Genomic DNA, 208378 nt, shown 5'->3' on the forward strand with positions numbered 1-208378 from the left:
CCATTCGATGCATATTTTTATCTATGTTCTTGTAAGTGCAATATGCAAAGGGGGGCGTTTTTATGGGAATAAATACTTAAACAGGTTCACACTATGAGAACTGTTTGTTTCCCTTTGTCATGAACCAATGAGATTGGCGGTGATATCAGAGCTTGAATGAACAGATAAATTGAGCATTGTGAATCAACTGTTCAGGTGATCTGACCGAGCTATCGATGGAGTTGCCTCTCTGGATTTGACTACTAATGGGAAAGACATATCTAACAAGCGTTCACCTTGTATTGATCGGGTGAGTGTAAACCCTGAGGGAAGTGGAATCACGCAGTGTAGTGAAGGTTTCATTACTACACATCCATTAAGCCCCCAACGAACATTCAGCAGAGCATGTTCCAGCTGGACTCACTTGTCACAGAGTGTACATCTTAAACTGTGTTAATTTCTGTGTGTAATACACCGAAGAGCGCTGCTTTAGCTTTATGGATAACATAAGATGGAATTTTAAGGCTTATGTTTTATAAAGTAAAACCTGTACATGCAAAGAATACAGTTTGGAACACTTCAAAAATGGATGCAACATCAGATACAGTGGGGAAAATAATTATTTGATCCCTTACAGATTTTGTAACTTACATAGAAATGAAGGGTCTATATTTTTTATCATAGGTGTATTTTAAATGATAGAAACAGAATATAAAAAAAAAATCCAGAAAAAACACAATACAAATGTTATAAATTGAGTTGCAGTTTAGTGAGTAAAATAAGAATTGAATCCCCAAGCAAAACATGACTGACTACTTGGTGGAGAAACCCTTGTTGGCAAGCACAGAGGTAAGCCATAACCTTAATGTGCTTCCTTTTGAACCACTCCTTTGTTGCCTTGGCAGTATGTTTTGGCTGAGGACTCACCCATGACCCATCTTCAGTGTTCTGGCTGAGAGAAGAAGGTCTTCATCAAGATTTTACAATACATAACACCATCCATTGGCCCCTCAATGCAGCAAAGTCAGTCTGTACCCCAAAGCATAATGTTTTCACCTCCATGCTTGACTGTAGGGATGGTGTTCTTAGGGTCATAGTCAGCATTTTTCTTCCTCTAAACACGGCGAGTCCCCCTCCTCAAGAAAGTACATGTACAGTCATGTCAAGAACATCTGAACATGATTCAGAGAGGGATTGGTAGAAAATGCTGTGGTCAGATGAGACCAAAATTATGATCATTAACTTGACTCGCTGTGTTTGGAGGAAGAAAAATTATGACTATTACCCTAAGAACTCATGGTGCAAACATCATGCTTTGGGGCTGTTTCTCTGCTAAGAGTACAGGTGGACTTTTGCTGAATCAAGGCCCTTCATTTCTTTGTAAGTGGGCAAACTTAAAAAATCTGCAGGGGATCAAATAATTATTTCCCCCACTGTAATAGATAAAGCCTCATTCAAGATCATATAGGGATAGGGGTGGGTACCATCATCCTTAATTATGGATATTGGAAAATGGGGAAGTGCTTGGAGCTGCTCCAAACATACTCTATAGCACTAAAGCATCAAAGACTATCTCTGTACCCAAGGATAAAGTGTTATAATGTTTCTTTTTGGTTCAATCCTTGGGTAATTAGACAGTCCTCAACACTTTAGTGCTATAGAGTATGTTTGAAGCAGCTCCAAGCACTACCCCATTTTACATTTTCCCCACTGTAGTAGATTGTCATCAGGTAAGGCCACTGGAGAGAATGATAAAGTGGGATTTATTTTTATTAAGATTTCCAATTACAAATAAAAATAACTTTACGGCTATAAGTTGAAAAATGCCTACATTCTGTAGGGAAGATATAACATTCATGAATCATGGAGCTAATTTGGATTCATAGAAGTGTTACGTATACTGTGCATCTCTGTGGTTGCAGCATATAATTATGAGAGGAGAGAAGATGATTTATTCTTTGGTTGGGACTCCCTAGCCCTTGCGTGGATGAGGTAGTATGGAAATCCGCTTTGGGCATGTTGAATGAAAATGTAGAAAGAGAATACGCAAATAACTTGAGCATTAAAAGCTAAGCTGAAAGTAGGGTAGGGAAGGGGAGAGGAATGACTCTAGGGTTGAGTGGGGAGTGTTGAAGTTAAGAGGGGTTTCATCCCTCACAGTTTCTGAAAGGTATTGTGTTCAGGGCTCCCAGTGATCCCTGAAGGGCTTATCCTTATCATTCACTATAGCTAATAACTTTATATTACTCATTAGCCAGAAGAGTTTGTCCTTGACCAATTCAAAATTAATAGAAGAAATATTCCAGGATCTGGCAATTGCTGTTCTAACTGCTATGAATATTTACTACTTGCCGACCAGCCGCCATCGTTATACGATGGCAGGTTGGCTCTCCTGCGTGAATCTCCGTAGCTGTTCGGCGGCTCGTGCACACGTAGTTGCAGGTGCCCACGCCCACATGTTGGGCAGCCTCGATGTCTGCCGGCGACCCATGATCACCTAGTACAGAGGCAGAACGGGGATCTGCCTTTTTAAACATGGTAGATCCCCATTATGACAGGAGAAATTACAGAGATCTACTGTTCTCAATCACCGGGAACAGAGATCTCTATCATGTCCCTGGCAGCCCACCCCCTACAGTTAGAACACACCTAGGGAACACAGTTAACCCCTTGACCGCCCCCTACTGCTAACCTCTTCCCTGCCAGTGTCATTTTTACATTGATCAGTGCATTTTTATAGCACTGATCAATGTAATAATGTCACTGGTCCCCAAAAAGTGTAATTTGGGTTCAGATTTGCCTGCTGCAATGTCACAGTCCCCCTAAAAATCACAGATTGCAGCCATTGCTACTAGTAAAAACAATAAAAAAAAATAAAAGTCCCTAAACCTATCCCATAGTTTGTAGACGTGATAACATTTGCGCAAAAAAGTGCAATGGGGGCGCTAAATAACTAGATTAATGATTACACACATCTATAATAAATGACCATAATCACAACAAATATCAATGAAATGTGTTGCCTAAGATGGGTCTGGACCACCCAAAACCATAAGTGCATCTATATTACAAAATGTGTATAAATAGTGCATACATCAAAATTGATAAATCAACCATATATGCTCTGAAAGTGCTGAACAAAACTTATAATCAATCATAAAGAAAAGTCCAATGCGCAAAATTACAGTCTAATGTGCAAAATAAGCATCAAGAATTGCTGCTTCCACTATAAAGATGAGCAACCTTCACCGACTGCACTGTACACAAAAAAAGTGCTCTGTAATGGATGTCTGCTTACCAGAAGTTGTTGACCTTATTAATTAAAAGAAGGTCAAATACAGCCTCTAGCAAGAGATAACTTGCTACAATTGGTAGAATGAACCACGTGGGAAAACCCCTTCCTCTCCACCAACATGGGTAGCCGGAGATATATGTAAAGAAGATACAAAAATCGGAATAGTGTAATCCCATTTATTGAATAAAATGAATATAAAACAGAGGCCAACTGGCTGCTTACATTAAAAGGTGCCTTCACCAGGTACTGAGGCTGTTCCGCTTTTCTCTATGTAAAAACTCCGCTCTGCGCATGGTGGTATCTTGACGTGCGTTCCACTGCCAGGCAGAGGGACCGGAATTAAGGATTAATTGCGTAACTTTTGCTCAAACCAATCAATGTACGACAATTGCAATTTTTTTTTAATATGTAGAAGGATATATATTGGCCTAAACTGATGAAGAAATAATTTTTTTTAATAATTTTTTGAGGATATGTATTGGATATGCAAAAAGTAAAAAAGAAAACCCTTTTTTTCGAAATTGTTGCTCTTTGTTTATAGCGCAAAAAACGCAGAGGTGATCAAATGGCACCAAAAGAAAGCTCTATTTGTGGGGAAAAAGGAAGACATTAATTTTGTTTGGATACAAAGTGGCACGACCACGCAATTGTCAGGTAAAATGACGCAGTGCGGTATTGCAAAAAATGGCCTGGTCATTAAGGAGGCAAATCCTTCCGGTCCTTAAAGGGTTACTAAAATCTCATGTTTTTTTTTTTTTTAACTGAAAAACATATCATACTTACCTCCACTGTGCAGTTTGTTTTGCACAGAGTGGCGCTGATCCTCCTCTTCTGGGGTCCCTCAGCTCCTCCCCGCATCAGGAAGTGCGCTCCCGAGTCCAGCTTTTGCATCTGACGCCCATGTCATTGAATTTTATTGACAGCAGCTGGAGCCAATGACTGTGCTGCTATCAATCTATCCAATCAGGACATGAGACACCAGCTAGAGCCGGTGTGCTCATTCCTGGCCGGAGAAAGACAGGTATCAAATAAGTATAAGGGGGGAACTGGGGGGGCTGGTACATGACAGGAGGATTTTCACCTTAATCCCTAGAATGCATTAAGGTGAAAAACCATGAGGGTTTACAACCCCTTTAATAAAGTAACCAACCTTCTAAAATGTCCAGGTTTTTCCCCCGATCAATCAATTCAAAAGTGCTTCATATGGAGATTTGCTGATGTTTATTTGAGTGGGCGAGTGTATAAAAATTGTATGGTCTGATCCAGACTCTCTGAACTTGTGGGTAAGTTCCGTATAGGTGAAATGCTGTGCCCTTCTGTTCACAAACTCTGAAACACATTTTTGAGGTCTCAGGGACAAAAGAAACTATTTATGTTGAAACTATAGGGGTTATTTACAAAAGGCAAATTCACTTTGCACTACATGTGCACTGCAAGTGAACTTGTAAGTGCAGATGCTGTCGATCTGAGGTGAAGATCTGAATGAAATGAGGCGAAGCTCTGTTGATTTTATCATTCAATCATGTGCAAGTTAAAATGCTGATTTTTAATTTCCTTGCATGTCCCCCTCAGATCTACAGTGACTGCACTTGGAAGTGCACCTTCAGTGCACTTGTAGTACAAAGTGGATTTGCCTTTCGTAAATAACCCCCTATGTAACATCTTAACAGTATATTATGGTTAGCCTCATTGGTATTTATATATGATTTAGATGCTCAAGAGCTTAGCTAGTGCCAGTTCTCCGGTTCCATGCCTTTCCCCAAGTTCATTTCCATGTAATTAGGTAAGGTATTTTTTTGGGAGCCAAGGATAATGTATATAGGAAAGATGTGATTTGTCATCCTGTCTGGATGATATTCAAAAGGTTTCATCATGGTAGTGTTCCAGAGATTTAAGAAAGTGAACTCTTTCATAATTGTGAAACAGGAGATAAAGGGACCGGGAACCTGGTCCCCAATCAGGCTTCCACAAGGACATAGGGGCAATTGGACTATCGTGGTACAGTAAGGCAATAAAATTCAATTGTATAGCAAATATAAAACTAATGAAAATTTTTTATTGATACAGAGAAAATGATCAATTACAAGTGATATTACCAAAATAATTAACCCCAGATGGGGAGAATCACAGTGGAACAATTGATCATGGATAGCATCTCAACTAGTTTTGCGGACTGTAGCCTCTTCGTCAGGAGAGTATCTGTAATTCAATTAACAGATGATCAAAGAACAATGTAGTTGCCCACAGGCATAAACAATGAAAAACTATTACTATGGAATATCAATTGGACAAAATTGGTGTAGATAAAGGGAGAATTTCAGGGCTGCTTACCCTTATCCCAGCAGGCACCTGGTGCAAGGTGTCACCACCAAGGGGGGTCCCCCCACAGTGACTCGGGGGGACTAACAAACATGATGAACTGGCATCTGGATAAATAAGATAAATAAAGCAGGGAAAAATAATGGGTATACTATGGACTTGAAAAGCCACAAAATGGTGGACCAGTGAAAAATGTGAATGGGGTGGTGGAGAGGGATAGAGGGCTGAAACCTAACAGTGGAAATTAAACAGAAAATGTGTAGTGAATTGTGGTGAATGCATAAACAATATGGAAATTGTAAAGGGCTGTAAATTAAAAATCAATCAAATTAATGAACTCAAAACATAATATGTGAATGTGGAATGCGAAAAGGTATTGAAGAATGGCAAGAAGTGGCTACAGTCCGCAAAACTAGTTGAGATATTATCTGTGATCAATTGTCCCACTGTGATTCTCCCCATCTGGGGTTCATTATTTTGGTTATATATATGAACTGCTACCATGTTTTAACTTGTAACTGATCATTTTCTCTGTATCAATAAAACTTTTGCATTATTTTTATACTTGCTATATAATTACATTACATTTTATTGCCTTACTGTACCACGATAGTCCAATTACCCCTATGTCCTTGTGGAAGCCTGGTTGGGACCAGGCTCCCAATCCCTTTATCTCTAGATTCCTGGATTCAGCAATTGATTACAGAGGCCACACTTATTTCTTTATAATTGCGAAACAGTTCTGTGTTAGGCATTTGGCATTTTAAATGCAGGATTGACCTTTACAGGATCCCCTGGTTATTGTACAAGTCCACTTACCATATGTGATCTTTATTTACTCACCAGGCCAAGTCTTTAAATAGGAGACCTGGGGTGAAGGTGGAATTGTGGAGGATGAGGGCTAGTAAGAGTGAAAAGCACATACCTGGGGATCTGTCCCTAGCTGGATAGCTTGATTAGCCTGGGATTATATAAATGTGATGGAATTACTGTCCATGTTGGGTGTGATGTTTTGCAATGAAAAGTTAAAATTGGGACAACTTTGCTGCATGGAAATATTTTGTTAAATCTGACATTCCCAGACCTTATTGTGTTTTTGATAAGATTAAAAGTTTATTGGTTTTGGCCTGGGACTTTTGTTTCCCTCCCAACAAATGTTTATATTTTCATTTGAAACAAGAGGCGATAAAGGCTAGGAATTCCTATTGGGAGTGTCCTAAACACATATAGGATCGTGGGGAGCAGGGGGCATTTCCTGCAAACAGTGGGCCTATGTGCAAGATCATAATTTGGTCCCCATTGTTAGAAAGAAAATAAATGCAGCATGGTTTTCATTGCACTAAATACTGGGAGTGGCTTAAATGTGTGGGGTTAAATAGGCCCTGAGAAGACTTAAATAGCATAAAATGAGGTAGTGTTGAATAGAGCACATACAGTGACATGTACTGAATTCGTTTGTAATGATTTTAGTTTAGATTGAGCAGCTCATTCAAATGAAGAGGCTGCCCTAACACAGTGCATGTTATTGTGAGCAAAACATGTACATATTGCCTCACATGCATTGGTGTGAACGGAACCTGACATTTGGCCTGTGTGTATGCCGATCTGTTCGGCAGAAGCCAACCATTCGGCCAGCTTCTGTCGGACCATCCATTACTGGCTCCCTATCAGTGCTCTCGGCCAATGGTGTGGGGGAGGGAATTCCCCTGTCAGAACACAACAGCTCAGCGGAACTAACCTTGCATGGTTAATACTGCTGCTCCAACAGGAGCTGTCAGTATTTTTTGTGTGCAACCCAGCGGGTGTAGTGTGTACCTGGCTTAAAAGTATGTACAACACAGAACAGCATACAGACTACAGTCAGGAGTATGTAATGTACACTATGCAACAATCGCTGCAATCTGTATGCTGAATTATATGTTGTATACTCCTGACAACTACCCTGTGTACTATGTATGCTATAAATTATATAAACCTGACCCCTGCTCTCTTTACACTAGCTGTACATGACATGCTAACTGCTAAACTCTGTCGGGGGAATTCATCAAAACTAAAGAATCTGTGCCATGCTTGGCAAGCTTTGAAAAAAAAAGACAGAGGGCGATTGGTTGACATGCACACATAGGTATCACCAGGGGGTGGCTATCGAGGCTGGAGCCCTGAATTTGGAGCCCATAGCCCTGAGTCGCAGCGGGTCACGGCTGTGGCGGCCGGCATTGGAGGTGGAGGAGAGACATGACATCATCTCTCTCCGCCCGCCCATCACCACTCTTCCACCCTCACAGCTGGCCACTTCAATGTGGGAGCGATGTGCAGCAGAGAGCAGAGAGATGACATCATCTCTCACTGCCAGCCACACATCAGAACTCTTCTGCCCTCACATCGCTGGCCTCTTAAATGTCGGAGGTGCGGCGGGGAGCAGAGAGATTACATCTTCTCTCACTGCCCACTCCGCATCTCCACTCTCCTGCCATCCCTGACCAGTGCTGCCAGCCTGACACCAATTCAGCGACAATGCACATTTGGTGGCACTGGCTGGCATGTCAAGTGACAATCAGCAAATGGTGGCAAGTGACAATCTGCAAATGGTGGAAAGTGACGTGGCAAGTGACAATCTGCAAATGGTGGCAAGGGACAATCTGCAAATGGTGGCAAGTGACAATCTGCAAATTATGGCAAGTGACGTGGCAAGTGACAATCTGCAAATGGGGGCAAGTGACAGTCTGCAAATTGTGGCAAGTGACGTGACCATCAGAAAATGGTGGCAGGAGACATGGCAAGTGACAATTTGCTAATGGTGGCAAATGACGTGACAATCTGCAAATGGTGGCAAGTGACATGGCAAGTGATAATCTGCAAATGGTGGCAAGTGAAAATCTGAAAATGGTGGCAATTGACATGGCAAGTGACAATAAGCAAATGGTGGCAAGTGACAATCTGCAAATGATGGCAAGTGACGTGACGTTTCTTATATTAGGAGGGTGGGGCCACCCGTCACCTGGCCCCGCCCCTCTGACGCTGGAGAGGGAAGCCAGGGGTTCCCCAGTGACGTGTGGGTGACCCCACCCCCTCTGATGTAACGGAAACCTGCGTTACATCAGAGGGGGCGGGGTCACCCACACGTCACTGGGGAACCCCTGGCTTCCCTCTCCAGCGTCAGAGGGGCGGGGTCAGGTGACGGGTGGCCCCGCCCTCCTAATATAAGAAACGTCAGCGCTGGGATCTCTGCAGTGTCTCCGGAGTGGAGACAGAAGAAGGATGTATGGACAGCGCTGGACTGAGAGATCCCCCGTCGCTGGATATGATCATCCATCGCTGGACCCCGGAGACCCGTCGCTGGATAGCAAGAGTGGATTAGCACCGCTGGAATCTTTTTTTTATTTTTTTTATTTTTAATAAAGGAATTTTTCAAAAGTGTGTTTGTCTTATTTAACCATTTTGACACTTTCTTTGTGAAATGGTAGGCCCTTACCATTTCAAACAGGGGGGGGGCGGGATCTGGGGGTCCCCTTGTTAAAGGGGGCTTCCAGATTCTGATAAGCCCCCCGCCCGCAGACCCTCACAACCAATGGTCAGGGTTGTGAGGATGAGGCCCTTGTCCTCATCAACATGGGGACAATGTGCTTTGAGGGGTCACAGACCCCCAAAGCATCCTCCCAATGTTGAGGGTATGTGGCCTGATACGGTTCAGGAGGGAGGGAGGGCCGCTCTCTTGTCCCCACCTCTTTTCCTGCGGCCTGCCAGGTTGCGTGCTCGGATAAAGGTTGATATGGATTTTTAGGGGGACCCCCACGTCAATTTTTTTTTAATTTGATGCGGGGTTCCCCTTAATATCCATGTCAGACCTGAAGGGCCTGGTAATTGAATTTAGGGGAACCCCCACGCTTTTTTTTTTTTTTTTTTTTTTTTTTATCAATGAATGAATGAATTGTCGGCTAATGCAGAGAACACTCATTGAGTGTTCTCTGTATTACGGGACCCGACAATAGCCGCAAGTGATTTTAAAAGACTTTTTTTCCTGCACAAATGACACTTTGTGCAGGGACAGTTCTAAGCACCAGAAACATGCGCCCCTTCACAGGCATACTATAGATACCCCCCAGCTACGAAATTTAAAGGAATATTACACTTTTATTGTTTCACTTTAATCATTATTAAAATCACTGCTCCTGAAAAAATGTCCGTTTTTAAAACTTTTTTTTGCATTGATCCATGTCCCCTGGGGCAGGACCCGGGTCCCCAAACACTTTTTAGGACTGTAACCTGCATATTACCCTTTAAAATGAGCACTTTCGATTGTGAACGTTCGAGTCCCATAGACTTTAATAGGGTTCTAAAGTTCACACGAAGTTTAGGTCTGTTCGCAGGTTCTGGTGCGAACCGAACAGGGGGGTGTTCGGCTCATCCCTAATCAGGAGTATGTAACATACAGCGCAGCATACAGGGCTCAAGAATATGTATTGTGCAACCCATCTTTCATAGTGCAGCATTCAGGAGTACAGTCCAGTGAGCATTTAAATGTAACGTATGACAGTAAGAGATATGTAATATATAGCACACCAAACAGTTTAGCAGTCTGGAGTATGCGATGAACAAAGGATGTCCCAAATTATAACCCCTGCACCCTGTACACAGTGGCACAATGTGGATGGGGCCACAGGCACAGTTGCCCGGGCCTAAATTTCTTAGGGGGTGCAAGGAAACTGTTAAAGCCGACAGTCAATCATAGGCAGTGGAAGCATTTCCCAGAGCATGTCCCTTGCATACTTGTAGCTGTGGGTCTGGAAATGCCCATGCATCCTATGATTCGCTGTCAGATTTGACAGCTTTCAGGTGGGATAGCTTGGGTGGGTTCAGACTCATGTTTGAACATGCCTCAGCTAATCCCTACCCAGGGGAACACCCTGGATGCTGCCAACTCACACCACACCACTGCCTGTATGCCCTGCTATACATTACATACTCTTAAACCCTGTACACATTTCTTTCCCCAGGAAATGTCCCTCCTCCTTCCCAAGTTCCCTCCTCACCCCAATCCACAGCACTCACCTCTGTCCCACCCTCTTCGTATCCACAGCTATCCCCCTTCACAGCACTCACCTCTGCATCCAGGCCCCCTTCATAGCTCCCATCTCTGTATCTAGCCCCCCTTTACAACTTTTACCTCTGCAGCCCCCCATGCCATCCCTTCACAGTTCTTAGCTCTGCACCCAGCACCAATTCTTCAAAGCTTCTACCTCTGCACCCAGCACCACCCTTCACAGCTCTTACCTCTGCACCCAGTACCCCCCTCCACAGCTACTACCTCAGCACCCAGTACTCTCCTTCACCGCTAATACCTCAGCACCCAGCATCCCCTCCTTTCACAGCTCCTACCTGTGCATCCAGTGCTCCCACTTCACTGATTTATCAGGTTTACACCATGTAGAGTGTTCTGCTTTCCTCTTCTTTTCACATTTGGTGCATGTGGGATTAGGGACTAATATTACAGAGATTTATGAAGCTCCTTGCTGGTGAGCCTTGCTTTGAAGCCTATGCCCTGCCTATTATTGTGTATTGACATCATGCATGATATGACTTCTCTACAATTTGGGGGTCATATATACCCGGAAAGCCTTTTTTGGTGTTCTGCTAGGGTGGTGGAGAGCTATCTGCAGTGGGACTCACACGGCCTGGATCGTTTTGCATGCAGAATTATTGCACATGTTGGCATTTATTCTTTATACACATTAAAGTGAGTGCAACATGTATTCTTTTATACATCTATGGATTAATATAACTTAAGTGGGGGCGGAGCCGGCCGGCAGAGTGTATGGCTGCTTAGACACACAGCTCCTGCCGAGAATACTCTCCGGAGCGGACTACAGCGACGAAAGGCACCCAATCTTTCCAGAAACTGACAGCTAAAGGTGGGCTACCGTTAGAGAGTATGCCGCGGAAAAGAAAAGACCGTAAGGAACCCGGTAAGCTCACGGACTTTTTCGCCCGCTCCGGCCGCACGGACGGCCAAGATGGCGCCGGCCAAGATTCCAGAAATGCGCGCCCGTCCTCCCCGCATGGCGGAGGAGGATGGAGAGGAGATAGCACTCCAGTGGAGGAGCGGAGACAGCGTATGCCAGTCTCCCGAGCCTCGTCTGCCTCAAATAGCCCTGCCAAGACTAAACAGAGGATGACAGACACCTCACCCTCAGGTTCTGAAGCAGAAAGCAGGGGGGTGGAAATAGATGATACGCTAGAGTTCCAGGACGCCATTGCGGCCTTCCCCACCAACAATGCCCCAGTGATGGACTCCACTATGAAAGACATGTTGTTGTCCCTGCGGAGCGCAATCCATACGGACATGCTGCAACTAGTCAAACAATGCAAAACCGAGGTCAAAGCTGTGAGCAGCAGAGTGACCCATATTGAAAGTAAGATGGGCGAATTCACTACAACCTTTAATGCAATGGTGGATGCGCACAACGACCATGACGATGACATTCAATGGCTCAGATCAAAAGTCGCAGACCTTGAGGATCGTTTCCAGGAGGAACAATATCAAGGTACGGGGGATCCCCGAAACAGTCAAACCCCAAGAATTGATGGCCTATTTAGCCACGGTAATGAAGGATGCCCTCCCAGACCTCCCGCTAGAGGAATTAATTATAGACAGGATTCATAGACTGCCAAAACCCAGACACATTCCTGAGCAACTCCCTAGGGACACTATTGCTCGCATCCACTATTACCATGTTAAGGAAAAATTTATGATCGCAACCAGGAATGTAGCTCAACTACCAGAGACTATGAAAGGTCTGTCCTTCTTTGCAGACTTGTCAGCCCATACGATGCAAAGGAGACGCAACTTGGTGACCATCACCAAGCCACTACGGAACCACAAAATTCCTTACCGGTGGAATTATCCAGCCAAGTTGGTGGTGGCGAGAGGAGACCGAGAATATACAATCTCCACCTTGGAGGATGGCATCAGGCTGCTAGAAAAGTGGAATATTATTCCAACTCAGGACGGCAACTCCCAGCTGGAAGAATCGGATGGCAGACGAGTGTCCGACCACTATACCTGAACATATTAAAGGTTGGTGCCTGTATCTCAACTTCGTACATTCCGGAGAGTCACACCGGCGGAATGAACTAGTTGAACTTTCCCCTAAAATTAGCGGGTATTTACCTGCTCAGATTTCGTGAGGCATCGTATCTTTTTACATCAAGTGCGAACAAGCACATTTATCTGTTTGTTTTTTCCCTTTTTTTTCTTTCCTTTCTTTTCCTTTTTTCTTGGTTATCATTTTTTGCTATACAGTTTTGTGTCCACTTGGACAGTTCATCAATAGGAATCATACAAGGCAATAACTCTGAACCAATAGGACAAGGTTTCCTACTTACTACTCGTGTTTGATACCTACCTCCTATAATATTCACGGACCGCTGGGTCTATCCCACTGTACTGGGTTATACATAACTATCCCCTCCACCCTTTGAACATTCCAACTGCGGGGATTCTATTTTGTGCAACAAACTCTCTATCACTGCTTACCTACTAATATTCTTTCATTGAATATGGCGTTTAAAATTACCTCCATGAATGTTAACGGCCTGAACATCCCTTCCAAAAGACATATGCTGTGGAAGGAGGCCCAATCTCAAAAATGTGACGTATTATGCTTGCAAGACACGCACTTCAAGGCACAAGGGCACCCTCACCTATCTCACAGACAGTACCCGCACTGCTATTATGCATGTGCACAATCTAAAAAGAGGGGGGTTGCTATCCTAATTAAACAATCAGTAGCATTTAAATATAAATCACATTACAGCGATGTAGAGGGCAGATATATCATCTTAGCCTGTGAGATAGGTGATGTGGCGTATACCATTGTCAATACGTATGCTCCCAATAACAATCAGATTGCATTTTTAAATAAGCTATGGAAAAAGGTACAGAAGAATGTATTTGGCCATGTTATACTATGTGGTGAAAGAAAAAAAGAAAATAACTGCGCTAAGGTTAAAAAAATGTGAATATGTGAATGTGTAAATGTATAAAGAAAATCCTGTGAGGATATTCAGCTGCGGCTTCGCTATGTCACATACATGCAAATAAAAACGAAAAAACCCATAAGCCGCGCTAAATAGATACCAAGACAAATACAACCAACTATTTGTGCAATGATATAAAAGTAAATGTTGAAATAAATATTAGTAAATACAACCAACTGTTTGTGCAAAATAAACAAATAAATATTAAACAAATATTGTATGGGGTATAGCAACCCTATATGTGTATATGCATATATGTGATACAGAACATATAAGTATTAGAATTCCTGATCCCAAAAACCCAAAAATGCTGATGGGCACATATAATGGGAATCAGTGACACACACCTATTATAAAATATAATATAAACACCCAATGTGTGAACAATGAGTCCGTATAAAAACAAAAAAGGGGGGTAACGTAAGGCCCAGTAAGGGTCCTCTGAGTAAACACCACACTCTTCCTGGAAATCCAAATATGGGAGCAGTTGTATTCAATCCACCACCAACACACGATAAGATTTACTGCTTACCAGATATGAATGACCCCCCACTACAGAGGGTCACACGGGGCTTAATAGGAATGGACGTCACTTCCAACCACAAGATAAAAGAGGTTCCTCGATGTCTTCCTGGATTCACTCTTTTAGGAACTCTTTGGAAGAAAACTCACTCCCGGACACTCAACTCAGTAGTCCAAACAGACTCAGAGTCAGGGACATCAAAACCATAAGGGAAAGAAAACTCAAAATAGTGTAAAACCCTTTTTATTTTAAAATTAAAAATGTAAAATACACTTACAAGCGTGTAAAAAAGAAAGCGCCTTAAGTCCGTGGCGCCGGCCGGACGCACACGGACAGACTCGTTCTCCTGGAACCCGTCACAAAACCGAGGTGATAAGTAGCGCACCGCTCTATACTATGTGGTGATCTGAACGTTATCTCTGATCCACATTTGGACATATCTAGCTCTGGTAGCAGGAAAACATTTAGATCATCCCTATCGGGTTTTACCTGTAACAACAACATGTATGATGTTTGGAGATGTCAACACTCCAATGAAAGGGATTTTTCTTTCTTTTCTAAAGTACACCTGACGTACTCCAGAATTGATGTGTTTCTGGTAGACAAATTTCTTTTACAAAAAATCTCCAAATCTGATATAGGACAGATCTCGTGGTCCGACCACGCGCCGGTATCTGTGACAGTGGGCACTCAAGGTATCACTACTAGAGCTAACAGGTGGCGTAACGATACCCTGCTGTTCGCAGACCCGGTGCTTGCGTCGGACATAGAGAAATCACTTAAAGAATTTTTTGAATTCAATGACTCACCTACTGTGGACCCTTTTAATCTCTGGTTATCACACAATGCGTATCTAAGAGGGATCCTATTGAAACATAGCGCAGCCATACGGAGGAAAAGGAGGCAGCGAATGGAAGACATCTTGAATGATATTACACAATTAGAGTCTCAAAACAAACTAGCACCCTCATTGAACGTTAGCTCAAAGCTATCCAAAGCTAGAGAAGACCTTAGGAATCTATTAATATCGCAACATGTCAGAAATACACACAGACTTAAGGCTACTTTCTATATGCATGGTAATAAAGCAGGTAAATTACTAGCAAACCAGCTTAAAGACAAAGCTATAAAACAAAAAATTCCCTTTCTGCTTCACCATAAGACAGGATCCAAACACATTAACCCCAAGGACATTGCAGACAAGTTTAGAGATTATTACGAAGATTTATACAACATAGGAAAAGACCCTGACACCCCCCAACCCACGTCAAATCTAATAAATTCCTTCTTAAAGGACATTTCGCTCCCTATGATCCAACCTGTGGAACTAGAAGCATTAAATTCTCCCTTTACTGAATTAGAAATCAAAAAAACTATAGCCACACTACCCAATAACAAATCACCAGGCCCAGATGGCTATTCTTCGAAATATTATAAACAATACCAAGAAATCCTAGCACCATATCTACAGAAGATCTTCCATAGCGCTGCCTCCTCGGCCTCCTTCCCTGAGGAAATGCTGCAGGCTACAATTGTCACATTGCCCAAACCGGGGAAGGAACCGAACAGGGCTCAAAACTTCAGGCCTATATCGTTATTAAACACGGATGTTAAATTGTACGCGAAAATTTTAGCAAACAGACTGGTGAAAATTTTACCACGCCTAATAAATCAGGATCAGGTGGGGTTTGTGGAAGGCAGGCAGACCACAGACGCTACCAGACGTATACTCAACATTATACATTACGCAAATGAATCACGTCAGCCCTCTGTCCTCCTGTCTTTAGATGCCGAAAAGGCCTTTGACAGGATACATTGGGGCTATATGTCTAAAGTATTAGATAAATTCGGGTTCATCGGGCAAGTACAATCCGCAATTAGTGCACTATACTCTACCCCATCAGCCACGATATTCACAGAAGGTATTTTTTCTGACCCATTCCCCATATCTAACGGCACGCGACAGGGGTGTCCCCTATCACCCCTAATATTTGCACTCATGATGGAACCACTAGCTGAAAAAATAAGACAACACCCTCAAATATCCGGAATACACATAGGTAAGGAGGACCATACAGTGACATTATTTGCGGACGATGTTATTTTATCTTTATCTAACCCGACTTACTCACTTAGGGCTGTACAAGACCTACTCACTCAATTTAACGCAATTTCATACTATAAAATTAACTCCTCGAAATCAAGTATTATGGGCTTAGCATTGCCGTTGGACATGGAGAAATCTTTAAAAGACACACTGCCATTTACATGGGCTGACAAATCCCTCCACTACCTAGGCATCTCACTTACGAAGCATTTTTCACACTTATACCAAGCTAACTTTGAACCGTTAATTGCTGATTTTACTCAAGAAATGCTCAAACTGAAACGTTATTACCTATCTTGGTCAGGCAGGTTGGCTGCGTATAAAATGATCCTACTCCCCAAATTATTGTATTATTTCAGAGCAATCCCTATCCATTTACCGGCCTCCTTTTTCTCTAAAATGCAGAGCGCTTTATCCAAATTTTTATGGGAAGGGAAGAGAGCTAGATGTCATCATACTATCCTTACTAAACATAGAGGAGCGGGAGGCATGGGAGTCCCCCTTATAAAAGATTATCACATGGCAGCTAACTTAGCGCAAGCAGCGGCATGGTATGACACAGCAGACCCAATACATTGGAGCAGAGCAGAACAAGCTTATGTACAAAAGGGAGAAGTAATAAACTTACTATTGTCCACGGCACTTTTTAATCAAAAATTTTGTGAAAACCATCCCATGATCCATGCAACACTTAGGCCGCGTACACACGGGCGGACTGTTCGCTCAACTTTGTCCGCTGAACAGTGTTTCAGCGGACAGTCCGCTCGTGTGTGGGGCTTCAGCGGACAGTTTCAGCGGACAGTTTGACGAACAAAGTTTTTCGGAAATTCCGAAAAACTGTCCGCTGAAACTTGGTTTGAGCGGACAGTCCGCCCGTGTGTAGGCCACTTTCGAAATGAGCAAACTGTTCCCGCTCGGAGGAAAGTCTGCTCATTTCGAGCGCGTCTCCAGGTAGGCGGGGCCCGCGAAGGAGACGTCGCTGGCCCCGCCGCCTGGTATGGATGGATGAGGACAAGGGCCTCTTCCCGACAACCCTGGCCGTTGGTTGTCGGGGTCTGCGGGCGGGGGGCTTATCGGAATCCGGGAGCCCCCTTTAATAAGGGGGCCCCCGGATACCGGCCCCCCACCCTATGTGAATGAGTATGGGGTACAATGTACCCCTACCCATTCACCTGTAAAATAAAAGTACCCAAAAAAAAACACAACACACAAGATAAAATATTTTATTGCACAGCTCCGGGGGTCTTCCGTCTTCGGGGGTCTTCTCGCCGGACTCCTCCGCTATCTTCTTGTAGCTCTTTTGCTAGCGGAGGAGTCCGGCTTTCTTCCTACCCGCCGCCGGCCTCTTCTCCCGACTTCGGGGGTCTTGTCCCCCTCTTCGGTTCTTGTCACATGGGTTGGTCACATGGTGACCCCGCCCCCTTCCGATGTCATAGTCCCCATGTGACATCAACCCATGTGACCAACCCATGTGACATATACCATGTGACACCGCCCCATTGTCACTATATAAGTGGCCGCACAGCGCGGCTCTGGCATTCCGGCCGGAGAGAGCGACGTGTCAACATCTCCTGGAGAAGAAGAAGAAGAACAAGAAGAAGAACGGAAGGCGACCGGAAGGCGACAGCGGCGACAGAAGACCGGGCCACCGCCTCTAAAAGAGCTATAAGAAGGTGCGGTGGCCCGGCAGAAGAACGGAAGGCGGGGGCGACAGAAGACCGGGCCACCGCCTGTAAAAGAGCTATAAGAAGGTGCAGTGGCCCGGCAGAAGAACCGAAGAGGGGGACAAGACCCCCGAAGTCGGGAGAAGAGGCCGGCGGCGGGTAGGAAGAAAGCCGGACTCCTCCGCTAGCAAAAGAGCTACAAGAAGATAGCGGAGGAGTCCGGCGAGAAGACCCCCGAAGACGGAAGACCCCCGGAGCTGTGCAATAAAATATTTTATCTCGTGTGTTGTGTTTTTTTTTTGGGTACTTTTATTTTACAGGTGAATGGGTAGGGGTACATTGTACCCCATACTCATTCACATAGGGTGGGGGGCCGGTATCCGGGGGCCCCCTTATTAAAGGGGGCTCCCGGATTCCGATAAGCCTCCCGCCCGCAGACCCCGACAACCAACGGCCAGGGTTGTCGGGAAGAGGCCCTTGTCCTCATCAACATGGGGACAAGGTGCTTTGGGGTGGGGGGGCCGCGCGGCCCCCCCTTCCCCAAGGCACCCCGCATGTTGAGGGCACGCGGCCTGGTACGGCTCGGGAGGGGGGGCGCGCTCGCTCGCCCCCTTTCCTGGCCGGCCGGGTAGCGTGCTCGGACAAGGGTCTGTTGTGGACTTTGGGGGGACCCCCACGCCGATTTCTTTCGGCGTTGGGGTTCCCCTTTAAGTACATTCCAGGCGGCGGGGCCCGCGACGTCTCCGTCGCGGGCCCCGCCTACCTGCACACGCGCTCGAAATGAGCGGACTGTTGCCTCGTGTGTGGGCGAGTCCGCTCATTTCAAAAGTTGCGTGGACTTAGTACGACGAACAAAGTTTGCCGTATTTGTCCGCTCAAAAAGTGCCGTGTGTGGGCGTGTTCGTTCATTCAAAAGTTTGAGCGGACTGTTTGACGAACTTAGTTTCGGCAGACAGTCCCCGCGTGTGTACGCGGCCTTAAGGCCTGGGAATACTTTTTACAAGTTAAAAACCCTCACGTTAAACACGTATCAATACCCATTCCTCTTAAAACTCTTCTATTACTAGCACCAGACTTGCAGATTCAAACTTGGGAGAGAGCAGGCATTCAATTCATAGCAGATCTATATGAGTCACGGAAACTGAGATCCTTTGAAAATCTGCAATCTAAATACTCACTACCGCACACGGAATTTTTAAGATTTGCTAGCATTTCACACATTTTGAAAGGTTCACCTACTCCTGTATTAGACATTCCAGAAGAAATTCACAAACTGTGGAAGGCAGGCTCTGCTAGGAAAAATGGCATTTCTTGTTTTTATAACTTACTGAATAGCAAGAAATACCTAGATATTCCTAAACAATTCCATAAATGGGAATCAGAATTGAAAATTAACATATCACGGGAGCAGTGGCGTTGTGCGATTAAAAACAATAATACCCACACTAAATGTTCCAATTACAAAGAAACGACACAAAAATTACTTCTCAGATGGTACAAAACGCCTTACATCTTAGCAAAATACGACAAAACATTAAATAACCTATGTTGGAGGGGTTGCGGCCAGGTAGGCAACTTGGTGCATATGGTGTGGGCTTGTATATCTCTAAAAAGTTTCTGGACAGTGATTTCGAATTTAATAGCCGGAGTGACAGGCATACTAAATAAACTAACAGCTGAACGAGCGATCCTGAGTATTGACTTAGATATTTATCCCAGCACCTGTCGCACCTTGGTATTACATATTCTTCAGGCTGCTCGCCTGGTCATAGCTCGTCATTGGAAGTCAACTTCACCCCCCCTGATCAGGGAAGTTCTACAATTGGTAAATGATTCATATGCATACGAAAGGACGTTAGCATGGAAGGAGGGAAACCAAAAAAAAGTAATAGCCCAGTGGTCATTATGGGACCAATTCCACAAGACGAATTAATTTGTCCACCCGTAAACTGGAAATATTGCCTTACTATATTTGTTATATTTGTTTATACTTGTTTATATACGTTATATATGCCTCTATAGAAATCTCGCAACAGAATATACAGGGATTTGCTAAACTTTTCCTTTTTCTCATCAGTCATAGTGTAAAACAGCACAGTGTATATGACGGTAATTTAATATATACTGTTTCTATTTCACGATGCAAATCGATTCTTGTATGGTTCATGCATATGTTGAATATGGTAACTACAGATGTTGAATTTTCTACTACATTTCTTATAAATGTATCTGTACTCTTTATTTGTACTTATATTTGAAAATCTAATAAAAAATAATTGGAAAAAAAAAAATATATATAACTTAAGTGTTGGATTTGAACAACTCATAACAAATAAAAATTGTTTGGAACCAGATATTACAGTAAAAATTCTAACTTATTTCAGCCGGTCTATTTGAAATCATCCAATCCTGTTCTCAGGGCTTTTATTCCTCTGATACTATACTACCATTGCGTTGAAGCCAGATCACATAGGAAGAGCAAGCAAACAATTGGACACATACAAAAACATTTCTGTGCTTACTCATTTTAGGTATGCAATGTAATATTGACATATAATCACATACATCGGTTGGACTTTATGGGCTTGTGTCTTATTTCAACCTCGCCTACTATGTAACTATGTATGTATTGGATGGAGATGGGCCATAGCCTTCCGATGGAAATGGCATGATCCACATTATTTGTCCAGAGACACGTCAGAGGTGGAACAGGGCAAATAAGGATGATGAAGCAGCTGCTCCATCGACAAGGTAGTCAATACATTTTCTTGCCTTTTTTTTCCCATGTAGAGTGCATGCCTAATATAGTTTTTAAGAAATAAACAAATTAACTTCAGCATGTGAAATTACACATTCATGTGCAAATATTATCACTTGTTAATGAAGCTTTATAATAACATTGCTTTATTTGTTTGTATGCACACAATAGTTGAAAACATGCTGCCCTTTTAAGGAAGATAGTATATGTATATGGAGACTCTATGAGATGACATTGGTATATTTGTTGTGTTTTTTTTGTTGGTCATAAAACTTTATGTGGAGGGCAGCAGAATATGGGGAAAAAATGTAAAAAATATGACATACAGAGATTTGATTGCTTTGTTGTTTCTCTGTCTTATTGACGTTATTGGTTTAAGCAACTACACCACATGTAATAACGTCTTATTGTGTAGTACACAACCACAGGTTGCAGGAAAAAAAAATCACTCAATTCTCCATCAACACAGTCCATGTTCATGGGGGTATCCCTCCCCCAGGGCTCTTATGTTTTCCTAGGAAAACACCCCCTCACCCTCCCTCCCCCCGGTAGAACACAGTGAATATTGCAGCTATACTAGCCTCTAGCAATAATCACATGTAAAATCAGATAGGCTGGTTGTACCCAAGTTGATTGATTGATCAACTTGAGTACAATTAGCCTGCCCATACATGGTTCGAATCTCGACCTGTTCCTGCTGCGCTGCCCTAAATTACAAGTGTACTGGAAAGAAATTGCTTGTAATATTCATATATTATATATTATTATATGTATAACAGGATCAGGAAGGAATATTTTTTCCTTGCTGGAGCAAATTGGTTCATGCTTCGCTGTGGGTGGACAACCCTTGCCCGGTGGTTGTGGGGGTCAGCGGGCGAGGGGCTTATCAGAATCTGGAAGCCCCCTTTAACAAGGGGACCCCAAGATCCCGCCCCCCCATTGTGGGAGTTGGTAAGGGGTACATTGTACCCCTACCATTTCACAAAAAGAAAATTTTAAAACACATGAGAGACGGCTTGGGACAAGCCCTTTATTAAAAATAAAAAAATAAAAAAGAGATTCCAGCAATGTAATCCAATAAATACATGCTCCTACTCCAGAGATGTAATCCAATTCTTGATCTCCAACGATGGATGATCTCCAGTGACTCCAGTGAGGAACACGCACAGGATCCTGCCTCTACCAGAAGCACCCAGCCAATGGCACAGGGCTAGCTTGACAGGTCTGATGTAGCTGGGGGCCAGGCCACCCATCACATGACCCCATCCCCTTCTGACAAGGGGAAATGCCAGGGTTTCCCAGTGACGTGAACGGGTGACCCTGAACGCAGGATTCCCATTGCATCAAAGATTTTCCCTTGTCCCCCTCTTTTCCTGTGGCCTGCAAGGTTGCGTGCTCAGATAAGGGTCTGGTCTGGATGGTCTGTTTAATATCCATACCACACCTGAAGGGCCTGGTATAGAATTTGGGGGGACTCCCATGCAATTTTTTTTTTTGAATTTTGATTCGGGGTTCCCCTTAATATTCATACCAGACCCAAAGGGACTGGTAATGGACTGTGGGGGAATCCCATACCGTTTTTTTCAATGACTTTTATGTGTATTGCCGGGACCGACAATTCATTATAGCCGTGAGTACTTTTAAATGACTTTTTTCCTTTAGAAATGTCATTTTGTGCATGGACTGTTGTAAACACGGGAAACATACGCCACTTTACAGGCATACTATAGACACCCCCCAGGTATGAAATTTAAAGAAGTGTTTCACTTTTATTGTTTCACTTGAAGCATTATTAAAATCACTACTCACTGCTGCCGTTTTAAAAACATTTTTTTTGTATTGATACATGTCTCCTGGGGCAGGACCCAGGTCCCCAAACACTTTTTACACTTTTTATGAGAATACCATGCATATAAGCCTTTAAAATTAGCACTTTTGATTTCTCCCATAGACTTTTAAAGTGTGTTCCATGGCTTTCGAATTTGCCGGTATATATATATATATATATATATATATATATATATATATATATATATATAAGAGGGCCAGTATGGTGGCCCGTAATTATGGGAGGAGCCCAGAGGGTATATAATCAGACCACCCACAACGGTCTGTGTCGGTTCCAGTGCAAGGTACTGCACATCAGGGGGCCGACTCTTCTCAGCTCGCTCACGGTCGACTATCTGTGCGTCCAATCGCAGGTGCACTTCGGCTTCTTCATTCGTGGTCTTCGTCGGCGGTTCCCGCTCATGGTCGCAGATAAGTAGTATCCAAATCTTTTCATATCATGTGCAAACTTGCGGCTTATCATGCTTACTATCCTGCACCCCTTTCGCAAAACCTACCTCTGAGTTGTTGACACTCATGTCCCGACATCTTTTGGCACAGGCATAGTACATTCGTAAATTCCTTCTACCAAACATACGATTCATTCATAGATCCAAGCCTCTGAGTCGCTGGTTATAAGATTCACTGTTCTCATCCTTTTTGAGATAAACAGGTATTGTTTGTATGGGTTTCTGTGGCTGATTGAGGTGTAATTAAACCCACCTGATGTCTTTCCTGCACTTGACTAGCCTGGGGGGATGGGTGGTTGATAGGTGTTTGGTTTCACAGTAAGGAATGGCATACACTCTACAACCAATTTGTATCAGATACTCCTTACTGCCAATTTATATCAGATTCATCTCATACATTTTTTAAGCTGATTCGTGTCAAATGCATTGCACAGGCTGACTCTGCCAACTCACTGCGTGTCCACGTAGTTGTATCTTTAAGATCGGTCGTATATCTTCATTGATTGTCCCACGCTCGGACCGCTACACACTCGCTGTTGCAGGTAGGACTTTGTTGTTACCGCTCCTCTAAACTCTAGTAGTTACGTTATCATGTTCATTTATACAGTCAATACAGTCAGATCTGTCATACGAGCCCCGTAGTCACCTCACATCTATGGCCGATTTGAATCTAGTCGCAACTTCGCTTCTATGTTTCGGATCCTCGGCAATCACAAGCCCCTTCAAACCACCATCACCATTTAGTCGATTCAAACCCAGCCATATCATCGGCAATACGGGCAGATCTGTCATACGAGCCCTGTAGTCACCTCGCATCTACGGCCGATTCGAATCTAGTCGCAACTTCGCTTCTATGTTTCGGATCCTCGGCAATCACAAGCCCCTTCAAACCACCATCACCATTTAGTCGATTCAAACCCAGCCATATCATCTGCAATACGGGCAGATCTGTCATACGAGCCCTGTAGTCACCTCACATCTACGGCTGATTCGAATCTAGTCGCAACTTCGCTTCTATGTTTCGGATCATTGGCAATCACCAGCCCCTTCAACCACCATCACAATTCAATCAATCTGAACCCAGCCATATCCTCAGCGATACGGTCGGATCCCATATACAAGCCTCTCGGTCGCATCTACGGAGGATTCGAGTCTAGTCGCAGCATCTGCGCAATGATTCCAGTCCTTGCCAAATGCAACTCTAACAACCAAGCCGAATCCTGTTGCATCTCCGACTCAAATGAGTCAAATCTTTCGCAGACTATTCCATAGCTATAACCCAGTTCAAACTAGTCACATCGACTGTACGAATTCAGCAGTACTTACGTTTGACTTTCTCAGTCTATCCATACATGATCATACACAATTCTCTCCACCAATTTGCTCAGTGTTGCGCACGGTCATTCCTACATAATCACATTTCCTCTATAACCTTTTCTTTCGCCTTTCAACAAAGCTCCTTGCAATCGCTGCAAGCATCAATGCAATGGCTCAATACGGCCACTCATCTCCAGTAGCAACATGGCTGCTCTCCTCATTCCTACACACTTATAATTTAATTTATAGATTCAAATAAAGCTGCTTTCTTGCAATCGCTGCAACCATCTCTGCAATAGCTTAATACGGCCACTCATCTCCAGTAGCAACACAGCTGCTCACCTCATTCATCCATTCATTCATTCTCACTTCATAATTCAAATAAGGCCGCTTCCTTGCAATCGCTGCAAGCATTTCAGCAAGTGGCTCAAACTGCCACTCATCGTCTCCAGTAGCAACACGGCTGCTCATCATTTTCTCTGTCGCTTTCCCCTTTTTAGGCCAGTTAGAACACCAGTTAGTCCACCCTGCACCAGGTTTGGACAGTATCTCCCAAAAAAAAAAAAAGGAAAAAAAAAAAAAAAACACATTGTCGAAGGCTTGCATCTTCACCAGGGGGCCAGCTTTGCCCCAAAGAGCTCTTTGCAATCCCCCTTGTCAAAACGAAATTCTCATGTCACCTTACTACAGGCTCCCGGTCAACTCAGTTCTCGGCCCCAACCATTCGACTTCACAACTAGTGCATAAAGTCAGGTGTTTAGTTCAATGGGATTCCTCCTTTCTAGACATGTGCAGACTAGAATATTTTGTTTCGTTTTTTCGTTTTCGTCCGTAAATTTTATTTATTTAGTTACTCCCGAAATTCGTTTTTATTTATTTCGTTTTTCGTGCAAAAATTGCATTCGTCCGAAAATCCACATGAATTACGGTCGAATCTGTCTTGGAAGGCTTATGGTATCTGTCGAATGGATAAAGAAGATTCGATGGAGCTGCTAAACTATATAGCCTATAGGCGGAGCATTCGATTGCCGAAATGTACGATTGCAGTGTCGTATAGTTGCGACAATCCCGTCGAATATTATTATAAACGTGCAACGATCCCGTCGAATATTATTATAAACGTGCAACGATCCCGTCGAATATTATTATAAACGTGCAATGATCCCGTCGAATATTATTATAAACGTGCAACGATCCCGTCGAATATTATCATTATTTTTTTTTAATTTACTTCCCCCACCCAATTCCAGTATCGTTTCTCTCTGTCGATTCTGTTCTCTCTATGTCGAATATTTACTCTCTGTCGAAGCTTTTCTATATAATAGGACTAATAGAGGTAAACGAAACTTAGGCACATTCGACCACAGGTTCAATAGACATATGGAGTCACGTCGAATCTCCTATTCTATATCGAACGGTCACTTCGAATCTCCTATTCTATATCAAACTGTTGTAACAACGAAAACGAAAAAAAGCATTTATTTATGTCGGATCTTTCATTTTTCGGAATCTGCACTTTCGTTATCGTTTGTCAAAATGAAAACGAAAATACCTGAAATTCGGACGAAAATGCATTCGGACGAAAACGAATGCACATGTCTACTCCTTTCTCTTAAACACTCTTTCACTACATATTTTTACTTCACATACAGAATTTGACCTGCTCCTGAGGCGTTAGCAACTGTCACATACTTCTGTGCACTTCACTCGGTTTTCGAAGCACAAGCCTTCAATACGCAGACAAGGTCGCCTAATCTCCATACTTGCTGGCAGTGCAAGCATTAGTAGACCGAACCCACATCAATTACTACAGATCGCAACATTCCTACTTAGTATACCAGACTTCAGCTACCCACCCCAGTACGCCCTGGGGCGCTTTGGTTCATTAGTCTGTGCCGAGCACAGACTGACACCCAAGCTATCGGTTACCTAGCCAGTCACCTCCTGGCTCACCTCGGTTGTCACGCATTCTTTTGAGTTTTCTAAAGTCACACTCAACCGTGCTCGAACGCAAACCAACTGTCACTATGGCTGTCATTCCTTGTCCTATTCTTCTTGTTTCCTTCCGCCTTTCATCTTATCTACCCAACACAACTATCCCCTCCTACCTTTGCAACTTACCTCAAACATACGCACCCCCCCCCCTTGCTTTTAGTTGACGCCATGTCGCAGGCAGACAGTGAGGACTTTGCCTCAGCCCTGCCATCACCCTTTATGGGCTCAGCAAGCGGCGGTTTACAGTCTCACAAAAGCTTGGACCAATAAAAAAAAAAAAAACTCATAGCAGAACGGTGTCACAGGAGTAAATCCTACCCTGCCGCATCCAGGAAACCAAGCCTTTAGGCTACTGTTTCCACCGCCAGTGGCAGCCCTTCCAGGCACCACTTCAGTCTATCTTCTTTGCCACTACTCAGCTGCACTCATGGGTAACCACACTGTCAACAGCAGTCGCCAAAGTCCAAGCAGAGTGACAGCCCTGGAGGTACACCCAGCCATGCCCCTACCAGCTCCAGTCACCACCATCATTCCCGTACCTTCACTTACAGATACACCCAACTTCTGCACCATCGTCTTCCCTGCACACCTTGTCCTAGCAGGACATCTAGGAGGACATCTTGGATGACAACGACGTTAACTTAGCATCCCTCCTCATAGCAGTACACAACTTGGTCTAGAACAAGTCATATTCGCGGGGAAATGTCTCCGTCATCCTGAAGGCCAGAGACCCTTTACTTAATCGCAAGCTCACTGTCACAGAGTTTGTGCTGGCCTTGGGGACAGTCAGAGACATGCTAGGCAGAGCAACCCCAGCAGGAGGGTAGAATTGGACCCGTATCTGCATGCAGCAGGTCACAAGTACGCAGGGTGCCCATCCTTTGACTATCACCGCTCATTTTCAGCCAATGCAGCAGCCAGACTCAAGGGGATCCTTTACCTCCCATCTTTTAGTGTTTCTCTTCCAGGTAAAGACCCTGACTAAATCCTTAAATTAAGATGTGCCAGCTATAGCAGATCTGCCCATGGGAGTCAAATTTCTCACAAATTGGAATGGCATGCCAATGTGTATTCCCTCAGCATCTCTCTCTTCATCTCAGGTAGTCATGGTCACCACAGCCTCCACAGGTCCTCGCCTCAATTTTTGGCCAAATTGGGTTTATAGGGCCATGGCCGTCAGAAATCCTCTTGATTCCTGGGTTCAGTTAGTCCTCCTCTTTGTTCGACCTCTACCCCATTGTCGCAGCAGCTCAAGTCTGGTGCTACAACTGGGCAGGACAAACAGTGACATTCGCCACAGACAACCAAGCCACAGCCAGTATTATGAATAAAGGATGTCCTAGTAGCCTGCCATCGTGACCTTCCTGCGCAGGCTGGTGCCACTATCCCCACAGCACCAATCTAACGTCCTATGCGTCCACATCCCAGACAAACGCAATAATCTGGCCGACGCACTACCCGTTAACTTTGCTTCGTTATTTTTTCAGGAGCCTGGAACCGACCCGACCATGTCTCTTATCCCACACTGGTCGTAGCTAACCTCGGATTCAAACAACACTTTCACGACGCTACCTGCCTTATTAATCTTTCACTATCTCACAACACCCTGAAGGCCTACCGTGCAGCCTAGAGGTTCTATGTCAGGTTACTAGCCTCAAACTCCAGAGCAATACCAAGAGATCTCCATCACATCCTGGTCTTCATATTATGCCACCACACACAGTTGGCATTGTCACACAATACCTTAGACCCCACTCAGCTGACATCCAGTATTTCATCCCCTTATGAGATCCTAACAAACCGTCTTGTTTGCCACCCATACAGTCAAGACCATGTTGTGTGGTATTCACAGGCAATGACCCCAAATCAGTATCAAACGGCTACCCGTCACCAGCGCCATATTCCGAGACGTGTCTTTCATCCTGTCACATTCCCCTTTGGCTAAATTCAACCTGGTCGTTCAAGCAGCCATCTACCTGGCTTTCTACAGCTTCTTACGCCCCAGTGAATACTGTCACCATCCCAGTTGTAAAGTGTTACGTAGACGCCACCTCACACGCCATCAGATTTACTTCATCTTGCTCCTCAGGGTGTCCAAAACACAATAGTCCGGTCCAGGGGTTGACATCAAACCTTTCCAAACTCGCAAAGCCTGGTGCCCCGTGTCCATCCTAGATCAATTTTTGGCCCATTTGTTTGATCCCTCGCAGGACAGCCCATTACTACTGTTCCCGATTAGTACCCCAGGCAGCAACCAGTTCATTAGTCACGTCAGGTTCCTTTTGAGCAAATTAGGCCAGGACCTTGGTCATTTTCTTGGACATTCTTTCGCATTGGAGCAGCATCAGCAGCCTCACGAAACGGGGTCCCAGTCCACGCAATCAAAGATGGGCAGGCGGGAATCCACCTGCTTTACTCGATACATCTCCAATCCACAAGTGGAAATGTCCTGAGCCTTCAGCAACTTTGCCCCGTAGTGTCTTGTTGTACATAAATTAATAATTACCTCCCTAAACCAAGTCTTTTGCGGCCTTCTCTTGGCATATCGCCCAGCAGACCAGGGTTCACCGCCCAGCTCACCAGGGCTTACCTTACAGCAGACCAAGGGCACAATTCAGGTCTATTTTATGTTGTTAGTCTTGTGATGTGTTTATGTGTTCTTTCATATCTCTTAGAGCAGTGGGCTCCAACCATAAATAAGAGGGCCAGTATGGTGGCCCGTAATTATGGGAGGAGCCCGGAGGGTATATAATCAGACCACCCACAACGGTCTGTGTCGGTTCCAGTGCAAGGTACCCACCCACCCATTTCCCTTCTCAGAGTACTTCACTTAAAACACGTTTCTCTACAGAAACATCCATTTACTTTCTTAAAGTATGCGGCCTTCTCTTGGCATATCGCCCAGCAGACCAGGGCTCACCGCCCAGCTCACCAGGGCTTACCTTACAGCAGACCAAGGGCACAATTCAGGTCTATTTTATTTTGTTAGTCTTGTGTTTATGTGTTCTTTCATATCTCTTAGAGCAGAGGGCTCCGACCATAAATATATATATATATTAGTTCCTAGTTCAAAGGTGCTACAAAAGTGTGTATGACCAATTGCAATTACTGTATTTGGAAAGCAGCATTAATCATAATTACCTGTGAATAAGGTGAATAGCCCCAGTGAGGTGGTGACTGCCCGCTATGCTGCAAACACAGGAGCCATCCCTGACCACTAGGTATTATTAAGGTAATTACTGGACATGAGAGTTATATGTTTAGACCAGTGGTCATCAACCCTGTCCTCAGGGCCCACTAACAGACCAGGTTTGCAAGATAACTGAAATACATCACAGGTGATATAATTTGCTGCTCAGTGATTGCAGTATTCTAGTCTGCATCTCCCCAATGTAATACATAAAACCTGGCCTGTTAGTGGGCCCTGAGGACAGGGGTGATAACCACTGGTTTAGTGGTTTAGACCATGTGTCACTACTTGTCAGGTTATTGGATTCTGACTGCAGGCATTGTTTGCTTAACAAATCTTTTAGACCAGACCTTTTATGTTCAGCCCAGGGAAGAGGCTGCCCATGATGTATTTTGTGGTATTATGGTTGCTTCTTGATGTCTGTTTATTTATAGCTGCAGGTTGGATGTCTTTTCTGCATTAAGCTCTGATATTGTTGGTTGTTCCCTTGGTGGACGACTACAGTAATTGCAGTTCAGAAGGTTAAAACCTGTCTAGCAGATAGCTGCACATGCCTTATTCACAGGTAATTATGATTAATGCTGCTTTCTAAATACAGTAATTTAAATTGGTCATACTCACCTTTGCAGCACCTTTGAACTAGGATTTATGATATATATATATATATATATATATATATATATATATATATATATATATATATATATATATATATATATATATATATATATATATATATATACATGCATGTGGTGTATTTTTCTTAAATTTCGTTTTTCCTGACATTATGGTCTTCCTATGACACACTGATATCCTTTTGGTGGTATTCCTGTGGCCCTGGTGTACATGCATACTGACCTGAAGATTTGTTTGGGTAAGAGTGGTCTCTCAGATGATCCAATGTAATCATATGTATTGAAAAATCTTAACAGCCCTGCTGTTTGTTGCTGTCTAATGTATATTCTTCTGTTTGCAGTGCCCTGTACAATAAAGCGTAACGTTTCCTGAAGAAGCCAAATTTCGGCAAAAAGTGTCAAACAAATATTGTTGTACAGTACATTTTGATCTAATTTGATTTTCATCTTTGTAAAAAAAAACTTTTTTAGAGACGATTGTAAATATCTTTTTTAATGTATTATATTTTAAAAACATTCTCTAGTGCATTATCTTCACCAGGCACCTTAAAATTCCCCGTTCCCCATTTTATTGTGTAGTTTCTATTCATTGGGATGTGGTGCCTTGCTCCCCATATCCTTGGCTGACAGTTTTTGAATTTACATTTTGTCATTCTGCTTTCACTGTTGCAATCAAATATGCTGTGCAACCCAGACACTCCAACATGATGAAATAAGTAAGATAAAAAGTATTAGCCTAAAATCAATTTCCAAACACCGTCTTACAATTATTTATGAAAAAAAAAAACAAGGTGGCTGTGATGTCTAGTGCTGTGCAACATTAAAAAAACTGGAGGAAAAGTTTAAAAAACCTGCAGAAAATATTGTGCGGTGAGAAAACTCCATCTTCAAAAAACTCTCTTCTCTACCTTCCGTTCACTGAAAATAGTTATTGATGTCTAATATTGTACCTGCTAATAAACAGAATAAACTCCATTAAAAACTAAATTTTTCAGAAAAATACTGCCAAAAATCTTATTTTCTTTTTAAGGAGAAAACAGTAATACAAACAAAAACAAAGCAATAGCACAATAAATTGATTTTTACTCCAAAATGTTGGCTTAATCAAGCAATTTTCTTTGAAAATGTAGAGGGAAGTAAAGAATCTGAAAAGTAATATACCATGATACTTACATTATGAAGTGAATTGTTTTGGACAGACTGGACTCTCTCTTTATTTTTCCATCTTGCAGTCCCCAAAAAAAAAAAAAAAATTGTCTCAGAATAAAATTACTTTCAAGTTAAAGGGTGATGAGGTAGTTACAAAGAATATTCCTCTATTAGATTTGATATACTGTATAGCATGCATATCTCCCTCTATTACCATGCATGCCCATATCATGAATATTGTAGTCTTTATCTCTTGCAGACACCTTCTCTACGGCATTGGATGCTGTATCTTTTGGTCAAATATAGTCCAATTAAAACACATTTTACTCAGTAGGTCTGTAGAGGGTGATCCATGTCAGATCATTCAAAGGCTCCCTAAGGGTTGCTAAGTTTGCATGAACAAATGATATTCCACTTATAATAATGATGGTATCTAAAAATGCGCCCTAAAGCTTATGATACACTAGTAGAATTTCTTTTGAAATTACCTGTTTTTATGAGCCATTTGCTGTTTCTTAAGACAAAATAAATAAACATATTTAAAAAAAAAATTCCTGCTTTAAAAACATTCATTTGATTTTCTAATTGTTAGTAGGGTCAAATTGGCATTCATTTTCAACCACAGTGATGAGAAAATTTGAAGCAGCATTATTCAAGTTTTTTTCTCAAACAAGCAAACAAAAACAGTTTATATGTTTTTTTCCTTTGGAAAACTACATTCTTTCTAAAAAGGGAAAAGTGCCCAGTGCCATCTGTCCCCAGTGCCACGTATAAGTGCCGCCTGTCATCAGTGTCATGTGTCATCAGTGCCACATATTAGTGCCATCTGGCATCAGTGCCACGTATTAGGGCCATCTGTCATCAGTGCCATGTTTTTGTGTCACGTGTCATCAGTGCCACATAGTAGTGCCTTGTGTCATTAGTGCCACATATTAGTGCCATCTGTCATCAGTGTCACGCGTCAGCAGTGCCATGTATCAGTGTCTCGTGCCATCTATTATCAGTGTCACGTGTCATCAGTGCCACATATCAGTGCCATCTGTCATCAGTGCCACGTGTCATCAGTGCCATGTGTTCGTGCCATCTGTCATCAGTGGCAAGTATTAGTGCCACGTGTCATCAATGCCACCTATTAGTGCAATTTGTCATCAGTGCCATGTGTCATTAGTGCCATCTGTCATCAGTCCCACATGTCATCAGTGCCATCTGTCATCAGTGCCACTTCAGTGCCACGTGCCCTCAGTGCCACATATCAGTGCCATCTGTCATCAGTGCCATGTGTCATTGTCCTTGTGCTCCAGGGCCTTCAAAAGTGTAATGGGTAGTCAACAAGTTAGATGTGTAATTTATGCTCCTAGAACACCTGAAGGTTCTCCCTGCATGTTGGGCCTCTCTATGTGGCCAGACTGTGAAAAAGTCCCACATATGTGGTATCATAATACTCAGGAAGAGGAGCAGAATTTATTTTGAGGTGTCATTTGTGGTATACACATGCCATGTGAGAGAAATAACCTATTACAATGACAATTTTGTGGAAAAAAATCTTCATTTTGCAAATAATTGTGGGAAAAAATTACAACATCAAAAACCTCACCGTGCATCTTACTAAATACCTTAGAATGTCTATTTTCAAAAAAGGGGTCACTTGGGGGTATTTGTACTTTCCTGACTTGTTCGGGTCGCAAGAAATTAGGCCACCAGTTCATCAGGTGTGATTAATTTTTTATGATTTGCACCACAGATTGTAGACTCTCTAACTTTCACAAAGACCAAATAATATCCACTAATTTGGGTTATTTTTACAAAAGATATCAAGCAGTATAAATTGTAGCCAAAATTTATGAAGAAAAATTAATAATTTGCAAAATGTTATCACAGCAACAGAAAGAAAAATGCGTCTTTTTTGAATTTATAGCGCAAAAAATAAAAAAACACAGAAGTGATCAAATATCACCAAGCTCTATTTGTATGAAAAAAAGGACAAAAAATTCATTTGGGTACAGTATTACATGACTGAGTAATTGTCATTCAAAATGTGAGATCGCTGAGAGCTGAAAATTGGTCTGGTCACGAGGGGGTTTAAGTGCCCAGTTGTCAAGTGGTTAAGTGTGAGTGCTCATTAGACTTTAATTGTCACTATCTCAAACACTGGTTTTAACCACTTTAATACCGGGCACTTAAACACCTTCCTGCCTAGACCAATTTTGAGCTTTCAGCGCTGTCTCACTTTGAGTGACAATTGCGCGGTCATGCTACACTGTACCCAAATGAAATTTTTATCATTTTTTCCCACAAATAGAGCTTTCTTTTGGTGGTATTTGATCACCTCTACGGTTTTTATTTTTTGCTAAACAAATAAAAAATACCGAAAATTTTGAAAAAAAAATGTTTTTTTTTGTTTCAGTTTCAAAACGTTGTAAATAAGTAAGTTTTCTCCTTCACTGATGGGCGCTGATAAGGCGTCACTGATGGGCACCAATGATGTGGCACCAATGAAGTGGCACTGACGAGGTGGCATTGATGGACACTGATATGTGGCACTGATGGGTGGCACTGATGGGCGACACGAATGGGCACTGATAGGTGGCACAAATTGGCACTGATAGCTGGCACAGATTAGCATGGATGGGCAGCACAGATGGGCATAGATGGGCGGCACAGATGGGCATGGATAGGCGGCACAGATGGGCATGGACAGGCGGCACAGATGGGCATGGATAGGCGGCACAGGTGGGCACTGATAGGCCGCATTGTATTATGTTGTACTGTACTAATGGATGCCAATCAGTGCCAAACAATAATGCATGCCAATCAGTGATGCCCATTGTGGGCACTGATTGGCATCCATTATGGGCACTGATTGGCATCCATTGTGGGCACTGACTGGCATCCCTGGTGGTCTAGGGTGGATTACCTTGTCCTGGGCATCCCTGGTGGTCTGGTAGCATCCCTGATGGTCCAGTGTGGGCATCCTCGGGGGGGCTGCGCTGATAATCGATCAGCACAGACCCCCCCTGTCAAAGGAGCAGCCAATCGGCTCTCCTCTACTCGCGTCTGACGGCTTTTCCTATTTACACTGTGATCAGCCGTGATTGGGCACGGCTGATCACGTGGTAAAGAGTCTCCGTCGGAGACTCTTTACCGAGATCGTAGTTGCAGGGTGTCAGACTGACACCCCGCAACAACGATCGCCGTGATGCGCGCCCCCGGGGGCGCACAGCGGCTCAAAATCCTGATCACGTCATATGACGTCCGATCAGGATTATGAAACCACTTTGCAGCCGTCAATTGCCTATAGGGCGGGTGGAAAGTGGTTAATATAATACTCATGTACTGTTAATTGCTGTATGATGTACTTATAGTATATTTCTGTATTCCATGCGATGAGCCTGGGATGAGTCAGCTGGGGTCAGCATAGCATCTGAATCCTGCCGATAGAAGAGCTGACGACCAAGCCCATATCAGACTGGCTAGCAGAGGAAGGTGAACTGCACATAGGATGATGCTAATACATATGATATCATGTCTGGCTGTTGCCTGTCTCCAAATTGTGAGTGTAACTCCATTTTCTTTTTTAGGTTCTGAAGAAATGACTACTGCACTAGGAGCTGGTGCGCTTGTTCCCTTTTGTGTTTGGAAAGATGGCCTTCCCAGCCAGTCAATTCACTCATTAATTTGTTACAGACTCATACCTCTGGGATTGCCACTTCCATGTGTTTATGTTTTAATGTTTGTATGCTGAACCACTTCAGCCCCAGAAGAATTTACCCCCTCCCTGACCAGACACTTTTTGCGATTCGGCACTGTGTCACTTTAACTGACAATTGCGCGGTTGTGCAATGTTGTACCCAAACAAAATTGACGTCCTTTTTTTCCGACAAATAGAGCTTACTTTTGGTGGTATTTGGTGGTATATTGATTGGTTTGCGCAAAAGTTATAGCGTCAACAAAATAGGGGATAGATTTATAGCATTTTTATTATTATTCATTTTTTTACTAGTAATGATTGCAACATTATGGCGGACATATCAGACAATTTTGACACATTTTTGGAACCATTTTCATTAATACAATGATCAGTGCGATTAGAAATTCATTGATTACTGTAAAAATGCTACTGGCAGTGAAGGGGTTAACACTAGGGGGCGGTGAAGGGGTTAATTGTGTTCCCTGGGAGGTGATTCTAACTGAAGGGGGAGGAACTAACTACATCTTGGTTCACCCATTCTCGGTGGAAAACATTCATTTTCCCCCAGCTCTCCAGCAATCTCCGAGAACCCTTAAAGTGCCACACCGCAGCCACCCTGTCATCACCCCAAAGGAGCTAAGCATTTAGCCACACATAGACTGGTGGCTGCGGCAGGACAAAAAAAAAAACAACTTTTTTTCTCTGCAAGGTATCCTACCAACATCCCCCCCCCCCCCCATTTTAAAGATCCCACTGCAAAGGGCAACCTGACCACTCTCCAGGCTGACAGCAAGCCAGATTCACCGGAATAAGACAGTTAACGGGGATCACCGCAACCAGGTAAGCTCGCACCCCCACTACACCACCCCCCCCCCCCTCAGCGATTGTTCCAGGGACTCCGTTCGACCGCCTCGGGGGTCAGGAAGGAATTTTTGCCCCACTGGTGCATTTGGCTGCTACTGCCAGGGGGTTTTTTCGCCTTCCTCTGGAACAATCAGGAACAACTGTAGGTGAGTATACCCCTACCTCCGGCCTCCATTCCATTTTTCACGCTACCCTAGGACAACTATTCCAGATCACAGCCAGACGCATTTTCTGAGCAGAGACCTTCACCTCAAGTAAGGTAACCGGAACAGCCAGCAACCGATTTAAACAACTGCTTCCGCATTTATTTAGGCCTCCCCTGATCAACTTGCGTGCTAAGCCTCAAGCACGGCGGCAAGTCTGATACCTAGCCCCTCCTCTACCCTAGGACGACTACTCCAGAGCACAGCCAGACGCATTTTCTGAGCAGGGACCTTTACCTCAAGTAAGGTAACCGGAACAGCCAGCAACCGATTACAACAACTGCTTCCGCATTCATTTAGGCATCCCCTGATCAACTTGCGCGCTAAGCCTCAAGCACGGCGGCAAGTCTGATACCTAGCCCCTCCTTTACCCTAGGACGACTACTCCAGAGCACAGCCAGACGTATTTTCTGAGCAGGGACTTTCACCTCAAGTAAAGGTAGCCGGAAAAGCCAGCAACTGATTACAAAAACTGCTTCCGCATCCACATAGGCATCCCCTGATCAACTTGCGCGCTAAGCCTCAAGCACGGCGGCAAGTCTGATACCTAGCCCCTCCTCAGGGTCAAGACCTCTGATCAGTATCAGCATCTTAGGCCCATTGTATCATCAACCACATCCACAAACCATGTGCCACTTCAAATACTCAGCGGAAGTTCTGCACAGACTAAGGAACTTCAACACCACATTGCCATCTTCCATACATAAAATAATTCAAAGAGAACAACTATTAAAAACTGGATGACAAGCAACTCCCAACCGCAGGAAGACATCTACTCAACCACCACAACTAGAGTGCGCCTTGATTAACGCCAGGTCTGCAGTCAAACATAGACTGGAAGTACACGACTTCATCATCGAGAACAATGTAGACTGCCTCTTCATCACCGAAAGCTGTTTAACCTCTGACTGCCACACCATCCTCACCGAATTGGTGCCGGAAAACTACAGGATCCTAACCGAACACCGGATAGGGAAAAAAGGAGGAGGCCTAGCAGTGATCTTTAAAGATCACCTTGATCTCACTAAATCATCATCACAGAACCCAGTGCCTTTTATGGAAACCCTGACGCTACATCTCCAATCAACTCCCCATGACACCATTCATATTCTACTGTGCTACAGACCACCGGGACCAAAAGCCGATCTTCTTTCACCCCTCACAGAATCCTTCGCAATGCACACCCTAAAATTCAAAAATTTCCTGGTACTCAGAGATTTCAACCTTTGGGCAAACGAGCCCAAAGACCCTATCGCGGCCTGCATCAATCAACTAGAAGAACTGGGTCTACAGCAACTGATAAAGACTCCGACGCATGGGTCAGGACACACCTTGGACCTAATTTTCAAACAGAACATTGACGTCAACATACTCATCAACATAACTTTGCCATGGACAGACCATCACGCCATCAAATTCAAAATCGCTACCAACATCACCAATGCAAAACGAAAACCTGTAACAACACACTGGACCAGATCGCATAAAAAACTGTACTCCGAAGCCTTCAAAACCACTCCGTCCAAAAAGATATCTGCAATAACCTTAAACCACTCTACGAAGGAAACACTCAACAGCCTGAACAGGGCATTACTGCAATCAGCAGACTCGGTAGCACCAAAACGTAGGGCACTCTTCAGGAAGAAAAACGCTGGATGGTTTAATAGCTCCCTCTCCGTACTAAAGCAAGAACGCAGAAGAGCAGAAAGAACATGGAGAAGAAATCCCACCGAGGAAAACCACTTTAACTACAAAGGTATCACAGAGAATTATCGGAAATCAATCTTCAAAGCTAAAAAGGAGCACTTTTCATACACAATCGCAACAGCCGCAAACCAACCACGGGAACTGTTTAATCTAGTCAATCTATCAATGAATCCAGTGTGCCTAGAACCCCCAGAAAGTGAATCCCAGGATTACTGTGACAAACTGTCGGATTTTTTCATCAATAAAGTCAAAACCATCAGGGAAACAATCTGTCAGAAGAAAAGATCAGACCTTTGCCAGAAAACACATAGAGAGGATGTCTGCACCAACACTCCCCAACCGCCAAGATTTTCACTATCCCCGATTACCGCGGACACCGCAAAAAACATCATTAATAAACTGCGTGACAGTACCTCACCTATTGACATCATCCCCACTAAACTACTGAAAGAATGCTCCGACATCGTGGCTCCAATCATAACCCACCTCATAAACAGATCATTCATCGAAGGGATTGTTCCCAGCATACTCAAACAAGGCATTGTCATACCTCTACTCAAAAAACCAAACCTGGACCCTCAGGACCCAAACAACCGCAGGCTGATTACAAGCCTCAATACCATTTCCAAGATCATGGAGAAAGCAGTAGTACATCAGCTACAACTCCACCTGGATACTAACAAACTCCTGGACCCGCTGCAATCAGGCTTCCGCCCAGGTCATGGAACAGAAACAGCACTCCTGAAGATCTGGGATGATGCCCTCGAAGCAGCAGATGATGAAGAGCCGAGTTTCCTCATACTGTTAGACCTAAGTGCAGCGTTTGATACAGTAGATCACAACACTCTACTCGTCTGCCTCACAGAAGTAGCCGGAGTCCAAGACATAGATCTCCAATGGTTCGCGTCCTTCCTAGGAAATCGGTCACAGACAGTGAAACTAGGAAAATACTTCTCCGAATCTCGGGCAGTCACCTGCGGGGTCCCTCAAGGCTCTCCTTTGTCACCCGTTCTCTTTAACATTTACATCCGCCCACTGCTCCAAATCATCAGATGCTCAGACCTTTGCTTCCACTCTTACGCTGACGACAAACAACTTTATTTAAGGATCAATGGGAAAAAAGATCACCAACAACAACTTGAAAATTGCCTCAGATCAATAGAGGACTGGATGACCACCAACTCCCTCCAACTGAACGAATCAAAAACAGAGCTGCTTATCTTGCACCCAAATCATAAACCCGCAACCAAAACCCCCTGGTCTCCAATAACTGTCTTTGGGCAGGCTATCTCCCCAAAAACCAAAGCCAAGAGTCTTGGGGTTATATTAGACACACAAATGTCAATGGATGCGCAAAAAGGGGCAGTAGTCAGGGCATCTCACCATCTGCTGCGCATGCTTCGCAGACTCTTCCCTTTTATCCCAAAGAAGGACAAGGCAGTGGTAGTTGGAACAATCATCAATTCGCGACTGGACTTCGCAAACTCGCTTTACATAGGATTACCTCAATATCAACTTGCACGATTACAACTTATCCAAAACATGGCGGCAAGGCTGATAACAGGAAAAAAAACATGGGAATCCATCTCTCCTTCACTGAGGAGCTTACATTGGCTAACTGTAAAAAATCGGATCACGTTCAAAACCCTTTGCCTCACCCATAAATGCGTGCATAGAGAAGCTCCGCAATACCTAATGGAGAAAATACATCATTACACACCAAACCGCAGTCTTCGATCAGCCAACAAAAACCTCCTCCTTGTGCCCAAAGCCCGGTATAAATCCAAGGGGGATCGGAGATTCGCTGTCCAAGGGCCCCGGCTATGGAATGCTCTACCAATCGACATCCGTCTGGAAGAAAATCACCTGGCTTTTAGGAAAAAACATAAGACCTTCCTCTTTTAGCTGATGACCAAAGCTCGCAACAGCGCCTAGAGGCGATTCAGTTCGCATTGTGCGCTATACAAGTATTTTATTCATTCATTCATTCACAGGAAGTGACAGATTGTGGTTCCTAGCTAATAGTCTGTCAGAACAGAACAGGGAAGTGTGTGTTCTTTGTCTCCAGCTCACGATCGCTCGTAGCCGGCGGTCATCGTGAGCTGGAGACAAAGAAGCATCAGCACCTCCAATGTGCATGCGAGTGCCTGCTATCCGGAACCCACAATCCCATGTACAGTTACGTGGTTTCACGCAGGGGAGCCAAGCAGTTAAAGTGTTACTAAACCCAGGACCCTGCATTTACTATATCTGGTCTGCAACAGTGCATAGAACATGGAAATGCAATAATTTTAGGAAATATAAACTGCTAAATACTTTTTCTCATCAGCAGTATATAGCAGTCTTGTGACTTCTATCATCTATCATCTATCTATCATTCTATCTTGCTAGTCCTATTGCATCCTAATAAACAGATCTATATTTTTACTATTGATAGTTGGTTGTCCCTGAGACTGCATATTTATACATGTGTATGTGTATATAGATCAAATCCATAATACCACTATCATTTATTGTTCTTATCTTGATAATTATGATCCTATCATATTCATACAAGCATTTATACGATTGATAGTTGATTGTCCCTGACACTGCATGCTTCATATAAAGTCCCATCTGCTCCAACTGTCCCCCCCCCTTTTCAGCAGACCTGTTTGTAAGTACTACTATGGGATTGGTTTCATTCCAATATGGATATCATTTCTTCTGCTATATGCCAACTATTGGACAATTATGTATTTCATTTTAGATCATTATCACATGCTTGCGCCTGATGAGTGGTGATACCAAACCATGAAACGCATTGAGCTAGTTGAAGCCATGTCTGGACCTGCGTATTATTTTTTTAACCGTTCATGTTTTATTTTACCATTGATAGTTGGTTGTCCCTGAGACTGCATACTTTATACATGTGTGTGTGCGTATATAGATAAAATCCATATGTTATATTACCACTATCATTTACTGTTCTTATCATGCTAATTTTGGTCCTATTGTATTCATACAAGCATTTATACTATTGATAGTTGGTTGTCCCTGAGACTGCATGGTTCATATAAAGTCCCATCTGCTCCTATTGCCCCCCCCCCCCCTCCCAGCTATACACAGTTGTTGTTGTTTTTTCAGATTCCATGAGTTAATATACAGTCCCACATACACCATCCAACCAGATTGTACCAAAACTTTTGGTTTTCTTGTGAAATCAGTGTAGCACTGAGTGTTAGTATCTTGTTTATTATTCATATAGTCAGACATCTAAAGTGGTAAATATGCGACTGTATTGCAAATGTTTAAAACTGATAAAAATTAAAAATGATTTGTCACAATCATAACATGCAGGCTTACTCAATAAAGTGGTTGTATAGTATTTTTCTTTTGTTTTACCTACAGGTAAGCCTATAATAAGGCTTACCTGTAGGTAAAAAGAATATCTCCTTTAGGAGATATTCCCCTTGCAACGAGCCACTGACTTCAGCAGCGCATGCGCTCTGGGGATTCTTGGCTGAAAGTCTGGCAGATGACGGTCTTTGCCGGAAAGATGTCTTCCACGTGCATGCGCGGGAGTGAAAACATCGCAGCTCCGGCCACTCACAGCGACGGAGCCACAATACCCGGAAGACAAGCCGATGGAAAATGTTAGCTTCCTTGGCATGGACTGGGTGAGATACCGATGTCTCGTTCTAAGGAAAGTATTTCATATTGAGCTAGTATGCTGTGCATAAGTGGTACAACGAGTAGAAATCAACTTCAGCAACCCACAGAAGACAACAAAATTAAGTTTATCTAAATAGAAGAAATCCTAATTCATAGCCAAGGATTCTTCTCTTTTTTCCTAAAGCAGGGTATACATTAGGGGAAATTAATTTTTTTCTAAGAATTTTTACATTGTAAGAATGTTTTCAGAACATTTGTTCATTTTTCTAATCATGAGAAGGGTCAGATCAATGTTCGTCTCTGACCATGGTGGTGATAAAATTTGAAGGAGCAAGATGGAACACTTTTCTCAAATGTATGAATTTTTAAGAGAGAACATGGTTTTTGTTTGGTAAAGTCCATCAATTCCAAATCCAAATTTTTGTTCAAAATTCTACCAGTGTATACAAAGCTGTAGTGCTTCGCTCATTGCAAAAGTTTATTGAGTGAAGATCATATCATTCTTCTCATGATATCTGCAAGTACAATAGCCAACTACCCCAATAAATAAGAGTTATTACAATTGGAATCATTCTATAATGCACCCTAACATATAACGCAATGGAGCACTTTGACTCCAGTTATTCTATTTTTATAGGGTTGTATTAAAATGACATATGTATTAAATATTTCAGTGAAGAATGTTCTTAATCAACAGTAATAAGATACAGTAGAACTACAAATCTGATCGGCAAAATGAATATAACAAATCTTTCATCGAGTCCAGAAATATAGAATCAAAAATATATAATGATTGTAAAGGGTAAAGTAAACTACTTTTTGTAGCAATTTGCTTTATACAATTTACTATGCCTTCTGATGCAATGCTTTTCTTTTTTTCGTGTAGCCCAGCAGTTCCCATAGAAGGGTGGGGCAGGGTCTTTCCCTGGACATCACATAGACTTGCCAGGGGTGTCTCCAGCCATTTGTTTCAGTGTCAAATAAATGTCAACACTTCACATTCATCCTTGTATTTGTGTGTTTTGTCTTTACAAAAAGCCAGACCTCAATTTTTCCATTCTTTTCCCATATGAAGGTGATATAGCCTACTGCTGACATTCAACATATGTATTACACGAGGTACAGTATAATTTGTTCATGAATGTATGTGAGTCAAGGTGTGTAAATGCATAACTTGTAATTTTGAAGACTGGTGATGTCTGATTTTCTGTATTTACATGCATTCTCAACATTGCAGGTGTTTTTTTATGTGCAGAGTTTTGTTATATGGATATGTTAAATGCAAAAAGTGAATAGCATATATAAATACATGTATGTTGATTTTACAAAATTACATTTAGCTACCAGATCATAAATACAGCCTATATGGTATATCGTACAGTATTAAAAAATTAGATCAAATTAATAGTGTATGTGCTTATGATTTTATATTTATGACACTAGACTCCTTGTCTGAATATATCTGAAATCTACCATTTTTATAATTCTGTTATAAATCTTAAATATTTTTTCAAGTGCATTGACTGTCCATTTGCTGTAAAACATCCTCTCCAATTAAATAGGGGCACAAGTATAATAATAAATACTTCACGTATTTATAACCTCACTTCAATTATGTATATGCTAGTTTTATGAAAAGTTTATAAAGCGTGTTTTGTTATGAATAGGAAAACAAAAATCTATGTTCTTACAGAATGGATGGCTAGGCATTTGCTATATTGTTTGGAAGACGTTAATTGTAAGTTGTTGAACACAACATGTTGATTATAAGACTAGAGAAGTTAATCCATGATTAAATCCCATGCAAGATACAATCATGTTTCTCTTGCATGGATATGGATATGGTATTTTAAGCAAACGCAGGTTTAGCAGCAATATACCCTTGGGAATTAAGATGAAGCCAGAATATGTTTTATCGATTTTTTTTGTTTAAGCCAGGAAATTTTTATATATAGCTGTCACAAACCTGGTTTTACCATGCCAGACCTATTGCAGATGTGGGTATGTTACAAACATCCTTTTTTTTTACACAAGATTAACCCAACTTTCACTCAAAGTTCACATCTTGGGTGAAAACATTAAAGGAGCTAGGAGATGTCTTACTCCGTTATGCTTGGTGAAAAATATACTTAGTTACCTGAACCCAAATTTACTCAAACCATTTAAAGTATTTGCCAAGTTATTCTTAGGTTGTGTCAGGGTATTTCAAATAATTTTTGATTTGAAATGTGGATTTGAATTTAAATGTTTTCCAATAAATATTTTATTATGTAAGTAAAATTATCAGTTTTAAAACTAGTGATGAGGCATAAGTTAAATATTTTACCATAAATGTCATTTACCCAGGAGGAATATATCTGAATTTACCAATGATTAAAGGACAATATTCATAAAATATATAAATGCTATACTCTTATAACTTTATGAATTAAAGCATTTTATGACTATATTCAATAAATTGGTTTTACAAAAAAAAGTATACTTATCTAGGTGATGCAGCATTGTTCCCATGCTGCATCTGTCCCCCATCTCCTCTGAACTGAGAAATAAGCAATCAAATTCAACTGTGTGGTCAGTTCTCCCCTACATTCCAAGCAGAGAGTGACAGTCACTGGCTCTCAGCTCTGCCCCTCCAGTGCTCCTCACTGGAGCCCCGGGCTGGGAAGGGGATGAAGAAGCTGGCTCAGTGTTCCAGCAGTCCAGCTGCTGGTCCAGGTGTACGGGTGCATCCAGACTGTAAAGTCGGGATAGATCCAGAGCCTGGACTGGCTGAGCAATGTTAGCCCACTGTCGGCTAAAAATGGGTCACAGTGCAGAACAAACTTGATTGCTGTGATCCATAGGAGAAGTATAGCCAAAAAAGCTTTAACCATACTTCTCTTTTAATTGTACAAATTAATTCATTTTAATTTTAATTGACAGACTATAACAATGCCAGGGGGTGATCACAATTTACATACATGGTTTAAATCATTCTAAAAATAGTTATGCTCAAGCACCCTGGCAGTGTCATAGTTTTTAACAGTCTCTGCCATCATCATTGTCACTGTACAGCTATGTCTGCATGTAAATGTGAAGATAAATATAAATAAAGGTATGCACAAAATAAAATAATAATAATAAAATAATACCCTTTTTGCACATTTTAACCAAATGCAGTAATCAGCATAAACCATTTTTTTAATATGGTCCTTTTTAAAGAGGAAGTAAACTCTTTCATTCCCTGCAAAGGTAAAGCATAATGGACTACTATGCATCGCATAGTTGTCCATTATGTGTCACTTACCTGACACAGGAGCCAGTGATGTCACCGATGTCCCCTGTAGTCCGGCGCATCCATCTTCTCGGTGGGTCTCGCCGCTCCGCCGCTGTCATTTGGCGAAGCCGCGATGACGTCACTCCCGCACATGCCCATGGGAGCCGCCACGCGCGGCATATGCGCCGTAGACAGCGGTGCCTGTCTTTCGGCAAATATCTCCTAAACATTGTAGGTTTAGGAGATATTTCTTGGACCTACAGGTAAGCCTTAATCTAGGCTTACCTGTAGGTCAAAGTGTGTTGTAAGGGTTTACAACCACTTTAAAACATATATGTAAGCTGTATCTTTTTGGAAAGTCTCCAACATAAATAAATACATCTTTATGTAATCAGTTTCCATAAAGGCTTTGTTATTAAAATATTTTTATTTTTCTTGTCAAAGCAGTATTTTCCAAACTGGGAATTTCTTCTGGTGTCTAAGGTAAATATCTGTGTTATGCTGTATGCTGTAAGTATTTAAAAGGTGACATATCTCATAGAGAGTAAAACAAATGCAGTGGACCTGAAAGAGTGAAGATTGATGCAGAAAACACTAGAAGGTAGAACTGTGAACTGAACTGTGCTTTTTACTGGCCTAAAAACCCAGCCAGTGGCTTGGGAATGCCATGTGGAATCCGGTTCCCTTTAGTTTGGTTAAATATAATTTCTTGACATTTCCCTGGCATCATGCTAATGGGTTAATCACTAACTTCCCCCATTCAATTAGAACCTCATACAGTATCAATAAGCTATAAAGTGAACAGTCATTGCAGAGACAGAGCAGTATTTCAAATTCTTGGGCAGCTTTCAGATGAGTATCAGCGGAGACCATCTGCAAGGCAGTTTGGGTTGGTCCACCATGCATGCTTTTTTTTCGATTGTTTTACAACCATGTTGAACTCTCTTCTCTTACCACTATTGCCAAAAGGTTCTTGCAGGCAACTCCTTGGATTTAATTGCTTAAGCATACCCCCTTTGCTTGTCTAGCTAATTCCTGCTAATGTGATGCCAGGGAGATGTCTTGAAAATGGAAATGTAATATCCACATGCTTGTAATTTGTAAGCATGGGTTCCATCCCCATAACTGATTAGTATCTAGTTACCAAACACTGTCTCTGGGAGGGCTGTTCAATTTTTGGTATATGATTCTAATTAAAAAGGTGGGGAGGGATTAAGCTGTTATGCCCTGTACACACGGTCGGACATTCTGACCACAAAATCCTTTGGATTTTTTTCAGACAGATTTTGTCCGAAACTGGTGTTGCATACACACAGTCGGACAAAGTTGTCGGAAAATCCGATCTTTCGGAATGAGGTGACATTTGTTACATACGACTGGACTACGTAGAGGCTAGTAGCCAATAGCTTTGGTCTCGTAATTTGATCTGAGCATGCGTGGTACTTTGTCCGTCGGAATTCTCTACAAACGATTGGAAAAAGTCAGATCGGATTTTTTTGTTGGAAAATTTTAGATCCTGCTCTCAAATTTTTTTCGTCAGAATTTCTGACGGAAAAAGTCCGATAGAGCCCAGACACGATTGGATTTTCCGACCATATAATCCGATCGGACCTTTTCCGTCAGAATTTCCGACCGTGTGTACATGTGCTGAATTATACCGATCACATAAGCATGATCAAAATCACAAATTTTAGTAAGCATAGCTCCCCACAGCTAGTAAAATCCAGACTTGAGCTTTTCAAAGTTGCTGACCTTGCCCAGTATATCTTGGAGATAATTCCATATATAAAATATTAAAACCTCCTTATATAAGAACAAAAACATATGTGAATGATTAAGTTATGTGTTCTTGATACATACTTTGAAGCAAAGTATAATGTTTCTATGTAATTTAAAAAAAATCCTTGATGGATAATTTATTATTCCAAATATACTGGACTTTGGTTAAAGGATACTTTAAAATGCTGAAATTAAGCTTGTTTATGCAAACCACCTTTCCAAAAACATTCATTTTCAGAATGGCTAAATATTCTTGGTTAGGTGAATATTGCATTATTGGAGACTCTGGTATCATTTTATCTTGAGTAAGAACAATAACAATCAGATGGGATAATCTGGGACAGGTCTTCCCTTGTCAGTTTTGCAGGGATTGCTTAATAACATGCAGTCATTGCTGAATATGACAATACCTGTACACATCAGGGAAATTGGATCTGCTATTTACCACTAGAAGGCAGTAAATACTAGTTTATAGACATGTGCACACTGAAATATTTTTTTTTTCGGAATTTTGTTTTCATCCGAAAAATTTATTTATTTAGTTACTCCCTAAATTCGTTTTTATTTATTTTGTTTCTTTAAATAATGCATTCGTCCAAAAATCCAAAATAACTAAGGTCAAATCTGTCATTGAAGGCTTATAGTGTCTGTTGCATGTTCTAAGAAGATTCGACTGTTCGGTCGAATGTTCCGCCTACAAGCTATAGTAGAATTCTAATGTTGTATGACACTAGTAATAATTATATTTATGAATTATTATTACTAGTCAACCAACATTAGAATTCTTCTATAGCCTGTGGGCAGAGCATTTGACAATAAAATGTCCACTCGCAGCAACTGCTTCGTCGAATCTTCATGTCGAATCTTTTCTCTCTATGTCGAATAATCTTGAACTAATAGAGTTAGGTTAGGCACATTCTACTTTTTTTGCTGTTGTCTCTATAATGTTGAATCTTTTCTCTCTATGTAGAATAATGTTGGACTAATAGAGCTAAGGTTAGGCACATTCAACCTTTTTTGCTGTTGTCTCTATAATGTTACATCTATTCTCTCTATGTCGAATCTTTTCTCTCTATGTAGAATAATCCTGGGCTAATAGAGCAAAGGTTAGGCACATTCGACCACAGGTTCGATGGACGCAGATTGTTATTGTCAGCGTCATGTCAGATCTCCTATCTAAGTCTAACTGTTGTCACAACGAAAATGAAAATAAAGCATTTGTTTATGTCGGATCTTTCAGTTTTTGGATTTTGCACGTTCGTTATCGTTTGTTAAAATGATAAGGAAAATCCCCGAAATTCGGATGAAAATGCATTCAGATGAAAACGAATGCACATGTCTACTAGTTTAGTCCAAAACTGTTTCCAGCACAGACCACAGATTTTTACATGTTATCCATTTTGACTCAAAATAAAAACTACATATGGTGTTTCAACCTTGAGTGACTCTTCATAAAGATAAATTAAAACTTTTCAAAAAAAGACTTTTGCATGCATATACCATTTCTGGTAGCATACTGCAATGCATATTTTTATTCCAAAATGCCAACAACAAGCACCTTAGGCAGGACCTTTCTATTGCACAGGTAGACATTCCAACTTGTATACCCACATACACCATGCAAAAGCCTCAATTCGCAAAGCTAACAAATCAGGATAGAGATACTTATTTTCAAAAAAGTGACAGTTATTTTCAGTTGTAATTAGTAAAATAGAAAATTAGTAGAAAATTAGTCACATGGATAAAAATACATATCCTTGTGTTAAAGCTCTGTGGACTGTCTCAAAAACCGGATATTGAGGAGAAGAGGGACCAAATTGGATCATACACTATTTTAAACTCTTAATGAAATGAAGCCGCACATGTTGGCCACGTGGATAGGAAGTTAGTGTTTGCTCTCAGATAAAACTGTGAAAGAATGCAATCTCTTTCTTTTTTTTCTACTTCCCTAAAGCAAGATTAGAATAGAGAAGTGGCAGAGGACTTTGGCCAGTTCCTGATGGAGCAAACATTCTGTGTTTTACTAGACCAGGGTCCATTATATCCAGACTTTACCTTATGAAACAGCACCAGTCTCCAAAGGAGCATGAGTAGGATGAGAAGGTTGATTGGGGTGCTGACAGTGAGGTGGAGAAGATAGGGCAGGCTTCCAGGGAGTTGGAATGTGGATGGGGTAAGATGTTTTAGGACACCATTGATCTCAGCAACATTGAGGATCCAGGATTTAGACCCCTTTCACACCAGGGCGTTTTGCAAGCGCTATAGCATTAGAAATAGCGCCTGCAATCCGCCCGAAAGAAGCTGCACCATTGTGTATAGTGTGAAAGCCCCGAGGGCTTTCACACTACAGTGGTGCGCTGGCAGGACATCAGGGAAAAGTCCTGCCAGCAGCTTCTTTGGAGTGGTGAAGGAGCGGTGTGTTTACTGCTCCTCCACCGCTGCACCCCATTGAAATCAATGGGGCAGCGCTGTGATACCGCTGGCAAAACGCCACTATTCTTGGCCGCTAGCGGGGGTAAAAGCGCCCCGCTAGCGGCCGAAATGCGCCGCAAATCCGCCGCAAATCCAGCGGTGTGGTGTGAAAGGGGTCTTAAAGGCAGATCAATACACATATTAATACACATATGATCAGTGATTGCACCGGATGTGTACACCGACAAATGGATTTTCAGAATGCAGTCGAGCTGCTGGGCTGCTCAGCCAGTGTCTATACCTAACCATTTCAGCCCTGGAAGGTCTCTCCCCCTTAATGACCAGGCCATTTTTTGTGATATGGCACTTCTTTACTTTAACTGACAATTGTGCGGTTGTGTAATGCTGTAGCCAAATAAAATTGATGTCCTTTTTTCCATCAAATAGAGCTTTCTTTTGGTAGTATTTGATCACCTCTGCGATTTTAATTTTTTTCACTATAAACAAAAAAAAGAGAAATTTTTGAACAAAAAAATAAATATTTTTTATTTTCTGCTGTATGCTAATACATCCAATAATAATCTTTTAAAAAAATCAAATGTCTTCATCAATTTAGGCCAATATGTATTCTGCTACATATTTTTGGTAAAGCGTATACAGGCATACCCCACTTTTAAGTACACAATGGGGTTTATTTACTAAAGCTGGAAAATGCAAAATCAGGTTCACTTATGCATAGAAACCAATGAGCTTCTAACCCAAGCTTGTTCAATTAAGCTTTGGTAATAAAACCTGGAAGCTCATTGGTTTCTATGCAGAAGTGAGCCTGATTTTGCACTTTCTAACTTTAGTAAATAAACCCCATTGTGTACTTAAAAGTGGGGTATGCCTGTATTGATTGGTTTGCGCAAAACTTATAGCGTCTACAAACTATGGGATCTATTTATAGCATTCTTATTATTATTTTTTATTTTTTACTAGTAATGGTGGAGATCAGCAATTTTTTCGGGACTGTGACATTGCAGACAAATCTGACACCTAACTGACAGTTTCAACACTTTTTTGGGAACCAGTGACCAGTGTTAATTTTGGCAGCAAATTTTGATTTAATTTTAGTCTTATTGTGTAGTTATTCCTGCGCTACCATGTACAAAGGCATGGAACTGCTGCAGACACCAAATGTGGGTCAAACCATACCCACCAAGTAGTCAAATGTGTAAAGAAGTGGTGCTGCGCTATTCCGAATGAAGTCAGAAAATATCCTGCTAAGGGAGCAGTACAAATCAGTAATGTGCTCCTCGCAGTAAAATAACAGGTGCTAAAGGTAGCAGTACAAAGTATATATCAGATCGGAAAGATATACTGCTAATGGTAGCAGTGCAGATGTAATAAGGTGCAGAGTGCAAAGGATTTTGCTAATTCCTCCGCATAAATAATACTATACTATACGTAAAATAATATAGAAAATCATATAAAAGTAAGACGGAATGAATGACCATTCATGTGCAAAAGTGTAAAAATTGCTAATGGCACCTGTAAATAACAGTTTCATATGAACCGTGACATTTAAAAAATAGATAAATATCTAAATAAATAAATGGTGACATCAAAGTGCAAAGTGCAAAGAATATTAGATGCAAAGTGCAAAAAATAAATAAACCTGAGAATCAATAGTGCAAATACATCCAATCAGTATTATAAGTGTTAAGGGTGCAAAAAAAGCAATAAAGTGCAAAATGAATAATAACAGAGTGTATGTTGATCGTTAATTGCAAAAATGCACAATTAGCAATAGCAAATTTTCAGCAATATAAAACCTCACGTGCTGAGTGTGAATGCACTGCGTAAACCGTAGTGCAAAGTAAAAAAATGCAGAGTATGTAACACACCGACAGTGCCGAATAGATAGCAAAGTAGATGCTAGTCATATATTCAAATAAATTCATGCCAGCCTGCAATGTACAAAAGATGCAAATATAAAGGTGACAACAGTCTATAAAATGATATTCTTCTTTAGGTGACTAAGCATTCAAGGATGCAGGTGTCACAAATGGAATGCTGAAGGAATAATAGTGTCTCCTCTTCGTGTAGGTACACACTAGTAAGTAGTGGCCTCTTACCTTGTGGTAAAGAGGTAACCGCATATAGACCAAACACACTGGCAGTAACCGCTTCTTCTCCCCTGTGTCCCTGGAACTAAATGTATTTTCTGTGTCAGCAGTGCAGGTGTGTGATGGTGTCATTGCAGTTGCACTGATGTATAAGGGTGGATGGTCCGGGGAAGTGTCGCCTCCTCGCACTGTAGACTTTGCCGCTTGTCCTGTCATAGAAGGTGTCGTGTCGTGTCCCTCCTCCACGAGCCATCTTCAGTGGGTGAGGAGAGCCCGGGGGGTTCTGTCAGTAGAAGTGCTCCCGCATCTGCTGAGAGACAACGACAGTAAAAGGAGAACCCATTGTGATTCAAGGATAGAAAAACACCCACCTGCCATCCTAACCAACAAGATCCGCTCAAAACAGATGGATACCGATACGTTCGCCATTCGTCCAGGAGATCGAATCTGATGAAAATGGACAGGCTGTCCATTTTCATCTGATCTCGCCATAGAGAACAGCGGAGCTCTGACAGGTCCGTCCCTGCACAGTGAGCAGAGATGGACCTGTCATCCTGCACAGCAGGGATCAATGGAGTGAACCCCTGCTGAGCTAGCGAAGTCCGTTCAGCAGATCCACCCCATGTGAAAGGGGCCAAAGTCTTTTGACTAAAATGGCATATTTAGTTTTAGTCCCATTTTAATCTTCTGCAATTGTTTTAGTTTTAGTCATTTTTAGTCAACTAAATCTTCAGTACATTTTAGTCAACTAAAACTAATTTTAGTTGTCTAAAATCAAATGGGTGTAGTTAAATTGTAATCCATTATTTAAGCATTTCTCTACAAATTTTAAACTCATTATATACTGCTGGAGTGAAAAATCAAATATTTTATTATTTATGGTATATAGGTTTAGCGTGCACTACATACCAGTAGTTGACTAAAATAGTATTAATTTAGTCAACGAAAGTGTTTTAGACGACAGAATTAACACTGCCAGTGACATTATTACAGTGATCAGTGCTAAAGTTATGCACTGTTACTGTACTAATGACACTGGCAGGGAAGGGTTTAACATCGGGGCAATCAAAGGGTTAAGTGTGTCCCTAGGAGGTGCTTGCTAAATGTGGGGAGTGGCCTGACTGGATGCTTAGCAAGAACACAAGATCTCCATCTTCTTCCCTGTGAAAATGGCGATTTGTCTTGTTTACATAGGCAGATTGCCGTTCTGACTCTCTGGGGAGCAATTACGGGTGGCTGTCATAGATTGGGTTCGCTGGATCCGGTGATTGGCTCACCTCTGTCCAATCAGCATGTGCCCCCACCGTCTAGTGCACAAAATGATGTACAGGTACGTCGCTTCACACAATAGAGCCGCCCTGGTGGTATGTACATTCAGTGCAGTGGGAGGTTTTGTGACAGAAAAGAAGATGCTACCTGTCCCCACTGTTGACTGGTCCATCTTTATAAAGGTTCAAGAGGAGCTCCAGTCCTTTTTGTTCTTATTAAAAGTCAACAGCTACAAAAACTGTATATTTAAATATTTCATTATTTAAATATTTAATTAACATTAAAATAGTATGTTGCTTAAATAATCCACAATAATCTTTATTTCTGGATCAAAATTGCCTCATATTTCCTTATGCAATTGCAATTTGTGTCTCTGATATCATTCACTGTCATTTTTTTATTTATGGATCAAAAATACCTCATCTCTCTAAATTTGTATATATTGTATACTGTGAATTAAAAAAACAAAAACTGCAGTGCAGAAATGGTGTGCTGTGCACAATAATGTATAATGTACCTTAATATCCTTTTCAAAATGAATATGCTTGGTCAAAATATTTGCATATGCTTTATGCAAAATACAATTATTTAAAAGATTTGACTTGTGCCAACATGTTAATATTAATGTGTTTCTTAATTTACAGAGCAACTCATTAGACAAGCAGGAATAGGAATATGGAATGACAGATGAGATGGCCAAGATAGACACAAAAGGTATAATCTATCATGTTACCTAAAGAGGTCCTGAATTAAAATGTATATATTTTTAACAAAGGCTTCATTACTAGAATTATAAACTTTAAAAGTAGTCAGAACATCACATTTTGTTTTGTTCATCTTTGAAAACAGTTTTTTTTTTCTTTTAGAATTATTTAAAGCAAAACACAATGCATATTTTCTATATGCCCCACATATACTATATATATAATACCCTACTCCTATAGTTGCTGTTATGTTCTATGTGCCCACTTATATGCCCTTCTCTTCCTATTGTGTTCAACCATTTGTTGGGTGAAGGCTGAAGAAAAAACATGTCTGTTATTTGTAATATTTGCCTGTAGTTCTATTTAACCCCTTTTATATCAAGGTATTTTTTTTAGTGGTGGATCGGTGGACCTTTATTTGCCCAGTGCTGTCTATGAACAGCACTGGATAATTAGCCAATCTGGCGGCTGATCCGCCAGGTTTTTGCAGTGTACTCAGCTGTCATTAGATGGCAGAGTACACAGAGGAGCTGTACCCAGCCAAACCCTTCCCATGCCATTGGGGAAGTAGAGAGATCAGTATTTATGACTGGGCACAGAGTGAATGGATCAGTGGCTGCAGCTGCTGATCCAATCATTCTGTTACATTGTCACTAGAATATTTTTTTTAACCTTTTCTTGGCCCCCTCCTACACATGCTATGTGCAATACAGTCCCCAGTGACTGTAAGGGACCATGAAGACCGCTTGATGGCTCCCACAGAAATATTCTGGAAGTACAGAGTGACTCGCACACGAGACAGGTTCAAACTATACTACCTTTTAACCACTTAAGCCCTGGACCAATTTGCAGCCAAAGGACCAGGCCCCTTTTTGTGATTCAGCACTGCATCGCTTTAACTGACAATTGTGCGGTCGTGCGACGTGGCTCCCAAACAAAATCAACATCCTTTTTTCCCACAAATAGAGCTTTCTTTTGGTGGTATTCAATCCCCTCTGCGGTTTTTACTTTTTGCGCTATAAACCGACATTTTGCTATAATATATATCCCCCAAAAATATATTTAAAAAAATGTTTTCCTCAGTTTAGGCCGATACGTATTCTTCTACATATTTTTGGTAAAAAAAAATGTAATAAGCAATTATTGATTGGTTTGCGCAAAAGTTATAGCGTTTACAAAATAGGAGATAGTTTTATAGCATTTTTATTAATGATTTTTGTTTCACTAATGTAGTAGTATAGTAATAGCGGCGATCAGCGATTTTTATCGTGACTGCAACATTATGGTGCACACATCGGACATTTTTGACACATTTTTGGGACCATTGTCATTTATACAGCAATCAGTGCTATACAAATGCACTGATTCCTGTGTAAATGACACTGGCAGTGAAGGGGTTAACCACTAGGTGGCAGTATAGGGGTTAAGTGAGCCTTGGGGAGTGTTTCTAACTGTGGGGAGGCGTGGCTGTGTATGACACATCACTGATCTCTGCTCCGATCACAGGGAGCAGAGATCAGAGACTCTGTCTCTAGGCAGAACAGGGACATGCTTGTTTACATTAACATGTTCTCGTTCTTCCTCCCAGTGAGACGATCGCCGGTAATCCCGTGGCGATCAAATCCACGGGACCCGCGATCAGACTCACTGAGGTCCTGACTGCCACGCACGCGATGGCACGGTGGCAAGGGGACGTATCTGTACGCCCATTTGCCTGTCCGTGCCATTCTGCCGACGTATATCACCGTGCGCCGGTCGGCATGTGGTTAATGATGTTTCTAAATGTCTGTTCTGTAAGTTTCCATGTCTTTTTTCTAATATTCTTATTATCTGAGACTGACTTAGAAATGCGTGTTCATGCTAAAATAAGTTTAGACTAATGAGATAAGAAAGGCGGTTAAAGACTATTGTTTAGGAAAATTTAGAAACACTCTGACATGACATTTAGTCATGTAGACATATGCCTGTTTCACTGAAAAATATGATGTAGTTGCATATTGTGTGGAAAAACCCACGTATTGTTATTAATTGTCATTTTTGCTCTTCTTTAATCAAGCTTTGGAATATGTAACCCTTCCCATTTTATTCCTTTCTAAAACCACGGTCAGTAGACCATATTAACCGCTTAAGGACCGCCTCCTGCACATTTACATCGGCAGAATGGCACGGCTGGGCCCATCAACGTACAGATACGTTGCTCTTTAAGTGCCTAGCCGTGGGTCGCGCGCGCTCGCGACCCGGTCCTGAGCTCCGTGACCATGGCCGCGGGACCTGTGGGACCCGCGGCCCCGATCGCCGCTGGTGTCCCGCGATCGGGTCACAGAGCTGAAGAACGAGGAGAGAACTGTGTAAACAAACCTCTCCCCGTGCTTCCTAGTGTGGCAGTCACCGATCATCTGTTCCCTGTTATAGGGAAAAACGATCAGTGACGTCATATGCCAAGCCACGCCCACAACAGTTAAAAAAACACACACACGTCACGCATAACCACCCCTCCCTACCCCCTAGTGGTTAACTTCTTCACTGCCAGTGTCATATACACAGGAATCAGTGCATTTAAATAGCACTGATTGCTGTATAAATGACAGTGGTCCCAAAAATGTGTCAAAAATGTCCGATGTGTCTGCCATAATGCAGCAGTCACAATAAAAATCGCTGATCACCGCCATTACTAGTAAAAACAAATATTAATAAAAATGCTATCCCCTATTTTGTAAACGCTATAACATTTGTGCAAACCAATCAATAATCGCTAATTGCAATTTTTTTTTTACCAAAAATATGTAGAAGAATACGTATCAGCCTGATGAAAAATAATGTGTTTTTATATATTTTTTGGGACTATTTATTATAACAAAAAGTAAAAAATATAGAATTTTTCAAAATTGTCGCTCTATTTTGTTTGGGAGCCACATCGCACGACCGTGCAATTGTCAGTTAAAGCGACGCAGTGCCAAATCGCAAAAAGTGCTCCGGTCTTTGGACTGCAAAATGATCCGGGGCTTAAGTGGTTAACCCTTCAATCCCCTCTTTTATCATGAATATGGTAATTTTCTACACATTACCTTGACAACAAGCTTGCCCAGGCCTTATCAACCTCATTGATCATGCTGTTAATTTCCCTCTTTATGGTACAAACCAAATAGCAATTGTACGCATAACTAAAATAATTGCACAGACGACAAGCAGGTAGAAGAAAGCCTTCATTAGCTCACTTCCCGCCAAAGACCATCCTGTAAACACATTGTACCATGAGTGACAGCTGTCCTGTGACAACTAAGGCCGCGTACACACGCGCGGACTGTTCGCCCAACCTTGTCCGCTGAACAGTGTTTGGGCGGACAGTCCGCTCGTGTGTGGGGCTTCAGCGGACAGTTTCAGCGGACAGTTGGCCGAACAAGGTCTTACGGAAATTCCGAAAAACTGTCCGCTGAAACCTTGTTTCAGCGGACTGTTCGCTCGTGTGTAGGCTTGTTCGGCCAACTAAGTCTCGCGCATGCTCAGAAAGGATTTCCACGTCGGAAGGTTGCATTGCAGTGTATAGGACGTCGTATTTTTCGTCCCGTCGTACGTGCCGTTCACGTCATCGCGCACGGTTTCAGCAAACTGTTCGTCCGTCGTGTGTGGCCATGTCCGTCCATGCTAAGTTTGAGCGGACTGTTCGCTCAAACTGTTGGACGGACAAAGTTGGGCCAACAGTCCGCGCGTGTGTACGTGGCCTGAGTAGTGGCTGCTTCAAGTTTACCTCTCATGATGGTAGTCTATACGACTGCCTGATGTATTGTCAAATTATACATCTTAAGTTGTTGCAAGGATATCTTCTGTTGTTTGGGTATTTCTACAATTGGGCCTAAAAGCAATGATAAATAACCCACTGGGAGTGCATTTGGTCTCCAGTAAATACCGTGGAAATGTTCTGTGACTCCTGCTAACACATTTATTCCATGCCAATACAGAAATGAAACATTGTGTATGTAGCCAGAAAAGTGTAAATGAGTATCCACTTCAATGATGTTTACTCATACTTCAGTTGCCAAGCATACCTGTCGGAGGGGGCCTACTTCTATAAATGCATTATAACCTTGTGGATACAAAACCCAAGTATGCATGCTAACATCTGGCCTAGACAATAGACACAGGAGTGTCTATTACTGACGTATAATAAAATGAAGCTGGCAGGAACCTTTAATCCCTTTGAGCAGGTATCATATGACGTCCACCCATTCTCGGCAATTGAGGAGGAGGCGTGTCCCTTGGGACACAGCTTGTCCTCAATCAGGTCAAAGAGCCAATGAAATTGGCTCATTACCACGTGACCCCACTGTATCCAATCACAGCCGGTTACAAATGTAAAAAAACGGCAGTAACTCGCTGTTACCAGGTTCTCCTTCTCACTCACCGATCTGGTAACAGAGAGTAAGTGATTACAGTAGTAAAACACAGTCCCCAGATTGCCCCCAAAATAAAGAGGACCTTTTTTTAAGCCCATCTGTCACGATCAGGCATCAAGCTTAAAGACCAGTTGCTACAGCAGTTGCAGAACCATCACAGACCAGCAGGATAGGTACACAGTCAGATATCCTGGCAGATGACACAGGCTCACCTGAGGTGCAGAGTCTAATTGCTAACCGGTGTTCACCAGAGCTCCTGATGGTGGAGATGGATTTAGCTGCATGTTAGTACCAGGTCGCAGTCCTCAGGTTTACCCCACAAGGGTGTAATATAAAAAAAATTGTAAAAAAATGGCATGGGGGTTCCCCTCCAAATCCATACCAGGCTCTTTGGGTCTGGTATGCATTTGGAAGACAACCCCACACCAAAGCTTAAAAAAAATGGTGTGGGTTCCCCCCAAAATTCATACCATACGCTTATCCGAACATGCAACCCACCAGGTCAGGAAAGGGAAAGGACAAGCAAGCTTCTCCCCTTCTGAACCATACCAGGCCACATGCCCTCAACATGGGGGGGTGCTTTGGGGCAGGTGGGGCTCTTCCGCCCAAAAGCATCTTGCCTCCATGTTGATGTGGACAAGGGCCTTTTTCCCAAAACCATAGCCGATGGTTTTGGGGGTCTGCGGGCAGGGGGCTTATTCTGAGTTTGGAAGCCTCCCTCAACAAGGGCCCCCCCAGATCCTGGCCCCCAACCTATGTGAATGAGTAGGGGTACTACGTACCCCTACTCATTAACCAAAAAAAAAAGAAGTGTACCATTACGGGCATCATGGGTCAGTGACATTAAAAGGGGTGGGGTCTCTGGATGACATCACCAGATGCCAACTCCCCATGGATATATAATTAATGGCACACAATGGGAGCTAGCGTTGGGGAAGACATCAGGAGGAAGAAAAACCAGAGGCACAAGAACCATAGGAAGAAGACAGCAGAAGGAGAAGAAACATGGTGACAAGGTGCTTTGGGGTGGGGGTGCAGAGCCTCCTATTCTAAAGCACCCACGCCCCATGTTGACGGCCCATGGCCTGGTATAGTCCCAGAGGGGGGCACTCGATCGCCCCCCCCCCCTTTCCTGACCTGCTGTGCTGCACACACGGACAAAGGTCTGATACGTATTTTTGGGGGGGCCCTCAAAATCCATACCAGACCAAAGGGTGGACCTCATGCCATTTTGTTTTCATTTTGGGTCTTGGGTGGGAACTTCATGCTGTTTGTTTTCATTTTGGCATGGGGATCCCCTTCAAGATCCTCAGAGCACAAGTTGCATCACAAGTCAGGTCATCATAATCCAACTTGGATGCAACTTCTATTCAAATCAATGGGCTAAAAGTCTGATTAGTTAAGACGGCTCTCATATGGAACCATTTTTAACAGAGGCATAGAAACGCTGCTAGAAGCTAAACGTGCTATAACACCAATGCAAAAAGCTATTACAGATGCTTTTTCCTAGCTTTGGTAATGGCTTGCAACCTGTTTTTTCTAACACTCTGTGTGCATGAGGCCTAAACATTTAATATCAGCATATTTTTACTCTATATAAATATAAACACCTAAAACAAAATAATAAATTAATAATAATATTGTACTATATGTCCAAAAAATTTGTTCTTTCGATTCAAGAGTTTTTATGTTTTTTTTATTAGCTTTTTTTTAAGTGTTTATATTTGGATAGGGGAAAATATGCTGATAACAACTGATGTGTAAAGTAACTATTATTTCATTTCAGCTGACAGGTAAATCTGTAATATCCTTACAATTAGGCATTTGGTGCGATAGGCATCAAGTATTCTTCTTTGATGTCCAGTGATCTGTGTATATCTGTACATCTTCACAATAATGGGTCAAGCAAGAAAAAGAAGATTTTATCAGATGTTATCAGTCATATTTGTGGATCAGCTTTATATATTTAATAAAGATTTCACTTACTTGAATCATACGCTTTAAAAGTAGTCAGAACTTTACACAATATTTTGATGATATTTAACCATATAAGGGTGACAACGGATGGGTGTTTGCATCTATCACATCCTAACCAAGCTCTGGTGTCACCCACGTTCACTTACATGGATGAGAATTGAGTTAGCCTTAATGGTTCTATAGGCATCTGGTTTGTTTTGCAGAAGAAACTCAGAAAGTTCAGGAGACATATAAAAGTTGTCGGTTGTTATGCAATAGCCCTGATTAAGCAATGGCTCAATGAGTAAAAGACAATGTTGCCGTTCCATAGTTGCTGTGTTTGGAATTGAATTTTGTTCATTTTCCAGTGTATATGACTGAATTCCAAATGTAGCCAGTTGACAATTCGCATAGCATATAGGATTTTACGCCAAATTGTGCTATCTTTGATGCAATGTATTGTACCCAGCTGAGCCTTCCCTTGTATGTCATTAGACTTTCATCCATGCTGATATCTCTTTCTGGCACATAGTTCCGTTGGAAATTCTTTTTAGAATCATTTGAGATACTTCCCAAATTTTCTTTAGTTTTGGTGCAGGATGAGTAGTTTCATCAAATTCTTTGTTGCTTTTGAAGTGTACATATTTCACGATCAGGAAGAATCTGTACTCTGACATGATCATGGCAAAGAATGTAGTGGCAAGTAATTTATTAGTATTTATTACCACGTTTGCAGGGGTTTCCCTACCACTCCCTGAAGTATTATTAGGCCCAGAAATTTCCAAATGTCATCTTTGGTCACTAGTTCCCACTTCCTGCTTCTTGGAAACTTCCGATGCGTAGCTAATTGTTGCTCTTTGTACCGGCTTGTCTCAGTAGCAATTTTTTCAATAACCACCATCGGTCAGAAATAATTGTAAGTATGTCAAGGGGTTGTCGTGTTCAACATCTAGGTTCATACCAGATTCTCCAGTAAATGTGAATCTTGAGGGTGTTACCTGATCCATACCACAGTCAATAGAGCACCAAGTTGTCGTCACTTTCAGTGTCTGATGACAATTTTCCCACCCATCACTATCGCTCAAGTCTGCAAGTGATTCTAATTCACTATCGCTGTTTTCTAGCTGGTCTAAAACCTCTTTTAACCTCAAGGGATGCTTTTTGGATGCCATGGATGTTCTCAAGTTTCCAGGCAGAAAGAATAAAAGTGCAGGCAGGGCACTGGACAAAGCACTAGGGAAGAAACTGGGGTGAAATGGTTTGATACAGTAATGTAATCCTAACAGATTACAATATATTGTGTGTAAATTATGTTTTGTACTTTTCTAAATTTGCCGCCCAGCTCCGCCCCTGCATCACGGCGCTCGCAGGGAAGGGAACCCAGAAGACAGATGCATCAGCCAGAGGATCCGGCTGGAGGATACAGCGTGAGGACATTGCGGGATTGTAGGGACAAGGTAAGTAACTGTACAGGGATATTCTGAGTGTGGCTCAGGCTTACCACTTTTGGTACTGAAAAATAACCCAGAGCCACACTTAGGATTACCGCCAGGGAGGTTAATGCAAGAAAAACACAATACATAACCCAATGTAGCACTACCGCAGTAGGAGCCGATTGAATATTACACAGACTGTCCTTACTTATTCACTCATTGGCAGCCAGGTGCAAGGTATTTTCTGCAGTCAGGCACACATAAACTTAGGCTCAATGGTAGTCAATGACCAGTCTAGGGGATGTTATTTTTGTGGTTTTATTTTGTAGGAACTTGGATAGGGTAGAGGATTTTAGTAGGATACTCCAGAATAAAACTATGTACAACTTGAGGACTCTAGCTGATCTTGAATATAATAGTAGGTGAAGTCCCTTACTGGAAGCAGATGGCAGACTTCTCTTATGTTGATATGCAGAAATCAACAGCATGAGCAAAGTCTCTTGTAAAGCAGGACAGGTAGACCAAGCACTTCAGGTACAAGCCAGTTACGGCAGACTGCTAGGCAGTCCAAAAGTAGTAGCACTGAGCAAAATGCCCATGCAGTAATCACAATTGGGCACGCTCTTCAGATCACAAGTCAGTGATCCCTTTTTGTTGAACCCTTGGCTAATTGTACTAACACAGAGGGGTAGCCCCAAGAACAGGCCCCTATATCATTGATCTGTACTTACTGGAGTTCCAAACAGATCCTCAGGCACGGCTCCCTTTCAGTCAGCTTTTCTGAAGCACCAGGGTCACTCCTTTACCTAAGCTTCAGGCCCTCAGGTCGACCACCTGAGGCCGCATGGCAGCTGCAATCCACCATCTGGGCAGGGAAGGACCCAGAGATCACATATCCTTTGAATATATAGGCCAATCCCAGCATCCTCAGGGGCACTTCCCCTGTAATTGGCTGGGACTGCTACATACACATGCTGCCTATCTCCCACCTATGTTCTAGAAAGCTCTACTAGTTTCTAGGAGGTGGGGCGAGTCCAAGCAAACTTAACAGCAACACAGGAGCAGCCCTAACTAATAAATTGCAGCATTCTGTTTAACGGATCTGCTGAAGATAGATTTATCTCTAGGCACACTGTTAGGCAGAAGAGCAAATTACATTACTGTAACTATTTACATCCTAGCGCCCACACTATAAGACAGTGTTACATCAAGTAAATAGATGCCAAACATGTCACTCTTTAAAATTGCACACACTTGTGGAATAGTGTCAAACTACGGTATTTAAAAAATATCCATAGGCAACGATTTAGGAACCGTTATAAGTTACCAGTTTAGCATTTTACAGAGGAGGTCTGGTGCTATATTTAATGCTTTTGCTCTGACGTTTGCAGCAATACCGCACATGTGTGGTGCGATCACCGTTTACGTATGCGTGCGGGACCAACGCGTGTAATCGGTGTGATCAAATGCTTGTATGATTTAAAAATGGGGCTGTTTACATCTGTGGAAACCAAAAGTGATGACAGCACCCATCACTTCTGGTTTCCTAAACCATAGAGTCTATTGCACACCTCCCTATCCTCCAAGAGCTATGTGGTAAGCTGGCTTCATTTCTGGGAGGAACCAGTGAGAGGGACCAGGGGACACTGGCAAAAAAACTAAAAAGCTAGGTGTCCACAGAAAAAAGCAATACCAGAATGATGCCTGTAGCTGCAGGCATCATCATGGCATACCATTTGAAAGCTGCAGTGTAAATGTACGTTAGGCGGTCTTCACTTAGAGCCCTTTCACACTGGAGCATTGGGGGGCATTGGCGGTAAAGCAATTTACAGTAGTTTTAGTGCTTTTAACCCCTGCTAGTGGCTGAAAAAGGGTGAAAAGTGCCCGCGAAGTGCCGCTGCCCATTGATTTCATAGGGCAGGGCAGCTTTCGGAGTGGTATATACATTGCTCCAAAAGCACCTCAAAGATGTTGCTTGCAGGACTTTTTTTGATTTCCCGTAAGCACACGGCTCCACTCGGCCTTTCACATTGGATTGACAGGAAAGGCGCTTTTCAGGCGCTATTTTTAGCGCTATAGCACCTGTAAAGCACCTCAGCGTGAAAGGGGTCTAAAAGACTATCTACCTAAAAAAATAACTTTGCCCATGTGGCATCTTCTTTACACTTCTCTGTCTCGGGTCATGGAAGAGTTTTGTTGACGACTTAACATTATCTCCAGGAGAAAATTCAAATGACTTTTTCAACAACTGAAAAGTGCTAAGTAAAATACAGAACACACAAGTATTTTAACAGCTTCCCGACCACCTCACACAGATATACTGCAGCAGAAGGGCACGCACAGGCAGATTCATATTGTAAAGCGCTGCGCAAACTGTTGGTGCAATATAAATCCTGAATAATAATAATAATAATAATAATAATTAACGTACCTGTACGTTGCCCTTTACAAGGCGGCTTGCGGGCGGCTGCCCGCCGGGAGCTCTGTGCCTGTGATCGCGGGTCCCGCAGACTCGATGTCCGTGGGCATACCCGCGATCATCTCACGGATGAAGGAAGAATGGGGAGATGCTGATGTAAACAAGAATCTCCCCATTCTGCCTAATGACACTGTCACTGATCAGAGCTCCCTGTAATTGGGAGCGGTGATCAGTGACGTGTCACACACAGCCCCTCCCCCCACAGTTAGAATCACCCCCTAGGACACACTTAATCACTACAGCGCCACCTAGTGGTTAACCACTGCACTGCCAGTGACATTTTTACAGTAATCAATGCAATTTTTTAGCATTGATCGCAGTATTATTGCCAATGGTCCCAAAAATGTGTCAAAATTGTCCGATGTGTCCATCATAATGCTGCAGTCATGATACAAAATTTCTGATCGCCGACATTACTAGTAAAAAAAAATGATCAATAAAAATGCCATAAAACTATCCCTATTTTGTAGACGCAATAACTTTTGTGCAAACCAATCAATAAACACTCATTGCGATTTTTTTTACCAAAAATAGGTAGAAGAAGATGTATTGGCCTAAACTGAGGGAAATTTATATATATATATATATATATATATATATATATATATATATATATATATATATATATATAAAATAAAAACCGCAGAGGTGATCAAATGCCAACAAAAGAAAGCTCTATTAGGGGGAAAAAAAGACGTCAATTTTGTTTGAGAGCCACGTCACACAACCGTGCAATTGTCAGTTAAAGTGACGCAGTGCCGAATCGCAAAAAGCGTTCTAGTCAGGAAGGAGGTAAATTCTTCCAGGGCTGAAGTGGTTAAATGTGTACGTTTAGACTTCAAAATTCCAGTGTTGGTGTCCTGTTCTTACAATCTCCTATAGCTGTAATTAGATTACAGCTTCCCAGTGAAATATGACTAGTATGCTTCTTTTAAAATATTTCTGCCACACCTGTACTTATCCTGGAATTTTGAACAATACACATTTGTAGGCATATATAAATTAAAAGCATTCTGAATTATAATATGTATGCATAATTGCATACCCCTTACTATTTGGTGTGGATAACTTGCAAAATGATGTCATTATTTTAAGCCCTGGTTCACACTGATGCGATTTTGGATGCATTCCAGAACGCATTGATTCGCATGACAAGTGAAATAACTTGTTTTTTGGAAGCCGTTCACACATATGTAGTCTGAACATACGGTAGTGCCATTTTAAAAAGAGTCATTTGTGTGTTTGGTGCGATTTAGTGGAATTTTTTGCCCCATATGATTCAATGGAAAATGCATAGGTGTTCAATTACAATGCCAAAAATGACAGTGATTACTGAAACACAGTGTATCCATGAAAAATAAGCCACATTTAAAAACAAGAAATAATATAGTCCATGCATTGCAACTAGAGTATAAAGTCCATGAGTCCATAAAAAAAAAAATATATATATATATATATATATATATATATATATAATATCTTTGTAGTAAACCCTAACATGGCAGCGATCTAGCTAAGGTCCCATTCACACCTGAGCATTTTGTAGCTTGAAGCCTGAAAATAAAAAACGCTGGAGGGGAAAAAATCTATTATTTTCAATGGAGATGGTTCACATCTCCACTCCAAGTCGCCTGAAGCCGAACGCCTAAAGCCGAACGCCTGAAGCTCAAAAAAGTTCTGGACCTTTTTTTGTCACTTGAATTGGGCAGATTTGGGCATTTTTCTTCGTTTTACATTGGGGACCTTTTTGCCCTGCAGAAAATCGCGGCCAAACGCGGTAAAAAAAGCCACAAAATCGCCGTACAAACCGCCGCAAAAACTGCCATAAAATCGATGTAATCGATTTTCTGCCTGAAAACGCTATGCTCAGGTGTGAATGGGGCCTGTGGGATGAAGCAAGAAAGAGAAAGGTGTGAAAGCCAGCTCTGTGGGATGAAGCAAGAAAGAGAAAAACAAGAAGCACCACCTGAGTGTAGTAGTAGATTAAAATGTTTAATAGCAAATGACATAACACTCATAGGATAGAAGTTAAAACAATTCTCATCTGGTGTATAGTGTCACTCTGGTCTGGTGTTTTTTGGGTTGTAGCCTGCCTATTTAGTACAGTGCTCCTGGCCAACTCCCCAATTCAGGTGATGTAATTTCTGTGCGTTCCACACTGGTTCCGTTTGACTTTCTATTGGCCACAGGATGTGCTACAGACAATTCTCTACCCCAGCAGCCTGTGGATGCAGTTTGAAAGACAAAGACGTCAGGAGAGACCAGAGTGACGCTATACACCAGATGATCATTGATTTACCTTCTATCCTGTGAGTGTTATGTAATACACTAATACTATACTCCAGTGGTGCTTCCTATTTTTCCCCTTTTTGGTTCAAATACAATGCGATTCCAGTGCATTTTCTTGGGTGCTTTTCAGAGAGAGAGAGACCATGGCATATAAATCAAAATTGCAGCTGCATCCAAATCACATTGAATGGGGGTGAAGTCACACTGGTTGTGATCCTCCAAACTGCACTACAAAACCTAATTCCGATTGCACCGCATTAGTGTGAACCTATCCTAAAGGTGCAGAAATTGTTTAAATCTTATGAATGTTCTGAAAGTGTGTATCCAACAATGTGATGTCAGATTATTTCCCATTATTAAGATATACAATGTAAGCAAAACTAGGGCTTGAATAATGAACTGTCCAGACTAGCACACCAGTATGTGCTTCAAACAGCAAAGGGATGTTTAGAAACTGATGTTTAGAAACTTTTGTGACTTGCTTCAAATGGCAAAAGTGTCCAATTTCAACTTTCTTTACTTACACTGAGTAAAATTATAAATGCAACACTTTTGTGATTGCCCCTATTTATCTAAACTTAAAGAAACAAAAGGCTTATTTCTTTCAAATATTGTTCACAAATACGACTAAATCTGTGTTAGTGAGCACTTCTCCTTTGCGAAGATAATCCAACCACCTCACAGGTGCGGCATATCAACATGCTGATAAGACAGCATGATCATTGTATGATTATTGCACAGGTGTGCCTTAGGCTGGCCACAATAAAAGGCCACTCTTAAATGTGAAGTTTTATCACATAGCACAATGCCACAGATGTCGCAAGTTTTGAAGGAGCGTGCAATTGACATGTTGACTGCAGGAATGTCCATCAGAGCTGTTGCCCTTGAATTGAATGTGAATTTCTCTACCATAAGCCGTCTCCAAAGGCGTTTCAGAGAATTTGGCAGTACATCTAACCAGCCTCAACACCTCAGACCATGTGTAACACTGGCCCAGGACCTCCACATCCAGCATCCTCACCTCCTAAATCATCTGAGACCAGCCACCCAGATGGCTGCTCCAACAATCAGTTTGCATAACCAAAGAATTTCTGCACAAACTGTCAGAAATCATCTCAGGGAAGCTCATCTGCATGGTCGCCATCCTCATCGGGGTTTCGACTTGACTGCAATTCGTCATTGTAACTGACTTGAGTGGGCAAATACTCACATTCTATGGCGTCTGGCACTTTGGAGAGGTGTTCTCTTCACAAATGAATCCCAGTTTTCACTGCGCAGGGCAGATGGCAGACAGTGTGTATGATGTCATGTGGGTGAGCAGTTTGCTAATGTCAATGTTGTGAATCGAGTGGCCCATAATGGCAGTGGGGTTATGGTATGGGCAGGCATATGCTATGGACAATGAACACAGGTGCATTTTATTGATGGCATTTTGAATACAGTGATGAGATCCTCAGGTCCATTGTTGTGCCATTTTTCCACGACCATCACCTCATGTTGCAGCCTGATAATGCATGGCCCTGTGTTGCAGGGATCTGTACACAATTCCTGGAAGCTGAAAATATCCCAGCTCTTGCATGGCCAGCATTAGGGATGAGCCGAACACCCCCCGGTTCGGTTTGCACCAGAACTTTCGAACGGACCACGCGTTCGTTACGAACGTCAGAACCCCATTGAAGTCTATGGGACTCGAACGTTCGAAATGGAAAGTGCTAATTTTAACGGCTAATATGCAAGGTATTGTCCTAAAAAGGGTTTGGGGACCTGACTCCTGCCTCAGGGGACATGGGTCAATGCAAAAAAAAGTTTTAAAAATGGCCGTTTTGGCGGGAGCACTGATTTTAATGACGATTAAAGTGAAAAAAAAAAAGTGAAATATTCCTTTAAATATGGTGCCTGGGGGGTGTCTGTAGTATGCCTGTGAAGTGCCACGTGTTTCCCGTGTTTAGAACAGTCCCTGCACAAAATGACATTAAACGGAAATAACACCATTTAAAACTGCTTGCGGTTTTAATGTTATATCTGGTTCCTGCAATATGGTTGAAAATCATTCAGAAAAATGGCATGGGTAGCCCTCCCTGCCCATTACCAGCCTATTTGGGTCTTGTACGCATATTAAGGGGAACCCCGTACCCATATTAAAAAAAGGAAATGCGTGTGGCCCCCAGGCCCTATATACTCAGAACAGCAGTATACAGGCGGTGCAAACAAGACAGGGACTGTGTAGGTTTGTTGTGTTAAGTTGAATCTGTTTGTAATTTTCAACTGGTACATTTTTAAAGTGTAGTTCCAGTCAAAAAAACTATTTTTAAGCTTTTTGGAAAACATAGGGAAGGGTTATCACCCCGGTATAATTTGTTTTGTCGTCCATCTTTTTTCATCTCACTTGCTGTTGTCTCCTTCCGTTTGCAAGTAGGAGATGTTTGTAAATTGGATGTTTGAAAGTAGGGGCCTGCCCTATATGCTCTGCAGAAATGGCGGAACAAGGTGTTGGTTTTGCCACAACATTGTAAGCCCTCAAAGTGACTCTTGGTGGGCGCTGGAGCGCCCTGCTGTGAACGATTATATCAAGAATTGTAATTACATGCCATTGTTGAACAGTGGTAGAAAAATTGACCTTTGGTGGTTGTGGTGCTGGTGCCACAACACTATAAGTCCTCACCGTTACTCTGGGTGGGCACAGGAAGGGGCCCTCCTGTGAAATATTATATCAAGAATTGTAATTACATGTCCCTGTTAAACAGGGGCAGAAAAATTGGGCCTTAGGCACTGGTGCTGGTGCCATCACACTGCAACCTCTGCCATATACTCTAGTTTTATTGCAGGAATTAGCCCTGCTGCAAAGCATTGCATCAAAAATTGTACTTAAATGCCCCTGTTAAACAGGGGCAGAAAAAATGGGCCTTAGGCACTGGTGCTGGTGCCACCACACTCCAACCTCTGCCATATACTCTAGTTTTATTGCAGGAATTAGCCCTGCTGCAAAGCATTGCATCAAAAATTGTACTTAAACGCCCCTGTTAAACAGGGGCAGAAAAATTGGGCCTTAGGCACTGGTGCTGGTGCCACCACACTCCAACCTCTGCCATATACTCTAGTTTTATTGCAGGAATTAGCCCTGCTGCAAAGCATTGCATCAAAAATTGTACTTAAACGCCCCTGTTAAACAGGGGCAGAAAAATTGTGCCTTAGGCACTGGTGCTGGTGCCACCACACTCCAACCTCTGCCATATACTCTAGTTTTATTGCAGGAATTAGCCCTGCTGCAAAGCATTGCATCAAAAATTGTACTTAAACGCCCCTGTTAAACAGGGGCAGAAAAATTGTGCCTTAGGCACTGGTGCTGGTGCCACCACACTCCAACCTCTGCCATATACTCTAGTTTTATTGCAGGAATTAGCCCTGCTGCAAAGCATTGCATCAAAAATTGTAATTAAACGCCCCTGTTAAACAGGGGCAGAAAAATTGGGCTGCTGGCATCACCCAGAACCAAAAATGTTCTTCCAACATATCAGAGGAGGAGGAAGAGGATAGACAATCAACATAACAGGACAGTCACTCAGCATCAGCATAGGCAGTCTTGAAGGGATGTGGTATTTCAAAAAAAATTATTCGGTTACATCAGCTTCAGGTGCTTGGTAGCTGTGGGTGATCCAAGACTGATTCATCTTGATGAAGGTCAGTCGATCAACTGATTCGGTGGACAGGCGCACCCTGTGATCGGTAACAAAGCCACCAGCAGCACTGAAGGTGCGTTCCGAAAGAACGCTGGATGCAGGACAGGCCAGTAGCTCAATTGCATACTGTGCAAGCTCTGGCCAGTGATCCATCCTCAAGACCCAGTAAGCCAGAGGATTTTCGGTGGGAAAGGTGTCCAAGTCTGACCTTGCCCCTAGGTATTCCTGCACCATGTAAATTAGACGCTGGCGATGGGTGCTGGAACCAATCATACCTTGAGGCTGCGGACTAAAAAAATTGTCTGAAAGCATCAGTCAGACGGCCACCTTCTCCACCGCTCCTTCTGACCGATGCCTCAGCAACACGTTGTCCAGGACCAGGAGTTTGTAACCTCCCAGTCTCTGGGAACGCGTTGCACAGAGCTTTCTGCAAGGCCTCCCGGAGATGTCTCATCCTCTGCTCCCTCTGCGATGGCAAGATAAGGTCGGCAACCTTACCCTTGTACCGTGGATCAAGGAGAGTGGCCAGCCACTTCCGCAGGCTTTGCAGGATCAGGGAGGCCATGCAGCGTAGGTTAGCTGAGGCATTCGGTCCGGAGTCCTCTGGGTCACTAAGGACAACATGATCCGCAGCTACCTCCTCCCAGCCACGTACAAGTCCACGTGTTTCTTGGGACTGTAAATCATCCCTATAAGACTGCTGCTGCTGATGCTGAGTGCCAGCCTCCACCTCCATGCTGACACAATCATCCTCCTCCTCCTCTTCCTCCTCCTCACCCTCTTCCTGTGTGATGGGTGGCACAGCAGGAACACTGTCTGGATTAAGGGGGCCTTGAGAGGCAAGGAAGTCCTCCTCTTCCTGCCTCTGTTCTGCCTCAAGTGCCCTGTCCATTATTCCACGCAGCGTATGCTCCAAGAGGTGGACAAGAGGTACAGTGTCACTGATGCATGCACTGTCACTGCTCACCATCCTTGTGGCCTCCTCAAATGGTGACAGGACAGTGCATGCATCCCTGATCATGCCCCACTGGCGTGGTGAGAAAAAATCAAGCTCCCCTGACCCTGTCCTGGTGCCGTAGTCGCACAGGTACTCATTGATGGCCCTCTGCTGCGTGTGCAGCCGCTGCAGCATGGCCAATGTTGAGTTCCATCTGGTGGGCATGTCACATATAAGGCGGTTCTTGGGCAGGTTCAACTCCTTTTGGAGCTCAGCCAGCCGAGCACAGGCATTAAATGATTGGCGGAAATGCACACAGACTTTCCTGGCCTGCTTCAGGACATCCTGTAAGCCGGTGTACCTGCCCAAGAACCGCTGCACCACCAGGTTAAGGACGTGAGCTACACAGGGCACATGGGTCAGTTGTCCCTGTCGGAGGGCGGAGAGGAGGTTGGTGTCATTGTCGCAAACCACCATTCCTGGCTTAAGCTGGCGTGGCGTCAACCACCTCTCGGCCTGCCCCTGCAGAGCTGACAAAACATCCGCCCCAGTGTGGCTCCTGTCCCCCAAACAAACCAGCGCAAGCACGGCATGGCATCGTTTTGCCTGCGTACTTGCGTAGCCCCTGCAACGCCTACGGAGCACCGCTGGTTCTGAGGACAGAGCACTGGAAGAGGCCATGGAGGAAGAAGAAGAGGAGGGGGTGGAGGAGAGAGGTGTGTCACAACCAATAGTAGCATTTTGGAGGCGTGGTGGCGGAACAACCTCCAACACTACTGCACCTTGTCCTGCATCCTTCCCAGCAGCCAGAAGAGTGACCCAATGGGCCGTGAAAGACAGGTAACGTCCCTGTCCATGCCTGCTGGACCATGAGTCAGCGGTAATATGCACCTTACCGCTGACCGCCCTGTCCAGCGAGGCAAGGACATTGCCTTCCACATGCCGGTAGAGAGCCGGAATCGCCTTCCGTGAGAAAAAGTGGCGTTTGGGGACCTGCCACTGAGGAACCGCACATTGTACAAACTCACGGAAGGGGGCCGAGTCTACCAACTGAAAAGGCAGCAGTTGAAGTGCTAGCAATTTAGCCAAGCTAGCATTCAACCGCTGGGCATGTGGATGGCTGGGAGTAAACTTCTTCCGCCGGTCCAGCAGCTGGGGCAGGGACATTTGCCTGCTATAATCGGACGTGGATGTACCACTAGCAGAGTTCCCGGAAGCACTTGGCTGTGACACACCTAATTCTACACCTTCATTCCTCTCAGAGCAGGTTTCAGAGAGGACTGAAGGTCTAGTGGGTTTGGAGATGCCAGCTGATGAGGAGCAAGGAGAGATCCGCTTTGTTCTTTGGTGTGGGTCTCTGAGGAACGCTTGCCAACGAGCTGCATGGCAGGTCAACATATGTCTGGTCAAGCATGTGGTGCCCAAGCGGCTGATGTTTTGGCCACGTGAGATACGCTTGAGACATATGTTGCAAATAGCAGCGGTGCGATCTGATGCACTCGTCTCAAAAAAGGCCCACACCAAAGAACTTTTAGAATAACGCGCAGAGGCAGCACTCTGCACAGGCGGAGCTCTGCGGTGTGATTCAGTCGGTGTGCTACCCCTAAGCTGGCCCCCGGAGGGCATCCTGCCTCGTTGGACATGTGCCTCCTCCTCCTCCTCCTCCTCCTCCTCCCTCCTTCCAGGCACCCACGTGGAGTCAGTGCCCTCATCATCCCCTCCCTCTTCATCGCTGTAGCAAACCTGGCAGTATGCTGCAGCTTGTGGAACATGACTGCTGTCCTTCTTGAGCATCCCCTCTCTCTGCGCTCACGCTACTGCCTTCCTCTAGCTGAGTGTCATCATCAGAGCCCACCAAACACTGGGCATCCTCCTGGAGCATGTACCCAACACTGTGCTCAAAGAGTTCAGGAGACTCCTCAGGAGGACGTGGTGGGTCTAGGGAAGGAGTCACTGATGATGACATTGAGAGGAGGGAAGACGATGCGTTGGCAGCTGCTTTGCTACTACCCTGAGACTGGGTGAGAGAGGATGAGGAGGATGAAGAGGGCTTGGTCATCCACTCTACCAAGTCGTTGGCATGTTGCGGTTCAACATGTCCAGCTGCAGAAAAGAAGGACAAGCATGTCCCATGGCCACGTGCTGATGACAATGCACCGCGTCCACGACCAGCACTGTTGTCTCTAGACACAGAGCCTGCTTGCCCTCTTTTATCGGCTCGCGCCTGTCTGCCTCTCCTTGCTGGCCTTCCAGACATGGTAATGGCCTGAAGGGAGTTGGGTAAAACAGTAGTTGGGTAGTTTATATTGAGCTGGAGGCACACAACACCCACTAACTCCTGCAGATGCCTTTTTTTATAGAACAGCAGAGTTAAAGGGGTATATACAGATGTATACTGTGCTGTGCTGGAAGCACACACAACTTCCAATAACTCCTGCAGATGACAATTGGGCCCAAATAGAGAACAGCTATGTAGGTGGATTATAGCGGTATGTACTGGGTACAGAGCACGCAGACAGCACGCACTATCTCCTGACACTACTGACTGCAAGCTCTATTGTTAAAGATGGACCACTAGTTATATAGGTGAGGTGAATATCACGGTGTATACTGCTGTCAGGGCACGCAGACAATAACCAGAAAACAGCAGAGTTAAAGGGGTATATACAGATGTATACTGTGCTGTGCTGGAAGCACACACAACTTCCAATAACTCCTGCAGATGACAAGTGGGCCCAAATAGAGAACAGTTATGTAGGTGGATTATAGCGGTATGTACTGGGTACAGAGCACGCAGACAGCACGCACTATCTCCTGACACTACTGACTGCAAGCTCTATTGTTAAAGATGGACCACTAGTTATATAGGTGAGGTGAATATCACGGTGTATACTGCGGTCAGGGCACGCAGACAATAACCAGAAAACAGCAGAGTTAAATGGGTATATACAGATGTATACTGTGCTGTGCTGGAAGCACACACAACTTCCAATAACTCCTGCAGATGACAATTGGGCCCAAATAGAGAACAGCTATGTAGGTGGATTATAGCGGTATGTACTGGGTACAGAGCACGCAGACAGCACGCACTATCTCCTGACACTACTGACTGCAAGCTCTATTGTTAAAGATGGACCACTAGTTATATAGGTGAGGTGAATATCACGGTGTATACTGCGGTCAGGGCACGCAGACAATAACCAGAAAACAGCAGAGTTAAAGGGGTATATACAGATGTATACTGTGCTGTGCTGGAAGCACACACAACTTCCAATAACTCCTGCAGATGACAATTGGGCTCAAATAGAGAACAGCTATGTAGGTGGATTATAGCGGTATGTACTGGGTACAGAGCACGCAGACAGCACGCACTATCTCCTGACACTACTGACTGCAAGCTCTATTGTTAAAGCTAGATCACTAGCTATATAGGTGAGGTGAATATAGTGGTGTATACTGCGGTCAGGGCACGCAGACAATAACCAGAAAACAGCAGAGTTAAAGGGGTATATACAGATGTATACTGTGCTGTGCTGGAAGCACACACAACTTCCAATAACTCCTGCAGATGACAATTGGGCCCAAATAGAGAACAGCTATGTAGGTGGATTATAGCGGTATGTACTGGGTACAGAGCACGCAGACAGCACGCACTATCTCCTGACACTACTGACTGCAAGCTCTATTGTTAAAGATGGACCACTAGTTATATAGGTGAGGTGAATATCACGGTGTATACTGCGGTCAGGGCACGCAGACAATAACCAGAAAACAGCAGAGTTAAAGGGGTATATACAGATGTATACTGTGCTGTGCTGGAAGCACACACAACTTCCAATAACTCCTGCAGATGACAATTGGGCTCAAATAGAGAACATCTATGTAGGTGGATTATAGCGGTATGTACTGGGTACAGAGCACGCAGACAGCACGCACTATCTCCTGACACTACTGACTGCAAGCTCTATTGTTAAAGCTAGATCACTAGCTATATAGGTGAGGTGAATATAGTGGTGTATACTGCGGTCAGGGCACGCAGACAATAACCAGAAAACAGCAGAGTTAAAGGGGTATATACAGATGTATACTGTGCTGTGCTGGAAGCACACACAACTTCCAATAACTCCTGCAGATGACAATTGGGCCCAAATAGAGAACAGCTATGTAGGTGGATTATAGCGGTATGTACTGGGTACAGAGCACGCAGACAGCACGCACTATCTCCTGACACTACTGACTGCAAGCTCTATTGTTAAAGATGGACCACTAGTTATATAGGTGAGGTGAATATCACGGTGTATACTGCGGTCAGGGCACGCAGACAATAACCAGAAAACAGCAGAGTTAAAGGGGTATATACAGATGTATACTGTGCTGTGCTGGAAGCACACACAACTTCCAATAACTCCTGCAGATGACAATTGGGCCCAAATAGAGAACAGCTATGTAGGTGGATTATAGCGGTATGTACTGGGTACAGAGCACGCAGACAGCACGCACTATCTCCTGCCACTACTGACTGCAAGCTCTATTGTTAAAGCTAGATCACTAGCTATATAGGTGAGGTGAATATAGTGGTGTATACTGCGGTCAGGGCACAGACAATAACCACTACACAAGAACAAGATAGGAAATCAGCCAAAAACGATTGGTATGTAACTGTGTTGAAGGTACACAGAACACCCACTGCTTCAGATGCCAACACACTACACGAGGCCGCCTCAAAGGCGGCCTTATATAGTGTGGGGCGTGCACTACACAGCCTGAGCTATGATTGGCCACAGGCAGGATGCCTGTGGCCAATCATGGCTCTCCTCGCTGCTGGCGCTGTGATTGGCCAAGCATGCGGGGTCACAGTGCATGCTTGGCCAATCATGAGCCAGCAATGCACCGCGCCACCGCAGTGCATTGTGGTCCGCGTGCGCCACACGAATTTTGACGCGAACGGACCAAGAGTTCGGATTTCGCCGAACGGACGAACAGCCAATGTTCGAGTCGAACATGCGTTCGACTCGAACACGAAGCTCATCCCTAGCCAGCATACTCACTGAACATGTCACCCATTGAGCATGTTTGAGATGCTCTGGATCATTGTATACGGCAGCGTGTTCCAGTTCCTGTCAGTATCCAGCAACTTTGCACAGCCATTGAAGAGGAACAGACCAACATTCCACAGGCCACAATCAACAACCTGATCAACTCTATGTGAAGGAGATGTGCTTCATAGTGTGTGGCAAATGGTGGTCACACCAGATACTGACAGCCCATCTGAGTACCTGAGTACCTGTCACAGTCCATCTGTTTACCCGAGTACCTGACTACCTGTCACAGTTCTTCTGAGTACCTGTCACAGCCCACTTGAGTACCTGAGCACCTGTCATAGCCCATCTGAGTACCTGTCACAGCCCATTTGAGTACCTGTCACTGCCCTTCAGAGTACCTGTCACCACCCATTAAAGTAACCGAGTATGAGTCACCAGCCCATTAGAGTTCCCTGAGTACCAGTAACCAGCCCATCAGACTACTCGAGTGAATGGAAATAGTAGGTATTCTGGAGAACCACCCATTTATTAGGTACACCAACAGTCCCTCAGATATCTGGAGACACCATGAAACGAGAAGCAAGTTATGCATCCGTTAAATGTCTGCCTGCATTAGGTGTGTTACAGCTTATATATGGTTCAACATACCAATAGAAAGAGGCAAGGGGGGAGTGGTTAGTCAATGATGTATTGGTATAAAATCAATAACCCCTAAAATACATTTATCATGAGGTTGCAAGAGTCAACAGGCCATCTGGTCATGAGTCATAAGTCATGCATCCTGTTCCATGGTCTACCAACCCATAATGATGTATATAGAGCACAGTGCTTGTGCAAGCATCTTTCTAAGCATTCTTTTTAGTTGCAGATTTAATCCATCTGGTATACTGAAATGGCAGAACATGTTTTGGGCATATTACAACACTGAGCACATCTCACCAGCTCATCAGAGTACCCGAGTACCTGTCACCAGCCCATCAGAGTAACCAAGTACCTGTCACCAGCCCATCAGAATACCCGAGTACTTATCTGCAGCTCATCAGGTTACCCGAGTACCTGTTTCCAGCCCATCAGAGTACCCGAGTATCTATCTGCAGCCCATCAAAGTACCCGAGTACCTATCTGCAGCCCATGCCTCTTAGAATATACCTTGGGGTGTTTGCTTTCCAAAATGGGAGCATTTTGTGGGTAATTCCATTGTCCTGGTGCTCCAGGGCCTTCAAAAGTGTAATAGGTTGTTAGAAAATTAGAGGTGTAATTTATACTCCTAGAATGCCTGACGGTGCTCCTTGCATGTTGGACCTCTGTATGTGGCCAGACTGTGTAAAAGTGTCACACATGTGGTATCTCCATACTCAGGAGGAGTAGCAGAATGTATTTTGGGGTGTATGTTTTGCTATATACATGCTTTGCGTTAGAAATATCTTATAAACTGATCACTTTGAGTAAAAAAAATATGTTTTAATTTTATTTCCTTTTTTTCCAAAGACTTGTGGAAAAAAATGAAGAGTTCAAAAGACTCATTATGCCTCATAGAATAGACGCTGGGTTGTTTGATTTCCAAAATGGGCTCATTTTGTGGGTAATTCCATTGTCCTCATGCTCCAGGGCCTTCAAAAATGTAGTAGGTTGTTAGGAAATTAGAGGTGTAATTTATGCTTCTAGAACCCCTGATGGTGCTCCCTGCATGTTGGACCTCTGTATGTGGCCAGGCTGTGTAAAAGTCACACACATGTGTTATCGCCACTTCGGGAGGAGTAGCAGAATGTATTTTAGGGTGTAATTGGAATTATGCATATGCTGTGTGTGAGAAATGACTTGTTATTATGACAATTTTGTGAAAAAAAAAATACAACTTCAAAAAACTCACCATGTCTCTTACCTTACTAAATACCTTTGACTGTTTACTTTTCAAAAAGGTGGTAATTTGGGGGGTATTACTTAGCTGACATTTCAGGGCCTCAATAGATGAGATCATCAGTACATCAAGTGTGATCAATTTTCAATGATTTGCTCCATACCTTGCAGACTCTATAACCCAGAGACTAAATAATATCCACTAATTTGGCTTATTTTTAAGAAAGAGATGTAGCAGTATAAATATTGGTCCACATTTATGTACAAAAATGGCTTAATTGCAAAATTTTATTATAGAAACTAAAAAAAAGTGTTTTTGTTTCTAAATTTTCGCTATTTTTTCACTTATGTCACTAAAAATAAAAAACCCAGTGGTGATTAAATACCACCAAAAGAAAGCTCTATTTTATGAAAAAAAAAAAAAAATGTGTTTGGGTACAGTGTTGCATGACTGAGTAACTGGCATTCAAAATGTGAGAGCGCTGAAAGCTGAAAATTGGTCTGGGCAGGAAGGGTGAGTAAGTGCTTAAAGTTGAAGTGGTTAAAGTGGCTGTAAACCCAAAAAATAAATTTAATTAAGGCTTGCACCTTGTACAGTATAGGATTTCATGTCATCTGTGCCAAGTCTTGCCACAAAGAGTTAATCCAGCTCTGAGCAGTCCTCTTATCTTTTTTTCAGTGAGATAAAAACTGACACACAGAGAAATAGGAGTCATTTCTTCCCCCTTGATGTGAGTGACAGGTGATTTACATATCTCATGCACGAGCGTGAGAGAGGCATTATGTGTACTTCAGATTCCCTCCTCATTTTTTCTCCAGCTCTCCCATGATTGTCTGCTCCACACTTCAGCAAGATTGGGCATGCTGAAGTCTGTGGTGACTTTTTCTGGGTTTTGACTGGATGGTAGTGATCATAGCAGAAGTTCAGTGAAAGAAATACACAGGAGAAAGTGCATGTTGACAAGGAGAGAATAGAGGTGGGTGGGGAGTCTGCAGTTTTTCAGGTCTCATAACAGAAAGAGGAGAGACATTTGACAGGTAAGGATACATGCAGGAGGCATGTATATCCTTATAGATAAGTACTATGGCAATAGTTTAGAAAAGATGAGAGTGAGTTTGCATCCACATTAAGACTAGCTAGACATGTTCAGCAACAACCTTTACTCAGTTCAAGCCTAGGAAAGGCCTTCAACAGTTGAAAGCCTTTCTCCGATCAATAACAACACGACTGTCAGTAGTACGTACACCATCTAAATTTGAGCAGATATGTTTAAAGGGGGAACCATTGAAACATTCACTCTCAGTTATGTATACCCTGCTGGTTGAGGTGAAAGCCCCACACGAATTAGCAATTTGGGGGTACATTTTCTGAGATACAGAAGATTAAGATCTTTAGGTTTAGGCATAAGGCATCAATGGCAACTAAATACCAAGAAGTGGGGTATAAACTATTGACCAGATGGTATAGAACACCGTTGGTATTGAATCGGATATATCCACAAATATCGAACCTCTGCTGGCGATGTCAGGGTGCAGAGGGCACTTTGATACACATATTCTGGGAATGCCCTGGAGTGAAAGATTTCTGGAAGATGGTCTCCGAAACAATTAAATAAATCACTAAAGTGTCTCTTGGGGAAAGTTCAGCTGCTTATCTGCTACATGATATTCCAATATCTATTGAAAAATATAAAAACTCACTTCTGAGGCATTTGCTGACTGCAGAAAAAGCCTGTATTCTGATTCTTTGGAAAAGCACTGCATCCCCAACTAGAGCACAATGGCTTGGTAGAATAACAGAAATTCAGCAAATGGAAAATCTTACTATGATATTGAGAGAGCAAGAGGATAAGTACTGGGAGATCTGGTCTCCCTATATTACATATAGGGAACAAAATCCTTAAATAAAAGCTATACATTTCGTATTAATAAGTGTCTATGATAGACGTAGGAGGGGCGGGGTTGGGCAGAGGGGATGATATGGAGAGGCAGAGTACAATACCCCTTTTTCTTTTTGTTTTTTTTTGTTTGTTTTTTTGTTTTGTTTTGTCTTTTTTTATGTTATTTTTGTTTATTAGATTAGTAAAGGTATCTGAATAAAAGACAAACTACTGGTAGAAAATATAATCCTTTTGTGATGCTTATGGTAAAGAGGTTAGAGGTCAAATAGAGGATAAGATATATGGATATGCATATGTAACATTTTAAAATTATCTTATAAAAAGCCTAGGAAAGGCTTAGTCCAACCAGATTAGTGTTTAGATGGCAGCCATTGTTTAAAATACAGACTGCATACTAATCCCTGAGTCTTTGGATTACACTATTTTTAAAGTGGATTTAAGCTTTTGACGTAGTGCTGCATGGGTTAAAGCTCTGTTAGGCTTTAATTGTTGTCTGTATTTCTATTTACCCTCTTTATTTGTGACTATTATTAGTAGAAATGAAAATAAGGGCCCTCCCCATACCTGCCCAGTAACTCAGTAGTCCAAACCTTAGCTACGATTCACCCGGTACCTTTCAGGCCACTTAACCTCATATTTAAGATGCCCTCCTTAGGGATCATTTCACATTTTTCCTACCCCTTCCCATCCAGAGAACTGCTGTCCTTAAAAACTCTAGACATGAGAACGGTGCTCCCCCAATTGCAGTGCAGTGCTGACCATCATCCTTTTGGGAATCCCTAATATTTACCATCACCGGTCACAGTCAGAGCCCATTAGGGGTGACCGGAGCTGGGATTTTAAATATTGACTCAGAGCTGTACAGCCTATATCTTTATATTTTCATTAACATTTATGCTTCATACTGCTGATGCAACTATAAACATGAGAATATTAACCGGCCCCCATAATCTCTTCCCTCATACATGGATGTTCTGACCAATTATACAGTTAGCCGGCCTATATAAACATATATAAACATATATCAGCATCTATTTACTTCTTCTGCTCTATATTATGTTATGTAAAGTTATACATATGTTCTACAGTCTATCTGTTCACTATGTTTATGCATTTTGCACGATTACTGTGTATTTACTTTTGTAACCACTGTATGTATGTACTTGGTAAAACTTCAATAAAATTTACGGAAAAAAAAAAGAAAATAAGGGAAAATATAAAAATGGCAGTTGTCACCAGAAACAAAAAAACAAAAAAAATGTAAAAATAAATCTTTCAATAGGGACAGTTGTTCTAATAGGGAAAATTGTCTAAGAGTTGGTTTCCCTCATTTTGAAGAGACCTCCTATCAATTCCTCTTATGTCTACAGCAAAGTAAGTAAAAGGATATTTTACAAATGGGATACAGATGACAAAGAAAAAAAACTGCCATTGGTTTTACCACTGCCTTAAGCCCCATACACACTATCAGTTTTTGTGCTGTGTTTTTCCTTCAGGTTTACCAAAACCATGTAGTAGAAGGGCCTGCCTGATTGCATACGAATTGAAACTTCTATGGTTTGACCTCATATTATATGGTTTTGGTAAATCTGATGGAAAAACTCAGCAGAAATACTGATAGTGTGTATGGGGCTTTACTCTATTCAAAATTAGAAGATTGTTTGGATTTACATACATTTAATGTGTACCCATATTGGGAAAAAATGGATTTGGCTAATCCTATTTCTTGCTAGCAGACACTATCCAAAGCTTGCAGACCATACCCACTAACTTTAATGTGTCAATACTGCTCCTTGGGAGTCCCAATAAATCGGATGCAAAGTTTTAATTGACAGAACAATTACAATAGACACACTGCCCATCAATTCACACATTTCAGGATTCAGGTTAGTTTAGCCTAATGGGTATCTACACAGGTTTGCTTTCATCTGAGAATAAACATGAGATGGTAATCAGAGGCACAAACTCAAATCTGCTGAAAAATCCTGTTTTGAGGAAATCAATGGGTACATATTAACATCTATATAGCCAGACTCTTCTGGTGATAGTCTACAGTCGCCAACATAACTGGTTGCTGCTACTTCTCCCAAGTCTGGTTTACTAGGGATCTCAGTGGTAGTTTGCAGGATCTCATGACATGGAATATAACCAGATCCAGAAAAAAAAGATCTAGATCATAGAATCAACGGTCACCTTTCTATTCAGTCATGTCAAATTCCAATGAAATTGTGGGCTGAATTCAGTGGAATAATTCTTCAAGAGGCCACACTATGGCTGCAAAGGGTCACATTGTGAGTGGTGGGTGTGTTATAGTGCAATGTAGGTGTATTCTGATGGTGTATTGTGGTGCCATTTAAATTAAAGAGAACCACAATGGCCCAATGTATGCATGTTGTGATGCAGAGTGTTGTAGTTCATCACTCAGTGTGACACATTGGCTTAAATGAGCCTTTAGAGCTTCTGCATCAGCTCTTTCCCCTTAAAAATTTATAAAGAAAAATGAATAACATTTGAATACAAGATTCAGCTAATTGGGATAAAAGTTGGATAATGTGTGGAAGGGCCTGCATAATTATGTTATTTAATATATATATATTAATGAACTATATTATTTATTAATATGTGATTTGCATTTATGTATTTTTAAGTTATAAGGACACAAATGAGGAACTCGATACCATGATTGCTTTTAACTCTGAAGTTTATTAACATCCACTATATTTAAATATAGCAATACAAGGAGGGTGACATTCACAAAATCCTTCAACTCATTGACTATGTTCTAGATACCTGATACATATGTACTTTTGCTTGTGTGCTAAGATATTTATTCCAACTAGTTGTGAAGGATACAAGCTCTACTATACTACTTTGTAAGATTGAAAAAGACATTTCCTTTAGAACTAATAGTATGGGTCACAAGATAAATATTTTGTGAAGGCCACCATAGAGCATTTAAAAGAAAGTAACATATCATTCCAGACTTTAATCAATAAGTCTGTTTAGTCCTGGTCCTTGGTAGTACATTTGGAAGGATTATACATTGGCTGTGCACAGTGCCCCAGCACAGCCGCATCTCACTACATCAATATAGGTATAACTCTGGTGAGATCCATCTGTACACAATAGCTCTACTGTCTTTTTTTCCACTTCCATTTCTGTACAGCAGGAACATTGGTGATTTATTGCTCGAAGTTCCATGGAGTAGCTGAAAAACAACAAAATGCATATATTCAAAGCTGAATATTTAGTGACTAGAAGATAAGCAGTTACCGCTCCTCTATTCCAGCTGGGTATTGCTTTTGGGCCAAAAATTATCTTCAAGGCCTGAGCTTGTTAAATAAAACCGAATAAACATAAATCTAAACAAATGTATTGTATTATAACAAGGATCAGCCTAAATTCTAGGTGTGAATCTACTGTATGCTGCTTCCCAATGTGGTAAATTAAGAATTAGGTAAATGCAATCATCACATTCATATTTTTTAAAAGGTAGGACATGCAACTACATTCTGCTTATTACTCATGGCCAGTATTTGGCACGTTGAGAAAGAGTTATCTTAAATTGAGTCCCTGCTTCTCTCAGCATTACAGAACTGGATTGGTTCTGCAACTGAGAAGTGTGCAGAGTGTGCACATCACCATCACATTGCCAAATGGACCACATCGCTTTGAAGTCCTAGTGACATTTATACCACTGACTACTGAAACCAACCTCAGGGTTATAGACATGTATCACCCTTCTAAGTAAAAGTGTGATGATTGCTTTTATTCGTATATTGTTTTCAGATCAGTTCATTTATGTATAAGTGCACCTGTGGGGTTGATTTACTAAAACTGTAGCGTGCAAAATCTGGTGCAGCTGATTTTACACCCTCCAGTTTTAGCAAATGCCTCCAATTTATTTTAGTTTCATGTTTTTATCCTTAGATGTATGATTTAAAGATATCAAATTCTATGTCAGTGGTGTACCCAGCACATTTGACACCCATGGCACATTGTGGGTGTGGTAAATTGCATCAACACTGAGAGGGGCTTAAAAGGGCACATCCTTTAATGACTGCTCCACACCCCCACCCCCCCTGTCCAGGGATTCTCCACTCCCCCCTCTAGTCCAGGGATTCTTCACAACCCCCCCTCCCTCGTTAATCTAGGGATTGTCTACACACTCCTCCTAGTCCAGTGATTCTCCACACTCCCCTCTTCTAGTCTAGTCCAGGGATTCTCCACACACCCACCCTCGCCTAGTCTAGAGATTATCCACCCCCCTCTCTTAGTCCATGGATTCTCCACCCCCCTCCTAGTCCAGGGATTCTGAACACCCTCTCTCGTAGTCCAGGTATTCTCCACAAGCCCCCACCCCAGTTCTGAGATTCTCTTCTCCTAGTCTGGGATTCTTCACACTGCCCTTAGTCCAGGGTTTCCCCACACCATCCTATCTCTCCATGTTCAGGGATTCTCGACCACTCCCTGGCCGAGGGATTCTTCACCCCCTCTCCTAGTTCAGGGATTCTTTACTCCCCCACCTCCTAGTCCAAGGATTCTCCAACCCCAACCCCTGGTCCCTGGATACTCCACAAAACCCCATCCCCTCTCCTAGTGCAGGGAATCTCAACCCCCTCCTCCTAGTCCAGGGATTCTCCCCACACCGCCCCTCCCTCAGTCCGGGGATTCTCCACCCCCCTTATCCTAGTCCAGAGACTCTCCACACCCCTCCTCCCCTAGTTCAGGGATTCTCCACCCCCTCCTAGTCCAGGGATTCTTCACCCACCTTTCCTAGTACAGGGATTCTTTATACCTCCCTCTTCCTCTAGTCCATGGTTTCTTTACATCACCCCATCTCTCCATCCTTCCTAGTCCAGGGATACTTCACACATTCCCCTCTCCTAGTCCAGGGATTATCCACCCCCTTCCCCCAGTCCAGAGATTCTCCACACCCTCTCTCCTAGTCCAGGGATTCTTCATATCTCCCCTTTCCCCTAGTCCAGGCTTTCTCCACACCAACCACTCTCTCCTAGTCCTGGGATTCTCCACACCACCCCTTTCCTAGTCCAGGGATTCTCTGCAACCCCCCTGTTTTAGTCCAGGGATTGTCCACCCCCTCCCCCCCCAGTCCAGGGGTTCTCCACCCCCTTCACCTAGTCCAGGGATTCTTCGCACCTCCCTCCTTCCTTAGTCCAGGGTTTCTCCACACCACTCCATCTCTCCATGTTCAGCGATTCTCCACACCCCCCTCTCCTAGTTCAGGGATTCTTTACACCCCCTGCCTAGTCCAAGGATTCTCCACCCCACATTCCCCATTCCCTGGATTCTCCACACACCTCCACCCTCTCTCCTAATTCAGGAATTCTCCACCCCCTTCTCCAAGTCCAGGAATTCTCCACACCCTCTATCCAGGGATTCTTCACACTTCCCTCCTAGTTCAGTGTTTCTCCACACTATTCCCTCAATCCTAGCCCAAGGATTCCCTGCACCTCTTTTCTTAGTCCAGGCATTCTCCACAACCCCCCTCTTAGTCCAGGGACTCTTCACACCGCCTTCCTAGTCCATATTGTCCCCACCTCCACTCTCCTAGTCTAAGGATTCTCCATACCCCTCCTCTCCTAGTCCAGATATTATTCACCCCCAGTCTATGGATTCTGCAACCCCCCCCTTTCCTTGCCCAGGGATACTTCACCCACATTTCCTAGTCCAGGGATTCTTTACCCCTCCACCTCTCTCTAATGCAGGGTTTCTCCACACCACTCTAATGCAGGGTTTCTCCACACCACCCACCACCCATCTCTCCATGTCCAGGGATTCTCCTCCCCTCCTAATCTAGGAATTCTCCATCCACCCCCTCAGTCCAGGGATTATTCACCCACCTTTCCTAGTCCAGGGATTCTTTACACCTCCCTCTTCCCCTAGTCCAGGGTTTCTACACACCACCCCATCTCTCCATGTCCAGGGATTCTCCACCCCTTCTAGTCTAGGGATTCTCCACACCCCCTCTCCTAGTACAATGATTCCCTCTCCCCTTTCCCCCAGTTCAGGGATTCTCCACACATCCCCTCACCTAGTCCAGGGATTCTCCACCCCCTTCTCCTAGTCCAGGGATTATCCACCACCACCCCTCCTCCTAGTCCAGGGATTCTTCACATCCCCAGTCCACGGACTCTCCACACCTCCTCTCCTAGTCCAGGGATTCTTCACCCCCCCCCTTCCCTTGTATGCAGACTCTCCCTTCAAAGACTAAAAGTGTAAAGCTGACAACCATCCCAGAAAGGTGCCAGAGCACTGCAACACAAAGAAGTTATTACTGTTGCTCAATTATCATCTAGGTTAAACATCTAGCTAAGAGACTATTAACTTTGACAGGAGGTAATGGATCTGGGACATTTTATGAGTACATAAATGTTTTTTATACTTTTACTTTATACAAACTATATTGCTACTCTGTATCCTCTGACGTATTAAAGCCTTATAAACTAAAACTATTTATATAATGATGAAGGCTGTGTATTTTGATATTTAATATAAAAAAACAACCAGTTTGATATATTATTGACTTACGTTGATGATCCCATGCATGGTCCACCGCAGTATGTGAGTTCTACAGAGAGTGAGCAGTTTCCATTTGTTAGGACTGTCTCGTTCTTACGAGCACTGCAGTCTTCTACAGTTGTGACGTTTACCACTGAAAAATAAACAAAAAAAACAAAATCAAGTCAGGCCAAAATAGAAGTATATGCCATGTCATCTTTTTTGCCATTGTACTGTTTTTTACTTGGAGAATAATTTGTTCACTACCAAAAACCAGCAGAATCAGGGTCATAGGAGCATTTTCAAAGACCTATATACCTTATATGCAGTGTGCTAGTTGCTTCCACTCCTGCACTAGTCTGCCTCTTTTTTTGCTTGTTTTATATCCTGGATTTTTTCCTATCAACATGCAAGTTCTTCAGACCACAAACATTTATTTCAAGCAGCGTTTTTTATAAAGCAATAAAGCAGATGATTTCCTCTATATTCCTCTTCTGGAAATTAAAGTTTTCGAAATTTCCTTACTCTCAATCCCAGTTGCATTGATCACCAGGACCAATAGAGAGAGTGAGTTATCCCAGCACATAAAAAAGATTTTTCTTTTAGATATACTTTAGAGCAAAAGTAGTTTTCACTTAGGGTAGAGTAAGGGAGTCTTATAACCCCTGCCAGGTTTCTTTGCAAATTGTGTCCCATTGGAAAGATTTCCTTTCACTTCTTATCCCACAACCAAAAAAGGAAGTAAGAAAATCTATTGAATGTGAGGGAATCCCTGATTGTCATCTGGTTCCTCTGAAAAATTGGCCCCATTGGAGAAATATCGCTGTTCTGGTGACAACCCAAAATTTGAGATTTTCTTTAATCTTTCCCTCTGTGATAACAGTAAACAGGACTAATAGAGAGGGTGTATTTCCCTAACAGGCACAGACAGCAATAAAAAAACCTGACAGGAGTTCTAATTTCTTCTCGTCTCCAAATCTGAAAATAAAGTTTTGCCTTTAACTATTATTTACGTACAAACATAACAGTTTAGAATGGAAAAACATAATTTTATTACATACATAGTAATTACATACTGCAAAATACACTGGTGTACTGTATATTTCATCGGCTACATTATATATGTAGTAAAGTACAGCCATAAGGATTTGTGATCACAGAAGGCAGCAGAACTGGCATAGGAGTCAAATTATGAATTTTGATCTTGGTAACTAAGCTGTAATGGGGGATTGTTATTCTTGTTAACCAGATTTACTGTGTTGGGAGCTTAAAATGCAATTTTATCTATTGCTTATATCAACGGGATTTCTGGTGAATAAAACCTACAAGCAACATTACTATTTTTTTGCAGAACTTTTAATAAACAGTTTTTGGTAAATTCCTTACCCTTCTTAGGAGTACAAGTCTGACAGCATCCATCTGCATCGTATTTAACAGTTCCCTGCAAGACACAATGTATAATGTTTGTTATTCATTGTTCACTGCTTTTACATAGTTCCAAATTCCTCTGTCCCATTTCCTCAATTGTCCATCTTTTTGGCCTGATATCTAGATGGCTTTAAAAATTAATTATTTAAATATCAAAGGTCTTATACTATATCAAACCTTTTATGTATCCTCTAAATTAAGGCCTTTTTTATTTCATTTTGGAAGCACAATATAAAGCAAAAGTAGTGATAAAAAAAAAAACACTTGTGGGTTTAACCAATCATTTGTGCATATTACTTCTTCATGTGTTCTTTGCTTGACTACTTTGTGCTAAAATGTGTCCTTTTTTATTCCAGAATGTTTCCAGGTAGGGTTTAATTTACCTTGATTTTCTCTTAAATTTTTTAACTAGTTTTTATTTGTAGTTCCTCCAAAACATTTCAGCAGTGACTGCAAAGCACATTATTAGTATTATTAAACACTACCATATACTGTCTCTTACACTGCCTGTATCCCCATTGGATGCATTCTATATTTATTATTTCACATCCTAGTAACCACACAGGAATTTAGGGGAATAGCCCCCACTTTGGTGTTACAGTAAGGAAAAAAAGGTGGGTGACACCCTCCTCTGATCAAAATGAAAAGAATAAAGAAATACAAAAGTAAGGCCGCGTACACACGGGCGGATTGTCTGTCCAACTTAGTCCGCTGAACCGTGTTTCAGAGGACAATCCGCTCGTGTGTGGGCTTCAGCGGACTTTTTCAGCGGACTGTCTGACGAACAAAGTCTTACGGAATTTCCGTAATACAGTCCGTTCAAACTTGGTTTTGTCCGTCCAAACTTGGTTTCAGCGGACAGTCCGCTCGTGTGTAGGCAAGTTGGACGAACTAAGTATGGCACATGCTCAGAAAGGATTTACACGGCCGAAGGTTGCATTGCAGTGTATAGGACGTTGTTTTTCTAGTCCCGTCGTACGTGCTGTAGACGTCATCGCACACGCTTTCAGCGGACTGTCTGCTCATCGTGTGTGGTCAAGTCCGTTCATTCAAAATTTGGACGGACTGTCTGTCGGATTGTCTGACGAACTTAGTTGGCCAGACAATCCGCCCGTGTGTACGCGGCCTAAGGTTGGTTGAAGTTTTTACTTTAGGTTTAAAGTTTTTTTTTTTTTTTTTTAATAAAATAAATCTGTAGTCATACTCAAAGTACTAAATTCTCTGTAGCTATTGTAATAAGGGACCTTAATGTGTCTACTAATACTCTCAGGTACCATGACCTACATGTGAATCTTGACAAGTTACAGTGGTAGGGAGCTTGAGTCCACCTTATCCCACTTCTGTGCCTCATTATTGGACCATAACCATAATGGTTGCCCATTGGGGCTGAGCTGCCTACAGGAGTTGGCCAACAATAGCATGATAGAATAGACATGCATAAAACTGTGTGGAAAGAGACTGACTGCCCACATCCCTAATACATTAGATACAAAACCAATTTTTTCTTCGATTGGGACTTTAGTTTGGGCAGTAGTCTCAAAAATTATTATTGTTTTGTACTATGTAATAAAAATTCTTTTTTAACTTCTTTTTGCTAATAATTTTTGAGACTACTGCCTAAACTAAAGTCCCAATCGAGGAAAAAAATTGGTTTTGTGTCTAACAATAGCATGATAATACATCCCAGATTTTTGGTCTTCTGAGGCACTCTGCATTGCATGTAAGATGAAATGAAGACACTTTATTTCTATGTTTTAAGATATAGTAAAACATATTAAACAATAGGTAGTATATACTGTACCAGTTCACATGTGCTTAGGTCTAATTCCTGACAGACTTTCTGTATTTTGGTCAGGATTGGAACTCCATTTTCTTCATTGCATTCATAGTAGACACAGCTGTTGTTTGGCACATGATAAATGTTTCCGATCTGTGAAATGAATACAAATTTAACATTTTTAGTTACATATTTAATTGTGTATACTTTTGTTACAATCAGCTTAACTAAGATAATGCTACAAATATGGGAGGATTCAGGTTAAATTTAAAGAGAACTTTTTCCAGCTATGCTTCTGTAGTGTAGATATAGACTATCTACATACAAATGAAATTTGCTTAGGTGATTAGTTATTTTCCATATGTACATTTTTTAATAATTTGATATGTGATGAGAGGTCCTAATAGGGTTATTATTATTTATTTTTTTAGATATTAATATTATTAACCTCCCTGGCGGTATTCCCAAGTCTGACTCGGGGTGAGATTTCAGTACCAAAAGTTGTAACCCGGAGCCAGACTCGGTATAGCATCGCAGGATCCATGTAGAGGTTACTTACCTTGTCCTCTGGATCTTTCCCCCCGCTGTGATTTGTGAGCCGCCATTTCTCACTCAATTCACAGTGCCAAGCTCTGTTGCCTGCGAGCTTTGCGACGGATTACAGTACTGTATCAAATAGTTACACATCCCCTTTGTCCCTAGTGTCCCTAGTCCCTATAAATACTATTCTTTCTGCCAGGAAACTGGAGATTGTCCATAGCAACCAAAAAATGTCCATTTACATCAAAAGTGTTTTTAGACCAGCTAAAAAACAGTGATAATAAATTAGAATCACTGGCAAAATTGAGCGATAGTGATTTGTGGGCATTATCAAACACTAAAAGTAATGTCAGCGACAATTCTGCAACTGAGAAAATGTCAGTGTTTTTGATTTGAATACATTATTGAATATTTTTTTATTATTATTATATTATTATTTGTTATAATTATTTATAGTTATTTATTATATTATAATTTATGATTTTGTGTTTCAAACTTTATCATACCCAGGATGTCTACTAGACTCTCATTTGGACAGATTGAAGTGAGTTAATTCTAAGAATTACAGGCCTACAATATAAAACGCCAAATTTCCATGCAGAATAATGGTACTTTCAGCACCTAACATCTGAAATAATGATACCGCCAGGGAGGTTAAGCAAGCAGTGGTGAGATTTATACAAGCTAAATACGTACTGGAATGTTAACAGTAGTTGTGCCAGTTGAGTCAGTGGTTGAGGTGATACTTGTTGAACCACTACTTGATCCACTGCTTGAACCATTTGTTGAACCACTAGTTGATCCACTTGATGAACCACTAGATGTATCACTTGTTGAATTAGTTGTTGTGCCACTTGTTGAGCTAGTGGATGTGCCACTTGTGGAGCCACTAGATGTTCCATTTGTTGAGCCACTAGTGCCCGATGTTGCATTTGTTGAGCCACCAGATGTGCCACTTGTTGATCCACTAGATGTTCCACTTGTTGAGCCACTAGTGCCCGATGTTGCATTTGTTGAGCCACCAGATGTGCCACTTGTTGATCCACTAGATGTTCCATTTGTTGAGCCACTAGAATTAGATGTTCCACTAGTTGATCCACTAGATGTATTATTTGTTGAGCCACTGGAAGTACTATTTGTTGATCCACTAAATGTGCCACTTCCTGAGCCACTGGATGTACCACTTCCTGAGCCACTGGAAGTAACACTTGTTGATCCACTAGAAGTGCCACTTGTTGAGCCACTGTAAGTACCACTTGTTGATCCACTAGATGTGCCACTTCCTGAGCCACTGGATGTAACACTTGTTGTTCCACTAGAAGTGCCACTTGTTGAGCCACTGGATGTACCACTTGCTGATCCACTGGATGTACCACTTGTTGAGCCGCTAGATGTGCCACTTGAGCCACTGGATGTGCCACCTGTTGAACCACTAGATGTTCCACTTGAGCTACTTGTGCTAGTACTTATTGTCATAGTACACTGCAAAGGTACACATTGTCCACAGCACTCTCCAGCTTTTTGTTTATACGCATACCCCTAAAAAGGAAACAAAGTTTAATGTGTAATATAATTGGCACAATGACATTCATATAATGTATTCATTTTTTCTATTTTTATTAGTCTCGTGTGAAGTAATATGGATGAGGAAAATTGTGAAGTACAGTGCTCATTTATGCAATTTAATGTTTGCGACTCAACAAAGAAGGAGTGTATGAAGCTAAACATCAGTCAAAACATGTTTTCTTTTTAGTGGGGGCAAAGGGATTTTCTCAGGTTTAATATTTTGTCTGTACATCTGTTAGAGAGTGTCAACCATGTTCCTGCCCTTTACTGGGATAGAAGAGGATGGAAAATCCAGAATTTCTTAGTTGCAAATAAAACAGAAGGTAAGTGGAAGCCTCCAACTGGAGACATCTGTTCCAGTTACAGCTGTCAATGGGAATGCCTTATAACTAGTTTTTCCTGAACATAAATGACCACTGAAAGATGTAGGCAAAGAACTGTGGTTGGACTTCTTCTATTCATGGATAGTTAGTCTCCATAAAGTGTGTGCTTTAAAAAATCACTGGTATTCTACCACTCCTAAAACTCTCTACATACTTTCCAGTAAACTAGTAGGAAGCATGTGTAAACTGATACCGCGTACACACGGCCAGACTTTACGGCAGAAAAGGTCTGATGGTCTTCCGACAGACTTTCAATGGAGTTACGATGGACTTCCGAACGAACGGACTTGCCCACACACGAACGGACTAAAGTCTGTTCAAAAGTCAGTTCGCTTTGAACGCAATGATGTACAATGGGACTAGAAAAGGAAGTTCAATAACTAGTAGCCAATAGTGGCCCTTGGGTTGTATTTGGTCCGTCGGACCAGCATACAGGCGAATGGTTTTCCTGATAGGAATTGAGTCCGTCGGACAAATTTGAAACATGCTCTATTTCTATGTCTGTCTGAATTTTTTAATAAAAATTACCGTATATACTCGAGTATAAGCCGAGATTTTCAGCCTCTTTTTTGAGGCTGAAAGTGCCCCCCTCGGCTTATACTCGAGTCATCGCCGTCTGCCTGCTCGATCAGCGTGTCGAGCAGACAGACGGCAGACATTCTACTATTCAAAAGCCGCGCCTCCGTCTGTGATAGGCGGAACACTCAATTTCCCAGCAGTCAGTGTTCCGCCTATCACGGACATCCGCTCATCCTCGTACTACGGACGAAGATGAGAGGATGTCCGTGATAGGCGGAACACAGACTGCTGGGAAATTGAGTGTTCCGCCTATCACAGACGGAGGCGTGGCTTTTGAACAGAGGAATGGCCGAAGAGGCGCCGATGAATAGCGGCAATCCTGGAAGGACGGAGGCTCGGCTCGGCACGGGAGGGAGGAGGCACGGGACGGAGGAGGCACGGGACGAAGGAGGCACGGGACGGAGGAGGCACGGGACGAAGGAGGCACGGGACGGAGGAGGCACAGGACGGAGGAGGCACGGGACGGAGGAGGCACGGGACGGAGGAGGCACGGGACGGAGGAGGCACGGGACGGAGGAGGCACGGGACGACGGAGGCACGGGACGGAGGCTCGGGACACAGGTAGGCTGGACACACAAGGCTGCACGGACACACACACAGGGATGGATGGACACACACACAGGGATGGATGGACACACACACAGGGATGGATGGATGGACACACACACAGGGATGGACGGACACACAGGGATGGACGGACACACAGGGATGGACGGACACACAGGGATGGATGGACACACAGGGATGGACGGACACACAGGAATGGACGGACACACACACAGGGATGGATGGACACACAAGGATGGACGGACACACAGGGATGGACAGGCATGTCTCACCCTCGGCTTATACACGAGTCAATACGTTTTCCAGTTTTTTTGGGGTAAATTGGGGGCCTCGGCTTATATTCGGGTCGGCCTATACTCGAGTATATACGGTATCGGACTATCCCACACACGCTCAAACTATCCAACAGAATAATTTCATCTGACCTATTCTGCTGGAAAGTCCGGTCGTGTGTGCATGATAGGGAGGTTCCAGGTATGTCCTCTAAAGACCAGTGCCCTTTAAAAATCAGTGTATTCAAACTGCTTAGCTTTGTCAAAAAAGCACATACTTAGTCTCCAGGTGATGAAACTGACAGCCTTTCCACATAATTACTAATAAGAAAATGCCACAAAGTAACAGCTCTAATAGTACATTACGAAGACACTTACAGCTTGGCAAGTTGTCTGGCACTTTATTGGTTGGCATTCAACTGCGTAAAACTCGGAGTTACGGTCCATGCTGTAGGAACATTTACATGTTTGGCAGGAGCCCTGTGGTTGAGGAATTTCTGATCCACGCTAAACAACAAAAAAACATTGATTAAGGAATTATTTTATATATATATATACAGGCAAGCAAACCAGTTACTTGATTACTATTACTTGATATCGCTGTCTTGGCAAAATCTTAAAATTGTGATATAATGTATAATGTATATTTAACTTACTAAAATAAAATTTCAGAATATTTACCACATTTTTAAACCAGATAAATACAGTATGAGTTTATCATTAAGGGGAGCCTGTACTGAAAGAAATACAGGTTTAGTGACCGCCAATCTAATTCTGAAAATGCTAACTGTCTGGCTATCAAATTGATCCTTTGGCTTTAGGACTTTCTTAGCCACTGATCTGGAACAATCATGCAGATCAAGAACATCAGAGTGAAGTCACTCCTGTTCTTCCAGCATGTTGAGGTCCAGTGACTCAGAAAGCATGGTAGCCAGGCGACTGGTATTTTTAGAAGAAGAGGTTAGCAAGAGGAACCTCTGTAGTTTCTTGGTACAAGTTTCCCTTAAAGTGTATGTGTAGCGCAGATCTTTTTTTTTTTTTTTTTTGTAGTTTAGGTTTAGTGTGGAGAAAGGTTAAAATCTCTGTCATTGTATTTTCTGCTGTATTTCAATAGGGAGAATTCTCTTTGCTTCATGAACCGGAGACACAACAGGAGATGAAAGGAAATTCCCCTCTTTGATAGCTGACACTAGGCCAGGTGTGCTTATTGGAAGATTAACTTTCTCTGTTGTTCTTATGATTATTATTTCCTATCCCTCTCAGTAACTAAAGACACCAGAACAAAAAAAAAGGAGATGAATCTTCCAAGTGTGGACACAAACAGCAATAAAAAAAAAGTGGCAGAGGTTCTAATCTTTCCATACTATATAAAAAAAATCTATGGACTATACATACAGTTTGTATTTCTTGAAAGCACCTGTCCGTATGGGTGAATAGACATATTTTGACATTCAAAGCTAAAATATGTTGCAATGCAGAAATAAGAGTTGGTAAAAGCAGGCTGTAGTAGATGCATACAGTACTGCTTGTAATCACAACTGCCCCTAACATGAGGGAACCAAACAGAGGCAGCATATCACTGTCCTTGCTAAGATATGCCGCATAGGCCCACTTCCAAACTATGCATCTCCTGCGTTTAACAAAAAAAGTTGAATGGCAGCAGTTAGCCCCGGTTCACACTATTGTGATGACAGACATCACATGTAACGTGTAGCGCACTGCTGTTCACATTACATGCGATGTCTGTGCGGGACGGTGCGATGTCAGCCATACAGATAGTATGGCTGATATCGCACAGCATTCAGTGCAAACACGCACAGGACCCTTTTTTCTGTTTGGACCAGAATCGGATCGCATGTGTGTTCACACATATGTGATCCGTTTCATGTCCGAACTCTCAGTTCGCAGTGCTATATGCGAGCTGAAATGGGGGTGTCGTTAACATATAATGACACTCCCCAGCAGTTTGCATATGGCAGTGTGAACTGCCGTGGATGCCAGGTGCGATGCGGGAACCCGCAGTTGATTCGCAGGGTTCTCGCATCGCAATAGTGTGAAATCAATCATCATATCCTGATTCGCATGTATCATAGTGTCATAGCTCACTAAATATTTAATATGCATGTATTAGAATTGAGTGCATTTATGAGCTTGGCCTCAAGAGGGAGACAACATATAACTATATAATACTATACTATACTATAATTAGATTATTCAATTTATCTAATTTTTGGGGCATATTTCTCAGTTGTTATTCAGCATTAAAGTGGTTCTAAAGCCTTTTTTTTTATTTTGAATAGAGTAAGGGAGGGTTATATCCCCTCTCAGGTTTTTTTTTTCACCATCTCTGTCCCATTGCAGAGATTTCCCTTCACTTCCTGTCCCATAGCCAAACAGGAAGTGAGAGGAAATCCTTGCAAATTAAAGGAATTTCATGGAGACCCCCAGCTCACCAGAAACTAGTTTCCCCATTGGAAAATGTACCATCTTTTATTTTTCTGGGGACAACCCAACATTTGGGGGTTTTCTTTTTGCGTTCACTTTCAATGGTAATGGTAAACAGGACAAATAGAGAGGATGCATCTCCTGGGGGGGGGGGGGGGGGGCACAGACAGCAGTAAAACGTGACAGGGGCTCTAATGCCACTCCACCCTATTCAAAACTAAAAAAAAGTTTTGCCTTTAGTTATACTTTAAAGATTTTCACCTTAATGCATTCTATGTATTGAGATGAAATAGAGGGAGGGGGGAAATAGGGAGTTTGGGACTTTATATGAGGCATAAGAAAGTAGGTCTGATGCATGCACCCTTGGTTGTCAATAAGACTGAAGGAAAGGTTGGGACTTTATATGAAAAATGCAACTGAAAAGTGATACTGGACAGTGGGTGTCTGACCAAATTTTTTTTCCCATTCTCCTGTTATTCGAGACCCCTGACCAACAGTTGAACCTTACTAATTTCAGATACTACCAGCATCTTCTCCTGATGAGTTCCATGAAATGCATCGAGTCATTCTAATGCTTTTATTATATACATTATATGGGGTCATTTCATAATTTTTACCTTATTTTATTGTATTATGCTGTAACAATCATGATTTCTTATATAGCTATTGTGTGATATATGGATTAATGTGCCTGACTTTTTACAACGTTGCTACCATTTAATATTATGCTGTAAGCCTATAATGTATTATATATGAAACAAATATTATTTCTATGCATATATTGTCCTGCGTTGCTGTGACATTGAGATCCAGTATGTACAGTCACAGTTTACAAATTTTTTGGTCAGACACCCACTGTCCAGTATCACTTTTCAGTTGCATGTTTCATATAAAGTGCCAACCTTTCTTTCAGCCTATTATGTATTAAGATGAAAAACCTTCTGTGCTGCAAAATACCCAGCACCCACTATATTTACCTGAGACCAATCCAGCGATGTGCATAAGAGCAGCGGCTTTCATCGCTTTCACCGGTGTCTCCCTCCTCCCTGGGCAGATTGATAGCAGTGGAAGCCATTGGCTCAGTCAATCAAAAGCTGTGCCGGGCGAGCAGGGGGTGGGCCAAGCTGCCTGCTCTGTGTCAATAGATGCAGACAGGGCAGCTCAGGAGCGAGCATACACGAGTGCTCCCATGGGAAGTGACTTTCCATGGGGACACTTGCTTGGGGGGGGCGCGGAGAGCTGGCAGTGGACCCAAAAAGAAGATTGAGGCTGCTCTGTGCGAAATCATTGCACAGAGCAGGTAAATATAACATGTATATTATTTTAATTTAAAAAAAAAGCTTTAATGTCGCTTTAAAAGACGTATATACACTGGTCATGATATATTTTAGTTGAGATGTATATTTCTTACTGTATCTTCTTTTGTTCAGACTGAAAACTGTATAAGACATTTAATGTCACTTACTGATATAATTATAAAACACTATAGTATCTTATAAAACAAAAGAATAAAGATTAATATCTTACCTGGTAGACTACATTTTCGACCACGCACACAGTTTCAGGAACTGTTGTAAGAAAAAGAAAATACACATTAGATAGATTACTTGTTTTCTGATTTTCAATCAGTTGTTTTGCACAGGAAATACTTGAGGGCTAATGGATTATGAGTTTGCATTGCAGTGAAAGTGAAATGAATGTTAGCCAGCAAATACAGCAACTGCGAAACCCAGAAGTTCACTGAATTTGCGTTAATCAAAATCCCTTATAATCTACTCTAGTCAGACTCCAAAATGGTCACGGGGTAGATATTTCATGAAGCCTCTACTTTTTAACCTTCACCCCCATCCTTTTGTATCAATTAATAAAATCTGACTCCCTTTGAGAAACTTGTAAGTGCTGGCATTCTTTTACATCAAATTTTCTGTATGTGAGAGACAGCATGGATCCTGCAGTGGGTGTATTGCAGAATCGTTTACTTGAGTGAATCGGGGTTCTCAGATCATCACATTACCCAACAGCTATATGACAAAGCCTCACTGGGTCCAAGTGCTGGCCTTGCCTCACCATGCTTTGTAGGGGACAAAAGGGATGATTTACTAAAACTGAAGAGTGCAAAATCGGGTGCAGCTGTGCATGGTAGCCAATCAGTTTATAACTTCAATTTGTTCAATTAAGTATTGGCAAATAAAAAAAACATGGAAGCTAATTGGTTTCTATGCAGAGCTACACCAGATTTTGCATTCTCTAGTTTTACTAACCTCGATCTGCATCAAGCAGTGGTCACAATAGATACAGTGTTACTATTCTAACAATGTATTGCTCTGGTCACAGTACTAAAATGTACTAAAAAGGAAAAACAATTGAAAGAAAATTATTACATTTTTAGTTGTTTTTTTGTTTGTTAAATACTGTCACCAGTCAGTGACCCTGATCATAGCCATACCAGCTATATTATGACACTGTACTGCAGTAAAAAATTGTGACAAAAAAATTACAAATTCAAAAAACTCACCATGCCTCTTACTAAATACCTGGGACTGTCTACTTTCCACAAAGGGGTAATTTGGGAGATATTTGTACTGTTCAGGTGTTTTGGTCCTCAACAAATGAGATAGGCCATCAGTACTTCAGATTGATCGATTTTCAGATATATACAATAGTTTGTAGACTCTATAACTTTCACACAGGCTAAATAATATACACTGATTTGGGGTATTTTCACCCAATAAATGTAACAGAATACAGTTTTGCAAGAAAAATTGGTGTATACACTGCGCCCTAAAGTATCACCACTCTGCTCCTTATGAATGAAATTTTCTGAGGCTTAAACAGGAAGTAAACCCTGATGGGTTTACTTCCTCTTTATCTCCCTGCAAAGGTAAAGCATAATAGGCTACTATGCATCGCATAGTAGCCCATTATGTGTCACTTACCGTGTTTCCCCGATAGTAAGACACCCCCGATTGTAAGACGTATCGGGAGTTTCAGAGGGGTCAGCTAATATAAGCCGTACCCCGAAAGTAAGACATATGTCTTACTTTCGGGGAAACACGGGGGTATTGCCGCCTCCAGTGGCGTACTAAGAGTGGGGCGGGGGGTGCGGGCCGCACCGGGTGCCACACCCTCCGACTGAAGAGACAGTGCCGTTCTGATCAGTCTCGGGCAGCGGCTGTCACTCACAGCCGAGCAGAGTGAAGCCGCCTCCCCCTCCTCTTGTATGGCTACACAGTGCTGTCCATGAAGCCGCCTCCTCCTCCTCCTCCATACACAGCACTGTGTAGCCATACAAGAGGAGGGGGAGGTGGCTTCACTCTGCTCGGCTGTGAGTGACAGCCGCTGCCCGAGACTGATCAGAACGGCGCGACGCAACCACAGAGAAGGGGATTATTGCGCCAGGTCCCGGATCACTGCCGACAGGTGTCACTGGCTCTGTGTCCTCCCGGTACAGGTCAGTGCTGGTCATACAGAGAGAGACCAAGGAGGGGGAGGGGGAGGGGGGGTGTGAAGAGATTCTCTGCAGCTCTTATTATGTAACCGCAAGATGCAGCTGAGGAGGACTACAAGTCCCAACATACCGGGCTGTGTGGGCTTACAGTTCTCCTCTGCTGAGCATAGCAGCTTTGTATGCTTGGACTTGTAGTCCTCCATAGTGCAGCCTTGCATGCTGGGACTTGTAGGCCTCCTCTGTAGTACAGTGCAGCCTTGCATGCTGGGACTTGTAGTCCTCTGTAATGCAGTGCAGCCTTGCTTGCTGGGACTTGTAGTCCTCTTCTGTAGCGCAGTGCAGCTCTGCATGCTGGGATTTTTTTCCAATATAAGACATACCCCGAAAGTAAGACATAGTGGGGCTTTTGGGGATAAAAAGAAAGTAAAACACTGTCTTACTTTCGGGGAAACACGGTACCTGACACAAGAGCCAGCGATGTCACCGCTGTCCCCTGTAGTCCGGAGCGTCCATCTTCTTCCGGGTATCGCTGCTACGGCCACTCACAGCGCCCGGAACAGTGATAACGTCACTCCCGCGCATGCCCATGGGAGCCGCCACTAACAACATATCACCGTGCACATGCGCTGTAGACAGCTGTCGCTGTATTTTAGTAAATATCTCCTAAACCGTGTAGGTTTAGGAGATATTTCTTGGACCTACAGGTAAGCCTTAATCTAGGCTTACCTGTAGGTCAAAGTGGTTTGTAAGGGTTTACAACCACTTTAGTAAAATAATCATAGGCCCTCAGAAGAAGTCAGTGTATGACGAAACGTTAGGGACGTAGCCTACCGGATGTGACGATTGCGCCTCAGCGTTTCAGCCAGCTGGATTTCCAGGAAGCCAGCCGCCGGTGTATACAGCGGATGTCTCGGGTTCTTCCGGCGGCCGGAATATCTAAGGCACAGTGCACTTTCATTATAATTTTATGCTCTTAAAGGAATGTTTTATGGTACGCAGAACTGGATGTGTGGGGGGTTTGTTTGAATCAATAAATTGAACGGGATTACACTATGTGGATTTGTTTTTTGTATATTTCGGGAACCCATCCCACGCTTTGCTGACATCTGGTGGAAAGAATCAGGAATAGCAGGGAGAAAGTGGATAAAGAAAAGATCCTTATGTTTAAAGGCCTGAATTTTATCTGTGTCTGGTGAGTGTATCCCCATTGGGGGAGCTTCGGTGCTTCACATGGTAGAATTTGGTGGAAGCCTCAGACAAAGGGCAGCAAGGACTTTCTCACTTAAACCACTTTTTTATCTCTCCTGCTTTTTCCGGCACTTTATGGGACTATATTGTTTTTATTTTTAATTTAATTTAATTAATTGTATTTGAGGATTCACTGTGATTGGTGGACAGAACTAAGCAATGCTGCAATGTTTTAGAGTAATTTTTAGTATAGGATCTCTTACTTATTGCCTTTCTTAGAATACAGTTTTGCCTAAATTTATGAAGAAAGATTATTTATTTGCAAAATTTTATAATTGGAAAAAAAGAAAAACGCATTTGTTTTCAAATGTTTAGTCTTTTTTTAGTTTAGTGAGCAAAAAATAAAAACCCAGTGGTGATTAAATACCACCAAAAGAAAGATATATTTGTGTGAAAAAAATATATATACAAATTACATATGGGTATGTGTTGCGTGCCCGCACAATTATCATTCAAAATGTGACAGCACTAAAAGCCGAAAATTGGCCTGGACAGGAGGGGGGTAAAAGTTCCCTGTATTGAAGTGGTTAATGTAGGATGGCCTATATATGATCTATTTAACGGAAGGTAACTTATACGTGATCTATTGGACTTACCACATGTAATATTGGGGCAGCATGCACCTGGTGGAATAAAAGTAGCCACTTTGTAGCCTGCAGCACATATTGGCATCTGGCATTCACAAACTCCACATGCTGTAAAATGACAAAAAAAACACTCATTGTCACAATAAAGTTTGATTTAACGTTTATCTAAACCTCACATTTTTCCTCTTAGTTTTGGAGAAAGAGTAGGGAAGGGTTATAACCCATATGACTTCTTTTTCTGTATGTGTCTCATTTGATAGACTTCCCTTTGCTTCTGGCCATGCACATACCACAATTAAAGGGAAGCTATAAAAAGTGAGACGATGTCTCTCTCCTAGACATTTGACACCCTAAAAGTATTTTTTCATTGGGAAATGTCCCCCCTCTACCTGTTCCAGTTACAACATTAATATTTTGTGTCTAAAATTGATATTAAAATTACGCCATCAAACCAAACATATAGCTCATACAGCTGCTGCTGTAATATACCATTTATACTGCGCCAAACACACAGTAAGCATTTGATGCATACATGAGGAATACCAAAATCAAAAGCATATAATACGAGGGCAATCCAACTAAACCAAAGTTCAGTTGGTTTCAAAGTATGAGCGCATTCATTTCAACTGTGTGTGAAAATGTTCCAGACTTGAACAATTTTAGACATGTGTTGAAACTGCCACACCCCTGAAAAGCGATCCATGTTCGTATCACTTTTCAATGAGATTGGCAAGTGGTGAAGAAGAAATATGATCCCCCCTGGTCAAAAGTTTTAACCCAGTAAATGCCACACCTATGCGCTGCAACTGCATGCATTGTACTTGGTTGAGTGGCATTTGCGGGTTTGACCCCATTGAAGCTGGCCATTCAAGGCGGTATTATCTGGCAAAAGCAACAGGGGTGATCATTTTTTCTGTGGCAGCAAAGCATCTTGACCACATCATGTGAGCACCTCTGTCCACTGCATTTGCAGCATAAAGTGACTTCCATCATTAAAGTATGTGCAAGCAAAAAGGTTTTTTTATGCTTCTTGGAAGTGATTAGATATTCTTTGCAAAGTGAAGCTTCACCACATTCGCTAAGCTCTGGAGAAAACTCCCTTGCAGGGTGCAACTTCAATTCAAGTTCAATCAAGTGAACAGTGTATATGCCTTTAGTAAACCAACTCGAAACTAAATATCACTAAATAAGAGGAATACTGTATACAGACTGATCAAAGCTATTGCTTTTCTTGTCATAGCTCTGTCTGGGGGTTATGTAAGTTGTGTGTTTTATCTTGAATTGTAGTGTATATTGTATTATACATACTGTAGTGCATGTTGTGTGTAGTTGTATGATAGGTATTGCAGCAGCTAGACAATGGAATATCTTGGTGTATTATCTAAATATCCATGGAAACATTTGTGTTTGATATTAGTATTAATTGCATTATCTGTCATTTTATTACAGAAACTCTACATTCTGACCTAAAGGCTAGTGTACATATTTTTTAAATATGTTTAGATGATATTTTTGTTCAATCTTCTGTAATGTTTTTTTAATTGTAATTAGCATATCATTTGTAGTCAATGTACCGTACATTTTGCTTGCTGTATCCTCTATTTTCAAGGATGTGCATACATATATATATATATATATATATATATATATATATATATATATATATATATATATATAGAAAGAGAGAAAGAGAGAGAGAGAGATCTAAGATAGATGTAGATATAGATATAGATATATATACACATATATATATATATATATATATATATATATATATATATATATATATATATATAGAAAGAGAGAGAGAGAGAGATCTAATATCTATCTATCTATCTATATATAGTATATAATATATAATACGCTACTTGAATGCCCGGAATATAGGGGATAAAACAAGCACTGACCACAGTTACTGGTCTTGCCAGTAACTGGTTACATATTCTGTAAATAGGGAAACTGGAGACATGTTGACTTGCACATGCATTGAATGAGCACAGCTTCACTGTATTTTCTTTTCTAAATTATCGTCTACTTCAGTAAATAAATCCTACTGAGTAAACTTACTTGTTGTACTGGAAACAGGTGTAGTTGTTGGTGGAGATGTAGTAGATCCAGTTGTTGAAGGTGTCGTAGTAGTGCTTTCAGTTGTTGATGATGATGTAGTTAATGTGGACGGAGTTGTAGATGGTGGAGTTGAGATGGTTCCAGTTGTTGATGGTGGAGTTGAGATGGTTCCAGTTGTTGATGGTGGAGTTGAGATGGTTCCAGTTGTTGATGGTGGAGTTGAGATGGTTCCAGTTGTTGATGGTGGAGTTGAGATGGTTCCAGTTGTTGATGGTACAGTTGTAGATGGAGTAGTCGGAGTGGTTTCAGTTACTGTGCTTGATGATGTAGTGGTGGGTGTTGTTGTTGTGGAGCTAACAGTTATAGGAGTTGTACAAGGCCCCACACTTCTCTCAATTAAACATGTATCACCGCAAGTGGCATAGTATGCACAGCCATCAGCATCTTCTGTGTTGTAGATTGTTTCCCCTGAAATATAGATTTAAAGTCAAGCTGAAGTGTATAACAAAGCAACATCCCTGAATCATTTCATAAGTGGATATGTTTTTTGTTTTCATTTCCTGATTGTATTTTTTTGCTTATTGATATATATATACTATATTACTAAAAGTATTGGGAAGTCTGACTTTACACGCACATGAAGTTTAATAGAATCCCATTCTTAGTTCATAGGGTTCAATATTGAGTTGGCCCACTCTGTGCAGCTATAATATCTTCAGCTCTTCTGGGAAGGCTGTCCACAAGGTTTAGGAGTGTGTCTATGGGAATGTTTGACCATTACTCAAGAAGCGCATTTGTGAGGTCAGGCAACTGATCAGGCAACTAATGTTGGATGAGAAGGCCTGGCTCGTAGTATCCGCCTTAAAGGTGTTCTTTTGGGTTGAGGTCGGCACGCTGATGTCCAAAGACATGCATGCGTGAGTTTTGGGTGAAGAAACTTGACTGACCTGCTCAGAGTCCTGACCTGAAACCCTATAGAACACCTTTGGGATGAATTAGAGCGGAGATTGTGAGCCGGGCCATTTCGTCCCTTTCAGTACCTGACCTCACAAAGTTAAAGTTTTTTTTTGTGTGTTATTACAGAGTACCTTGCAAGCCAAGAACAGCCTGTAAAAGAAGGACATCTATACTTACCTTTTCGGTCAGCCTTTGTCTTCATACTATGGTGCGTTGCAGATCCCCAACAGCTATGGGCAATAAACACTTCCAGGTGTCCCGAATACCTGCTCCCACTGCCGCATAATACGATTCTTCCCAAAGGCTCGTCCTTTAAATAAAAAGAGAGGCGCTTCCAAGTGCAGTAACACACTTTTTTTTTTTTAAACAAATGGGGGTAAAAACACTCACAGAAAGGTAGAGTAAAATGAGCTCATCAACCCACACAGACATGGCAGTAGGTCCTAGCCCCACTAGGATCCAGGAGCTCCAAGCTCCAAGCTGGTCCTGGAAGTCCTTCAGCCATCTTGCATCTGGCATCTGTCTTTCCCTCTGCTACTGGTCGGCTAATGCGGATCCAGGAGAGCCGTGACAGGAGACCTAACGCCACTTCTGTGTGGGATGATGAGCTTGTTTTACTCTACCTTTCTGTGAGTGTTTTTAACCGCATTTGTTTAATAAATACTGGTATTACTGCACTTAGAAGTGCCTCTCTATTTATATTTCTCTAGAGTTTGCTTCTTTTCTTTGAGTGCTGCTCAAATCCCATCTGTGCATTCTCCAGTTGTTCTTAGTCCCTTTGAATGGCAGCTCAAAGAACTAGGATATCCAGAGCTTCCATTCATACAGAAGCACCCTATATACCGCCACCTTTCTCGTACATCCTTTTTGAAATACAAGCTGACCAGTGAAAATAAACTGTTTGCAGCAAGAGGAGCAGGAATACACACCCCTGGAATTCTCAGGTACCTTCAGTAGCTAGGAATCAGCAAAGCTCCCGAGTTGGAAGGCACACCAGAATGGTAAGTATAGACGTTTTCTTTCACAAGCTAGTCTTAGTTAATAAGTGAACCTGTCGTGACCGACCGCTTTAACGTAAACATGAGTAATGCTGCTAGACATGATAAAATAATGATGATTATAATAATATTCATCATGATACACTTTGTAAATATTATTCAACACCTTGTTTAATGAGAGATCCCTAGAAACTGTAGAATGTAATAGATAAACATGACTACTATGGGCAGAATGGATATACTGTAACATAAAGATATGTTGGAATATAAATGAATACAGGCATACCCCACTTTTAAGTACACAATGGGGTTTATTTACTAAAGCTGGAAAGTGCAAAATCAGGCTCACTTCTACATAGAAACCAATGAGCTTCTAACCTCAGCTTGTTCAATTAAGCTTTTGTAATAAAACCTGGAAGCTCATTGGATTCTATGCAGAACTGAGCCTGATTTTGCACTTTCCAGCTTTAGTAAATAAACCCCATTGTGTACTTAAAAATGGGGTATGCCTGTAATGTGTTATTGCAATTTAAGTTCAGTTTTAAACCTTGAGAACCTGGTCCCCCCTGCCAATCTTATACTTACCTATCCCTTATAGCCGAGATATTGGCATGCCCTGGGCATGGTAATATCTTGGCTATACGGCCTCTTCGCTGCAGCACAGCCACCTATCAGAATCTCATTCATGTCACAATTTACATTCAACAGAGTTTATACTCTATAGTGTAGGGAGTACAAACTCTCTACGGGATTGAATGTACATTTTGGTGCACATGTGGGCTAAGGACAAGAGCATCAAAAAGACTTTGAGTGCTGATCCTCCTGAATTGGGGATAAGTAAATTAAAAACTCGGGGTACTTAATACAACTGCACTTAAGATCCCGGTCACATAGATTGTGCCATTAAAATCATGCTAGTACGATATCAAAGTAGCATTTCAGTGCTACTTCAGGGACTTAAGAGACATCTGTGTGACTTCATGCACAGATGTCTATGCAAGTCGCAACTGAACTTGCAAAAAGTATTGCAGGAACTATCAAAATTGGTGCGATGGATATAGAGTCGCACTGATTTGACCTCTTCTTTCAATGCGGACAATAAGGTGCAACTTATCATGCGATTTGAAACTGTCAAATTGCTTGTTAAGTCACACTGGTGTGAACAGGGCTAACTGCAATTACCTATTTAATTGCTGTTTACCAGGAGAACTGCCTAATTGTTTAAAGGCTAATGCCCCGTACACACAATCAGAAAATCGTACGGAAAATACCGCTTTCGAAGCGATCGTACGATAATCGGATCGTCAGTACAGAGCTTTCGAGAGCCAATTAGGACAGTACATCCAATATTATTCTATCGGACATGCACGGAATTTTTTTCGTACGATGCCAGATCGTACGATTTTCGTTTAATCAGTACAGCTATCGTTCGAAAATCAGTGGTGTAGTGGTTAGCACTCTCACCTAGCAGTAAGAAGGGTCGCTGGTTCAAATCCCAACCACGACACTACCTGCCTGGAGTTTGCATGTTCTCCCTGTGCCTGCGTGGGTTTCCTCCAGGTGCTCCGGTTTCCTCCCACAATCCAAAGACATGCAGTTAGGTTAATTGGCTTCTGTCCAAAATTGGCCCTAGTATATGAATAGGGACCTTGGATTGTGGGCTCTTTGAGGGTTGGGACCAATGTGAGTCTGTAATGTACAGGGGCAATTGTTGACACTCACTCAGGTTGAACTGGTGTCTATATTCAACCTTACTAACTAACTATGAAACATCACTTCCGAATTTTTTTTCTGTCGTGCGGGAATTTTCGTGACTTTAGTAAACTCATCAGATTTGATCTGAGATTAGCATGCAATAAAAAATGGACGATCATTCATCTGATAATCTCATCGTGTGTATGGGGCATTAGTTCACCTTTTCCGATAGAATTTCATTTTTCATAATACATAGAAGCCTTTGCTATTGTCTTTTCTGCCCAAGCTATCCCACTGTGCTCATCTCTCACTTACCTAGCCCAAGGCAACTTTGAATTTGCATCTCTCAGTTCAAAATTCCAAAAAAGCACTCTGAGCCCTGACTTCCTGTAGCGTCATGTAACCATCCAGGGTCATGCACCGCTGTACTGCATTACAGAATAGGGCGTGTTTTACCTCTATGGACCACACCTCACTAATTACTATACCACCCCTTTTTTATTTCCTCATACTTTCCTGTTTCTTCCTTTGAGGTGGCCATACGCCATTCAGTCTGAGTATACAATCCCAATGAGATCTATCATCAACTATTTAGCTCAAGGGCCTGATTTGATATGGATCCAATCAATTGTTCAGGTGAGTCCTCCCATACCATAATTTTGGTAAATCTAAGGGAAATTGTACAGAGATTGTACAATCAGATTGCATAGTGTATTGCCAGCTTTATACATGTACATGAGAGGGAGACATTCAGCTGTCATTGATCTTGTAATCCAGGCCTAGTTTACCCCAATTTCACAATCAGGCCCCATTCACACAGCGTAGTGGGAGCACAAGTTTTTTGGTGCATTTTTCCCATGACACATATATGGCAGCCCATTGATTTCAATGGATTGTCCTACTTGTGACGAATGCATCAAAGTAGCTCATGGGGCATGTTGGTGCATTGGGATCAGCGCATGTTTTACTGTTCCTTTGTTGCATATTTTTGCCCTCTACAGTTGGGGTGCTAATAACAATTAATGGCACAGAAAGCGCAACCAGTTAATTTTTAAAGGTGGCCATACACTATACAATCCAATTGTACAATCTCTGTACAGGCTCCTTTAGATTTACCAAAACTATATAATAGGAAGACACACCTATCTATTCAATCACTCTGTATCCAATCAGGCAGGCCCTTGCACTACATACAGTGCCTTGAAAAAGTATTCACACCCCTTGCAATTTTCCACATTTTGTCATGTTACAACCAAAAACATAACTATATTTAATTGTTTTTTTGTTTTTAGTTTTTTGATAGATCAACACAAAGTGGCACATAATTGTGAAGTGGAAGGAAAATCATAAATGTTTTTTTAACATTTTTTACAAATAAATATACATGAAAAGTGTGGCATGCATTTGTTTTCTGCCCCCCCCCCCCCCCCCCCCGAGTCAATACTGTGTAGAACCACCTTTCGCTGCAATTACAGCTGCATGTCTCTACCAGCTCTGCACATCTGGAGAGTGATATGTTTGCCCAATTCTTCTTTGCAAAATAGCTTAATCTCTGCCAGATTGGATGGAGAGCATATACGAACAGCAACTTTCAAGTCTTGGGCCGCGTACACACGCGGGGACTGTTCGCTGAAACTGTCCGCTGAAACCAAGTTTCAGCGGACAGTCCGCTCGTGTGTGGGCTTTCAGCGGACAGTTTCAGCGAACAGTCCGCTGAACAAGGTTTTTCGGAAATTCCGAAAAACTGTCCGCTGAAACCTTGTTTCAGCGGACAGTCCCCGCGTGTGTAGGCTTGTTCGTCAAACAAAGTTGCGCGCATGCTCAGAAAGGATTTTCACGCCGAAAGTTATAATGCAGTGTATAGGACGTCGTATTTTTCGTCCCGTCGTACATGCCGTTCACGTCATCGCGCACGGTTTCAGCAAACTGTTCGTCCGTCGTGTGTGGCCATGTCCGTCCATGCTAATTTTGAGCGGACTGTTTGCCGAAACTGTTTGACGGACAAAGTTGGGCGAACAGTCCCCGCGTGTGTACGCGGCCTTGCTTTTCACTTTCAACTGGAATTAGATCTGGACTTTAACTGGGCCTTTCTAACATGTGAATATGCTTTGGTCTAAACCATTCCATTTTAGCTCTGACTGTATGTTTAGGGTCGTTACCCTGCGGGAAGGTGAACCTCTGCCCTACTCTCAGGTTTTCTTCTAAAGCCCCGTACACACTATCAGATTGTCTGCTGAATTTTTCCTTCAGATTTACCAAAACCATGTAGTAGAAGGGCCTGCCTGATTGCATACACATTGAAACTCCTAAGGTTTGACCTCATAATATATGGTTTTGGTAAATCTGAAGGAAAAACTCAGCAGACAATCTGATAGTGTGTACGGGGCTTAAGATTGCCCTGTATTTGGCTTCATCCATCTTCCCATCAGCTCTGACTAACTTCCTTGTCCCTGATGAAGAAAATTATTCCCACAACATGAGGCCGCCACCACCATGTTTCACAGTGGGGATGGGCAATGTGCAGTGTTAGTTTTCTGTCACACATAGCTTTTGCTTTTAGACCAAAAATTCTAATTTTGCTCTCATCTGACCAGAGCACCTTCTTCCACATGTTTGCAGTGTCCCCCACAGGGCTTCTCGCAAACTACAAATGGAACTTTTTATGGCTTTATTTCAGCAATAACTTTCTTCTTACCACTCTTCCTAAAGGCCAGATTTGTGGAGTGCATGACTAATAGTTGTCCTGTGGACAGATTATTCTACCTGAGCTGTGGATCTTGGCAGCTCCTCCAGAGTTACCATGGGCCTCTTGGCTGCTTCTCTGATGAATGCTCTCCTTGCCCAGCCTATCAGTTTAGGTGGATAACCATGTCTTGGTAGGTTTGCAGCTTTTTCCATTTTCGGATTATGGATTGAACAGTGCTCCATGAGATGTTCAATGCTTGGGATCTTTTTTTTAACCCAACCCTGCTTTAATCTTCTCCACCTTCCTGGTTCTCTAACAAACCTCTGAGGGCTTCACAGAGCAGATGTAACTCAGCTCAGTATTTATACTGAGATTAAATTACACACAGGTGGACTCTATTTACTAATTTGGTGACCAAATAGTTAAACTAGATTTAAGTGAGGGGTATCAGAGTAAAGGGGGTTGAATACAAATGCATGCCACACTTTTCAGATATTTATTTGTAAAAAAATGTGAAAAACATTTATCAATTTCATTCCACTTCACAATTATGTGCCACATTGTGTTGGTCTATCACATAAAATCCCAATAAAATACACTTACATTTTTTGTTGTGACATGACAAAACGTGGAAAATGTCAAGGGGTATGAATACTTTTTTAAGGCACCATAGTTGATGGTAGATCTGAAGTAGATTGTAAAATCACATTGCGCTGAATTGCAGCTAAGGAACTAGCAATACAATGAAAGGTAGCCTCCCTGGCGATTTCAGTACCAAAATCTGTAACCCCGAGCCAGACTCGGGATCGCATCGCTGGATCCATGTAGAGGTTACTTACCTTGTCCCCTGGATCCTGCAATATCTCCCTGCTGTGATCTGCGAGCCACCGTGTGTCGCTCGATCTGTCACATTACCAAGCTCTGTTCCCCGCGAGCGTTGCAACGCACAGGGACGGAATATGGTGCCAAATTCGAAAAGTAAAAAACACAGTATAGATGCAGTATACTGTAATCTTACAGATTACATTACTGATTCAAATAATTACACATCCCCTTTGTCCCTAGTGGTTTGGTGTGTCCTGCATGCGGTTTTATATTATAAATACTATTCTTTCTGCCAGGAAACTGGAGATTGTCCATAGCAACCAAAAAATTACCGTTTATATCAAAGGTGCTTTTAGACCAGCTAGAAAACAGTGATAATAAATTAGAATCACTTGCAGAATTGCGCGATAGTAATTTGTGGGGAAATTCATCATCAGACACTGAAAGTAATGACAACGACAATTCTGCAACTGACCACATTTCAGTGTTTTTGATTTGATTACATTATTGAATAATTGTTATTATTATTATATTATTATTTGTTATAATTATTTATAGTTATTTATTATATTATAATGTATGATATTTTTGTTTCAAACTTTATCATACCTGGGATGTCTGCTGGACTCTTGTTTGGACAGATTTAAGTGGGTTATTTCTAAGAATTTCAGGCCTACAATATAAAACGCCAAATTTCCATACAAAATAATGGTACCGCTTTCAGTACCTAAAATCTGAAATAATCGTACCGCCAAGGAGGTTAAAAAATGTAACGTTAACACTTTTTTGAAATACAGTATCACTGAAGCACCTCTAAACACAGGATCAATATATGCTAGCAAAACTTTGCCATGAGAGCAGGATATTTAAAAGTAACATTCTTCTTTCTCTTCAGGCTGGACTGCCAAGAATCAAAGTTTTGCTTTTTATCTGCAAGCCAAAATTGACTTACACGGTCATGCACTGTATATTTTCTGGTCCTATCATATGTTAACACTGCCCATAAGAATCCGGTCTATTTATGTACAGAACTGTACCTGTCACTTACCACTTTACTTATACCTGCAATTTTTAACAGATTCCTATTTTCTTTTAAATAATGATCCAATATCGTCAATTTTTAAAACAATGGGATTGATTTACAAAAGGCAAACAGACTGTTCTCTTTGAAAGGGAAGTTGTACTTTGCAAGAGAATTATTGTAAGAGCTTAGTGAATGTGGGGACATTTCACTTTGCAAAGCATACCCAATCCCTCACAAAGAAAATAAGGATACACAGAAAAAACATATTTAATACCAAAGATCGGAGCACCGCCTCCCCTAAATATAATCAAAAAATGCCAAGAAACAAGATTGGGAGTTTTGAGGTACCAAAAAAATCAAATCAAATTGGCAATACAAATTTCATAAATGTTATTTAAACATACATGATTAAAAATTCAAAAACGTTTTTTAAAACCAAAACATGAATGATCCTGCAGTCACAGTACAAAAGTTGGTTGTCTCTATATGTTTCACCATAATCATGGCTTCTTCTGGAGCTTTTGTAGGACCTTTATACAATATAACTAAAAAAATATAATTAATAATTTTAATAAAAAGAAGAAAAGTAAAAAAGAAAAAAAAAAGAAGAAGAAAATAGTACAAATAAAGACCCCAAAGGGTCTATTGAATTTACCATTCATATATTTACAAAAACACATATATATATATATATATATATATATATATATATATATATATATATATATATATATCGTCTGATGAATGCACTCTCAAATGTGGTCAAGGTTCCAAAGGACCCCCAGGGCCTGCCAGGATGTCCAATGAGGTATAAGTGCATGCATCCTACTTATCATTACTAAAGCCACTCATTTGACCACAAATTGGACCATAAATAGGTTTACCCTATTGTGATAAGAAGTCAATGAGTTCATAGGTTGATAATTATATCACTCCTATGAGGTATAATTCATATACTTGTGTAATGGATGTGATCCATTGTAGTAAGCTTCAAAGGGCCAGTGGAATCTGAAAAAAACACATAAAACATCAAAGAGTTTTCCTACAAATATAGGATTTTTCCAGAGGGATGTAATAATAAATTGGGCAAGCTCCTCTTACCTAAGCACTTCCTTCAATGATTACCAATTAATTTCCTTAGTATACCATTGAACCAGGAAAGACCAATATTGATTAGTCTATCCTAAGGGAATATCCCCTATGGAGGAATAATAGGTTAAAGTGAGAACCATGGCTGTGTTCCGCAATGAGCTGAAATGAACTTGCCACAATCTTATACTTTTAACCTCAGGTCTAGAATCCTGTAGGAACCATATAGGGCAATTAAGGGGATATTTAAAAGCCTCAGGGTGAAGGTGATATTGCTGTGGCCATTCACCCTATATAGTTCCTTCAGGATTCTAAAGTTGAGGTTAAAAGTAAGTTGTTTTTTGTGTGAGATTATGGCAAGTTGATTTCAGCATGTTGCTGAACACAGCCATGGTTATGACTTTAACATATTATTCCTCCATAGGGGATATTCCCTCAGGATAGACTAATCAATATTGGTCTTCCCTGGTTCAATGGTATCACAATGATACTAAGGAAAGGAATTGGTCATCTTTACTTTACTTACTACAAGTATATGAATTATACCTTATAGGAGTGATATAATTATCAGCCTATGAACTTCTTGACTTCTTATCGCAATAGGGTAGGTCTAATTTGGACCAATTTATGGTCAAATAAGTGGCTTTAGTAATGATAAGTTGGATGCATTAGCTCAATCAACCATATGCCTTTGCAGGTGTGAATTTAGGGCTATTGGCCCCCACCTTTATGGCACACTGGTACCTCATTGGACATCCTGGAGGGCCCTGAGGGTCCTTTGGAACCTTGACCACATTCATCAGATAATCTATATATATATATATATATATATATATATATATATATATATATATATATATATATATATATATATATATATATATATATATATATATATTTTGTAACTATGTAAAAAATATATGCATTGTAAATCCAATAGAACCTTTGGGGTCTTTCTTTGTACTATTGTCATCATCTTTTATCTTCTTTTTTTCTTTTCTTCTTTTTATTAAAATTATTATTTATAATTTTTTTAGTGATATTGTATAAAGGTCCTACAAAAGCTCCAGAAGAAGCCATGATTATGGTGAAACATGTAGAGACAACCAACTCTTGTACTGTGACCGCATGATCATTCATGTTTTAGTTTTAAAAAAAAGTTATTGATTTTTTAATCACGTATGTTTAAATAAAATTGATCAAATTTGTATTATCAATTTGATTTGATATTTTGGTACCTCAAAACAACCAAACTTGTTTCTTGCCATTTTTTGAAAATAAGGATATATTTTCACTTGTGAATGCACCTGAATTGCGATTGGATGTGAGAAACCCCATGGGAGTTCCTGCGATTAGCTGCAGGAGGCAGCCCCATTGAAAGCAAAAGGAGACTGTTAGCAATTGCAGCTAATCACAGTCAGTCCCATGTAATCACTCATGCAGCGATCACATGTGAGTGACTGACCCCCAGGCAGGCAGCCTGCTTCCAGGGCCTATCACTCACATGTTATTGCTGCATAGATTACATGCAAGTGGCTGCTATTAGCTGCAAGAACTCTTCTCACAGATAATCACGGTAACCCGTTCTTGCATCTAATCACAGTGTGGGTGCATATGTACGTGTGAATGGGCCCTAAAAAGAAATAGATTTTTGCTTCTACATAATTGATTGATGGAAGCAGACAGAGCTTTACTTCAGTCATTAAATCTGGGGGAAAAAATCAAAAAGTTCAGCTTCCCCTGCAAAGTGGATAGTGTATATGCATTTGGTGACTCCCCCCCCCCCCCCCCCCCACAAAAAAAACACACACACACATGCACACACACTCTTAATCGTTTAACAGTTAATCATAACTTACCTGGTGAAAAGAGGTTATCATTTACTTTACAGAAACAGGTAGTAGTGGTGACTGTTGAAGACAAAGTAGAAATTGTAGATGTTGTTGGTGATATGGTGGTTTCTGAAGTATGAGGACTTGTAAATGTAGTTGATGAGATATGTGTAGTTAGAGGAGTGCCACTTGTAGTTGGTGATGTTGAATAAGTTATTATTGTTGATGTGGGAGTTGGAGAAGTGGTAGTTCCAGATGTTGAAGTCACAGTTATAGTGGATGAGGATGTAACAGTAGTTGAATAAGTTGAGGATGTTGTTGATGCAGTTGTTACAGTGCTGATGGGTGTTGTCTCTGTATAGATACTACTAGTAGTGTTAGATGTTGTTTCAGTAATTGTTACAGTGGGGGGTGTTTGAGTATATGGGGTGGCAGTGCTGGAAGTGGTTTCGGTAACTGTTTTGGTTGTTGGAGTGGTAGTAGTGGTTGAGCCAGTTGTTGTAGGAGTTGTTTCAGTAACAGTCTTTGTAGTGGAAGATGGAGTAGTAGGAGTTGAAACAGTAGTAGTAGATGTTGTTTCAGAAAGTGTTACAGTGGGGGGTGTTTGAGTATATGGGGTGGCAGTGCTGGAAGTGGTTTCAGTAACTGTTTTGGTTGTTGGAGTGGTAGACGTGGTTGAGACAGTTGTTGTAGGAGTTATTTCAGTAACAGTCACTGTAGTGGAAGATGGAGTAGTAGGAGCTGATGCAGTAGGGGTAGATGTTGTTTCAGAAAGTGTTACAGTGGGGGGTGTTTGAGTATATGGTGTGGCAGTGCTGGAAGTAGTTTCAGTAACTGTTTTGGTTGTTGGAGTGGTGGAAACAGTTGCTGTTGGAGTTGCAGTTTCAGTAACGGTCACTGTAGTGGAAGATGGAGTAGTAGGAGTTGAAACAGTAGTGGTGGATGTTGTTTCAGAAAGTGTTACAGTGGGGGGTGTTTGAGTATATGGGGTGGCAGTGCTGGAAGTAGTTTCAGTAACTGTTTTGGTTGTTGGAGTGGTGGAAACAGTTGCTGTTGGAGTTGCAGTTTCAGTAACGGTCACTGTAGTGGAAGATGGAGTAGTAGGAGTTGAAACAGTAGTGGTGGATGTTGTTTCAGAAAGTGTTACAGTGGGGGGTGTTTGAGTATATGGGGTGGCAGTGCTGGAAGTGGTTTCAGTAACTGTTTTGGTTGTTGGAGTGGTAGACGTGGTTGAGACAGTTGTTGTAGGAGTTATTTCAGTAACAGTCACTGTAGTGGAAGATGGAGTAGTAGGAGTTGATGCAGTGGTGGTAGATGTTGTTTCAGAAAGTGTTACAGTGGGGGGTGTTTGAGTATATGGGGTGGCAGTGCTGGAAGTAGTTTCAGTAACTGTTTTGGTTATTGGAGTAGTGGAAACAGTTGCTGTTGGAGTTGCAGTTTCAGTAACGGTCACTGTAGTGGAAGATGGAGTAGTAGGAGCTGAAACAGTAGTGGTGGATGTTGTTTCAGAAAGTGTTACAGTGGGGGGTGTTTGAGTATATGGGGTGGCAGTGCTGGAAGTGGTTTCAGTAACTGTTTTGGTTGTTGGAGTGGTAGACGTGGTTGAGACAGTTGTTGTAGGAGTTATTTCAGTAACAGTCACTGTAGTGGAAGATGGAGTAGTAGGAGTTGAAACAGTAGTGGTGGATGTTGTTTCAGAAAGTGTTACAGTAGGGGGTGTTTGAGTATATGGGGTGGCAGTGCTGGAAGTAGTTTCAGTAACTGTTTTGGTTATTGGAGTGGTGGAAACAGTTGCTGTTGGAGTTACAGTTTCAGTAACGGTCACTGTAGTGGAAGATGGAGTAGTAGGAGTTGAAACAGTAGTGGTTGATGTTGTTTCAGAAAGTGTTACAGTGGGGGGTGTTTGAGTATATGGGGTGGCAGTGCTGGAAGTAGTTTCAGTAACTGTTTTGGTTGTTGGAGTGGTGGAAACAGTTGCTGTTGGAGTTGCAGTTTCAGTAACGGTCACTGTAGTGGAAGATGGAGTAGTAGGAGCTGAAACAGTAGTGGTGGATGTTGTTTCAGAAAGTGTTACAGTGGGGGGTGTTTGAGTATATGGTGTGGCAGTGCTGGAAGTAGTTTCAGTAACTGTTTTGGTTATTGGAGTAGTGGAAACAGTTGCTGTTGGAGTTGCAGTTTCAGTAACGGTCACTGTAGTGGAAGATGGAGTAGTAGGAGCTGAAACAGTAGTGGTGGATGTTGTTTCAGAAAGTGTTACAGTGGGGGGTGTTTGAGTATATGGGGTGGCAGTTCTGGAAGTGGTTTCAGTAACTGTTTTGGTTGTTGGAGTGGTTGATGTGGTTGAGACAGTTGTTGTAGGAGTTATTTCAGTAACAGTCACTGTAGTGGAAGATGGAGTAGTAGGAGTTGATGCAGTGGTGGTAGATGTTGTTTCAGAAAGTGTTACAGTGGGGGGTGTTTGAGTATATGGAGTGGCAGTGCTGGAAGTAGTTTCAGTAACTGTTTTGGTTATTGGAGTGGTGGAAACAGTTGCTGTTGGAGTTGCAGTTTCAGTAACGGTCACTGTAGTGGAAGATGGAGTAGTAGGAGCTGAAACAGTAGTGGTGGATGTTGTTTCAGAAAGTGTTACAGTGGGGGGTGTTTGAGTATATGGGGTGGCAGTGCTGGAAGTGGTTTCGGTAACTGTTTTGGTTGTTGGAGTGGTAGACGTGGTTGAGACAGTTGTTGTAGGAGTTATTTCAGTAACAGTCACTGTAGTGGAAGATGGAGTAGTAGGAGTTGATGCAGTGGTGGTAGATGTTGTTTCAGAAAGTGTTACAGTGGGGGGTGTTTGAGTATATGGGGTAGCAGTGCTGGAAGTAGTTTCAGTAACTGTTTTGGTTGTTGGAGTGGTGGAAACAGTTGCTGTTGGAGTTGCAGTTTCAGTAACGGTCACTGTAGTGGAAGATGGAGTAGTAGGAGCTGAAACAGTAGTGGTGGATGTTGTTTCAGAAAGTGTTACAGTGGGGGGTGTTTGAGTATATGGTGTGGCAGTGCTGGAAGTAGTTTCAGTAACTGTTTTGGTTATTGGAGTAGTGGAAACAGTTGCTGTTGGAGTTGCAGTTTCAGTAACGGTCACTGTAGTGGAAGATGGAGTAGTAGGAGCTGAAACAGTAGTGGTGGATGTTGTTTCAGAAAGTGTTACAGTGGGGGGTGTTTGAGTATATGGGGTGGCAGTTCTGGAAGTGGTTTCAGTAACTGTTTTGGTTGTTGGAGTGGTTGATGTGGTTGAGACAGTTGTTGTAGGAGTTATTTCAGTAACAGTCACTGTAGTGGAAGATGGAGTAGTAGGAGTTGATGCAGTGGTGGTAGATGTTGTTTCAGAAAGTGTTACAGTGGGGGGTGTTTGAGTATATGGAGTGGCAGTGCTGGAAGTAGTTTCAGTAACTGTTTTGGTTATTGGAGTGGTGGAAACAGTTGCTGTTGGAGTTGCAGTTTCAGTAACGGTCACTGTAGTGGAAGATGGAGTAGTAGGAGCTGAAACAGTAGTGGTGGATGTTGTTTCAGAAAGTGTTACAGTGGGGGGTGTTTGAGTATATGGGGTGGCAGTGCTGGAAGTGGTTTCGGTAACTGTTTTGGTTGTTGGAGTGGTAGACGTGGTTGAGACAGTTGTTGTAGGAGTTATTTCAGTAACAGTCACTGTAGTGGAAGATGGAGTAGTAGGAGTTGATGCAGTGGTGGTAGATGTTGTTTCAGAAAGTGTTACAGTGGGGGGTGTTTGAGTATATGGGGTAGCAGTGCTGGAAGTAGTTTCAGTAACTGTTTTGGTTATTTGAGTGGTGGAAACAGTTGCTGTTGGAGTTGCAGTTTCAGTAACGGTCACTGTAGTGGAAGATGGAGTAGTAGGAGCTGAAACAGTAGTGGTGGATGTTGTTTCAGAAAGTGTTACAGTGGGGGGTGTTTGAGTATATGGGGTGGCAGTGCTGGCAGTAGTTTCAGTAACTGTTTTGGTTGTTGGAGTGGTGGAAACAGTTGCTGTTGGAGTTGCAGTTTCAGTAACGGTCACTGTAGTGGAAGATGGAGTAGTAGGAGTTGAAACAGTAGTGGTGGATGTTGTTTCAGAAAGTGTTACAGTGGGGGGTGTTTGAGTATATGGGGTGGCAGTGCTGGAAGTGGTTTCAGTAACTGTTTTGGTTGTTGGAGTGGTTGACGTGGTTGAGACAGTTGTTGTAGGAGTTATTTCAGTAACAGTCACTGTAGTGGAAGATGGAGTAGTAGGAGTTGATGCAGTGGTGGTAGATGTTGTTTCAGAAAGTGTTACAGTGGGGGGTGTTTGAGTATATGGGGTGGCAGTGCTGGAAGTAGTTTCAGTAACTGATTTGGTTATTGGAGTAGTGGAAACAGTTGCTGTTGGAGTTGCAGTTTCAGTAACGGTCACTGTAGTGGAAGATGGAGTAGTAGGAGCTGAAACAGTAGTGGTGGATGTTGTTTCAGAAAGTGTTACAGTGGGGGGTGTTTGAGTATATGGGGTGGCAGTGCTGGAAGTGGTTTCAGTAACTGTTTTGGTTGTTGGAGTGGTAGACGTGGTTGAGACAGTTGTTGTAGGAGTTATTTCAGTAACAGTCACTGTAGTGGAAGATGGAGTAGTAGGAGTTGATGCAGTGGTGGTAGATGTTGTTTCAGAAAGTGTTACAGTGGGGGGTGTTTGAGTATATGGGGTGGCAGTGCTGGAAGTAGTTTCAGTAACTGTTTTGGTTGTTGGAGTGGTGGAAACAGTTGCTGTTGGAGTTGCAGTTTCAGTAACGGTCACTGTAGTGGAAGATGGAGTAGTAGGAGCTGAAACAGTAGTGGTGGATGTTGTTTCAGAAAGTGTTACAGTGGGGGGTGTTTGAGTATATGGTGTGGCAGTGCTGGAAGTAGTTTCAGTAACTGTTTTGGTTATTGGAGTGGTGGAAACAGTTGCTGTTGGAGTTGCAGTTTGAGTAACGGTCACTGTAGTGGAAGATGGAGTAGTAGGAGCTGAAACAGTAGTGGTGGATGTTGTTTCAGAAAGTGTTACAGTGGGGGGTGTTTGAGTATATGGGGTGGCAGTTCTGGAAGTGGTTTCAGTAATTGTTTTGGTTATTGGAGTGGTTGATGTGGTTGAGACAGTTGTTGTAGGAGTTATTTCAGTAACAGTCACTGTAGTGGAAGATGGAGTAGTAGGAGTTGATGCAGTGGTGGTAGATGTTGTTTCAGAAAGTGTTACAGTGGGGGGTGTTTGAGTATATGGAGTGGCAGTGCTGGAAGTAGTTTCAGTAACTGTTTTGGTTATTGGAGTGGTGGAAACAGTTGCTGTTGGAGTTGCAGTTTCAGTAACGGTCACTGTAGTGGAAGATGGAGTAGTAGGAGCTGAAACAGTAGTGGTGGATGTTGTTTCAGAAAGTGTTACAGTGGGGGGTGTTTGAGTATATGGGGTGGCAGTGCTGGAAGTGGTTTCGGTAACTGTTTTGGTTGTTGGAGTGGTAGACGTGGTTGAGACAGTTGTTGTAGGAGTTATTTCAGTAACAGTCACTGTAGTGGAAGATGGAGTAGTAGGAGTTGATGCAGTGGTGGTAGATGTTGTTTCAGAAAGTGTTACAGTGGGGGGTGTTTGAGTATATGGGGTAGCAGTGCTGGAAGTAGTTTCAGTAACTGTTTTGGTTATTTGAGTGGTGGAAACAGTTGCTGTTGGAGTTGCAGTTTCAGTAACGGTCACTGTAGTGGAAGATGGAGTAGTAGGAGCTGAAACAGTAGTGGTGGATGTTGTTTCAGAAAGTGTTACAGTGGGGGGTGTTTGAGTATATGGTGTGGCAGTGCTGGAAGTAGTTTCAGTAACTGTTTTGGTTATTGGAGTAGTGGAAACAGTTGCTGTTGGAGTTGCAGTTTCAGTAACGGTCACTGTAGTGGAAGATGGAGTAGTAGGAGCTGAAACAGTAGTGGTGGATGTTGTTTCAGAAAGTGTTACAGTGGGGGGTGTTTGAGTATATGGGGTGGCAGTTCTGGAAGTGGTTTCAGTAACTGTTTTGGTTGTTGGAGTGGTTGATGTGGTTGAGACAGTTGTTGTAGGAGTTATTTCAGTAACAGTCACTGTAGTGGAAGATGGAGTAGTAGGAGTTGATGCAGTGGTGGTAGATGTTGTTTCAGAAAGTGTTACAGTGGGGGGTGTTTGAGTATATGGAGTGGCAGTGCTGGAAGTAGTTTCAGTAACTGTTTTGGTTATTGGAGTGGTGGAAACAGTTGCTGTTGGAGTTGCAGTTTCAGTAACGGTCACTGTAGTGGAAGATGGAGTAGTAGGAGCTGAAACAGTAGTGGTGGATGTTGTTTCAGAAAGTGTTACAGTGGGGGGTGTTTGAGTATATGGGGTGGCAGTGCTGGAAGTGGTTTCGGTAACTGTTTTGGTTGTTGGAGTGGTAGACGTGGTTGAGACAGTTGTTGTAGGAGTTATTTCAGTAACAGTCACTGTAGTGGAAGATGGAGTAGTAGGAGTTGATGCAGTGGTGGTAGATGTTGTTTCAGAAAGTGTTACAGTGGGGGGTGTTTGAGTATATGGGGTAGCAGTGCTGGAAGTAGTTTCAGTAACTGTTTTGGTTATTTGAGTGGTGGAAACAGTTGCTGTTGGAGTTGCAGTTTCAGTAACGGTCACTGTAGTGGAAGATGGAGTAGTAGGAGCTGAAACAGTAGTGGTGGATGTTGTTTCAGAAAGTGTTACAGTGGGGGGTGTTTGAGTATATGGGGTGGCAGTTCTGGAAGTGGTTTCAGTAACTGTTTTGGTTGTTGGAGTGGTTGACGTGGTTGAGACAGTTGTTGTAGGAGTTATTTCAGTAACAGTCACTGTAGTGGAAGATGGAGTAGTAGGAGTTGATGCAGTGGTGGTAGATGTTGTTTCAGAAAGTGTTACAGTGGGGGGTGTTTGAGTATATGGAGTGGCAGTGCTGGAAGTAGTTTCAGTAACTGTTTTGGTTATTGGAGTGGTGGAAACAGTTGCTGTTGGAGTTGCAGTTTCAGTATTGGTCACTGTAGTGGAAGATGGAGTAGTAGGAGTTGAGATAGTAGTGCCAGATGTTGTTTCAGAAAGTGTTACAGTGGGGGGTGTTTGAGTATATGGGGTGGCAGTACTGGAAGGGGTTTCAGTAACTGTTTTGGTTGTTGGGGTGGTAGAAGTGGTTGAGACAGTTGTTGTAGGAGTTATTTCAGTAAAAGTCACTGTAGTGGAAGATGGAGTAGTAGGAGTTGATGCAGTGATGGTAGATGTTGTTTCAGAAAGTGTTACAGTGGGGGGTGTTTGAGTATATGGGGTGGCAGTGCTGGAAGTAGTTTCAGTAACTGTTTTGGTTGTTGGGGTGGTAGAAGAGGTTGAGATGGTTGTTGTGGGTGTTGTTGTTTCAGTAACAGTCACTGTAGTGGAAGATGGAATAGTAGGAGTTGAAACAGTAGTGGTAGATGTTGTTTCAGAAAGTGTTACAGTGGGGGGTGTTTGAGTATATGGGGTGGCAGTGCTGGAAGTGGTTTCAGTAACTGTTTTGGTTGTTGGGGTGGTAGAAGTGGTTGAGACATTTGTTGTAGGAGTTGTTGTCTCGGTAACAGTCACTGTAGTGGAAGAGGGAGTAGTAGGAGTTGAAACAGTAGTGGTAGATGTTGTTTCAGTAAGTGTTACAGTGGGGGATGTTTCAGTATATGGGGTGGCAGTGCTGGAAGTAGTTTCAGTAACTGTTTTGGTTGTTGGAGTGGTGGAAACAGTTGCTGTTGGAGTTTCAGTAACGCTCACTGTAGTGGAAGATGGAGTAGTAGGAGTTGAAATAGTAGTGCCAGATGTTGTTTCAGAAAGTGTTACAGTGGGGATTGTTTGAGTATATGGGGTGGCAGTGCTGGAAGTAGTTTCAGTAACTGTTTTGGTTGTTGGGGTGGTAGAAGAGGTTGAGACAGTTGTTGTAGGAGTTGGTGTCTCAGTAACAGTCACTGTAGTGGAAGATGGAGTAGTAGGAGTTGAAACAGTAGTGGTAGATGTTGTTTCAGTAAGTGTTACAGTGGGGGATGTTTCAGTATATGGGGTGGTTGTGCTGGAAGTGGTTTCAGTAACTGTTTTGGTTGTTGGAGTGGTAGAAGTGGTTGGAACAGTTGTTGAAGGAATTGTTTCAGTAACAGTCACTGCAGTGGAAGATGGAGTAGTAGGAGTTGAAACAGTAGTGGTAGATGTTGTTTCAGAAAGTGTTACAGTGGGGGGTGTTTGAGTATATGGGGTGGCAGTGCTGGAAGTAGTTTCAGTAACTGTTTTGGTTGTTGGGGTGGTAGAAGAGGTTGAGACAGTTGTTGTAGGAGTTGGTGTCTCAGTAACAGTCACTGTAGTGGAAGATGGAGTAGTAGGAGTTGAAACAGTAGTGGTAGATGTTGTTTTAGTAAGTGTTACAGTGGGGGATGTTTCAGTATATGGGGTGGTTGTGCTGTAAGTGGTTTCAGTAACTGTTTTGGTTGTTGGAGTGGTAGAAGTGGTTGGAACAGTTGTTGAAGGAGTTGTTGTTTCAGTAACAGTCACTGCAGTGGAAGATGGAGAAGTAGGAGTTGAAACAGTAGTGGTAGATGTTTCAGAAAGTGTTACAGTGAGGGGTGTTTGAGTATATGGAGTGGCAGTGCTGGAAGTGGTTTCAGTAATGGTTTTGGTTGTTGGAGTAGTAGAAGTGGTGGAGACGGTTGTTGTGGGTGTTGCTGTTTCAGTTACAGTCACTGTAGTAGATGATGGGGTAGTAGTAGTTGATACAGTAGTGGTAGAAGATGCTTCAGTATCTGTTACAATGTAGGATGTTATATGATGTGGGGTGTTTGTGCTGTATGTGGTTTCAGTAACTGTTTTGGTTGTTGGAGTGTTAGAAGTGGTTGAAACAGTTGTTGTTGGAGTTGTTGTTTCAGTAACCGACACTGTAGTGGAAGATGGAGTAGTAGCAGTTGAAACAGTAGTGGTAGAGCTTGTTTCAGTAAGTGTTACAGTGGGGGGTGTTTGAGAATATGGGGTGGCTGAGCTGGATTTGGTTTCAGTAATGGTTTTGGTCGTTGGCGTATAAGACGTGGTGGAGCCAGTTGCTGTGGGTGTTGTTTCAGTAACAGTCACTGTAGTGGAAGGTGGAGTAGTAGAAGTTGAAACAGTAGTGGTAGATGTTTCAGTAAGTGTTACAGTGGGTAGAGTTTCAGTATATGGGGTGGCTGTGTGGGATGTTTCAGTATATGGGGTGGTTTTGCTGGAAGTGGTTTCAGTAACTGTTTTGGTTGTTGGAGTGGTAGAAGTGGTTGAGACAGTTGTAGGAGTTGTTGTTTCAGTCACAGTCCATGTAGTGGAAGATGGAGTAATAATAGTTGACACTGTATTGGTAGATGTTGTTTCAGAAAGTGTTACAGTGGGAGGTGTTTGAGTATATGGGGTGGCAGTGCTGGAAGTGACAGTTTTGGTTGTTGGAGTGTTAGAAGTGGTTGAAATAGTTGTTGTAGGAGTTGCCGTTTCAGTAACAGTCACTGGAGTGGAAGGTGGAGTAGTAGTCGTTGAGGCTGTCCTGGTAGTAGGAGTAGTTGTTGATGTTTCTGTGGTTGTTTGCTGAGTTGAACTCGTGGTTTGTTCAGTTGTGTGTTCACAGTGTTCAGGACAACATTCAAACTGTATTCGGTAATTGTAACACAGCGGCTCTGGGCCTGTTTGGTCCTTGTTATTACAAATCAGTCCACTTTGGAGATTGCACTGGTAAATCTGCTCCCGAGCAGTTTTATTTGATGCTCCATATAGTATTGCTTCACACTGAATATTTGTTACAATTTCATCTGCTGCGCAAACTGTATATCCCCGTGATTTAATTTCAGCCAAGCTCTCTCTGTCTCCATCACCGATATCTGAAGTTGGTGCATGCAAATCAAACCATTTTGTGTACCGACAAGGCATATCTGTGCAAATAGTCGTAGGTATTTCAGTTGAGGTTGATGGAATAGTTGTTGAAGGTAATGATGTGGTTTGGGAACATGATGGAAGAGGCTCACAGCATTCTATGCTTATTTCATAGTTATAGCAGATTGGTAGATTGTAAGCGTTGTAACAGATCAATCCAATATCTTTGCTGCATGTTACATTTTGCTTCAAATCTTCCAGTGGATACTCGGGAAAAGCCTTTGCCCTGCATTTCACATTGCGAGGAGAGTCACAGACATAATATCCGGCATTTCTGATATTTGTATAGGTTTCAAAGTCCCCGGTGTCATTACGTCCACTTTGAATCACTGCATAAGAGACGTCATACCATTGTGACCAAGTACACGTTGCACAGACTGAAAATTAAGCAAAAATAATGTGTTAAATGCTAGTACAAAACATCTGTATTTTTAGATTTCATATGCTATTGTAAAAGATCTGTACAAAATAGTAAATTGTCATATAAATGTATATGTCTTCCTAAGTTTTACTGTAACCATGTGAATTTTTTTTATAATTTTCTTCACACAACTAGAGCTTTCTGTTTGTGATGTTTAATCACTGTTGGGTTTTTTATTTTTTACAAAAGGAAAAAGAAAAGATGACTGAAAATTAAAAAAAAAAAAAAAAAAAAAAAGTTCTCAGTGTCTGTCAGTAAATTTTGTAAATAAGTAATTTTCTCCTTCATTGATGTGCACTGATGAGGCGGCACTGTTGGGCACTGCTAGGCTGCACTACTGATGGGCACTGAGGAGGTGGCACTTATGGACACTGATGAGACGGCACTTATGGACGATGAAGAAAATTGCCTCAGTCTGAATCAGTACATGGGGGATGATAAAGCGGGACTTATGGGCCCTGATTTGGTGGCACTGATGAGTAGGCAATAATATGATGCATTTATGGACACTGATAGTGACACTGATAAGCACTGATAGGCGGCACTGGTGGGTGCCACTGGTGGGCACTGATAGGTGGTACTGATGGGCACTGATGGGCACTGATAGGCGGCACTGGTGGGCACTGATAGGTGGCACTGGTGGGCACTGATAGGTGGCACTGGTGGGCACTGATAGGCGGCACTAGTTGGCACTGATAGGTGGCAGGGATAGGCGGCACTGATGGGCAGCACTGATGGACACTGATGGACATTGATGGGTAACACTGATGGATGGTACTGATGGTCATTGATGGGCAGCACTGATGGGCATCACTAATAGGCACTGATTGCTGGCACTGGTGGGCACTTATTGCTGGTACTGGTGGAGCTTTATTAAAATCAGGACACTTGCTGTCCCCTGCGAGGAGATGCCACTGATCACTCTGTCAGTGTGAGGCGATGAGAGGCGATTACCGGTACTTCCATGTTTACATGTGACAAGCTGTGATTGGACACAGCCGATCACATGGTTAAAGAGCCGCATTAGCGGCTCTTTACAGAGATTTGGGTCACGCCATGTCAGAGCAATTGCCGAGCTGTGCACTCCCGTGGGCGTGCGGGTGCGCCATCATATGGCTCTTGCTCTGGGCGGACATCATATGTCAGCTGCTGCCATAACCTCTGTGTCAAATTAATGACATATATATACTGCAGGCGGTCGGCAAGTGGTTAAATGAGAAACTGAATGGTCAGATTGGGTCTCCTCTGCAAGTGCTCTAAATTATGCAAATTTGAGGAGATTTTAGGAATTAAAAAGGATTTACGATCTCCCAAAAAGAGACTTTTATAAATATTTGCACCTTCAGTCCATTCCAACTATCCTACAATAAGACTTTCAGATTCCCAAATATATAATTTCTTTTTACAATAGACCTCCTAACGAATGAAAGGCATTTCATTTTTATGCCACATTATTCAATTCAATCTCTCTTCAGATAAAACATCTTCCATGAAAGCGTGGGAATCTGAACTCTCTCAACTTTTTCAAACATCTCATTGGCATAAAGCAAGAAGCTTACCTCTTACATTTATAAAATGTGTCACTCCGTTGGCGACCCCAATTAATATCATACACCGGAGATATTATACCCCAGATAGATTATCCAAATTCTCTTCTTCTGCCTCGTCTAATTGCCAAAGAGACTGTGCCAATCCTGGCTTATTATTGCATATCTGGTGGTCATATCCTAAAGGGTTACCATTCTGGAAATAAATCTCTCTTCCGTAATTAATACCACTATAGACTTCTATTGTATACCCTTATACTGTGTTAACACATTATCTGAATATGGCCTACCTTTTTATTTAATATTTTTCAACATCTTCCCATTTCTTACACTCATTTGTCATTACTATCATTGAGAGCTACACTATATTACCAAAAGTATTGGGACACCTGCCTTTACACTCACATAAACTTTTTCGCATTTCAGTCTTAGTCCGTAGGGTTCAATATTGAGGTGACCCACCCATTGCAGCTATAACAGCTTCTGGGATGTTGTCCACAAGGTTTAAGAGTGTGTTTATGGGAATGGTTGAACATTCTTCCAGAAGTGCATTTGTGAGGTTAAGAATTGATGTTGGATGAGTAGGCCTGGCTCACAGTCTCTGCTCTAATTCATCCCAAAGCTGTTCTTTTTGGGTTGAGGTCAGGGTTTTTTTTTCAGGGGAAAGACATTTTGGACAATTTCATGCTCCCAATTTCATGGGAACAATTTGGCGATGGCCTTTCCTGTTCCAACATGACTGCGCACCAGTGCACAAAGCAAGGACCATAAAGAGATGGATGAGCAAATTTGGGGTGGAGGAACTTGACTGGCCAGCACAGAGTCCTGACCTCAACCCTATAAAAAACCTTTGGGGTGAATCAGTGCCTGGCCTCACAAATGTGCTTCTGGAAGAATGGTCAAACATTCCCATTGACACACTCCTAAACCTTGCAACGGGTGGGCCAACTCAATATTGAACCCTACGGACAAAGACTGGGATGCCATTAAAATTCATATGAGTGTAAAGGCAAGCGTTCCACTACTTTTGGTAATATAGTGTATGTACATCCAGACTCATGCTCAATTTTGTTCTATAATACAGCATGTATACTCCCACTACTGTACAATGTCTGTACATTTCTTCTGTTCAATTCCAATTTAAATAAAAACGTACAGCAAACAAAATGAGAAACTGAACAAACATATAGTCTCAATTCACAAAAAAAAAACACACCATGCTAAGGATACTTAATTATAAATGGTTACATTTATTTTCATCAGAGTCCAATGAGATTTTAAATTAACAGGCTAAAATAAAGCTTTTGATTTGGGCGTTTCCTATTTATGAATTAAGCCTAATTTGTCATAATGTTGTTTACTGGCTTTGACACCTGTAATTTCTTATCAGCATATAAAAAGGGCAACAATTTATAAAAGATGGAAAAATATTCTAAATATATAGACATGCACATTTTAGGTAATTCTATGTACCTAAAATGCCTTTTTTTTTTCCATGCCCTGGAGCAAGGGATACAATGGTAAAACATGGCTTCACAAAGTGGGCATATTATCTTACCACTCTGTATACGGAAATATGAGTGTCTAGCTATGTGAAATAATAAAACTTACCTGTTGTAGTTGTGACTGTTGTAGGTGTGGTGGATGAAGTGACTGGAGAAGTGGTAGAGAAGTGGAATGTTGTACTAGGAGTTGTAGTTCTGCAAGGTTCGGTTATTCTTACTACAGTTGAGTTGTAACAAATAGCTGTTATACATCCTCCGATACCATCAGTTGTATTGTAGATTGTTTCATAATTCTTGTACACAACACCTGCATATATGCAGCAATCTGTTGAAAAGTCAAAATTGTTAGTTGAAATTGAAGTTGACTGGAGAACTTCCAGCCATGGCAAAAATGTTAAATGTATAACCAACGGGCCAATTTAAATAGGGGAGTGTTTTGTTAATTTGCTGTGCTCCACCAGACTCCCAAGGATAGCAGAGCAAATGAACATTTGTATAACAGACCACCGCTTTTCAGATGGCCCCCAAAGTGTACATAATATCATCTAAATGCACTTGGCCTTTCTTTTAAAGATTGTGAGTTGCTGTGGACATTGTGCATTTTAAGGACTTACTGTAGGGTGCTAAAGGACAACAGACTAAAAATCTATTTTTTTTACAGAACTTTATTGAAATGTCACAAGTGACATTCCAATACAATTATATTCATTGCAGCAGTGTTGTGATGCTGTGGTTCTTGCCATAACCCAATGTGCTGAAAAAAAGCACTGCATGCAATGCACACTGCAGCAATACTACCATGTGAACTGACACCATTTGAAACAAGGCACTTTGGGGATCTACTGTATGCATTGGAGCTGCACTGGAAATACCTGACAACGTAGCTCCAGCTTGCCCCTAAACCATCCAAAAGTCTACATTAAGCATAGATTAATAAATTGCACTGATTAGAAAAGCCTTGTGTGAGATACACTAAAAATTGTAAATGCCCATTTTCACCTGATGCATGGTTCACATGCATGTTTTAGCTAAACATTTGTGGTAAGCTGAGTGATTCCACAATTGTTCTTTTAATTTTGATGACTGTCTGCTTAAAGTGAACTGGACAAAGTTTATCATTCAGCATATTAAGTACCTAGTATAGTTTTGGACCATGGTCATGAACTGTTTGCTCAAATGGTTCTCTGGCTCTACTAGAGGTTGAGGTTTGTAAATAAGGGAACCCTGGTTTGTTCTCCTGGATTTCTGGCCAGGGTTTGGGTAGGCATCTAAGACAGAATCATTCTCAAATGTTGTATTGGTATGCAGGTTCTCTTTCTGGGAATATAGAAGAGTAGACTACCATGGCCATCAGCTAAGGTCTTGCAATGAGAATACAAGCCTTCATGCCTGATCTCCTGGGCTAGTTGTGTCAGTGGGGTCAACCAACAAGAGTACTACTAGACTGTGTGATTATGGTTTTGGATAGAATTGATGTTAACTGGCACACTTATACCCCCTCATTTACACGTCAAATGCTGGTGATAAAAAAACTCCAAAGTGAAGTGAATTATGGGTATTAGACCATCCCCCAAATATTGTAGGCTACAGCCAGTTTTATTCCAGGTCAAAAGACATAGTCAAGCTATTGTTTTACCTGTTAAGGTGTAACATTTGATGCCTTCACGTGTGCAGTTGCTGTTTAACAAGAAACATAAGAATAGAACATAAATATTGCATAACAGGTTGGTAAGAGGTGAAAAAACATCTATTTTTATCCCAAACTAAAACCAAAAGTAAAGATTCAGCAGTTATACCAAAATCATTTTTTTCTGATTACTTCTTAAGACCTATAATGAACCTCTCTTTTAAGGTCTGTAATGCTCTGACTGTAAAACATTTTCATCATAAATTGCTTGCCATGGTGTCCACTGCTCCGTGCATCAATTCACACAGAGCGTGGCATGCCTACCCCCGCTCTATCCTCATAGGCTCAATGGCTGTAATTGACATTAGCAGAAGTGCATGGTTACTGCTGCTGTCTCAGCCAATGAGGAGGGAGAGACCTGGGAGAGCCAAGGCTCTCATGCACATTGATGGATCGAGATGGGGCTCAGGTCGGTAGGGGGGCTGGGAGGGGGCTGCTGCACACAGACGTTTTTTTACCTTGAAGCAAAGAATTCATGAATGTAAAAAGCCTTGAGCCTTTATAACCACTTTAACCTCCCTGGCGGTATTCCAGAGTCTAGCTCGGGGTGGAATTTCAGTACTATTACCGATAACCCTGAGCCAGATCCGGGATCGCATTGCGGGATACAGGGAAAGTTACTTACCTTGTCCCCTGGATCCTGCGATGTCTCCCGCTGTGTGTGCAAGCCGTCTTCTGCTCGAATCACACAGTGCCGAGTTCCCGCCGGGCTCCGTTCCCTGCGAGTGTTGTGACACACGGGGATGGAGAACGGCACCAAATTCAAAAAAGTAAAAACACAGTACATATACAGTACACTGTAATCTTACAGATTACAGTACTGTATAAAAAAATTACACATCCTCTTTGTCCCTAGTGGTCTGTCCAGTGCCCTGCTTGCACTTTTATATTATAAATACTGTTTTTTCTGCCTGGAATTTGGAGATTGTCCATAGCAACCAAAAAGTGTCCCTTTATGTCAAAAGTGGTTTTAGACCAGCTAGAAAACAGTGATAATAAATTAGAATCACTTGCAGAATTGAGCGATAATGATTTGTGGAGAAATTCGTCATCAAACACTAAATCTAATGACAGTGACAATTCTGCAACTGAGCAAATTTCAGTGTTTTTGATTTGATTACATTATTGAATAATTTTTATTATTATTATATTATTATTTGTTATAATTATTTATAGTTATTTATTATATTATAATTAATGATACATTTTTGAAACTTTATCATACCCGGGATGTCTATTAGACTTTTGTTTGGACAGATTTAAGTGAGTTATTCCTAAGAATTGCAGGACTACAGTATAAAACGCCAAATTTTCATGCAAAATAATTGTACCACTTTCAGCACAAAAAATCAGAAATAATCGTACCGCCAGGGAGGTTAACGTAGCCATGGACAGAAATTCAGAATATTACTTGCAATGATCAGGGCCTCTGAAAGGTGATAAAGACCATCTCTGGCAGTTAGAAGCACTCATCATACACTGAGTTTTTCCAGCTTGGTGGAAGATTTGTAGGATGATAAATGCTGATGCTTTCTTCCTCAATGACAAAGCGGGAAGCAGAGAATTCGTTCACTGCAGTAGCACATTGGCAGCTTATCACTGAGGGTCTCACCACTCTAGCACAATTTGGTCATGGCTGTTACAACCAATAGATGCAAAAACATAGCTTTGCCATAAAAAAACTGTAAATGGGTAAAGAAAGAAAACTGGCCTAACTATACCTAGGCATGACGGTGTAACACATGTTTATAGAGAAATTAAGAATTTAACATTAAGGAGTCTATTTATAAAAAAAATAAAAAACAAATGTTGGGCAAATTTGACAAGAATTCTGACCACATTATTTGATTTCATATGATTGTCAGATCCTTCTGGTGCCCATAATGCAGTATTTTATCTGATTGAGGCATTTCAGAAAAAATACCATATTATGGCCATTAGACGGGGATGACAATCATAGGAAATCACTATATTAAGCTAAATACATTCAGGATTTGTCAGGATGGACAAATGCTTGTTATATTCGTCCAACATTTTTTTTACAAATAGACCCTAAGTGTCATGTTCTCAGTAAAGTGACAGTGTTTCATGATAGCCCACCGTCTCAGCAAGTTATACTGATCATTCCTTACTGCTTTACTACCTCCCCGCTCAGAAGAAGGGATTCTGGGTGTGGTTGAGCATTTGACTGCCCCATATGACAATATTAGGGCCTAAGAATCCAATCAACAGGCCCCAACACTCTGATGTGGTGAGGGGCAGTAACACGATCCAGCCAAGCAAGCTCCAATACTGAACCTTACTCGGGGTGGACTTCTGCAGCAAGGTGGTGGTGAGTATGCTTTGCTTGAGGAGTGGGGTATCAAGAGATAATGCCACAATGTCTTTTCAAGTAAATCGAACGCAATTTTAAAAACAATGTGTTGTTGAGTTTTTAGTGCGTTAGAGTTTTTTTTATTTTACTTTCCTCACAATGAGGAAATAATTATGGGGTCCAGGACTTGATTCCTAGTTGATAGCAGAGCTTAAAAGAGCAGAAATGGGAATACTACAATAATATTATTAAGGCTGAGATTTATTTTTTTCTGGTTCAAACCTATTAAGCAATTACATGTTTTGGAATGGTCATACAAAAGCAAAAGATTCCAATTGTTCACTTAACAGTATGATGCATGAGGACCTAAGTTAAGCCCACTTCTGTTCCAATAAACCATTTTAAAGTGTTGTTGGAGTTTAAAATAAATAGAACCTTTGTCAGTTGTTTAATATTGACTGTAATCCTGTTGGGAAGATTTACTAACTGTTCTCGGTTTCAATAGGGGTTATTTACTAAAGGAAAATCCACTCTATACTACAAGTGGACTGCAAGTGCACTTCAAAGTAGACTGAAAGTGGACTGCAAATGCACTTGGAAGTGCAGTCGCAGGAGAACTGAGGGGAAGATCTGAAATGAGGGGAATCTCTGCTGATTTTACAATCATGTGCAAGCCAAAATGTTTTTTTTTTTTCCTTGCATGTTCCTCTCAGATCTACACCGACTGCACTTTCAAGTGCACTCGCAGTGCTCTTGTAGTGCAAAGTGGATATGCCTTTAGTAAATAAACCCCATTGTGTCACACACTAGCATAAAGGGTGTCAACAGAACAGAAAGTAAGGAGAAATATTGGGGACACAGGCAGAAATTACAACCCGGCAGTTTGAATACTTATCCACTCAATCCAATCCTTTAAAAACAGTCATGGCAAGAGCTGTGCTTTAAAAAAAATGTTTTTATCATTACATGGCTATGTTATGTGGCAATGCTTAACTTAACAAGGCCAAACAGAAATTTTGATGTTACGTTTCTGAAACTTTTTGCGTCTTTAAGGCCCACAGTCATATATTTCCAAGACCCATAAACAAATTGTCTTCAAGTTAGTACAGCACTGGCTGACATATTTGCAAGCTCATGCTGGATAACAGATCACAATCTTTTGTTAATAACATTCCTGCATAGAATGGATGTTTATTGGCACACTAGGGCTGGACATACATTATACAATTTTCTTATTCAATTTGCTTTAGATTTACCTTCAACTATGTAGTGCAAGGGCCTGCCTGACTGCATACAAATTGAAAGTGTTTAGGTTTGACCTTATATTGTATGGTTTTGGTAAATCTAAAATAAAAATGTACAAGAAAATTGTATAATGTATCACCAGCCTAAAGCATACACACATACACACTATCATTTTTTTCTGCTGAGTTTTTCCTTCAGATTTACCAAAACCAAATAATATGAGGTCAAACCTTAGGAGTTTCAATTTGTATGCAATCAGACAGGCCCTTGTAATAGATGGTTTTGGTAAACCTGAAGGAAAAACTCAACAGAAAAACTGATAGTGTGTATGGAACTTTACACTTCCTAATTTGCATGGTAAATGGTGGGAATTAAAAAAAACAACAACAAAAAAAAAAGGCGAGCTGAAATATGTATTTAAGTAAATTTACCTAAATTTTAAGCTTACGGTTATCTGCCAATCTTTGCGAGGGAATGTCTAAATTGTATTTTCTTATAATGTTCTGACTACTAAAATCTGACACACAATTTGCAGTACTGAATTTTACAGATTCTGATGTGGACAGTGTCATTTTTAGAAAAGGGTCTTACCAGACTGAACAAGTGTTGTTGTTACTTGGCACTGTGTATCCTATGGGGTATCTATGGCCATAGGCATCATAACACACATCACATGAAGGGACGCATTGCTTTGTCTCTTCATCATAGTATGGTTTGTCCTCGGGACAGTTGGGATAGCAACCTGTTTGAACACATTGAAATTAAAGTCAGTTCTAATTCCGTCAATACTGAGCATTTTATTTACAGAGCTCATTACATCTCATTGTATCCAAAATGAAGGGCCTTTTTTTGCATTGGAGTCATACACTGCAAAGCATGTTATCTGCATTTGTGCAATATGGTGTCATTCATGCTGAATGGCACCCTGATGCACCTTACCAACGGACACACATTACAGTGTAACGCAATGACCCAACCTATGTTATGGTGCCGTGTACTGCCATAAATGTTACATGAACCTTTTTGTATCTTGGAAAGACTATTCAAATGAATAGGTTGCCTTAATACAAATGATATGAACACACTGCAACAGTGTAAATGTGTAAATTAAAACAGAAGTTTGTCTGCAGTTGAACCTTAATTATTGTATGGCATGTTAGAGTTAGTAATAGTCCAAATAAAATATATTCTAAACTATACTTGACTTTAATGGTCTTTGGTTTTCTATTATCTATCTGGCTCTTCTACAGTTTCTTTAGCCCACAAGGGGCCATTGAAAATTTAAATTTCAAATGATATCTTCCACTACTTTTTATTATAAGTAGAGATGAGTTCAGGAGTGTTTATATCTTGGTTTGTTCCCACCTGAGCGAGCCTACCGGAAAGTTTTCATTGTACTGGGCCAGTCATAGTCAGCTGGGACATTCCCCATCTTGCAGCCACATGAATACATATGATGTGACTGTGGGGCAAGCCCCAGCCTATTATGATTGGCCCAATGACAGTTTTCTTGTGGGCTCGCTCAGGTGTCTTTGCACTAGGATCTGAACACACCTGAGCTCAAGTGGAAATACTCTTCTTAATAATTTATAATCTTTTTAGCAAGAAGACACTTTTAGCATTATGTACCAGGCAGCTCTGCCAGGCACCACTCCAGTACTTCTTGATAGTATTGGAGCTTGTCAGGTACCACTTATTCCTCATATTTCTGCTATTTATGATGGGCTTCATCAGAGGCCTATAAAATTGCGCAGAAGGCAGGAAAAGGTGGGCAAGCTTTAGCATGATCAGAAAAAGTCAAAGCTTTGCTTATCAGAATGAAATGTGATTTGATAGGAGGCAGGAGGCACAGAAAGATCCTGCAGATACTGTATGTGCAGTTAACTCTAAATGGGTCTATTTATAAACAAAATAAAAAAATCACTGGACAAATGTCCCCATATTTTGTCTGTTCATTTTTTTTCCTCTGATCACCAGCTCCAACTAGTGGTTATAATGTGGTATAATGTGGCCATAATGCAGGAAAATACTGCATTATGGCCACTAGATGGAGTTGAGAACTATAGGAAATAAAGTTACTAGACAAAACACAGTGAAACTTGGGCAAATGCTTCCAACATTCATCCAACAGATTTATTATAAATAGACTCCTCAGTGTCTGTACTTCATACTTATTATTATGTTTTTGTGACAGAGTCTCTTTAAGAAACCTTAATGGTTATAATTAAAATTGCTTAACAATAAAAAAAATTGAAAGAAAGTAATCTTGTGACAATTATTAGTGACTTATTTTCTTACCTTCCAAACCTGGCAGATTCTGGTAACAAGATCCATCAGGGTTCCTGCAAGTTTTCAGGCACTGTGATCCACATGGTTTGTAGTGCCATTCACACTCCCCTTCTGGGTTGTAGAAATCGCAAAATAGTGCTGTATTCAGATGGAGCAAAGAAATATATTAGCACAGGAGCAAAACAAATAATTTCTCCCAAAATGTGTAATTCTCATGCCTAACTTTTCAACTACCTTTACAATGATTAGTGTATACATAGGAGCATAGGCGTGCGCACAGGGTGTGCAGGATGTGCCTGAGCACAACCTAATCAACCCATGCACATTAACATTATTGCTTTGTGTGTCAGTGGGAAGGTAGGAAAGATCTGTGTCTTCGTACCGACTCTGCCATAAGAACTGTGTCGACAGGGAGATCAATGTGCCAGGGCCAATATGTAGACATACACACACATTGTGTTTTTGAGCTTTAGTGTGCACACCCTAATGCAATATTCTGCGCATACCTACTGTATGCGTAGGGGAATTAAATAATCATAAAGTGAATGCAACTGCACTGCATTACTATTCATTTTGAATAACACCCTAATGCACTTCCAGAATAAACCTGCACTGCAAGGCACACTGTGTCCCGTGTACTGCCTTGTTTAAAAAAATGCTGACTGGAGGCATATGCATGGAGATGGCCGACTAGCCTAGGAGCTCCGCAGCACTCCGGTCCTCTAACCCCCACCACAGCCGTTAAAGCCCACACAGCTGCCCCACGATACAGCTACTTGAACTGGCACACTCCCAGGAATCACCCGATGTCCATGGGCACAGCAAGGAGGGACCTTTCCGTGCAGCCTGTCCAAGATGGCGGCCTCAGACACACGAGGCTCAGACTCAGAGCCAGAGGACACAATAGCCGATTAGGACATCGGGAGTCCCCCAGCCTACTCAAATGAAAAGGGCACAGTGAGTATCCCTCAGCAACTGGCTCTTTCCCCAGCATCCACAGAATCTCTGGTAGGGAGATCAGTGGGAGGCCCAATTCTCACTCCTATGAGGAATATTTTAGCCACCCCAGGACTTGGGAGCAGGATGGGCATGACTGCCCCCACATACCGAATTACTTTTCATCAATGATGTCAACCTTCTCTAATATGCTCTCCAGGGGTCTAGCCCAAACAGCTGCACAGATCACTGCCACAATTCAACAGATAGGGGCACGGATAGAGGTCATAGAAAAAAGAGCAGACCAGGCTGTCGAAGGCGACGGTGATGGAGAAGACTGAGCCAATGCTAGCAAAAGAGCTGGAAGAAGATAGCGGAGGAGCCAGGCAGAAGAACCAGAGAGCCGGAGAAGAGACTGGAGAGGGGGAAAAGAAGCGGAAAGCGCGGAGAAGTCGGAAGAAGACCCCTGAAGTCGGAAGAAGACCCCCGGAGCTGCCTAATAAACTACTTTAAAAACCTGTGTAGTGTGTTTTTTTTATTGACACTTTTCCCCCAGGTGAGATGGGTAGGGGTACGATGTACCCCATACTTATTCACATAGGGTGGGGGGGCCAGGGTTTTATTAAAGGGGGCTCCCGGTTTCCGAAAAGCCCCCCGCCCGCAGACCCCGACAACCAATGGCCAGGGTTGTCAGGAAGAGACCCTTGTCCTCATCAACATGGGGACAAGGTGCTTTTGGGGGGCTGCAGGGCGCCCCCTTCCCCAAAGAACCCACCCCCCCATTTTGAGGACATGCGGCCTGGTACGGGCTCGGGGGGAGGGGGTGCTCGCTCGTCCCCACCCCCTTTCCTGACCGGCCGGGCTGCGTGCTCGAAAAAGCGTTTGGTATCATTTTTTGGCGGGACCCCGCGCCGTTTATTCGGTGTAGAGGCTTCCCCTTAAAATCCATACCAGACCAAAGGGCCTTGGAGGAGCATTCTCTCTCACGCTCGCTGCAATAGGAAAATGTGTTTTTTCTATTGCAGCCAGCGCGAGATGTACAGTACCCTGTCACCGAGAACCAGTGCAATAGGATCACGCTGGAAAAATTCTCGCGGGCAGGTGCTGTAGCCCGCACGTTGTATTTGGTTCATCGGACCAGCATACAGACAAACGGGTTTCCCACTAGGAATTGAGTCCAGCGGGAAAATTTAAAACATGTTCTATTTCTAAAGTCCATCGGATTTTTGGCATGCAAAGGTCCGATGGAGCCCACACACGATTGGAATGTCCCACAGATTCGTTCCGTCGGATCTTTGCTGTCAAAAAGTCCGGTCGTGTGTACACGGCATAAGACTTAATTTTGAAACTGGTTAAGGCAATGCTCTGAAGCCATGGAAACTAAGGTCATGGTGCTTTTTACCCTGGCTCTGTGAGAGGGAAGCAGGGGTGATATGGTCTGGATCGTGGTGATACCCAGTGAGCTTCTCATTTCCGCAGTGTGAACCCATAGGGGAAGAATGGGGGCCTTGTTTTTGGTAGACTGTATAAAACATGGCTCAGGTCAGGTTTAAGTGTCTGGAAATGTCCTAGATGTTTTTGACAGGTTGCTGTGCTGTTACTTGTATAGATGATAACCACACTATTTAGGTGAGATATAAATTACCAGCTCTCTATAATCCATAAGAACAAACCTGTTAGTGATAATAATATGTATCGTGTCATATGTAATATAATGGGCCTTGCAGGTCACGTTTATGCCTGTTTCTCCGTATTTTTCTGAAATTACTAAAAATATTGGAAAAAAAAAAAAGCTAACTGCCGTTTTTTTCGTGTATTTTCAATGGACTGCATAATGAAGCGTGCTGCAATGTGCCTCAGTACACAAAAGTGCATGCATCGCAGTGCACTGCATTGTAATGTGAATGGTTCAGGTAAAACTATTAGAGACTAGTTACCTGTTGTCTGTAGTAAAACACATGTATTTTAGTGCACAAAAATGCATTTTAATTCTTTCTTATGTGGCTGGCTCACATCTATCATCCAATTTTAGGTGTGTTTTCAAAGATAACTATAAGGGCCATGTCACACTTACACATGCTTGTGTTACCACAAGTATTGCTGTAACACATAGGTGTTGCATATGTGCACAAAATGGTCTGTTCCGGACAACATTTTTAAAGTGCAACTAAAGGCAAAACTTTTTTTATTATTATTTTGAAAATAGTAGCGGAGGATTATAACCTCTGTAAGGTTTTCAGTTTGCCATCCGTGTCCTATTGGGCCTTCACTTCCTGACCCATAGCCAAAACATGAAGTAAGATGAAATCCCTCCAACATGAGGAAATCCAGGGGTGTCACCAGTGTCACCAGAAATAGTTTCCCCATTGGAAGATCTCCCCTCTATTAGTGTTCTGATGTCAACAGAATATTTGTGATTTTCTTTTACTTTCACTTTCGGTGATAATGGTAAACAGGACAAATAGAGAGGGTGAGTCTCCCTAACGGGGGCACAGGCAGCAATAAAAATAAAAATAAATACTGGTGTTCTAATCCCTCTCCACTCTATCCAAAACGAAAAAAACTTTAAGTTTTGCCTTATTTATTTATTTTCCACTGAATAGGAATGTATATGAATATTGTATAGCTACTTTTACTATGCATTTGGCCAGATGTTGCCTTTCCTAAGTATAGTTACAAATTTTAAAGACTGGTTCTTTTCCTCTTGAGCCTAAGTTAGTTTGGGCAGCCCTAACACATGAGAGCACTAATCTCTCCCATATCTATAGTCAAAATGTAAAATCATAGATTCATTTCCACACTGACTTTCGATTATGTCTAGCCTACTCCTATTAATCTGAATGATCCAAGGTGTAAACTTACTTTGTGAAGACCCCACGCATTTACTTCCTTGAACCCTGTGACACGTATTCACAATGCCCTGTGGGTAGGCACTGCTGTGTCACACATTTCAGAGCCTGCCTTCTGAACTACAGAGGGGCTGAGAGGAGGAGTTTTAGGAGGAGGAGTCAATACAGGAACCACTAGGTAAAAGGTAGGTTGACGGTACCGTGGGATATATAGTCCTCAAACATTGACCGTAAACAACACAGAAGAAGCTTCAAAGCATGCAGGGAATTCGATAAGTTGTGGAAAAAGACCAGAAGACAGGCAGAACTCACATACTTTTTCAAGGAAGCTTATGTTGGATTGTTAAAAATAACTATTGCTTGCATTACTATTGCAATTCTGATGTTATGAAATGGAAGTGTATACTGTAACCTATAATGTTCTCCCTGTGGTTATACAAATGTTTAGTTTTGCAATGGAATAAAGTGATGTCATTTAAAAAAAAAAATGGTGTTAATTCTTGTCCAACATAGGCTGAATGGATTACTCACGACACAAGTCGGGATTTCTCCAGCTGATACAGGTTCCAGCCTCACTGCAAGCTTGAGCATATGAAGCCACAGCAGTACAGAAGCACTCACAATCCCCTCCAGTGTCACAAGCACAGGCATCCCTGACACAAGCATCATAGTATTTCAGTGGATCAACCTGAAAGTAAAAGTCAATGTAATGGTGAGTTTCAAAAAATATACATTTCCACACCATCCTAGCATTATCTTAATATGAACTATTGTAGCTGTTGCTGCCCTTTGTTTTGAAAATGCAACAATAATGCACTTATATTGATTGTATACATAGGATCATACCAGAGGATGGCAAGTCGAGAACACTTGACTGGTGATGATGCTGCATTGTCTCTGTGCCCAGGATTTCCGGTAAGGGTTTAGTAAGCAGGGATCCTTGATGCTCAAAGCATCTGGGCAGCTTGGTGAGAGCTTCCAGCTGTTGCCGAATTCTACCACATCTCCTACTACAGACAGACTTCTGGTGGTAAAGTCATTATTGGCATTTCCATCATAGTTGCCACACAATCCACACACTCTGCCCTAAACAAAGGAAAATAAAATCTTTAAAAACCCTAGTATACACTTAAATGCAGAGATCTCTATTAAAATATATGGCATTGCAAGGCTTGTTAAACCTTTTCAAAATTACAAAAGCTTACCTGGAAGCTTGGATCCAGCTTGATAAACACAGTGGTCTTCATATCCCATTCCAAAACCAATCCATTCAGAGCTTCAATCACCGTGTAGATGCCCATCTGGTGCACTTTGTATGGTACATATTCTCCAGAATTAAGTTGGACAACTTCAAATTTTCCATCACTCAGTATAATCTCATAATTCTAGATAAAAAGGGCATACTGTATTGTTATTGACAGTAAAACCCTACAAACCTTATTTTCCAAGAATACAAAAACCTTTGTGAAATAATTTGATTTTTTTTTTTTTTTTTTTTACTTTGTATTTTGAGAATAACACTTACACCGAGGAAGACTTTTATGGACTTGGAGCAGGTTGTGCCTGTAGATCCACATGGAATGTTCTCAGTGATAACACGGAAAGTTCCATTGGATGCATCGCTACTGCAATAATCCTGACATCGAAAGGGCAAATAAACAAGTTAGCACATCCATATAAGAAGGAAGGATTAGTTACAACCTGAAAAGTTCATGAAAATAGGTGGATGCTAAGTCTATGAAAACAATAAAAAGAAGACAGAAATATGAATATTTACCTGAACAAGGGTATATTCGCAATTCCCACTAAAACTGTATCTCTTGGTGTCATATGTGATGTAGTTACCATCACCATATACTGTACAGGTTCCCATGCACAACTCACTGGTACACTCCCAGTTTCTGTTCACACAAGTACTAAAATGAAGAAGAAAATATATGATAAAGGTAAATGAACATAGAATTCATAGTTTAGTTTTGCTTGCTATGTTATTTTCTGTACATAACTCATCGAAATTACAAAAAAAAACATGTACCGTGCTACAATAAATAAGTGAAATAATACTGTTGCCTTATGAATTTATGTGAAATCTTCATTAATAGCTGTAAAATATTGTAATTAGGAAGACATTACATTTAGCTTGTATCTATGCAGGCCAGAACATATTAATCTTCACATATATCTTGAGACAAGTCGGTGCCCAGGCTTTTGTGTACAAAAAATGGGTTTCAAACCTTATTGTCATACACAAACTCACTTCAAAGGATCCCATGCTGGGATATGCATTGAAGGTAGGCCCACCCCAGATTCAATACTTAAATCCCGGGACCATTCAAGTAAATCTTGGGCTCACAAGGATTAGCATGAAAGGGGGCAGACTTAGGCAAATATGGAAGCCAACCAATCAGAAGTCACACTATGCAGACCACTGAGGGATCAGCCTGTTTTGATATACACAGACGAGCTGGGAGGAAAGGCTCTCTATTGGGGAGAACAGGCATCAGGATAGGACCTTGGTAAGAATGGGTAATTATGGGAAAGTGATGCCCTTTACTTGTAACTAAATAGGTGTGTGGATTAATGTTTTAAGGAATATACTCTGTATTCCTTCATGCAATTATTTTATTTTAACCTAAGATTTTCTTCTTTGCTGTAAGACTATAGGTGTTTGTGTATTAGCTAGACTTTAACGATACTCTAATAAACATTATTATATTTATTATTATTATTTATTTCACTCTTGATCAAAGAACTCTCATTTAACCCACATCCTATCTTTGAGATATTAAATCTTAAAGAGGAAGTAAACCCTGATGGGTTTACTTCCTCTTTCATTCCCTGCAAAGGCAAAGCATAATGGACTACTATGCATCGCATAGTAGCCCATTATGTGTCACTTACCTGACACAGGAGCCAGCGAAGTCACCGCTGTCCCCTGTAGTTCCGAGCGTCCATCTTCTTGGTGGGTCTCCGTGGGTCTTGCTGCTCCGGTGCTGTGAATCGCCGGAGCAGCGATGACGTCACTCCCACGCATGCGCACGGGAGCCGACACTCGCGGCATCGCGCGACATCTTCGTCATTGATGAAGCCGCGCTCAGTGCGCCTGCGCGCCGCTGTCTACGGCACATGCGCCGTAGACAGCGGTGTCTGTCTTCGGGCAAATATCTCCTAAACCGTATAGGTTTAGGAGATATTTCTTGGACCTACAGGTAAGCCTAAATCTAGGCTTACTTGTAAGTCAAAATGGTTTGTAAGGGTTTACAACCACTTTAAATATAATAAACGGGTAACAATACAATTTATATAGCAAAATAATTCAAGTGCACAGAGTTCATAATACTCATACAGCAAATGTAATGAGTGGCAAAATCCATAATTATTGTGCAGAAAAATCCATCCAAAATCTTCTTAATTCATCAGTGTTTATATAACAAAGATACTGTGGAGAATTCATAAAAAGTGTATAGGACAGTGGTTCTCAACCTCCGTCCTCAAGTACCACCAATGGGCCATGGTTTCAGGTTTTCCATTACTTTGCACAGCTGCTTTAAATCAATATCAATGACATGGTATTAATAAAAACTATTTTCTCTAAGGGAAATTCCCAAAACATGGCCCGTTGGGGGTACTTGAGAACTGAGGTTGAGAACCACTGGTCTAGGACACTCTTTAGTATTCCATCGTTCTTCCGCACAGCCGATCTCCGTGTGGGTGACAGATTCTAGTACCTGTTGTAAAGAAGGTGCACTGATACTGGAGTGTGCATACAGAGACTCTGCCCTCAGTGCCGCTGTGCTTCCTCCTGATGCTGCAGCTGTCACACTTACAGCACAGAAGCAGGGAGTTCTGTTTCTGGGTGGGTAGATCCTGATGGAGACTCATAGACACTAGTTTCCCATAAGGAGCCCACCCCTTGTGACTGACAGCAGGCAGTAGACAGATCTTAGCTAACAGTGTGCTTTTGGCTGTAGAACTCCCTGCTATCAATTACAAGAAGAGAGAGAACCTGATGGAGAACTAATGTCTCATACTCCTTTAGCTTACACCCACTGCAGTCACTGGTCGCAAGGAGACTGAAAGCTGTTAAGCCAACAGCATTCTTAAAGGATAAATTTGCCTTTTTAAAAAAAATAAATAAATGCACATCTTTTTGGAGGTAAAAAAAAAGTGTATTTTTTTATTTTTTATTGGGAGCCTGGAAAGCATTGCACCCACATCCAGCAGATTGTGGGTGCTATGCAGGGCTCTTGCAGGCTCCGTGTGTAAGCTGTTTGGCCAAGCAGTTACAGATTAACAAGAAACATCAATGGACTACCATAGCCCTCAACAGTGGCATGGTAGTTCATTGAGAACTACAAGCTGACAGCCCCAAAGGATGCCGTACCTTGTAGTTTTCAATTTACAGAACTCTGTGAATGAGTGACCTGGCCGGGCAGGCAGAGCCCTGTGTGGCCATGTTCTTTGCAGATCCTGACAGAGAGCGGTGGGGAGAAGATCCCCTACCGCCTGTGACATCGGGGACCCGGGGAAGTGTGGGGGGCCATAGATTTGTAACATGTCACACCCTGAATATGGGTGTAACATGTAACATGTTACAAAAGGTGAACTTATTCTTTGAAGGATAAGTTCATCTTTCTGAACATGTAACACCGATATTTAGGGTGTAACATGTAACATGTTCAGCAACCTCCCCCTGCACCCATGGTACCCCCCTTCCCCATGACAGTGGGCGGGGAATTCCTCTCTGCTGTTAATGTTCAAAAATAGCATGGCCCACAAAGTCATGACATTCATTCACAGCAATCTGTGAATGAATGAATGACCTACAAGCACCATCAGCCACTGTGGCAAAGGACTTGTAGCTCTCGTTAAACTGTGAGGGTGCTAGTGAGCACTCAAGCAGAATGCCAGTACAGAGGTATGGGCAGAAAGCTGTAGCAAGTGTCTTTAGGAACCTGACATTGCACTCGCAATCTGCTAATTGCAATGCTCTACAGGCTCCTGAGAATGAAATAATAAATGCAATTTTTTACCAATAAAAACACGCGCATTTAATATTTTTTATAACAGGTAAACTGCATTCAGGCATAGGCACTTTGTCTCTGTACACCAACGTAAAGTTGGCCTTATTTACCAGTTTTGTTATCTATAAACTGGAGGTATTTTTTTTAAAATAGGTGCATCAATAGCACCATTGTGTAAAAGTAGCATTACTAATACCTACCTGAATCTGCAGCACAGGTCAGTTAAGTTACCAAAACTAGTAGCAGTGATTTTTGAATCTGGCACCGGCCATAGTGGCAGAAAAGTATTGGTGGGAATTTATTGAATTCCACCGAATGAGTGCAGCCACAACCCCTTTGTCCTAGAAAAGTAATGCAGATAGTTTTGCTGCAGAGACTTGTTAAAAATGCTTACAATGAAATTCAATGAGAGTGTCGGTAAAAAGTATACCAGGCTTATTTTCTAACTTTATGCTCATTAGTTTTCATGGTTTCATTATTACTTTACAAAATATAGGGCAAATGAAAAACCTAGATGTTTCTCTCAACCACCAATCCCATATATATCTTTAACTTGTACTGAGTAACACTTCTGTTTTCATCTCCTTTATAAATAAGTCACTATATATTTTAGTAGAAAATATTTTTAACTGGTTACCAGGTATTGCACTGCACTTTAATTTTAGCGCCTGGAGAGAAAGCTTCATTGTTGTGGATACATGGACACTGCTGTTCTTGAACACATCCAGCTTGACCATCGGCTATAAGTCCGTCGGGGCAAATGCATCCAGAGATACACTGAGTGCTGTACTATAAGAGACATAATAAGACATATTTAGGGGATTGATCACACAGTTCACCCAAATAGGGCCCCATTTACCCCCTTGACCCCTTTTGGATACATAAGGAGAACAAGTCTTTGCATCTGCACTATGAAACTTCCAATTCAAAAATTGAAAAAACATACTATTAGAATGTATTAATATAAGCAATCAAATAAAATACAGTTCACTTCATTACACATGGATGCTTGGGACTGATATCAATCCCTTCTTGTCTTGACCTGACTTGTCCGGGCTGGAGAAAGGACCAGTAGTGGTTAAAAGTATTGTTGTATAATGGAGTAAATTGTATTTTATTCTGCTAATGACATATATGCTTAAAAATATATATATTTTTTATACTTTCAAACAGCAGTTCTGTGATGAAGGTTAGTTTTGGAACCAGCTGACATACTGTATTGAAGATATGTGAATCCTTTTGCTTACCAGCCATTACAAGTTGGGTGCAAGGCTGTAAAGGGATTAGAAAACAGTCCCCATACGTGTCAGCTTTTCTGTCCTCCCCAAATGTAATCTTCTCTAATTACATATTATATTCTGTATTGCTATTGGAGAATATTTTTCTATACCAGTATTCTCGTTGTAATGGGAAGGGGTCTCACAAAGCTGGGTAGTCACTGGAGAAAGAACTGTTCAGCACATTGCAGAGATATTAGGATTCCACTCTTACAGTGCTGATATGACAATAGGTAAGTCTCATTGTTTGGGCTGCCGGTTTTGCTTGCAAGCATCATTCAAGTTGCAAGTAACAGAAAAACGTACAGCCAAACGAAACCCAGGCAAACTATATGCACAGATAAGATACATGTATACAATTTGTTTTAACTGTCAATGGGTTTTGTCATTTTACCCAGCCAGTCCTGAGTTTTCTACCATATAGCACAGCCAGGTTGGTAACCTCACTAAAAAGACCCTTTCAACCACCTGCAAAACCTGAAAACTGCAGGTAAAAGTATTTTATTTGCAGCGCTTTTTCTTTCATACACATCTATTTCTATTTACTTGCAATGTACCTCCCAACTTGCTAGAAAATTTGACTACTCCTGCAAGAGTCAATTTCCTAGCAAAACCCCCTGCATGCCATAACCTTCTCTGGGAATGTCTAATTACTCTCTTTGCTGGCCCAGGATCTGTACCCCTCTTTTTACCTCCTTATATAACATTTCAAGGAGCAGTTTACCTTACAAACAAAGAAAAAAAAGGCAAAGTTTTTTGCAGGAAAAAAATGTTCATTTTTTTTTTTTCGTAGGAGCCTGCAGAGCATTTCACTGTGATCAGCAGATCACGGGTGCAACACCAGGCTCCTGCAGACTCATTACAGCTGTCTGCATGTACCTACTTGTTTAATTGTGACAGTTGGATTTGCACAGAGCAGCCCAGATACTCCTCTTCTCTGGTCCCTTTTTGTTGCTCCTGGGCCCTCTCTCCTATCGAGTGTCCCCACAGCCAGCATCTGAGAGGACATTTTTCTCTTTTTCTCTTATGCCAGCGTGCTGTTGTTTAGCATGCAGTAAAGCCTAGTTGGCTCAGAGTACTATATCTCTGAGTGCAGCTGTACAAGGTATTACATGAGAATGATATCAAGGTAAATTCTAGCGGTTACATTAGTTGCATTTAAAAATATATTATATTAATGATTTATTTTTGTATCTACCTAGAGGTTAGCTTGGTACCTGGAGCACCCCTTTGACTGCAGGTACACTTGTTAAGTCTTTGGGGTATATCAATAACACAATCTGACCCTACTGACAAATGCTAGAGGTGCCGCAATGGGCCTGGTTTGGTGTCAGCTTTTACTAGTCGCCAAGCAGAGAGGGTCTACAATTTACATTTTTTAGAATTGAAGGAAAACATTCCTGAATTACATAACAAGTAAAACAGAATTAAACTATCATGTTGAGTGAAATTTAGATTCAATAACATTCTGATCACTCCTTCTGAAAAGGAACTAGAAGGCTGCAATTGCTAAACTCCGAATGGTAGCTGCCTGTCTGGTATACTGATCCATTGGTTTCAAAATATCAAAGTACATATATATTTATATATATTTATATATATATATTGTAACTTACACACTGCATGTCAAAGGTTTGACAGCTCTTCTGACACTCAGCTCCTTTAGTTCCTGCAGTCTTATTTTTGCAGTCAAAATACACCATGGGGGCAGCACAGACTAAAAGCAGAACAAGATCCAAATAAAGATCAATATTAGTTACAGGATTTTAGAGACAAAATATTCTTATTCTGTCAGTGAAAAAATACATAGGTTACAAATACAAAGTTATATATAGGAATCATCTAGAGCATGCTTAAAGTGTTTCTAAACTCACAACAGTAAAATCAGATTTGTGCATGCAGTAAAGCATGCTTGTTATACTCACTGTGGAACCTAAGGGATTAATCTTCCACATTGTGTAAAAAAGCTGTTTGATCCTGTCTTTTCTGATCCTCCCCTGCTTCCATAGTCCCCAAACCATCTTGTGATAGAACAGAGCCTTGTGGGCAAGCTGTACATACTCAGTTTGATGTGTATTGCTAGAGAGTTTTTTATTTCTTGGGAGAGTGCATGTGATCTGCACAGAGTCAATCAGCACTGTCCAGACAGAGGGTCGGGGGTCATACAGCCTCATAGGACTGCCAGAGGGGAATGAAAACACCTCCTTTAAGCTTTAACCAGTGCTCTGCTGGACACTGATAGAAGTCACAAGACTGCTATAACTGCTGATGAGAAGAGGTATTTAGCAGTTTATATTAACTAAAACTATTGCATTTACATGTTATGTGTACTGTGGGAGACCAGATGTAGTGAATTCAGGGTCCTGAGTTTAGTAACACTTTAAGCTCCTTTGTTCATAGTTGAAGTTTTCTATATTAAATAAAAATGCCTGGGCAGCTTTCCAGGGGTGAGGTCTCTTGACCTTCCCTGGCAATTACAGGACATCTGAATACTACATCTGTTGTCTGTCAGTTATATTTCCCAGCATTATTTATCTTTGCCCTATTATTGCAATGTTATAGTGATATTTTATTATTTCCCATAATTAGTAATAATGTAAGTTAAGATGATCCAATTTGGCACTATGATCAATACACTAAAGTATTTTAGAAATTGTGTGCCTAACCAGCTGTGATGTATTTCATAATGGTTCATTGGTAAGGAATAATCATCTAATCCCACTAAATCATATATAAAACTTAAAAGTGTGTACAAAAGAGGATTGTGAAGATACCTGGTACTTGAGTAACTCCAATGCAGTCTAGTTTTCCTGAAGAGCAGGTGCTATAATATGAATAAGAAGGATGTGAGTTTGACAGTCTAAAAACCCTTCTCTAAAATAAATCTATTACTCGTACTCTGGTATAAAAATAATTTGGTCCAAATCCACCCTCTTCCCCTTAGACAGCCATGCTCCCTAGGCAGCCAATACTACCTCTCTGCAATGGATTAAGCAATTTAAATACCTAGACATGCATGTCTCCCACGATCTTCAATCCTTCCTTGGTCTTAACATCACTCCTCTCGATACTCAACCTAAGTCTAAATGTAAGGTTTGGTCTGCTCTCCCTCTTTCTGTGGTATGAATGGTAAATTTAATTAAAATGCTTACTTACAATGCTTTTTCTATCTAAATTTACCTACGTGTTCAGACAGTCCCAAACCTGCAAACCCTTATGTGTATTTTGCACTATAGACTCCATTCCCACATCCTTTATGTGGGCCAGCAAATCACCTTGTTTAGCTATAGCTAAACTATTCATCATAGATGAAGCCTGTCTAGCTCTGCCTAAGCTATATTTCTACAATGTGGCTTGTCCTCCCTAATGGAAACCTAGCCCTGGATTTGGAGGCGGCTATAGTTGGCCCCCCACAACTTCTCAAATCTTTTCATCTTTCCACTGTTCTGTATCCCCTAATTTGGAAATAAGTAGGTGTCCAAACTCGTAGGCATATCTTCTCGATGGGAGAACTCTGTTTTTATGATTCATTGAAAAATAAAAATGCCCTTACTTTTTCAGATACCAGCAAATGCAACACGCTATTAGGACCCAATTCCCCCAATCACCAACAGAGCTCATTAAAATCTTTTCTAAAGGCGTGCGATCTTGATAAGCCCCTATTCTCAAATAATGCTTTCCTCATAAATCATCACAGGGCTGAGACTTCTCCATTGTTTCAGAAATGGAAAACTGATATTCCTCAATGAAAAGGAGTCAGAAGATGTGGTAGCTCAGTATATTAAACTGATGGTATTCGCTAGGGATACATTTATCCAATTGACGTTTTTTACATAGCAAATACAATGAGGTTGCAACACGTGAATCCCACTCTCTCTTTGCTACGCAGCAAATGTTTAAATGTCACTGGCACCCTCTATCATATGGTGTGAAGCTGCCCTTTGGTTTATGATTATTTGAACCAAGTTACATCGAGGTTGGCCAAGGCGTTGAAACTATTGCTGGTTCTTGACCCCATTGTTTTGCTTTTAGGCATCTATGATTCCCTCCCTATTTCAGAAACATGCTAAACTGCTGCTGTTTTCATATCCTACTATGCAAGAAAGGCAATTCTCTTTAAATAAAAACTTTCCACCCCACCTTCTTACATTTATTGCTATTAGATCTGCAATCCCTTTATACCAACTGACATATGATCAGAGGCTGCCCAGCAGAATATGATAACATTTTGTCTGTATGGTTGAACTCCTTTTGATCACCCTTCTCTCTCCCCCCCTTCTCTCTTTCCCCCATCATACACCTTAAAGACCTTTCCATTGAGATGGTATACGCTAGCAGCTTACTACAGGATTTTTGTCACTGATTTGTACTTTCTGTAAGGTTCATACAAGTTATACATTTGTGATTGTACTACATCAATGTATAATACTTGATCTGTGGTACTGTTTTTGACATATGTATTTTTAAAACTTTAAATAAAGTTTTTAACTGTTAAAAAAAATCAACTATTTCACAACTTCTCCCCCTTTGGTTGCTCTATCACAGCTATGGTGGGTCATGTGCATAAGATTAAAAGGTTATGTTAAAGTGACCCTTTACTTTGGCCATGTAGGACAACTTAACACAGTCACTTAACTTCCCTTTCTCTCCAACGGCATTTCACTTTTCCTTGCTCCCGAACCACTCCATTCGGTTGCCAGAAATAGGAACAGTAAGCATGGTAGAAGCTCCAATCAAATCTGTTAGTGCTTACACAGGGCTATGGATTCCTTTCCTATCCCCTGCTGACAGTTCTGGGCCAATCCCATTGTTCCATGACTGTCACAGTTAAATGCTAACTCATTGCCAGGAAAGGATTCACCTGCTGGTGGCACTGTGGCTCCCAGATCTTTAGGCTGTAGTTCCGGAGTTTATTAGCGGGTGTCTCTTGGCAGTCAGAAGCTGACATCATCTTCTGCAATCAGACATCACCTGATGCTGATTTGCAGGAAGTGTATCTAAACCTGGTGCCTTGGTATTTTCTCCATGTGCCCCTGATCTTTGTTCCTGTCTTCTTGAAGCCTAGCATCCCATCTCCTGTTCCTAGACCCTAACCCTGACCCAGCGGCCTGATCCCTTCCTACCCACTCATTCTGTCTCCTTGTTCTCTCTCCCTGTCCTGTCTTGTTCCCTGCTCCCTCTGCTTGATCTCCCATGTATGACCCTGGGACTGTTATGTTTACTATCTAGTAATCACATTCTCTGTATATATTTAATTTAGGCTGTCATTTATTGTGTAGAAAAAAAGGGGGAAACATTTATTTATTTATTGTCATTTATTGTGTGTTCACAGTTGGTTTGGTTCACTGGTTGTGTTACACTCTTTACTATATTTGAGATGTGTTTTCTTTGTTGTATCCACGTATATTTTAATAAATTATATTACATACACTTTAGCTGTGTTTGTTATACTCTGTGGAAGTCCACACATATTTCTGGTCACACCGGTTCTTGACACTCATACTCAAAAGTAATTTACTTATCTCCCAGCATCTAATATGCTACTAGGAGTGAGGGAGTTAAGTTATCCTTCTACTTTGCCCTGCATGGACAAATTAAAGGTTTGCTTTAAAGCAGAACCAGCCAACCATTAACTCTTGCTGAACACAAATCCCACCCTTTCAGAGCTTTCATATGTACCGTGGCTCTGGTAAGTTGTCAGAAGTATGCAAATGACTAGTTGATCAGGAAGTTTAAAAAAACCTAAATGATAAACAATAATTAAGACCCTTTTGACTGATAACCCTTAGCTGAAAAAAAAATCAGCAGGTATGCATGCATTTTGATATTTTAGTCGTCATCCTTTAGATCAATAAGTGATTTTGATGAGGGCTCTTATGCAATGGGAATCATGATAGGGACTTTCATGTAACCGGGACTCATTTCATATGAAAGGGGATAATTATTATTATTATTATTATACAGGATTTATATAGTGCCAACAGTTTACACAGCGTTTTACAATATAAATTATGAGTATGTAAACTGGAACTCTGTTGGGTTCAAGTTTATTTGAATGAATAAAGTCAATGAAAGATGATTAATGATTTTTTTTTTTTGCCCCCCAAAAATTGTAAACTCTACAATGAGGCCTTTGTACTGAAAAGTTTGGAGAACCCTGCTTTAAATAACTCTGTCAAGTACCATATTTCTACAGACATTCTTCTAAAGAGCATTTCATTGTTGAGCAGTTTGCATAGTGTTCTGATGAACGCAGCTGCGTAGACAGCTTGGGGGTTATTTACTAAAGCAAAATCCACTTGCACTTCAAGGGCACTTGGAACTAAAGTCGCTGTCGATCCAAGGGGAACATGCAAGGAATATAAAAAAACAGCATTTTCGCTTGCACATGATTGGATGATAAAATCAGCAGAGCTTCCACTCATTTCAGATCTACCCCTTAGATTTAGAGTGACTGCATTTCCAAGTGCACTTTCAGAGCACTTTCAAGTGCACTTGCAGTGCAAAGTGGATTTTCCTTTTTGTAAATAACCCCCTTATGTTTAGATTTTACAGTAACATAATTATTTTCTTCTTGTTTTGCATAGCGAGAAAAATGTTAGCCCATACTGGTATCATTTGTTTGTACATATTTAACACCTAAAATTTCGCCGCAGCATTCTATGATTGCCACACCTCAGAAGTTTTAGCACAACATTCATTTACTCACCAAATACCACCATTATCATTAACTACTTCTCCTGGTGGCACTTCAGTTCCCTTGTAGTAGCAGGGACAGGCTGATGAGAGGACACATCTACCACTGCCATCCAGGTAGGTCCCATTCTGGCAGACGCAGCCATCAACAGGGACAAATGAGATGTCACAAGTAACGTCAGGGCTGCTGAGGGAACGGCAAGTGGGTTGGCAGGTACTGACTGAGTAGCTGTAGGTCAATGTGGCAGGGCAGTTTGTGGTGTATGTGGCTAAGGTTAAAAAAGAGATAGTTTAATTAGGATATTTAGAGGTACACATACTCATGTTTGAGAAGCTTTTAAGAGCCAAAAGAAACTGAAGCAAAGTCCTAAAACAGATGTTTTCTTTGACACAGTGGAACTTTTTGTTAGGTCTTGCACATAAAGTATAACTAAAAACAAAACTGGACAGAGTAAGATACTTATAACCCCTATCAGTTTTGAGGGTTTTTTGCCATCTGTCTTTCATTGGGAATATTTTCCTTCACTTCCTGTCCCATATCCAAAACAGAAAGTGAGGAGAAAAACTTCTAAAACGAGGGAATCCTTGGTTGTCACCAGGATCATCAGAACTAGGGTTCACATTGGAAGCATTTCCCTCAATTCCTGTTCTGGTGACAACCCAAAACTTTGTGATTTTTTTTCCTTTCACTCCTAGTGATAACAGTAAACAGGATAAATAGAGAGGGTGAATATCCTTAAAGGTAACACAGACAGCAACAAAAGTCTGACAGGTGTTCCAATCCTTGTCTAAAGCAAAGAAAAAATGTTGACTTTAATGTTGACTTTAATTATAGTTTAACCAGTTCCCGACCAGCGCACGCCGATGTACGCCGGCAGAATGGCACGGGCAGGCATATTGGCGTACAGGTACGTCCAATCTTTAATGCCGCCCTGCCATCGCGAGTGTGGGCTGGTCGGGACCCCCGTGAGTTCGCTTGCGGGTCCCGAGGACTCGATCACCGCGGGCATACCCACGATCGTCTCATGGGGCCACTGAACGGAGAGATGCCGTTGTAAACATCATTTCCCCATTCTGCCTAGCGACTAGTGATGCTGATCTCTGCTCCATGTGATTGGAGCAGAGATCTGTGTTCACTAAATGAAAGCCCAGACCCCAACAGTTAGTAACACACCCCTAGGAACACTTAACTCCTACACTGCCACATTCATTTATATAGCAGTGATTGTATAAATGACAATGGTCCCAAAAATGTGTCAAAAATGTCCGATGTGTCCGCCATAATGTCACTGTCACAATCGCTGATCGCTGCCATTACTAGTAAAAAAAAAATTAATAATAAAAATGCCATAAAACTATCCCCTATTTTGTAAACAATATAACTTTTGCGCAAATCAATCAATAATCGCTTATTGCAATTTTTTTTACCAAAAATATGTAGAAGAATACGTATCGGCCTAAACTGAGGGAAAAACATTTTTTTTATATATTTTTGGGGGATATTTATTATAACAAAAAGTAAAAAATAATGTGTTTTTTTCAAAATTGTCTCTCTATTTTTGTTTATAGCGCAAAAAATAAAAACCGCAGGGGTGATAAAATACCACCAAAAGAAAGCTCTATTTGTGGGAAAAAAAGGACGTTGATTTTGTTTGGGAGCCACGTCGCACGACCATGCAATTGTCAGTTAAAGTGACGCAGTGCCGAATCGCAAAAATGGTCTGCTCTTTGGCCAGCAAAATGGTCCAGGCTGAAGTGGTTAACTGCCAGAGTGCTATGAGTATGGTACTTTTTAGGGTATCCGTGTTAAGGCGTTTACTAGTGATGGGTTATCAATGTACATCTTGCTCCATTGCTGATTTGTTTGAATGACTCTCAAAATCAACTGTGCAGATAAAGAATAATTGTTATGGATCATGGAGTTAACAAAAAAGGTTTTAGGAAGTTTTATAGGTTTTTAGGGGAATAAAATCAGGGAAACCCCCCATTAAAGCAGTATTAGTGTCCCCCCCATTTTTTTTAAACGTGCCCCCTGCAGTTTTATGAAATAATGTGCTAGTATGCATTTCTATAAACAACATAAAAGTTTCCTCATTTGTATTGGCTGAACTGGAACCAGTCAGACACTGGCTGCCTGCAAATGCATCTTTCCCTGTGAATGGAGTTCAGCTTCGACCGGTTGTGCTATCCTCCTTACTGTAGGAGTATGGAGGTTGCAGCTGGCTCCCCAGGACATTCACCAGGCTCTAAGCTCCTGTCTGGGTTGCCATGTGGATGATCCAATTCTGCCTTGGTTCATGTGCCTTAGACCATAAACATTGTTACTGATTTAGCCAACACTAAGCAAGGTGTCAGTGAATACTAATGATTGCAGCTACCAAAAAAAAGTCAATCTGGAACAATACAAAAGTAATTGCACTAAGAAAAGCAGATGATAATGCTGTGCTCTGTGGTCCAGAAAATCAATGCTACGTGACTGGAGCTAATTGGCTAGTAAAAACTACTGATATACTTACTGCAAATATTTTGTCTCCATCCTACGAGAAGGATCCCTTTCATAGTGCAGGCATGCACATAGGAGGACAACGCAGCACACAAGCACTCCTCACTCTTTGCACAGTTACAGGAATCAAACATGCAGTTCTGCAGAGAACAGGAAACTTATTAGCACTGCTATTTGAAATGTGTTTGTCTCATTTTTTTTCAAAAGTATGTGAGCTGCTCCCATAAAAGCCGTGAACATTTAAGTCAATTTTCCTTTATTTTGAGGGTAACTTCACTGTTCTTCAATAAATGATCCAAGCTGCAAACAGAATCATTCTTTCCAGCAGTTCTGTCTCTGGCATGCACTCTATAGGATATTTACTTTATTTCTAGGGCAGGTGTCTGTGACTGTTGCTGGCTAAACGAAGAACTGCCCAACAAAAAACTCTCACTTTGACAACCTACAAAATGCTTTGTGCAGATCGGGTTGAGAAAGTTAAGCATGCTCTGTCTATTCTCTACTTACTCTTGGTTGCCCCAAGACTGAAGCCTAAACATGCCTTTATTCATAAATTGGGGATGGACCTGGGAATTGTGTTTTTTCCTGATCATATTCACAAGGTAATTTACTATGCCCACAAATCCTATATAAACAACACATATCAGAAAGCAGGTTACAAAATACTAAAATGCTGGTACAGGGTCCCCTGTGTTCTACGCACAAAGTGTCCACTGGTCTCTAATAGATGTTAGCTTTGTGTTTCTACACATTCCAACCATACAGTAGTTCCAAAAATTTGATTACCCAGAAATTTACAGAATATACCATCTCTGACCCAGCCTTCTTCCTTCTCCATTACAACAAGTTTCCAAGGAAATTATTCAAAAACTCTAACTATCCACCTCATCAACGCAATCAGGACATGTATCCTTACTCTCTGGTATCAACAGGATCCTCAAAAATGGTTTGCCAAAATACAAAATATACAATCTTATGGAAAACCTTACTTCCACCATCAAAGGCACAGAGGAAACTTTCTTTTGCTGCTGGTGATATTGACATGAGTTTATATTCTTTAAAGAATACATTTCCTACTTGATCACACCCCAGGATCAGAACTCCACTTTAACTTAAATTAAGAGGTGTTCACCCTCATTGCTATTTTTTACTCTCTTTACCCATCCCTTCTCCATGACTGTCTCTGTCTAATCCATCACTATATCCCATATCCTTGTTGTTGCCCTTTGCCTTACAAATCAATTGAAAATCTAGATGAACACCCAAGCAATGAATCATTACATGCATATACCAGTAAATATTTTATTAAAAGATATCACATCACTCTTTTCTTCTGTGACATACACTATTGTTTTATAATGTTAATGAGAAGAAATTGCTACACCTGTGCTAATGTATATTACTTTCAGAAATCTGTATAGGGGACTCCATTACCATGCCACCTAGCAGCCAAGTAGGCAACTTTTTAAAATGTATCTCTGTACCATTAGTCCCTGAGTAAAATGTTCTAGTCAACGTATGTGAGCTTTGCTTGCCTGTTTATTTTAATTATTTTTCTCCTTTTGGCATGGCCTTCACTTGTTTCTGCTTGCCTACTGTCCTACCAGAGATGAACTTTCAGCCACACCCGATTGACAGGTACCTCAAATTCTAGCCCTGACTTGTCTGTGCCCTTGGAAGTTTGATTTACATTTGTTCCTACTTTGTTTTTCTGCAGTTCTTAACTGTAAGCAGTGGGGCAAACCCAAGTACCACTCTCAGAAAGGAGTCAGGTCATCTGTTCTAGTGATAGTAACATAAAAGACCATGCACTCCACTGACTTTGCATGAGCTCCTGTTTACCCTTAGGGAGGATTCACCAATGTCATGAACAACTGAGAATTCTGAATAGGTCCAGCATTTTTCTTATTATGATATTATGATATATATATATATATATATATATATATATATATATATATATATATACACGCCGTATATTATTGGTATATTTTTATAATATTATATAGTATAGGTATATGTTTATAGCCTCTCCCATCCTCTGGAATTCCATGCCCCGGTATATCCGATCAGCCCCTAACCTGTCCACGTTTAGGAGATCCCTGAGATCTCACTTATTCGGGGAAGCCTATCCCACACCCACCTAACAAGTGTCCTTGAGCCACCCCCCATCAAATCATTCCCTGCATCTATTACCTTTTGTACCACCACCCCTTCCCTTTAGAATGTAAGCTCTATGAGTAGGGCCCTCCTGTTCCTTCTGTATTGAACTGTATTGTAATTGTGCTGTCCCCCCTCTACATTGTAAAGCGCTGAATAAACTGTTGGCGCTATATAAATCGTGTATAACAATAATCAGAATAATAATAAGGTACATTGTGGTAAACTAATGAGATGTGTATTAGATGGCCATCTTGGCATATGCAATATACAGGGATATGGAAATGATTACTGACATAAACACACATACGTACCCATACAGGTTTAACTGGATGGAATGGTGTCTTTATTTAACCTTACCAACTATGTAACTATGTGTACACATGAAATAGAACACATAATTACCTGCATGTAAACATTTGGATCGACCATTGAATGGCATTTTGCAAACACTCCTTGTGGGTCAGTTAACATAGAGCACCAATGTTTGGCATATTGTTCTAGGGAAAGACAATAGGAGAATAGGTTATGATGCTTAACTTCTAATTTCTTGAATTACAGATTGTTATGGAATCTAAAGAGCAACAGGCTGAAAGGACATGAATGTGTAAAGTATATTATTTAAATTTGCATTCTGTTTTAGCAAGGATACATTTTAGCCAATAGCCGTCAGTAATTTTATAAGGTGAACTGAGGTTCCAAGCAAACTATAAGATGTTCTAAACAATGGTAATGACTGCTTAAGTGTTTCTGCTTACTAAAATTTGAGAGGTAATTAACTGTTTAATTGTATGATGATGTAGTGTACCTAGAAAACATGGAAGTATTATTCACAATCAGTAGAACAAAATTAAACAGAATGCAAACAACCATAATGTGGAGCCTCAAATGCCTCTTTGGCCACCATATTTACATCCTGTAGCACTCATATTTATCATGAACAATATATGACTTGTATATTAGTGGTTTACCATTATCAATGCTCAGGGAACAAGGATCCTCAAAGCTGTTTGTAACTGTAGGACAGCTGGCCTGTGTCATCCAGGTGTTGGCAAATGAGGACCCAGTTCCTTCAATCACTCCACTCAGAACTTTAAAGTCATCGGCTTGTATATTGTTGAAGTTTCCACAAAGACCTATGAGCAAAAATTGAATACATTTAGTTTAGTGGTGTCATCAATATATGATGCATCATTCTGGATATAGCAAACCTAATTCTACCAAAAAAGGAGTAGTGCAACAATTCATTAGGGATGGTATACCACTGCTATATTAGAGTCATGCTCTATTTTGCAATAGAGGGCTTCAATAATATATCAGTAAATAAAATAAATGTTATGCGCTCACTTGTGAAATGCAGATAAAGTACATACTAATTTAGCTGGAATACAAGTACTGATCCTGCTCTAGAACCATTTCTAGTGGATCATTTAACCCATCATTTAAAGAGAATCACAAGTCACTTTTCATGCTTACGCATATTAAATCTGTTTGGTCACTTTAATTCCTATCATTAATATTATGAGTTGAAATAACTGTGAAATAATTATTCAATTATATACATGAACAAAGTAAGATTAATTAATATCATGTGTAAGTGGCCAATTAGAATCTTAGAAAGCAAAGTTCTTTATAGATATGTACTTAAAATACATACTACATATTATTTGAAATGAAACGACACGGTAATGGTTACTAACAAACTGTAAGCTTGTGCTCTTCAGATGGCATCGTTAATCACCATATATGAATATTTACTTTAAAATCCTGGATATGGCATACCTACGTTTTCTACTGAGTTTTTTTATTTATTTTTTAATTCGATAGAACAAAAATATATGTAATATTAAAAAAAATGTCTTTACCGCAGACTTCATTTTGAAAAGATGGATCCAGGTTGATGTATAGCTGCATGATGGGTACCAGTTGGATTTGCAGCTGTAGGCCAAAATTGGTCTGTACAATAATGTAAAAGTTTGAAGGCTGGAAGATGGTGACACTGGCTGTGAATCAAAATTGAAAATCATTACTGGATTCAGGGCACAACACACATTTTATCAAATACCAGTTTTTTTGCATAAACTATATAAACGTCACCATAATTTAAATGGCTATTATAAATACATTATAAATGTTAGTACATATGTGATGTTAATGGGATTTTAAAATCGTGATTGCCTAGTTTCAGCACAGAGTTTACTTCCTACCAATATTATCAATATTTTCTAAGCTAACAACATATCAAGATATCTAAATTATTCAAGAATACTTCATCAAAAGACTTAAAATTAAATTTCACTGTTAACAGCTCTTACTGGATTTTTCACAAGAATATACAAAAAATGTAATCAAATGAGGGGAATTGGGAAGTTTGTCTCAAAGTCAGGCCCAGAGCAGAGCAGTTCTACCTAGAGAAGAGTTATGCCCCTTACACATGAGCGGAATTTCTGTCGGAAAAATCTTGGATGGTTTTTCCGATGGAATTCCACTCAAGCTTGGCTTGCATACACACAGTCACACAAAAGTTTGCTGAACTTTTCGACTGTCAAGAACGCGGTGATGTACAACACTACGATGAGCCAAGAAAATGAAGTTCAATGCTTCCAAGCATGCCTCAAATTGTTTCCAAGCATGCGTAGGAATTTTGCACATTGGAATTGGTACAGATGATCAGAATTTCTGATTGGAACTTTTTCAAACCGAAAAATTGAGAACATGCTCTCAATCTTTTGCTGGCGGGAATTCGGCCAGCAAAAGTCCGATGGCGCATACACACGGTCGTATTTTCCGACCAAAAGCTGTCATCAGTCTTTTTCTGGCCGAATTTCCGATCATGTTTACGGGGCTTTAGGATAAATTCTTCCTGCTGGGGGTCAATGAAGCATAAAACATGGATTGGAGGTTGAATGAATAAGTATTTTGTAACCATTTTAAAAACTTCAGAAATATTATAATGCTTAGGCAGGCATTTCCTAATCTATTTTTTTTCCATTTTTTGCTAATATCGACTTCAAATACCTGATGAAATGGGCAGCTGGGTGTAGAGTGAATTTACATATACACTTCCACAGGACTTTACATAGATAAACTATAGAAAAGAAAAAAAATATGTGCAGTTAGAAACCTGTACATGTTCACTCCCAATATTGTAGTTAATTTATATATAAATATATATATTTTTTATGTATATCACAAGGCTTTTTGAACTTACATCCATCCCATAATTCAAACTGAGGCTCACACTCTTCAGACAGGTCTCAGTGTTCGTCAGACCACATTGAAAAAGCTCTCCCAACACAGTGAAGGTGTTGTTGTAGCAAGTCTTGAAGAAAACAGGTTAATTATAAGAGTGTCACATCAAAGTATGGTTCTATCATTCACAATTTTGAAGGGCAGTGAGGAATCCATATACAGGTGCATCTCAAAAACTTTGAAAATTATCAAAAGGTTAATTTATTTCAGTAATTCAATAAAAAGGTGAAACTCATATATTATATAGATTTATTACACACAGCGTGATATATGTCAAGCATTTCCTTCCTTTAACTTTTATGAAAATGGCTTACAGCTAGTGAAAACCTAAAATTCAGTATCTCAGAAAATTTGAATATTGTGGAAATGTTTAATATTGTAGACTCATGGTGTCACACTCTAATCAGCTAAATAACTCAAACAACCTGTAAAGGTTTACTGAGCCTTTACATAGTCTCTCAGTCTGGTTCAGTAGGTTATACAATCATGGGGAAGACTGCTGACTTGACAGTTGTCCAGAAGACAGTCAATGACACCCTCCACAATGAGGGTAAGTCACAAAAGGTCATTGCTAAAGAAGCTGGCTGTTCACAGAGTGCTGTATTCAAGCATTTTAATAGAAAGTTGAGAGAAAGGAAAAAGTGTGGTAGAAAAAGCACCACAAGCAACTCGGATAACCGCAGCTTTGAAAAGATTGTGAAGCAGAGGCTATTCAAGAATTCGGGGGAGATTCACAAGAAGTGAACTATGGCAGGTGTCAGTGCTTCAAGAGTCACCACACACAGATGTATCCAGGATATGGGCTACAACTGTGGCATTCTTTGTGTCAAGCCACTCCTGAACCAGAGACAACATGAGAAGTGTCTTGCCTGGGCTAAGTAGAAAAGGGAATGGACTGTTGCTCAGTGGTGTAAAGCATGAAAGTACATTTTGCACTTAATTTGAAAATCAAGGTTTGGAGGAAGAATGGAGAGGAACAGAATCCAAGTTGCATGAGGTCCAGTGTGAAGTTTCCGCAGTCAGTGATAATTTGGGGAGCCATGTCATCTGCTGGTGTTGGTCCACTGTGTTTTATCAAGTACAAAGTCAGTGCAGCCCTCTACCAGGAAATCCTAGAGCACTTCATGCTTCCCTTTGCTGGCCAGCTGTATGATTACATTTTTCAGCAAAACTTGGCACTTGCCCACACTGCCAAAAGTACCAATACCTGGTTTAATAATTATGGTATCATTGTGCTTGATTGGCCAACAAACTCACCTGACCTAAACCCCATAGAGAATATGTGGGGTATTCTCAAGAGGAATATGAGAGACACCAGACTCAACAATAGAGACAAGCTGAAGGCCGCTATCAAAGCAACCTGGGCTTTCATAACACCTCAGCAGTGCCACAGGCTGATTGCCTCCATGCACACTGCATTGATGCAGTAATTCATGCAAAAATAGTGCATATTATACTGTACATGGACATACTTTTCAGTAAGCCAACATTTCTGTATTAAAAACCTTTTTTTTTATTGATCTTATGTATTGAATTACTGAAATAAATTACAGTAATGTTGATGATATTCTAATATCTGAAATGCACCTTCTTACATTTTGGAAGCTTTATATTTCAGCTGCACCTTTAATTGTTTCCACTACAATATATTCATTCTCTCCTTTATGTTTCTGCAATAGACTGCACAAATGGGTGTACTCTCAATATTTTGCATATGGGCTCCATAAAGAAGAATATGAAAACTTCTATTTACCTTTGAAAATACATAGCTGCAGTCTCCATGGAAGGTATAACGAGTCATATCATAGGTTGTGATGTGTGATCCCCCCTCAATTGCACAAGATCCAGAACATACTGTGTCATTACAGCTCCACTTTCCTCCATTACAGGTGCTGGAAAGAGAGGAAGTCATCCGTATATATAGTATAAGAAAGTGTTTGTGGACAGGAATATTAAATACTAATATATATATAGATGTCTATCTCTATGTATATAGATATATATATATATATATATATATATATATATATATATATAGTATATAGATTGAGGTCTCACATGTGCATTTTGATATATCTCAAAAAGCACATGTGAGGCCTCAATCTTCAATAAAATAAGGTGATGTGTACTCAAAGATGTCGCTGAGGATTACAACAAAGTGGGCCAGTTTTGCTGCTGTCGGACACATCTCAAATGAGTCCCTAAGCACATTTATTATATTTTTTCTGCAAACCAGAGTATATTTTTTATTCCAATGTGTTTTGTTAACATTTTAGCATTTAGACCATAGATTGTTGCAGACATGGTGCAGAAGTTGATCTTTTTCTGCCTCCTGATAGGCATGACTATACAGAAGTAGGCTTTAAATGGGCACGACATGCACAAAGGGAAGATCTGGTCAATGGGAAAATGCATTATTACAAGTTCAGGTAGATGTAGAACAGTATCTATCACTTCTAAACTAGGACATGTAATATTGTTAATATGCCCAACATCAAACGATCAACATAAGTTATACTTTATGCCATGTGCGACTTACCAAGAAGAACACCGAGATGAATAGCCAGTCCCTGGAGAATATACTTTTCCATTGTAAGTACAAGAACACTGCTGGGCAGGGATACATCCAGAATTGTTGATATCATCAAATACAGTCCCTGAAGGGAGAGATCATTTTTAATGTATCAGGCTGAATCTTGCAGCTCAATTATAGCTGGACAGGAGATAAACTACTGTATGGTTAAAGTAGTTCCAAATATTTTTTATTTTTTTTTACCACTTACTGATTACATGAGTTTAATTCTGCTTTAACTGTCACTGTTTTATGGAGGTACTGGGACTTTTTGTGTAAAGCCCCATATACACTATCAGATTTTCTGCTGATTTTTTCCATCAGATTTATCAAAACCATGTAGCGCAAGGGCCTGCCTAATTGCATACAAATTGAAACTCCTAGGGTTTGACCTCATATTATATGGTTTTGGTAAATCGGAAGGAAAAAGTCTGCAGAAAATCTGATAGTGTGTATGGGGCTTTAGAGATTCATGGTACTGTTGATTCTGTGCAGTTGTGAAGAGGAAAAGTTTAGATGTAATATTATATTAGAATTTAGGATATTGGTTGGATATTTAGCTATTTGTGAAAGAACATTAGAGAGAATCATATTATGTATATTTTGAGAATGTGGGGAGAAGGGGCGCACTGTTTATTTTTATTTTATTATACATTTAAACCAGTTGTAAAGCTCAAGTTTCATGAATCGGTTTATATCCACTTTAATGGGTGTACTAGAAGTGTAATATGTATGTTCTTTTAGAAGGTAAAGTATAGTTAATTTCTAGTGAATACATACATTGACTTTAAAAAGTGTCAGTAAGACTACATATTGCTGATCCCAACACTGAAATGGATAGATAGAATTGATGTACTATAGCATCTTTTATATAAATAAACCAAATGATAAAGATGCAAAGATTAAATACGAAATAATCATCCCAGCATTAGCAGAGCTAGAAAAATACCTAGGAGTATTAAGTGCAATTGGAAGTTGATCAAAAACCACACACAAACATTAATTCATATGTGACAGAACCCAAAAAAAAAAGTCCTTATGATAGATGTGGTGCTTTGTGACCCCTCAGAATCATAGGGAAGCCCCAAAGCCTGGATACCATCACAGAAAGAAACCTTGTGTTCAAGTGGTCCCCATTGGTAATGAACGCACCACAATGGTGATATATGTCAAGCATTTCCTTCCTTTAACTTTTATGAAAATGGTATAAACCAGCTTTGTTGTCTCCAAACACTATTGAGTGGACTGCTATCCTGGAAGCAGATCCTTCATAAGCCAGCAGTAATAATAAAAATTAAAACCTGGTCTCTCCTTATAGTGTAGGATAAGCTCCTGCCTTTGTATATGTCACGATTATTTCTTAAGATTGCTCACAATGTACACCGTGGCTGTATTTGAGCAATGCATCCTCCCAGTCTAAAGGATAACTAAAGTTCACTTTTGGAACATGTTACATGTTCTACCCATAATTAGGTTGGAACATGTTACATGTTCTACCTATATTATTTAGGATGGAACATGTAAAATGTTTCACCAACTGCCTCCTGTCCTCCTGCTCCCCCTTTCCCTATGACAGTGGCCTTATATATTTTCCCCACACCCACTGCCACAATATAAAAAGCCTGGCTGTGAGGGGCTCCACCCACATGGCCGCATTATTCATTCACTTCATTTGGTTTTGTGGATGAATGAACTACATCTACTGTTGGTCTCTACGACCAACAGCTTGTAGTTCTCAGTGAATGGAAAGGGCACTAGTGGGCTCTCTCGTGGTCTATTGATTATTTCTGCTAATAAGTAACTGCTTGCCAGTATCAGATGTATGGGCAGACAGTCTACAGAATCTAGGCATTGTGCCCACGATCTGCTGATCGCTGGTGCAATACCTTTCAGTCTTCAATGTACAAAAATAATAAATGCACATTTTTTTACCTGGAAAAAAGGGTGTGCATTTATATCTTTTATGTTTTGATCAAAAATGATCTTAGCCTTTAAAGTATTATTAAACCCTCCACGAAAAAATAGAGAGAATGTATGCAGCAGAATACTTTACATCATCGTAGTTTCCTGCCCCCTTTTTGTGCAGTCTTTACAAGATAATGTGCCTTTAGGGGTTCTAGTGTGTATTCTGCTGAGCTTGAGTGATGCAAGCACTTTAAGTGCAATATTCAGGCACATGCTCTGTACAGGCAGTGGTTGGTGCTTTGCTTGGGTACATGTGCAGTATGGGCAGCTCAAAGGAATCATGGCACATATAGTCCTGAGAATTTATGAAGTACTCAGGGTGCGTTCTTCCTGATCGGAAGTTCTGGGAAGCTCTTAAAATAGGAATGCAGGTTACTGAACAAAGAAATGACAAGATGGTGGCAAAATGAACAGAAATTACACTATGCTAGCCACTGCCTGGGAGGAGCTTATTTTAAATAGGAATATTACAATGAGGGTTTAATGTTAACAATTATTGTGATAAGTCGGTTTACAAAAGGTTTTAAAAATATGCACTTAAAAAATTATAAGAATATTCACTTAAATTTCACAATCATGAAAATTAATTTTCATTTTAACTACCAAACTATCTGCAGATGCTTTTCAAGTGATTAAATGATTGAAGTGAATATTCTTACGATTTTGTGAGTGAAGATTCCCCAATTTTTTTTTTAAATCAGTATCAATATTTCCATAGGAAATGCGCAGTCAATTCATTTATAGGGATAATTTAATAAAGTTCACTGTTCAAAGTGTACGCTCACAGATCATAATACACTAGGTTAAATTGTAGAAAGTTTAATCATCCTATCGTGGGCTACCAGAATTCCTGTTTTATTTTTTATTTTATTTGTTTTTTTTCTTTTGCTTTTTTTGTCCTGCACACACTATTGGAAAATCAAATTGAACAGAGTTTCTTTCAAGTTAGCTACATGAACATCCACACTGGTGCATTTACATGTTCTTTTTTTTTTCAGCCTGTAAATGTTCCTATTCAAATATACCCGTAAATAGGTGTGCATGGACACATAGGGTAACATGGAAGTACTTTTACAGGCTGAAAAAACGAAAAACAAAACAAAACATCAAACGCCTGTAAAAGAAGCATTTTTTAAATCCTCTGTGCATGAGCCCTTATAGATACATTGTATATATTGTATTTCATTTGATATATAGTGTATTGTATTTGTGTTGCATGCTTACCTGCAGGGCAAATACATCCATCAATACAGTGGTTGTTACAGACTAATGAACTTTCAGGGTTAGTACATGTGTTGGGACATGCACTTCCACATTCCATGTACTCCAAATTCATATTACATTTCAATGCTGCAAAGAAAAGGAAAAGCTAGTTACTCTCAGGTCTTTACTTTAAGTGATAATGATCAGTGTTTTTTTTTTTTGGGATATTTCTTTGTAAGAAAGCTATCACTGCTGATATTTTTTAATCATTTCCAACATCTTTGACACTGGAATTTCTTGGCACTTACGGCAAATTTCATTGGTTCTCCAGTTCTGTGGGGTTCCGCCAGCATGGGCACATTGTCTGGAGTATTCTGCAAATGTGTTACACAAACAGAAGCCCAGGGCATCTTTTCCACAGCTACACAGATCCTGGACACATGCATTAATGTACTCAGCTGGATCCAGCAGGGTGTTACATTGTGAGAAGGGTGTGCCCATCAGCACTGTTTCACATATCCTTTGCTGTTGAGAGAGGAATGATAAGGGCATGATACGAGGAAGTCCTCAGAAATATGTACTGTTGTTTTCAATGGGGAAGATTATTACTGTCATTGTGTATTATTATTTTTTGGATGGATGTTTTATAGTAGGCAGGTAATAAGGACAAGCTATGCCCGTTTGCTCAGAGTGAAGAGTTTTTTACAGTGTGTTAAGAAAAGCAGCGTTATAAATAGTAGAAGCAAAAATTAGAAAATAGAGTAAATAGTACGCAGGCAGACAGACCCCCTAGAAATGGTACCCACTGGTATAGAGAGTAGCAAGGCTGCAGTAATCCAGTTTGTAACCCTTTCAAGACTGAACTTTTATTGAACTGGGTGGACTCAACCCAGCAGGTTACTTTGGCACCAGCGCAAATACTAGCTTTTTGTACAGGCACCCAAGAAATGGCAACAGTTCCAAGGATATGATCTCTAGACAAACCCTTAAAAAATCCCTTAAAAGCTTTTATGCTCCAATCCTGGGGGTTGCCATGTGGCATCATCCCAAACATAATAATGTTACATATCAAATGAATCACTTAAGTATGTGCACAAGCAACATATTATAAGTGACACTAATTTCTGCTATTTAAGAATTCCTTATCAGCTTGATAAACCTGGACATTCCCAAATGCTTCCTATAGAAGCAGACCTCCCCCCGCCTTTAAAAACTTGCAACAACAATTCGGTGTATATAAGAAATCAACCTCAATTACGTTAAGCAGCACATTGCTTTCATTATCTTGTTTTCATACCATACTCATCTGTCCTGCCTGTCCTCTGAATCCCAAGCCACCATTTGAAAAAAAAAAGTAATCAGTGGTCAGCTTTGTTTTCCCTGTTACGTGTTGACCCACGAATGGTGTCTGCACCAGATCTCATTTTCCACCCAAGATCTCCTTTACTCTGAGATTTTCTCTCAAGATCTTGCGGGATTGTACAGTTTTTTCCCAATATCCCATTAAAAGGCTTTGGTGAAGTAGCCTTTCCAGGGGCAGCTGGAAGACACCAACTATGTCATCAATGCATAAGAAGACCAGGAAGTAGAATACATAGAAAGGTAAGTTCACAAAGAATGCTTTTATTTTAGATAGGCATATAACATAAGTACAGGTCAGCACGCAGAGCTGCCTGAACCTGTGAATTTTAGTTTATGAGGGGAAAGGTGCGCTTCAATTCCATGTTGCACAATTAGACATTCCAAAAACAATTTGAAGGAGAACCATCTATTCAAACAGTCTTTCTGCAAGGTCATTGTCACAAGCAAACTTGTTATTATATATATTAAAAAGAAAAAAACTTATCATATAAGCACTTAATAATGCAATTTTATCATTAGCAAAATACATGATAATTATTTTTCTCTTATCACACAAGAATCCAACCCCTGATCTTTGAGGTCAATATATTTTGGTACATGAAGATTACCTTTTGGTGCAGCACTGGAGTGAGTTGAGTTTGTAAAAAAGTGGTCAAGTTTACTTAAAGTGGAAATCGAAGAGGAACTCAAGTTAAGATTAAGTAGTGCTACCCCCACAGGAGCCACTGTGAATTGGATGGTTCTGTCCCCAGAATTAGTGTAGAGGCAGTCAGGCACACAGGATTTTTTTCTCTCTCTGGCTCAATAAACAGTCTAGGAAATGCTTTTTAAGCTATTTCATTTTATTGATGAAGAAATTTGAATAGGGTGAAAGACGACATGGGATACCCCAAAAACACTCAATAACAAGATTGCATGTCTTCTTACCTAAACAGTCTTTGTGCAAAGGGCAAGATAGGTAGCTGAAACTAAATTCTGGTAAAAACCACCACTGACCAAGCAATTACAAGGGCCTTCTGAGAATAAAAAAAACTGCACATTCACTAGGGCTCTGAGTTCAGGCCAGTGGGTTCTAAATCCAGGCCAGTGATCACAATGCCACAGGATCACAAGCTGCCTCCTTCTGATATCCACCTGTCCTCTGACATACAATGCCACAGGACAGCTTGACACCCCCTTCCAACCTTCAGCATGCATTCTTCAGCAAGCTCTCCAGACCAGGTCCCCAAACTATGCCTATTTTAAGTAGTCCAAGCTGGGACCTTGATGAACACACATCAGAATTCCAATTATCTGCCCATAGAGGCAGAGCCTCCCACAGGCTAGGGTGTCAGGAAGCTAGTTCAGCTAATGCTAATTGTCATACAGCTAATGCTAGTTCCCATGAAGCTAATGCTCATTCTCCTGCAGCTACTGATCATTCCCTATGCAGCTGATGCTCATTCCCATGCAGCTAATGCTCGTGCCCATGTACCAGCATGCAGGCTAATGTCCCTTTTTGCTATTAAGCTACCAGCAACTGTGTTTCTTTGAGCACTGTACCTCTGTCACAACATTCAGGGGTGCTTGGGCCAGAGCCACAAGAAATGCCCTATGTGGCTAAATAGTACTTTTAAAAATGTACCCTTGTCTTCAATTCCTACAGAAAAAAAGCAATGCATTTCCATTTCCTAGGCAGTCTTGTGCCTACAGCCTTAATTTTATTATTATTATGTGAGATTTATATAGCACCAACATATTACACAGTGCTTTATAATATAAAAGGGAGACGGTAAAGTTACAATAAAATACAAGAGGGTTGGAAGGGCCCTGTTAATAAGCGCTTACAATCTAAGAGGGTGGGGCAAGTGGTACAAAAGGTTATAACTGTGAGGGAAGAGCTGATGGAAGTGATGAAAAATTAGTTGGCGGTGTGATAGGCTTCCCTGAAGAGATGAGTTTTCATGGATCGCCAAAAGGCAACCAGAGTAGGAGTTACCCAGACAGATTGAGGTAGAGAGTTCCAGAGGATGGGAAAAGCTCTGGAGAAGTTTAAGGTAATCTAAGGCACTGCTAGATTAGTGTTTGGGTTAAAGGGTGGGTTAGTGCAAAGGTTAGAATTAGGACTACAGGGAGGTTGAGCTGAAAGTTATGATAAGGGTCACCTCAAGTGTTAGCATGATGAGAGCTCTTTTCTGGGAGCTTGGCACCAAAAAACAACAGCACTAGTATCATGGTGATGAAAGTTAAAACACTGTTCTGTATCCTCCTTGATTTATACTCTCATTGTATTCCGCTTAACTACTGTATGAAGCTTGTGCTTTTTCAATTATGCTTGTTTAATATGCTTTATACTTGTAGTATAACTTACAGTGTCAGTGCAGTTGTTCAGTGGATTCACTGTCACATCCAGACAAGACTCTGTTGGTCCGTTAATTTTCTGCAAGTTTCCATACTGAATATCAGTCATTGGGACATCTGCAAAACATTACCTTGCTATAACTCTGTAGTCTTGTAGTTCAATAAGACATTGTATTAGAATTTAAGTGAAAACATACTGTTTGCAGTAAACTCGTTGTAAATTGGAATCCCATTGAAGTCTCCACAAAGACCACAAGTCTGATTGGCAAACAATGGATCTAACTCCAGCTGTAAGTAAAAAAGACAAATGTAGTATTTTTATCATTCACGAGACCTACATTAAAGGTAAGCTGCCACTACAAAACACATTATAAATGAGTATAACCCACTCACAGTAGGCAACACAAGGGGCCTGTAAATATATTAATAAATAGTCTTCCTAGCTCCATTTTACTTGGTATGTACAACTTTGTAGTGCCTACTGTTCCAGTGCAATATATATTTATTATTTAACACATTACTTTCATTTATAGCATAGAGGGCTAAGGTTTAGAAAGCAATTTAACATTTTTTGGTAGATGGGAATAGTAGTGTGGTCTAGTACTAGGACTATGATAGGATTAGTATACTAGTCAAATCTATATTATAGCAAACATGATCTAATGCTATGTACAAACTAATAATAGAAAGAGGAGTTCCAAAAAATACTATTTTATTTTCCAACAATGTAAAGGTGACAATGCTATCATATTGTTAGAAATAGAAAAAAAAAAAGCATTTTATTATTCCAATTACCAAAATAGCATCATCCTCATTCCACATGAACTGTAAGCCCAGTTTTGCGGTTATTGTGATGTACAGACCAGTCCGGCCAATCTGGACTCCAGCATAGCTGTAGGGAAGCTCCACTCTATAAAAGATATGAGGTAAGGACAACTGGATTTAGCAGAGGTAGGCTCTACAAATTTACAATATAAATTATGGCAAATACAGTGGCTAAAATGAAATAAATAAGTATGAATTATGTTAACATATTAGAAGATATCTCTACAGCTTAATGTTCTACAGATAATTACAAAGAATTGTGTAAAGGGTTTTTCCACTCTAGAATTGCTATGCCAAAGGAACATCTATTTAGACTTTCAAGAAACCACAACTGAGAGAGGTTCTTCACTGGTCAGTCTTTTGTTGGTTCTTCCAAAGGTAATGATGATGACCAATAGAATAAGTTAATTTTAAGGAGTCATTCTATCTAAATGTATCAGTTTTTGGTAGGTGTTTGAGAGCTAGCTCCAGTAGTTTTGCTTAGAACAGGTCAAGATAGATAGCGGTCAAACCCCCAGGTCAGGAGAAACAATGTTAGAAACTATGGAAGGGATATCTATCTGGGGAGTACCTAAGACATAAAAGAAGCTAGGGGCTCACCAGGCTCTGCTTAGAAGTTACTATCACTTTTGAGAAGACTGGTCTTTTCTAAATATGATTTGAATGCTTTTTTGACATAGAAAGGGCAACCCTAGATACAAATAATTAAATTCTCCAGTTCAGTGATTAATGGAATTATTCTAACCATATCTGAAATGGAGGACGTTTTCCCTGCTAGTAAGATAAATTGGTAGCTACCTTATTAATGTTTGGCTTTTCTTCTTTCTTGGTCAATAGTTTAAGAACAGTATAAGAACAATAGGTTTAACTGAATGCACAGGTTAATTCAGACTTTCTTGCTATGCTACTCTTCTGTTATGTAAGAAGTCTCCAAACCTCCACTACAAATTGCATATGATTATTAATGACCATAACAAACCAATTTTTACTTACATCTTACTATTGAATATCACACTCCCACTCGTCATTTCAATGTAAAAGCCATTTAATTTCACAGTGATGTGGCTAATCGTTGGAAGATTATTTACAACAGATCGCCTAATCTGGATATTGAAATCCTCATAGTTTCTTTTGCAGTCTGAAGCAAAGAGATAGTTGCATGTACCAGGATAATAAAAGACATCCCCATCAAAGGTCTTGAAGTGATAATTTCCCCAGGAGCTGCAGACTTGTCCGTTGTGAGCAGAACTGGCACCTGCCAATACGAAACAAATGTGTAAGGCAGACTTCACGCATTTTAAGAAACAAGGGTCCTCCAAGAGGCATTTGTGCTCCATATTACAACCTGTGATCCTGGGATTAATTTGAGGGGAAAAAAGAGCAAAACTAGAGCAATTGTCCATATGAGCCAATCAGAATTTGCAATGTATTTGCAATAATATGAAAAATTAATACTATTTTGTTTTTATTGACAAAAGCAATTTTTTTCACACGTTTATCTATTTTCCTGTTCTCCAGGTTTTATACTGGCTTCAGATTTCTAGTACCTAGTAATTCTGCAGGAGGCACAGTAGTGAGTAAAAAAGCATAATTTAAACGACTGCATTCTGTGTATTTAATTATTCGAATCAATATTCTCTGTGACATTGAAGAGCAATGAAATAATTTCTATCACATCCTCTTGAGTCCATAACTCAGTGGCAACTCCTTTCAGAGAGGTAATAATGGACAGTCTGGGTGGTTTTTATGAACTGAAAGTTACCTGGTACCCCATTAATATCCACTGTAAGGTATAAGATAATAACCATTGCAGCAAATATTGTAATCTAGTAAAATAATAAGTTAATTTATGTAAATATAGTATTCAGTATTGATTTATTTTCATATGCTTTTATTGATACTGTAGACTGGGTTCACACATGTGCAGTGCAAAATGAAATTCAGTTTTCACAGCGTTTATGGTCAGTTTTTGATCAGGATCGGGTCAAGATTGCATCAGTATCAGGTCAGGCTTACATCAGGATCAGGTTAGGATTTTATCCTGTTCACAACTGAATGACATGTGTGATTTAGAAGTGTGTGTTGAGACAATTATAATAGTTCCAAGTGTACCGTACTTACAAAGGTGGCACATGTATCCCAGATAATTAATTCGATTTTCAGTTTGTTTATTTTCTCCATCCTGCGTATTTGTCATTACATGTTCATGATTTCCCATGTTTATGCTATTTTTCACACCTAAACGGCTGCCATTTCCATATCAAGACGTGAGCACTCTTATAAATCATGTTATACATGTAACTAATATTTTACTATCCTGTATGAACTTACTTTTCATAACTGGAGCTTGGGTGCCAATGAAAGTCATTAATGTAGGAGCTTCTGTGGAAACAGTTTTTAAAACCTTAATAAATTGATCAAGACATCCATACTTTACACTAATTATTATCATGCGGTATAGTATATATAACTATAATTTATTGTATGTAATGTTAAACTTAACAAAATAACAATATAGATTTATAAATATTGACAGTCAAACATTCTTATTTCATATTTGGATAACATTTTGCTTGTCCAAGATGCAATGGATATCTGTTGTGATCGTGGTTAAAATTGTAATTGTTAGTAATTAGTATTCTGATTTATTCCTTAATAAATCTTTTTTTTGGAGGAAAAAGGATGCAGTTATTGAAAAGCATTTTGAGGGCAACCTTTTTTTACGTACACAATAATAGAGCAGAACATATTCCTTTTGGAGCAAATCATTTGAATACATCTAAGTTCTGATAAATGATTGTCATATCCAACGAAAACATTGTGAATTTAAGCTGTCTGCAAACAAATAGAATAACGATTTGTTTAATCAAGGACATTTTACTGGGAAAGTAAATATTAGACCTCAACAAAAGCTTCAAGACTAGCGCATATGTTATCAAAGCTATGATTAGAGCCAGGTATGTGAAAAAAGTGTCACCGGCACAAAAAATATATAAATCTATAATAATGGGTAACTTTATCTTTAAATTTAAATAGCAGATCTGCTTCAATCATACATCCCCTACCAATAGTGTAAGGTAACCAATATTACAGTAAAAAGTGTAACTGCGTTGACCCTAAATGATATATATCTTACCACATAACAAAAACGGTGAAAAATCTTTATCTGTGATTCATCAAAAATGTAAAATTAATTAATTAATTCATCAGAAATAGTTGTTCTTAATCTAGACTATTAATAAATAAATAAAAATTTGTGTGTTCAACAAACAATCCCAATAATCCTCTTCACAAGCTGTTTATCCGATTCCCACGTGCACAAATTCACATCCGTGATTGGAAAACGTTCACCAATTTGTGAAACACCACTACCTTCTAAAATGGACACTCACCAGAAACAAGGAAAAAAGATGCCTTTGGTTTATGCCACTCTACTCATATAAGTATGTCTGAATATTCAGAATGGCAGTAATCACTCCTTGCATCTCCACATTAATCTCAGGATCTCATAAAAAGCAAACAGCCATCATTGCGCAACATATTATACTTTATTCAATCCTGAAGATGCATGACTGGATGCAAAATGAGTAGAGGCTTCTGGGTAATGCCAATGTCACTTCCTGCCCCAACCCTCACCACGTCGAGGCTTGGACCGCAATCCCAGGAGACGGAACGGCACTTGCTAGTCCTAAAAGCATTGCTGGAAAGACTTAGTGCCAGTCTATAGGCACTACATTTGTGAGTGTAAATTTCCTATACTTATTTCATTGAGTGAATAAAGTATAATATGTATTTTATTGATTGAATAAAGTATAATATGTTGCGCAATGATGGCTGTTTGCTTTTTATGAGATCCTGAGATTAATGTGGAGATGCAAGGAGTGATTACTGGCATTCAATTTAAGAGACTTCAGACATACTTATGAGTGGAGTGGTTAACCCAGCATAAACCAAAGGCATCTTTTTTCCTTGTTTCTGGTGAGTGTCCATTTTAGAAGGTGGTGGTGTCTCACAAATTGGTGAAAGTTTTCCAATGATGGATGTGAATTTGTGCACATGAGAATTGCATAATCAGCTTGTGAAGAGGATTATTGGGACTGTTTGTTGAACACACATTTTTTTATTTATCTATGTATTAATATTCTATTTCTGATTAATTAATTCATTTTAAGTTTTTGATGAATCAGAGATAAAGATCGTTCACTGTTTTTGTTATGTGGTAAGATATATATATATATATATATCATTTAGGGTTCAGCGAAGAGCCAGGTATATACTTTAGGTTCATACTTAAGTCATCATCATGAACGTAAATATTGTTATTTTATCATCAGTAGCAATTTGCTATTTATTTTGTTTGTGACTAACATTTTAGTTATTATTTATTTTATTGCTACTACTTGTTTTACATTGGAAGCTAAATTGCACAATTTTCTAATGATGTATACTAGTTGGGGAACACTTTAAATAGCTGCCCCATTACAGCCACGTTACCAGGATTTGAACTCAGTAACACAGTAAAGCTGGCCATACACGTGGCAGTTTTAAGTCAGTTTCCACCATATTTCATCCATCAAGAATAGGAAATACGTTTGCAGGTAATCGCCAGAAACTAAGCAATCTACAACTTAGGAGTTTGACTGACCACCAGATTATGGTTGAATGGGAGGTCAAAACAGGTCAATACTTTGACAGCTTTAATACAGTTTATTATAGTATAAACAGAAAAATGTAAAACAATGTCAGTTTTCATCCCAAATTCTTGCGATTGATCGAAAACAACCAGTTTATGTTTTCGATTGCTTTGCAATGTCAGCAAAAAATTATTGCTCTATCAAACTGCCATGTGTATGGCCAATTTAACCGCTTCCCGACCGGTGCACGATGATGTACGTTGGCAGAATGGCACGGGCAGGCAAATTGGCGTACAGGTACGTCCATTTAAAATTGCCCCCGTGCCTTGCGTGCACGCCACCGGCGGCACACGTGTGTGCGGGTCAGGACCCCCATGAGTCCGACTGCGAGTCCCAAGGACTCAATCGCTGTGGGGATACCCATGATCGTTTTACGGAGAAGGAGAACGGTGAGATGCCAATGTAAACAGCATCTCCCTGTTCTGTCTAGCAATAAGGGACACTGATCTATGCTCCCTGTGATTGGAGCAGAGATCAGTGTTCTGTAAATCACAGCCATGCCCCCCACAATTATAAGCACGCCTCTAGGACACACTTAACCCCTACACTGCCACCTCCTGGTTAACCCCTTCACTGCCAGTGTCCTTTACACAGGAATCAGTGCATTTGTATAGCACTGATTGCTGTATAAATGACAATGGTCCCAAAAATGTGTCAAAAATGTCCGATGTGTCTGCCATAATGTCGCAGTCACAATAAAAATCGCTGATCGCCGCAATTACTAGTAAAAAAAAAATATTAATAAAAATGCCATAAAACTAGCCCCTATTTTGCAAACGCTATAACTTTTACGCCAACCAATCAATAATCGCTTATTCGATTTTTTTTACTAAAAATATGTAGAAGAATACGTATCGGCCTAAACTGAGGAAAAAAAACATTATTTAATATATTTTTTGGGGATATTTATTATAGCAAAAAGTAAAAAAGAATGCATTTTTTTCAAAATTGTTGCTCTTTCTTTGTTTATAGCGCAAAATATAAAAACTGCAGAGTTGATCAAATACCACCAAAAGAAAGCTCTATTTGTGGGAAAAAAAGGATGTCAATTTTGTTTCGGAGCCACGTCACACAACCGCACAATTGTCAGTTAAAGCGTCACAGTGCTGAATCGCAAAAAGTGCTCTGTTCTTAAGCCAGCAAAATGGTCCGGGGCTTAAGTGGTTAAAGTAGAGCTAAACTTAGTCGAAACAGTTTTTTATTAAAAATGTTGGATAGAATAAGGGAAGTCTATAACAACTGTCAGCTTTTTTTTGCCATCTGCGTCTCTTTGGGGAGATCTCCCTTCACTTCCTATTCCATAGCCGAAACAGAAAATGAGAGGAATGCCCTCCAAAGTGAGCAATTCCCTTGTTATCACCCGGGTCGAAACAGTGTCCCCATTCGAAAACGTCCTCTCTTCCTGTTCTTGTGACAAACCAAAATGTGGGATCTTCTTTTACTTTCTCATTGATATCAGTAAACAGGACAAATATTGAGAGTTAATCTCCCTAATGGGGACACAGCAATAAAAAACTGGATAGGTGTTCTAGTCCCTCTCTACGCTGTTTAAAATAATAATAATAAAAAAAAGGTTTGTCTTTCATTATATCTCAAGAGCTGGTCAACTTGTATTTTTGAATGTGAGTGAGTTTGGGGAGACTTAAGAGGGCATGAGGACCAAAGTCCACTTCTGTTGGCACAGGAATTTATATGTAGCACAGGGATTAAGTTACTAAAACTAGAGAGCGCAAAATCTGGTGCAGCTGTGCATTGTAGCCGAACAACTTCTAACTTCAGCTTGTACCATTAAAATTTGACAAAATGAAAAAGGATTGGCTCTATGTAGAGCTGCAGCAGACTTTACACTCTCCAGTTGTAGCAAATCAACCCAACAGATTGTTAACAGTATTTGCAAATCAGACCCTTAGGGGTTGATTTACTAAAACTGGAGAGTGCACGATCTGGTGCAGTTGTACATAGAAACCAATCAGCTTCCAGGTTTTTTTTTTGTCAAAGCTTAGTTGTAGTGATGGACGAACGTTTCGCCCGGCGGTCGTTTCGCGGCGAATTTCCGACATTCGCGGTCCGCACGTTCGAACGCCTTTTTCCGTCGTTCGCCGCGGCGGACTTACGTGTTTAATGTATACAAGAACTTTAACCTTTGGTGACACGTTTATCATGTGATACAGGACAGCCAATTGAGACATGACAGCACATGGACACTTGGACATTCCCCCTAACCTATAAATACACCCGATCCGGTGGCCATTTTACATTCTTTCTTCTGTTACGATAGGGACAGGTTCCTGTGTGGAGTAGGGAGAGATAAACCACTAGCTATTTGGTACACAAAAGTTCTTTTCAGGACTGGTATAGGTGTTAGGTGTTGATAGGTTTGCTGTGCTGCTGATTCTTGCAGCAGCCTGAGTGTCTTTTGTTAGTTTAGAGAAAGGGAAAGGACGGTGTATGCTACAGGGACAGCCAGATTAGTCTTTCATCATCATCATCATCATCATCATCATTAGCTGTTACTATCAAGGTCCACAAAAGAGCTGTTCCAGTAACCACTAATCGTTCTCTTTTTTTGCCAATTTGTATAGGGACAGGAAGGAAGCAGTGTTGTCAGGCAGTGAGGGTAATTTTAAAGACTTGCTGTTATTATTAGTTCCACAAAGGTTCTTTTCAGGACTGGTATCAGTGGTACAGTAATAGGCTTGTACATGTATAATATTCTTTCTTCCAAATATAGAAAGGATATTATACTTGACTGCTGCCCTTCTGCTGCAGTCTGCTAAACATTCACAACTCACTTGTTCCACAAAAGTTCTTATAAGGACTGGTAACTTGGTATAGGGTGCTACGGTACATAGGCTTGAGTGCGGTACAGTCTGCTGTTCTGTAAGGACCGCTATCGGTCCACAATAGATAGGGTTGACGTGCACCACTGCTGACCGCTGCCCTATACTGCAGCAGTCCTTCAGCGGTATAGGGACTGACGTACAGTCTGCTCACTTCCTTGACCCAAAAAAGCACACCGTACTATATGCCCCTACCCTCCTCTTTGAAGAGGTTGAGCGGTGTCATATTTCTACTGGGGCTGCTTATGATATCCCTGTGCTGTGCTGACTTCCTCCTGGGGGTTCTTATTATGAAGGGATCACACTATCCCTGTGCTGTGCTGACTTCCTCCTGGGGGTTCTTATTATGAGGGGATCACACCATCCCTGTGCTGTGCTGACTTCCTCCTGGGGCTGCTTACGGTGCTGCTGTCAGTGCTGTATGTCACGGTGCTGCTGTCAGCGCTGTATGTCACGGTGCTGCTGTCAGCGCTGTATGTCACGGTGCTGCTGTCAGCGCTGTATGTCACGGTGCTGCTGTCAGCGCTGTATGTCACGGTGCTGCTGTCAGCGCTGTATGTCACGGTGCTGCTGTCAGCGCTGTATGTCACGGTGCTGCTGTCAGTGCTCTGTATTACGGTGCTGCTGTCAGATGCCTCTATCACGGTGCATGTGTCATTCCGGTATGTCACGCTGCTGGTGATCATCTCCTGCACCCTCTTCTTTGCCTACCCTGGTCCCTGACCTTCCCTCTCCTCCATTGCCTTCATTAGCTCCATAGTCCTGAATTGTTAGAACAATTTCCCAAATAAAATAAAAATGCTTGTAGTTATCGATCCCAAATTCACCTCATACATGTATTATGTCATTGTCCAGATGGTGGGACTACGTTTTACCCCCTAATAATTACCACGTGGCCGCAAATTCGACATGAAGGTTTGCAAAGTTCGCCTCCCATTGAAGTCAATGGGGCCCGCGGCGAACGTTCGGTTTCGCGAACGTTTGGGTCCGTTCGCATTTCGCTTTCGCGAAACGTCCCGTCGGAAGTTCGTCCATCACTACTTAGTTGAACAAGCTGAAGTTAGAAGCTGATTGGCTACCATGCACAGCTGCACCAGATTTTGCGCCCTCCAGTCTTAGTAAATTAACCCCTTACTGTGTGTTCTGAAAAAATACCTTGTTATTACAATGGACTAAGCTCTTTGTTTTTGCTATTTCATAGATCAATTGAACTTCTTTATATGGATGAGCATGGTTAAACCTCAGTAGAAAGGATAACTTGTATGATGTTTGAATTTCTATGCCTGACCATTTTCTGTTTTCATGTAATTAAAGTATATTAACCAATAACCATACATCAAATATAATGCAGCTTCCCAGTCATTCTATGTAGTGGCTGAATCAGTTTATTTTTTATTGTTTTTTTTTCCCCACGTTATTGTCACCTGGTGACCCTGTCAGTGACTTCCTGTCCTAAAGTAAGAACACTGACTTACTCGGGGGTTTATTTACTAAAGCTAAAGAGGGCAATTCTGCAGAGAAACCAATCAGCTTCTAACCTAACCTAAGCCAGAATTGTGACTAATTTTGCTCTAGCTTTAGTAAATAAACCTGTATCTATAAAGTAGCAACATTGTCACCCAAGGAGAGAACTACAAAACACCCTCTCATCACTTCCAATACACAGAGGAAGAATGAGAAATGGAGTTGGCAGAAAATAGATTTAAAAGCTGATAAAATTTAATGAAATTTCAGTTCAGTAAATAGATAGTGAAAAGAATTATATAGTTCTATCAGGATCAACTTTTTATTTATTTTTCTATATTTGCAGAAAATGTACTTCAGTGTGCCAATCACACATTTCCTGACAGGTTGCCATTTTACATTACATTTTACAAAGAAAAAAAAAAGATTTAAAATGAAAGGCCATTGTTAATAATATTAATTTAAAACATGGCTTGTGTAGAAATTCTATATGATATGTTTTTATTTTCTATAATCCTACCACAAAATTGTCTCTTTTAGTTCCAAAGTATTGTAGAAGTGCAAACTAACCATATCATTTAGATTTGGCCCTGTGTGAGTGACCTAACAGGTCTACCATGAGGTCTGCGTCTGCCTAGGTAGTGGGTACTGTCTGATCCTTTCATGTACAGCCAGTTTTAAAGGCATTACATGTCTGAGTTTTTATAACAATTCCCTGCTTAATTAAGAGATAAAATGAAATAGGAACAACAGCACATATGGTGAGCAAATATTTTATGTTCTAAAAGTCAGCTAACTTAGGAATTTTATTTTAGCTTCTTGTAGAAGCTTACAATTGCAAATTAGAGCTACACATGAATCAAAGGGGAAGATTTCTGTAAAACCAAACCGCTTTATTAGTGAGTAAAACTCTTAATTGCCATGAATCAAAAACTACTGCTGTTCCTAAGCCCCTACCTAGATCACATGAGTTGTGTCATTAAGCTGAACTCTGGGCTCCCCCACCACCACCCCTCAGGCAAACAATTGACCTTTTTTCTCACCTAAATCCACAGTCATGTGATGCTAAAGCCCCAGGTGTACTTTCTTTTGTTTACAAAAGGTAGGGTTCTTTTTTGTGTGTTCATGTCACTGCCTGTGTGACATAGGCCAATCCTATTGGCTGTCTAGCGCCAGGATTCTCTTCAGAATCCAGAAGGGAGTCTGAAGATGATTACATCTGTGCTAGAAGCCCATCAGGGACTGGCTGACATGGGTACATTTGCACATCTGCAGTACCCCACACATGGAAATGGTAGCAGGGAGGTGAGTTTAACATGCTCCAAAATGTGTTTAAAAAAACATATTGAATAGGTTAGAAGAGGGAAGGATGGAAGGTGGTTTAGGTTATGCCCTGAGATGGATTTGAAGACAGTTTTTTGCTTTTGATTAGACGAGATATATCTTATAGTGACAATATAGCTCAGTAAGGCACTATAATGTGAAACCTACATATGTAATAAGCTAATACAACTTCTTCCATGTTTACAATCTGTGTATAGAAAGAAGGTGGTACATTAACCCATTAGCATTATTTACATTAAGATGGTAACTTTCAAAAAAAGCTAAAAAAAATATTAAAATGATACAGTCACTTCTTTTTTTACATTATGTAGAGCCTGCAAATACTTCAAAAACCGCAATAATTGTACCCATGTATCTATTTTCAAGTTGGTTAAATATTCACAACATAATTTCAGAATTGTATTGCAAATTCACAAATGTATTACACTTTCATTTTCATTATACTTCTTGCCATTAAATTACTATTGCATTCCATGTTTAAAAAAAACAAAACAAACAAAAAAACATTCTTACCAGTTGTCTGCTGCACTGAATAATATGATGACATTTGACCTATTCAAGAAACAGAGAAGAATTAATATACTAGCAATATCAGAAAAATATGTAATATTGTTCCAGATTGGAAATATGCACAAATGTAGGTAATAGGGTACAGAATTCATATGATTATGTACTATGAATTCTGTACCCTATTACCTACATTTGTGCACTGGTTCTAGCATTGGTTTTAATACCTTTGTATGTAGGCACGCATTTGTTTGCCTATTTGGCTTCTCTGTCTTTCCTTTTTTGTCAACCAGTTATATAGATATGTTAATTCTATAATTTCTATCAGGAAATTACCCTAGTGTTCCTATACACATTGTAAGTATTGCAAAAAGTATTTTATGTTTTTTTTCCCCAAAAAACAGTATCTATCTATCTATCTTTCTGTCTATCTTTCTGTCTATGTATACACCTCATCATCTATTGTTTCAGTGGAGAATGGTGTTCTACACAATGGACTCCCAGCACTAGGGATAAGCCAAATAAATACCCAATTATCCAATATACCAACGTCTACCCAACTTTTTTCCACATATATGGAGGTTCTGGCAAAATCATTTGGGTAAATGTATGTTTATTCTTAAGCAGCTTAATGAGAGAATCTGAGAGTTTCCACTTAGTCAAAATCAAATTTGTTCCTCCAATGATTCCTACACATTACTCACCTTGCACAGATATAGTGGTTAGCAGTGTTACAAAGAAGCATATTGCTAAACTCGCACCCCTCTGTGTACCCATTTTAGTAAAGTTCAGTAACTAGGTACTGAACTTGCCTTCATTCAGAGGTGGTACAGCTCTTTCTCTGCTCAACCAAGCCTTTTTATAGCATAGAAACCCTATGACCTGAGTCACCGTTACATCATAGAGGATGTGAACTGTTTAATGGGTGGGTATTGGTGTGGACCTACCTTAGGAAATTTCTTTCTCAGCGTCTTTGAGCACAGAGAAGTTTGACCCAGGATGTTTGCTCTTTATCGGATGGATGAAATTTACTTTCACAAGAGACGTCCTGGAGGTGACAATGGTTCATTGACATAGTGAAAGACAAGCATAACAAAAGATATGGCTATGTTTAGCTTATCTTAAGTAAAAAAACAAAACAAAAAAAAAACTATTCGACATGAAAAGGCTTGATCCAGTTGAAAGAAACTTGGTTGGTAATTGAACCAGGTCTGTGTGCAGGAGAATGTAAAGTGAGTATTGTTAGTAGATGTTGAAGGTTTTCATAATTACTAAACACATTTCAAATAATCAATTTAAAACTACAGTATTTGTAAAAGCATGGTGTTTTTAGTTCACTCCTGTGTATTATATAAAAGGGTCACTTGAAAACAACTAATGGATCGCTGTATGAATCATTAATTGTCAACCAAATATTTTGTGACTTGGTTTCTATTTACAATTCACAATATTCCAATCGGACATGTTCCTGAAATTGGCTGGAAGCTAAGCGAGTGCTGCAACAACAACCCGCCGTGAATTGGTAACATCACAGATTAATGTATATATTCACCTGCACACCATAAATCCTTTAATAATGTCCAAATGCTTTTATTCAAAGAGATCACAGCAAGAAAGTGCAACATTTAGGGCCGCACAGAACCCCTTTGTCGGGCATGTGATGACTCAGGCATGCCTGACAAATGGGTCATGTGCAGTCCCAAAACGTTGCATTTACTTATTGTGATGTGATCTTTTCAAATAAAATTTGGATGTTACTAAATGATCCATGGCGTGCTGGTGAATATGTAAGTTGATTCCTTTTTATTCTCACTTATTGACATACATTTTAATGAACAGCAAATTTCCACCATGATGTTAGCATACCTTCCATTATCATTAAATGCTAGACTGAATAGATCTAAACTACTACAAACATAGTATGTTTTTTCTTGTAGCAATCATGGATTAGTACACATGTAAAGATCTACTTTGTGTTGCCTTAGACTGTGAAAAACAAAATCTTCGTAGGGCCTCCTCATCAACAACAATGAAACTTCATCAGAGTATCAGATACTTTATTGTTCATATAGCATTTCTGGATCTCAGTAATCAGGCTCAAATATAAGGATACTTCAATGTGAAATAATGTGCATACCCTAAATTTGAAAAACTGGAGCAAGTGAAAAACATGGGGTTTGGAAAGAGGGCTTTTTTACCACAATCTAAACACAATCCAAAGTACTTCACAAATTACAACCGCTTATTAATACTTTAGTATGCTGTTAGAAAATGATTATGAATAAAGATGAACGTTATTACTTCATCATTTGATTTTTTTTAAGTGTACTTAAAGAGGAAGTAAACCCTGATGGGTTTACTTCCTCTTTGATTCCCTGCAAAGGTAAAGCATAATGGACTACTATGCATTGCATAGTAGTCCATTATGTGTCACTTACCTGACACAGGAGCCAGCGAAGTCACCGCTGTCCCCTTAAGCCTCCATCTCCATCTTCTTGGTGGGTCTCGCTGCTCAGGCACTGTCATTCGACTGGGCCGCGATGAAGTCACTCCCGCGCATGTGCACCACTCGCGGCATATCACCGTTAACAACTGCACTTACAGAGTACACCATTTGTTTGCCTTAAAGAGGGATTCCACTGGAAACAAAAATATTAAAAGCCAACAGCTATAAATACTACAGCTGCTGACTTCTAATAAATGGACACTCACCTGTCCCAGGGTCCAGCGATGTCGGCAGCTGAGGCCGATCGATCGCTCGGTCCTCGGCTGCTCTCGCCGCCATTCTCAGTGAGGGAATCATGAAGTGAAGCGTTGCGGCTTCACTTCCCGGTTCCCTACTGCGCATGCACAAGTCGTGCAGCGCAATAAGAATGGTCCGCACTGTCTCTGGGACCTGTGTGTGTCCAAGCAGACAACGCAACGGGACAGGAAACAGATAGACTCCCGTGGGATTTGGGTGCAAATACCTGCAGGTATCTGCACCCCCCTCCCCCCTGAAAGGTGCCAACTGTGAAACCGGAAGGGGGGGGGGGGTTCCGATGAGCGGAAGTTACACTTTAGGGTGGAACCCCGCTTTAAGTAAATGAACTCCCAAGTATAGAATAAGAGGTATTCTAATTGTAAAAAATGGTGATTGTACTTACTCAATGTGGAATGTAACCTATGATGAAATTTATCTAGGAACTTAATTTGGCCTTGTTCCTTTTTGCTTTAGTCTATTTATCTGTTTAAACCTGAAGGAAGGTTTTGGTATGTGACAAATGACCCATGTGTAAGCTTAACCACATGCCGACCAGCTGCTGTAGTTGTACTGAGTCAGAATGGCATGTCTGGGTGAACCAACGTTATGTAACGTTGCTTCACCCTGTGGACACTAGGGGGCGTGTGTGTCCCCCCGAGCCCCTTGAGCCTATGCAAGTGCCCGCCAGGCTCCCGCGGTCGCCATTGAGACATGGAGAACCTAGAACTGTGTGTGTAAACACAGTTTCCAGTTCTCTGAGGGGAGAAGTGACATATGAACAGATGATCTGTTTTCTCCCCTGCAAAGTTCCTACCCCCCTTCAGTCTGCTTCTCAAATTGTTGTAGTTTCTACATTTAAACAATTAGGGATACACTTCACATCACATGTGAGTACATATGTGGAGAGCAATTTGGCCCCATTACTTAAGCAGCATGGGCAAGTAAGGGAAAATCTGGAGCAAATTGCCTTTACAAAAGTAGGTAGAACCAATTTGATAAAGATGATATGGATGCCAAAATTATTATATCTGCTACATAATTTAGAAATCTTATTTGGAGATATAAACATCCCCGGATTAGATTGGAAATTCTACAGTTGCCTAAGGAATGAAGGAGACATGACTAATGCCAGTTTTTATTATTTTGGCATCCCAACTTCAGCAACTATATGGATGGAAAACTATAGATTGTAAGGATCCCATACAATAAACTATATTCTCCTAACTGCCTATAGATCGGCTGGTACAGTCAATAGTCACTTACTACTTATTATTTTTATAATAAATGTAGATTTCCTACATTCTATTTGATACATAGGATTTGGACTAATGTTCAAGAAGATACTGTACTCAGTATGAGGGATATGAGGGATATACTCAATATATGCCCATATGGAATAATCCACAGTTGCTTGAAATGGGGCGAAGCTAAGACATTTCGATATATGGAAAAAGCCTGGCATTTTGCTTACTAACCAACTTTATGATAGTAATGTCTTGCAATCATTTGATAAATTGGCAGTGAAATATCATTTGTCAAATAAATTATTTCTTCAATATTTACAGCTACGGCATGCTTTGCAGAGCCAAGCAAAGACCTTTTTTTTATTTTTTTTACTCTGTCAAAGTCCATCAGAGTACTCGAGTACCTGCTACAATTCATCAGAGTACCTGTCACAGTCCATCTGAATACCCGAGTACCTGTCACAGTCCATCAGAGTACCTGAATACCTGTCATAGTTCATCTGAGTACCCGAGTACCTGTCACAGTCCATCAGAGTACCCAAGTACCTGTCACAGCCCATCAGAGTACCCAAGTACCTGTCACAGTCCATATGAGTACCCGAGTACCTGTCACAGTCCATATAAGTACCTGAGTACCTGTCACAGTCCATATGAGTACCGAGAACCTGAGTACCTGTCACCACCCTTCATAGTACCCGAGTACCTGTCACCACCCTTCATAGTACCCGAATACCAGTAACTATTCCATCAGAGTACCCGAGTACCTATCTTTAGCCCATCAGAGTACCCAAATACCTGTCATCAGCCCATCAGAGTACCCGAGTACCTGTCACCAGCCCATCAGAGTAACTGAGTACCTGTCACCAGCCCATCAGGGTACCCGAGTACCTGTCACCAGCCCATCAGAGTAACCAAGTACCTGTCACCAGCCCATCAGAGTACCCGGGTACCTATCTGCAGCCCATGCCTCATAGAATATACGTTGAGGTGTTTGCTTTCCAAAATGGGGTCATTTTGTGGGTAATTCCACTGGGCTGGTGCTCAAGGACCTTCAAAAGTGTGATGGGTAGGAATGAAATGAGATGTGTAATTTATGCTCCTAGGACGCCTGAAAGTACTACTTCAATGTTCAGCCTCTGTATGTGGCCAGGCTCATTCTGCCTCATAGATTATACGTTGGGGTGTTTGCTTTTCAAAATTGGGTCATTTTGTGGGCAATTCCATTGTCTTGGTGCTCCAGGGCCTTCAAAAGTGTAATAGGTGGTTGAGAAATGAGATATGTCCTTTATGCTCCTAGAATGCCTGAAGGTACCACTTCAATGTTGGGGCTTTGTATGTGGCAAGGCTGTGTAAAAGTCTCACACATGTGGTATCGCCATATTCGGGAAGAGTAGCAGAATGTATTTTGGGGTGTAAATTTGTTGTATGCAAATCTTAATTTTGCAAAAGATTGTGGGAAAAAATTACAATCTAAAAGAACTCACCATGCTACTTACTTAATACCTTGGAATATCTACTTTCTAAAAAAGGTCATTTGGGGGGTATTTGTACTTTCCTGACTTGTTATTGTCTCAAAAAATGAGATACATCTGATGTACTGAAGGCCTGATCAGATGTGATCAATTTTCAGTGATTGGCACCATAGTTTTTAGACTCTATAACTTTCACAAAGACCAAATAATATACATTAATTTGGGTTATGTTTTTACCAAAGATATGTAGCAGTATAAATTTTGGCCAAAATTTATGAAGAAAAATTACTAATTAGCAAAATTTTATGACAGAAACTAAATGTATGGTCTTTTTTTTATTTATAGCATAAAAAAAAAAAAACTCACTAGTGATTAAATACCACCAAAAGAAATCTCTATTTGTGTGAAAAAAAAGGACGCACGTTTCATATGGGTACAGTGTTTCGTGACTGAGTAATTGTCATTCAACCTGTGAGAGCGCTGAAAGCAGAAAATTGGTCTGGGCAGGAAGGGGGTGTAAGTGCACTGTATTGAGGTGGTTAATTATGTTAAGAATTCAAAACAAATATTCCAGCAAAAATATAGAACACTTGTTAGCCCCATATTGACAGTAAGAATTCTCACTTAATGTTACTTTTCTATTTATTTTATCTAGATTTCAACATATTAATTCAAATGATTGCGTGAAAAAGAACATGTATGTATGTTGTACATGAGAACGTGAAATGACGGTAAAAAATGGAAATCATACTTAAACTGATGACCCAGACACCTGGAGCGGGTTCTTTTTCTTGGCATTGGTGGTGAGTCTCCAATCAGTTGAGTATATTAAAGATATGGAAAATTAATAAAGAGATATAATCCTGGAGGGAAACATTTACATACTGTAATAACATATGTTTCATTTGGGTAAAATGTGAAGGAGGGGATTGTAATTTGGGGGGGTGGTGGTTTTTTTTTGTATTTTTTTGTTTTGTTTTGTATTGATGTAAAGTGGGGTTATGTGATGGATATGTTATACATGTTTTTTTTTCTTTGCTGTATAATGTGAAAATGTAATAAAAATGATTTGATAAATAAAAAAAAAAAAAAAAACAGCAGGCATTGATTATATTGCAGCTTGCCAACTCATAGATGTGATGGTTGCATTTGTTTTCTTTTTTTAAGCTTTCTTTCCTTTATTTTCATCTGGTGACCCTGCAAGTAAGTCTGTTTTTTTCCAACAGAACAAAATGTCCTGCAGATGTAACAGTTTGGGGGTTAACCATTTAGCACTGACAGGAGACCTTATTAAAGATCAGCTTTTATTTATGTAAAATCTTTATCCAAAAAGGAACAAAACTGTTGCTTATAAAGTATTAGCTGGAGTTTGGCCTCAATGTGTTCAGTAGGGATGCACCAATACCAGCTTTTTAGGAGTGAGTATGAGTACCGATACTTTTCCTCAACTACTCGCCAATACCAATTACCAATACTTTTTGCTTGTGTATGAGGTGAGATTTGAGTCCATGCAAAATGTTCAGGCTCAAATTGCACTGCAAAAAATTGCATGTGATTTGAACAGGAATGCTGTGTGATTCCTGTTCGAATCACATGCGGTTTCCCACACCACCCCTGCCTGAACTCAGGCTGAAGTCGCAATGACAAACCTGGGTTCACACGGGAGTGGTGTGGAAACACAATGCGATGTAATTCGGACAGGAATCTCACCGCATTCCTGTTCAAATCACATGCGATTCTTTGCAGTGTGATTTGAGCCCATTCCTTTGTATGGGCTCAAATGGCACCGCACAGCATTAAGTATCGTTTTTAGGTATCGGAGCATTTGGACAAATACAAATACTCGTGCAAATGCTTAGTATCAGCACTGTTCGTGTTTAGTGTATCTAAATCTTCTGGTACATCTTAAACTCCCCTCCCCCACAGACTTACAATGGTGCTGTCCAAAGGTAGCAATGTTGCTTCTCTATCCAGATAATATAAAAATATGTGGATTGTGCTAACTACTACCACTCTCAAATATACAAATCAACATGTTCTCCGATGCCGACTAATCATACTGTGCCAACTGATCTAAATACTTACTTCCCAATGCAATGTTGCAACGTTACTAATTCCTATAAAGTGCAAGTGCCACACATAAATCAAAAAATATATATAAACAAAAAATAAACAATGATGAAATTGCTGAAAGAAAACCTGAAAAAATATTATGTATGCATAGATCCAAATTTAACAATATAAAATCTCTATCACAGTACAATGAATGTCCACAGAGAGTGATCACTTTTGTGCGATAATGACTTTTCCTTCTATGTTAAGTGCTCCTATGTCCACCAAGTAAAATGTGACTTCAACACCACCTAGTGCAATGGCCACTCACCAGATAAACCAGGATATGCTCCTTTGGTTCATTTAGGACAGGGATCTCCAAACTATGGCACTCCAGCTGTTGCTGAACTACACGTCCCATGAGGCATTGCAAAACTCTGGCATTCACAGAGATGACTAGGCATGATGGGAATTGTAGTTCCTGAACACCTGGAAGGCCATAGTTTGGAGACCCCTGATTTAGGATAACCACTTTGTTTTTAGATGGATCCACCAGCAGCCTTTCCAAACAGTATGTTAAAAGCCTCTTCCTCTAGTGTTTCTCATAAAGACATATGGATAGCCATCATGGTGTAGTATGTAATTATTATTTATTTAAAAGGTTTAAAACAAACATATATAGATCAACTCACATGCTCCAGTGCCTATAGGTCGGCACCAAGCTCATCCAGCCGTGTATATGAAGGAGGGATTCCAATCTGTTCCATGGTTTGTCCCTGCATCTCTGTGTAGCAGCGTGTGTTCCAAACAGCAGCGTGCGTTCCGGGCCTCACTTTCGCTGGGCCGGAAAATGACTTACAAGCTATCCCAGCAGGCTAATTTGTGTCATCAGGAAGCTCTATTCAGATAGTTGACAGTGTTAGGGTTACAGAAGGTATGTTGCTAGCCAGATCACCAGGTGAAAACAGAAGGAAAAACAAAAAAAAAAAACTGAAAAAACGAATACAGCCACTAATAATTGATAAGCTGTAATACATTTTTAGTTTTGGGTTTAAAGTTGCTTTAAGAACTTAGCACTTAATTGCATATGCACACAACCTTCTATTGAAAGGATTTATACAGGATTTATATAGCAACAGTACAGTTACAATACAATTAAATACAGGAGGAATCAGAGGGCCCCACTCGTTAGAGCTTACAATCTAGGAGGGAGGGTCAAGTGTTATAAAAGGTAATAACTGTAGGGGGTGAGTTAATGGAGAAAATAAATGTACAGTTATTAGGAGGAGGCATGGTAGGCTTCTCTGAAGAGGAGGGCTTTTAGGGATCGTCTAACAGCAGAGCTGGTGATAATTGGACATAATGGGGTAGGGAGTTCCATAGGTTGGAGGAGGCTCTGGAAAAGTACTGGAGGCGAGCATTGAAGGAGATGATGAGGGGGTTAGAGAGCCAGAGGTCTTGGGACGAATGAAGAGAACAAGTAGGTTGTATCTTTAGACTAGGTTAGTGATATAGCTGAGGGCTGCGTTGTGGATGGTTTTGGAAGTTGTTAATATTTTGAATTCAGTTTGTTGGATGAGTGGAAGCCAATGAAGGTATTCTCTGTTGGAGAGATTTTGTCTCACTCCTATTCCCCGTTACACCATCACAAAAGAAATGGGAAGGTACAAGCCTCACCAGTACAATAAGTCACAACAGCAATAAAAACATTGTCAAAGGTAATAACTCTTTCACACTCTGTTCCCATTGAGCATGGGCAGGAGTTGAGCTTTAAAAGTTATATTGAAAAATATTTAACCCCTTGATTTGTTTAAATAATAATTCAATTTTCCGTTCTGCCTCAGGGCAGATTATGTTTATTTGAAGTTTATATAAATTATTTTATTTCCAATATACAGCATTATATTTTCCATAGTTGGCTTGCCTGTCTCATTTATGCACTACTTGCTGAAAGTCAAGCTAGTTTTTGTTTGATCAAACTATAAAGATGGCTCTTGTAACCACAGAGTATTTCAGAGAAGTGTAGTGACAGATTGCTTTTCAGTTTCCCACTAGTAACTATATGGCTGGCATATATCCAAAACAAATCTTAGTTTCTTTCCATTAACAATCAGCTTCTACACACGAAATGTGACACATTTTCCATTGACCTACGGGACCTTGGGTTTTGTGCTTTTGGTTTGTCTTAAAGTGTATTTTTTTATTGGCTATAGTGTGGAAGACTTGGAGCCCCTGTCAAATTTATGGTGCTATTTTTGGTGCTCCAGGGAAGATTCACTCTCACTGTCCATCTTGGTTGACATTGTCACTGCGAAAGAAAATTATGAGAAATACAGTATTTTACTCACTTAAGCGGCAGGAGAGGGTGAATCTTCCACTGTTCACAAAACAAATCTCCCCATTAGGGTACATTAAAAAAAAAAAAGATTTGGTTGAAGATCCCCCTCCATTCCCATACTTGCCTGTCCGCACTCCTCGAAGATCTTAATTATGGTGCCGACTAGAGCTTGCATAGCCTACTCCCAGGAAATGTCCTGGCCAGGCTTCACATGTGCAGTAGAATGCCCATTTCTAAAATAAGGTGGTACTTCATTAGTCCCAGCACTAAAAGTACAGTTATCCTTTAGCTTTTTTTAATGTACCATAATTCCACTTGTTGGTCAGTGGCCAGGGAAAAAGAACTAGAAGCGCTACCTCAAATTTCAACATTGTTCTCTTATATTTACCTCTAGACATGCGTGGCTAAATTCTGCAAAAAAAAAAAAATGCAGGAAAGGGGTTGCAGGGGTTGTTGAAAAGAGTCAGAAGATTGTCTATAGTTCAGGAAATATTAAATCATCTCAACTTTTCCTTGTTGACATTTTAAAAGTAGCTGTTAATATAAAGCAAACACTTCTTATTTAAATGGGCCTTGGGCATAATGATATCTAAATATAGCCCTACTTTAACAGCATCCTTTAAATGTGGTAATAAAATGAATTATTTATGCCGATGAGGAAAAAAAGTATGAAGGCCTCCATTTCCACCAACTGTCAGTTTTTTTTATTAAAATATATACATATTACAGCACTGGATTAAAAATTGAGGCAAATAAGGCCAAACTATCGAGATGCCCAACCCTGTATATCATACCTCATTCATTTTTTTATCGAGTTTCACCTCCAAGACCGACATAGCTTACTACTGTTGGTGTCATGCACAATGTAGTAATCAAACTGATACCATGACGTTACTGGTACACACTTTTCTACCCAGCCAAATTTTTGAGCTATCCTCAGTTGCTGTACCAATTTGCTATGAAGATCTTTGGGAATCATGCAAGAAGTATCCCAAGAATCAGCATAGTTTAATAGCCTCCATCAGATAGAATGGTGGTGCAGTAGCTCCTGGGCAGTTGTGTGATCATAATACATTTTGAAGACAAAACCTGTGTTTCTATGAACTACTGTTTGAGCCTATATTAGGAATGAAAAATATTTATTGGAAAAATATATATATATATTTCTTTAAGGCCAACATTGGAAAAAAAATTGCGCTATTGAAATTAAATGGGACTTTAAAAGATGAACAACCATTCATTTGTCACTCGCTGGTTTCTGACGATGATAGGTGGCCAGCAGGGTAAGAGGTGGGCTGCAAACCCTACCAATCAATGCCCACTAATCAATGCTGCACTATAGCACACTTTATGTGGTACACTTCCTTTAGCTCACAGAAATAAGTCCTCCCCTCGTTACCAGGGACTCCAGTGTGTTTTGTAGGGCTCAAGTATCCAAAAACTCAAGGCCCCCATAGAAAGGATATGGTATGGAAATATTGTATATTTATTGATATATCTGTTTGTATATATATATATATATATATATATATATATATATATATATATATATATATATATATAGCGCCGGCTCCTGACGAGCACACACTATTTTTTTTTTAAGTTAAGGTTACACAATTGTTTTAAATTTGGACCTCAGCATCAGTCTGACTTGACTATAGGATGTTCAGCCTGGCCACAAGGGACACTGTCTCTTCTGGCAGGCATGGAACCACAGTCTGGTTGGGTGCTTTATGGTTACTCTCTCTAGGAGCCCACCCAGTGGGAGTGTCACTCTTGCTGTGCTTTCCGGGGAGAGGGTAATTAAGATGCGGATGTCACGTGGTTCGGTGTTCAGGTCCAGACGTATGTTCTGACTCCTTGGTCCTGGTCCTCCTGACCAGCCCCCAGGAAGGCTATGGCCTGGGGTGCGGATCCACCCGACTTATTGTCTCGGGGCTGGCTAGCTCGAGGCAAGGAAACTAAAGAAGGATTCTGAGGTGGTCCGTGCTGTCTCCGGTAGTTGGAGAGGCCCAGTAACTTCGTAGCTATCCAAGGGAGGACTCTTCAGAAGAAGGCCATGGACAGGTTGGCTTCTTAGCAAGAGCCTGGAAGGGCTGAAGTACCTAAGTGAATCCTGTCTCGTGGGTATCGCCAAGCTGGCTGAAAGATCCAGGTATCACATGAGTGTTCCACAAGTTTTAGTTTTCTGAATGTTCTACAACACCGTCTGTGGCAGAGACATATTCCTGTATGTTCTACAACAACGTCTGTGGCAGAGACTTGTTCCTAAGTAAAGCACCTTGTTGGCTGCTAGGTCTTGTGAGAGAGGGACTATCCAACTTGAGTGAACATCCAGTTGTGAATGGATATTCTCTGGATTTAGTCAAAGTAAGAGAGTCCTTCATTATTGACTTTGACAGCAAGAGTACCTGAACTTCCTTCCTAACCCTCTGATCCTATCTTAAGAGACTGTTTGTTGTCTGCGTTTTTGCAAATAAAAATCCCTTTATGCAGATCTGTCGTCAGTCTCTAAAGTTACTAGGCCATCAACCACGGGAAACCCCTAGACACAAATCGAGGAGGAGGTAACGGTAAGCCCAATCAAACCAGCAGCTCCTTTTGGGGGTTAGTGCTACATATATATTATATATACATATATATATATATATATATAGAAAGGCCAGTATGGTGGCCTGAAATTATGGGTGGAGCCCGGTGGTATATAAGCAGCCGTTCGCCCATCCTTCCTCGTCGGTTCCAGTGCGCGATATCTGATACGTCAGATATCAAGGGCCGACTATCCAGACCAGACGCAGTGAGCCTGTTCGTCAGCTCCCGCGTTATTCGTCTCCAATTTTTTGACAAACCGTCTCTCATCCATCAGCATCCGTAGGTTTTCGCCGTCGGAGTGTCGTTGTACCCGTCGAATTTGTCGCTACGCCTCGGGCCGGCTGTCGCAGGTAGGGCTTCGGCACCCTCTTTTCATTATGTTTTCGATGTACCGTCATCATGCTTATACTCACGAGCCGCTCGGTCCTTTCATATCGAATGTTTTCGGTGGCCTCGTACGCATGTCACTATGTTCTACTTTCGATGTAGTCGTTATCATCATTCGACACGTTCGATTTCGCCACGTCAGGCGATTCATTCGCAGGTACGGCAGTCGAAACCGTTCGACTGCCCGAGCATTTCTATTTGTAGCGGTCGAATCGTTCGACTCACAGCCGACTGCTTGTTACGACAAGGCAAACAGTCCGCACGTTTCGCTTGGTCTACTCCAGTTCGAATATGTCTCTTCATTCATGCAATTGTGTTATGTGTCTCATTTTTTATCTCGTTTCATTCATTTCAGTCCCAGTCATTTCTACTGTCTCAAAATCATTTCTGTCACTAGTCGCGCTCCGGCGCGAATCCTGTCGCACCTCCGGTGCACCGATTCGCTTTGAAGTGCCCCAGGGTTCGGCCTCATTTCTGTACATGCTCCAGAGACTGAATCACTCGCAGGATCACGCACGGTCCCCGATTCTTGTCTTTGTCATGGCATACCATTTCTGTCACTTATTACGCTCCAAATCGAGTCTTGTCGCATTCCTCTATGCACCGATTCGTCCTGGTGCGCCCAGCTGCTACGCCTCATTTCGGTACATGCCCCAGAGACGGATTCTCTTGTAAACCTACAGATCAGTCCTTGAATCCTGTCTCTGTCATGGGACATCATTTCTGTCACTTATTACACTCCAATTCGAATCCTGTCGCATATTGTTATGCACCGATTCATTCTGGTGTGCCCAGCTGCTACGCCTCATTTCAGTACATGCGCCAGAGACGGATTCTTTGTTGCTACCATCAGTCCAGTCGTTGATTCCTGTCTCTGTCATGGGATATCATTTCTGTCACTTATTACGCTCCGATTCGAATCTTGTTGCATTTATTGGATGCACCGATTCGTCCCGGTGTGCCCAGCTGCCACGCCTCATTTCAGTACATGCTCCAAAGACAGGATTCATCTGTTAGGTGCATGGGCTCGTCTTCTGATTCCAGTCTTTGTCATGGGTTTCATTTCATTTCACCTATCACGTTCCGGTACGAATTAATCACATTTACGATCCAATTCGTCCCGGCGTGCCCCAGGATTGGCCTCATTTCAGTACATGCTCCAGTTTCCGTTTCGTGCTCGGTCGCAAGTCTGTGGCATGGCGATTCGGATCTCTGTCATGGCAGATTTACTCATTTCACGGTCACGTATCGCTTCCCGCTTCGAGTCCAGTTGATTCTTCAATGTTGGATTCCTATCGGGGGGCCCTTGCTCGTCAGCCTCATTTCACAAAAAAAAAAAAAAAAAAAGAGGGGGGAAAATATATATATAATAAAGGGGGTAGGGGGGAAGAGAAGAGAAATTTCATCTGTTTTCTTTCATTGGTGTCATCTCATGTCTGAAGTCTCACCTCCACTGTTAGCTAGCCTTCATCAGGTGCGAGTCTCAAACAAAAACTTCACCTTCATCTCCTCAGGTCAGTCGAGTTCAGTAGGTCCAGCCTGCACCTGGTCGGACGGTGCCTCCTTCGGTAAGCATAAATCATCTAGGGGGAAAACGCCCTTCAGCAAAGCATCCTTCCTTAAAACAGGTATTTCTGTAGGAGTCTCCAACCAGTTATAATCCATGTCACCCCTTGTAGGTCCGTATTAGGAGAAAACCCGGATCAGAGGGCGTAGCCTCATCAGACCCACGTTCTGTTACCATGTCCCAGGCTGACAGCGAGGACCTCACGGCTCCATTATCCCCATCCGTTTCAGAAAATGGCAGTCAAAGGGCCTTCAGAGCATGGACCATTCCCAGGCTGACAGCCGAGCTGAGACGCAGGGGCGTCCCCTTTCCAGCAACAGCCAGAAAGGCAGAGCTTTTCCGGCTCCTGTTTCCTCCCCCCGCGGTGGTGGAGGCTTCGGCTCAGCAGGCCTCATTGGGCTCCATCGCCTCCTCTATCTCGCAGCTCCACACCCTGGTGTCGTCCCTCACTACCTCGATGTCTGATCTACAGGGCCGAGTGGCCCTCCTCGAGACCCACCCCTCTGTTTCTCCGCCAGAGCCAGCATCCCAGCCAGCTGTTAGTCTTCCCGCAGGTATCTCCGGAGGTGCACCAATAGTGTACCCATCTCATTTGGTGTCAGCAAACATCAGAAAAGATATATTAGAGGGCAAGGACGTCAACTTGGCTTCTCTTCTGATCTCGATTCACGAGCTGGCAGAGAATAAGGCGTATACTTGGGGGGACGTATCAGTGGTCCTCAAGGCCAAGGATCCCAGACTAGACAGGAAACTCTCTATCACCGAGTTTTCCCTGGCCTTCGGCATGATGAGGGACATCATTTGCTCAGCCTCCCCTGGCAGAAGGGAGGAGCTAGATCGGTACCTCCATGTGGTAGTTGACCTGGGGTACAAGTACGGCGGGTTTTCATTCTATGACTATCACCGCTCCTTCTCCGCTAGAGCAGCTGCCAGGCTCTCCCAGTTCCAGACCCCTACGGACTGGAGCACCATGGACACCGAACTGTTTTGCCGCCACTTCGCGGGGCTACGGTCCCCTCTGTGTGCAATATGCCAGTCAGCAACACATACTGCGGCCTGGTGCGCTACCTCAGTGGCAGCCTCTCCCTTCGACGGTCCATCTACCTCGGGTACCGCTCAGGGCCTGCAAGCACCAGCTCGCCCGCCACAGACCGATAAGCTAGGGCGCCCAGTTAAGACCATGGGCGGTGCTCCGATCTGCAACAACTACAACAGCGGGTCGTGTAACTTCAGTCAGTGTAGGCTGCTCCATGTGTGCACCCAGTGCCATAGAGCTCACCCCCGGCTCATGTGTGAGGTCAAGCAGCTCAAAAGGTCCTGACTGAGCCGGCTCAATGTCGCATGGCTTAGTGTCTACCTTTCCAGTCATCCTACCCCCTCACTGTCCACCTTCCTCGTCCAGGGCTTCACAGAAGGTTTTCACACTGGACTTGTCTCTCTCCCTCACTGCACGCATGAATGCCAGAACCTACGGTCAGCAGCCACGGATGAACTAGCCATCGACCAACTGCTGCAATCTGAGCTAGATCAGGACTTTGTCATCGGCCCTTTTGAACAGCCCCCTTTCAGCACCTGGCGAGTCAGCCCTATTGGGCTTGTCAAGGGCAAGTTCTCTAATAAACTCAGATTGATTTATGATTTGTCAGCGCCTCATTCCTCCACGGTTCCCAGCCTCAATTCCCTTATTCCCTCTGAGGAATTCTCCCTTAAATATGCATCAGTAGACATGGCCATCCAGGCCATTCTTAAAACAGGCACAGGTACCTGGCTTTCCAAAGCCGACATCTCAAACGCTTTTAAACTTCTTCCCATCCATCCGTCCCTCTGGTGCTGGCATGGAATCAAGTGGAGGCAGCGGTACTACTTTGCCACTAAACTCACGTTCGGGTCCAAAAGTAGTCCTTGGCTCTTCGACACCTTCGCGCAGGCTCTCGCTTGGATCCTGTTACACGTAGCCCAGTGTCAGGAAGTCATTCATTATCTGGATGACTTCCTGCTGATAGAGCCACCCGGCTCTCCTCCACGAGATCTGGGTAAGTTGAGGGTAGTCTTCAATAATCTTAATGTCCCCATCGCCGAGCACAAGGTGGAGGGTCCGTCGCAGGCTATCACCTTCCTCGGGGTCAGCCTACACTATGCAGGCCAGTCTTCCCCCGGATAAACTGACCCGCATCAGGACGGTCCTGAGGGACTTCACTCATGCCAGAACTTGTACCAAGAGACAACTTCAGTCCCTTCTTGGTATGCTTAATTTTGCTATGCGCATCATCCCCCAGGGGCGCTCGTTCGTGTCACGCCTGTTAGCCTTGTTATCCCACTCTCAGGACCCGGAGCAAGTACTCAGCCTGGATTCCGCGGCTATGGCAGACCTAGCCATGTGGGAGGAATTCTTATCTTCTTGGAACGGAGTGTCCCTGTTCATCCCCTCCGTGTCCGCCCTTTCACCTCGGGTGGTGACCGACGCGGCGGCCTCCACGGGCTTTGCGGCGATCTTTGGCAACCTCTGGCTCGCAGCCCCCTGGCCTCCACAGATACTGGCTATTCCTGGCTTCACTGAGACGTCCTCCCTGTTTGAGCTATATCCCATTGTAGCCGCTGCACACACCTGGGGCCGCAGCTGGTCGGGCCAGACGGTGGTCTTTTCTACAGATAACCTGGCCACTGCGGAGATTGTTAATAAAGGCAGGTCCAGGTCTCTACAGATTATGTCCTTCCTGCGGCGACTGACTCAGCTCTCATTATTGTTTCAGTTCAACCTTCATTGTTCCTTTGTTCCCGGCAAATTTAATCAGGCGGCGGATGCTCTCTCCCGCTTTAACTTTGTTTCATTTTTTAATCAGGTACCCGGAGCCGAACCAACATCAGCAGCTATCCCGGACTGGTCTCAACTGATCTTGGATTAGCCCCACACTTGTCAGCAGCAACGCAACTCATCGATCACTCCCTCTCAGACAATACCCGCAAGGCCTATCAGTCGGCCTGGAGGGCCTTTAGTCGCTTCACATCATCTCACAATACAGAGTCCTCCCGGGTCAAACAAGTCCTTGCCTTCCTTTCCTACTGCCATTCGGACTTGGCATTATCCTTTAACACAATCCGCTTGTACTTGGCCGGGGTACAACACTTCACGTCCCTCCAGGACCCTACCAAGCCCTCCTTATTTACCTTTCACGCCGTCCGGGCTCTCATGCGCGGCATTCAGAAACGTCGGCCAGTTTCCAGCGTCAAACGGCTGCCCATCACAGGCGAAGTGTTCAGGGACATGTCAGACATTTTGGCCTCTTCACCTTTCGGTCTCCATGTCAGTGTCGTCCTGCAAGCAGCCATACATCTGGCCTTCTACGGCTTCCTGCGCCCAGGCGAGTTTACCTGCAGTAGCCCCTCGGCACGTATGCTGTGCAAGCACCATCTAGTCAGGTTCGAGGACCACTTCATCTTGCACTTAGCGGTTTCCAAGACACAGCAGCTTGGCCCAGGGACGGACATACATTTCTATAAGACCTACAACCGCTGGTGTCCGGTTACTGTCCTCTCCCGCTTGTTGACCCTTTTGGCCGATCAACCAGGGACTGGCCCACTTCTACCCTTTCACTCAAAACCTCTCAACGCAGCCCAGTTCATGGAGCATGTCAGGATACTCCTGGGCATCCTTCACCTCAATCCTGCGCACTACTCAGGACATTCGTTTCGCATCGGGGCAGCTTCAACGGCCTCCCGCCAAGGGGTCCCGGTCCATGTTATTAAAAAGTTGGGTAGATGGAAGTCCTCCTGTTTTGCACGTTACGTACCCAATCCGCAGATTGAGATGGCCCAGGCCTTTGTCAAGCTTACCCAGTAACAGTCTGTGTTCAATAAAATGCTTCCCCTACCTGAGTGTTTTGCCCCCTTATTTTGGTATACCGTACGTTAGACCAAGGCACACTTTCAGGTCCATTTCAAGTAAGCGAGTTTATGTTATCCTTGTCTGTCATCCTTATCCGTATCGGTCAGAGGGCTCTACACCATAAATAGAAAGGCCAGTATGGTGGCCTGAAATTATGGGTGGAGCCCGGTGGTATATAAGCAGCCGTTCGCCCATCCTTCCTCGTCGGTTCCAGTGCGCGATACCCGCCCACCCGCCCCTTTTATCAGGCCTTTACTCTAGCACACTCCTCATATGAGTACTCATTTCACCCATTTCATATTTATTTCATTTTAAGGTATGCCCCCTTATTTTGGTATACCGTACGTTAGACCAAGGCACACTTTCAGGTCCATTTCAAGTAAGCGAGTTTATGTTATCCTTGTCTGTCATCCTTATCCGTATCGGTCAGAGGGCTCTACACCATAAATATATATATATATATATATATATATACACACAGTATCTCATAAAAGTGAGTACACCCCTCACATTTTTGTAAATATTTTATTATATCTTTTCATGTGACAACAGTGAAGAAATTACACTTTGCTACAATGTAAAGTAGTGTGTACAGGTTGTATAACAATGTAAATTTGCTGTCCCCTCAAAATAATTCAACACACAGCCATTAATGTCTAAACCACTGGCAACAAAAGTGAGAACACCCCTAAGTGAAAATGTCCAAATTGGACCCAATGTGTCAATATTTTGCGTGGCCACTATTATTTTCCAGCACTGACTTATACCTCTTGAGCATGGAGTTCACCATAGCTTTACAGGTTGCCACTGGAATCCTCTTCCAATACTCTATGAGGACATCACCGAACTGGTGGATGTTAGAGACCTTGTGTTCCTCCACCATCCATTTGAGGATGCTCCACAGACACTCAATAGGGTTTAGGTCTGGAGACCTGCTTGGCCAGTTCATCACCTTTACCCTCAGCTTCTTTAGCAAGGCATTGGTCATCTTGGAGGTGTGCTTGGGGACGTTATCATGTTGGATTACTGCCCTGTGACCCAGTCTACGAAGGGAGGGGATCGTGCTCTGCTTCAGTATGTCACAGTACATGTTGGCATTCCTGGTTCCCTCAATGAATTGTAGCTCCCCAGTGCCTGCAGCACTCATGCAGTCCCAGACCATGACACTCCCACCACCATGCTTGACTGTAGGCAGGACACACTTGTCTTTGTACTGTACTCCTCACCACCACACATGCTTGACACCATCTGAACTAAATAAGTTTATCTTGGTCTCAGACCACAGGACAAGTTCTAGTAATCCATGTCCTTAGTCTGCTTGTCTTTAGCAAACTGTTTGCAGGCTTCTTGTGCATCATCTTTAAAAGAGGCTTCCTTCTGGGACGACAGCCATGCAGACCAATTTGATGCAGTGTGCAGCATATGGTCTGAGTACTGACAGGCTGCCCCCCCACCCCTTCAACCTCTGCAGCAATGCTGGCAGCACTCATATGTCTATTTCCGAAAAACAACCTCTGGATATGACGCTGAGCATGTGCACTCCACTTCTTTGGTCGACCATGGTGAGGCCTGTTCTGAGTGGAATCTGTCCTGTTAAACCACTGTATGGTGTTGGCCACCATGCTGCAGCTCAGTTTCAGGGTCTTCTTTTTCCAGATCCTCAGAGTTCTTTGCCATGAGGTGCCATGTTGAACTTCCAGTGATCAGTATGAAAGAGTGAGAGCAATAACACCAAATTTAACACACCTGCTCCCTATTCATACCTGAGACATTGTGACAGTAACAAGTCAAATGACATCGGGGAGGGAAAATGGCTAATTGGGCCCAATTTGGACATTTTCACTTAGGGATGTACTCACTTTTGTTGCCAGCAGTTTAGACATTGATGGCTGTGTGTTGAATTATTTTGAGGGGAAAGCAAATTTACACTGTTATACAAGCTGTACATTCACTACTTTACATTGTAGAAAAGTGTAATTTCTTCAATGTTGTCACATGAAAAGATATACTAAAATATTTACAAACATGTGAGGGGTGTACTCACTTTTGTGAGATACTGTATAATAAATAAATATATATATATATATATATATATATATATATATATATATATATATATATATATATATATATATCCCAAATATGTGCTAATGTGCTTAACCATATAACTAACACTGTATAAGAACAGCTAATGGAACAACATATGATTCCCGTACAAGATATTCTAACTAAGTTTATTACTTTGAAGTTTGCATTTTCTGCAAGAAAATATTTGCACTACTCTTACTGGAGAGGAAAAATATACAGTTTAAATAGGCTCACAGTGGCATGACAAAACACGCCTTGCGTTTCATATTTTCCATAAATGTTTTTCCACAGACACATCACACTACTTATAGTAACAAGAAAAATGTATGGTATACGTTGTAGATAAGCAACCAAGGCCTTATAAGCAGGAGCAATTTATAGTTGGATTCTTGAAGTGTAAGATCTAACAGAGCTAATTCCAGCACAACGTTTCACATTGACAAAAGAATTCAATAATTCTTCCCTTCCTAGTACTGTAATCTTTTTAGAGCAACAGAAATTTAAACTTACTCACTGGTCATTTTGAATCTAAGAGGATGATTTAAAAAAAAATATGCAATAAATGTACCTACTTTTTTCATGATCTGGTTATTTATTATATAGTTTTGGCTAATTGATGATGCTAATGACCTTGACTACATTATGTTTTCCAAAGGGAAGTTTTTTTTTTTGATCAATAGGTTTTTATTGATATTCAACATATATCTCATATAATAAATCAAGATACATGGGGTTTTTTTCAAAAATAGCAAAAACAAAAAAAACAAAACAAAAAACAAAGTAAACAAAAACAGAAATCTCTACACACAGTATGATTTGCACATCAGATTCAGTGACAGTTACACGTTTATCAGTACAAGACATTGACTCCAGCCTGAGGCTGTTAAGGTAATCAAAGTATTACTCTACGAGTTAGGTTTAAAGCTTTTACACCAGGTTTCCCATGTTTTGTCGAACTTGTGGCATCTCAAGTTATTGATGGCTAGGAGGCGTTCAAACGTGTGACATCTATTAATCAAGGTGTGCACATCGGAAACATTAATGGCTGAGGTATCTTTCCAGTTTCGTAGGATGAGGTTTCTAGTAGCCAGCAAGATATGTGTAACAACTGGCCTATCGTCTGGGGGGAAGTCATTTATACCTATTTGCAGTAAAGCCAGGGCAGGGTTGGGTGACGTCAATATACCTGTGAAGGATGAGATAAGGCGGAAAACATTATTCTACAAACTGGTTAGGCTCGGGCAGTCCCACAGCATATGGAGCAGGTTGCCTGGTTTGCCACAGTTTCTCCAACACAGTGGCGACAAACCCGGAGAAAAACTGGCTATTCTAAATGGTGTATAGTGCCATCTGTTGAGAATTTTAAGAGTCATTTCCCAGTGCGAAACACAGTGGGAAGCTTGGTGAATAGATCGGAAGGCTTGAGACCACTGTTCATTGGAGAAGGTGGTGGACAGATCTCTTTCCCAGCGCTTAAGGTTTGGTGTTTTGCAAAAGGAGTTTTTATCATTGATGAGATTATAGAATAGATTTATGCCTTTAATAGAATGTTGGGCATTAGAATAGAAGTGCCATGCTTTAGGGGGCAGTATTAACTTAGGGGTCGGGTGGGTCCTCAAGTAGTGGGAGATACGAAGACATGAAAACCATAATGTGTTTGGAAGCTTAAATTCAGTCATAATGTGGTCAGCAGATTTCGGTTGTCCGTCCGTAAACAAATTTGACAAGGATATGGCTCCCCCCGCCTTCAACTGAGCTGTCGAAAGCAGGGGGAGTTTCACCTCCAATATTTCTATGGGAAAGCCATAAGGAACGGTTTGTGAGTCGCTGCAGTTTAGTCGGAGGAGAAGCCTCCATGCCTGTAGAGATACCTGTACCGAAGGCAACATGTTGCCCAAGGACCATTGTTCCCACAAATCACTCAGGAGAAATAACCGGATGTTAGTCGTTTGTAGCAGTGCTTTTTCTAGGTCTACCCATAACGGGTGGTCTACCTGGTGAAACCAATGGCGTAGTTGGTTGAGTTTAGTAGCCCAAAAGTAGTCTAACAAATCCGGGTAGCCCATTCCCCCTACTCTCTTGTGTGGATGAAGGTTAAGGCGTGAACATCTGGCTCTCTTACCTCCCCAAGTAAATTTCCATACGATCGTGGACATTTCACGAATGAAACGAAATGGAATTGGGATAGGTAATGAGCGAAAGAGGTAAAGTATTTGTGGTAAGATGGCCATCTTATAGGCCGCTATTCTGCCTAACCAGGACAATTCTTTTTTTGCTATTTCCTTGAGTTGTTGGGTCATTTTGTTTATAAAAGGGCCGAAGTTTGCTGCAGCTAAAGTGGAGGTGTTATTAGATATATTGATACCTAGGTATTTAATGTTACCTTTACTCCAAGCGTATGGTAGAGTGGTTTGGAGATTAAGTTTTATCGAATGAGGAATCCCCAGATCCAGGATTAGTGATTTGTTAAAGTTCACCTTGTAGTAAGATATATTTCCAAAGGTAGTTAACACATCATGAGCATGAAGAAGAGAAGTGCTTGGGTCCGTCAGCATAAGTATAACATCGTCGGCGAATAGATTGATGACATGTTTATGATGTCCCAACATAAACCCTTTGATATGAGAGTGTGCCCGGATGGTTTCTGCTAAAGGTTCCATCATAAGATTGAAGATTGTAGGGGATAGGGGGCAACCTTGGCGTGTGCCATTAGAGATAGTGAATGGTTTGGACAGTATGCCCAAGGAGTATACTGACGGACACGAATATAGAGCCATTATGGCAGTCACGATTGGGCCCCGGAAACCAAACCTAGTCAGAACCGCCTCCATATATCTCCAATGGACCCAGTCGAACGCCTTCTCTGCATCTATAGAAAGAAGCAGAGAAGGCGTTCTGGATTTAACAGCATGATGAACAATATCAATAATACGACGAGTAGCGTCAGAGGTCTGCCTCCCCCTCACAAAGCCCATCTGGTCACGCTTAACAATATGTGGGAGTATGTGCATCAGACGTTTGGCTAACAACTTAGCATAGATTTTAATGTCTGAATTAAGTAACGATATAGGTCTAAAATTGGCTGGTGTGTTAGGGTCTTTACCAGGCTTGGGAAGGGTCACAATATGAGCTCTCAGCATCTCAGAGGGAAAACATGATCCATCTTTCGCTTTCCTGAATGTTTCTAACAGGTAAGGGGTTATAGTTTCTTTAAATACTTTGTAGTATTCATTACCAAATCCATCCGGGCCCGGGGATTTGCCATTAGGAGTGGACATTATAATTTGGGAGATATCCTGAACCGAAAATGGAGCATTAAGCAAGGAGAGTTGGTCTTCTGTTATTGAGGGGATTTGAACCTGCTCAAGGAAATTTTGAATATCTGTCATCTTGGGTTGGGAGACTGTATCATCTTTGTGTAAGTTGTACAAGGACTCATAGTATTCAGCAAATTGGTTCGCTCTTTCTTGTGGGTTAGTAATTTTGTATTGTTTGGTAGGGTGTAGGATATAAGCTATTCTAGTTTTCAAGCGTGCTTGTTTAATTCTGTTAGCCAAGTATTTCCCTGCTCTATTGGCATTGGCATATGAGTGAAGTTGCAATCTTCGTAAATGCTTATCATATTGGTGTGTGAGCAGGTCCCTGAGGGTTTCCCTAACTTTAGAGACTTCTGCAGCTAAGGATGGCGTTGGGGATACTTTGTTTTGAGCTTCCATTTTATGAAGTGTATCTAATGTGTTTTGTAGATTTTGCATATGTTTTCTTTTTTCCCTGGCTCCTAATTGGATTAGGATACCCCTCATGAATGCTTTATGAGCATTCCAGAGAGTAAAAGGGTCTGTGTCAGGAGAATTGTTTACCTGAAAAAATTCTCTGAGATGCTGAGAGATCACCGGGAGAAGTGTGGGATCCTGAATAATTCTAACATTGCAGCGCCAGATGGGGGAGGAGGGGGGGACACCCTGTTCGTTAATAGACATTGTTATGGCTGCATGGTCAGACCAGGTTATATCATGTATTTGAGCGTCCAAGACACGTTGAAGAAACCACTTGTCTGTTAAAAATAAGTCTATACGTGAATACGAGCAATGTCTCGTAGAGAAGAAGGTGTAGTCTTTTTCAGTCGCGTGTAAACACCTCCAGGTGTCGAACAGTTCATGGGTATGTAGAAGAGGTTGCAAGACATTAGGCCTGTTCAGGACAGTAGATGTAGTGTCCAGGTTGGAGTCTGCAATTAGATTAAAGTCTCCACCAATAATGACTTGGCCGTAGAGCATGGAGTAAACTTTTTTAAACACTTTCCGTATAAAGCGAGACTGATGTGAATTGGGTGCGTAAAGAGTCACAATGGTATATGGTTTAGAGTTGACATCTCCGGTGATTATGAGTTATCTCCCCCCATCGTCTATGAAGGACTCCTTCAAGTGAAAGGCAATGGTGTTCCTTAGTGCTAATAAGACGCCGCCTCTTTTGCTGGTCGGGTTACATGCCAAAAAAACATGTGGATAGTCCCTGTGGGTGCATGTAGGGGTTTTATGTTTTTGGAAGTGGGTTTCCTGCACACAAAGTATGTCGGCTTTATGCTTATTTGCTTCCTTCCATAAGGAGAATCTTTTGGCAGGGTGATTTAGACCCCTAGCATTCAGTGACAAGCATTTAATAGTCATGGATACAGAGTAGGTGGGTGTACATGAGAAGCATTCTGTTATTACTCACTATACCACATGTAGTCCATCGGAGACAAATCCGCACGTGGAACTCGAGAGTCGTCAGGGTTTCAATGTCAAATATTTGACGGTAAGGTTGGTTAATGTGTGCGATAAACAAGAAGTAGAAACAAAACATAATAAAAAAATAACGTACAATGTTCATAAAAAAGGGATCTCAGAACTGATCCACGTGCAGACGTAGCTGCTAACTTGTAATCGGAGGTGAAAGGAGACTCGATAGGCTCCAATTCGCCAGAGAGAATGAATGACTTTAGAGAAGAGATTATGAGCTTCCACCGGTATTTTTCTTGCCGTGGCGTTTGTGGGACACCACTTGCCATTCTGCAGGAATAGGTCTGGAATCCTGGGTAGGAGATATCTGCATGTGTGGTTCAGGCAAGATCCCCCATTCCCTTAGCACAGCTATACCTTCATTTAGCGTCGTGATGGTTTTTGAAACACTGTTATGTGTCACAACCAATGAAGCAGGGTATTTCCACTTGTGGAGAATTTTATGATTCCTCAAGGCCTTAGTTACAGTAGCCAGATTACGCCTTCTTTCCAAGGTATGTCTGGATAAATCAGGCAGCAATAACATGTCAGCATATTGTGCTGGCAGAGTGGCAGCACTGCGTGCAGCTTGGAGAATGCGTTCCTTAACGTGGAAGAAGTAAATCCTCATTAGTATGTCCCTCGGGGTCCCTTCAGGGAGGTAGGAGGGTTTAGGAATCCTGTGAATTCTGTCTATTATCAAATCCTGTACAGACAGGTCAGGTACCAGGGTTGAAAAAAGTGTTTGGGCATATTGTAGAAGTTGTGATGGGGAGATCGACTCAGGGACACCCCTCAGTTTTAAGTTGTTCCGTCTGGATCTGTCCTCAAGGTCTGCGACTTTGTCCCTGAGCCATGCGATTTCTTCCCCGTGGGCCCCATGTGCTTCCACCATAACATTGTAAGAGGCTGCATGCTCTTCTAGTTGGTGTTCTATTCTGTCCACCCTGTATCCCACAGCTTGCACTTCAGAGCGACACTAGTTAATCGCTTGTACCATGTCAGTGTGTAAAGCTGATCTGAGAGAAAGTAACATTTCCTTCAGCACTGTATCTGACACCGGCCTGTCCTCCGTGGGGAACTCCGCTATGGGGTCCGGTAGATGTGCGGCCTGTGGTGTGTGGGTGCTCTGCTGCCCGCTTACCTCCATTTCAAGGCCTGAGACTGGAGAACTCATCCGCGGTTTAGATTTAACCGGACTCCGGGTTGAAGGGCTAGATGAGCCTGAGGTTGAGCTACTGTGCCCTCCGGACTGTGTAGTTGATGCTGCCTGTCCTTCCTGGTCCGTGCTGCGCCTTGCGGCCTGGTGTGGAAGGCGCCGTGAGTTCGCGCCGCCGCCATCTTGTGGTAGGTCTCGCGGCCTGGTCACAAAGAAATCTTTCAATTTCTGGGGTTGTGGCGTGGTTTTCCTCCGCCGCGACATCCCTTCGGTGTTCAGGCACTCGATCGCTGCTGGTTTGGTCGAAACTGACACCGGTGTGCTCCGTATGAGGCGAATCTCTCCGGTGGACGAGCGGAGCTGCAGGCTCAGGCGTCCATCACAGCGCTCGGTCGGCCACGCCCCCCTCCAAAGGGAATTTGAACCTGATGGTGTCTGTAGACAACACCTTTTAGTTTGGTCCCTCACATAGAAGAACTTCTTAGCAATTACTTATTAATAGGTGTTTGCAGGATCAATCTGCTTAAAAAGACCCCCAGCTATCTCCAATATTCCATATGCATCAAGCACAGATACCACAAAGGGCATGGCGTCATAATTCATGCTGTCCTTGTATGTAAATTTTACCTTAAAAAAAAAAAGTAACCATTTTGCCACATTGATGCCACATAATTACTACCACTGGCATGAAAAGCATGACACGTCACAGGTGTTACAGTAGAGCTGTCATTGGAGAATATCGTTTTTCAATCAGTAGAAATAACCTGTTTATATGTGTTGTCAGAGCTGGAGAGATTTTTATGCCTCCACATTTCATAGTCTCACAATTAACCCCCCATCTCAGAGCTAAATTTGACCACAATTATTTGGTAGGAGCCAGAAAAAAGAAAACTAAGACAAATGGAAAAATAAAATGTAAATTTGAAGTGTTGTTGACACTTAGTATTATGCTCAGTAGCACATAATACAGAAAAATAAAATGTAAATTTGAAGTGTTGTTGACACTTAGTATTATGCTCAGTAGCACATAATACAGCTATCAGAAATTATTAAACCATCCAGAACATCAAGGGTTAATAATTGTTGTATCCATCAGCCGGATGTGCCTTATGGATCTTAAAGTTGGAGTCAAAATGATGTGGCTGGACGTGTGGCTGGTGGTGTCGGGCCAGGTTTAGTCATTTATGATATACACTCTCTATCAACAGGACCTGCATCAAGGTCAAAGTACTATTCTACCTCTCCTCTATAGTTATGGTCTATATAGCGTTATACCACTAAGTTATATAAGATCATCCCACAATATACAGACTGACATAGCTTTGTTTTCATTTTTGTGTTATGTTCTTTGTCTTTATGGGTGGATCATCAAACATTTGGGATATAAGCTACAGATCTGGAACCTGCAAGCCCTCCATCCATGAAGAAGATCTGCATTTTGTTTTCCGAAACGCATTGGGCGTTCTGTCTGACAAAGCTCTGGGCTTTTCCTTGAAGCTGGTTTCCATTCTGCTCCCAATATTTAAAGTCCCAATCTTATAAATTCATGTTTTGTCTCTATGTATCAGGGATGTGTTCCACAATCAGTTTAAGTAATTAGTTGCGGTAGAGGGTCTCTTTATACTTGCAGCTAAAACCTTCCTGTTACTATCAAATGCTGGCTCTTTCTGACAGTCAAATATCTGGAATTTTCTGTCACTGGCTTGTTCTGCTGATGTGGGAGGGCTCCAGTACCCCTGCACGTTTGGGGCGATCATCAGCTTTGTGGTGCCTGTGGGCTGTGAGATCTCCCTCCAGCTATCAGTTCATTTTCCTCTACAGTGGTGAAGGGAGGGGCCTCCGTAGTTGCCAACTGTTCCAATCTGGGGAGATCCCAACCTCCCCAGCATCGGATCAGGCGGTGCTCGGGTACACACGCCCTTACTGCTGCAGAACATGCACAAG

General features: G+C 41.4%; 1 protein-coding gene and 1 long non-coding RNA gene across 4 annotated transcripts; one reads left to right on the forward strand and one right to left on the reverse strand.

Moving 5' to 3' along the window:
- Window positions 1–42363: 42363 nt before the first annotated feature.
- Window positions 42364–186473, forward strand: LOC143936089 (uncharacterized). Of its 3 annotated transcripts, none has more exons than XR_013263613.1 (6): window positions 42364–42500; window positions 45085–45120; window positions 52853–52922; window positions 138635–138833; window positions 138960–139036; window positions 186264–186473. It is a non-coding gene; the product is annotated as an uncharacterized LOC143936089 (long non-coding RNA). The 3 variants fall into 3 exon arrangements; XR_013263614.1 differs by having other exon boundaries at window positions 42382–42500; window positions 45082–45120; XR_013263615.1 differs by lacking the exon at window positions 45085–45120 and having other exon boundaries at window positions 42373–42500.
- On the reverse strand, window positions 81558–180979 carry LOC143936081 (uncharacterized). Its single transcript, XM_077460414.1, has 40 exons — window positions 180854–180979; window positions 180156–180194; window positions 171632–171682; window positions 170294–170555; window positions 169271–169385; window positions 168673–168763; window positions 168486–168592; window positions 165082–165298; window positions 164795–164920; window positions 161573–161690; window positions 160787–160925; window positions 158993–159103; window positions 158800–158869; window positions 157647–157784; window positions 156753–156917; window positions 156187–156281; window positions 153635–153761; window positions 151132–151387; window positions 147197–147246; window positions 146039–146139; window positions 143783–143934; window positions 139899–140037; window positions 139647–139757; window positions 139327–139506; window positions 138968–139207; window positions 138653–138809; window positions 134346–134474; window positions 132639–132789; window positions 128438–128478; window positions 126908–127126; window positions 113437–123705; window positions 102304–102771; window positions 100246–100344; window positions 96481–96521; window positions 92887–93015; window positions 89838–90680; window positions 88626–88754; window positions 86783–86837; window positions 85427–85550; window positions 81558–82082 (listed from the first exon to the last, which is right to left on the reverse strand). The coding sequence occupies exons 1-40, from the start codon at window positions 180924–180926 to the stop codon at window positions 81911–81913; spliced, it is 16299 nt and encodes a 5432-aa protein (XP_077316540.1). The 5' UTR covers window positions 180927–180979; the 3' UTR covers window positions 81558–81910.
- Window positions 186474–208378: the final 21905 nt, after the last annotated feature.

This window comes from Lithobates pipiens, unplaced genomic scaffold (genome assembly GCF_037356315.1).
Source record: "Lithobates pipiens isolate NorthernLeopardFrog02 unplaced genomic scaffold, aLitPip1_a1.2 Scaffold_10, whole genome shotgun sequence".
Classification (NCBI taxonomy): Eukaryota; Metazoa; Chordata; class Amphibia; order Anura; family Ranidae; genus Lithobates; species Lithobates pipiens.

What these genes read in the sequence shown, in the direction of transcription:
- LOC143936081 (XM_077460414.1), bottom strand. Translation starts at nt 180,926, where the DNA reads ATGGGTACACAGAGGGGTGCGAGTTTAGCAATATGCTTCTTTGTAACA. An exon ending in GAGAAATCCCGACTTGTGTC is followed by an intron (nt 134,475 to 138,652) that starts GTGAGTAATCCA and finishes ATCTGAATACAG; the next exon opens with CACTATTTTGCGATTTCTAC. An exon ending in CAACTACTGTTAACATTCCA is followed by an intron (nt 88,755 to 89,837) that starts GTACGTATTTAG and finishes TTCATTTCACAG; the next exon opens with ATCGGAAACATTTATCATGT.